At 42.5% G+C, this 288358-nt stretch overlaps 3 protein-coding genes, 1 long non-coding RNA gene and 1 other non-coding gene across 8 annotated transcripts; 2 read left to right on the top strand and 3 right to left on the bottom strand.

The window, feature by feature from the left end:
* Window positions 1-7694: 7694 nt before the first annotated feature.
* LOC143439784 (uncharacterized) lies at window positions 7695-14832 on the bottom strand. The gene is made up of 2 exons (XR_013107818.1): window positions 8783-14832; window positions 7695-8113 (listed from the first exon to the last, which is right to left on the bottom strand). It is a non-coding gene; the product is annotated as an uncharacterized LOC143439784 (long non-coding RNA).
* A 54447-nt stretch (window positions 14833-69279) lies between these two features.
* Ptpn13 (protein tyrosine phosphatase non-receptor type 13) lies at window positions 69280-236446 on the top strand. The gene is given in 49 exon segments (XM_076926338.1): window positions 69280-69614; window positions 105550-105669; window positions 118304-118482; window positions 124851-124916; window positions 127569-127754; window positions 130148-130235; window positions 139284-139829; window positions 154721-154816; window positions 155875-155956; window positions 161206-161425; window positions 163373-163447; window positions 163567-163747; window positions 164621-164774; window positions 166232-166370; window positions 167147-167299; window positions 170813-170995; window positions 173970-174132; window positions 178451-178865; window positions 179008-179102; window positions 180883-180939; window positions 185924-186013; window positions 186490-186597; window positions 186775-186906; window positions 190776-191233; window positions 192157-192288; window positions 193928-194021; window positions 195048-195133; window positions 195811-195973; window positions 196762-196976; window positions 197103-197201; window positions 199575-199906; window positions 201253-201430; window positions 204618-204776; window positions 206011-206182; window positions 206277-206487; window positions 209551-209621; window positions 211717-211778; window positions 215078-215171; window positions 215762-215899; window positions 216669-216754; window positions 220757-220794; window positions 224082-224185; window positions 226510-226658; window positions 228282-228372; window positions 229480-229817; window positions 231977-232192; window positions 233282-233344; window positions 235846-235920; window positions 235922-236446. Coding segments are annotated over 48 exon segments (7548 nt in total). The 5' UTR covers window positions 69280-69614; window positions 105550-105554; the 3' UTR covers window positions 236123-236446.
* A 7944-nt stretch (window positions 236447-244390) lies between these two features.
* Slc10a6 (solute carrier family 10 member 6) lies at window positions 244391-265909 on the bottom strand. The gene is made up of 6 exons (XM_076926339.1): window positions 265197-265909; window positions 255634-255752; window positions 254889-254977; window positions 250152-250324; window positions 246908-247065; window positions 244391-245433 (listed from the first exon to the last, which is right to left on the bottom strand). The coding sequence occupies exons 1-6, from the start codon at window positions 265571-265573 to the stop codon at window positions 245228-245230; spliced, it is 1122 nt and encodes a 373-aa protein (XP_076782454.1). The 5' UTR covers window positions 265574-265909; the 3' UTR covers window positions 244391-245227.
* Window positions 265910-278444: 12535 nt separating this feature from the next.
* C27H4orf36 (chromosome 27 C4orf36 homolog) lies at window positions 278445-285728 on the bottom strand. 4 transcript variants are annotated; one of them, XM_076925928.1, is made up of 4 exons: window positions 285371-285728; window positions 284588-284722; window positions 279608-279762; window positions 278445-279399 (listed from the first exon to the last, which is right to left on the bottom strand). In XM_076925928.1, exons 2-4 carry the CDS (start codon window positions 284650-284652, stop codon window positions 279266-279268), a joined length of 354 nt encoding a protein of 117 aa, XP_076782043.1. In that variant the 5' UTR covers window positions 284653-284722; window positions 285371-285728; the 3' UTR covers window positions 278445-279265. The 4 variants fall into 4 exon arrangements, with proteins under 4 accessions (XP_076782043.1, XP_076782040.1, XP_076782041.1 ...); XM_076925925.1 differs by having other exon boundaries at window positions 285360-285726; XM_076925926.1 differs by having other exon boundaries at window positions 285052-285372.
* A 2207-nt stretch (window positions 285729-287935) lies between these two features.
* LOC143439911 (U1 spliceosomal RNA) lies at window positions 287936-288097 on the top strand. Its single transcript, XR_013107913.1, has one exon. It is a non-coding gene; the product is annotated as a U1 spliceosomal RNA (small nuclear RNA).
* Window positions 288098-288358: the final 261 nt, after the last annotated feature.

Here is a 288358-nt window from a genome sequence, read left to right as displayed (position 1 = left end):
ACACACACACACACACACACATATATATATATATATATATATATATATATATATATATATATGTATATCTCACTCCTTCCAAAACAACCAGGGCAAAGAGTGCTCATTGGTACTTCCCAAACACGGCCACAACCCTGGGATTAACCATTAAAACCCCCAAAACAAGGAGGAGGAAGGAGGAAAAGACAGGAAGTGGGAGAAACACAAAGGCACCCAATATGCATCAGGCTCTTGGGTACCCTAAACCACACACACACACACACACACACACACACACACACACAAGGCTGGCACCCAGGAGCAAACAAAAGATAGAGTTAATAAATTCCAGGGAAATCGATCAGTTCTAAGGGAATAGGGAAAAAACAGAAGGAATTCTGAACTGAAATTCTAAATTGAGATGCTGCCGTCTGTGCATGGAGAATTGTCACAAGGAAACGAGGGAAGGAATCTCTAGAAAGGTAGTTGGGTCTCAACCAAATGGCTCAGAATAAAGGTTCTGAAGGTAAGGGGGCCCCTATGGGTGCACAAACAGATTGACGTGGTTTGTATGAAGCATCACCCACAGACTCTTGCATCTGAATTCTCGGTCCCAGCTAGGAGTCCTGTGGGAGACGCTGTGGATGTATTGCCTGGCTGGAAGAAGTGAGACACTGGAACAGGTCTGAGAGGGAACAAACTATCTGCTTCCTGACTGATGCCAGTGAGAAGCCACCACAGCAAGCTCCCATAGCAACAGAATCATTCCAGCGGCCATGCCTCCCCTGTCATGAAAGACTATGCTCCTTGGTCCTTGATCCAGAAATAAATATGTCCTCCCTTGAGATTCTTCTGTCAGTAATCTGTCACAGCGGCAAGAGAGAAAAACTTTATGACAGCAAATGAAAAGCCAGCCCTGTCTGCACCCTAGTGCTCTGTTCTACCCCTTCAAGGCCATCCGATATGTCAAGGCCAGAAGATGGCGCTCTAAACACAGGAACAGGTTTTGCTTAATTTGGATTTTTTTTTTTTTTTAAGCTCTTGTTTCATGGAGACTTTTGGAAGCTGTTGTTTTGTTTCTTTACTTCATTCTTCCTCTTCCCAATTTAAACCCTTCCATCCACATTTAGTTCTCAGATGGTCAAAGTTCAGTAGTTGACAGCAGGCAGAAGTAACCTGGAGCCTGGGGTTTTGTTGGTTTGCTTGTCCGTTTGTTTTCTACCTAAGGACTTCTTCTTACCACATGCCATACTTTACACTGATTTTTAGGCAAGTCTACTGTCTAATATTTCCATTGCTGTGAAGAGACATCATGACCAAGGCAACTCTTATAAAGGCAAACATTTAATTGGGGCTGGCTTACAGGTTCAGAAGTTTAGCCCATTATCATCACGGTAGGAAGCATGGCAGCGTCCAGCCAGACATGGTGCTAAAGAAGTAGCTGAGAGTTCTGCATCTTGATTCAAAGGCCACACAGAGAGATTGGCATCCTCAGGCAATTAGAAGGAAGCTCTCTTTCTCATTGTTGGAGCCCTGAGCCTAGGAGACCTCCAAGTCCCGCCTCACAATGACATACTTCCTCCAACAAGGCCACACCCCCTAACAGAACCACGCCCTCTGGGCCAAGCATGTTCAAACCACATCTCCCCACTTCACTCTTTCCTACACACAATAAAAATTCTGTTGTAAGAGGAGCAGGAAAGAACTTTTAAAAATCATTCTTGTGCTTCTTTTGAGCGCTACATGTGAACATGTCTGCTAAAGTCTCATGTATCCTTATGGATGGGACATTCCACCCTACTATACACAGACTTTGCAGCTAGGTGCAAGCAAAAGCATGCCTTAAGAGGAGAGAATATGATAGACCTACAGTATATATTTTGGTCTACTCTCCAGGTTATATGCTTTCCCAATGTGAGCTCTTGACTGACAAAATTCTTTCTTTTTACTTGTAATGGCTCAGAGGGAGTAAGTGACCTTTCTAAATTTCCATACATTAATTTATTAATAACAATTAATAATTATTCAACATTACTTCATCTCCTCACTGTATTTTGGGTTTTTGGGGGTTTTTTTGTTTTCACTATTGAGTGAAGGACGTTTGTGGGATTGGTTGGGACACAGACCCTCTGCTATGTCGGTCAATCCTCCACCTTTTTACCAATCCACAGCCTACAGAAGCAGAGAAGCAGAAAAGCACAGTAGGACCTCTGCTTTTGCTTTGTTCTCACCCTAGGGCAGGGTCACAGCCCACAATGACTCCAGTAGATTCTGCAAGAGATCACTGGGGATCTCTCTTGATTTACAACTTCTCTCTTGGTTTGCTGGCTTTTGAAACATTAAGCTTACTTTAGAACTGGTAAGTAACGGCATGAGAAACTACACATATAATGGGTTATGAGTTGTTTCAATGCATGTTTGTAACTACATGTTCAAATCAGATTGAACACATTGTGTCTTCAGATGGAGCCCAGGATGGATGATAGAACTCAAGGGTGGGGAAGCCTTTAGCAATCACGGGGCTCCATCTCCCTCACAGCCATAGCAGCAACAACAACAAAACCACCTTTTTTTTTTTTTTTTTTTTTTTTTTTATGATGGTGAAAGCACTCAAAATCCTTTCTCCTAGTTTCTCAGAATGTTCACACTCTCAAAATGCTCTCCACATACACCATGGCGCATCATACAGCTCCTGCTCCTTCCTACCCAGCTCACTTCATTTCCACACTCAGACTAATATTCCCGAATACACGCCATGGGTAAGGAGATGTTTGTATGCATTTGCTTCCTCTGCTTCTTGATCCAAATTCAGCATCTAGAAACAGGTCAGGTCTTCACCTTGAGTTACCTGGTACTCTAGCTCCACCTATTCATCCATCATCTATCTATCCATCTATCATCTACCTATCCATCCCCCCTTTTTCTCTCTCCTGTCTCTTCCAGACACACACACAAAGGTTTTGCTCATTTGTCTGTTTTGTGTGTGAGTGAGGCCTCATTATCTATCCTAGACTCGCCTGGAGTTCACTTTGTGACCCAGAGCTGTCCTTAATCTTGATCCATCTGCCTCAGTTTCCAAATACTGAGGTTACTGGAGTGTGGCACTAAGCTCCATGTCCAGAGGGTTTCATGAAATTCCCCAGTCTTAATCCACCAAGTCTCCCCTAGGCTCTTAAATCTTTGTAAAAAGCATTACCCTCCACTGGGTAATTCTACTGGTGAATTCAAAAGCTTCTGATGTGCATTTCCCTGTCCCCTTTCACTCCTGCACAAGCCTGACTACCTTCCAGATTTCTGGAGACTCAGCAATGTGAGCTCACAACCTCGTAAAAACTTCTTTGCATTCCACTTGTACTTCATCCCACATCGTGTTGCAAGTCTTGCCCCACTGACTATGGGATCCTCCACAGGCCTCACTAATCCCCTGGTGATTTGTATTCTCCTCAGGTCTCCAGCACAACCCCTGATCCCCACTCACACCGTACTACAGCTGCCAGTTATCATGCAGGGCATCCTTGTTTGTTGGTGTTTGCCCTGTAACATCTCTCAATGCATCTCTCAAATGCATTGTCGGTGATGCGATGCTCCCATTTCAATTCCCTCCCCCCACTTTGTACACTTGATTGGGCTTTTATTTTGAAGTTCTTTTACTTTCCCAGCCTTTACTGCATTGATCCTATATAATCCTTGGCCTAATCAATCAACAGAGATCTTATCTGTCAGCTGCATTCAGAAGCCATCTCATTGGGGCTGCATAGAGTGTATCCTGAGAAAGCTCACAGGCCTAAAGTGACCACTGACATGAAGACACACAGAAAGTATTGAGCAACCATGGAAGAAGTTCACAGGTGTGTGAACTGAGACTGGAATTTGGCCTGAGGCCTGGGAAAACTTTTAAAAATAAATAAATAAATCTATATCCTAGTCCACAGAAGCAGTCACTAAAATGAGTCAGGTTCTCCACCTCAAAATTCAAATGCACCAAAGGTCACAGCTGAGGAAGAGAATGGAGCATGACCTCATAGAACCACAAACAGCTTAGGAATGAGAGAGAATCCTCAAGGATCCTCAGAAGAAAATTAATCTCCAAACAGGTGCCTGGGCCTTCAAGTTCATTTAAAAAAATAAAATAAAAAAGCAAAATGTAAGAAATATAAGATATAATTTAGAAATAATCCTAGGGGTCAAATCAGGGTCTTATGAATGGTCATGGGGCACTCTGCCATGAGCTACATGCCAACCCCTGTGTGTCAGGATGTGACATGAAGGCACCACTTTCAAAAGGTGAAGACAGAAAGCTGGAGTAGCTCTGTTAAGAGCCATCTGGGGCTGGAAAGATGGCTCAGTGGCTAAGAGCACTGACTCTTCTTCCAGAGGTCCCGAGTTCAATTCCCAGCAACCACATGGTGGCTCAAAACCATCTGTAATGGGATCTGATGCCCTCTTCTGGTGGGTTTGAAGAGAGCTACAGTGTGCTCATCATATATATAAAATAAATAAATAAAATCTTTTTTAAAAACCCAGCAGTGGTGGTGCACGCCTTTAATCCCAGCACTTGGATGGCAGAGGCAGGCAGATTTCTGAGTTTTCTGAGTTTGAGGCCAGCCTGGTCTACACACTGAGTCCCAGGACAGCCAGGGCTACACAGAGAAACCCTGTCAAAAAAAAAAAAAAAAAAAAAAAAAAAAAAAAAAAAAAAAACTTAAAAAAAAAAGGTAAAAAGAGAGCCATCTGGTTCTGAGTAATGTTCCCAGCACCCACTTTGGGTCACTCACAACAGCCCATAACTGAGGCTTCAGGGACCCCGACTCTTTCTTCTGCCCCCTCCTCAAACATCTTCACACACAAACACAAACAACACATAAACAGACAACACACACACACCTGCATTAAAAACAAAATAAATCTTTTTTTTAAAAATGACCCTAGAATGTAGAAATGTTTATAACTCCGATTTTTCTTGTGCTTGCTCGTTGATGGTATAAACTAACATGTGACTATTTTGAAGCCTTAATTAAAAAACAAACTGTGGCATTTCTAGGGGCAAAAAACCAAGGACTTGCATGACTGAGGGAGAGGAGGGAAACTGCTTTCCATTTGACCTTTCATAGCTTTTGAATTCTGCAATGTGCACGTACGATCTAGCTCTTGGAAGGCTGCAGCAGGAGAACCGAGAATTCAAAGCCAGCCTAGGGTAGAGCACGCATCTAGCAGGCAAAGAATTCCCAGGGTTCTTGGTTCGATCACCAGCACAAAAGAAAAACCAAGCTGGGCATGAATGAGGTCGTGTCCCATCCAGGGCCCTGCAAAACTGCCACAGAAAGTTAAGTATATGCTGGGGTCTGGGAATTGCCACACAAACCACTCAAACACCAATTCAGTCAAATAGCATAGTTTATTGAACACGACACCTGGGACTGATCCATCAGTCACATTCTAGCTTGGATGTTGACTCAAGATCCTATATGGTTTTTTAAGCCTGAGATGTATGCCAAGTTATTCCACCAATCAGGATTTAGGAATACAGACCTTCCTTAGGAACATGTCTTTGTTGTGCACACGCCCTGCTTCCATTGGTTGGAGTATTCAACCGTGGCAAGGGACTTGCCTTGTCTAATATTCATGTCCTAACTTGTCTACCAGGATGGGACTTGTCTAACATTCATGTCTTAACTTGCCAACCAGGATGTCAATTACCCACATACATGTCTCATTCTGCCAAGAAGGATGTCAGTTCCCAAGGACGTCTTGGGGACTTAAACTTTACTTGACCCCTACTCAAAAAAAAAAAAAAAAAAAAAAAAAAAAAAAAAAAAAAAAAAAAAAAAAGGCATGTTCCAAATAGTTTCTTATATTGGTGCAAATGTCTCTTATGTTGGGGTCCATCTCAGGGACAGCTTATAAAAACAGGTGCAGGATGTTGTGCTGTTTGGTTGGTTGGGGTCCAAGCTTATTGTGGGTAACTATACATGGCAGTTCTGCTGACTTCTAACCTGATTGGTTTCCCAAGGGCACAGAGCATAACAGAATATGTAATCAACTTGGGCATGACAAAGTTTCCTAGTAACAGCAGAGACAACATATGAGAAAGTTTCCTTATAATATTAGTAACAGCACAAAACAGCAGGTAACAGTTACCTATGCCTTAACATTCCATCCAGGCCTTAACAGTAAATTAAGGAATCTCAAGTTATTGTAGACATATCATGAAATTTCACACACACCCCCCCCAATCAAGTACTCAAAAACTACTTTCCTGCTGAAGACCAACTCCCAACCCACCCCTCACCTCCTAACTCCCACATACCCCCACTCCCCGACCTCCCACCTCCTGCAAATACTACTTGCAGTTGATTAAGCTGGCCAGTGCAGCCATGAGAATCTCTCACAGGCAATCCAATCCAGACTTACTCCCGTTCATGTAACTACTACAGTTTCCTACTGAATCAGAACCCACCCCACGATCCAGAAGAGGTTAGACCTCCGATTTTAGACCAGAAGCCGCCGGAGTTTGGCAGGGACGAGCAGCAAGGTGAGGAGAATAGACTCTGCCTGCCTCTTCATCCCGCCATCTCTTCTGCTTCTAGGTTCTGACTGCTCTCAGTTTGGACAGGAAGGGATGAGAGAAAAACCCAAGCATGCTGTGTGGGTGAGTGGCGATTCTCTCTGCAGTTGACTGAAACCACAGTGGAGCCTCTGCTTCTACAAAGTGGGGACCAGCAGTGACTTCGTGACTTCGCAGTTCCCTTCCAACGAGAGATCTGTCCACGTTGTCCATTGCTCACCAGTGAACCGCTCTCTACACCGGAACAGTCACAAACGCCAACTGTAACTACCGACTCCATATTCCAGCGACCATTTCAGGCGTGTAGTAGACACAAGAGTATCTGGTCATGTCTACTTTGAAGAAGGTCTCACTGCCGCCCTCTAACCCAACCCCCACCCCTGCCTCAGCATCGCTCACGCCTCCTCCACATTCTTCTCTGCCCACACCCCAGGAGCACAAGGGGCAAATCCAGATGCACTGCTTGAGAAATTCACAGCCAAGGAACACAGCATCCGGTGTTTACTTTCTGTTCAAGTGGTGTGATGAGCTAGCCTCGCCCACATACTTGATTTTAAGACGAGTCTCTGTACACCCACCTCCAAGGACCTGACTTCCTCTCTCCTACCCTCCTCTGGTACAAGGGCACAGCCACTCCCCTAACTGGAGCCGGTGACTGAGTCCCGCAGGAGAATGGAGGTGACAGCGTGAAGTTAAAAACGGTGGAACAGTTTCTGCCCTCTGCACCAGTTTCCAGCTTAGTAGTGACACGGAAAAGAAAAAGTTTCGGTTTGACATATATACTTGTCCACATGCTCTGTTCCCGTTGTCCACATATGACTCAAACGCCCCCACACTTCAAAATATTAGGGGGATTGAGATCCTCAAACCTAAGGATTTTAAACTACCCAGGAGGGGTTGGTTTGGGTTGGGTTGAGTTGGTTTGGTTTGGTTTGGTTTGGTTTGGTTTCATTTCGTTTCATTTAGTTGGTTGATTTTTGCTTTCGAGAGAGAAATGAGACCCGGCTTTGCTCTAGAGCCTAGGCTGGCCTCAAACTCCTTCTCCTCCTGTCTCAGCCTTCCAAGTACTTGGATTATAACTCTATGCCACCACACCCAGATTCTGTTTAATATTTAATTCATTTTTCTTCTTTAAAAAAAAAATACAAACTTCATAGCTCCAACCCAATTTCACTTTATTAGACTCTCCAGGGTGAGGCCCAAGCAATCTACAATCAGTGACATTTCTTGGCCAGAAATGAGGCTCAGAGGTTCATTGTCTACTTGCTTAAAGTAGGTGGTGTCCCCACAGACTCATGTGTTTGAATGCTTGGCCCATGGGAATGGCACTGTTAGGAGATGTGGCCTTGTTGGAGGAAGTGTATCAGTTTGGGGGTGGACTTTGAGGTCTCCTATGCTCAAGTTCTTCCCAATGTAGAATCAGACCCTCCTCCTGGCTGCCTTTGGGTGACAGTCTCCTTCTGCTCCTTTTTCGGATCAAGATGGAGGGTTCTTGTCTCCTCTAGAACGGTGTCTGCCTGGATGCTCCCACGCTTCCCACCATGATGATAATGGACTGAACCTCTGAAACTATAAGCCAGCCCAAAGTAAATGTTTTCTTCCATACGGGTTCTTTTGATCATGGAGTCACCTCACAGCAATAAAAACCCTAAGATACCAGGCTGTGGCAACAGCTCGGCCGGTGTAGGGCTTGCCACATATGCTTGAAGGATTGAGTTCAATGCTTTGCACCCACACAAAAAGCCAAGCATGGTGGCAGGCATGTATAAATAACCCCAGGGCTGAAAAAGAAGGGGCAGGGCATTCCCTGGGATTCACTGGCCAGATAGCCAAGTCAAATCAGCCAGCCCCAGGTCTCCATGAAAGATCCTGTGACAATAAATGAACTGAATGACTTTGAAGAATGATGCCCAAAGTTGACCTCTGGCCTCCAAGTACACACTAGTACACACGCACACGTGGACGTGTACCCATGAACAGCACTCACAAATTAAAAACAAAAACCTAAGGTTACGGCTCATTCATTCTGAGAATTTACTCAGAATCTCTTAATTGGATGGAAATTAATTTTAAAAGTTAAAAAAAAATTGTACCTCCCTGATACATTAGAGTTGCCTAAAATGAGGGCATTGTTATGAGTTACTGTACTATTGCTGATATTGTTACCAATGAAGAACCCTTTTACCCAAAGGACACTTGGGGATTGGGAAGCATGGTCTTTCAAAGTAGGCTTCCTACCTCCTTACTGAGAGGACCTCGGTTGAACAGCGTTTACTTTGATGCAGACTGTGAAGCTCTGGTTCCCAGACACAGTGAAGTGATGGTGAAGCTCCAGAGGTAGAGAAACATCCCCGGTGTAGAGTGAGAAAGGGATTTGAAGACCTTACAGATGACAAGTTGTGGACTCCTGGTTTCTGACACAATGCTTCCAGGGTTAGGGTCGAGTTCAGCAGCAAAGCATGAGGAAGAGGTTGGGCATCAGGTCAGGAGGAAATCCTACCAGGCAGTGGGAATGAGCAAGAGGGGCCACTTGTCTACGGATCCATGAGATCCATGGGCTTCAGCCAGAGCAGCTTCGAGGTAGTTACAAAAGCAAAGGAAGGAGGAACCCTCAATAATGATTGGCATTTACTGCTTCTGTGGCTCCAGCTCCAGCTCCAGTGTGGACCCAGTGCCTTTTTATGGAGCAGCAGCTGAAGAGACTCCATCAAGAAACCCAAAGGAGTAGTCAAGACTGAGAACAGTCCCATGACTTGGAAGGTGGGGGGCGGGACGCCTCTGTGGTGCCATTGAAGACTAAAAGACCACACTATTGACAGTCTATTGTGAACGGCGAGATTCGCCAATGAAGCCGATCAGATCCTGGTCTATGGACAACCAATCAATGAAGCAGATACGCCTGCCCAGTTGGAACTCGAGGATGAAGATATGACAAACATGCTCCAGCAGCAGATGGGGTATCTACTAAACAGGGATATTCACTCCAGAATATTCCTACAGACCAAGAATTCGTTCTCGACGGGCGGTGGTGGCGCACGCCTTTAATCCCAGCACTTGGGAGGCAGAGGCAGGAGGATTTCTGAGTTCGAGGCCAGCCTGGTCTACAGAGTGAGTTCCAGGACAGCCAGGACTACACAGAGAAACCCTGTCTCGAAAAACAAAACAAAAAAAAAAGAAAGAAAGAAAGAAAGAAAGAAAGAAAGAAAGAAAGAAAGAAAAAAGAAAGAAAGAAAGAATTCATTCTCCATTAGAAAGGCGCAGTTTGGTCCCAGCACATACCTCACACTGATGATTTTTCTACTCCTGTATTTCTCCTTCCCGGTTGCTTTCCTGGATACAAAGTAACTGGTGCCTGTGCAAAGCATATTGAGACTTTTTTTTTTCCCCATGAGACGCGGGAGGAGACAAACGGACGCGGCGGGATTCGAACGCGCGGGTAGAGAGAGAGTGCTTTTTCTTTTTTTTAAACTAAATGACCAACTGTTCTGTCTTGGTTGACATCAAATCGTCTGGAGGACAGGACTGTCTCTGTGAAAATATTTCCCTTGTTCAATTGGAGAATTTTAATGATTTTCACTTACCATCGTAAAACCAAGAATAGTTTTATAACTTTTTTGCTTTTAAGTAGGAGTAAATTATTCTTGAGGAAAAAAAAAAACGATCCAAGATAATTTCCCTTTCAAGTCAAGCATCTTATTGTTTAAATAAGCATCGTGTTTAATGAAAAGAATTAATAATAATCGACACTTTCTTCCTATAAAGCAAGTTCGAGGACAGCCAGGGCTATTTCACAGAGAAACCTGTCTCAAAAGAAGAAAGAAAAAAAAAAGTGAAAGAACGCCCTAAATAAATGACATTTTATATTTTAACAGCAATGAGAAGGTTCCAAATCAAAGTTTATAGTATTTTAAAACATGAAACAATTAATTTTTTTTCATGCCAAAACACTGCTGAGAATTTCCTATCTCCTCGATTTCATCCGTATTCTTTAGTTCCAGACCTAAGGCAATCTCTTATGGCTTATGTATATAAATTGATAATCTTTGCTTGTAGCAGGTTGAATGTATAGGCTCTACTCTGCAGGTGACCTGATTTTTATAGGTACAGCTTGGAAATAAGTCACCATGCTCCCCAATGTCAACCAAAACTGAGTACAACCTTATTTTCTAATGCTCGAAGGCAGTATTAACACATTGATAGAGACCAAGCCCACCGTGATTTCAGACAGAGAGGCATTAGACGTGGCTCTGTGGTCAGTGACTTGGTCAGGATTCCGAAGGAGAAAACATGCAGCAGTAACAGGGCTGCATCCTGCACTGCATCCTACCCTCTGCTTTGGCTGCCACAGAAGACCAGATAATCTCACCAGATTCCTTTCCAGATCCTGCCCTTCCTGTTAAAGCCCAGTACAGAAAGGTCTGTCTTACCCCACTGTGGAATTGCTAAAATACCTTCCTCTTGCACAGCCTGACTTCATCCCCAACCCCAACCCCACACAGGCCCATCAGGTTAATCTTTCTAAATTATAGCCTTGCTATTTTATTCCGTGCCTCCCATCAGAACCTCTTAACCCCAACTCCTTCAATTCTCGGGATGCTTGAGAAGGCAGCAGGCAGTTGAGAAGTGTGAGTTTAAGGCTGGTTGGGCCACTACGTAGGAAAGCAGCTCTGCTCTCGGTCAGTTATAGTCCTAGGAGATGCATACATTTCTCAATCTACTCTAAGACCGTGTGCTAATTGGTCTAATTAAGGTCAAGGTTTAGGGATTTGAGACAAAGGATGGAGTGGTTTGTTTTATGTTGATGCCCATTGCTTAGAAAATGATCAGAACCAACTGTCAGTCGTGGCACTTTATAAACCGGCTTCAACAACCTCCTCCTATCCCTCTCCGCATTCCACACAAACCCTCAGTCCCTGCCAAATTAACCTGATTAGCCCCGAAAGCGCTTTGCGGTTTCCACCCCCTTATCTTTCCTAATGCCAACTACTCTGACTACTCTGAGTAAATCATTACCCCCGCTCCCTGCCCAAATGCCTGTTCGGTTACCTATTGCTGGTCCTTTAGAAACCCTGCGTGAACCAATGTGCTGGCCACCCCCACCCCAGCTGAGTCACTCCCCACTCACTATAACCCAGTTATGCACTTGCAAGCTGCAGCTCATGACATGACTTAGAACCAGCTCAGGCTGAGACCTCCACTGCAGCTCTGCGGCCCTGCGGCCCTAGCGACCCCAGCGAGTCTAGCCTCACGCCCTCGAGTGGTCCTCGCTGCCGGCATCCACAGCGCTCCTCCTCCTCCTCCCTCTCCACCTCAACCTTTCCTGAGCAGCTGGAAGAGCTCAGTGTCCGTCCTCCACTCCCAGTCACGCCTCCCCCTGTGACTCCCTCACCCAGCCTGTGGAATTAATTACCTTGTATGGCTCCAGGACCGAGTCGGCAGGATGTGGCTATGACTACTTTAGAAAGTTAAGCAAAATACCACGACATTAGTGACCCTTGAAAGAGGTTTTGCTAAGTGAAATAAGCTCTACGAAAAAGGAAAAAGCTTTTCTGTAACCCCATCTATACTTAGTCAGAGACAGAGAAAGTGCCGCAGAGGCTACCTGAGGCTGGTGGGGAGCTGAATGGGGGATGGTTCAGCGGGGAGAGTTTCACCACCGGAAGAAGACTGTTCTGGAAACAGCAAGCAACAAAGATGATGACACAACAGTAATGTGCAGAATGCAAACATAAAGTGGTTAACGTGGTAAGCTTTGTGATGAGTGGCTTATCACGAAAATAGACTCAAAACTACAGCACAGTTTAATGCAAAGCTAACGTGGTGATCTCCGTCTTTTCTGAGATAGCTCAGGAGGTGGGCTCAATCTGTGCTTTCCCAGCACGGAGTATTTATTTGTTCTGCGTGTACCTTCACTCTTCCTCGTTCTTGGCTACTTTGTGGCCTGGCTGTGGATGTTTCATTAAAATCAAGTATTTAAGCAGTGAGAGCCAAGAGTTGCTAAATAAATATATTTTACCGGAGTACTGCTTCCTTCTCATGGCCCTGCTATTTGATTTTCCCACCTCTGTGGACTTCACACCCATAGACTCAGCCTCATGTTCTCTCTGACTGGAGAGCTTAGAAACAAACTTCCCTGCTCTCTCCCTGTTCCACGGAGCCACGAGCGGATCCACGAGTCTGATACCATACATCTCCCAAGGCTCTGCACTATTTACTCCCCTTTCCCAGTGAATAATATTCCCTTTGTTACCTACCTCCCCAGAACACACAGTGTGGTATCTTTCTATTCTTCGCAGTGATTTGGTGTGTGCTACACTTGTTTTACATGTAATCAGGAGTTACTGAGGTATTCACACTCTTCATTACTAATCGAGGGGGTGGTATTGTGTTTCATAAAAAGAATATAAGCCAGGGATATGTTTGGTGGAGGTGCGGTATTGTTTGGGGGAAGGGAGTGTCTCTGCAGGCCCATGCTGAGGCATCCCTTCCCTCTAAGGTACTAGCCATGGTATAATATAGAATAGAGTTTATTTAGGGCATGGGAAGGGGAGTTGAGAGAGTAGAGACAGAAAAGGGGGAGAGAGAGACAGAGAGACGGAGAAGAGGAATAGAGGCTGGCCATGAGCATGTGGAGAGAGAGGGGGAGGGGAATGAAGAGGGTGAGGAAGCAGGGGCAAGAGAAGAGAAGAGAGCAAGAGAGGGAGGAGGGGCAAGCAGCCACTTTTATAGTGAGTCAGGCACACCTGGCTGTTGCCAGGTAACTGGGGGTGGGGGTGGGGGTAGAGTGGGCAGAGCCTAGAGGAAATGCCTACAGGTGGTAGGGTTTGGGGTTTTTTTTGGTTTTTTGTTTTTTGTTTTCGTTTTTTTTAACCACAAAATCTTTTCAAATACAAATGTATCACTTTTTCTTCTGTTTACCTGAGTTCTAATACTGTTTTGGGAATCCACTGAGTCCCAGGGCAGAAACTTCAAGATGTGTAAGACACAGAGTCTTCATATAATGCAAATTTGAGCATGCCTGTTCACTGTATGAAAATGTTGACAACGACATCATCTGAGTACCTGCCCCCAAAGAAACTTCATAAGTATCCTCAGCAAGGCAGTGCACCTAGATCACTAGACTGAAGGTCATACCATTGATCACTATTGTGGAAATGGAGTGGACTCCTGCTGCTCAAATCTCACTGGACTGAAATCCATTATGATAACATTGGAATGCCACCGCCCAATTAAAGGAAATGGGGTTTCCTCAAAGAAACTTCTCAGAAGTGGAGGAGGATGAGTGTAATATGAACTCAGTGCTTCCTGTAGTATCAAAAAGCTTAGTCAAAGGGACTGGAGCACATCAGAGGAGCACAGAAGTCAGCCTGAAAGAGCTTCCAGTGGCTAAGGCTGGGTTAATTAGAGAAGTAACAGAGACAGCAGAACACTGGGTTTGTCAGCTGGTATTTAAATAATTACCTGTGAGCTCATAGCATTGTAAATGAATAGGTAGGGGAAGAAAGAAGTGGATTCCACTTGGTAAATACTTTGTCTTCCAGGAAGGTGGAGGTTAATTCCCCACAGGCCTCCTCCTGCTTCAGTGGCTTGCTTCCAAAGAATGTAACCTGTAACTAGAAGCAGCGGGTCTTCACTAAGAAGAAATCTGGCAAGCAACAGGGGAGCGCCATATTATCCACACAAGCATGTTGGATGCCTGTATACCTGAAAGGCTACGAGAAAAGGTGCTTCTTTCTAGAACTTTCTAATCACAAGAAAAAGATCAGGTATCCCCAGATCAGAGGATTTTTTCTACAAAAGACCTACCCAGCTCAGTACCTCACAGACAAGCTAGAAACCAGGACAGACCAACGGTCACAACAGCTTACCATAATGCTGTGTTCCAGCTTGGGTCTTGGGACAGAAAAAAGGGTATTGCTAGGGGAAAAAAACAACAACAACAACAACAACAATAACAATAACAAACCTAGTGAGATTTAGAGTTTGAAATTTAGTTAATAATGATGTTTCCAGCTCTCAGGTTGTTTGTGCAAGTTATGTTATGTTTGCTTCTACTTGCACACTTAAAGAGCCTTTAATCCCAGCACTTGGCAGACAGATCTCTGAGTTCAAGACCAGCCTAATCTACATAATGAGTTCTGGGGCAGCCTGGGGTACACAGAGAAACCTAGCCTCAAAATACAAAACAATAAAAAAAGGTTGAACCCAGTGTTCTCTGTTGTAAGGAATGTGCTCTACCCTAACTGAGTCTTGGAAGCTCCTTAGTCTGCACAGGTGCACACAGGCCTTTGAAGATATTGTCCATAGAGAATCATCATGGGGCAGTGGGGGACCCCTCCATGGGGCAGTATGAGAATACTACTGACACAATCTTTCTGTAAGTAAAGTAATTCAAACAAAAAAGAAAAAGTTTTTTTTTAAGAAAACATCTCATACCATCTGTACTTAGCATTAGAAGTTAAATATGGCTCCACTTCTAGAGGGAGGTGTTTTCTACCCTGGGATTTATAAACCGAAACCAGACTCGTGCCCACACAAATATGGGGCTCCATCTTCTTCAGGGTTGGGGTACAGCTTGATGGCAGAGCTTATTATGATCACCATGCATAGAGCATCGGGTTCTGACCAGAACAACAATGCTGTCATCCCACAAACATTTTAGGCCTTTGCTCGGTAGTGTTCTGTGGTGAGCAAGGGCTGGGAGAGACTTGAAATTGACTCCTGAGGAAGACCATCGGAAAGCTGTGCCCAAGCCAGAAGTACCAAAGAAGTTGGTTTGGTTTGTTTGTCGGTTGTGTTTGTTTTGTTTCGTTTGTTTTGTAGAGTGAAAAATTATAAAGGCCATCTTATGAAATATGTGTAAATTTTTCGCCTTAGACCTTGGGCAGAAAAGCACCTGCCAGCAGGTTTGGGTCCATCTAATTAGTTACAGAGGAGGGGGGAGTTACAGTACAAAGGCCTGTTAAGAACATCCCAGAAACTGACTGGCCAAGGGAAGAACTACACCCTGCCCCATGGTACGGCCTACTAGTGTTCAAAAAAGGTAAAACAACCAATCCTGTGCACCCGCGCGAAAGTTCGCTTTTTCCCCACCCCGCCCATATGCGCTATGCCCCTGAGCCACGAGGTCAGTCCCTCTATCCCCTATGTGAGATATGGGGATATGGGCTGGCCCAGAGCTCTGATTTAATAAACCACCTCATGTGCTTTACAGCAAGACGGTCTCTCGTGTGTCCTTTGGGTGCGCGCTATCCTGTGACTTAAGTGGACCCCTTTCTGGGGAGTCCCGGACCTTTCAGTTTTAATCCTAATGTTTACTACAAAATACCACTATCAAAAGAGACAGACAAAATAAAGGAAAGGAAGAAAGGCCTAGCTAGCCAAGTGATGCTGAACAGTCCAGCAACTGACTTAAAATGGACAATTCAAGCATCACACAAAGATGCAGCTAAGTTAACAATCCATTCTTATCAACAATATATAATGTAGTGGCACTTGGGGGGCAGAGGTAGGCAAGTCTCTGTGAGTTCAAGGGCTACATAGAGAGACTCTGTCTCCAAAAAAGACTATATATTGAACTATTTCAAGAAAACATTGAAATGGAGGGACATTTTTGTTGTTGGTTTTTTTTTTGTTTTTTTGTTTTTGTTTTGTTTTTCGAGACAGGGTTTCTCTGTGTAGCCCTGGCTGTCCTGGAACTCACTCTGTAGACCAGGCTGGCCTGGAACTCAGAAATCCGCCTGCCTCTGCCTCCCAAGTGCTGGGATTCAAGGCGTGCGCCACCACTGCCTGGCTATGGAAGGACCTTTTTATGCTAGAAGATTTCTAAACCTCATATGCTCTCGTACTTTTGTAGTGAAGCAATCATCAAAGAGAATTAGTGCAAAACAATCTAGCTTTTCATATTCAATTACGGAATGTCAGTGTTTTCCTTACAACCCAGTGAAAGATACTTGAAAACATTTTATGAGATGTGTTCGAGAAGTCCCAGAAGACTTCTGATAAGAACTCATTCGATATCTTCTCAGCGGGAAAGGGGACCCAAGAGAATCTTGTTAGGAAGCTCACAATGACTCAAAAGTAAACCAGGAAGTAAGAGATGGAACAGGAATGTTTCATTTCTTTATGTGCCCCGAGAAGGAAGATCTTTCTTGTTTCTTTCTTTCTTTCTTTCTTTCTTTCTTTCTTTCTTTCTTTCTTTCTCTTTCGACAATTGGTTTTTCCAATGCAGGAAATCTGAAGAGACTGCCTGGGTCAAAAGCATCTGTCTACCAAACATCACACTGATACACAGAAAAATACAGTGTACACTAGGAATCCACTTGACATCTCTGCGGGCAGATTCTTATGTAACCCTAAACAGCCAATATACTCATGTAAAACCATGCTTTCTTTGGACAGCTTTTGGTTTCCAATGTTTAATTTTACTTGACACACTCCAAAGAAGTGGAGCCAAGAGAGCAGTTCTTTAGTTTATTTTTCCAGAGAGACTCAGATGTGCACACGAGCAATCCTCTCTCTCTCTGCAGCTAATATTCTGTAGTCCCAGGACCCGGGCACCACTACTGTGGTTCATCCCGAAGCTGTCTATTTAGTGACGAGACTTTTTAATTTAACTTTAGACGCCCATAAATTGGACATTATATCCTGTCTTCTTAAGAAAAATACAGCCTTATTTAAATCAAGGTTCTCTTATCGACAGATGAATAGAAAAATGTGTTTTTCTTTATTTCTTAGGGTTATCTTTCTACTATTTGATTCAAAAGTAAAAATGATGTGTATTTCAATGTTATATATCACTCTCAAGACGCTATTTACAAAAGAATATCAAGAATATTTAGTAATCAATGGCTTGATACACATGATGTTAAGTGCTGGGGACCAAAGCTGGAGCCTAGTGCATGCTGGGCAAGCACTCTGCCATATAACCTATACCCCCAGGATCAATAAAAGTATCTTCAAATCATACTATATGTCCACTGATTAAACAGATGGTAGTAAAAATGAAATTGTTAAGAAACAAAGGTAGCCCTTTCTCTTCTTTTCTAGAATAGCTCAGTCAGAAAGCCTTAGGCAGAGACTAGAAGGCAAGGCATTTCCAGCTGATAAAGAAGTTCTAATGCTCTAGATGAAGGCAAGATGGGCATCCCTTCTGTCTTAGTTAGGGTTTACTGCTGTGAACAGACACCATAACCAAGGCAACTCTTATAAGGACAACATTTAATTGAGGCTGGCTTACAGGTTCAGAGGTTCAGTCCATTACCATCAAGGCAGGAACATGGCAGCATCCAGGCAGGCATGGTGCAGGAGGAACTGAGAGTTCTACATCATCTGAAAGTTGTTAGAAGACTGACTTCCAGGTGGCTAGGAGGAGGGTCTTAAAGCCCACACCCACAATGACACACTTCCTCCAACAAGGCCACATCTCCTTCAACAAGGCCACAGACCTCCAGATAGTGCCACACCCTGAGCCAAGCTTATTCAAACCACCACAACTCTTCAGGTGGGAAAAGCACAGCATGATGGCACAAGTTGGAAAGCTGGAGAAGGGGACAGGAATGGTCTAGCTCAGGATCCTGCAAGCTAGAGCACATGCAAGCGAGCATACCCACACATAACTGAAAATAAAATCATCTTTTGATACAAATCATTGGTGATATGACCCAGAGGCTAATAGGATGAGAGTCTCAAATTGTCCCCTGAAAGAACCATTATAGTTCCCAGCTCTTACCAGTTTTCCCATGAGGTTGTACTGGAATTCTGATTTTCTAAGTCACTTGCTCATCTGGCAAATCAGTCTTCTCTACACCATGTAAGTAGAAAGCATTATTTACAACCATGAAGTCTCTGATCACCATGCTTTGACATATTACTTTTCCCACTGCTGGGTTGTCTTTCTGCCATTTGCTTCAAAAGTTAAACTAACCTTTATTTCAATACATTGTTATCAACAGATATTTATATGTAAACACAAAGACTATTTAGCCATTACTTCCTTTAATGGGGATGAATTTATCAATGCATTTACTGTGTGGTTTATGCTTTACGGCTGTTTTCCAAAGATTTATTCTTGGTGTACTGAGTTCCGATGGACATATGAACAACACAACTCCTGCACGGAAGCTCAGGAAACATTGCAGAGGAAGGGTTGAAAAGAATTTCAGAGATAGGATTACTGTGAAGCCTGATTGTGTCCCCTAGAAATGACAGAAAGCTACAGCCACAACATCTCAACAGTATGGCTGCCTAAACAAGACCAACATAATGAAACACCATTAGACATGCTAATGCCGAAGGGAGAATGGAGAATTCTTTCTTACAAGGAGGAAGGGATAAAGAAGGAACTACAGGCAATTTGGAAATGCCAGAACAGGCAGAATAGTCTTCCCCAGGGTCAGCACCCTAAGTACGTTTTGCAATACAAAGGGGTCAGCCCTGAAATCAAATATAAGCGAAATTTAGCAGGTTTAATTTATATATTTATGCATCTATATATAAAAGGTAACAATAAAGAAAAGGATACATAAGGGGAATAGGGGGATGGGAAGAGTTGGAAATTAGAAGGCAGGGAAGAAATGATGTAATTGTACTTATTTTAAATATACATATTTATTTCAAAAATATTTTTACCTCATTTGTACATGCACACATACGTGTGTCTGTGGGTGTGCACCAGTGCCCAGGGAGACTAGAAAGGGACATCAATCCCTTGGAGCTGGAGTCACAAGCATTTGTGATCTGCCTGATACAGGTGCTGGAGTCCAACTGGGATCTAAGTTCTGTCCCTCTGATAGAGCAGCAAACACTTCTGACCACTGAGCCATCTCTTCAGCGCCATCATGGTCTTGTCTTATTAATTTATTTTTATGCCTCCCTCACTTAGAAAGAGAACATTCTGGAATGCCTTCTAAAAAGCATTCACGCCAGTGAGATGATTCAGCAGGTAAAAGTGCTTGCTCCCAAGCCTGAAGACCTGAGTTCAATCCCAGAATACACAATGGTGGAAGAGACCGAACCCTTACAAGCTGTCCTCTGACCTCCATACACACAAGCCACGGCAATGGTGAGTCCTGGGACCAAGGAACTTGCCCACTATGGCCAGTTTAAACTGAACAACTGGAGCGGGGAGGCCACAGAAAATAGTTGTGGAGTAAAATAATGTGGTAAGGTCAATTCCTTGCCTGGGAAGTAGGAAGACAGAAAACTCCCTTCTCTGGCTGCAGGAAATCGCCTGGGAAGAGAAGCAAAAAAAGCCAGTAGTGGGAGAAGTCCCTGGGTGATTGCCCCTCTCTGTCCCCCTCCCTTCCTGGAATGGCTCTGGGACTCCTTTCAAGTAAGTGCCATGGTATGAGAAAAAAAAAAAAAAGGTTTGGTTGGAGGTTTTTTTTTTTTGTTGTTTTTTTGGTTTTTTTTGGTTTGGTTTTGCTTTGCTTTGTTTTGCTTTAAACCTTCTTCCACAGAATTAGGAAGCAACACTTTCAGAATAACTACAAATATAAGAATATAGGCCCAGAATGTCTATGGCTAATGGTTAACTTAGCCATAGGCTGTGAACCAGCCCTAGAGAGAGGGGACCAGGGAGTCACACACACCCATAGTCTTCATGGGTCACTGAAATGGGTGGGTGTGGAAGAGAGCTAGAACTAGCAGTTGGCTTGCTGGGGAGGATCTGAAGCCATGCATGACTGGTTCTCAGCAACAGGGAGAGGTCACCAAACCTGCTGTTGTCAGAACAAACCCTCAGGCAAAGCCCACTGAAGGGGAGACTTTACCATCATAGGGACACCAGATGTTAGGGTGCTGGAAGAGTTTCCTGTGTTCCAAAGAGTCTGCAGGGAGGGGCTAGAAAAGACCTTAAGAGGGAGCCTGGTCTTTGAGCACCATCTAGAAGGACAACCTAGAAGAGACAGGGTTACTGCTGCACCAGGGACACAAAGTTATAGGGACATTGAAGTCACTCAGCACATGCACTGCAGTGAGTTTTGAGAGCAGGACATTTGTATGCAGCTTAGACGGATGCAGCCTTACCTTCCTCAGAAGAAAGCAGCTTGAGTCTCTGCTCCAGAACAGACTCTGAAGCTTCCAGGGTCCCATCTTCCCAAGGCCGGGGTGTTTTATCCTGCGCTCTGCCAATAAAGTCCTTTCCTTTGTAAATCTAAAACTGAGTCCATTTTCTGTGCTTTCAACCAACTAAGCCCAGCTGACAGAAAATATATAATCCGTATTTTACAAATGGACATGAGAACACTGGCATATGTATACACACACACACACGCATGCACACACACACCACGCATGCTCGCACACCCATACGCACACGCACACAGAGGGGGAGGGGGAGGGAGAGGGGAAACAGTAAACACATTGCAAAACACTGTTACTTTGTCTTATGTTTTGAGATTTTTCTCTCCTGTGGATGCTGTAGCCCCTGGGTGGAGCCCGATGGAGGTGGGGGAGGCGTCCATACCCCTCTAACGGTACGACTGTCCGTGTCCACTGGCATACCACGTGACACAAACTAGAGGATCCTAGCAGACCAATGGAACCTCAGAATGAGCCTGGAACATGGCAGTGGCTGCCTCCCGCGTCTTTACGGAAGTCCCTTCGGGTGCTGCCAGCCTGGTACCTCCCACAGTGCCAGTGGAATGGTTGGCTATTCCAGAGCTGTATAGATTCCCCGTTGGTCCAAAGGCTATATAAAAGCGTCTACTGCTGAGCAATAAAACAGACCTGCACCTCAATGCTGGTCTCCAGAGTCTGCTTCCGGGTAGGTTCATGACTCCGCCTCCCTCACCCCCTCCTGGATCCTGGACCCCACACTCTTCTCCCCAGTGCTGAGGATGGAACACAGGGTTTCAACCTGGTAGACAAGTGCTGGACCACTGAGCCATACCCCAGCCTGAGTTTCTGAGTTTTCTATTCCTCATAGGAGCTTATATTGTATTTTTTTAATTTGGAATAGATGTAGAAAAATAATACTTGAGGGAAGTTTGCCTTAAAATAATATGTCCTAGGACTTTTTGTGTTTTGAGCTTAGTAAGTGATGGAGATGCTGAGGACAGAAGAACCTCAAACGCTGCCGCCCCCCACCCCCCCACACACACACAGGCTATGGCATCTATAAGTCTTTCGGCTTCTCGAACCTTGTTTCTTCATCTATAAAATAAAAGGTTAGATTCTCCCACAACATCACTGATGTGCAGCCACTCCCTAGATAAACTTCCACCTTAACATTTCTGAGATACACGCATGAGGGGATGTCCCCCACCTACCCCAGCAGAGCTCTTAACTTCAGAAAATGTCCAAGCAAACATGACGGTGGCAGCTTGTTTTGCTTCTGAGCAATATTTAAAATCACTTCGCTGTTTTCCAAAGTCTTGCTTTCAAACTATTTCTGTCAAAAGGAACATATTACAATCCAGCGCTGCCTGTTACCAAGACTAAGGCACAGCTAACATGGGTCACTGCGATCTATGGCAGGAACCCAGGCAGTGGGGTTGGGACGGTGCCCCAGCAGCAAGGAACAGGAAGGAGAAAGACCCTTTGTGTCTTATTTAACAGTGACCTGTGACAAAAATCGAAACAAAACAACAACAACCAAAAGGAAAAAAAAAAAAAAAAAAAAAAAAACAACTTTATCCAGGAGAGGAAGTGTAATGTAGACTGGGCCTCAGTGATATAGAGCACTTACCCAGCATGCATGAGGCTCTGGCTTCAATCCCCAGCACCTCAGAGAGAGAAAGCTCCTGAAGGCATCCTGGCAAAGGACACCTGCTACTTGGAGCCAGTCAGGAATGCTAGGAGGCCCCAGGGAAGAGATGCAGTATCTCCCTGCTTTGTGTGTTTGGGTGGGGCTGAAGGCTGGCGAAGTCTGCGCACATAGAAAGAGGAAGCAGGATTATTAATGACTAGACAAGCAACCATTACATCTGTTTAAAGCTAACCATGATCTCATCAGACTAACTTCCAGATTTGTTTCTCTTTCTTTTCTATTCTTGTATCAACTCCTTGCTACTTCCTCTGGGAACTGTGGACTCTCTGTAATCCGGGTCTGAAGGTTTCCCCTGGTTCCTTAACTCACCACGTCTCAAAGAGCCTTGCTGTGTGAAACATCACTCACATCTGAAAAGACACCTCACTTGTCAATTAAGGAAAACAGAAACTCTCAAGCCTTCCTGTTCGTGCTGTGAAGATCCACCGCCTGTTCATTGCGTTCACCCTAACTTCTACAAAGGAGAGAACTGAATGTAGATTAACTGAGTGACTCAATTCTAACAAAACAGAATTTCTTAAACACTAAAAAAAAAGAGAAGGGCTAAAATTAAAACCTGAACATACAAAAAAGATACAATTAAGCTCTCTGTGACCTTGGCAAGAACAACTGGGGAGAGAGGGGAGTCGAGTGCGTGGGAGTCAAGCTTTGGCCAAAGAAAACAGCAACACGGAGCTTCAGGATGAGATCTGAAGAGACCCAGTGACTCACCAACAAGGGGAAAACAGAACAGAAAACAACAAGAGACAGCCGTGCCACAAAAAGAAAAAAGAAAAAAAAAAAAAAAAAAAACCAACCCACGGACATTTTAATAAGAACAAGAAGGCAAGGCATCCCTTCCACAGAACTGCAGGCAAGACCTCAGCAGACATGTCATGGAAGATGAGACTGGGAGAAACATGTCTCCTTGCCCATTTAATGTTTCTAAAAGAGAGAAGCTGGAGGTGTGGGTGGATGAAGGGCTTCTCATAAGGTTATCAGTTCCAGAGACTGCCTCAGAAGGGCTTGTCCACGAGAGAGTAAATCATTATTCTTAATCCAGTAACGTGCAGCGCCTTTCTGGTGTTGAGGATTTTAATCCCTGAGCAGGAAAAAAGTTTTCTAACTTGAAATGAGGAAGCAGGAAGCTACACAGAATTAAGATTCCCTCGTATTTTAAACAAGGCAGCTGATGGCAGCTTTAGTGTTCATACTGGGCCACAAACAACCTTCTCCCAGTGGGAGGGGGAAGGAAACTCCCTTCTTCCTGAGACTGATCACAGACTACATTGCAGCCCCTGTCCACAAGCCACTCTCATCCGGAAATATCTTATCTCTCTAGTCGCTTAGAGCCACAAATGCCATTTTAATTCAGTGACTTGAAGCATCCCCTATTTGCATTCTCTTTCAAATCTTTCACTGTGATCTGTAAAAATTTGCAAGCCCATTTAATAAATCAATAAATCTCAGGAAAGCTACTTTGAGATGAGTATAGTTGGGTGACCATTTAAAAAAAAAAAAAAGGTCATTTATACGCTGTTGCCTGTGGGGATTTCTGGAAGTCTATGAGATAAGTTTGAGAGACAATCAGCCCCTTGAACTGAGAGGAAGTTGTTCTGACCCGATTGCTTCCTGTGAACAGAGACCTTTCACTGACAAAGCCAGTTCATAGTTACAGACACAAGCCCAAGATAGCCCCTTTCTTCCAAACCAAAACTGGTGAATGGCTGAGGAGGAGGGAGGCCGGAGCACAGGGCAGGTAGCACTTCCCCATTTCTAGAGACAGAATCTTTGGACTTGCTTCCTGGGAAGTCTGAGAAGGAAGAGAAAAGGCTAGAAAAGGGAAGCAGGAAACAAAGGATGACCGTGGTTCTGAATGTTGACTTGTTTTACAGCTTTTGGTTTTTGTTTGTTTGTGTTCTGTCATGAAAAAGACATTAGTAGCCAGGCAGTGGTGGCCCACGCCTTTAATCCCAGCACTTGGGAGGCAGAGGCAGGTGTATTTCTGAGTTCAAGGCCAGCCTGGTCTACAGAGTGACTTCCAGGACAGCCAGAGACAGAGAAACCCTGTCTCGAAAAGCCAAAAAAAAAAAAAAAAAAAAGACATTAGTCAATAAGGGAACCAGAAAGTGTTACCAGACCCATGTGTGCACCCCAATTCTTGCTTGCATTTTCTACTGTGGGCATGTGTGGCACTTGGGAGAGGAGGACTGTGGGAAGTGGGATGTTGTCAGAGCTGCACAGGGGACAGACAAGACAGTGAAGAGCTCCTCGTTTGGGACACCTCAGCCCATCAGACAGTCGTTCAGCCCCCATTCAGGTCAGGGATCTAAATCAGAATCTAAATAAATCAGAGAGAATAAGCTCCTATTTCACATTTTCAAGGATGTAGACCCATGTTTGATATACACAGCAGAGAGTATCTAGAATTCTTCCAGAGGGCAAACCCACGAAGGCAACATAGTTTCAGGGATCAGTTCAAAGTGAAAATGCAGGGCTTTCAATTAGAATTAAGTTTCTTTCTTAATTTTCCCTTTTTTACATGTCTTTATTGTGTGTGTGTGGGGGGGGGGGTGTATATAGGCAAGCTCATACCAGAGCACACTTGCAGGTGTTGGCTCTCACCTCCTACCTTTACCTCAAAAGTGCCTTTAACTTACTAAGCCATCTCACCAACCCCTAGAATTATTAAGAATCGAAAGTTGACAACAACAAAAAACTAGGGACTGTCTTAGTCAGGGTTTTCCTTGCTGTGAAGAGACATCATGATCAAGGCAACTCTTATACAGTCAAATGTTTGACTGGGGCTGGCTTACAGTTTCAGGGGTTCAGTCCATTATCATCATAGCAAGAAGCATGGCAGCATGCAGGCAGACATGGTGCTGGAGAAGGAACTGAGAGTTCTACATCTTGATTTTAAAGCAACCAAAAGAAACTGTCTTCCAGCCGGGCAGTGGTGGTGCATGACTTTAATGCACTTGGAAGGCAGATGCAGGCGGATTTCTGAGTTCGAGGCCAGCCTGGTCTACAGAGTGAGTTCCAGGACAGCCAGGACTACACAGAGAAACCCTGTCTTAAAAAAACCTGTCTTCCAGGCAGCTAGGAAGAGGTCTCAAAGCCCACTCCCACAGTGACACACTTCCTCTAACAAGGCCACACCTATTCTAACAAAGCCACACCTGCTCCAACAAGGCCACACCTCCTAATAGTGCCACTCCCTGATTCAAGCATATTCAAACCACCACAGGGGCCTTTCCAAGTTTTGGTCCTATGATCTTGTAGAATGACAGGCCTGTACCATGAAACCACATGTTAGTCACTGTCAGCCTATATAAGAGAAAGTAATCCCACCAAGTCCCATGGTAGCCATTGAAGTTTTGAACACAGATACCCTGAGATATCCACAAGCGGTACTACAGAGGCTAAGCTACAAGTCCAGCCTCCCAATCTCTTAAACAATAAAATAATTATGAACAAAAACTATGTCATTTAGGAGAACATTGAGTCTCTCAGCATAGGTTCTGGAGTCAGTATGGGTCTCTTGTTGTTTTAACTAGTTTCTTGTATAACACACAGAAGTTAATTTCATTTTGAATATTTCACAGTTTACTTGAAAAACTAGAGCCTATAGGATAAAAACCTTGAGTGGCTCAGTAACACACATACAACACCAGCATTGGAGAGGCTGAGACAGGGGGATTATGAATTGAAGGTCATCCTAGACCACATACAGATTTCCAGAGCAGCCTGGAATATGAGGCCCAGTAAACCAGAAATACCAAGGTTAAAATTATCAGTTATAAAGTTTCAGATAAGTGAGAAATTAGTAAATATTTCCACTTCATGGAAAAGTGTAACAAAGGGCTGTCCAGAAACAACTCTACATCCTGAATTCATTTTTAAATCTTTTAAAAACTTTTTAGTAGTTTGTTGTTTTTTGTTTTGTTTGGTTTGGTTTTTTAGTTTTATTTTATGTGCATTGGTATTTTGGCTGCATATGTCTGTGTGAGGGAGTCAGATTCCCTAGAACTGGAGTTACAGACAGCTATAAGCTGCCATGTAGGTGCTGGAGATTGAACCTAGGACCTCTGGAAGAACAGACTTAACCACTGAGCCAACTCTACAGCCATGATTTCTTTATCCTTGAGAGCAGCCAGCTTGCACAATGAGGTGTGCATAAGGATGGAGACTCACACACAGAGTGACAAGAGGAAGACACTATAGATCCTGACAGAGTAATATGCAAATGGTGGCCTTGTACTAACTACCTAAGACAGCCACAAAAAAGAAACATTTTTAGACTGTTACTATTTTAGACAGGCTGACACTCAAAAAGTAGTTTTTGTCATAATCCAAAACTCATCACAAAGTAAGCCATTTCACACTCAGATACAGGCAGCATGCAGTATGCAAAAGCAGTTGTAATGCTTCTTTAAGTGTGAAAGCAGAAGCCCTTCCTTCTTACAGCTTGTGAAACTGTCACTGCAAGAGCTTTTAAGGCAGGTCACTGGCTAATAAAGAACACAGGCTTGGGAAATGGGTAGAGAAAAAATCAGAATCCTGATACTTACTGGCCAAGGCTGAATCCTTTACAAGTGTGAGCTGGAGCTAGCCAGACTTCAAACAAAGACTGAAACTCTTTAGATGTACAGAGAGAGGCCTGCTTTGCCTCTGGATTTAACAGCTAAACCTGCCTCCCCCAAGCAGAAGAGCTGAGAACAAAGATAAAACCATCTTGGCTGCATGAATACTCTGCTTTACCCAAACCAGCAGGGGTCAGATTTAAGACTGCCTTCTAAAAGGAGCAACTTGCTTCAGTTGATTTCAGAACTAGCTTTAGGCTGAAAGGGTATGAAGAGAATACCAACACAGATCAATGCCTGTGTGAAAAAGTGGGTCTAGGCAAGCATTGTGGCTTTTCCATTGGTTTACATATCGGTTTTTGTAACAATAACATTGTTTTTATTAGTATGTCCCTGGAATATATCTTAAGACTTAGAATGTGTGTGGTCCCTCTCACATTGTTCTTTTTGCTCAGGATTGTTTTGGTCCTCATAACAGAATTTCTTTCTTTCTTTCTTTCTTTTTTTTTTTTTTAAGATTTATTTATTTATTTTATTTATATGAGTTCACTATAGCTGTCTTCAGACACACCAGAAGAGGGCATCAGATTCCATTACAAATGGTTGTGAGCCACCATGTGGTTGCTGGGAATTGAACTCCGGACCTCTGGAAGAGCAGTCAGTGCTCTTGACCACTGAGCCACTGAGCCATCTCTCCAGCCCCGTAACAGAATTTCTAATGTTTATCAGATCATGCCCATCTGAAATAAAAAGCCACCTTTCCCAGACTCCTTTCACTTAAGTATCTTCCTTTCCCGTGGGAAATGTTGACAGGAAGAATGTAGACATTTCTAGGGAATAGTCTCAAGGGAACAAGACCCTTCTCTGTCCATATGTTCTTCCTGGTAACTGACCTGCAAACATGATGAAGGGAACTAACTCAGCTCTTCCACATGAGAAGTGGGCTTTTACGTAGAGGCTACAGCAGAAGCCTGGGTCTCTTATTGTATACAGTGCTATATAAACCACCCTGGACATCTAGACTTGACTATTTGAAACATGGCTAACGCAAACCGAGCTGAACAAACCTGTACGATAACAGACACATTGGGCTCAAAGAATGTCCAAGTGTCCACGGTTGTTCTCAAGGCTGTGACAAAATGCCTTAAAAAGCAATTTAAGGCAGGGCGTTTCTCTTGGCTCGCAGTTTCCTTATATGAGGACCTGGTGCTGGAAGGCAATGAATGGCAGAATGCTAACTTAGTATGCACCAGACCTATTCCGCGCCCCATCCGAGTCCCCTTCGCCCACGAAAGAGACACGTGAGGCAGTGTTCGGGTGGTTACTACTGCGAGGCTTTATTCTTGTATCAGCAGAAGCAGAAGACCCCAAGCCTGGGAAAGGCACTGCTATATGTACCCTAGAGTGGTGTGTTTACTTCTGATTGGCTGTTCACTCATCACCCCATATTATGCCCCGGGATGGGCAGTGACTTTGGCGAGCTTTTGCCTTTTGCACCTGCGCAGTTAGTTGTTTACTTGTGGGAGCACAGAATGCCCGAGCCATCTTGTAATGGCGAATGTTGTCATCGCTCGCCACGGCTCCTAACATCTCCCTCTTTCAATTTTATTAAGATGGAACAGCCTTTTGCCTATCAAGCGCGGCACCAACTCAGTGAGGGAAAGCAGAGGCCTGATCCCCTGTGCAAAATGAGATATTGTAATGGGTTTCTTCTCTTGTCGTCGTGCAATGAGTAATACTTCCCATACCCATCTCGATGCCTTTGTCGGGGAAAGGGAGCCTCCACTCTGGAGCGCCTGGCGGCTGTCCGTGCACAGAGAGGAGGTTTTGGCATCAAACCTTTGTGCAATCAGGCATACTTTCGGGAAATCGATCCACACTTGTGGAACATTCCCTGTCGAGTACCCACTCGCAAACACCTCTAAATATTCAGGTACTACAGTTATTCAGGCAAGGGCTGGCTAGACTTAGACTTCTCAGTGCAATGGGCTGAACCCTTGGGGTGCATCGACTGAGGGTCTCAGTCATCAGATACTTTCTTAGCCTAGATAGCCAAATTTCAGGGGAAGATGCTTGCTCAAGGCTACGAGTACTTGGGCGATAGCGACCTTGTCACGTTTTTGTTGGGCTCTGAGCTTGCAGACCAACCATAACATAAACACTAATCCACAACATAGGGCTGCACCAAAGAGACCTATCCCCACCCTTTAAGAAAGAAAGAAAAGGCAGAGATAAGCCAAGAAGTAAAATCGCCAGTAGTAACAGGGTCCACTCGTGTTCCATTAAGACTCAAAATCTGGATCTGCAATCGCTGCTGCATCTGGTCCAGCTCCCTAGTCCAATTCCCTTGTAAATAAGCAGAAAGATTATGGCTTTGAATAAATGTATCATTCATAAATCCCAGAGGTGTAATACATAGATGTGGGGTTGCTGACACGCAACTCATTTGAACCACATCTGTGAGTTGTTCTACATGGGCTTGGAGCAAATCAACTCTCTGATTGATCAACAGAATGTCTGATGCCAAGTGTGCATCCACTTTCTGTAGAGTGGTCAAAGCCTCAGAAGCCTTTTCTGAAATTTGATTAACAACAGTAGCTGCTGTAACTTGATTAGCCAAGGCTATGCCAGCTGTCACAGCTGCAGCTGCAGAGATGGTAATAGCAGTGATAATGGCTGCAGTTATATAAAAATCTCTCTTCTGTCGAAATACAGTCAAGGTCCCAGACGTCTGAACGGGGATAGAGATCCATAGTGGTATACTGGCTATTAGGGCCTGCTTATAGACAAGAGCAGACCAGCACTGGGACATAAAGCAAGTTACATAGGTAGAAGTATTAAAGGAGTTGTTGGATAGGATGAAAAGAAATGGAGGATACACACAAACTGGAGTGAAGCATCACAGTTATGGGTATAGGAGAAATTCTGTTTAGCAGAAGCGGTGCCTTTTAAGAAGGCAAGGGCATAGGTTTTGGAAAAGCAGATAGGATAGCCATCTAAATTCACTATATATACTAGGAACCCAATTTAGGAGAGTCCAAATGAGAACTGAGAGCGTCTGCAGATGAATCCTTGGGGGGGGGGGGGGTCATTTTCAGGAACCGCGAGTCGCCGCGTCAGTGGCTTTGGCAGCCAAAATGGGTTGTCTTCTTCCTGTGGAAAAACACAAACCGCTCCCCGGGATCTCATTAAAATAGGATCCGGGCCTTTCCGTTGACCAGTCAAAACATCTTTCCATTTTATCATTTCTTTTGGCCTAGTTGGTTCCAGGCAATGGCGATCAGCCGCAGTGTTGCCCTGACTGTCCAAATTCAAAAAGTTGAGGGTAAAAAGTGCCAGAGAAACAGTAGCTCGTGGCACCGTGGGCAGAGCTTCTCCTTTTTGTTTTATCAAATAAGTTTTAAGGGTACGATGAGCACGCTCAATGATGCCCTGTCCCTGAGGGTTGTAAGGAAGACCCGTCAGGTGTGTCACCTCCATTTGGCAACAAAATTGTCCAAACTTTTGAGAAGTGTAGGCTGGTCCTGTTGCGCACGCCTCCCGTGTCCCCTTTTCACCCGTGGAAGAGAAACACGAGAGGCAGAATTTGAGTATCACCACAGCAAGGCTTTAATCTGTATCAGCAGACACAGAAAGACGCAGAAGGGCCAAAGACAGGAAGAGGCACAGCTTAAATACACCCTAGAGTGACGTGTTCACTTCTGATTGGCTGTTCACTCATCACCCAATATTACGCCTTGGGATTGGCCAGTGACTTTGGCGGGCTTTCTGCCTTTGCAGCTGCACAGTTAATTGTTTACTAGTGGGAGGACACAATGTCCGCGCCATCTTGGAATGGTAGATACTGACATGGCTCACTGCGGCTCCCAACATGGTCCATTGTCAGTTTTAAGGATTTTAGGCTTTCCCCAGGCACTCCAAGCCTCGAGACAATGTTGAATAACATGGGCCGCCTTTTCTCCGGTCAATGGAGAGGCGAACATAACTCCAGAACAGGTATCAATGGAGACATGCAAATATTGTAATTTGCCAAAGGATGGGATGTGAGTAACATCCATTTGCCAGATCTGTAATGGCCTAATTCCCTGAGGGTTAATTCCAGTATGGGGAACAGGTAGGAATTGACAGCAGTTTTGGCATTGAGTCACGATATCTCTAGCCTCTTTTCTAGTGATGTTAAATCGACATCGTAGTGTCTCAGCTGTCACATGAAACCTTTTATGAAAGGCTTTAGCCAAATCCAATTTTGGCGAAAGGGCAATTGCAATCAACTTTGCGGCTCGATCTGCCAGGTCATTTCCACGGGACATAGGTCCGGGTAAGCCTGAGTGAGCCCTAATATGAGTTATAAAGACAGGGAATCTTCGCTTAGCCAGGGTAAGCTGAATCTTTTGAAAAACTACAAGTCTGCTAGATGTCTTAATTAACCCAGCAACTTCTAATGCTTTCACTGCATTAACCACATAGAAGGAATCTGAAACAATATTTAAGGGACCTGGAAAGATTTCCAGAACCTCTGACACCACTAAGCATTCCACAATTTGAGGTGAGGTTTCATGGTATTGTTTGGATGTAACCTTATCATTAACCACATTGGTACCCACTCCTGTTTTTGACCCATCCGTATAAACTACCATTCCATCTGGGAGTGGCTCCTGAGACACAATATGTGGAAATATGATAGCTTGAGTTAAGGCAAATTGTAAGATCGGATGCTTAGGATAATGATTATCTATTTGACCATTGAAGGAAGTAACCAGCACTGCCCAAACATCAGAGGTTGTCGTTAATATTTGGACTTGATGGGCAGTATAAGGCACTATCAAAACCTTAGGTTCCCTTCCAAAATGGGTAATGGCTGCTTTTAGTCCACGAAGGGCAAGTTGAGCAACTGCATCTGGATACCATTCAATGGTCTTTGCAGGAGAAGCATTGGGATGGATCCATAACAAAGGCCCCTCTTGCCATAATACAGCGGTGGGTAAGCATCTAGTTTTGAAAACACATAAATCAAAGGTTTTGGTTTCATCTATGTGTTTCAATTGGGCATCTTGTAAAGCATTTTCTACTGCTTGGAGAGCACGGCTCGCAGCCGGTGTTAAGGCCCTCGGTGAGGAAATATGAGCATCCCCTTCCAAACTATCAAATAAAGGTTTCAGGTAGGCCAAGGGAATTTTTAAAAATGGTCTTAACCAATTTATATCGCCTAATAATTTCTGAAAATTATTCAAAGTATGTAAATGGTCTCTACGAATCTCCAATTTCTGAGGAATTATCTTTTCTGGATAGATAACCATCCCTAAAAAGGAGCCAATTTCTGAAAATTGAACTTTCCAGTAGCAACATGCAGACCCCACTGTTCCAAGGTGTTTAATAATAAGGGGTATGAGGTCTGTAAAGTAATTAAATCCTTATGACACATGACCTTTAAGGAGGACTGCAGCCATTTCTAAGTTTGCTGCTGCAAGTCTGGCATTAGTAAGGGGACCTCCCAAGCCGCAACAGACTCTTAACCAGTCTTGTAGCCCCTTGGCTCTCCGAGGAGCAATGGCTGCATTGCATTCAGCTGTGGCATTTTCAAAGATCATCTGTTCAATTAATGGCATTGCTTGCTCTGGTTCCCCAAAGATTCTGCCAGCTGCCTCAGTCATGCGGGCCACAAAGTCAGAGAAGGACTCACTGGTCCCCTGAGTTATTTTGGACAAATAAAGATTACTGCCTTCCTTCCTAGGGAGAGACTTCCATGCATTTATTGCAGCTGATGCTATCTGTGCGTAGACCTGCCAGGGATGAGTGGTCTGGTCTTTCGCATGTACACCAACTCCAGCCAGCATGTCAAAAGTCCATAATTGTTGTCCCTCAGTGTTTGCATTAATCCTGGCTTGTGCTTGCAGTGCCTCGTGCCACAAGGCCTTCCACTCTAGGTATTGGCCCATATTGTTAAGTACCACCTTCACTGTGTCCTGCCAGTCTCCTGGCATCATAGCAGCTGCACTTAATCTCTCCACTTGGGATACGGTAAAATTAGCCCCAATTCCATATGCATGTACTGCCTCAGCTAATTCTGTGACTTGCCTATACTCTACTGGGGCATAAACACGGGCGCCTTCTGCCCCGTCAAAGACTGGAAATGCCAGCTGTAGCTGTCTCCCATCTCCTGGGCTGAGAAATGAATTAGAGACGCTGCCCGGGGCATAGGCCGGAGGCAAGGGTGGGGCCGAGGGACTCAAGGTCTTTTTTAGTCTTATCTCAGCACGGTTATTTTTTGCATAAGCGTCTGCCTCCTACTCTAGGCTTTCTTCTTCTGAGCTGCTAAGGTCTATGGGAGCAAGCTCCTTAACGGGGTATAGGGGGGTCCTTTTGACCTCTACTCTCTCTTCACCAGCCAGTGAAGGGTCCTTAACCTTAACAGGCCCTGCAGTGGCCCCTGTTCCTTTTGAGTACTCTTTTCTTTGACCAGGCTCCTTGGCCTGTCTCTGTTGCCCAGGCCTTTTTGCCTGCTTCTCCTTTCCAGGCTCCTTGGCCTTATCTCTTTCCCCAGGCTCCTTGGCCTGATGCCGGCTAACATGCTCTGTTTCTGATACCCTGGAGTGAACCTCTCTTGAAACCTCTTGACTTGCACTAATAGCTGTGCTGCGAGCTGGATCCCCACAACACAAATAAGCCAAAAGCAAAAGCAACACAAACAAGAGGCCAACTAGTGCAGCGGTGGCAATGGGTGAGAATCCACCCGCAACGAAGGCTTCCACCCGAAACATATCTCGCAGAGACGTACCTCGATCCTGTAGTTTTTTAACCCGCCCCGAACCTTGGGGGGGTCTCCGCAGCGCCTTGAAATTCCCGGGTTTTGACGCCAGATGTTCCGAGCCCCTTCTGAGTCCCCTTCGCCCGCGAACGAGACACGTGAGGCAGTGTTCGGGTGGTTACTACAACGAGGCTTTATTCTTGCATCAGCAGAAGCAGAAGACCCCAAGCCCGGGAAAGGCACTGCTATATGTACCCTAGAGTGGTGTGTTCACTTCTGATTGGCTGTTCACTCATGACCCCATATTACGCCCTGGGATGGGCAGTGGCTTGGCACGCATTTGCCTTTTGCACCTGTGCAGTTAGTTGTTTACTTGTGGGAGCACAGGATGCCCGTGCCATCTTGTAATGGTGAATGTTGTCACGCTCACCTTGGCTCCTAACACAGACCCTAGACTCAAATCTCAATCACACACACACACACACACACACACACACACACACACTCGTACAAAACTTGAAAAAGCAAGTTTGGTTGACATGTCTCTGCCTGTAAGATAGCCAAGATCATACGGGCTTGGAAAGATTAATTACAACTGGAAGTTATAAGTTGAAACTGGATAGAGGTTTTGGAATCATAAAAAGGTTATAGAATGATGTCTTAGTCACTGTTCTATTTCTGTGAAGAGACACCATAACCAAGACAACTCTTACAAACCACTTAATTTGGGTGTAGTTCCAGTTTTAGAGGGTTAGTTGATGATTATCATGGTAGGAAGCAGGCAGGCAGGCAGGCAGGCAGGCAGGATACTGGAGCAGTCGCTGAGTGCTTTAACATCCTGACCCACAAGTACCATCCAGAGAGACCCATCCTCCAACAAGGACACACCTCCCAATCCTTCTGAGTAGTTCAGTAACTGAGGACTAAGCCTGCAAATCTAGAAGCTTGTGATTGGCGTTCTCCTTCAAACCCCACAGATGTGAATGAAATCATATCTCTAAAACTACAGGAAGAAGAGAAAGTGAATAGATGAGACCTGAGGAGGGAAATCAGGAGTGGAGGGCATTTCAGAAGACAATTCGTGTTAGCATCACACCCTAGTATAAATACTAACTGGGTTGGAAAAAAAAAAACAAAACAAAACTCTGGGTTCTATTTGCCCTTAAGAAACTGGGTAGAAGAGACAACTTCAGTGTCTGTGACAAATAAAACACTGGATTTGAGTATATATCATTTACCTTAAATTCCACAGTGTGAAGGTGAGCGTGGGGGGTTTTATGTCCCTATGGCAACAGGAAGACTTTGACCTTGCTTTTAATTCCCTTCCTCTCTTAAACAGCTGAGGCCTGGGCAAAGGAGATGGCGGAAGTGCTCTGGAGAGCTCATCAAGACTGTGGCTGTACTCCAACAAGTAGAAGTCGTTGGCTCCGTACTGTTAGTGACCCAGCAGCTACTCATGGCTCATCCCTGACTACGTCCTGGTGGTTTTGTGAGCCACTCAACCCTCAGCAGCTTTGAGACTCCTTCACTCCTTCTCCCATCAGGGAGTAAACAGCAGGCCCAACATCCTCTGTGTGACTTTTCCAATCTTATCTCCTACTACTCAGCCTAAACATTCACAGTCATCTGCCCATAACTACTCCCCCACCCCCACCCACCCCGCCCCCGCCCCCGCCCCCAGCCATCACTGCCAAGTCCCAGGGATTCACTCAGCTCCCAAGAGCCCTTGTCTTTTAACACCCAAAAGCTATCAAGTTAGCCTGCTACAGTTCTGCACATGCTAGCAAGAGACGAAGCTCCTGGGCCAGGGAAGAAGGACTCTATCGCTTGCAGGACAGCAGGCAGCATGTGGTTCATGTTCCTGCCATTTGGTCTGCACATGCCTGGGGAGTGTAGCAGCAACAGGGAATTTTGCACCTGTAGTTGGTCCGCACACCTGCTAAGAGACTAAGCACTGCAAACATCAGCCGCTTAGAGCCACTGCCAGACCTGCAAACCTTTGTCCTGGGAGGAAACTTATCTTTGTGAGAGGGAGCAAACAAACCTGCCCTCTGCTCTAGCGACAGAGACGGTCCTCTTCCAAAGTTGTTCTCCATACAAACGCCCATGAAAGGAGAATCCCAAGGGCTCACTCATTCTTCCCGGGGCTGTGCAGCAAGGTGAGCTCCATGGAGAACTGTCTCGTGGTCAGAAAGCTCAGGCAGTCCTTTCTTTTCCCTCCCTGAAACTCCTTCTCCCACACCACTCCTTTTATAGATATAGTTTAAGCCACTTACATTGTATTTTAATAAATCGATATTCCTTAATGACAGATTTCTACTTTTAAACCCATAAACATAAAATGCTGGCTGGAACTGTCATGATAACAAAGTATTGCCCGAGAGAGGAAACCCGTTAGATATCTCATTGACAGGAGAAAGTAAAAAAATTAAGAAATTAACATTATTTCATTCTGCCTGTATTATGCGATCACTAAAGAGTAAAAATATAAAATACTGCCGAGATCATTATTCCCCTAAATCACCATGGTTAAATGAGTCAACATGCTCAAATCTCCCCAAGTAAGGCACTAATTCTTAGAGTGTTCTTACAATCCCAGCACCACAGGGAAATCTTGAGTTTAAGACCAGCCTGAGCTATGTAATAAGAACTTGGTACGGAAGAAAAGAAAAGAAACAGGGTGAGAAGGGACAGAGGGAAGGACAGAGGGAAGGAAGAAGGGAGGAACAGAGAAAGGGAGGAAGGGGAAGGGAGAGAGGAAGGGAGGAGAGAGAAAGAAATCATAAAGAAACGCCTCTTGTTCTTGAGCATCTAAATCCTACCAATTTTATTTCAGATTGTATCCAAAATCTTACCACACCTCTCCATTTCTGCAGCCACTAACTCACTTGGTTCTCTTATGATTTCAGCCCTTACTAATGCCACATCGTTCTATGTGAGCTCTTTCCCATCAGTCTCCTATAGTCTGTCCTCTAGCATTCCTGTTATGATTTTCTTTCTTACCAAACAGATATGATTATATCTTTCCCGTTGTCTCTGATTTCCCACTAGCTGCCCTCCAGAAGCCAGTTCCTTTGTCTGGGTAAAGTCCCCCTCATGATGTAAGTCTGTTCCAATTTCCCTTCCCTTCCACTTCCCACTGCAATCCTAAACTCAGACCGCAGGGAGCCTCTCACATATCTCTCCAGATCTCCATGCCTCTGCACATTTTGTTCTCTTTGCCTGAAATGCCCTCTCTTCTCTGTGCATAGCAAATTCCCTTCTGCTTCCAGGCCTTTCCACAGTCCGGCTCTCTGCAGCCATCTCACTTGCTACGTGGACTTTTACTTCTGTCTATCTGTTTGTTCCCATGCTTGCCTCTTTTTAGACGAAATTGAGCCCAGTATCATGATAGGTCTTCTATCCTGAGCTCCCAAGCTGAAATATCTTTAACATATCTTACTATATGCTGATTAGCTTGACAGTTTAATTTTCTATACCAAGCCAAGTATCAGTGCATGCCTTAACCTGAAACTAAATCTTGAACAACTAAATAATGGTATTTTATACATTTCTATGCTCTGCGTTGTATTTGTTTAATCTCTACATCTTTCTTTCCAGAAGTCCTTCCATTTTGGTCATTTAGAAACCACACTGAATGAGGTTCTGAGAAGATGGCTCTTCATACTGTAATCCTAAGTTTGGATCCCTGACATCAGACATGAGACCAGAGAGATGGGTCACTGGATAAAAGTGCTCTCCACCAAGCCTGGTAACCTGAGCTGTGTCCCTGAGACCTATATGGTGGAAAGAGACAAACTATTCCTGCAACACACACACACATGCACACACACACACACACACACACACACACACACACAGTATAATTTAAAAGATTTTAAAGCTAGGCATGGCAGCACATAGTCACAAACTCAGGCTTGACAAACTAACTCCTGAAATCTCATTGGCCGGCCAGCCCAGCTAAACCATGAGCTTCAGATTTACTGAGAGACTGTCTCAAAAAGTAAATGCAGAATGAGAATGATTAAGAAAAAGACACCTGACAAAAATCCTGGGTCTCCACATACACATACATTACATATATACAACATGCATATACACACACACATATGCACATACACAAACACATACACACATGCATACACATATGCACATACACTGATACACACACACATACCCACAAATAAACTAAAATAAATGTGCATGGTGAACTATCACATGGGAAGGAAATCAGGTTTTCATTTTATCCCATTTTAAAAGTGTCAGAAACAATAAAAGATAGTGAAACTATTAACTAACTTAAGCTTGAAGAACATCTAGAAATTATCCTTGCATGTTTTATAGTCAAAGATCCTGACTGTTTAGCTAGATACGAATGCATTAACATCACTCTTTACTGCATCCAGAACTAACTCCTGATACAATATACAATACAGATACTAGGAGCTAAGTAAGTACAAGCCCTGTGCTTGTTCCAATATTGAGTAAAACCAGGGCAAACCAAAGGATTTTAAGCTCATGATTTCAGGAGATTATTCCAGCCACTAAGCTTGGCTTCTGTGTAAAGTAGGGGGTTCCAGTGATTTGAGCCACATCTTTTCATAGTTCACTGCATTTAAAATTGGTCCTTTTATTAAACCAAAATACCTCTTGTACTGCCCCAGAGACAGTTAGGTGAGGAAGGAGGGGCCAGAAACAATTGGTATTAAAGGATGAAAAAAGAGAACAAGAATATGCATTATTCTTACCCTTTGCTTTTAGTTTTGTTTTTATTTAATTTTTTTGTTTTGTTTTTGTTTTTCTTTTTTAAAATGAATTTTCTTTTTTTTTTAAGATTTATTTATTTATTTATTTATTTATTTATTTAATGTATATGTATAGCTGTCTTCAGACAGACAGACCAGAAGAGGGCATCAGATTGCATTGCAGATGGTTGCTGGGAATTGAATTCAAGATCTCTGGAAGAGCAGTCAGTGCCCTTAACCGCTGAGCCATCTCTCCAGCCCCTGTTTTTGTTTTTCGAGACAGGGTTTCTCTGTGTAGCCCTGGCTGTCCTGGAACTCACTCTGTAGACTAGGCTGACCTTGAAATCAGAGATTTGCCTGTCTCAGCCTCCCCAGTGCTGGAATTAAAGGCATGTGCCACCACCTCCTGGCTTGTATCTATCTTTTTATGTCAGGCTTATTTTCCTTTTAATGTCATAATCTCTTATTTTATCCATCTTTCCCAGATGACATAAGAAAAGTCATTATTTTAATGAAATGTGGTTTTATGTTATCCACCGATTGATGGGATTGCAGGAAATCTGAAATATCTGCACTAGCCTTCCTAGTACACACAAGTTCCTTCTACAGGAAACCGCCTTTCTCTTGAACTAAGGTCTTCCTTTGTTGAATGGTAATTAGTGAAATGCTTTGCTTTCTCTTCACAAAACACTAGGTGATTCTCTAATAAAATAAAATTACGTCTACAGGCTGTGGTCAGCTATAACCCCCAGCAACCTAAAAGCATTAAAGTGCTGACTTTTACTCGTATGTGATATTAAGCAAAAGCTAAACACAGAGCAATTTCTAGACAGACCTGGGACAGGAAACCTGTAGAGTAGCCACTGACTCCATCACTGGGATGAAAATGGCTTTGGCTTATTTCTGTCAACTGAAAAGATAATATGTGAAACAGACACTGGAGAAAAGAGACTTGTTTCTGTTTCACAGAGGACAAAGAACTAGATGCTGACCAAAGCGAAAATATGTTTATTTATTCATGGAGCCCTTTCAAGTCTGAAAAGAGAAAAATGTAACCAACCAAAAAGATAACTTGGAAAATACCTCTTAGAGTCTTAAAAAAGAAATCTTTAAAACTTTAAAGGAATAAGGAAAATTAGAACCACTTTTATGTCTCACTGGCAAGAAAATCAGGTTCTGAGTTGTCTTTAACACACTCTGCCTGAACCTTGCTGTGACCTCCCTGGCTTTTATTTTTCTGAGTAGGATGGGCAGTGAAACCAGTAAGATTCGCCCCCTGGGACGGAGCCATTTTAAATACAGCGCCCCTCCTACTCAGCAGACACAAGAAAGAAGTGACTCATTTCTCCTGACCAAAAGTTAAGCCGTAATTACGAAGCTGTCAACCTGGACAGTTAATGTTTACACTCAAAATCTGGGATAAAAGATGGATGGGTTTTCACAAAAGAAATATGAAGTGGACCATTAAATGAAATAAACTGAAGTGAAATCTCTCTCTCTCTCTCTCTCTCTCTCCTCTCTCCCTCTCTCTCTCTCTCTCTCTCCTCTCTCCCTCTCTCCATCCCTCCCTCCTTCCCTCCCTCCCTGTCTTTCTCTTTCTCCTTCCCTTCCCCCTCCCTTCTTTTTGATGGCAGCAGTAAATGTTTTAAAGATGTCTTGGTGCTTGTTTTCCAGCCTGCCTTTTTCTTGACCACAACCAGCATAGGATATAATGATTCTAAAATAACAGCCTTCCGAGTTATGTTATTGTGGACTAGTTTTACAGCTCAACCCAAGGCAAAATAAACACCAGTAATGAATTGTTCCCATGACCTGACACAGGAAAGCCTGCTGACAGCCACGAAGAGCTCAGAGCTCGCGTTGGAAGGTATAGCCGAGGCGTGAGAATCTTCACGGTCAGTGTACAGTAGGCATCGGAGGTGGCTCAGCAGGGAGATTGCTTCATGAGGAAATAATAGCTCAAGAGGGCCATTGGCTGTAGTTGTAATTATTTAGAAACTACTGATCAATTTGACTTTGCAAGGTCAAGCTGCATTCACCGAGCACCAGTTGTGTTCCCTAGCAGGACTGACGTGGAAACGGCTGATTTGCCCAAGCAGGTTTTGTCGTATTAGTCAGTCCGTGTCTGAGACACTCAGTGGATCACAAGAGGGAGGAGGTACGGTAGGAATTGCATTTCTGAAGATGAAATTTCTGTTTCTGTGTACTCCAGCTTCAGAGACTTTAAATATTTCCCTTGCTTCGGTGTCCTGAGCTAAGTAGTTTGGGAGCATCTTTACCCAAGGTAGGGACCATTGGTGTCTCGGGGCTGAGTGGCTGCTGACTCATGCATTCCCAAGAAACGCTAGACTCCATCTTTCTTTTTGTTAAGCATCTGATTACCTCACTGATACATACATAGGACAGGCACATCCATTACTTGTACATTTCGCATTCTAACTCGGCATACTTACGTGTGTGCTGAGAAATAACCGCAACGTCCTTACGCAGGCTAGGCAAACATTCGACTGCGTAGCGACTACACTCCAGTCTAACTGGCTGGAGTTTTGACTTTCAACTTGTTCCTCCATTTCCAAGTGTTGCGTCATTTCTTTTATTAGCCAGGTCTGAAATTAAAGATATTGACCACTTAACCAGACCGCACTATGGACCTATGTGTGTATCGGTCATTTAAGTCCGTTGTCGGTGGCATCTGTAACTTTGTGTTTTCCACCCAGTCACTTTGTTCTCCAAAATAATGACTCTGAGACCAAACTATTATGAATAAATGTTGGTGTTTCAATCTCTAACAATAAACAAATTCTTACAGTCCATCACTTTGCGCACTAATGCTGGGGCCTCATATGTAAGATGGTATCTTTCATCTGTAGCCTTTGAAACATTAAGGGGTCTTAATTATTCTTTTTGTTTTGTTTTGTTTTCGTTTGTTTTTGTTTTGGTGTTGGTTTGTTGTTGTTTGTTGTTGTTGTCGTTGTTGTTGTTGTTGTTATTTGAGGCAGAGTTTCTCTGTGTAGCCTTGGATGTTCTGGAGCGTGCCCTGCAGAATAGGCTCACTTCCAAATTCAGAGGTCTACCTGCCTCTGACTCAAAAGTGCTGGGATTAAAGGAGTAGGCCACCACCACCTGGGGTGGGACCTTAATTATTCAAAGCACAGCCCTTGGAGTCTATTCAGCAATGTTAACCTCTTTGGATGATGAAGACAGATTTAAGAAAATTAACACAAGATTTACCCAGCAACAAAGTAACAGGAATTTGGGTATGAGCTACAAATGGCTAAACAGTTGTATGCTCGCCTTCCTTCCTCTCTCCAGTCAATATCTTACCACCGGCAATGGGAAATCATTCTTGCTTAGAAACAGAGTTAAGTTCCTGAAGGACGGTAGCCACTCTGCAACATTTATATTGTCTCTCTGAAGATTTTGTTGTTTGCTGGAGAATAGATTTCTGACATGCTGCCATTAGATGTACAGTTTGGCATCCAGAGGGAATTAGAAAATGCACTCTTACACATGGAAATGAAACGTATAAGATACAGCACATGTGGTTTCAAATTGTTTACAGGGATAGTCTGGGGTCTACACATGGCCTAGAAATCCTGTGGTGATATTATTATGATTCAACCTGGTGCAGTGAATCATGCTGGCTTGTTCAGGCCTGTGCTCTTTTTGAATTGCTGTAAACCCAGTTACAACCAGTTTCCCTGCTTTTGCCTCATGCCTCACACTGAAGACATCTAAAATAACCCTGCACACCCTTTACTGTCAGAGTGCAGTTGGGAAGTGTCTGCTACTGAGGCAGAATGCAGGGAACTGGAGCTGTTTTACACTTGTCCCTTGCACCTTTGCTGTGAAGGTACAACTGAACCCACACACACTAAACACTTCTACAATCAAAGAGCTACATGCCCAACCTCATGATGCTGGGGGTTTTGCCCTTTTTGCCCACTTTTTTTCCTTCTTGTTGTTGAAATATTACAAAAAGAGTTTATTCTTAAGCTTAACCAGATCCAAGTCTTGGCTGTTTCATCTCCCAGAGGTCTAACATCTGTTTTCAAGAAAGTGAATGTTATCTTTCCAAAATGATCAAAAGCCACACGATTTAAAAAAAACAGTGACAGGGTACAGCACACAACACACACAGGACCATGGCAGGAATCCAGAACCGAAAACCATTTTCTCTTACCTTGCCTAGATAGAAATATCTGTGAGAAGAAATCACTGTGGTGGGCTTTACATGAGGCTTGAATTCCTGATGTGCTTTACTCTTCTTTTTGAAAATTTCATTTTATTTCACTCACAAACAATATAATATCTGTCATATTGTATTATAATTGTATAATATATTAGTACACATAATTATATAATATACATTTATATTCTTTAATTCAATATAATATAACATAATATGTAATATGTATAATAAACTATATAATTGTGTAATATATTGTACATGTCTATGTGAGTGCATGTGCATTTGTGCATGCATGTGAATGTGTGTGTGTGTGTGTGTGTGTATGTGCATGTGTGTGTGTAGTTGGTTCTTTCTCTCGCACCCTTCTGTGAGTTTCGGGGTTTGAATTCAGGTCATTAGACTTACCCAGCAGAACCCTTTCCCCACTGGCCCAACTCAGTGACTCTTTGGTTTTCTTATCTATATATTTAAATTATATCCAATTATGATATCAACAAGGATTTAAGTCCCTCTCTCCCTTACTCCCTCCCTCCCTTCCTCTGTTACTTAGATCTTCTTTGAATGCATTAAATATATAATACAAAGCAAAGTTAACCCTGGAGGAAAAGCTTGTGAGAGGAAAGGTTGTAAACATACCAGTTTATTTTTGAAACCTCACTAGTTAATTTTTTTTATTCTTTGTACTCACCTTCCTTACACAGTACCAGTCAATTTTTACATAAAATATCATAAATATATGACTTCAGGAAGAAATATTTTGTTTTTTAAATTCTGCTAAATTAATTCAGGATGAACGTAATTTTTACATAAAATATCATAAATATATGACTTCAGGAAGAAATATTTTGTTTTTTAAATTCTGCTAAATTAATTCAGGATGAACGTAAAAGCTTTCATATAAAAGCACATTACAAGCCTTAAGGAGCGTGACAAGCCTTTTTAATGTAACTTACTCAACATTTCTGAGTCAGAGGAACTGAGGTCTGTTGTTATCAAATCTCCATTGGCATCAATGTTAAACATTGTCCAAAGTCCCCCATTGTGTACCTTCCATGTTACAACATAGCCCTTCCCTCTTGCTTTTCTTCAGCGACTTTGCAAAAGAAGGGTCCATCTTCTTTCAATATTTATTCCTTATATAATTGAATTCTAGTCCAAAGATTTGGATCAAATCACTTGCATTCATTGCTACATACTACCAAATATTTATTTTTGGGAGTAGTTGATAAACCTGCCAGTTCTATTTGGAATCTGAAAGCTAGGCCAGCTTTACCATTTGTAGCTAAGCACCATTCATCACTCTTATCTCTCTAACAGCTAATCCGGAGGGCTTGAGTAGTGATGTATTTGCATTCCCTGCTTTTAACTGATACAAGCTATAAACAGTGTTGCGAAACAAGGCAGAAACTGGACTGATCCTAACTGCGTTTTATGTAGAAACCTTGGAAATTAAGCTTCAGTTCAAAACAGACTTAAAAGTCGTTTTCATGCTGTGAGGACATCCTATTATGTCCTGTGCAGTCCTGGTGCTCTGTGGAAGGAAGACAGCCTTCTGGCTGCTTCTCAGATCTATGACAGAAACAGCAAAGCACCTGAAGTCTCCTCACTCACGTGAAGTACAAAACCTGTTCCATTTCCTGGATAACGGTGGGTTGCTGTCTTCGTGAGTCTTTGTGATGTGATGTGAATGACTCTTGGCAGTTGTGGTGACATTTCTAATGGCCACTTCAGCATGCCTTAGCAGTTCAGGCTCTGGTGTGCTCCAGGCTCATTTGAACTCTTGTCTCAAAAGCTCTTTCATTTTTTTTTTTTCACTGAGAACCAATTACCAGAACCTCCACTCCCCCCCCCCCCCACACACACCCTCTATTCATTATCAATTCTTCACATTGACTGTTTTCATCGTTGAATTACAGGGAACGAACAACTGCCTTGGTGCTACTGGGATCTGCTGGGATCTGGAAAACTCGATGTGCTGGCTGCCTAGACATCGGGGAGGATGAGAAAAGATCCTATACCGGCTAATAGTCTATGCAAGGCAAGGTTATTTTAAACCAGACAGTTTGGAGGTAGAGCAAATACATAGTAGAGGAAGACACGTTTTCATCATAAACTCCTTCCATATGCCAGTCAATGTGGTCTCTACTCGCAAGATAAAGAGCTTAGCTGTCGTCCTCATGGAAGCTGACACTCTACATGGAAGAAATTCAAACCACTTCATCCTTTGCAGCTTCTGCCAGTTCTTTCATTTTCCCTCCATTTCCCTTTACTGTATTGGTTTGGGCATCCGCCACTTCTTATTTGGGTCATTGTAACCTTGGCCTGTAAGGTCTCAGAGTGGGAGACATTCTCTCCCCTAGATGTGATTCTTCCTGGACTGATTCTTACACCATTCATTAAATAACTGTCTTTTCAAAAAGCTCAGCAATGAGCATCCTTGCAACAGACTTTTAAATATCAGTTGAGCCTCAGCTTCAGAGTTTCTAAAACTCAGATGTCGATCTACATATCAACTTTCCTGCCTCAGAGCCCACACAGACACTGTCAATTAGATTCTACAGCACAGGTCTCACATATGCCCCCTAGGACGGCATGGCTGACTGTGTTAGATTCCCATCGGTAGAAATCCTACCCGTGTCAGATCAAGCTCATATTCACTCTTCCAGGATGCCTACCCAGACTTCCTTTGACTGAAACTGTTCCCTCTGAATGCTTCAGACTCCTTTTTGTGCTCTTTATATGATACCAAATGTACCTTGCATTGTCATGCTCATTTTTTTTTTCTTTTTTATAATTGCTGATCGCTCAGCAATTAAGAGAACTGACTGTTCTACCAGAGGTCCTGAGTTCAGTTCCCAGCAACCACATGGTGGCTCACAACCATCTGTAATGGGATCCGATGCCCTCTTCTGGTTTGTCTGAAGAGAATAGTGTACTTGTATGCATAAAATAAATAAATCTTAAAAGGAAAATACATAGCCCCACCCACCCCATAGCACTTGCCATTCATTTCTTAGATGTTGAGCAGCCACTTGATGCTTGTGAGGTGTCACGTGGACAGAATGTCAGACGCAAGCAGGCGCACGAAAGATGAAAGCAACCGTGGGTGGCAATAGAGGTCATGAAAAGCTTCTTAAATGGAGAAAGCTAATATTTCATGTTGAAAAGGAAATTTTACTCCCTTCATACTAATATCTAGATTTATAGTTTCCTTACAGGAAACTTTTCAACTTCTCACACTAGCATTTAATTTGTTTATAAAAGAGGGCAACGGCAAAACTAGGTTAAGGCCGATGGGTAAAACATTGTGAAAATTCAAGAGAGGAAATGAAATCAGAATATATGAAAGAGAACATGTTTAACAATCTTTAAGCCTTTATGGATTCATTTTTTTAAAAAGTCTTTCTGAGCCAGCAAAATGGTTCAATGGTTAAAGGAACCTGCTACCAACTCTGTCAATCTGAGTGCCATCCCCAGAATCTACAGGGCAGTAAGAGAGAAGCAATTCCTAGGTGTTGTCCTCAGATTTCTACAAGTGTGTGTGGCATGAACTCGCACATGCACACAGATAAATTTTTTTAAATGTAATAAAATATCAAGTAAAAGTCTTATGTTGTAGCTAGCCAATGAGCCAACCAAATCAATGTGCAGAAAGAACTTGGGCTTTTTATCTTCTGTGTTTATGACAGCGTAGTCATATGAAGACTGGAGTAACTTCTCTGATTGCTTGAGAGGGCAAGCCCATGGACTCTTTATTTGCATAGCTTTGAGGAGAGCAGTCTCCTGTCCACTGAGCAGTGTGGCATGTCCATTGTTTACAGAAGCTCAAGGGAAGACGAGGGAAGTCAGTCAGTCAAATAGTCCCCTGTAGCAGCTGAACTGCTGAACTAGAGGTTCTCTGTGTCTCCTTCCCTGTCTTCCTCCCTCTTCCTCTGTAAGATACAGAATAAAGCTGAAGAGAACGACTCCAACCCAGAGGATAAGGAGCAGTTGTGTGAAGCATTTGCCTTGCTTTTGAATAAAACAGCACCAAATGAACCCCATTTTCCATGCCCCGATGAAGAGGAGTATGTCGGATCCTACATCCTGTGCATCGATGGAGCCACGTAGAATTCCAGCTTCCTTTCCCACCATCAGTATCTGTAGCTAGATAATTAACCCCTCAGATCTAAGCAAATATCCCTTAGGATGTTTGTAGGCTTCAGAATTCTGAAGGGTGAATTTAGATAGGGCATGACAGTCTTAGAGAAGAATTTTTCCAAGTGGACAAGGTCAGACAACTCTGGAGGGAACACAATAGAGCCTTTTCCTAAGCTTGTGGAACAGACTGTATTCATTCATGCCAGAGCTGAGGCGTCAGGTTCAAGGGCCTCCCACACTGGAAACTGCTTGCAGACTTGCCATCCTGAAATCTTATCCAGAGGATGGGGAGGAAGCCTAAAGCTAAAGTGTGCTTCTGTGAGGCTCTTCCTCCCCCGACTGCTGTTGACAGGGGGTACACATATGAGGTCCCCAGTATTCACTTGGAACATAAGGAAGTGGGGACAGGAGGGAAGATGGGTTGGCCTCCTTACCTGCACTGACATGTTAGTGAAGCTAACCCTTGTATGTAAATTTGTTTCTAATCGCTCAGAGCAATAAATTTAATGAATATTTTCAGAGCGTGCATACCCACTATTTCCACTTTGGTCAAAATAAGTCCCTGTTAGATGGACTACAAGTTTTCAATTCTGACATTTTTACTGCTTTGTCATCTGGTTTTGAAGCACTCTCAATATATAAGTCTGGTTCCAAACTTACAATCCTCCTGCCTCGGCCTCAAACATGCTGGAATCACAGGCCTGTGTCACCACATCTATCTGTTTTGACTTTAGAAGTATAGACATTATACAAATTTTAAATGTCTAAGATCTTAAAATATTCCCTAATGACAGTGGACTTTGAAGATGTTCTCAAGCAGAGTTGTCTCTAATAGCTAAGCACTTTGATCATGCTACACACATGTGTTGCATGTGTGTGTTTGTATGTGTGTGTGTATATATATATATGTGTGTGTGTGTGTGTATAATACACATACAGATAGATAGATAGTATATATGTATATATATACATACAAATAGATAGATAGATAGATAGATAGATAGATAGATAGGGTTTTAAAAGGTGCGGCAGACGGTGAAAAGACAAATGTTTGCTGCATAGAAATAGATGTCTTTGGAATTTGGGCAGCTGTACTGTGTGGGCTGCCACTTGCTATCGGCTTTCGACCTTTGACCTTCCCTTGCTGGGCTGTGTATGTTCACTGTCTTATTCTTTTTACCCAGAGTCAAAGATGAAGCCCACTGCTTCTACCCCTGGAAACTAGAACTAAAAAGTATTCAATAGTGAGTGTTGCGATCATAAGGAGTGCTGACGTGACGTGACAACCCATGGATGAAATCTCTCAGAGCACCAAAAGACAAGCAGAAACTTGACAGATGCCGGCGAAAATGCTCTTCTCTGGGCCTGTGTCTCCCACTGTGGAAGACTTGCCAGGCAGGTGCACAGGCAGGTGTCAGCATCTTTCTTTTCCTCTCCGTGTGTGGATGCCTTTCCCTCCTCCAACATCGTGCTGCCTTAAATATAGCAACAATGGGAGACCTTCTGCTTTCTTCTTATTTTAAAATACTTTCACCTTTACCAGAGCCTTCACCTTTCCAAATAAAATTTAAAATGCATTGTTAACTTTTACTATCAAACCTGCTCAGGTTTTGACTGGATTGCATAGACTATGGATACACATGAATTAAACCGACATCACGCAAAGAGAAACTCTTAATTTATGAACGTGGCCTATCTCTGTTTAATCTGCCAGCACTTGGCAGTTTTTAGTGTAGAAACCTTCCCACATGACTTAGATTGGTCTTTAGTGTTCCGGACATTTGATGTTGTTTTTCTGCATTTGAAATTTCAATCTCACCGGACAGTGGTGGCCCACGCCTTTAATCCCAGCGCTTGGGAAGAGGCAGGTGGATTTCTGAGTTCCAGGCCAACCTGGTCTACACAGTGAGTTCCAGGATAGCCAGGACTACACAGAGAAACCTTGTCTCAAAAAACCGAGAGAGAGAGAGAGAGAGAGAGAGAGAGAGAGAGAGAGAGAGAGAGAGAGATATTTCAATCTCTAATTATTTCTTACAAATATGTAGAGATACAATTGAATTCTACATACTAATCCTCCAGTCTGTAATCTGGTACAACTAAATTGTAGTAGGATGTTTGGGCTTGTGGGGAGGGACAGGAAGACAGCACCCATTTAAGGACACTGACAGTCTGTCTTCTTTATAATCTGGATGCCTTTATTTCCTTCTCTTGCTTTGTTGCTGGCCAGGGTGTTCCTTGAAGAATTCGTCTTACGTTATTTTCTGTAGCTGGATCAGAATGCGTGAGAGGGGTGAACTGTAAGGGCAGATGTTTGTTCTGCTCACAGGAAGGGCATGATGGTGCTATGCCAACACTACAGTCTGACATGTAGCGTGTCTTCAGTGAGACAGCATTCAGAAGGGTAAGAAGGGATGTGCAAAGGAAAAAAAGCAAGGCAGATCATCTTGCTTCGTAACGACTGGTTTTCATGGTGACTAGTCCAATCCCATGAGGCCTAGAGCTCACTGTGGGAAGAAGGTATGAGCACATTTACGTTGGATCTGCTCATGACAGGAACATTTCCCAATAGGCTGCAACTCCCAGAACTACTACACTAAGGACTTCAGGTCCCAGCACATGAGTCTTCAAGGGACACACTCAAGACACAGCATTGTTTAAATGTGACCATTAATTTTATGTATCAGTTTGATTGTGTAATAGGAACATGAATTCAACAATATTCCTCCCTGTGTCTATGAGGGTGTAACTGGGTAAGATTAACTAATCCATGGACTCAGTTGATTGCCCTCCACAACATGGCGTCATTCAACTGTTGAGAGATGAACAGAAGGTAAGGGGGAAAAAGAAATTCCCTTTCTCTTCCTGAGTACTTCATGTCTCCTTGTACATTACTCTCCTGCTTCCAGACCATGATTTACAGCTTCCACTCACCTTTTCACAGGCCTTTGGACTGAGTCCAAATTATAGTGGAATTAAACTGTTGTCTCCAATGTAGAGATGGAATTGTGGGACTTAACCTTTACAACTATTCTCTCATCTCTATAACAGAAAAAAGCATTCCAGTCTGTTCTGTTTCTGTGAAGAACCTTGCCAATATGCAGGGTAAAAATTTTACCCTTGTTCTTGATTGGAGGAAGGCAATAGACATCTTTCACCGTTGGTTAGAATTTTAGCTGGAGTATTTTTCTAGTTATCGGCACCAGTCCGGTTTTTCATTACTGTAGTAAGATAACCAAAGGATCTGCTTATAAAGAAAGCAGTTTTGTTGGGGCTCGAGATGGAGCTTTCTGATAAAGTAAGTACATACTCTGGTACATAGATGACCCTGGAGCTCACTCAGCCTCTGGTAAGACAGATGAAGGCAACATGAAGAGAAAGCATAAGAGGCAGAGAGAGAGAGAGAGAGAGAGAGAGAGAGAGAGAGAAAGACAGAGACAGACAGAGACAGACAGAGAGAGACAGAGAGACAGAGAGACATGGGGGAAGAGAGAGATGGAGGGAGAGAGGAGTGAGGGGAGACTGAGGGGGAGAGAGGGATATCCCTTTACAAAACAGGATGTCAGCCAAAGCATCCCCCAGCTGACTGGAAGACAGCACCAAGTTCTTACCAGTCCACACTATTTCTCAACTCTACTACACTAAGCACCAATCTTTCAACACATGGAGCCAAGGAGACACATTCAATAGTCAAACAATACAATGTCTTTTCTCAGATTGCAAGTATTACCTTCTGCAACTAATTTGTTGCCTTTTAAAAATAATGAGTGGAAAGCTGGAGGAAAAGTTCAACATGAAGTGCACCTTCTGCGGTTCCAGAGCCCCCAAGTCTGGTTTTTAGCTTGCACACAGTACAGCTCACTGTAGTCTACTGCTCCAGCTCTGGGGCATCCCACACTCTCTTCTGGTGTGCATATCCATTCACAAACACATGTGTATATTTTAAAAAGTGAATCTTTACAAATCATGAATGAATATTAAATTGTTTAAAATTCATTTCACATATATGGTCTTTTTTGTTTGTTTGTTTGTTTTTTGTTTTTTTTGAGACAGGGTTTCTCTGTGTAGTCCTGGCTGTCCTGGACTCACTCTGTAGACCAGGCTGGCCTTGAACTCAGAAATCTGCCTGCCTCTGCCTCCCAAGTGCTGGGACTAAAGGCGTGCGCCACCACTGCCCAGCCACATATATGGTCTTGTATTATTATTTTTGTCTGTTAATGTGGTAAATTACATTGAGTTTTTTCAAGTGACTAATAAATTTGCATTCCTGGAATACCTCACTTGGTTATGACATAACTATCTTCCTCAAAGGAGGGACAAGGATCCTAAGAACTTGGAGAGAAACCTGTATAATGAAACACAAGATGACACTGAACAGGAAGAAGGGTGTGTGGGATAAAATGAATGGAACAGTTGGATAAAACCTTGACAAACACTACTGCTTCCCTCACAGATGAAACAGATATCTCATGTCTGAAAATAGAATGCCATACATTTTTATTGGATCAGCCAAACGACCAGCAAGAGCCGCCATATATTTAAGATACAAGCTGAGTCAGTCCTGGATGTTTAATGAAGAAATAAAGTCAGCATGGAAAAAGCAATGCCTGCGCATGCGCATCCGTGTTTGTTGTGGTATCATTCACAGTAGCTGAGTGATGGAATCAACGTAGTGCACCTCAGCAGATGAGTTCATACAGAAGACATGGCCCGCACGTGACCCAAGTTTATTCGGCCACAAAGGACAACAGAACTGTGTCATCTATGGGGAAATGGGTGCTACCGGAGACCATCACGGTAACCAAAATAAGCCTAACTTCAATAGAGAAGTAAGGAAGGCAGAAGCAGGCAACTCTCTTGTAAGTTTGAGGCCAGTTTGATCTATGTATGGAGTTTCAGGGAAGCCATCGCTGCACAGTAAGACCCTGTCTCAAAACAAAACAAAACAGACAAACAAGAAACAGTCACATACTTACTCTCATTTAAGAAAAGCAACTTTGAAAAGCAAGGAAGAAAAAAAAAGGAAAGAAAAGCAAGGAAGGAATGAGAGAGGGAAGAGAGAGAAAGAGAGAGAGAGAGAGAGAGAGAGAGAGAGAGAGAGAGAGAGAGAGAAACAGAGAGAGAGATAGTTTGTCCTGGAGCAGGGGCCTGCAATTGAAGCTACCCTGAGGTGGAGACAGGAAGACTCAAGGTTCAAGAACTACTCCAGTATCTCAGCAAGATCCCAACTCAAAATAAACTATCAGACGTGGGCTTGAGATATAAGTCAAGTTTTGTCCTAATGAAAGTGAAGCCCTGAGTCAGTTCCCTAGAACTCAGGAACATAGAGTTGAGAAAGGGATCTAGGGAAACAGAGGAGACAGGAGGCCTCTAGAAAGGTGGGCACAGCAGAGCTTGATTCTTACATACAAGGAAATGTCACAGGCAACATTTCACAGAGCATACCTCACAGAACTGAATAATCACAATTTTTAAAGATGAGTAAAATGAACAGAAACAACGGCTGGCGGAGCAGATTGAAACCTTAGCGACTCTCGTGGCTCTACTCTTCTGTCCGGGCGGTGTCATTTAAAGATGTTAGAAACAGGGAAGAAAATGCCAGAAAAGAGAGCTGAAAAACTCAGAGGTTCCCCTAGTGGACAGATAGCCTGGGCTGGGGAAGGAAATCCCGGGCCCTGAGTTGTTGCTATTTTTTATGTTTTGTTTTTGTTTTTTCAAGACAGGGTTTCTCTGTGTAGTCCTGGCTGTCCTTGAACTCACTCTGTAGACCAGGCTGGCCTCAAACTCAGAAATCCGCCTGCCTCTGCCTCCCAAGTGCTGGGATTAAAGGCATATGTCACCACTGCCCGGCTTTTTATGGGTTTTTATTGCTGTTTTTAGTTATTCTCTTAAAATCCCCCAAGAACTGTTTGTATTATATAATATACTCAGAATTATAACATTCTATTTTAAAATACAATTGTTAACATTCAGGTCAAAAACCATTTTGGGCTTATCATTTTAAACAATCAGGAGGGTTTATTAAAATACAGTTTATAAGACTGATTCCTCCATAAATGTTTGTGATAAATGCAAGAAAGAGAAAATGTTCATGGAGGGGAGTGTACACACACACAAATTCTTGTCTTGATTGACAACTCACACATCAGGTTCCAACTTGCAACATAATGAGGCATTTCAGACAAAAGTCCTGAGATCCTGCGAGTTGCGGAGAGCTACTCAAACCTTGGAGGGAAAAGCAGCCTCTGTGGTAATGACAGGTTACCAGCTCTATCATTACATGGCTGGAAACCCTCATACCGAAGGGACAAGGACATTGTTTCTAAAAAAAGACAGCCCTGCAAACAAGTTAAACCTTTATTCTTAATAACTACTTTTAAACTTGGAAACATAGCCTTTAAAGGTCTATAGAGAAAATACGAGTCTAGGAAGCTCTTGTCCAAACCCAATATTATCTACCTGTAACAATGTATCCTTAACGTAACAGGAAACTTCACGTCAAATAGGAAAGCAGACACAAGTTCAAGGCCATGCGCCCACAGTACACTGTTTTATTCTTTATCCTCAGAGAAAATAACACCCACTGTCACAGTCTCCTGCTGTTGTTTCCATTGTCTCTCTCTCTCTCTCTCCTCTCTCTCTCTCCTCTCTCTCTCTCTCCCCACCTTCTTGAAATTTGTATGGATGTGGCAACTACAGCTTTATTGGTCAAGAACACAATGGCACACACATCTTAACACATATAGATAGACTCTGCATGTGAATACGGGAAAGTGATTAGCAACTCGATTTCATCATCAGAACTCGATACAATTAGGAGGGAGGGGGAAGCCACAATTGGGATGTAAAGTAAACAAATAACAAATAAAGAAAAAAAAAAAACATGAATGCAACATAAAAAAAAAAATCTCAGTGTGGGCTGGAGTGTGGGCTCAGCGGTTAAGAGCACCGACTGCTCTTTCTGAGGTCCTGAGTTCAATTCCCAGCAAGCACATGGTGGCTCACAACCATCTGAAATGGGATCCGATGCTGTCTTCTGGTGTGTCTGAAGAGAGCAATGGTGTACTCACATACATAAATAAATAAATCTTAAAAAAAAAAAAAACTCAGTACAATTTCCTTATGTTATAGTAACTTGTTAAAAGTGTGCATATTAATAACGTAAAAATAACACATACTAACCAATAAGGTTGTATAAGCGAATTCAGTAGTAGAAAATTAAGCTGTTGGCTTTTGAGAATCTGATGGGTTATTCCCGGTTGTCAATTTGCCATATCTGGGATGAACTACAATACAGAAATGGAGGGCATACCTGTGATCCTGATCTTGAGGCATAGTGGCCGTGAAAAGTTTAGGCCCAGGCAAGGTGGTACATGCCTTTAATCCCAGAAGACAGAGGCAAGCAGATCTCTGAGTTTAAGACCAGCCTGGGACAGAGCAAGTTCCGAAAAGTTTAGGTCCAGGTGTGGTGGTACATACCTTTAGTCTGGGCCATACCTTCTGCTGGAGACCTACACAGGGACAGTAGAAAAAGGAAGGCTCTCTTCTTCACCTGCTTGCACTTACTGCTAGCACCTCTGTTGGAACCTACCTCTTCAGGACTCCAGTTTATACAGAAGACCAGCTGAAACACCTAGCCTCATGGGACTGAGCAACTACTAGATTCTTGAACTTCCCATTCACAGCTGCCCCTTGTTGGTTAATTGGACTGCAGACTGTAATTCATTCCAATAAATTCCCTTAATATATAGAGAGGCATTCCATAAGTTCTGTGACTCTAGAAAACCGTGACTAATACAGAGAAAAAAACTTTTTAAGTATTTATTTTTTTCCTCTATTAATTTGCTTTTTATTCACTTTACATCCTGATCCCAACCCCTCTCCCTCCTCTCCTCCTAATCCCAAACTCACACCCCCTCTCCCCAATCCCTCCTCCCCTTCTCCTCAAAGAAGGCAAGGCTGCAAGCACAGCAGGACTAAGTGCATCCTCTCCCACTGAGGCCAGACAATGTAGCTCAGCTGGGGGGGGGGGCGGACAGGGGATTGGGGGGTTGGGGGAAGGGATCCAAAGGCCCACAACAGAGCCCCATTTTAAGGCTCACTGTGTATCCTCTATTTTTTTTTTTTTTTTTTTTTTTTTTTAACATTTGGTAATTGGACAGGTTCAGAAAGCAGGAAGGTATCACCTGTGTGCGGTGGGAAGTCTTGCCTGCTATGGTCCCCATTCTCTGCATTTCTCCTTGTCCTTGTCACTCACTAACAGCCTTTGCTGCCCTCATTGTAGTTGGGGGGTATGGGGAGGTGCGGGGAGGGACGATGTCAAACCCAGGAACTACCTTACATACACCCTGGAAAGCAACACCCTAGTCCTTAGGAAAACACTCCCCCCTCCCCGCCCCTTCCCTTCTTCCTCTTGCTCCAGCCCAACGGTTTTTTATTTATTTATTAGATGAAAATACACTGTAGCTGTCTTCAGACACCCCAAAAGAGGGCATCAGATCTCATTATGGGTGGTTGTGAGCCTCCACGTGGTTGCTGGGATTTGAACTCATGAAGAAGAGCAGTCTGTGCTCTTAATCACTGATCCAGCTCACCAGCCCAGAAAAACACTTTTAATACTATGAATCTTCTTCATGTTTCTTTATATTAAAAAAGTTGAAGATAATAGATATGTATTTTTCTTACATTTCCCATAAACTATTCAATATCTTTCACTTAAAGTTTTAGAATAAATTCTAATATTAAATGGAGTCTGGTCTTGGTCACCTTAAAAATATTTACTGTTTATGTAAGGGGAGATTATATCTATATTAAAATAATAATTGTTTAATGAAAATGTTTTTGTTGTTTTATTTTAGATAACCTGGGAGATAACATTTTTAATACTTTAAAATACTTTTAAAATCAGGTTACTGGGCTGAGAAGCCTGTGTCTGTTCTCCGGGCACTCAGGCTGTGGAGGCAGAAGGATCAGAAGGTAAAGGGCGATCTTAACTACACACCCGCTCAAGGCCAGTCTAGGTGCCATCTCTCCTAAAAACAATGGAATACATGCTATGGTTCTTAGAGTTTTAAAAAGTTACCAAACAAGGCAAACCTAAACAAAATTCTCACTTCTACAACTCGTACATTTGAAAACAAACTCAAAATGAGACCTGAAGCTGTGATTTGCATAAAATAAATTCAAGTCTTTATTTGGCTTGGTTTTGTATTATTTTATTTATTTCCAAATAGTAAATGCTTAAAATGTAAGGTTATAACCTCAACTTAGCAACCATCGAGATTTTCCTTTTTCACATTAGCAGTCTGTTGCTGCGGCTGATGTGATGACTTGGAGATGCTCTGTTAGTAAACTGCTTGTGTTGTAAGCAGGAGGAACTGAGTTTGATCCCCAAATCCATGGAAGAGAAGCAGGATGTGGCTGTGTGTTCCTGGAAGTTTGTACTGGGGACACAGAGACATATAGCACCCCTGAAGCTCACTGGCCTAATATACTTGGCATTCGCAGGGCCAATGAGAGAGTCTGTCTCAAGAAAAAGTGGATGGTGCCTGAGCAACATCCCTTATGGTGTCTTCTGTCCTCCACACATGCACACAAATAAGCATCAACACACACATCCATATATACACACACAGGAATACACACAAACACATACATGAATATACACAAACACACACATGCACACACACAAATAAGCATTAACACACACACACACACAAATAAGCATCAATACACATACACATGAATACACACAAACACACACAAATAAGCACCAACACACACAGACACACATGTGCATGTACAGGCGCATACACATATGAATACACACACACATGCACACACACACACATGCTTCTGTTATTATCAAGTTTCATAAAGCAAATCTGTTGGTGGTGGTGGTGGTTTTATTTATTTATTTATTTATTTATTTATTTATTTATTTTTGAGACAAGGTTTCACTGGAATTTGTTGTTTAGACCAGGGTGGCCTTGAACTCAGAGATTCTCCTGCCTCTGCCTCCCAAGTGCTGGGATGAAAGGTGTGCGTCACCACCGACAGCATCCATAAAGCAAGTTCAGCAACTTAATCAAACTGAAATCAGTTTATTTCAGCAAGATTTTAATGGGAAGCCAGGAGTGGTGATACACAACCTGGATCCTAGTAGTCGGGATCTAGATACAAGAAGGTCAGGAGCTTGAAGCCAACCATAGTGAAACACTGCCTGAAAAAACAAACAAACAAACAAACAAACAAACAAAAAAACCCAAAACAAACCATAATCAGCATTCATTCACTATTGGTTTTTTTTTTTTTTTTGAGACAGGGTTTCTCTGTGTAGCCCTGGCTGTCCTGGAACTCACTCTGTAGACCAGGCTGGCCTCGAACTCAGAAATCTGCCTGTCTCTGCCTCCCAAGTGCTGGGATTAAAGGCGTGTGCTACCACCACTGCCCAGCTCATTCACTAATTTTTTAAAAACCGTTTTATATCTATTTGTTTTTATATTTCCTGTTTATTTTTTTCTCTATTTATTTGGGAATGGGAGGTGCACATGTGCAGTGGGCACATGGGGAAGTTGATGGACAACCTGAAGGGAGTTATTGCTCTCTGGGAATTATGTCCAAGTCATCGGGCCTCTCAGCAAATCCCTTTAACCATTGAGCGATCTCACGAGCCATTACTAATGAATGTCTTAACTACAGGGCTTGAGATTATGTGGACAATTAAACCTCTTCTTATTCCCACAACATGGATAGCAGAGTTGGAATGGATCTCTCTGTGTGTAGTCTAGAGTGAACATTTGATGAAGGAGAGGGAAGAGGAGAAAGAAAGCTCCAGCATGTGACAGCCACTCAACAAGCTGTCCCAGGAACTTCCATTCTCTCTCTCTCTCTCTCTCTCTCTCTCTCTCTCTCTCTCTCTGACTTGACTTATTTCCTGAGGCATCAAGAGAAGACTTAGCAGCCGGTGGTGGTGGTGCACGCTTTTAATCCCAGCACTTGGGAGGCAGAGGCAGGCAGATTTCTGAGTTCGAGGCCAGCCTGGTCTACAGAGTGAGTTCCAGGATAGCCAGGGCTACACAGAGAAACCCTGTCTCAAAAAACAAACAAACAAACAAACAAGAGAAGACTTAGCAAGATGAAGGGACACTGTACCATGCCTGGACTGATTTCTTAAGGTTTATTAGCATGCCCTTATCTAAAAAGGAAAACAAGAAACAAAACGACAACAGTAACAACAAAAACTTTGTTAAAAAAAAAAAAAATTGGAAAACCAGCTCAAGACAAGGCAAGACACAGAAAGAAATGATTTCCATGTCTGTGGAATAAATTAAAAATTAGTGAAAATTATTATAATCAAGATAAGATGATGAAGAATGTCCCTTCAGCCTTCTAGAGCCTGGGAAATAATTTGCAATTGGAAATAAGATTAAAGGTCACTGGCAAAATTGCTCAGTGGGTAAGAGTGCTTGTCACACAAGCCTGGTGACCTGAATTAAATTCCCAGAATTGATATTTTGACTCTTGACCTCTGACCTTCATGTGCACATCTACACACACACAATAATTAATAAAAATGCCTCTGATAAATATATGAAAAGTAGCCAAGTGTCAGCTCACAAACTAAGGACATTAAATAAAGACTACTTCATGAAAGTCATGCATGGTTACAAGCTTAAAAATGAAAACAAAAGAAAAATACTTTGTCTAAACTTACTTGGTGATAGTTTAGTCACACTAACCTTTCCCAGGGATGTTTGGTCAGAACAAATTTGCTGTGTTCATTCTTGTTCAGTTTTGTAAAAACGAGTTGTTTCTCAGTTGTCTGTCAGTAGTAAATGTGTGTGCACACACATTTTTTTTTTTTGGTGAGGATTAGATGTAAGATTTATAAACCCTTAAACATTTTTGATGGTACATAGTCCCTAAAGTAATAGCTAACATTGTTTCTGGAAATTTCTGAGTGACTGTCAATTATTTTTATGTATTGTCAGGCACTTGAGGTAACATGTGAATTATGTGGTCTGGACAAAAGTTGTTCAGTGGGGAGTTTATTTTTTTACTCACAGCAGGATTGAGGATCAAACCCTTGGCTTTATTTATGCTACACAAGTAATCTATCACACACTGAATTATATCACACACACACACACACACACACACAGACACACACACACGCAGGAATTTACTTGCTGTTAAACCCTAACTTGTTCAACAGGGCACAGTGGCTCAGCCCTTGGGACGATAAGGCAGAAGGATTACCACAAGTTCAAGACCAGCCTGGGTTATATAGGAAGTTTCAGGCCAGCCTGGAACTCTAAATAAATAAATAAATAAATAAATAAATAAATAAATAAATAAATAAATAAAAACCACCACTTACATGTCAAGTATGTTAAGAATTTTCTAGAACTTCAAAGTAACCGTCTTGAATAGCACATGTGCATGGAAGTCCAGGGTGAGAGTACTTGGAGACATGTTTACATGGGAACAGAGACAGTGTTTCCGTGGGAACAGAGGCAAGGGTATGGGGAAGTGGAGAGGCTGGGAAGGGAGAGTTCATCAGATCCAAGGCCTATGAAAGTGCCACATGGAAAGCTCTTAGTTTGTTAGCTCAGTTTAAAACCGAACTTAAAGACTTTGCATCTACCCGGCATGGGTGGATAATTCTGCTTCCAGAAGTCAGAGATTATTAATTGTAAATCTTAGTGCTAGGATGAGCTACCTCCCTCCTAGTTGTTGGCCAGGGAGGTCTGGAAAGCACCCAGAACAATACAGGCTGTTACTGCTCTTTGTTGTTCTCTAGAATTAGACCATAAGACTCTGTTGCTGAGGACATTAGTCTCTGTGGGCCCTATGACCCAGGTTAGTTGATAACCTCAGTTTTCTTGTGGTGTGCTTGACCCCTCTGACTTTTATGATCCTTCCTCTCTCTTCCGAAGGGTGCTGGAATCTTCCGCCTAATGTTTGGCTGGCACCGCCCATTTCTTAAAAGAGACAAAGCTCCCTCTAGACAAGCCAGTAATCAGCACATACTCCTACTGTGGTCAAAGAACTCGTGTACTTTTGTGAAAAACACAATCAGGTGAACAAAGGTCGCTGTGTTTCATATATATATATATATCCTCTCACCTTGTTTTCTCGGGAACAAGTCCTGGGGAGGTTCTCTGCTTCTGTTTACTTGGTGTTCTGTAGGCCGCCTACATTCGAATGAGCATCTTTTTCTCAGAATGTCCTGGTTACATGTTGTGTCAATGAGCCAGACTCATCTGGGAATAGAACCCTCAACTGAGAAAATGCCTCTATCAGATTAACTGTGAGCAACTCTCAACTAGAAATTGATGTGGGAGGGGCCAGCTCAATGTGGGCGGTGCCACCTCTGAGCAGGTGGTCAGGGGTTCTATAAGAAAAGCAGTTTGAGCAAACCGTGTGGAGCAAGCCAGCAAGAGGCATTCCTCCATGGTCTCTGCTTCAGCTCCTATCTCAAATTCCTGTCTTGACTTCCCTTCATTATGGACTATAGCTGTAATCTAAAATAAACCCTTTCTGTCTGTGGTTGCTTTTAGTATGGTATTTAACATGACCATAGAAACTAAGACACTAGGTTTGGGACATTTTCTTCTATGACTTTGTTGAAAATATTCTGTCTTTTGACTTTGGTATTCTTATCTTGTGTCCATAATTCAAATGTTATATCTCTTCATGGGATCTCAGCCTTTCCTGGGCAATCCACTTCCTCTACTTTGTCCTTGAAACCTGTCTGTTTTCCCACAGGATGGCTTCTCTTGCTGAGATTTTTTTCCCCCACGGATGTTTTTCTTTGGTTTATTGAATTTTTTGTTTCTAGCATCATTTCAACATGGCTCTTCCTTCCTTTCTCTCTCTCTCTCTCTCTCTCTCTCTCTCTCTCTCTCTCTCTGTCTTTCTTTCTTTTGGTTTGTTGACACAAGGTTTCGTGTATCTCTGGCTGTCCTAGAACTCACTTTAGATCAGGCCGGTCTCAAACTCAGAGATCCTCCTGCCTCTGCCTCCCAAGCGCTGAGATTATAGGCGTGCGCCACCACTGCCCAGCAATTTGGTGATTCATTAGTAATTCTTCTTACGGAATGCTATTTTCCTATTTAGGATTGACTTGCACATCAATATATAAACTCAGCTTAGCGTTGCTTTATAGTTTTTACATGTGCTAAGCCATATAGGCAAAACAAAATGGAAGCTGGATTAAGTGGTCTCTTCTTAAACCATTAGTTTAACCAATGGTAGCCGTTCTCTCTAAAAAGCATCCAGACTATTACCATGGCCTCTGCATGTTGAAAAATGGACCATCTTGTAGGACAGTGCACATTCATGCTTGCTCCAGTTCAGTCATCAGTACTAAGGGCCCTTCATTTATTTCCCTAAAATGTTCAGATACTCATTGTGAACACCTTCCTGGGAGCTGGGGATACAACAATCAGCAAAAAGACAAAATTCTCGTCTTTTTGACACTTACGTAAAAACCACATGCTTATAATAAGTTTCCCACATGCTTATAATAAAGTCCTTAAATTACATTTTATCTTCCTTCTCCTATGCATGTGTTCATGTGCTCATGTATGCATGTGTGTGTGTGCACATGTGTGCAATGCTTATGTAGGTTACAGGACAATTTTCAGGAGTCAGTTCTTTCAGTCAATGGTTTGGGTCTTGGATCAAATTCAGAATTTAGCTTGTCAGTCTCAATGGCAAGTATCTGCTGAGGTATCTTATTGGCCATAATCTCTCATATTCTGTTTTTCTTTTAAGATTTAGTTTTGGGGGGCTGGAGATACGGCTCAGAGGTGAGGAGCACTGACTCACAACCATCTGTGCCCTCTTCTGGTGTGTCTGAAGATGGGAATAGTATACTCATAAAATAAATCTAAAAAAAGTTGTTTTTGATTTTATGTTAATATGTATAAGTGCTTTTGCCTGCATGTCTGTAAGTGCATTGCGCGTGTGCCTAGTACCTGTGGAAGCTAAAAGAGGACTATAGATCCCCTCGAACTGGAGTTACAGAGGTTGTAAGCTACCATGTAGGTGCTGGGGACCGAACCTGTGTCTTCCTCAAGAGAAGCAAGTGCTCTTGAGCCATCTCTCCTGCACCTGTATTCTTTTCTAATATAATATTTTAAATTTCTTGATTGGTAATTTCCTATATTCAGACTGACCCCCCCCCCCCAACTTCTCCTAATTTTACGCCCCCCCCACTTCTTCTTTTTTTTTTTTTTTTTTTTTTTTTTAGTAATCCACTAAATTCCAATTAGTGGTTCCCACATACACATGGGCTGGGGCCGCCCACTGGAACTACACTCCTAAAGAAAACTGACTTTTCCACTCCTCCCCTATCTGTGATGGAATGCAGACTGGCTTGATCCTGTGCAGGTAACCGCAGCTGTCATGAGCTCAGAAGTACAATGGTCCTGTTATGTCTAGATGGCATGGTTTCATCTCAGTCTTCCTTAGTCTCTTGCTCTTACCATCTTCCCACCCTGGGTGTTTCCTGAGCCTTATGGGAGGGGTCTAATATGGAGGTATGGAGGTACCTTTTATATCTGAGCACTCTATAGACACTTTGTTCTCTGCACTTTGACCAGTTTTGAGTCTCTGCGTCAACCACTGTACACTGCACAATGAGAGTTCTCTGATGAGGCCTCAGAGTTGCCCCTAATCTATGTGTCTTTAGAAAGCAGTTTGATATTATGTCTATTTTGCAGAATAATAGCAGTAGGTTTACATGTAGAACCTATGAGGTTCCTAGTGGTGGGCTCTTGGTTTACAGAACCAGGCATGAGTTTCTTTCTGTGGACCAGGCCTTAAAGCCAATAAAAAGTCACCGATTGCCCTTCACTAAAAGTTTGTGCCACTCACTACTGTATCCATGGTCGTATCTTGCCAGGGTAGTTGCTATTGTAGCTGGCGGGATCCACAGCTAGGAGAGGCTGGTAATGACTTTTCTCTGGTAGGAGTGTGCGTGTTCATGTTCCTTCCACTATTATAAGTTAGTGAGCAGGAAGGATGCTTCCAGGTTAGTATCAGTTTAGTTTCTCCAAATTCTTTCACCAACGTGTATTTCTTTGGCAATAGGATCTCACTGTCAGGTTCTGGTAGGCAACCCAGAGCAGCCTGCATTAATTTTTTGGAGTGGTCCCTGGAACTAACAACTAACTAACTAACTTAATAAACTACTAACTAACTAACTAACTAACTAACTGAGGTCCCCTGACCAACAACTCAAGTAGCTGTGTCACACACTTGGCACTGAACTTCTTGTTGGATAGCCTGTAGCTTTTAGGAGCTTTTAGGAGTTACTCCCTAAGTAGATTAACTCCATTTAAATGTGTGTGTGTACTTTTGTAAAACAATGGCTTTCCATAGGGCTTTTCAAACATCACTTTTGCTAGTTATCCCCTTTCCACCCCAAGTCTTCTGGGTTCCCATACTCAAAACAAGCTTTTCTGCTAATATAATCAGGTAATTTGATTCGTACGTCCCTAAGTAAATGTTGGTGGGAAAGATAACTTCTATTATAAATGAAATCAACATCTAAAAGTGATTAAACGTGTAAAAAGTATGTCTGACATATTTTTCTGCAAGAAGCAGACCACTGTGGAAAAGCTCCTAACAATTAACACGGGCAAGAAAAGTGGATGTATTCCCAAGGTTAGATGCATTCTAAGTCTCTTATACTCCAGAAGGTTATCCATTCCCTTTAAGAAAACCAAAACAGAACACAATAGATTCTGCACTCTAGAAAAAAAAAAAAAAAGACACCTTAGGCTTTTCAGCACAGGACCATGGTCATACAGCCTTGGTGGTAATCAGAAGGTTAGCTAATGAATGCAATGGTAGGTTTTTAACAAAAATAAAAAGCGTTAGGTTGAGCATTGGTTACCTTTTAGATTCTCTACGTGCGTTTTTTACCAAAAGGACCACTCTAGGGGAACAATTTCAGCTCTCTATGCCAAGTCCCCTCGCTTACTTTGTTTCAAATAAACAATTGTTAGGTCAGAGTTTCTTCGAGATTGAAACATTCCAACCTACAGGAAATCTCTGTAAACAAACTTAAACAACTCAAAATAGCTTCCGGAAGCCCCTGAAACTGATGATATCCACTAGGCCCTCCTTGGCCGAGTAAGCAATAAAAGCGAAGAGAGTCAGTCTCAGAGAAGCCAAGAAGCAAAGGCTCGTGAGACCTGGCCAGCAGCAAGTGGTCATTGTCTGCCTGGGAGACTCAGACCTGAGTTACTTGGAAGGGACACTTTCCAACTTGTCGAGCTGCCTGCAGGCTGTGCAGTGTGCTTCACGTTTTTCTAGCTTTGTGAGCTGTAACCAGTGCTGGGTGGGCCTTGGTGATTCAGCTGTCTCAAGTCTTTTCTGCTAATGTAAGTAACCCCTCATCCATCTTACTGTAAGTAATCCCTCTCCCTCCCCCAAACCATGTGGACATTGATGGTATCAAAAGGTTAGGATTTGGTCTTTCTTGGACTTCCTATCTAAGTACATGTGTGTTTCATCTCCCCAGGAGAAGTTTTGTCACATAACAAACATTAATTTCCTCCACTTATATGAATATCATAAGCCCAGGTTGGCCCTGAAATGTTAATCAGTCTCTGTATGAGACAAGTTTCATTTTGAGTTTTCCATTAGACATTATTATGGGGGAAATATAAAAACCAAGACAATCAGCTTTAATTTTTTTTTTTTTTTTAAGAGACCGATGCCTTGGTTTATTAAACTCCACCCAACAAAGCCTTTAATGGTCAGCTCTCCACCCAGGCTTTCCTCCCCTCACAGTGTCTGCTTTAAAACAGATCAGAAACTAGAAAGCTTCACCGAGTCTCCATCTCCACTTGAGAGGACACTTAATCCAAGATTAGCAGCCACGAACCATGAGGCTCTTCTCTCTGGGTCCCATTGCGATGGCAGAAGATCCCCATTAGGTTGCTTTGCGCATGCTCTAGCCTGACTGAGTTTGAAACAGAAGTCGAAGGTCTGTGCTCGCTTGCCGCGCTTCCTTCAACCAAACTGAATAGGCGGTTGCATAACCTGCCGGGACAAGTTGTAGAATGAGTCAGGACGGGACCAACCCCAGGAAAAATTGTGAATTAGGCAGTTTGACTTCAGTGCCACACCTACAGGACTACACACACCTCCTTGATCCCTTCCCATGGTCTCATTAGCCCTGAGGGTCACCAGCATACCACAAGCCTCTCCCCCAACACACCAAATTCCTGTCTCCCAGCTTCTCATCCCTGAAACTGACTTCCCCAGTTGCCTCTGCACTAATTAAAATTTACTGCTCCAGTATCTCTCTCCCTCAGGGTTTAAAGTGACAACGACCTAATCTGATAATGCCATCCACATTAAGTACAGAGAGAAAGCTAGAAGCTAAAGCAAATTTTAACCATGACCTAAAGATAACACCTCTACAGTTGAACTCATTAGCAGCTTGCAGTGAGAATTCCCCGCCAAGGAATGTGGGTAAGGACAATGTTGGGGAGCTGGTACAGGCCTCAGCACTGGCAGGCCAAGTGGAAACAGAGGGGCCACATTAGCCAAACATATGGCCAGCACTAATCTGAAGATGAGCAATCCCTGATCAAGGTGGCAAGTGAGGGACAAGCAGAAAAATTAAGTATCAAAAAGCAGCTTGGAAGCAAAGGAAGGTTGAGTTTGAGGTGTACCACATTAAATTTTTCTTTCACAGGGCTCGCTAGTCCTAGGACCTACTCGACATTTTCCAACGTTTTTCCTTAGAACAAAACTTACTTTTAAAAACCATCTCATGTAAAACACTCATTGGCAAACCACCTGGCTTCTGTTGTCTGATGGTTTAAACCCCTCCTTTCAAGTTTACAAACAATTCTCAGACAGATGAGTATCTCCATTTGATCCTGTGGTGTTTCCAATCTCCATGTGTTAATTTATTTCCTTCACTTTATGGTAGGAAAAGGAGGGGCACAGAGGCCAGTGTCTGGCCAGGATTTGTACAGGCCTTCTCAGTACCGGGCTGTGTTCTTTCCACCTCTGAGCTGCCAGGCTGCCTCTCAGCATTTAGATTTATCTATGCCTTTGCTGTCCTGTAACTCTTGCATCCTAGGGGGATTCTTGTGTTTTAAAGAGAGTTCAGCTACTCCCCAGAAGAAAATAACCTGTGTATTCTGTGGCCCCAAGGGTACCTATAGTCCTATCTGATTTCCTTTACCACCCCACCCCCTCGGGCACTCTTGGAAGTGTGAGTGCCTGCATCTCACAAAGTCTTTCTTGAGCTCTGGCGCTCCAATTACCTGCTTGTGTTTGGGTGGATTACTTATCTTGCTTCTGCTACTCACCTGGGCTGGGTTCCCACCACAGCTGTCTGTTTAGCAAGAAGGAACAATATGTTTCTGGGCTTAACAGGAAGAAAGACCTCGAACATAGCTAGTTGAAGCCAGCATACAAATGTTTCACACCAAGAAGAGCACAAGAAGCCAGCTGGGAAAACAGGGCTATTTACAGATGTGGATGAACTCAGAAGTCATTTCAGTCTTTAAGGTAAAAAATAGGGGGGGGGGGGCAGCAGGTATTTGAAAGTGACAGATATTTAAGTCAGGCAATCCTAACATTTTAAAGCGATCGAGACTGCCTTTGTGAGTTTGTTGGAACATGTAGTGGATTTCCTTAGAAACAAAATTAATTAGGTGCAAAATGTCATATGGGCCTTGGGTTGTTATCACTCAGAGACCATGCTTGAGAGACATAGAGTTCAGAATAGTTTGTGTGGAATGGAAAGACCACCCTACAGCACACCCCAGCACTACATTCCAAGTGCACGTAATGATGGAAACAGAGAACTACTTCCACAAATGTGACCTCCACATGTATGTGCACACATGCACGGTGATACTAACAATAATAAAGAAAAAGTTTTCAATGAAAAAAATCAAGTATGATTTTAAAAAGTTCACAAAAGTTTTAGAAGAAAACATAAGAGACTATTTTTGGTAACAGGAAGTAAAATAGCTGGTAAACACATAAAAGAAATTAAGATCACTCTGACTAACTTGCACTATTATATTTAATTTCTCAGCACGTTTCCTATCTAATGGCACTGGCTACCAGTCTCACTGTTGTGTGGTCAGATGGAGCCTTCTTGTCTTGTTCCTGTCTGCAGTAGGAATAAATACAATGTTTCATTACAACGCACATTGCTGGCTTTGTTATAAAACAGTTATTTTAAAAAATTTTTTTCAGAAGGAAATTTTTTGTTTTGTTTTTAGAGACAGGGTTTCTCTGTATAGCCTGGGCTGTGCTGGAACTCACTCTGTAGACCAGGCTAGCCTCGAACTCAGAAATCCGCCTGCCTCTGCCTCCCAAGTGCTGGGATTAAAGGCGTGCGCCACCACCGCCCGGCAGAAATTTTTTTATCAAGAGTGCTGCTGGATATTACAAAAATTATCAGCATCACTTGAAGTATACTATTTTTTCCTTTGACCTAGGAACATAGTCAACTATATATTTTTTTTCTATTACCAGACTCTTTCTATATACCTGAAATAATTCCTCTTAAATGTGTCATATCACTTGTAAGATGGTTCTAGGTCCTATTTGTTAATATTTTCTTTGTTTGTTTAAAAAAATACAAGCTACAGTATGTTCAAACAGAGATTAGCTTGTAGGTTACTCTTTTGTGTTTCTGGTTTTATTTCTAAGCAAGCCTTTCAGCTTCTCCCAAACAGGGGATTACTGTAGACAGCAGCCCGAGGGCAGCCACCTGAAGTGGCTTTTTGCAAAAGAAAAAAAAAAAAAAAAAAGAAACAGGCTCAGTTTAGGACGGTATAGCTTGTCCTTCCCCTTCCCCCCCCCCCCCCCGAAGTTTCAGCCACTCTGTACTGTCCTACCTTCTTTCTGACATCTCAAGCTTTATGGATGGTTTCTTTCTTTCCAATAAATATATCAATTTTCTTTCAGCCATCAGCAGGCAAGGGTTCCCTGGTTTTGTTCTTCCAAACAGGCCTCTCTCCCTATGTTACCTCCCTGATAAATGAACCGGAACATTCAAAACTGGGGGAAGGGCTCCAGAGTCTTCTGACTCCACTCCCACAGGCCTGCCGTGCTCATTGTTGTTTCTGACCCACACGGTTAGTTTTAGGCGGTGGTTCCCCTTAGCTGCTCTCCCTCAACTTTGCTCCATTCTTAAAGTTCAGATTAAGTTTCCTTCCTCCATTAGTATTCTTTTGCTTCTATAGGGAAAACCAGCTAAACCTTTTGGACCTAGTTTTCAGATTGTTCCTAGAGTGCTAGCTTTCTCTCTCAGGCTCCATGTTTGACTCCTTGAGGATAGAGACGAGGATTTCTGCTGTCATTTTTCCATGCAGTTAGAGGGATGCCATTCAGTGCGTACTTGCAAGACATTTTTGAAGACATCCATCACAGCTATTCATTTAGTAAATGAGATAATGAAAACTCACATAGTAGCCAAAGGTAAATCATTAATTAATTCCCTCATTCATCACACCTGTACCAAAGCCTCAGGGCCTGGGGAACCTGGGATTGCAGCTTGCCTGGAAGAGCCAAATGAGCCTCTTCTCTCCATTTTGAAGAGATCCTTAAATAAAGATCCATTTAGGATCTCAGACAAAATTAACCCTGTGTGTGTTACTGAGTGTTTCAGTAACCTCGTATAGTACCTCAGAGAACACCACCAACAAAACTCTTTAAAACACAAATTACAAGATACTATTCTGCTGGTGAATTCTGCAAGGTTCCTTGCAAATAATTGAGTTTAGAATGTTTTAGTTTGCAGGAAAAAAAATCGCTACGAGGATACACCTTCGCCAAGCTGCTCTGTGTTTAGAGAAATGGTTTATTAATTATGTGCTTTTACTGTAAGACTTTGAACGCTGGGGTTGCCAATTTCACAAGATAACAGGACAAAAATCTTGTTTTTCACGAAGACACGAGTGTTTTGAGTTTTTCGGGGAACCTTTGAGACCGTGCTGTCGCAGCACACCTTTGAAAGTCTCTTCACAGCTGTGGGAACCTCGCGGAGCCGATTCACTGCCCACACCATTTCTCGGTTGCTGTGTAGCTGGGGGAGCTGGCAGGGCGACGCTCCCTCTCTCTCCACCTTCTTTCAAAGCCCGGGTCGCCCGGAATCGGAGCGAGGCTGCGAGGAGGGGGAGGGGGAGGGGGAGGGGCCGGCAGCCTCCCGTCTGTCACTCCGCCGCGCGAAAAGTTCTGGGTCTGAAGTTAGGGGAGCCCTGGAGGCTTTATCCTCAAGTCGGCGCAGTGGAGAGTGCACACAGCAGAACCCGGCCGCGGCGCCATGGACCCGAGCGCCAGGCTAAGCCAAAAGAAGAGTGAGGAGCCGGGGCCCTAGGCACCGGTTGTCATGGCAACCGGGGCGCAGGTCTCCCGAGAGATTCAGTCCCTAGGGAGGAGGCAGGGCGGGGCTCTAGGCGGACCAATGGGGAGGAACGGAGCGCAGGGTCCCGGACCCGCGGTCCTGTCCGCGCGCGGGCGAGGTTGAGTGACAGGGCAAGGGGCGGGACCGGCGCGTCGGGCCGAGGAGGAGCTGCGCGCCGCGAGGAGCTCGGCCGGGTGCGCCGCGGCGAGGGTGACACACCATGGTCACAGTTCCCGGAGGTTTCCGCGCCGCTGCCGAGCAGCGCTCCCCGGCTCTCCGGTCCGCCTCAGCCTCCTGCGCAGCGCCGCGCGGGGGCGGCCGTCGTTGAGGCGCTGCGAAGTCGCGGCTGGCGGGCGGGAGCTCGGCGGGGGTCGCCGCCCGGCGATGCTGCTTCTGTCGCCGCCGACCCTCTCCGCGCACGCCCGAAGCAGCTCCGGGAAGAAGAGGCGGCGGCTCTCGGCGCCCGCGCCCTGCGCTCCAGTCGCCGCACCGGGGCTCTCCACGCGCCGGTAAGAAGCACGCGTGGCCCGGCCCGGGCGGTGGGATGTGCGGGCCTCCCGGACGTTCCCTCGGCTGCCCTCGGTTCGGGTGGTGGCATCCCTGCTGCGCTGAGGCGGGGGGGGGTGGTTTGGGGGAGGCCCGAGCTGCATGCAATCTCACCCTGGCTGAGACCCCCGAGTGGGAGAGACGGGCTGTGGGTCACAGTGAATGACACTGCCCCGTGGAGCTGGTGCGGACAACCCTGCGCCGAGCGCGCGGTCGGAAGGGCTCCCGGAGTCTGTTTCTAATTTCTGTAAATGATTGTGGACATGGTGTGGTTAGAAGCCGCCCAGAAGAATGTGTCTGTGTAAGGGCTGGGAGAAGGGGGTAGAGACGGGGACAAGTCTTTTTAGTAGTTTGCTTCTCTTCGCTCCAGGCCAGCCTTCCTTTCTCCACTTTGCTCGATAACGTGAGCGCGGAGAGTTGCAAAGTTAAAAGTTAAGCTAAAGTCAAGGAACTTTGAAAATTTAATTTTCGTCTGTTGTGTATTGGAGAAGCGAGGATGGGGAGACACAGGAGCGAGTTACCGCAGTGCTGGTTTCTTTGGCCTTACCTGTGTAACGTCGACACCTCCCCGTATTTGCGACTAATCTTTTCGACAACCTTCTGTCATTTTCGCTTAATTGCATCTTTGAAATAACAAACGCGGTGACTTCATAGGTAGCTGCCTGGAGCTGAGTTTACCTCTCCGAAAATGGGGCAATCGGGTTTGTTTTCAAGGCGGGACCTGCAGAAAATGTGGGACACCTGATCTGTGGGTTGAAGGACGCTGCTAACTAATTAGGAAGATTTAAAAAGTTCTATCTAGAGAGCTTATTAAAAGACGGGAAGAAAAAAGTACCTGTATTATGAAATAGGCGTTGGTATATTCCCAAATTCTTGAACTGGGTTGGCAGGGTCGGGGTGAAAACCTGCTTCATTCTCATTGGCTGCCAGTAGTGGTGACGAGGTACAAATTATTTTTTTCACATGCATTTTTTGTTTTTTTACTAAGTTCGTGAAGATAGTGGTTCAATAAATTCATAAATTGGTAGATAAGTACCATATCACCCAGTGCCACATGTGCTCTGCAGTGTTTTCTTGGAACATCATGTCCTAAATTTGGTGTTCTCCAGGTTTCCTGCAAGTACCTGTGGGGAGAAGGGAGAAGGCTATTCGAATTTAAAGGTAGAAACTATTAAGGCGTCATTAAGAAGAAGGGTACACTTTATGGTGTCTTTCATTTTCAACGTTAGAGAACCATGGCCCCTTTTTACCATTACATAGATTTATTTTTGGATTTACATTGTCCCACCAACACTTTCCTAGCCCCTCCTAGGTATCCAAGCCCCTCCCCCACCTTTTGAGGATGATTATCAACATCCAAAAATAAACAGGAGTTTTCATGTTGCTTGTAAACACACACACACACACACACACACACACACACACACACACCAGGGTCAGTTTGAAGGGCAGATTTGAATACCACAGTTGGGTGTCAAAAGTTGTAAAACTTGTTTTATCTTCTTTTTGTTTGTTTTTAGAGATGCCTCTTAAATGCAGGATTTCACCCGGAGAATTGGCTAGCCATTTGTTTTGGGGGTATTTAATAGGCGTTCACGTGGGGGCGGGAAAGGGTTGGGGTGGGGGTGGGGAGAACCCAGGCCCTTGCATAGGCTAGGAGGGTGCTCCCACGACAGAGCTCCATACCCGCCCCTAGGTCTTTATCTCACTGAGCTTATCTTTTATTTAAGAGGAATGAGTCTAGCTATGTTTCACCTTTAACAGATTAAGAACTGGGCGAGTGAGCCTGTTTCGTACTTCAATCGCTGGCTGCTTTTACATCTTATCTTCCTGCTTAGTCCCAAAGCTAATGTAGAAAAGGGAGGATCTGGGGAAACTTGAACTTCTTTTTCCTCTTTTTTTTCTTCCCCCATTTCTTTCTGCCATTAAAAAAAAAAGATATGAAATACTTTTATAGTGTAATCAAATGATAATTAATCATATTTAAAATCGAAGTGAAACACAATCATACTGCAAGCCAGTACATTTGTCAGCTGTTATTTTGGAATGTGTTTTGGGAAGTCTGTACCTCTCTTTAGAATAGTGAGCCGAAAGTATTGTTATCAGTCCTCTGATGGAACCGGGTGACTGCTTTGAGCTCCTGTCACTTTAAAAGGCAGGAGCCTGGGAAAGGAGGAAAAATGCTGCAGCTTAGGGTAGAAAGCTCTTCTGTACTGGGAAAGGTGGAATATTTGCAACTCAGCTCTGGGTTCTTCCCCACCCCAGCCCTCCTTTCCTGCAAGTCTTTTTCCATTTAAAACTTCAAGTGGGTCTTGCACACAGGAACTGTATTTTTAAAAGATAATTTTCATAAGAAAGTGGATATCTGCTTTTTTGGAGGGGGGATATCTGATTTTAATGAGCTAAATTAAAGTTACATGTTTTGTGTATTATAAGAAGTGTGTGCAACCTACATTGGGAATGGAGGCCTTAAAATAATTTTTGACACTAGAGAGAAGTAAATGTTTTTTTTTTTGTTGTTGTTGTTGTTTTTGTTTTTTTTAAAAAAATATCCTCTGCTTGTTTTGTTTGAGACAGGTTCTCTGCAGAGCCCCTGCTGTTCTGAGACTTACTAGGTAGATCAGGCCAGCCTGGAATTGACAGCTTTTGCCAGCCACTGTCTCCTGAGAGCTGGCATTAAAGGTTCGCATCACCACGCCTGCTCTCCATCTTTCTATTCTGGTGTAGTGAGCAGCTTCTCTCTTCTGCCCACCCCCATTCCTGAATGCTTGGCCATCTTTAATAGCTTGTGAAGCAGTAGGAAACCAATTGTTTAGTTATTTACAAAATCCAACAAAAACAGAATAGTAACTCCTAAGCCATACCTTATAAGCCATACCACGTAGATGTGGCCCTTAGACTTAATGCGTTTCCTTCTTAGTTTGCTCTCTGACAAACAGGAGCTCATCAGTTACTTATTTAAATACTTGACCAAAGAAACTTGTTTGTTTCAAGCAGCTGGCGCAGAGCCATGCTGAGGAGTCTGTAGTGCCTAGCTGGCTGGCAGAAGTCTCCAAATCCTAGTGACCTCTGAAGTTTACATCCGTCAGCTGGCAATAACTTAAGTGTCTACCATCAGCTTTGTTTAGAGATGAAATTAAGTGTGTGCAGACACGATTAATTTAAGTGTGAGTTGACATAGTCTTGGTTAGCCTCCTTGCTAACCAAGGTTTGCTTCCTTGCTACCCTCTTACAGAATGAAATAGTGTTCCTAACTTGAGAAGCTGTGACTGTCTCCTCAGGTCGTCTCTGAATGTCTAGAGCCGTGGTCTAGATTCTAAGTCATTTAGCATCAGGGTTTTGTTTGTCTTGCTTTTACTTGAATCTGGGTTGTCAAAAGGCCACAATGTCTACCTCATGAGCACCTATGTTTCATTTCTAGCTTACTGGTACCCATCTGTGCCGTACCTTAGAGTCACTTAGATTTTAATACTTTGTATGTTCAGACATTAGCCCATAATAAAGAAACAGTCCTTAGAGTAAGGTTCAGGCACCTCATTATACCTCACCAATACCTTGGGAGCCAGTGCTCTGGCCTCTTCTACACGATATAGAAAATCTGATTCTCATGAAGACAGCAGGATTTTAGTGCCATAGTCTTCTTTGTGTATATGTATGTTTGTCCACGAGAGCACCTACATGTGCATATGTTGCCTCCGAGTCTTGATTCCTCAGATTTATCATTTAAGCTAAGTGCTATTTACTGTCTTCTCAGCATGGGGGTAGGCTTGCTCACGTCAGGAAGCATGTTACCACTGACACCATCACCAGCTTTGAAACGCTGTTTCTTAACATTTATTTTATCTGTGTGTATGAGTATTTTGCCTGCATGATGTATGTATACCATGTCTGTGTCTGGTCCATGGAGTCCAGATGGAGACCCTGGAGACCATGAAACCGGGATTCCAGGCACTTGTGAACTTCTGTGTTGAGTGCTGAGATCCAAACCTGGCTCCTCAGCAAGAGCAAGCAATGCTGTAACCACTGAGCCACCTCTCTAGCCCTCCAAGATGGTTCCTTTCCAAAGAGGATAAATGCCATTTTTAGGGGGTTGGGAATTGTCGTTTTATTAAAACATCCTGTTCTTGATGATTCCACTAGTGTATATAATACATTCCAGTTATGATTCACTCATGTCTTATCCCCCTGCCAGTCCCTTTTTCCTTCCTAACCTCTTTGCATCTTTGTGACTTTTTGTTTTGTATCTCACAGAGTTTAAGCAGGGCTAATCATGTGATGACAGGTTTTTAGCTGTCCACTGAAGCCTGCCGTGCTCACAGTGGCTATGCCTTCACCGCTGTGCCTTCCCTGCTCCCCACATGCTTCAACTTGACTGGAGCTAACTAAAACCCAAACGGCTGGGCATACCTTTAAGGGATTTTTTTTCCCCCTTAATTAAGTCATTTTAAGTGGGAAGACCCCCTTCTAATCCAGATCTTTGAGGTGAGAAGATCCACCTTTCATCTGGGTCACATGTTCTGCTGACAGTACATGTCAATCAAGGACACAGGGAAAAGAAAGTTTTTCCTCTTTGCCTGCTTGCTGTCCCACTCAATGGCAAGTCCATTCCTTCACTAGCATCAGAACCTACTTCTTTAGGCTGTTGTATACTGAAGACCAGCTGAGACATTCAACCCCATAGACTGAAGAACTTCTGGATTCTGAGACCATCGTAGGTAGACACCACTGTTGGATTAACTGGACCATAGCTTATAAGCCATTCTAATAAATCCTTTATCTATCTATCTATCTATCTATCTATCTATCTATCTATCTACATATATGTATATATAAACACACACATGCATACATATATATACATACATGTATATGTAGGTATGTGTATATGTATATATTTCCCATCTGTAAGTTCTGTTCCTCTGGAGAACCATGCCTAATAGTTCCACAGTAAACAACAGGCCTGTAATACTCCTTCCTCACTCACCACTGACTGTTGGTGGATGCAGTTTGTATAGGCCCTGTGTCGGTAGGTGTAGCTGCCATGTCATGCTTAGAAAACAGCACTGTGTATTACCTCTCCTTATCTTCTAGATTTCACATTCTTTGTCCCCTATTCTGCAATGTTCATTGAGCCCTAGAAGGGCTGTGTAACTCTTTAGGCTGAGTCCTCAAAGTGCCTTTATCATCAGCATCTTATGCATCCAGAGGCTTCTGCATTTCTTTTCATCGCAAGAAAAAAAATGACATCTGAGTGAGAATGTCCTTGTATGCTCAGATGTTTGAATATGAGCTTTCTGTTTGGTGGTGTTTGGGTAAGTATAGGAGGTGTGATTCTGTTTGGTGGTGCTGTTTGTTTTGGGTAGGTATAGGAAGTGTGACCTTGCTGGAGGAAGCATGTCCCTGGGCTGAGGTTTCAAAGTCATGTGCTTTCCCTCTGCTTCCTGCTTATGATTCAGGATGTGAACCCTCAGCTTGCTGCTCCAGCCACTGTGCCTCCTGCCTTTGGCGTGATGGACTCCCTCTCTTTCTGCAATGGTAAGCTAAAATAAACTCTTTCTTAAGTAGCTGCACCCTCCACAGTGTTTTGTCAAAGCAATAGAAAAGTCACTGATGCAGGACCTTTCTCTGATTAAGGCTAAATAACCTTTGTAGGTATAAGCATTAATATTTCAAATGTGATTTGAAGGTGTTAACCAAGCATCAGTATGAGGTTCTCATCCAGGCATTGGTTTTGGACTAGGCATGTATGTGTGTGTGTATATATATATTATATATACATATATACATATATACATATATATATATTATATATAATACATACATATATATATATTTATATTTATTTTACTAGGGCATGATTCCCTCTTGTCGAACAGACCTCTAGTATAGACATTAAGCAGTCGCCTACCCTGTAATAACTATACCACTATTGCTTCAATGGGTATATCTTGTTTGGTACCTACCAGGCTGTTATTGTACTGCCTCAGGTTCCTGCTGGATATGACCACTGATGCTCTTACTCTCCAGTAGCCTATACAACACCATGCAGCTCTATGAAAACCAATTGTAGGGAGAAAGCTGTTAGCTCAGTTCCAGTTTGATGTCTCTGTATCTTACATCCAAGGTGTGTGCCCGTCTCATCCATAGGTTCTTATGAACTAGTTCTGGTGAGTAACTTTTCTAGTGAGCTCTTTCTTGCTGTGGTATAACACACTGACCAAAAAAACCACACTAGAGGAAAGGGTTTATTTGACTTACACTTTCATAGTTCATCATTGAGGGAAGTCGAGGCAGGACTGAAGAGAGGCCACAAAAGAATGCTACTTACTTGCTTGTTCAGCAGCTTTTTAATGCAACTCGGCCACCTGCCCAGGGTTGTACCACCCCCAGTGGGCCCTCCTACAGAATTATTAATGAAGAAATGCCCAAGACATCCCCACAGGTCAGATCCTTAATCAAGATGTACTCTTCTTCCCAGGTGACTCCAACTTGGGCTAAATTGACAAAAATTAACCAGCACAGTAACCAAGAGGAATGGCAAGAATCTGTATTGCTTTTGGGAGCCCTTGGGACCCATTGAGGTATCCTACGTTTGGCAGTGGGTAGTTTTAGGACTCGTTACCTAGAACTAGCGTTGACTATTCTTTCTGTTGCCTTCAAACTGTCTATGTTTCTAAATTGGGTTTCCAGACAGCAGGTTACTGAATGGTTTTTCATATCCCTTTGTTTTGATTAACCCTCCCAATCCTTTAGTTTCTCTGCTTGACTCTTCCCGAAGCATTTTCTCTTTCCCCTTATCTTACTTACGACTACTGTAACTCTCCCTAAAGGCAACTCTCCACAACACATGTTGGACATCAGCATTACCTCTTTCCATTGTACCTAGTTCTATCATGGTTTTCTGAGTGCTCTAAATCCAGCTGAATAGCTTAACTCCCCTCAGATGCTAAGCTTCACATGTGGGAATGCAGTCTCCCAAACACCAAAAATAGAAACAGTCGTCATTCTGCCTCCAGCCTTGGGAACAAGTTTAGAGATTTTCCTTTTGAAGGAATTTCTTTCTCTCTCTCTCTCTCTCTCTCTCTCTCTCTCTCTCTCTCTCTCTCTCTCTCTCTCTCTCTTCTTTTCTCTAATTATGCCCAGGAAGAATCTTAGTGATCAGATGACATGATCAGATTTTCAAAAGGAAACTCTTACTTGGTATTAACATGAGCACACAGGTTCACAGATTGAAGAGTGACTTTGTGCCCTGCCCCCAAATCCTTCCCTTTAGAGAAAAAAAGATTCCCAAAGGATTTTAGGAAGTTAGAAGCTGACACCAAACCTTGGAGTTTAATGGCGACTGTCACGGGTCCCTTGCTGATGCCCAGCTGAAGGAAGCAGTGTCATTCACCCTCCTGCACATACACTTGGATCACCTAGAAGGATGGCCTTGGTCAAGCTTTCATTGTTTTAATGTGATCTTAGTATAAATGAAAATAAACTAAAACTCAACTGTCTTGGTAGGTCATTCTTTTTTTACTCTTTACTGCTCCACAGGTGATACAGAATGTTGGGTACCACAGATAACTGTAGTTTTGTTTACAGTGTAGCCCACAATGGCTACAAATTCAGTATATATCCTTAATTAACCTTCAACTCATGGTCCACCTGCCTCGGTGATGGGGCTACAGTGTATACCGCCACAGGTACTATATTCATTGAATAAAAAAGAATCATTCTTACTGAACTAGGTTAGAACAGTTGTGCACATGACATTATAGCAAAGGCACTTAAAGTTGCATTTTGCTTTGTATTTTGTTGAAAAAAAAAAAGATATGGGGATTATGTAAAATAAGAGAACTTTTTAAAGAAGCATAGTTCAGTTTGTTACTGTGTTGCTTCCCCTCTAGAGAAGTATAATTTGGAGATAGTTCAGCTATCCACTGAAGTAAGTAGTGTTTAAAACATTTACCTGAACAATCCAGTGTAATCCAGCTTTTAAAGGAAGAGAATAATTAGTAACTTGTAAGAAGCATTTCAGCTTGGAGTAACCCATGATCCTCTCGGTATTTTTCACATTCCTGATGTGTGAGCTGATTGTAATTATGGACTCTTTTGAAGACAGTATTGATCAAACTCAGTTCTCACACAGCCTGTTTTATTTTTACACTGCTTTTTATGTGTAGCTTGAGAATGAGTTTACAGTAAGAATTCATGTGTAATATATTTGTTTTCTCAGGCCATAAAAATTTATCAAAGCCTTAAAAAAATCCCTTTTCTGTAATTCATCTAATAGGTTGGAAATAGCAGCCTTTTTAAATCTTTAAAAAAAAAATTAACAAAGCAATTCAGTAACTGTAAAGGAGACCTTAGTTCGGGGATTCAGATCTAAGTGGAACAAACCACACTGTGTTTTGTTCTGTGAACACTGTGACGTGTTCAGCCTGGCTAAGTGGGTGTCCTATGTAAAAGTGAGTGATAGGTGTTACCACACAGTTCTCAGTAATGCCAGTTGTAAGTCAGGCCAGTGTATTCTCCTATGTTTATGTTTATAGCACAGAATTCCTGGAGTCACAGTAAGCAAATGTCCACCCAGGGATTTCGAATAGATCCGCAGTATTAAGGTACAAGTGGGAATTTACTTGATTTTTTTTTTTTTTTTTTTTTTGAGACTATGACCTCTGTAGGTCCTATAGAAGAGCAGGCTGGCCTTGAACTCACTAAGACCATCCTACCGCTGCCTTCAGAATGCTTAAATGTAAATGCCTGTGTGCTACCACGCCTAGCCACTTAAACTTTTAAACAAAATATTTTAATGTTGTTATATAATATGTCTCAGTATACAACTACTAAATAACATTTCCTGTAAGTCTTTCTTGAGGTTTACTTGAGCACACCAAACCTCCTACTTCAAAGGAATTTTAAGAGCTAAGTAAGACACAGTTCAGGTGTAATTCAGAGAGATTACATTGGAATGGGGCACAGTCCTTCTGCCTAAGTGGGTGCTAGACAGTATTGCTGTGGATGCGTAGCTCAGGGTTCTCTAGAGCAGTCGCTGTGCGATGTAAGGTAGACTTGGGCTAGCTATGCAGTGTTCTCACAGTGCTCCAGCTGTTAAGTGGTCCCTCACTCATAGACCACTGTTCCTGTTTGGTACCCTGCCCGTCACTGCTGATACACAAGCGTGCTCTTACTGCTCCAGGTACTCACTGCACTCACTCTTCTTAAGATCCTTTTCAGTGAACTACTTGTGCTGTTTCATACGGCAGTGAGAAACTGCACTGGGTACCTAATGCAGGAAGCCTAATGTAATAATAATGAGCTTTGGTAGGCTGGGATTTTTCTTTATTAATCACAGAATCTGGGCATAATCCTTTGGAGCTGGTTTGGCAGCTTCTGAATATGTCATAGACTCTCCAGACATCTGCTTTCCTTCTTCATTTCTGTACTGTGTAGCTTTCATCTTCAAAATGGCTTCGTGGTTGCAAAATGGCTGCCAGCATGCTATTGGAAATGTTAACCTCACGGGCAGATATGGTTCGGATGAAGAGGGAAATCTTACATAGTATGCCCTTTCTCATCCAGTGACTTCCATTTCTTTTGGCAACTCCTACTTGTTAGCGAAACTGAAAGCTGTAGGGTTTGTTTGTTTGTTTTGGTAAACATTTGCTTGTCCTGAAACAAATTATAGTAGATATTGGAAATCCAGTTACTTTTCCCTCTGCACTCAGCATCCTGTATGTTTGTGTGTGTGTGTGTGTGTGTTTTGTTTTTGAGAAACATCATCTTGTAGCCCAGGCTTGCCTTGAATTCTTTGATCTTTGTTATCTCACCAGAGCTAGGATTACATTTGTAGGACCACACAGGAATTGTGGGGGTGAGGTGGGGGAAGGCCTTTGAGCTGCAAGGCCACTTGGTACCTTTGTCTTTTGCATTATTTGGTATTTCATTCTTGGAAATGTGTCATTCATTCATGCAGCTGATCAGTCAGTGCTCAGCCTACGCCTGACCCACTAAGATAAGTTAGTACTAACATTTTAATGTTAGCATCTATTTGTAGCCATTCATAAATGTTTAGTTCTTGTGGAAATGGAGTCTGGAGTGTCATCCTTTGCTTATTCACAGTCGGAGGTAAGTTAGGAAGCCCAGCAGAGCACAGACTTTACATTCTTGAGTTTAGGTGGTTCTCAGTTTGAGCTTTAGCTCTTTTAGTTGAGCGATGTTGGCTAATTGCTTCTGAGTTTGTTTTGTAGAGTAGAAAACATAATATCTACTTGATAAAGTTCTTTAAGCTTTATTTGTGAATGACCAATTTATAAACGGTTGGCCAAGCCTACAGGTTGAGTTTTTAAGACATCTTTGCTCTCATTTCATTCTTCTGTATGCCTGAGGAAATGGGAGCCCAGGGAACATGGCCGTAAAGTTGAGCCAGAGCTGGGTTATCTCTTCATCACTCAAGGTTTAGATCTGGTTTACTTTGTTTTGAGGAGGCCTGCCTGTGCTTTTGCTATCAGATTGGTTTTTTCCTGTGAAGTTCTTTGCTGCGTACCTGTTGTACCTAAGTTACTTCAGGATTAAAAAGGAGACAAGGTGTGTAAACCTTTGAAAATGTGACATAAGGCCTTGAAGCAGGAGAAAACCGCTCGCAGTATTATCCGGCTGTAGTGAAGTCAGCAACAGTTGTAAATGTTTCTGTAAATTATTTTGTCCCTTATGTAATCAGTTTACAAGACTGAAGGCTTTCATTGGCCACTTTGTGTTTAGGATTACTTTAATTTTAGAAATACTGGGGGTGGGGGAGAGAGAGAGAGAGAGAGAGAGAGAGAGAGAGAGAGAGAGAGAGAGAGAGGGTGGGAGAGAAGGAAGGAGAGAGGAGAATATGAGGGAAAAGAAAAAAGGTGGCTTCAATCCTCAAAACTCAAGTGTAGTTTTTTTGGTTTTTTTGCAAAGAAAAGATAGGAAACCATTGTTTATTGTGCAATAGTAAGCACAATAAAAGTTCTCACAAATAAAGCGTGGGCTGATGAGAAGAGAGGACTCACGTGGGAAGTGGAGCTTGTGGAGCTGGCCCTTGAAAACACCGTTAGCTGTCTGGGAGCGAGCTTGCTGTGTCCTAGAGCAAAGCAAGAGAATGTGGGAGAAAGGAAGTGTCAGACCGGAAGTGCTGGGGGGGGGGGAGCTTGAGAAAGTGGAGAAAGGGAGAGAACTGAAAAGGCCAGACCCTCTGTCAAAGACCAGGGAAGCCTAATGCCAGTGCCTTGGGGAGTCGGGTGGGGCAGTGATTTCTCCAGCCGGGCTGCCAGTGAGGTCGGAGTGGACACAAAGGACTGGCAGAGTCTCATCCCGGTGCTGATGGGCTGCAGCAGAAGAGGGAGGAAGGGAGGAAGCTGTAAAAGGGGAGTGTGTGCTGAGAGCCCTGAGGAGAGATGAATGATCTGGAAGGTTACAGAAGATAAGAACAGTATTCCTTCTTATCAAGGAAGTGCTAGAGGAACTGATTCAGAGATTGCAAGGAGCAGAAAGAGTAAGAAAGGCTCCTGTCCCGTCCCCCCCCCCTTACCCCCTCCTCTCAGGCTCTGTCTGGAAGGAAAGGAGTGAGATTTAGGTGAAGGTATTCCTGTAATCAGGACAGCTTTCCCCTGTGAAATGAAGGGAAGCCTGCATAGGTGTTTTGAGCAAAGTGGAAAGTGCTTTATCCAGCACTTGGTAAATTTACACAGTAAGCCAGCCATTGACTGAATTAAATTTACTTATCTCGTTCTTCTGTCTGCCAGTCGTCAGAAAAGACTGGCAGAGGATCTTGACTCTTGAAAAAATGTGTGAGGTATTTGCTTCGTTGAAAATACTTTGTGATAAACTGCCACATAATTCACTTAATCTAGGCCTGGAGCTTGTGTTTCAAATGAGCCAGACAGGCTGTGAATTCAGAAACAGTTTAAATGAAGACAGACCCCTTTCTGTCGTCCAGGACCCTGCTATCATAGCTGGGGTTAATTTGCCGTGAGAGCGGTTGTACTGTCAGCCTGGGTTCTTATTTGTTGATGATAATCACTAGGATTCAAATCTTAAAAACAATTGGTAATGCTTTCTGAAAATTGTTTTGACTACAAAAGAGTTTTCTGTGCTCTCAGAGATTAACATTGTCCTTGGCGGGTGTCTTCTGAAAGTTTTGAAGTGAATCCTAACTTTCAATCTAATTCCAGATAAATATTTTATCTGTTATATCATCCAATTTGATTCAATAAACACTTGTTTATTTTTAAAAAGCTTTTAAATTTATTGTGATTGTGTGTATGAGTATGTGTGTATTTTCATGTGCGTGACGTAGCACACGTGTGTGGAAGTCAGAGGACAACTTTATGGAATTGGTTCTTTATCCATGTTCTGGGGATTGAACCCAGGTTGTGAGGCTTAGCAGCAAGCACCTTTATATTGAGTCCTCTCACAGGCCCTTGATCTACACTTCTCATTTTCAAGAACACACGAAATTCCTTCACTATCTACCAATACTAAATTGATTGCTTATGGCAGTCTGGTAACTGCGGATGTGATAGAAGATTCAACAATATCACCCTAACTAGCCAAGTCACGACAGGTCTCCGTACTTGCCTGGATTAGTAAGATGTATCTAATAGTGTTCTAGTGCATTTCCGTCGCTCTGAGTTTTAAACAAAGCTGTTTACGGTTTTGAAAATGTACATTTATTAATTTAGTGTGTGCATGCATGGTCCTGCACCTTATGGCCCATTTGTGGAGGTCAATTGTGAAAGTTGGTTCTATCCTTCCATTTGTATGGGACCCAGTGATTGAATGCAGGTCATCGGGCTTGGTGGGAAGTGCCTTTACCACTTGCCATTTTTCCAACTCAAGGAATGTCCAAGAAAGTGTTTCTAAGAAAGACTCCAGAGAGAAGAAAGTGAGTCTTTATTATACCTAAATTAATGGGCTCTTGGTTCACTTACTTAAAAATGTTACTTCATAACTATGTGAAAAAAAATGTAACCATGGATTCTTTTGAAAAAAATTCATTTATTATTATTGGTAAAAGGGGCTTGTATGCTACTACCTACAGGTAGAGGTCAGAGGATAACTGTGGAGTTCAATCCTTTACTTTTATGTGAGTTTCAGGGATCAGCTCAGTTTACCTGTCCTGTGCAGCAGCCACATTTACAACTCAGAGGGTAATAAGCAAGAATCTTTTTATTCTGTCACAAGAAAAACATTTACCATGCTATATGCCACAAGGAATAAAACTTATCTATATGATTTATTTAAGATTTTTTTAAAAGATTTGTTTTGCAGTGGTAGGAATAGAAGCCTTAATGCATATTAGTGAGGCATAAAAAATATGACACTCTGAGTTCTGTCTCTTCCGTAAGCTGTCCCATTAAACAAAGTCACCAATCACAATTGTTATAAACACTGGACATTAAATACTGTTACAGGCTACATATATTATTACCATTGACTTTAGTATATTGAAAGCTCTCCTTGAGATGTAACAAATCTATAAATATGATTTGCTATCACCGTAATCTATATGTTAAGCTAGTATGAACATACACACACATCATAAATGGACGTCTATTGCCTTTGAAACTACTGGTGTTGAAACGGACACAGAAAAAGTTACAATAAGATTATGATAAACTATGGGTAGTTGTAGCGCGCAGCCTCGCCGATAAGGAGCACGCCACACTTCAGGATTCTTCTGACAGCATTTATTAAACAGCTCTCTTAATAGTGAGGTGGAGGAAGGACCCCTAGCTCAGAAAGCCCGCTGCTTAAATAGAGCTTTGTGAGACGTGCAGATCCCTCATTGGCTCAAATCTTTCATCCAATTGTCATACTCTGTTTTCGCGCCATGCGCAGGCGCATTCTCAAGTAAAGCTTCCGTGAAGAACCAGGAAGCAGAAGCCTGCGCCATCTTTTGGCAAATACGGCTCCTCACAGGTAGTTAATGTGAGCCAAGCACATTTGTGAAAATCTGAGTTAAGCATGTAATCCCACGTGGGCAGAGGTAGGAGGATTGCAGCAAATTTGAAGCTATCTCCAACCTGGGTTACATGGGGGGATTTTGAGGACAGTCACGTATCTCTATATATTAAAAAAGAACACAGGCTATTAATTGTCTTGTGTACCTGTCTTGTGAGGTGGCTTCTTGGCCTGGTTAAAGTCATCTAGGAAGAGGAACCTTAACTGAGAAAGTGTCTTCATCAGACTGCCTGTAAGGAAGTGTGTGGGGCATTTTCTTGATTAATGATTGATGTGGGAGGCTCAGCCTGTGGGTGGGGCTACCCCTGAGGAGGTGGTCATTGGCAGTGTAAGAAAGCAGGCTGAGCAAGCCGAGGAGAGAAAGTCAGTAGGCATAGTCTGCCATGGTCTCTGTTTCAGTTTCTTCCTTCAGGTTTCTTCCTTGAGTTCCTGAGTCAGCTTCTCCTGATGACGGACTAATCTGTAAGCCTCGCCCCACCCCACCCAAGTTGCTTTTGGTCATTATTCCTATTTTATAGATGAGAACATAGACTCAGAAATACTTAATTAGCCCCCACAGGTCACACTGCTGGTCGACAGGGATTTGAACCCAGGTTTCTCTGATTCCCCAGCCAGGTGTCTTTACCATAACTTCTCATGTAATTAGTGTCTTCAGTTGAGCATTGTGACTGAATAGGGTCCGAAAGTGATGTCACAATTTGCAGAGATGGATGGGATCTGGGCATTCTAACTTAGAACCTACCTTTATAAAACATTCCACAAGCCTTTCAACAACTTGTTACCAGAGTGCTCTGTTGGTGTGCTTTTCAAGGTCTTGACCCACTAACACGTCACGTGTGGTCGCAGCATTGAGTGCCGACGACACAGCTAAGAACAAGATGAAAGCTTATGAAGAAGTTGTGAAAATGGCAGATGTTCAGGCACTTCTTACAGCGCTTTTTAATAGTGATATAAAAATTAGGAACAACATAGTGTGCTTACAGGAAAGGAGTGATAGAAGAGTCTTTCAATTCTTACGTGAATTCTTGTGATCAGCAAGAATTGGTACTAAGGAACTGTGTTTAAATGAAAAGTTTCCCGGAAAAGGTTAGAAAGTGGGGGAGATACCCAAAACAGTGATTATGTAAGAGAATATTAGATTGTGAAGAATCTATTGAATTGAGAAGCAGATTATAATATTTGACCTGAAGTTTCCTTTTAATTGTGAAGTAGGTTAGTTGATTCCCATGTATCCTATGATTCAGGCAGTCTTTTACTACATGGACAAGAAGTACCTGAGGCTGGCTGACTGCATTTCAAAGAAGCTTTGATGGTGAAGCTTTGATGGTAATATTATCAGCTTCTGAAATATACTGCTTAATGTAAAAGTTTCATCCCTCAGAGCAATTTATGGCACACGGTTCCGATGTCACTATTAATTTATGCAAAGCAATATAGAAGTAAGCGGCAAACCCCACCCTGTGTGTCTACACAGGCTGGTTCCAAGCCTGTACACATGAATACTGCATACTAAGTATTTCAAGGGAAAACCATCTCTTAACTGGGTTGGAGGCTGGAACTTAGTAAGATACACCCATTAGCTTCGGCCAGTTCCACACTGGGCAGTTCATGCGACTGAAATGGTCCCTTGCTTTGCCTGGCAGCTGTTACTGACTGTACTACAAATGAGTTTCCTTTCCTCTCGAGTCAGCTCTTTCCAGGAGCTTGGGTTCTTTCTTTGCTCCTCATTGGATGGAGAGGTGAAGTTTGCAGGTAGAGTTCTTGCCCCTAATCTCTCTTAACCGTTTCCTTCAGTCTGTTTCTACCTTTCATTTTCGTTCATAGAAACTGTGTACACAGGCAGCTCATTCACACGATCATGTGGCTCTCTCATAAGGCAACCGGGCTGTTGTCTGCAGGAAGGCAGGAGCTGTGCAGACGTGAGTGCAGCAGATGTTTGTTCCGTAGCATCTGACCTGTAGGCATCTCTGATGAGTAGATGATGTTCAGTATCTCCCTGAGTGACAGAGAATCTGTCACCTTCCTCCTTTACACCTAGGTCCCTCCCTGAGGTGACTTTCTGCATCCTTCCCCTGGTTGTCCGAAGCTTGGAGGAATCATTGCTGTTGTCACCTGACAGTAAACTATATAGCTGCTGCTGGAAAGAATTTCTGCATAGGAAGGAAGCCTTCTTTCCTTTTTGATTTTTCATGGATTATCAGACATTTTTCTTTTTTCTCACATTACATAATTAGTCAACTTCTGACACTTTTGAACTATTACCACCTCACCCCAATTGCAAAATTTAAGTTGGGAATTCCCTCCCCCCCCTCCCCCATTCCCTTTCCTTCCTGCTCTGGCCCTCCTCATTCCACCCCTGCTCACTCTGGCTCAAAATACACTGTAGCTGTCTTCAGACACCCATATGAGGGCATCTGATCTGATTACGGATGGTTGTAAGCCACCTTGTGGTTGCTGGGATTTGAACTCATGACCTACTGAAGAGCAGTTGGTGCTCTTAACTGCTGAGCTATCTCACCAGCTCAGAAATTTCCTTTTAATGGTATTACTAAATACCATATGAAACTGAAGCTGGATCATTTTATGGTTGGAAGATGAGCTTTGAACAATTTTCATTTATTTATTAATATACATACATATTTCCACTGTATTCTTAACTGGCTGGCCTGCAGCTTGCTCTGTAGACCAGGCCCTGGTTTTACAGAGCTCTGCCTGCCTCTGCTGGTGTGCTGGGATTAAAGGCGTACATGCCACACCAGGCTTTATATTTTTCAATTAAAAAATTAAAATTATATTATTATTAGTGTGTGTATGATGCGTGTGACATGCATGTATGTACGTGTGTGCTTACTTGCCACTGTGCACATGTTGAAATGAGAAGGCAACTTTAGGGTCATTCATTATCTCCTTCCATAGTGGATTCTGGGGATCAAACTCGGGTCACAGGGCTTGCACAATAGCCCTTTTACACACAGAGCCATCTCACCAGTCCTGCAATTTCTAAACCATGTTTGTTTTCCTGCTTTTGTTGGTTTAAGCATGAGGACCAGGACTGGAGAATAAGTATGTACTTATCTTATTGTATGCCTTGAGTTCAGATTATTTCTCCTGCTTAAATAACAGTGGATTGAAAAGGACACATCTCAACGTAATTTTCTGATAACATCATTTCAGCCTTTACTAAGCACTCTCCATTGTAAACCTTCAAACAGGCCTTATGGTTTCCAACTGTAAGCCATATCTAACTTACCCTTTTTTTGTTTAAACATTTAGAATACTTCCTGGAGTCAGAAAGCATTTCTGTCACTTCACTCTGTGTTTCAAATATGGCTTCCCAAGGTTGCTGGTGTTGTGGTTCAGCAGGTAGGCATATCTGAGGCCCTGGGTTCCATCCCCTGCTCTGGGTTTAAAAAAAAAAAAAAAAAAAAAAAAGCCATTTTAAAACCAAATGTGGCTTCCTTTTTTATGTAGAATTTCTAAATATTTGTGGGATTTCTAAATAGTCTAAATATTGGCTTAAACATATATATCTCTGTTAAATATTGTGTGGCCAGTCACCCTGCATGCCCACCAAAGCAAGCCTATAGGCCAAACCAAGGCAGCGTGGTTCTAGCAGCGTGGTTCAAGGCTTGGCAAAGTGGATTCTAGTGCGTGCCCTGGCTTCTCTCCCATGGACTCACTATGTGTATATTTTCGACATTTGTTGGAGGACAACAGTGACAGTGATGACTGCAGGTGGCTGATCATCATCTCTCCCTTCCATGTCACTGAAGTAGATACTGGGTTTTGTGTAGAAAGATAAGGGTAGTCCTCAAACACAAGGGAGAGATCTCAAGTGTACGTGTATCAGGGTCTTGGATTCCAGGATTTCTCTATTGTCATTCTTCCTCACGGACCATTCTTCTTCTGCCTGTACATTCAGTATCTCTTGGCTGTTTCAATGAATGTTCTTTTCATTGGCAGGGAAGAATTTTAAAAAAGCAAAAAAAAAAAAAAAAAAAAAAAAAAAAAAAAAAAAAAGAAGAAGAAGAATTCTTTTTAGAGAATCTGTGAAGAAGGAAAATCATGTTGTAATTGACTTTAGCTGCAGAAACTCCAGACATTCTTCCTCACAGTATTAACATTCCTTAGTCTTAATACTACTCCTTTCAAATGTGCCTTTTGAACAGAAGAATGGCTGGCTTTAAGACCGTTAATGAAAAGACCCACAGAAATAATCTAAAGGGCCAACCTCTTAACCGTGTAAGATCTGACCCCAATCCATCAGGGGAGGTTGGACTGAGATGCCTTTTACTGTGACTTAGTTTAGAGAAATAAATACAATAATCTTGTGAGAGTTCTGCTTCTAGCAAAGATGGAATAACAGGAATGAACTTTACCCGACTTTCTGCAGAAACTAAAATACAGATAAACTCTCTGAGAGAATTTTCCATGCAGTGAGCATCAGGTAATACAAGGCAGCGATCCCCAAGGCGAGGGTACAGCTTGAGCTCTGTGATTTTACAGCTTACTACATTGAGAGTTTCCAGGATGTGGCAGCAGAGAGGAGAAACCTGGTAGAGAAATGACTGTCTGGGTTCAGAAAGCTGAGTGTCAAGGCAGTGAGTTGTGGGGATGAGGAGAAAGATGCTGGAGCCCCACAGAGGAGCCTTTTGAGTTTCCATCTGAGTAACCAGAATCCCATGTCCAGCCTGGGAAACCACAAGGTAACCAAGATCGGGTAGGAAACAGATGTTACCCCAACTGAGCATTGGCCTGGAGAAGCTTAAGTCATCTTTAAAAGGAGGCCTAAAAGAAGCAAACTTCAATTCCTCAAATGATTTCACCGACAACTGAAAATTTCAACAACATAAAATTCATTTAAAAAATGCCCGGAGAGTCAAATAAGCAGAAAAAAAATGAGAAGATAAATCAGTAATCAAGATTTATTTATAAATAACAAATGTTCAGACTGTTAGATAGGTTAAAATAAATGTTATGCTGTATACCAACTATGGTTCTGTATAAACGTTCCAACATCCAACTGTTAGGGACATTAGGGTTTTGGTATAAAATATCACCAACTGACTGATTTTACTATTGAGATGACTACATTTTGAGGGTACTAAGTTCAGTGGTGGCCTAATCCCGAAAATTCTTAGCAGAATTAGCTATTAGAGGGTGTGGCCTAGTTGAGGCTGTGGGCCTCTGGGAGCATAGGTTCTGGAAGTTCTCCCTCTCCCCTGTGCTCACCTCTCTTCCCTCTTCCCCTCACCCCCTCTCTTTTCCTTCTCTTTCCCTTCCTGCTCTTTGTGAGGTGAGTCCCTTTGTCCCAGCATAGGCTCCTTACCAGTGCTGTGCCTCGCCACAGCTCAAGTCAGTGGAACTGGATGACCATGGGCTGAAACCATGAGCCAAAGTTAACCATTTCCTCCTTTAAGTTGTTAAGTTTTTTTTGTTGTTGTTGTTTTGGTATTTTTTACCATAAGCAACAAAAAATTAACAGAGCAGCAAATTTATTAAGATTGAAAATGAACAGAATATCAATGAGTATAAAAACTGTAAGTGACCTAATAATAATTTATATGAAATATGAATCCTTGAGGAAGAGGGCAGAGAGGCATGACATGAAAGTTTGAGAAAACATTGGCTAAAATTTTCTAAGTATTGTTAAAAATTCAGAATCTTCATGTATTTGTCAGGATTCTCCAGAGGAATACAACTTATAGAGTGAATGTCTACGTACACATATACACACATGCATGCGTATTTATTAAAACGGCTTACAGCCTGGGGTCCAGCTAGTCCAGCAGTGGCTGTGTACCATCAAAAAGTTGAAATGTCTAGCAGCTGCTCATTCCAGAAGGTTGGATGTCACAGGTAGTGGAGTGCGTCCTGGAATCCCAGTGAAGTAGGCTGTAGCACCAGCGAAGGAATGCCCATGTCTGCAGGCTGAGAGCTAGCAAGTAGAACTAAAGTTGCCTTCCTCCATGGCCTGTACATGGCCTCCAGCAGAGGTGTGGCTCAGATCAAAGGTGGCACTCCCCACCTCAAAAGGTCTGGGTTAAAAGTGGATCTCTCCACTTCAAATGATTTAATTAAGAAAAAGAATCCCTCACAGGTATACCCAGCTACTTCCAAGTATTAGATAATCCCAAATGTAGTCAGATTGACAGCCAAGAATAGATGTCATTCTTCATGAACCTCAGACATACGAAAAAGAAAGGATCACTGAGGTCCATCTATAAATAAATTTTCTAAATCTGTGTTTAAAAAAAAAAAGAATGAAAGTTTTCAGCAAAAAGAAGAGACACACTGATTTACAGAGGAACAACAGTACGGAGGGCAGGATAATTTTAGCTGGAAATAAATTCAAGAAGACAGTGAGGGGCTGGAGAGATGGCTCAGAGGTTAAGAGCACTGATTGTTCTTCCAGAGGTCCTGAGTTCAATTCTCAGAAACCACATGGTGGCTCATAACCACTTATAATGAGATCTGGTATCCCCTTCTGGCCTGAAGCCATATTTATAGGCAGAATTCTGTTTACATTATAAATACATCTTAAAGAAAAAGACAATGCAGCCAAACCTCTGGAGTACTGAAGAATTTCTACCCATAGAAGAAACTGTTTTGGAGACATAGGAGCTTAAAAGAATTAACCATAAGCATGTTGTTCAGACAGAAGGGAGACAATGGTTCCAAATAGATACATGAAACAAAATGAAGAAATGATTACATAGATATGCACATACAACTCCCAATAAATGGAAAAAGGAGAGAAACTTATGAAAATTGAATTGAAGAGAGAGTCTAATTTGCTTGATTTCCTGCCCCACTGTTGCTCTGAAATGTTATCATGAATTTGTTATGCTTTATCCTCTGGTAGTTACAGTGAATATAGCTGCCACTTTTCAGGCATTGCCTATAGATATTATTCTAGCTAACATTAAAGTTCCCCAAGGTTGACCTTGTGCTCTGTGATTTTCTAAGAGGACTCAACACAAAATTTTCAGTGACAAAGAACACAAAGTGATTGCAAAGAGAAAAAGCAATTGGGCAAAAGCCTGGAGGAAGTAGTCACAAATCCTCTCTCACTGGAGTCCCACTGGATATGTTTAATTCCCAGCAGAGAGTTGACAGCGTGTGTCCACGTTGTCTCCCTGGGAGTCTCACTGAGAATCAAGCCCCAGGTTTTTACTCACAGTTGACTCCGTGGGTGCGCGTGATCTAACACATGTTTAAATTCCAGATTCCCAGGAGTGCTGGCGCCCAGCGTAAACCACCTTGTTTGCACAAACCATTTAGACATAGCAAACCACTCAAGAGTTCCAGTGTTGGGTTCTGGAAGTGATGAGAACCCCACGGACTATGAATTTCCCAGAAGTCACCGTTTGCGACCAGGCTCGCTGTTTTAGCTCTTTTATGTGCTGCTGTTTGAATAATAAATACTTTTCTTCTCATATGTCTTATTATTAGCAGGAAGGTTTTTTTATATTTTTTCCTTCACTAGATTCTATCTCACTACTATTAGCTAGAGGTAATGACTGTGGAATGTTTGTTTATGTTTTGTTCTTTTTGAGACATGATTTCTCTGTGTAGTCTCGGCTGTCCCGGAACTCTCTCTGTAGACCAGACTGGCCTCGAACTCAGAGATCTGCCTACGCCTTCCCTGAGTATTGGGATTATAAGTGTGTGCCAGGTTTATTTCTGTGTGTGTGTATGTATGTATGTATGTAAGATTGTCTCTGTGTGGGCTATATGTATGTGTTTGTGTGTGTGTAAAACTGCTTCTGTGTGGGTTATGTGTGTGTGTATAACTGTCTCTGTGTAGGTTATATGCAGATAAAGCCAGATGTATAGTGCTGGGAGTTACAGAGGATTCTGGGAACTGAACTTTGGTCCTATGGAAGAGCAGTAAGTGCTTTCATTTGCTGAATCATCTGTCCAGCCACTTCCTCTGGAGACTCTGAAGATAAATGTGGCCAGCAAGAGAAGGATGTGTGGGTGGAAATATCTGTTAGGAAGTTGTGTGTGTGTGTGTGTGTGTGTGTGTGTGTGTGTGTGTATGTTCTGTTTAGATATACAAGACAGGTTTGTAGACAATACTATTTTGTTTTTCCACCTTCCATGCATCCTGGGCTCGGCTTGCACTTCCTTTGTAGCCGAGAATGCCCTTTAGACTGAAAAGCCTCTTTGGGAGGAACAGCAGATCTCACATTTCTGAATGAGGTGAGAGCCCAGCCGATCTCTATGGCTAGAGTTGAGTGTGACATGCCCAAACTGGAGAGAGCCAGTGAGTGGTTGCAGTGGAGTTAGACCGCCTGACAATCAATCACGTAGGGAGCTGTAGACTAAAGCAGGGATGGGGATCTTTGTTTTAAGTGGGATGGGACGTCATGAAGCCATATGTATCCTGTGCCTGTTTGAGCTGCACAGACACATGTCAGGCAGCTGTTCTAGATAAGTAAGTGTCGATGACTTGGTAGTGTAACAGTAGAGGCATGGAGCTGTATTTAAGACATAATTTGAACGTAGAACCAATGGGAAATTCCAACAGATTGCTTGTGGAATACAAGGGAAAATAACAACTGCATGATGTTAAATAAATGACTAAATCTACTCAGAGCAGAGGAAAGGTTGGTGGTTGGCTTCAGAGACGTGCTTTTGTCTTGCCTTGTTTTGTATGGTGCTGGAGAATGACCCTTTTGCATATGAGACAAATGCTTTGCCACTGTTAAGTCTCCTGCTTCAACGCTGTGTTGGATTGAGATCTCTGAAAGGCCTGCTCTTTTCTGAAGGGAGGAGGGATCTGGTGGGGCAGGGCTGGGAGGAGTGGAGGGAGGGAGAGTGTCATTGAGACATAACGTATGAGAAAAGAATAGATTAAAAAAAACCCTAGTTTTGGGTTTGATAAATGGCACTTGTTAGATTATCAGATGAATATCATTAGATTTAGCTACATGGAACTTAGTGCTGGAAAACCTTCAGTTACTTGTTTTACATTGACTATCTTCACTGTAACAGGCCAGGTCTGTACATTGTAGACTTTCCTTGTCACCGAGGATACAACTATTTGGTCTGTAAATACATCAGAAAAGTCCCCAGACTTCCAACCACTTAAGAAGGTTGGGCAGATTTATAAGTGATAATACAGAAACTCAATTAAGAAGTGAAGTAACTAACTATACTATGTCTAGATATTTCAAAAGCTTCCTAGTGGGCTTAAGGAACAGCTGGAAATAAAGCAGAGGAAATTGAGTACAGAAAATGCAGAGTGAGATTCTTGATGCATACAGAATGAGAGAAAAGCCAAACAGAACACAGAGCCACACCCACTTCGTTCACAAGCCTGGAGAGGTTATGATGAGCGGCGCTAGGCATGAGAGACATCAAGAGTGGGAAATGTTATTGGAAAGCCTGGCATAATAGCCCTGTCTGTAATCCCACTTCTCAGGAGACGCAGACTGGAGGATAACTGTTAATGTTGAGGCCAGCTGTGTGCGTAGGACATTCTAGACCAACCAGAGCTACACAGTGAGACCCAGTCTGTGTAGCTTGACACAAGCCTAACACATCTGAAGAGGGCATCTAAACTGAAGACTTGCTTTAGTAAGGTTGTCCTGTGGTCATTTTGGGGACATTTTCTTGATTAACAGTTGATGTGAGGTGATGCCACTCTGGACAGGTGGTCCTGGGAGATCTAAGAGCAGACTGCAAGCCATGAAAAGTGAGTCAGTAAGCAGCACACAGTCCTCTGTGGACTGACCCCGCTTCAGCTCCAGCCTCCAGGTTCCAGCCTGAGTTCCTGCCCTGACTTCCCTCAGAGATGGGCTGCAATGTGACCGTGTAACTGTCTTCTCCCAAGGTGCTTTTGGTCATAGCCTTTATCACAGCAACAAGAACCAAACTAAAACACCCCATGTAATTGGGAGAATTATGCTGGAGGAAACTGCCATGAAACACTAAACATCGAAGTCGTTTCCAAGATACTCCTGTGTTACCACTTAAGGAATTGTACCACATGGAAAATCCATTATAATCCATCATCTCTTTTTCCTTTATTCTTTCTTTAATCCCAGCGGTAGAATAGGATAGCCTAAAATCCAACTGTTTAGGACCACTAGAAGGTAGGGAGATTTAGCGAAAAATACATCGTAATATACTATTTTATTTGTTAAGTAAGGAGGTAAAAATGTGCATAAATAAAGCAGACTTTGTGAAGAAACTTGAAATTGAACTGTGGTTGAGGTATGGAGTATATGTCCATGTTATCAGCAACATTGGCTGTTTGGACATGAGGTCTTGATGTAGTTCTGGGTCGTGACCCTTGGAAGAAAGGATTCATGTATTTCTCTGCATCAGTGTATACACTGCATTAGTGAGCCATCCTGCCATCTTTATCTTGTCTTGAGAATGGGCTTTTCTTAAGCTGTATTTCATGCACAAATAACACATATTTGGTATTTTTGAAATGATTCATTTACATACTTGAAATTATTTCAATGAAAGAATATTTATATTATTACTCTGAATGGAAAAGAAGTAAAATGCTGTAAATAGAGGGTAAGTACAAAGTCACTACCATCTGTAGTTAGATGAGAGCTATGGGAGGGGAGCCTGTCTGTGCAGCAACACTCTGACCTGGAACATGTCTGTATTTGTTCAAAGAGGAGATTAGCAATAGCAACCACAAACTGGGAGTTCCTCTGTTACCCAATCAGAAGACCCAGGAGGGAATTAAGAGCATAGCTTGCTTATTGTTGGCAAGCTTGTCTAGAATTTAGTAAGAAATGATCTCTTATCATTAGTATCACTCTAAGAAAAGCTGTAGTTCAAGCCAAAGGTGATAATCATACATGTTGGAAAAGTGTAGCATGGTGATAAGAATTCACATTTAGGTTTTCCCCGTTCCTTGGCTACTTTTCAGTCTGTAGTATAATAGTCTTCTCCAGGGAAGCTCCTTATGTGGAAAGGTAAACAACTCGAAATATCTTCAGGAAGTCCCTGAAACTGAGCAGATTCACTACACTCTGACAAAGTAAGCAGTAAATGCTGAAAGTCTCTCTCAGACAAGCCAAGATGCAAAAATTCTGAGACCAGACAAGCTGACTGGGAGAAGCAAAAACCTACGGAGCTGTCTGGAAGAGGTGTAGACCAACTAAGGCACCTGGAAAAGACACTCTCCAACCTGTTAAGCTGCCTGCAGGCTGTGCAGTGTGCTCCAGGCTCCCAGCTTTGTGAGCTGTCTGTCACCCATGCTGCGGTGAGCTGTGGTGATTCAGTTATCTTTCAGTCATTGCTACTAATGTGAGTAACCTCTCACCCATATTCCTGTAAATAACACCCCCTCCTCAAAGAAAACCTCCATAGTTCAACAAGTTGGACTGTGATGGTATCTAAGTTACTATTCTGTTGTGTGAAGAGATGACCAAGACAATTATTCTAAGTTAAAACATTTGATTGAGGCCTGGCTTACAATTTGTCATTAGAGAAACAAACAAGCAAGCAAACTAATATAAGGTCTTATATAACAGGACAGAGGAAATACAACGACTTTATTTCCCTGGTTTTGGCAGTACTGGAAAAAAATTCCTCATAAGCCTTTTTGAGTAGTTCTCTGTCTTTCTCTCTGTCTCTCTCTATCTCTCTGTCTCTCTCTGTCTGTCTCTCTCTCTCTCTTGCGCTCACGCGCACACACACACACACACACACACGAGTAAAGAGACCTAAAGTCTGGTGGGGATTATCTTATGAATTTATAATAGTATCACCAGTAGATATTTTAAAAAACCAGTGTCAGTAATTTTATACATGATCCTGGGTAAACCAAGTAACAAAATTAAGACTAACCAAAACACTATTTCTCTCTTTCCCTTTCTCCCTTCCTCCTTCCCTCTTCCCTCCTCCTCCTTCTTAATGTGTGTGTGTGTGTGCATGATGTCTGAAGCATTTGTATATGTGGAGACATGTTGTTTATGAATAGCACGTGTATGAAACAACCTTGAGCATCAGGGCTCACCTTCTTAAAGCTTGATTTTAAGTGAGATGTTTGGATTATGAAATGGAGAAATTTCTTCTATGTGGACACCATTTTGCTTTTGCATGGTTGCAGTATAAACTGCAAGTTAATACATGACCCAGCATTTCATACATCTAGATAGAGAGCCCTATGTTGATGAGAACACAGCGGTGTTTCTTAGGCTGCTTCCTCCATGTAGGCTCTGTTGCTCATATCTCTGGACTGTCTTCGCTTCAGTAGTAACAGTTTCTTGGATTAAAAAATTAGCACAAGCCCATCAGAGTTCTGGGCAGCATGCCATAATCCCCACGTAAACTGCGGGTAGCCCTATCTTGTCTGGGAAGAAAATTATACGTAACATGTATTAGGCTGTTTACATTTCCGTTTTCTTGCTCTTTTATGAAGCACTCTTTTAATTCACAGGTCTTGTGAGGACATCCTCATATGAATGCAAATAGTTCCTGACTGTGTATTCCTTCATTACCTCCTCTTCATCACCTCCGCCCAAGTTGCATTGTCTGCTTTAATTCTTGAGTTTCCACAAATAAAGCAAGAGCTAGCTACTGGGTTGTTTTTTTTTATTGTTGTTGTTGGTTTGCGTTTTTTGAGTCTGGCTTATTTCCCTTAAAATGATGATCACTAGTTCTCTTTTCTTGAAACCAATATACTCTTTTTTTTAAACAAATTGAAATTATTATTATTTATTTTTTTATGTGTATGACTGTTTGACCTGCACATGTATGCAGGCACCGTGAGCACGCAGTGCCTGTAGCAGCCAGAAGAGGGTGTCAGATCTTCTGGAATTAGAGTCAGAGTTGTGAGCCTCTGTGGGTGCTAAATACTGAACCCAGGTCCTCTGGAAGAGCAGCCAGTGCTCTTAGCCACTGAGCTATCTGTCCATCCCCCAAATTTTGGTTTTAATATTTGTGATATTTACATTTTCTTTTCATTCTTGATGGATGAGATGGAGCCTCAGTGTAGTTTTGCATTGCATTGCTCTGGTGACTAAAGCTGTTGAACTTTTTTCATTACTTATTAGTCATTTGTAATATGTTGACATTTTGTGTATGTGCATGTATACATGTATGGAGCCATATACATGCTTCAGCTACTTACATACAAAGATCAGGGGACAACCTACAAGGTCCCCTACTCTGTGGGTTCTGTGGATCAAGCTCAAATTGTCAGGCTTGGCAGCAAGCACCCCTACCCATATTGCTGGTTTTCCTTTGAAAAAATTTTTGTTTCTTTTTTGCCCTTTTATTAGTAGCTTGATTCATGGTGTGTTTAGTGTTTAGGTTTTTTGTTTGTATTTAATAGAACCTAGATATTAGCCTTTTTTCTTTTTTAAACCTTTTTTGTTTATTTTTACTTTTTGAAATATGTATGAATATTTTGCCTGCATGCATATATGTATATCACATGTGTGCCTGTTGGGTACACCGGAACTGGGATTACAGATGGTTGTGAGCTACCATGTAGGTCCTTTGCAAGAACAACACATATTGTCAACTGCTGAGCCACCTCTCCAGCCCCTAATCTTTTCTCATAATAGTTGGCAAAAGTTTTCACTTACTTTGTTGTTGGCTCTGCACTATTGTGGTTTCCTTTGCTGTTCCGGAGCTGCTGAAATTCATGCAATAATTTGTTGATTCTTGTGGCTGTTCTCTGTGTTCCTGGATCTTTTTCAGGAAGTCTTTGAGCAAGTGCTCCTAACTGCTGAGCTACCTCTCTAACTCCAGTTCACAAACATTTCATTGACGAATTTTATGTCTGTATTCATGAAGAAAATTGGCCTATAATTTTTTCCTTATTGTATCCTTATACAGTTTGGAATAGAAGTAATGTTTACTTGAGATGATTCAGACATGCTTCTGCCTTTTTTTTTCCCCAAGGCACTTTGGGAAGTATTGAGGGTAGTCCTTTTCAGGTCTGGTAGAATTCAGCAGTGATGAGAATTGGTTGTTGAAGTTGCCAGTTACCACTATATTTGGACCTTTCTCTGTGGTTTGTTACCTAAAATTAGTGCATCAATATTTGAAGCCTAGTCAACTATTTTATTAGCTTGTTGCCTTCATCATAATGCAGTAAGCTTTATCAATTTTAATTATTTGAAGTTTGATTTGCCAATATATTTGCTCCTCCTTGCTTTAAGATTTTACTTATTTGATATAATTTTCTATTCTTTCCTTCTCAGTCTATCCGTATCTACCGAGGAGACAAGCTCTTTGAAAATAGCAAATAGTTGGATCTTGTATTTGAATCTGTTCAGATAATGTGTCTTTTAACTGGAGCATTAAAGATTACTTACACTTAGTTACTGGAAGGTCTATAATGATTTTTCCCTTCAGTTTGTAGATTTGTTGCTTTACTGAGTTAATAATGTCTGCCTTTCTCAATTCTTGTTGAGGCCCACATTCTGCCTCAACACTTTTTCTCAACACTTTTGGGGCTAAGTGCTCTGGTCAAGAGAGAGTGTGGCTCTTGGGGCAAGAGACGCAAAGAATGGAGACAAGACAGGGCGTCTGATCAAGTCTCGTTTATTGAAGGGAATTCTGAACTATTTATAGGCTTTTGCCACGTGCCTTGTAGGCGCGTGGATACCACGTGCCTTACAGGCGTCTATAGCGTGGACAGCACGTGCACCGCAATGCCTTGCAAGCTTGGATAGCACGTGCACCTTACAGGCATGTATGGCGTAGATAGCACGTGGATAGCACATGAACTGCATGCCTTGCAGGCGTAGCCACCACGTGCACCTTGCAGCTGGGGGCAGTAAATAGCAACACAAAATATGTGGGATATCAGAGTGTGCTTCAGCTGTTGTAGGCTATTGAAAACCAAATCTTTCGTCAGGGTATATGGTTCCAGATGGCTGCAAAGTTGATCTAGCTGCTTTCTACTAAAGTCGGCTCCTAACAAATTCTTATTCATTTATTTCTTCAAGTAGTGAGATTTGCTCCTCGGCAAACTTTTGAGATCATTTGTCTGTCCTCGATAGGCTTCCCTTATGTGTTATTTGATGTGCTCAGGTAATGGCCATTAATTGCTTTGGTTATATTCATCATCATCATCAAATCTTTATTCTTCTTTTAACTTTTAAAGGATATTTTTGTTGGGTATAATAGTGTTCATTGAGGGTAGGACATTTTTGTTGGGTATAATAACCTTAGTTGGCAGTTACTTCATTTCAGGGCACGAGATATGTTGGTTTGGGTTCTTCTGGGCTTTATGTTTCTGCTGTTGTTTTACTTAGTTTTTGTGAGTAACTTGACAGCTCTCCACTGTCTTGTAATTTTATTTATTCCTTGTTCTTGGTGGCATTTCATCTATAATATGGCATAGATTTCCTGCCCATGCTAAATGCTTGCTGTACTTAGATGTCTATTTTGTTTCTTAGATTTGGGAAATTTTATGATAGTTTCTATGGTTAGGTTTTCTATGCTTTTAGTTTATATCTTAGTTCCCTCTCTTATAGCACAAAGTTGTAAATTTAGCTTCTTAATAATTTTTGGTTTGGGGGTTGGAGAGATGGCTCAGCAGTTAAAAACATGCTTTTCCAGAAGTCCTGAGTTTAATTCCCAACGTGACTACAGATCCCATCTTTAATGGGATCTGATGCCCTCTTCTGGTGTGCCTAAAGACAGCTAACGTGTACTCACATACATAAAATAAATATATAATTCTTTAAAAAAATAAGTTTTTGGTTTTGTTTGTTGTTTTTGAGACAGGGTCTCTGTTATCTCAGTTTTTTGTTGTTTGTTGGTTTTTCAAGATGGATTCTCTGTGTAGCCCTCACTGTCCTGGAACTAACTGACTTTGTAAACCATGCTGGCCTTGGAGCTCACAGAGATCTGTGCCTCAGGAGGCATGTGCCACCACCACCTGGTTATTGTCTCAGTTTTTGCTTCAACGTGTTACATAACTAAGGATGAACTTAAGTTCTGATGGTTCAGCCTCTGTTCCACATGAAAGATTGCAGGCACACTAGATCTGGTCTTTATGTGGATCAAATTCAGGACTTGACATATACAAGACAAGCACTCTACAACCTGAGCCACACTCCCAGCACCCTCCAGAGGGCTTGGGTGCTAGTGTGCATGTGCTTAATTCGATAGATAGTGTTACCTTAATGTTATTGCTCAACTTTGTCTTCACTTCCTGGGACTCTGCTGCCATCTGGGTCTATCTTGGTAACTGCTTTCCACTGCATTTGATTTATTGAACTTTCAAATAGATGTTTTGTTGTTGTTGAATCTTTTTAGTTCATTTTTTTCTTTGCTCAAAAATCTTCAATTGACAAAAATCAATCAAGAGATTATTTTTACCTTTTTCTTTTTTTAATGAATGACCTTACATCTGTGGAGTCATTGAGAATTTTAAAAATTAGATAGTTTTGGATTCTTTGGAATTTTCACCATTTCTTTGTTTTGGACTTAGATTTTAGAGAATTACAAGCTTTTGGCAAAGTCCATATTTTGTGCTTCTGTGTTGGTATTTGTGTTGTTGAGTTAGAGTAGATTTCTGAGGTTTCTTTTTGTTTTGTTTTGTTTGTTTGTTTGTTTTTGAGACAGGGTTTCTCTGTGTAGTCCTGGCTGTCCTGGAACTCACTCTGTAGATCAGGCTGGCCTTGAACTCAGAAATCTGCCTGCTTTTTCCTCCCAAGTGCTGGGATTAAAGGAGTGCAGCCACCACTGCCCGGCCTAGATTTCTGAGGTTTCTTAAGGTTGTTCTTAGTTAATAGCCTTTCTTGAGAGCTAATTCTTCTGTGCTGCCTGGAGAGAATTAAAGCAACAACAAACAAAGCAAACACCAACTTTGTAGCTGTCATATATCATATACCAAGAACATAAATGAAATAAAATTGATTTGCTTATGGGGAAAGAGTATCATAGGCAAATAGCGGCAGTCACCTACATGTTCCTGTAGTCACCCACATACATGTTTCTGTGGTCACTCATCTACATATCCCCTGCCCAGGGTCTAACACGGTCTCTAAAGGTGATACTTGAAATGCTGAACTTTACACTTTTCCTGACTTACTCTTCCCTTCATCTGTTGACTGTCTTAAACATTTCCACAACCCTTTATCCTCAGATTGGGTGACCAGGTGAGGTAGTTATTAAAAAATCTTAAATTTTTTTTTTCTAGTAAAGATGTAAACTAAATAAAATCCATTGTGTTATCTTAATGGTACTATATTGAAAATCAAATATTTTTCTGGTTTTAATTTTAGCCACAAGAATGCCTAGAAACTTTATCTAAAAAAAACAAAACAAAACAAACCTATTACTTCACATAAAATTTAACAGATGGTTAGTATAATGTAGTTCAGAACCCTTTGGGTCAGCATCAAACAAAGCATTGGAAAAGTTACATGAAAAGATATCTTTTGTTTTAAAAATTATTTTTTTCTATATAAGGAATAAATTAGTGAAGTTTTGAAAACCAGTTTCTTTAAAAGTATAAACAAAAGCTTTACGATTTTAATTTCAGTGAATATATGTGTGCACATGCATACACACCACATTGCAATCGAAATGGTATGCCTAAGGTAGGACCATAGGCAACTTTGTATAACATTATTTCTCTTTGTCTTTATTTCTCAAAGGCGGTTTCTCTGCCTCTATATGAAACCCCAGGTCCATCTTTCTCTCGTTACTCTTTGATAGCAGAAATAATTACAGTTACTTAAGTTAAAAGGCACAGAAGAGTCCCTAATTAAAATTGCCTCCTCAGCATATCACAGGTCAATGTCTCAAGCTTGCACCACAAGCTTGAGCTTCTCTTTCCTTAGATGCCTGTGCTGGCAGACAGTGCTGATGGCGGCTGTTGTCCTCACTGGTCGGTTGCTCTGTCTGTCCACATCACACTTAACTGAGAAACAAGAGAGAAAGGCAGGCAGTTTCCCCCTGACTCCTTGGTTCTGAACTGGGAATGTGGTTAGGGATGACCCGTGCTGTTTTGAATGGCTTTTAAGTCTTTCACTGGAATGACACTGCCTGTGACAGTCTAGAAAGGACACCTCTCTCTCCAGCTAGCCAGTGTCCTGACCGTGGAGGGCTTCAGCCTGCCTCTCTCTCAGGCCACTCTCTAGTAGTGATTATAGTCCTTGTTCCTCCTTCCCTTTTCTTCTCTTCTCCTTGTTCTTACCCAGCTTTGGCTCTCCTATGCACGCTTATGCTAGTACTTTGGGTAAGTACTTGACCCTTGACCCAATGCCAGGGGAGGAGCCTGTTTTGTAAACAACTTTTTGACATGAAATTCACAGACCATTCAAGTCAACATTTAGTATATCCCCTCAGTGGTGTTAGTTCCTTTAGGGGCCATGTAGTACAACTCCAGAGTTGTGCAACTGCAGTCACTGCCTACATCTTAAGTCACTCACTCACCCTCTAGGAGGGGTGTCCATTGTGCCCACTGTGCACACTCGCTCCCTGAGTTCTGCTGCCCTGCCTTTCACCTTCCCCACCCGTAGAACTGTGGCCCCCTCCCTCTTGGGGGACCTCAGGGTGATAACCACTATCTTTATCAGATACTGATCTAGCTCCAGAGAATGCATTAAGCACTTCAAGTGGTCCAGATGAAACATCTTTCACTTCCTTCAGGTTGAAAGAAAGACCTCTTCCCACACCCCTTCAGCTCTAGGGAAGACATGAAAACCAGCATGACTCTCTTCAAAGAATCCCTGCTTGTGCAATGTCTTTCTGAAGGGTGTGTAGGCTCAGGAGTCATCCGACCGGTTCTCAGACACTTTGGAAACTCGCCGCAGGGCATTCCGTCTCACAAGCCATGCTAGTATCTGATTGCCTAGAGGATCTCGATGCCTCTGTTGAAACATCAGCTTATTAAAATATCTCATGAGGACGATAATAACTCACATATCTCTTAGCAATGCATCTCCTATTCTAATGATATGCTGCTGTTACGAAGAAGCACATGGAAACCTAAAACCAGCATCTGGGTAAACAGCCTCATTCCTTGTCCAAGCTGAGTAGAAACTACCTTTCTCAGCAGACGCTTCTATCTTCCCTCTTAATTTCCACATTATACATGTACATAGTCAGGTGAGAAGACAAGGCTGGCCTCAGTTGTAGCTGGACTTGCTTTTCTTCAGATTAGATTATAAATATATAAACGTTTAGATATTTTGAGGCCTCTTGAGTTTTCCACCTTCCATGTTAGCACGTCTGTTGGTGTGCTTGTTTGGCTCATTGAAGCATCAGTGTTGGTCAGTGTTTCTGGGTGTAGCCTTTTGACATTTTAAAAAAAAGATTTAGTTATTTATTTAACGTATATTAGCACACTGTCCTTGACACACCAGAACAGGGACCAGATCCCATTACAGATGGTCGTGAGCCACCACGTGGTTGCAGGGAATCAAACTCATGACCTTTTGGAAGAGCAGCCAGTGCTCTTAACTATTGACCCATCTCTCCAGCCCCCTTCCCCTCCACCTTTTGACATTTATAAGAGACACAATCTCACACAGACTCCCTGTTCCTCTCTGTCTCTTTGACCCATCACCACCTCTTCCACAACGATCCCTGAGCCCTACTCTTGTTCAGGCGTTGTGTTGTAGATGTGTCAGTTGGGACTGACTCCACAACCTTGCATTTTGATCTCTCTTTGTTGCAAAGACAAGATTCCTTGATGAGGGGTGAAGACTACTCTTATGTAGCGCACAGCCTCACCGATAAGGAGCACGCCACACTCAAGATTCTTCTGACAGCATTTATTGAACAGCTCTCATGATGGAGAAAAGGGGAAGGACGCCGAGCTCAGAAAGCCCGCTGCTTAAATAGAGCTTTGGGAGACGTGCAGATCCCTCATTGGCTCAAATCTTTCATCCAATTGTCATACTCCGTTTTCGCGCCATGCGCAGGCGCATTCTCAAGTAAAGCTTCCGTGAAGAACCAGGAAGCAGAAGCCTGTGCCATTTTTTAATGGCAAATGCGGCTCCTCACACTCTTATCTGTGGATACAAGGACAAATCTTTATAGCTTGGTGTTAGGATGATATTAGTTTAGTAAATTAGAGGTTGTTAAGTTCTCCAGTATCCATGACTTCACTAGCACTTGGTTGGCTAGGTTTCCAGTCCTAGGCATGGTTTTCCTCTTGTAGAATGTGCCTTAAGTTTAATTAAAGAGCTGCTGGTTAGCTGTAAGGTGCATGCGCCACTACGGCACCCTTAGGGTGTCCTGCCTGCTGGCCGCTGTTGTGGGTCATAGGCATCATAGCTGGGTAGGACTGTTGGTTGCTTCCCTCGTTTGGAAGCTTGCATGGCACCTTCTGGTATCATGAAAGTTAGTTTTCAGGGAGGAAACATTCATATCAGATCCACCTCAGAGACTCTGGGTCTTGTATCCAAAGTGCACAGTGTCTTCACCAATAGGGACTTGCCTTCCATCTCTGGGAGAAAAACCAATGGCAATTACAATAACCTTGTATTTTCAGGAGCCTCTTGGACAACCCTGACCAACAACTCAGATGCCTGGCATTAGGTTTTTGCTAGACAGTGTGTGGCTCTATTGGGGAAGCATTGTTGGACAGATGAAAAAGTTTGATTTAAATTATATATGCATATTTGTATACCAATTTACATGCATTGTAGCTAGTTTTGGGTAGAGTAGTAATAGTATGATTGCTTACAGCGTTTTCAGATATCCTTACTGCTATTTTACCCTTTCTCTGACTTCTGTATTTATATTCCCTTCCTCAGCTATCCCGCAACCCCTGTTTTTTCCATTGGCTCCTTCAGATCTCTTGAGTGTTTTCTCGGTGGTTGGGTAAATGCAAGTTGCCTGTCTAAACCAGATGTCTTTGTGGGCTAATTTTAAAAAATGTAACGAATATGGTTAGGATAACTACAATGCTTGTTAACACATGCAGTTTCCTCCAGTCTGTTTTTAGGCCTGCTGGCTTCTGCCTACCAACCAATACTCGCCTACAGTAGTATCATGGTTTAGCGGATTTGGGGGAAGCACAAGTCTTAGCCATCATTGTAAAGGATCCATTTCTCTGAGATATATCAGCTCAGGAATATACATATCGGAGGATTTTAAGAAGCAATCATATCTTCTTCCCAAATTAAAATAGAATTATTGAGCTCAATAGAAAATCTTAAGTTTTATCAATATATCACCTAAAGAAATACGAGGAAAATTATGGTAAAAAGCAGAGCCTCAGAGAAACTTTTCTGGTCTTTTGTTAATTTAGTTTCTGTACGATGTTAAATTACAAAACACAGTTTGAGGCATACTCTCTTTTCTTGTCATAGATACCCAAATGGGCATCACCACCACTACCATCATCATCATTCCCAGGCCACAGATGGGATATAGGTGCTGAGGGGCAATGACTTTCCTAGGAGCAGGTGGGGAATGCACAGCATGGCCGAGTCTAGGGAGAGCTGACTCCCTTCAGTGTAAAATTCCCGGTGATAACGTGTGTCAGACATTATAGGACACAGTTAATGAGTATAAGCAATAGGTATTTTTCTTATCCCAGCTTCCTCTTGTGTAGCTGTGGGGTGTCCTCTCTGCTCCTCTCTGTGTTTGAGATGGAAAGGAGAGAGCTTGACCTGAGTGCTGGAAAGCCTTGAAGGACCTGATTCATCATCTGCGGGTGGTGACTTCCTCTGTGTCCCCCACGCTTTCCCTCTTCCCTCATGAAGTACTCACAGTACTTTTCCCAAGAGTCTCTGCAGTTAACACTGTTAGGCAGACCAAGATGATGTTCCAAGGGGCTTTTGCCCACTTCCTTCACTTTTTCAAGTTTAAAACTGTAGGGTTATGTTTAGATTGAAGGGCACCCTAAAGAATTAGGTAGATGGGAGTATGTAGCTTGCTCTGATATAGAGCCTTTACTGATAAATGCACAGTTAAGATGCTTGTGAATAAATCTCCGCTTTTGTTTCCTAGGTAATATGCATGTGTCTCTGGCAGAGGCCCTGGAGGTTCGGGGTGGACCTCTGCAGGAGGAGGAAATCTGGGCTGTATTAAATCAGAGTGCTGAAAGCCTGCAGGAAGTGTTCAGAAGAGGTAAGTCATTTCTTATTTTGCATGTTGAGTAACTGAAAAACAGGTAACCAGTAGTAAATTAGATTTCTGTTTCAGTATTCCTGTTTTTGGTAGAGTGTAGGAAAAAAATGCCTTACCACATTTCTCAGGGCTGGAAAAATTCAGCTCTCTTGTATTAAGATGAACACACTCTATATGCCTGTTTCTATACCCATCACTGGAAACAAAGTGATTCTCAAAGTAAAAGCACTTGCTATTTACTGGGAGCTTGTGTTTCAGTGTACAGAGTGACTATTGATAAAGCACTGATATAAGCAAATATAACTGTGGTAAAGGCCATGAAGCCAGGGCCTCCAGTGACTGTGAGATCACACGGCAGGAGGGTTTGACTTGGTGTAGGGAGGAAAAGAGAGGCTTTCCCAGAGCTCATGCTTGAAAGAAAAGTAGAAGTCTACCTTGTGAGAGGGAGTAAAGGAAACTTTCCTGCCTGAGAGAGGAGCAGGCATAGTCCTATGCTGGACACTGGGCAACGCTGACTGAATATGTGGTTCTGTGCTTCCCTCATAGCTGGTTGCTTGGCCCAGAAGGCCACCTTGCATTTGGGAGCTCGAAGTTAGCCTTCAGTTGTCTGAACTATTTGCTGAGGTGGTGTTCATCCCACATGGTTGCCACCTGTGTGGACATGGAGCTTTGTCTAAAAGAATTCGTCTTTAAAGCTTGGTTGAATAAATAAAGCAGACACGATAAACATGGCAGCAATAGGTGACATTGAGGCGAGTGATAGTCTTCAAAGTCTGGGATCTAGACAGACAGTAGATTCTTGCTGGTGCCTTGTTAGCATGCAGATGCCCAGGCCCATGCCACAGACCCACTAAAGTAAGAGACTCTCAGGGCAGCCCAGGAGTTTGTGCAGCGATGAGCCGTTCATTGAGGACACTGATGCGTGCCGCAGTTTGAGAACCATCTTAGGATAGAATGGCAAACCGTGCCATGGGGGCCTCTTTGGAAGGCATAGGGATGAGCACGGGTGGAAGGAGAGTCCAGAGTGGATGAACAGAATGTTTGCAGACGAGGGCTCGGGGCAAATGGCTGAAGCTTCATTGCTGATATGATTGATGATTTTCAGTCCAGGGAGGAACTTGAACAAAAAATACCTGGGCCCAGCAATTGCTGTTTGTCATTCAGGGGCTTGGAGTACAGTCCTGAGATGCATGAAGGTCTTTGCTTACAGCCAGGATTAGTCTAAACAACAGAACTCTTTTTTACCTAAAATCAGCAACAAAACCTATTTTAGAGAAACACTGTTGTTTCTCTTGTTTATCTTTACTTTTTTCTGAAAATTCAGAATTATAGGCACTCCAGAGTATAGAACATACAGCCACACTTCAAAGGTCTCGTACTCAATTAGCAGTTAACAATAGTCAATTAACATTAAGAAACCTCTCCTTGTGAGGTACTATGGGAGGGGCCAAAGAATGGAAGGTGTCCTTGTTGCCCTTTGGGCACTGATCTGGATCAGACAGGTGCATGTGAGAAGCTTATGGCTGCCAGAGGAATGACAGACAGTGCATACTACAGATGTTCAGGGAGGGAGAGAGAGCAGCCCTTTATTACACCAACCTGTCATGACTCAGAATCTGAAGCATCTTGCCCACTCTAAGTATCCTGAGGGGGTTTCCTTCTTTCAAATTTCACAATGCTGTTAGAGCTTGAAAGCTTGTATCCACAGCCCTCGTCACTGAGCAGTGATCGTTGTGTAATACATTGGCACTTTACAATAAAGACATATTAGATGTGTAAAATTCACTGTGAGGCAGCTGTGCCTCATATACCAAAGGGAGTCGCTGGCTGGACGGCCCTCGGCATGAGTAGCAGAGTAACAGCGATAATAGGAACAAATTAAGTTTGGCTTTGTTGACAGTTGGGAAATCACCAGCTGGGAGTTTCCACTTGTTAGGAGGAGCCCAGTGTTTGTTTGATTTACACTGTCTTCACGCTTGATGATGCAGTGCCATTTTCCCACAAGCTTTCCTCCTGTCCCCGATTCAACAAGCTGAAGGAAAATGATGACTGTCTGATTAGCTCAGGATGGGCCTTGTTTGATGCTTTAGATGTGTGTATGAGTGACCCTGGGAGATGAACAGGAAGAGCAGATGGGATGAGTGTCATCCGTTTATTTTTCTGAAATAATGTCTTCTCCTCTTGGCCATCTTCACCTCTCTGTGTCCTTGTATAAATCTTTCCCTGGTTCTTGGTGTGGCTTTCCCCCTGTCACCTTGAGCCTGCTGCTCCGTGTTCTTTCAGGACACACACGCAGTGTGCTGCTAAAGTCCCTATGATTCAAGTGGACGCAGTGCTTGCCTAGGGATTTTTAGTAAAGGACAGGAACATAGCCTCGCTCTCTGTTGTCATCCTTCTGGCAGTTTAAAGCCAAGACCTTTGTTACTGTTATTCAGAGGATAATGGTGCTGAAGTACGCACAACCTCGTTGAAAGATGACGTCTTCAAAGGAGTTTCTCCTTGGAGAAGGCAAAATACGGAATTGTTAACATTCACTCGGACACATGGCAGTGGTGGTGGTATCTGCTCTCCTTTTGTTCTATCTGTTTTCTCTCCTCATGTCACGTGCGTTTACCCTCTGTGTGATTACTGATAAAGTTTAGAAGATTTCTTGTGGTTGCCATACAACCCAGCTTTGTAATTATTTTGTGGCGTTTTGAAAATAGCAAGTTCTTTCAGCTTCTAAATTAGAACTCAGGGTTGCTAATGATTGATTTTAAAATGATTTGTAGTCTTTTTACTTTGAATGTGTGAACTGTAATAATTCTTGGGGATAGTGACTGATATTAATGGCCTGGAGTTTCCTTTTCATTACTCTTTACACTCAGTCCTGATCTGTTCTGACCGATGCCACCATGACCCTCTTCTTTGCCATTTGCTACAGTGCATCTCTTCCTCCATCTTTATGTGATCTGTGATTTTTTTTTTTTTTTAATAAGTAGCAGGGAACATAGTTTTATATTTTTGCCTGGATGGGTAGTTGTTATTCTTGAATGTGATAATTGAAATGAATTTTCTGGAGGAATTTCACGTAGGGTCCCAACATGTTGTATTTTCCTAATTATATGTGCCTCTTGGTCTGTCTTATTCAGCTAATTGAGAAGCAGAACTCTATGTGCAGGAGAACATATAAGTATATATTTTTAGAACTCTCAATTTCTCTTGCACACTGGTATACAAAAAAATTGTATCTCTACATAGTAGCAATGAACACTTAGAAATAGAAGTTTTCGTTTACCATTTTATAGAAATGTAGCAATTAAAGTAAGAAAATCTAAAATATGAAAAAATGAGAAATAAACCTGAGGAAAAATAAGTGAAGACCTTAGTAATGAAGTTAGAGGCCGGAGTAAACGGAGCTGTGCCTTGTTCTTGGGCGAGAAGGTGCTTTACTAAAAGGCTGGCAGATTTCTCTAAATTGATGATGAGTGTAGTCTCAACAGGCTGTGGTTTTGTACAAAGTGATAATGACCTAAAAACTATACAGAAATCCACTGTGCTTAAAAGTAGCCAAAACATCCTTGAAAAGATACAAACAAGTGTTGAAGACTCGCAAGTTGGTCAGTCAACATAACAGAGTCCAAAAATAAATCCTTATTATTGGTGAACTTGAATTTGGCTTTTGAGACTTTTTCAAAGTCTCTATAGTAAAATATAAGCAGGTCTTATAGACTGAAAATTTTCAAGTAAAATTTCTTAATAGTAGTTCAGTTTTCAAAAGACCAGGCTCTACCTGCTCACTTTTTATTGTATCCCAATTTATCTGCCATCATTTAGTAGATTGGGAGGACTCATCAGTTGTGTTTGACATGCTACGTATTTGTAAGACCAGAATTAACAGGTCGTTTACGTTAAATGTGTTGAACTAGATGAAGTGGCCCTATTTCTTCCCTGGAAACAAACCATAAAGCATGTAATTAAATTTAATATTTGACATTCTGAAAATAAATAGTGTAGGTCGTCTGACAAGTGACCGAAGCCCCTGTAGAGAACAGGACAAACCCTGCAAACACACCAGCAGGACTCCGTGTGTCTTCACATTATTTTGAGTTTATGTCTTCTAACCAGGCTGTTTAATAAATGTAAGGAGCTTACAGGGGAAGGATGCTGTTCTCAGTTCCCATCCCTGGAGAGAAATGCATCATCACCTACTGGGTTTGTTTCTGCTTTTATGCTTAGGAGAATTTTTAAGATGTAGGTATAATTTGTATAGTAAATAGCATTGTTCTTAATTGTAAAAAAGGAGAACAACTTAGATATCATCTCTCACCTGAACTTACTTCTTATACTGTGATCTAATTATAATTTGGGTAAAGTAGTTTACTAGTTACACCTTCTGACTTGCTACAGCTCTTCTTTTTGTCTTACTTGTAGCTTTATAAGCTGCAACAAAAGCATATAAGCATTATGGAGGGACACAAAGTGGTATATACTCCATCCTATGATGAATTTGTCAATTGACATACAACTGAAATACGGATAAGAACAAAAACCAAGTCAGTTGAGCTGTGGTATTATCTTTTCATAACAATGATATCCTATGCATAAATAGCAGTGTTTTCCACTTGCATTGGGGGATAGGCTAGTGTGAACATGTGAAATCCTGTGCAGTGCCTTGTACCCCTTCTCCTGAATTTGCAAGAAAGCTCTCTGTGCTCAGAAACACAGGCCCATGTTGTTTCTTAATGACCGGAAGCTCCTAGGGTCAGACATTTTATAAGTATGCTTGAGTCACAGTTGAACATCAAGCCAACCAAATGGTAACATCTGACACAGACACAGTGTCCTCTACCTGATTCATTTAGTGTTTTGGTATTGAAGTTCAAAGCAGCCAAAGTATTCTTTATGGTGAAATTTCAAAAAATCTCCTCACCTTGTCCAAAGTTTAGATTTTTCACCTGGAAAGTCCAAACTGAGGAGTTACAGTCATCACAGAACAAGGATGCAGGACACCTCAGAGCAGGGATGCAGGACACCACAGAACAGGGATGCAGGACACCACAGAACAGGGATGCAGGACATCTCAGAGCAGAGATGCAGGGCTTCACAGAGCAGGGATGTAGGATCTCTTTAAAAGCTTGTTGGCCTGTAGAATAGATCAGAAACTGAAGATAGCTTGGTTTCTGTCGAGTGCAACCTGCTTTCCACATGTGTGAGTTCCACCCCATGAGTTCAAACAACCTTGGATTGAAAGCGTGAATAGGCTGGCTGGTGGCTGTATCTACACTGAACAGAGAGTTTATCTTGTCATGATTTCTTGAACAATGCAGTATAGCAACTGTTCACAGAGCATTCAGTATTACAAGTCATTATAACAATGTGCATAGTGTATATGTAAATAGCATGGCATTTTATGTGTAGAATTTGAGTAGTCCCAGATTTTGGTGTCCATGGAGGGTTCTGTAACCAATCACCCAGAAATACTGATAATGTTTTTTTGTTTGTTTGATTGATTGTTTGTTTTTTTTGTTTGTTTTTTTTTTTTTTTTGTTTGTTTGTTTGTTTTTTTGAGGCTATCCTGGAACTCACTGTGTAGACCAGGCTGGCCTCTGCCTCCCAAGTGCTGGGATTCAAGACATGCGCCACCACTGCCTGGCACATTTTCAATATATAATGATGTTGTACTTGATCAACTAGAAAATTCAGTTTCTGTCCTTAACTACTTGATACTGTAGAAGAAATGTGCAGAACAGAGTAGCAAAGCATTTTATTCATAACTTGTCATAACTTTTGGAGGTGTAATTTTATCAATAATGAAGATTGTTGGTGTCATAGTTTGATTTCTGTGGTCGATAAAACACCATGATCAAAAGTAACCCAAGGATGAAAGTGACCTATTCCATCCTACACTTTCAGGTACTTGCCTGTCGCTGGGGGTGTCAGGGCAGGAACCTGAGACAGGAGCCCAAGCAGACAGTACCACGGAGGAACACTGCTTACAGGATCTCTCTAAGGTTTACTCAGACCTGCTTCCTTCTCTTCGTGGCTAGACATTTAAGCCCTGTTATTTTGGAACAATAATAACTCAGATCTCACTACTTCTACATTACCAAGTTGTATGATTCTGCCCCCCCTGAAGAATCTTGAAAATACGTGAACACAAACTACCAGATGCCTAGTTGATCAGAAGCCATACCAGCGTTGCAGTGGTTGTGGCCTAGGCTACAATTGCTTGTTTGATGGGGACAGAGAGACAGGAAGGGGCAAGGGGAAAGGAAATGGACGGTATGACTGCCGTTGTTAGGAAATAAAATATTTTAACTGGGCAGTGATAGCACATGTCATTAATCACAGCACTCGGGAGACAGAGGCAGGCAGATCTCTGAGTTCAAGGCCAGCCTGGTCTACAGAGTGAGTACCAGGACAAATAAGGCTACAAGAGAGACCCTGTTTCGAAAAACCAAAGAACAAAATAAACAAATAAACAAGCCAAAAAGAAATAAAGTATTTTATCCTACTCTAGTGGGGGAAAAAAAAACCCTCACACAGTAGATCTATCAGATTGGAGCGACAGTTTTCTGTAAATTTTGTTACCAGACTTCTACAATATCTGTTATAAGTAAAACAAATTCTGAAGCGGCTACCATGGTGATCTATACTCCAATCAATATTTTCACAAACTAAATCTTGTTGTAGTTCAAGCTAATTGCTAGGTACAGTAAAACATCAATTTGGCACTAAGTATAATTAGCTGTTCGTGTACTAATTGGCTTGATTGTCAAACCTTAAATCAACTGCTTTAACTTGAGGACTTTGCTAACTAGGGATGCTGTGCCTTAAGTAGACTACTGAGAGAAGAGACACTCTCCAAAGAATTTAGTTCTAATTAAAGGACAAATTCACTGGGGCTGGAGAGATGGCTCAGCGGTTAAGAGCACTGACTGCTCTTCCAGAGGTCCTGAGTTCAATTCACAGCCACATGGTGGCTCACAACCATCTGTAATAGGATCTGGTGTGTCTGAAGACAGTGACAGTGTACTCACATACATAAAATAAATAAATCTTAAAAACATTCACATATCACAAAACTTCATTCTTTTTATTGTGTTTCTAATATGACTTGTAGGTAAAAGATGCAAAAATAAAAAAGCAAACTCAGAACTGTTCCCAGACACTGAGAACACAGCAGGGTGTTTCTGTTTTTGAAACTGCAGGACTTGTCTGTAGGGCATTTGCTGATTCCTCTGAGGGAGAACGCAAGTCAACAGCTGATCGGGAGTGAACCAGAGGTGTGCTGTGCACGCTGTCTGCCTTTGAGGAGTTCTATGGTAATGATGGAACTGTTCTATCCCCAATAATCTTCACAGCAGCTTTATGGGCTCAGGACTGCTTTACAGATGTGGAAGAAAGGACACACATCTGTTTGCTCCAGAGACCACAGCTGTGAGGTCTGAACATCAGGATGAGGACTTGAAGGTGACTTATGTTTCAGTCTGACTTTTGACTAGGTCGTACTGTAATGGGAAGTATGCACTACGCTAATGAAGGTGGAATTTTAGAAGAATAAAAAGAAGCAGGCGGTTTCTCTGGTGTTTTGTACCCTCGTGGATAAGCTTGTGGATTTGGTTGATGTCTTTGATCTGAGACCAACTACAGCACAGTGTAAGTGCTGCAGACTCACAGGTTTATGGGAGCTCATATGAAATGCGTTTTAGTGACTGGCTATCTCAGCTAACTTTAATGACATCAGATGTCTTCTAGGAGATCATCAAGTTTGCCTTGTTGCAGGTACACTGAGAGCATTAGTGTTACAGGCACAGTGAGAGCATCTGTGCTCCATGCAGTTTGTGTTGTTGCAGGTACACTGAGAGCATTAGTGTTACAGGCGCAGTGCTCTGTGCAGTTTGTCTTGGTACAGGTACACTGAGAGAACCCACACAGTTTGTGTTGTTACAGGTGCATTGAGAACATTCATCCAGTTTCATTTTCAAAATGGGAATGTTTATTTTATCCTGTTTCATGTTAGAGAAAGTAACACTTTAAAAGTAGGAACAAAACTTAGGAGTAAATGAGTTCTCGATTTATAATTAATCACCCTGTAGTATGTACTATAATTTCAGAAGATCATAATTTATCACAAAATGCTACTATGAATAAAGGGGAGGGGAGATAAGGTGATGGAGGGAGGGGAAGTGGGAAAAGAAGAGGCCAAGATGGTGGAGAGGATGACAGGAAAAGAACAAAATTGGAGAATAGCTGTCCTAAGCAGCTTTTGTTTCAGTATGAAGCTGTATCAGGTGATTAATTTATCAGTATATTGATTCTAATGCACATATGAGAAGAACTGAATAGTTAGAGAATTCTGTATTATGAGTAACTTTATCAAATTCTTCAGAGTTGTGGACAGTAACTTCTGCACAGATTTTTGTCAACTACTCTTAATAGAACACAGAACCAAGAGGGCTGTAAATTCTCTACTTGAACTCAAAGAGGAGCTTGTACATGAAATGGTTTTATTCTGAGTTTCTAAATTGGTCCCTGTTGCTTTTGCTGACTGTTCCCTTATACCATGCTTTTAACCCAATTGTAATTATTTACCTTTTTTATTTTATTTATTATTTTTTTGGAGACAAAAGTCTTGCTATGGAACCCAAAATGTCCTTAAACTACTAAATAGCCCAGATTGTCTTCAGGCTCCTAACCTGCCTGCCCTCCAGCTTCAGCATCCTGAGTGCTGGGATTATAGTTTCACACAGTCCAAGGTGGAGCTCTAAAGGAAAGGGCAGGACCCAAGAAGAAAGAATGGCTATCAGGTTGTGCATGGGCTTTTAGGTTGAGAGAACACTGAAATGTGCTTTAAGTTGTTCTTTTACACATCAAGTTTGTGAATATTTCTAACTTCACCCTTAGCTACTTGGGGCTGACTAGCAACCCCTCCCATGGAATGTTAGTAAAGTCTCCAGAAAGAGCCACATTGACTACTGGAATTGGTTCATATCAGGTTTACTTTTTCATAATAATAGTCTTCATGGAGCGTGGTCAGTGCACAGCCGAAGCACAGGCCTTCGCTCTCACTCTAAGCTTCTGGAACTGACCTTCTAAATTCTCTTTGGCCAACATTCTTTGAAGGTTTTTTGAAAACATTTGCTTTGAGTTCCTTCCGTTCAGTTGTCAGGAAGTGGGAATTAAAGACTGATTCCAGCCGCAACTCTTAAATCCCCTCACTTGTAGGTTTGCATAAGCCTTCATAATTATTTAAAAATATATCCTGTGGTTTGACTACACTACCTCAGGAATCCAGTACTTAAATGTCATGTATATGTTTTGGAAATTGAAAGCAACGCATTTCGTGGTCACAGTGCTCTAGATTTATTACGTGGCACTTTAAAACCACTTTGAAAACACTTGTGGCATTTCTGTGTGTTTTTGAAAGAGAAAAATCATGCCCCCCCCCCCCAACTTTATAATTCAATTTCTCCGCATTCAGTACCATTTCTCTGCCAAAATTCTTGCTATTCCCTGTCCAGACTTAATTTCCTGACTGCCTTTGAGTTGGCTCTTTCTCTCTGGAAGCTAACCATCACCATATTTAAGTGGTCATTTTCCTTTTAAAGGGCCACATGTAGTTAAAAAAGAAAGAAACATTTTGTCTGTGTTATGGTTGAGTTTCTTTTTAATCTACAGAATGATCTTTTGTATTATCTGTTTTTCAGATGATTTATGCATTCCGACTTCTGTTTGTTTATGTATCTTGTCTGTCTCCCTGGTAGTACTTTAGAGTCTAGTAGCAAATACTGCTAATCATATTATATTAAAATATTAGGCTTAAAGTCATTAAAATAGCTAATGTATATTAGCTATTTTATAAACACTTGTAAACAGCAATTGTATAAGGCAGAAGTTAAAACCCTTATTTTTTTCCCACAGTAATAGTTGTGGTGACCTTGGCTGTGCTGACAAATTTCATCTCAGTGATAAGCAATAAAGAATTTTAAAGATTAGTACATTATATATTTATTTATTTAGTTTTTATTTAATGTATGTGAACCTGTGCATGTTGAGATACAGGTGTGGAGGTTGGAGGACAGCATTCGGAAGTCTGTTCTCTCTCCACCATGGAACTGAGATTGAACCCAGTTCCTTAGGCTTGGTAATAAGTGCCTTTACCTGCTGAGCCATCTCACCTGCTCAATAATGCATTTTTATATTTAGTTTTCCTGCCTCGGCCCCCTCCCGGCCACCCCTGGCCCTGCACTGGCAGTGGCTTGTTTCATCTTCGGCCCTTTTGAATTTAGTTTAGTACTGAAGACAGAGCAGAGCTGGTCTGTGGTCAGAGATGCAGAGAATAAGGAAAGCAAGCCGTCTTCTGCTGTGTGTGCAGCCCAGCATCAGGATAGCAAGACAGCACATAGATTTCTGGGTAGCATTCATGTCTCTGTGTTAGTTCTGATCCTCTGTAGTCTTTAAGTTCAAAATGGTAGCAGGCATCCAGAAATTATAAGAACTGTTTCTAAGCTAAGGGCTTTTGAGAAGTGGCCCTGTGCTCCAGGTAGGTTACCCGTGCCTCAGTGAATGACCACACATATGGTGAGCACTAGCTGGAGCTGAGGCTAGTGATTATAGTGATAACAAGAAGATCGGTAGGAACAGGAGAGAAGGCAGGAAGAGGGGAAGACAGGCTGGTGGGTTCCACAGAGTATTGGGTGAAGCTGGGAACAGGCTTAGGTAAGATTGTTTACACATATGAGATTGTAAATGCATGGTTTACATGTATGAAGAGTTCAAAGAGTAAATAACAATATTTTAAAATAGAATTGGCCCTGAGGATTAGACTCCCAGTCTCCCAGTTCACATTCAAGCACAGGTACTGTGGAGAGGGACAGAATGGCCTATGTGAAGGCCTGTGGCAGCAATGAGAAGACAGACACTCTTAATGAATGGTATTAGGAGTGTGACAGTACCCATCTAGGATCTGCTGAAAAAAGGCAGAGAAGAAACAGAGTCTGTGGTGGGAAGACCTCAAAACTTAGCCTTGGATCTTCAATTTCTGTCTTAATGTATTAATCACTGATCAAATCTCATGGCTTTCAGTTCCATCCTTTATCCCAACAATTTCCAAAAAACGTCTGTCCAGCCCTGACTCTATCTCACGCTCCAAACTCAACTGCCTACCTGGAGTCTCCATTTGAATGTATCACATAGCCTTGCCGTTAGTAAGTCCCCAGGAGAGGGCTCATTTCTACCGCCACCTCCCAGGCCACTGTGTGCCCCTTACCGTCTCTCCTCTGTTAAGGTTGAGCAACACCAGTTCTCAGGCACTCAAATCCAAACCATAGCATCACGCAGACTCTGCTGCTTCTCTCTAATTTTCTGGAATTTCAGTTATCACTACTTCTGAAATACACTCCACGCTGGTCTGCTGCCGGCAGCCTGGCTGCAGGCCTCCTTGTACAAAGCAGTGCCTTGGCTCCAGCCACTGCCAGCTTGTTCCCCCAGTGGGTGATCTGAAGAGATTTACTTAGACTGCTTTAATAGTGAGTGTCTCCAACACCTTAAGGTTCTGAGATACATCTTGACGTTGTTTGAATCAGTAGTCTTCTAGATGGAGCGTGTTCTGATAGTTCACACCAAAGAGAAAGCTTTTAACAACGACAACAAAATGTGTAAAGCCGCTTACATTTATTTTTTATTTTTAAATTACATTTTATTTATTTGTGTGTTTATATGTAATGTATATGTAGAGCTTGCATGTGCCACACAGGCTGTGTTTGGAGCTCAGAGGCTAATTTGCAGGAGTTGATTCTCTCCACCAGGTGGAACCCAGGGATTCACCTCAGTTTGTCAGGCTTGGCAACAAGGGTTTTTACTCAGTGAGTCCTCTCACTGGCCTTAATTTTTGTTTATTAATATGTAAATTATTTGTGAAAGGCAAGTATATATGTAGATTGCCCTGTTGTTTGGGTCCTTTGAAACACTGAAGCAGGAGAGCCGGAGTTTCGGTTCCCAGCACCCATGTGAACCCTTGCTGCACACACCTGCAATCCCAGCACGACAGGAGAGCCCTGGGTGGACTGGCCAGCCCTCCCAACCAGTGGATGAGCTCAAAGCTCACCGAGAGACACTGTTCAGAAGTCAAGGTGGATCGGGCCACAGAGAAAGATGTCTACTCCATGCTCCTGTCCCCTCACAATCTAACCATGTACCCAAACCAAGTGTTCTTAGTCCTCCAATGTGACATCTACAAATGGGCGATGGGAAGGTCAGGGAACTCGGAATTTATACACAAGAGTTGACGCGTATAGACAGTGTCTGGAAACTGTAGTTTCCACTGAGTACTCAAAAGAATCCATAGTGGGGAAGTCCAGGGCCTGCTCCATTCCTATCTATCAAACCAGAGTTTAGGTTGTATGAGTAGTTCCTAAGACCTGCCTTCCAGATGTTAAGTCATGAAGCCAGATAAGGGCATGACTGTGAACAGTGACTGTGGCTATGCGTAGGTGACATCCATTCGCACGCCACATTAGTTTTGTGTATGAGACTACATTAATGTCTGCACAGTTAGGCTGGGATATCTATTGAAGTGGTTATAGATTCTTTGAATCCTCATCTTAAAAGATTCTCATTTCTTCTTTTGGTTTGGTGCGCGTCCAACCAGTGAGCATTGCTGACCCTGCTGCGCTTGGCTTCATCATCTCTCCGTGGTCGCTGCTGTTGCTGCCGTCTGGCAGTGTGTCCTTTACAGATGAAAATGTCTCCAATCAGGACCTGCGAGCATTCACCGCACCGGAAGTTCTTCAGAGCCACTCACTGACTTCTCTCTCAGATGTAGAAAAGGTAAATGTTAAGTCTTCTATTTTATTTATTTATTTATTTATTTATTTATTTATTTATTTATTTATTTTTTCGAGACAGGGTTTCTCTGTGTAGTCCTGGCTGTCCTGAACTCACTCTGTAGACCAGGCTGGCCTCGAACTCAGAAATCCACCTGCCTCTGCCTCCCAAGTGCTGGGATTAAAGGCATGCGCCACCACTGCCCAGCTTCTATTTTATTTTCATTCTGTTTTTTAAATTTTTTATAGAAGTAAGGCAAGTCAAAATGACAGGCTACCCTTACTCAGCCCATAGAAAATTCCTTTGAATTTAAAATAACCATATGCTTTAAGATTATATATATATATATTTTTCAGAATTTTACAGTGTTTTAAGATTTTACATATATTATAAATAATTCAGAATTTATTACATATATGTATATATGTATGTGTGTATATATATCATTTATTTATTTATTTATTTATTTCCGAGTAATTTCAGGCAAACATAGGGACCTAGGAAAAAATACTTTAAAAGGTGAATCATTATTAATTCTTATTTACAAGTAGTTATTAATTGCCTGCTGTCTATTAAACTGTGCTAGAGAGAAAGCTACAGAAATAACTACAAAGTGGACCTTGAGTAATAGGCACGGAACAATCCATGTTATATGGCAGGATAAACAATGCTGTGCAGGAGAGCAAAGTGTAGGTGAGTCTATATTATGGGCATGGATTGTGGCAAGAGAAAAGAAGTTGTCCATTGCAGTTGAAAATGGCAAATCAGAACAGGCAGCCATGTGCATTGAAAGAGCCCTATAGGTCAACATGAGTAAACCAACTGACACCAGGGCTGAGGAATTCTTGTAAGGCTGCAGGAGCCTGTGGTATTTATGGGAGTATGAAACAATGTGATGTATCGCTTTATAGTTAAACTTGACAGACATTGATACTCTTGAGAACTACAGCATTTAATGTGAATGCTTTAGGGAACTTCATAATCTGGAGGGAAAAGAGGGAAATTGTATCATACATTGACTCTATAAAAAAGGGAGAGGGGGACACAGTGGAGCAAACTCATGGACTGACACCTCATTTAATGGAACAGTGAAAACAATTCATGATAGACATATATGGTGATGTCATTGACTAGATCAAATCTAATGTCATTGACATACACATTGTGTCATACAGCAAACTCATTAATTCAGCTCTGAGATGCTGGGGCTTCTAAATTAGCTGTGAACATACTTTCTCATACATCATCCATGCAAGTGTAAAAGTAACCTAATATTTTTCTCATGATAAAACTTTGAAAGCATTTGTGTTTTGATACACATTTGTGATAGAAAAGAATTGTGCATTAACCATTCTGCTGATTGATCCCTGAGAGAGAGGAACCTCCGTTTTCAGTAGGAGAAAGCGAGAACTGAGCCCTCTTGAGAAGGCTTGGTGGGTGAAGTTTCTATGACTTTAATGTCCTAGGAGTTATTTAAGATGTTTGTGAGAGTTAAGCATCCAGAGACAAAAGATTGCAGCGCTGAAGTAGGGCCGGTGCTTGAGGTGTAGCTTGAGACAGTCCGCACTACATGAGAGAGGTCAGGCCACACTCTGTCTACAACAGTGGACATATGTTCAGGCGTGCTGTAATGTTTCTTAAGATGATTAGTCTATACATTCTCATTTTTACCTCATTTTCACAGTATGCATTCATTAAGTACCCTACACAATTCATTTATTCATGTGGTTTTAAAAGATGTGGTATGATAAATGCAAGTCACTTAACCCTTTGAGGTTTCTGGTTTAAATTGATCTCGAGTACCTACAAACTAATGAAGTTGCATGCTGAGCTATGAGTGAGCACTTCAGGGAGAGGGTGTCCCTACCATCGCTAGTCTCTTAAGTGACTTCAGGGAGAGATAAGAACCACAGTATTACCATGAATAGTGTGTAGTTTTTGAGAACTCTTCTAAATTGTATGAGAATATCACCCTTTACTCTTCAGTAATTTTTGTAGATATCTGTGAGTTTGCTCAATAAGAGTTTCAGGTACATGCTGGGGTTACAGTTCCATCAATGGGGGCTTGGTTTAATTCACAGCGTGACATAAGCAGGTATAAGGGAGCACACCTGTAACTCCAGCACGTGGAGATAGAGGCAGGAGGCTCAGAAACTCAGTGTCATCTTCAGGTCCATTGTAAGTCTAGTCTGAAGCTAGCCTGAGCTACATGAGACTCTTTCCAAAAAAAAAGAAAAAAAAAATCAGATAACAGTTAATGAAAAAGAGGCCAAGAAATTGAATGAGAACAAAGAAGATATATGGGACCATTTAAAGGGAGGAAAAGGAAGGAGGAAATGATGTTATATTATAATCTCAAAAATAAAATAAATAATAATAATAATAACAACAACAATAAAAAACCAAATAAAAATTCCCAAATAGGTAAAGACTGCCGTGTCTTAGAGATCACATTCCAAGCACTGGTTGCAGTGTGCTCTATGCTCAGGGGCCGGCTGTGCATAAGGGGGTGTGGGAAGGTCACTGTCACGCTTGAAGACTAACTCAAACACCTCTCTTGTTTGTTACTTCAATTTTAATACAAAAAAAAAGGGGGGGGGGCATGCAGATGTCTTAGGGCTTTATTGTTGTGAAGAGACACCTTGACCAAGGCAGCTCTTAACAAAGTTTTCAGTTTAATAGGGGCTGGCTCACAGTTTCAGAGGTTTAGTCCATTATCATCATGGAGAGAAGCATGGCAGCGTGCAGGTGCTGGAGAAGGAGCTGAGAGTTTTATATCTTGATTCAAAGGCAGCAGGAGATTGTGATATAATGGGCATAGCTTGAGCATATGAAACCACAAAGTCCCCGCCCCCACAGTGACTCACTTCCTAAAACAAGGCCACACCTCCTAATAGTGCCACTCCCTATGGGCCAAGATTGAAACACCTGAGCCTATGGGGGCCATCCCTATTCAGACCACCACATTCTACCACCTAGCCCCCATAGGCTTGTGGCCATATCATAATTCAGAAATGCATTTAATCCAACTTCATAAGTTCTCATGGTCTATAACAGTCTCAAACTTGTTTAAAAGTTTAAAGTTCAAATTCTCAAATTTTGAGATTCATGCAATCTCTTAACTGTAATCCTCTGTAAAGTCAAAAAGCAGATCATATACTTGCAACATAAAATGGCACAGGATATGTGTATACACACGGAATGGATGGATATATATATATATATATATATATATATATATATATATATATAATATTACACACATAGAATGGAAATTATACACACACACACACACACACACACACACGGAATGGATTCCGTGTGTGTGTGTGTACATATATATGTCACAATTCCAAAATGGATTAAAGGGAGATTATGAAGAAATATGGGACCAAACCCAGTTGGGATTCTCCAAACTCTGCACCTCCATGTTTCATGTCAAATGCTCTTTAGATCTCCAACTCCTTTCATCTTTGTTGACTGCAGCACACTTCCTTCTCTTGGGCTGGTTCCACTTTCTGTTAGCAGCTTTCCTGAGTAGGTATCCCATGAGACTCTGGCATCTTCAACATCCTGGGCTCTCCAGGACAGTCCAGCCCTCACTTTCACAGCTTCACATAGTGGTCTCTCCGAGCCTCCACTCTTCTACAACACGCCTAGTCTCACCAGCAATCCTTAGTCATGGAGGGAGAGTCTAGAGAACCCCTTTCTTCTGTCCTTGACTCTAAAGCCAGAATCATGTGGCTGAAGCTGCTAGGTCCTGCAGCTTGCTGCAGCTGGAATATTGCTCCTTGTTCAATTATGTCTTTACCAGCTTTCTGTTTTTAATGGTTTCCTTCACTATTTTTAATGGTTCCTTTCTATATCACAAGAATGGTCTCTAGGCAATATATTCTTCTCTTCTGAAACCTCTTGAGCTAGACCCTCACAGTTCAAATCACCCTCAGGACTACCGTCTTCCATATTTCTACTAGTATGACCCATCCCAAAATTCACATTCCTTCAAATAAAAGCATGGGCAGGCCTATTACAGCAATACCCTAGGCCTGTGTAAATTGATTTACATAGTTAAAACATCATCTCTGGCTTATCACTAGTGGGCAAAACTTCAATTGACAAACATAAACCATTCTTGGTAGAATGAATAGTGCTTAAGAAAAGCTTGGTCACAAGATAGAATAGAAAAGGGAAAGAGAAAAGCCGAGGCTGGACCAGTTGATGCAGTGTTAGGCTCCAGTGCACACAGGCGCGGTAGGAGGAACCTAGGGCTTGCCTGTGGAGTTGAGGTGGAGTAAATCAGAGTGAGCTTAAAAGTCATTAGAAATAATCTAGAATTAAGAAAAATGGAAGTATTGGAAATATTTGAAAATTGAATTTTTTTGTTATAAACTGGGAACAACTTTAGGTGGCAATATAAAAAAAACCGATGGAAGTGCCGTGACATAGTAAAAATGTTTTATTTGTACATAGATTTTTTTCCCCACCTATTTCTAAAGAGAACTAAAGCCATCTTATGGAATTTAAAAAACAGAGTTTAAAAAACAGGAATCAAATAAAATACAAACAATACAATAAGAAAAAGCTGACGTGTCCCGTCACCCCCCCCCCAAAAAAAAAAAAAAAAAAAAAAAAAAAAAAAAAAAAAAAACAAAAAAAACAAAAAACCAAAACCCAGCAACCAAAAAACCCAAGAAATGAAAACCCTCACATGATGTTAGGCAGGGCAGCCTGAACAACAGAACTCATATGACGTATACTTATTAGAAAGCAGGCTCACTAGATGCTTACATGAAGTAGAGGCTGGGACTCTAATAAGGGGCATCTGTACACTGGGATGCAGAGAACTTCATAACTGCTCAGTCCTCAGATACAAAATTGGCTTCAACAGCCACAGCCGGGGTTAAAGTCTGGAAGTTCTCAGGACAGTCACTGGTATGTAGTGTGTATTGAAAGTTTCCTGTAGTGTGTGCTCAAAGTTCTCAGGACAGTCACTGGTATGTAGTGTGTATTGAAGGTTTCCTGTAGTGTGTGCTGGAAGTTCTCAGGACAGTCACTGGTATGTAGTGTGTTTGGAAGTTCTCAGGACAGTCACTGGTATGTAGTGTGTTTGGAAGTTCTCAGGACAGTAACTGGTATGTAGTGTGTTTGGAAGTTTTGTATAGTGTGTGCTGGAAGTTTCCTGGGCAGCCACTGGTTATGTAGTGTGTTGGAAGCTCCCTGGGCAACCTCTAGTATGTAGTATGTATTGGAAATTTCGTGTGTAGTATATGTTGGATTTCCCGGGGCAGTTGCTGGTATGTCATGCGTTGGAAAGCTAAGGGCAGCAACAACAGTAACAGAACAGGCAGGCAGGCCTTTCTTGAGGTCCCTTAACCAGTGCATCTATGTAAATTTCTATAGTCTACTCCACAGGCCCACCTCCTGCCTGCAGGATCAGTAGGATCCCAGTGCCTCCTCCTCTCCAGCCTTTCCAATAGTTCCCATGGAGCATCTGCCCACATCATACGAGGTTATTTTAAAATCAATGATAGAATAGTTCTTTGATCCTCCTTCTCTCTGCTCTCCCAAACCCACAAATAAGCTAATCAGACCTCCAATTAGATTGACCACTCGGCTTTCACACTGGCAAAAATCTAAGTCTTATGTGGAAACTTCTGTGTCAGTAGTTGAAGTGAAAATGATAAACTAATGTATAGGGAAATACCATCCTTTCATTTGGTCAGTTTGTGTGTGAGCGTGTGTGCGCACGTGCATGTGGGGTGTGTGTGTGTGTGAGTGTGAGTGTATTGGAGGTTGTCTATAGGTGCAGCTCTCTTATAATTTAGGAGTCAACTCAAGAGAAATGTCTCCATATAAAAAAAGGTTGCTGAAATGCATATCATAAAGTTTGGAAAACCTTAGTTGTCTATTAGTAACAGATGGACTATTATTAAAACTGCAGTAGACAATAAAATAAAGGCTGAGCTCTGCAACAGTTAACAGACATCTCTGCCAGCGAATTAAGGAAGCAAGGCTAGACTGCATCATAAATGTCATGTAGAAGAAGGATTTGGAACATGTGTTCACATTGTTTAAGTTTGCATGAAAACCTAAGGAGAAGCAAGCAGAGTGATCACTCACTGAAGGAGAAGCAAGCAGAGTGATCGCTCACTGAAGGAGACTGTGCCGTGCTGCTGGGATGGTGCATCTAGTCTACTCAGTGCTACTCATATTTCTTATTTTAATCTCTCTACGCTTTCATATAAGTTGTGTAAAATGATTTTTTCTCAAATTACATGTTATACTTCCTTTGGAGCAAAAAATGTTATACTTGTTACATTTAAAAAAAAAATTTTACCATAAAGTGACTTTTATAAAAATTCTTTTCCCAGATCCATATTTATTCTCTTGGAATGACATTGTATTGGGGGGCTGACCATGAAGTACCTCAAAGCCAGGTAAGTCATTTCACATGTGAGATGTTTTTTATACTGGTACATATCTATACCTTTACAAAAGTCTTCCGTGTGATTACTTGTGGTCTACAGCATGCCGATAGGCACGTGCTGTTTCATACTGGTTGCTCATGGATGCACTATCAGAGTCAGAGTGAACTAACAGTGAGAGCTCATGAAATCACTTTAAAGATGTCCTAAGGACTGGGGCAGTCTCTGCCCAGGTCACTGTCCATGACTGAGCCTGAGAGATGGAGCCGGGCTCTGCTAGAAGGATGACATGCTGATGTTAGAATACTTTCTTTCTCACTATCTACTGATGGAGGACCTAAACATCGATGAGTCAGTCTCACACTGACAATAGTGATGGAGCAGTTCTGTACCAGTGTGTTAGGGGAGATGACCCCTCTGTCCCAGTCAGCCTGTGGTAGGGAAGCAGGGCCTCTATTCTCGTTTCAGCCCTTTAGGGCTGTGGGAGCTTTGATAATGTTCTACACTTAGAATGTCAGAATCCTACTTCCGTGCTCCCGTAACAGCAGCCGCACACCTGAGCTTAGCTCTCAGACCCTGTACTCTGGTGAAATTGTTAGGCCAGTTTCAGCATTTCTGTTCTAAAATAATTCTGCTTTCTGGAATCTCAATATAAACATAATGGAAAACAGGAGTGAAAGCATTGGAAACAACTCTATAACATCAGTATGTCATTTAGGCCTGGGAGGTGGCTCAGACAGGAAATCGCTTGCCCCACGAGCATGGCAGCCTAACTTGGGATCTCTGTCACACACAAAAGCAGGGCATGATCAAGCACGTATGTCACACTGGTACCTGAGGGATGGACAGAGGCTACTCCTAGAGCTCAGTGGTCAGCCGGGTGACTAACCGGTGTACTGCAGTTGTAGTGAGACAGCCTGCCTCAAATGGCCGTGTGGAAAGGATTGTAGAAGAACCCAGTGCCAGACTCTGGCCTCCACGTGTGTGCATATACGTGTGCGTATCTGTACATATACTTACATACCTGTGAGCGTGCACGCGCGCGCGCGCACACACACACACACACACACACACACACACACACACGGATGAAGAAGAGGAGAAATGAAAAGATGGGTTTATTTTAGTCATTCAAAAATCAAAAACAAAAGCAGTTGTGTTTTGTTGAATATCAGAAGAATTAAAGACTTTCAAATAACATTTAATCCATAATTTATACATCTTAAAATTCATGAGATGAGTGATATTATTCAGCATAGCTCAATCTAATTTACCTCTTGGAAACTTTTGTATATTTTCTTTCTTTCCTTAATTTTAAATCTATAAATATAAATGAGAAAATCAGTTGTTGCGGGAGATATTGATGTTGTCATGTAACTATCATGTCAAATGGAGCAGTCTACAATTCCATTTTATATTCTTTACTAATAACTTGAAATAAAAGGTCAATATAAATAAAGCACAAATTAGAAGGTATCAAAGTTATACTTTATGATCATAGAGTATTACCATTTTAGAAGTACTTTAACATTAAAGGTATTTAATAAGTATATCGTGTATCAGATAAAACACATGACTTTAGACCTGCTGATGAACCATAACTCTGAAATCTACTGGAAGATACAGATAGCTAAATAGATAATGAAAATATAATGTAATGAATGCTCTGTTAGGGGAAATAGAAAAACCAAAATTGGACTTCTGATTAGAGCCCAAGGGTTAGAGAGAGTAGGTTTTTAAAGGAAATTGTATCTACTGTGACACAAGGGGAAAAGTGATACCCCAGTAGATGAGATGTCACATGAAGCCTTTGTTTAGACCGAATGGATGTTAGAGCTTACACATCCACAGTGGCTGGCCAGTATGTAATGTTATTAGACTTTTAATTTGTTAAATACGTTCTCGGGACACTGGAGAATTGAGCCTAGGCCCTCACACGTGCTAAGCAAGCCTCCTGCAAGTGAGCTGCACTCCAGCCCAGAAGCCTTTTCTTACGCTTTTCTTACGGCTGCTCCCCATCCTTCTTTATGCTTATGGATCATTTAATTGCAGTAACTTAAAAACCTATTTTAACTAACAAATAATGTCACATTCCGATTTGTTTTACCAGGTTACTGAGCATCGCATTTAACTGCTCTCAAGTTATTTCAGCATCTAGAATCTTCTATCTGATCATACAAATCCCAAATTATAGAGAGAAGGTCTTATTGAACAGTGAATATTGAAACACTGTCCCCATTTCTCAGTGTATTTGAATAATCAAAGAATTGCATTTCTGCCAGATATGGTGGCACATACTCTTTAGTCCCAGTGCATGGGAGGTGAGGCAGGAGTCTCTGTGAGTTCAAGACCAATCTGGTCAATATAGAGAGTTCCAGGTCAGCCAGAGTTGTTCAGTGAGACCCTGTCAGACAAACAAACAAACAGAAAAAACCACACTTCTTCATTATAGAATCAACAGCTTTTGGTGGTTGTTGTTGTTACATTTTATATCTAGGAAGACATGCTAACTTCCTTCTGTTATGGTTTTTGAATCAAATTTATCAATGAGACATAATTGCCAATAGAAAATAATTCATTTCCTATGAACATTCGCTGTGTTCCTGAGATCCCATAAAGGCCTTTTGTCTATGTTTATTAATGTGGCCTTTCCTTTGATTTTAGCCCATCAAGCTGGGAGATCATCTCAATAGCATTCTGCTGGGCATGTGTGAGGATGTTGTTTATGCTCGGGTGTCGGTTCGAACCGTCCTGGATGCCTGCAGTGCCCACATCAGGAACAGTAATTGTGCACCTTCATTTTCCTATGTGAAGCAGTTGGTAAAGCTGGTCCTGGGAAATATTTCTGGGGTAAGCTACGGTTTTAACTTGTAAGCATAGTCATAGTTTGAAAATCAGTAGTATCACAACTTCTCTTTCAATGTATTATAGTACAGTTTTTCAAGATATGGAATAAAAAAATAGGATTTATGGTTTAATGTTGTTTACTACAAACAATTTTTTAAAAATTTAGTATTTCTATTGCAGTTCATTAGACTTCCACGTTTTATGAAAGCCTTTAAAGAACTTTATTCTAGAAAAGATTGTAGAACACTAACATTTTCAAGCTGTAACAGTCTGTCCACCATACATTCCTCCTCTGATCCTCCCCAGAGATCTCTGAGCAGACCACAGTGAGCACCCTGAGGAAATGCATTCACACACAGAGTGATTTCAGAAATACCTAACGTGCCTCCTGTTTCCAGACTTCTTTCTTGTCCTCATTTGTCAGGATCCCCTGTGAACTTCTCAGCCTTCCTCTCTGTCTCCGGTGTGAAGGAATCCATGACTCTGTTGGTGCCTGACACTCGAGTGCCTCCATTCTCACATCCAGGATGTAAAAAACTCAAGAATAAAATCTGTATCTAATAATCTGACCTCTGCTCTTCTTCCCTTCAACTGTCCTGTCCTGTTCTCTCTGGCTGGGTCTGTCACTGTCTGTGGCTTTCTGATCAGTATTTATACTTACCCACTCTTGCTGTGTGACAGCCTTCATTCAGTGCTTGTCCCTTCCCCGTGTGGGCTACAGTCTTGTGCTATCACGTGGTGTTCTTCCTGGCTTCTTCTTAATTCTTTGTCCTGGAAAATGAAGTATATACATATTCCACACGATTTGCCGTGTGGTGGGAAGTAGGCTCACAGGTCTCCTGGTCAAAACGTGAATTGTCTTTCACTAAATTTTAATGATCCTGTGGCGGGGGGTGTGGGTAATGGAGCCGATGAATGAAGCTCTCCTGTTCCAGCTGCTCCCATTTTATGTTCGTATGTCCTTTTGGAAAGCAAAATGAAAGCTACTAAACCATTTATAGTAGAGATACAGTCAGAAGCTGCATGTCTCTGACCACAAGGTCTTGCTTTTCCTGTCTTCAGTGGATACTGTGATGGTCAAAGTGCTTACTTAAGATTAATCAGCTGTGAGCCGGTCAGCATGCCAGCTCAAGTGCCTTGGGTCCTCTAGTCTTACAGTGCTTTTACCTTAATTTTGACTAACTATAAACTATGATTATTACTAGATAGCATCCATTCATGTCACCAGACAGTTGTGAAGGTAACAGAGCTGCTTCCAGGTACTCCACACAGTTTCGCCATTTCAGAGCATCTGTAACAGTTACGGCAGTAAGGATGGTGTGTATTACACCAGGTTGCTTTGAGAATTGGGTATGGCGTGATGATGCACTGTTTGGGGCCGGGCATAACTAACTATTCAGTAAATGGCAGTTGTTGCTGACCGCTGTCTCAAAGCAGGCATTCACAATACCTATAATATTCACTGTTTTCCCATTCCTGTCAGTGCACTGTGACTGATGCCAGCTATGCAGTTCAAGGACAGCATCATTTCGGAAATACTTCCTTTTAAATCTTCTTTTAAATAGGAAGTAAAATGCTTGGAACCAGGAGCATGCTACCTGAGACAGAACTGTGATCTATACACAAACTTCAGTCAGTAATGGAGGGATATTAACATGTGTGCACAGAAGCAGGCGCAGGCGCGTGCCTTCACACCACACTTAGCATCGTTTTTCTCATCAACTTTAGCCAACTTTATCCTGGTTTTCTCATCAAAGTAAGCTAGTGTTCTGACTTTCATCCTATATAATACAGAGCTTGACCTAATTTGACATGGCTTATTTTACATAAGTATTTATGGTTAAAGTCACTGAAATTTCAGACCACTGAAACATGTTGTTATAAAGAGGATTCCTCACAGCACCAATTTAAGTTGTCACTTGCCAGGATATCCAGTTTGAAACTTCAGCAGAGTATGCCATTCTGGCAGGCAGTATCTAGGAAATTACTTCTGAAATAATGTAAGCTGGTATTCCCAACATATAGCTGCAGCCAGGAAAAAGTTTTATTATACAAAATTATTGTAGCCTTAAAATTGTATAAGTCTAATTTGAGAGATGAAAGTAGTTATCAGAAAGAGGAAAACAGAAGTTACTGCTTTCAAATGGAGCCACTTTTAGCCCTGAGTCCCCAGGTACGGCTCACCCTGTGTTTTGTTGCCTTTTAACTTTCTGAAGCTAGACTGGCCAGCCCTGATCCATGTAAGTGTAAGCCATAAAGATTACATACAGTCAGGCATGCGATCTCCTTACTTAGTACTAAACCCTCAAGGTTGGGTAATGTGCTATTCTGTGGACAGTCACTGATTTAAAAAAAAATTATTTTATCCAACTTGACTTTTGATTACCTGTGTACAGACGGATCCGCTCTCCCGTAGCAGTGAACAAAAGCCCGACCGGAGCCAGGCCATTCGAGACCGACTGAGAGGAAAAGGATTGCCCACAGGTAAGAGAGCGAGTGTGGGCGGAGCGGCCTGGAAGTGTGCTTGCCTGCCTTAGAAACTTGATCCAATTATGATTGCAGTCCCGAGGATCCAAGGATGCAGACTGGAAGCCCTGGGATGGAGATAAAGATCACGCACAATAATAAATAAACATTGCAGTTATATAAAACGTTTACTGCCGCAACTCCCACACATGCTACTGCCCTTTCCAAGGCCCTTTTATCAGGACTTTACTTTATGAAGGTAGTTTATATTAAGGTTAGGTTTTACAGCATGACCAGATGAGCACACACATGTATTTATAAGCATCAAGACCCCCGAAGGAAGAGCTCCAGAAAGCAGCATAGGTCTTCTTGCGCTCTGGTGTTTTAACAATAGGCAAGATCCACTGAATTGATTTCATGAGAAGAGAGTATTCCCGAACCTGCACCTGTCAAATACTGCTGTAGTTTATTTTGTAAATTACATTTGTTATTTTCTTTTTACTTATCAGGAGTTATTGAAAGTCATGATAACATAAACATTAGCAAGAATATTTTATACAAAGAAAAACAATAAAAAGAACAGGTATATCCAATATGTTCTAATGTATGTAATCGTATAAAATTTGAAAATTAGCCTTTCTAATTTTAATTTCCTCAGAAAACCAACATAGAACTATTTTATTTAAAAAACAAACAACAGCAAAGAAGAAAGCTGTGAGAAACCTTTCTTGTAAAATTTAAGTGTAGACCCTTGATTGTCTGTACTGTTTGCAGAGTTCAGGAACCTCTTAAGCAAAAAATATGTACTCCAAACCAGGGCCCTGTTTCTCCTGAAGTCAAGAAGAGCAGTACATGTGCTTTGTGCTGATTCTGTGCTATGCTCTGGTTGGTTAAATGGCTCTTTTGGCATTTTGCTTTACTTGCTATAAATGAAGATTATTACTATTTCTGAAAAAGTATCTTATCTTTCATGTCAAGATACTAGAGGATTCTTTCCCAATATATATTACTTATATGTGGATAAAGTACAAAGTGAGGTTTGTCTAAGTTAGTTTTTAGAATGTTTTGATAGTACTTAAGTTATTTTTAATCCCTTCTTGCAACTTCTCATGTCCCTCGGATATATGACACACTGTGGGTAAAAGTCTGTTTTACTTTGTACTGTACCAGTATTTAAACTATGATAATGTATGTTCAGCGGTGCAAAAGAATCTGTCAGTTTCAGCCACTCTCCTTTTCAGAACAGAATAATCATGGAAAATTATTTATGAATGTCAGTAGCAATCTGCAGTAGCCTGTTTTTCCAGGACTCAAGCTGAACATTTAAATAAGGAGACATGAGATTGGCAACTTTGTTTTCTGTCTTTCCACTCCGCTTCCCTGTATCCTCCTCTCCCCTCTGCATGTTCTTTCCCCATGGTCCCCTCCCTCCTGCCTTCTACACCTCTTCCCTTCTGTGTCCTGCTTTGTCTCCAGCCCTCCTGGAGGGTCCCACTATCTGCCCCTTCTGCCAATTACATGGTGATGCTGTACAGTTAATGTCCGTGTGTTACTAGCTCAATTAATAAATATAATTTTATATGTTAATAATTACTTCTTTTAGATGGTCTGGGTTCTTACAAGACCTCCCAAGAATGATGTGATATTTTTGTTCTAGTTCATACCAATCGAGGATCTACTGGGGGGGAAATTACCTGTCATGCCATGTTTAGTCTGTGAAGTCTTAAAGGCCGTGAAATGTAACATAATACATTTAATTACTTTTGGTGGTTTAGAATTTTAGTGTGTCAGACAATAACTGTTATATGGTCATTTCAGAAGTAACAACTGGAGACTGAATTGAATCTATGTATAAACTCTGTAGGCATATCTTAACTACAAATAATTATGTGTTTTTAAATAAGAAATTATGTAAGATTAGTTTTTGGGACATAGGGAAAACCCATGGATATATTAAGTGCAATTGGTTGTGTAAATGTTCAGTGAATATCTTTCGATTGTATGAGCATGAGAAAGAATTTTATCAAAAATGTTAGACAGTGAAAGATGGTAGAATCCTGTTTTCACAATACAGCTTTTTAATGTTTCTATAAATATGTGGGACTCCTATTCACTAACTTTAAACCTTGGATAAGATGTGAGCAAAAAGCAAAGCAGAGCATCTCACTGTCCTGGCCCATTGCTTTACTTTTTCTTTAATCATTTTACTTTTTATTATTTTTATGTGCATTTGTGTTTTGTCTGCATATATATCTGTGTGATGGAGTCAGATTCCCTGGAACTAGAGTTACAGGTGGTTGTGAGTTGCCTGTATGGGTGCTTGGAATTGAACCAGGGCCACCGAGCCATCTCTCCAGATCCTGACCCTTTTCTGACTGTAACAATAAAAGCATTGTAAGTTGTTTGAAAATAAATATTAATCCATTTTAATATATGGTTTTAATTTTATTTTAAAACAATGCAATGGCATGGCTTAATAGTTCCTAGTAGTTCTTTAGGATTGGATTCACGGGCTGTTTCGATACAAGTGATGAAGGGATGCTCATGAGTTTACAAACTAGTGGAAATCATTTACAGTTGGATCACAATCTCTCCACTCTCTAAACTAAAGAGATTTTTGTAAATAATTAACAATGGGCCACTTAGGTGAAACTGGATTTTTTTTCTATTTATATTTTGGAGTAGTAAAAGAATCAAGCATTTTTTGCAATTATATTTGGAGTAGAAATTGCACCCTTGTTTTGGTTAAGTACATGGAGGAGGAGTCCTGTGTTCCCAGCCAGTGCTGGTATGTTAGTAATGATTACTGTACAGGAGCCCTTTAAGTTTCTTTTTCATTTGTAAAAAAACCTCAACAAATTTGAGGCAAGGAAGTGACGCTAATTAAGGCCTCCATGAGGAGAAGCAATTAGCAGCCAATAGTCAGTAGCATATACTAATTCAGAAGCTTAAGACTGGAAAAAAAATTAACTGTTAAAGAATAGATATTCTGGGGCTGGACAGATGGCTCAGTGATTAATAACACACCAACTGTTCTTTCAGAGGTCCTGAATTCAATTCTCAGCATCTACATGCTAGCTCATGACCATCTATGACATCATCTTGTCTTCTGACGTGCAGGTGTACATGCAGATAGAGCATTCACATACATTAAATAAGTAATCAGCATAGATATTCTTCTAGGATGCTGATGTTCCACTGGGGCAGGGTAGCTCATTCTCCAGTTACTGGGGGCCAAGTGAGATCCACATTGCTAGTGAAGCATTCTCCTAACTATTCACCCATTGGCAGTGCCTAGGGGCCGTTAGCTTCAGTCTGTTAGGCTCCTGATCACAGTCTTCAATAAAGAAAGCAGTAAGACAGATGGGCAGAGAGATACAGAGTCAGGTTGAAAGAAGCCAGCCGGTTCAGGGATAATGCCAGTATCTGTTGTGTGAGTGCTAAGCCACTACCATTTGCCGTGTCATGTATGAGTGGATGACCTTGAGGGTGGCTCGTGCATCTTCTGAGACCTGTCACAAAAGTGAAGGTCTAAGCTGGTGGGCTGTCATCCCTATGCTACTTAATGCTGCCTTTACTGATAGCATTGTTTATACACACACACACACACACACACACACACACACACACACAGATTCTTGCCAAGCTTTATTTTAGGGAACACCTATACTACCATCATAATAAAAATAGCTAAAACATGTGCTTTACAAAGAATCTTTTTCCGTTTAATTGAAATAAATGGGGTACACTCCACGAAGACTTTTTATATTTTTAAATTTTTTTTTGTTTGTTTTATTTTTTTTTATTTATTTATTTATTTATTTTTTGAGACAAGGTTTCTCTGTGTAGCCCTGTCTGTCCTGGATCTCGCTCTGTGGACCAGACTGGCTTCTAACTCAAGCTATCCACCTGTCTCTGCCTCTTGTGTCCTGAATTAAAGGGTGTGCCATTTCTGCCCTGATTTTCTTAAGTCTTTTATTTGTAGCTCTTCACTTGGTATTCATTCCTCTCTGTTGAGGTTTGAGCAAACTGTACCTTCTCCAGAAGGAGAGCATCAGTGTGTTCATTGTAAAATTGGATGCTTATGATTGGTGACAACCCATGTCTGTGAACAGAGCTCAGAGCCTCCTGAAGAGACCAGAAAATCTAACAGCCTGTTATCCTACTGGGGAATGCTTGACACTCTATTAAAGAACAGGTCTAAGACATTTATGGGAACCTTCTGATCTCTGGCTTCATTATTTCTCTCAAGAGAAGTTATAAATTTCCTCTTGGTAGGTAATTATATGTCTAGAGAAACAAAGCAGAAACAGAAAAGAAAAAATTTAATTTATTTTGCTGTTATTGAGAAGAGCTCAGAAAAGTCAGATGGGTTAGCTCTGTGATCCTGTCATCTTTGTAACAGGTAGTGCTAAATCATACCCACATGTTGTAGAGAGAAGAAATGAGAAACATCGAAATTGACTGGCTGGCACAAGCTTATGGGTTGATTTAAAATCAAAGTCTCTTGATAGTAGTCGTTCTCCTAAGTGCTGCCACCTAAGCTGGATTTTAAGTTTTGAGATCAATTCGCTCGGCCATCAGTCTCTTGGAAGTTATTTTATAGGGAATTATAACTACGAAACAAGTAAGGCAGTCACGTATTGTTCTGGCTGTGAGTACATATGCACAGTTATATAGTAAGGGATCATTTGTATAGTGAGATGTGTGAACAGGAGTACATATATACACTTATATAGTAAGGGATCATCTGTATAGTGAGACATACAGTGGAAGGGGTAACTGCGTCAGGCTAAGGAAATGTTCCCCCAGTGGCATGACTGTCATGCTTCATTGGTGACTGCAATGGGATTTATTGCTAACCGTGTAAAATAATTTAAATAGCATGCACACATGTTTAGAAGTATTGGAAAAGCAGTCAACTGGTGTACATTTTGTTTAGTCTCAGATACAGATTATCAAATGGTGCTGCTGTTATGTGCACATACTCTTTGGCCAGCAGACTTGAGCATCTAAGAAGCCTAGCATGCCATGTTTCTTCTTAGCCATATGGCTAGGGTCTATATTTGAACTCACCTTTTAAGTTACTAGATTAGTGAGATTTTCCCTAGTGCCTTAGCAACATAAAGTGATTATGCTACTATATTATGTCCTTACTTTATTTAGTAAGATTTGCAGTTTTTCAGAATTACTGTTTTATACTACATCTTGTATTTTATAAAAAATAACTTTTTATCCTATCCTGTAATGGGTAAATTAGGGTCTCTGTGTCTGGTTGTGCAGTTGAAGACAGCAAGAGCATCATTGGCATGACCAAGTGTGACACAGTGTGCTAGAGTGTGACGGAGAGTGATGAGAGTTTGCCCAGTTAGGAGTATTTGGTTTAAAAATATTGCTTTAAAACTTTGGTTTAAAAAAACGATGTGTTTGGGCCAGCCAACATCTGCTTTTACCGTGTGCTGTTTCCACCTCTACCTAAAGACATGTCTCCTTTTTATTCCGAAATGCAAATAAAACCAGTCATGGGCAAAACATTGCAATAACAACCACTTAACTTTGTTTTTCTTCTTTTATCCACAATGGTTTCTTCTTCCTTTAACATTTTTGTAACTTACAATTTTATAACTCTTAGTCTTTTGTATTAGGTCATTTGTGTCAGGGATCTCCCCAGTTTAACAACTTTGTAACTCTTAGTCTTTTATATTAGGTCATTTGTGACAGGGATCTCCCCAGTTTAACAACTTTGTAACTCTTAGTCTTTTGTATTAGGTCATTTGTGACAGGGATCTCCCCAGTTTAACAAAGTTGTAACTTTATAACTCAGTCTTTTGCATTAGGTCATTTGTGACACCGATCTCCTGCTGGCATCACACCTTGTTTGCCCAGCTTCCTCAGTTCTGCCCCCCCCCATCTTTTTTCCTTCTCAGACCATCTTTCTGTCTCACTGTCTTTTCTGTGGTCCCATTGGTCACCAGATAGGCTTCAGTTATGAATCAAGATCATCTTTTAGAAGGAATTGCTGTGTGAGACTTTAAGTCTGTGATTATCAGCAGATAAGATTTGAAAACAAGTTAAATTTGACATATTTGTAGAAACAATACTAATTTGTGACACTCTCTTAAGTAGATTTTAAAAATTTTCCCTGTGTATATTTTTGGTTTTTTAAATTTATTTTTATTTTATTTGTAAAAATGTGTGTCTAGTTTAATCTGAGAACTTCACACATGACTGTTTATCTATATCACTCCTGCCTTTCCATTCCCATTCCTGACCTTGTCTATTATAATTACTGTTCCGTCTATCCAGCTATGTGTGTATGTGCTCACACACAGTCTACTGAGTCCCTTTAGCATTGGCCAACTTTATGTGTGTCCAGGGACTGAGCACTTAAAATTGAACAGTTTCTTTGGGATCCTGTCACTGAAGGAAACTGATTGTCCCTCCCTTGTCAGCCATTGATCACCTAGAGTTGTTCATCTCAGGACAGGATTTGTGGAATTTCCTTCTGTCCATGTTGGCATGTCAACTAGTATTGTCAGGAGGCCAATATTGGTCAAGCAGTTGGGAATCATGGGAGTATTTTCTTATGATGTCTAGGGACCCTATCTAATCAGCATCCTGGTTCTAGGCACTTAAAGTACCTCTGCCCCCATTTCTGTGATGTTGAGCCTTAGATTTAAGGGTTGTACTGTTGATGTGTCAATTGGGGCTGGACACCTCACAGGCACACCTTCACCCCACGCCTTAAGAAAGTAAGTTTGGGAGTTTTTAAATCCCACTTATCAAAAAGATATTATTTAAAAGATCATTAATAGAAATTTATAAGGAAAATGCAAAAATAAGTGGTGGGTGGGCTGGGCGTACTTCTGAACCTCATGCTGGAGGAAACCCATTAAAGGATTAGGAACAATCAAGAGCAGGTTGAACAGCCTAAGCAGGGAAGCCGCTAGTGATGGATAATGAGGGCTGCCCAGGTACAGTGTGGCAGGACTCCAACCCAAGCAGGGGGAACTAGTTGGAAGACAACGGTCAAAGGGAAATGTGGTGATGGGAGGAGTCTGTCTTGATTTGGTTTGTCTTCTGAGAAAAATTAGATGATATTTCTGTGTTAGTAAGAACAGCTCAATAAAAGGGGAGAGATACTGGCACTGTGTGTGCACAGCAGAGAAGTTAAACAAAAACAAAAGCTTTAAAGTAAACAGTGAGGGAAAGTCAGATTACCTGCTGGGGCCTGGCCTCCACTGCTTGGAAGCATCAGGCTTTGACACAACAAGGAAAGTATCTGTATGTGGGTGGGTGGGTAGCCTGAGCCACGGGAAGACGAGGAGGCACGGGAAGGAGTCACAGGAAGGTGCTGTTGCCTTGTGGGAAGTGAGGTGGGATCACCAGCTAAGCAACAATAAAAGTGGGAATTTGAAGAAGAGCAAAAGTGAACTCATTGTAGAAAGTAAGCGAGTTTACTGTTAACACATGTTGTCAAGGGAACGGAATGTCTGAGCATGAATTTGTGGTGTTCGTACCCTGCTTGAATTTTCCAAAGTTTATTTGCTTGCCTAGAGCAAAGGGCCAGAAAGGAAAAAGATGGCTGCATTCACGTGCAGCTTAGTCCTCTAAGGTTTTTTTTTTTTTAAAGCTTATATATTTTGTCAGCTTCGAAAAATATGTCTGTTTTACCGTCTATACAATTGTAAATTCAGTAGTTTCAAGATGTGGTTTGTGTAAGAATTTTACTTACTCCTAAAGGACTGTGTCACGGCCATACTAGAAGCTAGATTTTGTAATAACCTGCCTCGGTGAGGTATGTTTTCTAATGTCCTGTAGTTCCAGTACCTCAAATATGGAAGTTGTCCATAGTTACATTTAATTAGATCCCTTCTTCACAGAAATATGAAATAAACAGCATGATGTTTGTGTTATTTATTGCATCAACTGATACAAATGTACTTTTCCTAATATTTTCAGGGTAAGTTTGTTATCAGATTATTAAAGCTTACAACTATTACTGAGAAGAGACAACTGATTGCTTCAGATGAATTTGCAAGCAACTTCTTGTTATTCTGAAAGATCTAGTCATGTTATATAACACATTTGTTTTCAAAGAGAAATCACAGAATATACCAGAGACAGTTGTCAGGTTTTTGGGACTATTGAGGTTGTAACATCAAAATATTTTCTACATTTTTTCCAGTACTGACTGACTGGATAAATACCATTTTAGGTGTTGAATATGTGAATTTATATAATTGATATAGCTAGATGGACACTTTTGGTATATCTCAAACAGGATAAATACCTGATTTTAACTCCATTGAACTATAAAGATGAAGCTAAATTTAGTATTGCAGTTAGTTTTTAGTCTGTACAATAGTCTGTCATGAAGAAAATGGATTTTTTAAAGAATTTCCATGGAAATAATCTGGGTTTTAGATATAGTAAAGTTTTCTAAAAACTTAGCTAATTATAGTATAATCTTGAACTTAATAATTCCATGTGTTACAATTTTCTTCCTATGAAGAATAGAAACAATTCTGTTTTTTAATTTAGCATATCTGTTTAAAAGATCAGAATACACCAGGAAACACATGTTTAAGTATTTAGAAGTTAGGAGCATATTTTAGGGATTATATTATCCTAAATCATTTCATAGGTAATTGCTGTTCTACAAAAGTCAGTGCCATTAACAACTTAACTTTATTTTAAAACCAAATCGTTTATCTTTGATGATAGAAATAATGGTACTCAAAAGGAATATATTTCAGTATCACATCCGTCTCCTAGGAGGCAGTGTGATGCAGGTGTAGCTCAGGGGCAGAGTTCTTGCATGTATAAGGGCTTGGGTTTGGTCCCCGGAATTACACAGAGCACAAGCAGAAAGAGACATCGGCCTCAGGGTTGTATGTGCTCAGCAGCCATGTTTCCACCCTTAACATCCCTGAGGTCGTCTGTCCCCCATCCTCCACTGTGTCATTCAGGGAGCTGCCAGCACTTTGATTATCTACAGTGGGTTACATGCTAGCTGACTTTCTAAAGATTCTGTGCATACATGATAGATTCTTATCATTCCAGGAAGAAGCTCCACCTCTGATGTACTAGACATACACAAGGCTCCGCTCTCTCAGCACACCTTTCTTAACAAAGGGCTTAGTAAATCTATGGGATTTCTGTCCATCAGAGACACACAAGATGAGGAAGATTATTTCAAGGATACTCCATCTGATAATAATTCCAGACATGAAGATTCTGAGACTTTCTCTTCCCCTTACCAGTTCAAAACTAGTAGTCCACAAATTGATGTGCTATCTAAGAAGAAGACCTGGGCTTCGTCCATGGACTTGCTTTGTGTGGCTGACAGAGATGTTTCTGGAGAGACTGGCAGGTACCAACACTGTGACCCTGAGACAGTAACAGGATGGACATCGACCACTCCTAGAAGAAAGGAAGGAAGGTACTCTGATGGAAGCACTGCCTTGGATGTCTTTGGCCCTCAGAAAGTGGAACCAGTGATCCACACCCGAGAGCTGCCAGCCTCCTCTGCGGTATCAAGTGCTTTGGACCGAATTCGAGAGAGACAAAAGAAACTTCAGGTTCTGAGAGAAGCCATGAATGTAGAAGGTTAGTAATTCTCTGTTTGTCTGAGAGATAAATGAATTAAAATATTAAACCATTCCACCAGTCTAATTTCTACGGCCAGGCCTTTGCATCTGGGTCACATTGACTCCTGCCTATTTCTGTTCACTCTCTGATTAATACTCTAGTCAGAGTGCTACAGAGCCCTGCTGCTACAGAGCCCTGCAGCAGGACGCTCCCTGGCACCCCCACCACACATACACACACTCAGAGTGCTACAGAGCCCTGCAGCAGGACGCTCCCTGGCACCCCCCACCACATACACACACACACACACACACACACACACACACACACACACACAGTGCACTTTTAAATCTGAGCTCAAGAGTCAGGCAGCTTAGAGTATGTGCTGTCTCTTTGGAGGCTCCTGGTACTGAGAAGCTGAGATCCAGCCACTGGGGTGAGTGAGCTATGCACCAGGTGGGCTCCACACCACCAGCTTCTAAAGCAGGCCAGGCCAGGCCACATGGTTTGAGGACAGGGTGCACGGTGTGGGAACAGGCACAGCTGGTGTGAAATAACCTTTGGCATCTGCATTTCCATAAGCATGGTATCTGTGTGTAGATTTAAGTAAAGTCAGTCTAGACTTTTCGGTCTATGAGCTGAGTAGTAATCTTACCTAGTATGAGTTATGCCACCTTTAAGATGGACCTAGCAAAGGCAGATTAATTAGATAATGAAGGTGACGTGGTTAAGCCAGTTATTCATCACATTTTTAATCAACTTTACAAGCTAGATAGTAAGGTCTCACTGTGTTCTTTTGGCTAGCCTGGAACTCAGAGATAAGCTTGCCTCTGTCTCACCAGTGCTGAAACTCAAGGTGTGTGCCACCACGCCCAGCACATATTAAATTCTTATCATTCTGTATTACAGCTATTTCCAAAATATCTAAGTCACATACAAAAAGAATATCAGTACATTAAATTGAATAAAGTTATGTTTGAAGCATATGGATAAGGGCTATTTTAGTGTAAGTATATGCAAGAGAAAAAGTGGATTTTCAAAAAACATGCAGGCAGGCAGGCAGGCAGGCAGACACGCACACGCACACGCACATGCACATGCACGTGCACGTGGGGGCCTGCCCTTGAACTCATATGTAGATCAAGCTTGCCAAATTCTGAATGTTTTTGAGGATGGAAGCTTTGTAACTTTCCCTGTGTCTTAGGCTAACTGTATTGTCCTTTATCATAGCCATTTGACAAGCACTTTATGATGCTTTCTACTCAGAATAAGGAGTAACATACTAAAGGGCATAACTGTCTTCTGTGTGTGCAGAGGGGTGCTTGTTTATATATGTGCAGATGCATGTGTATTTGTGTATATCTGTAGGCCACAGGTCAACCTTAGGTGGTGGTCTTCAGGAGCTAACTACCTATTCTCAAAAAAGATGTTGATTTTTAGCTTTGTGCATATGTAGGGAGTGTGGGTGCTGTAATGTGAGTGTAGTATTCTGAGAGGCCAAAGACATCAGACCCTCTAGAGCTGGGAGTTATTACAGAGGGGCTTAGAAGAAAGGATGTGCCCATAGCTGATAGACCATCTCTCCAGCCACTGTCTTGTTTTCTGAGATAGGACTTCTCATTGGATCCAAGGCTTTGTAGCTAAATAGCAAGACCAGGGGTCTGCTTGTCCGCTCTCATCTCCCATGCTAAGGTCCCCTGCCCACCCACAGTGCTAGGATTATAAACCTTGTTACCAAGCCTGGCTTTTACGTGTTGCTACAGACCAAACTCAGGTCCTCGTGTGCACAGCAGACACTTGACCGATGAGCTGCCCATTGTCCCCCACACTCATCTTGGGCAGTTGGTTCAGTACAGCCATTCCATAGATTGCCTTCTTTCCGCTAAAGGCCTGTTCTGCTGCTTAAGTTGAAGCATGTGCTGTTTTAGTAAAAGGCGTTTTGCAGTATTTTCTTTAACTCAGAAAGTAGTAATCAGTAAAGAATCTAGAATTATGGAAGAAATAATAGATATTTAATTGATAGTGTAAGATTGTGTGTAGTATGCATCTTATAAAGCATTAGCTCACCTTATGAGGTTATACAATAACTTGACATGATAACTTATGCTTTTAATCCCAGCATTTAGGAAGGAGAGACTAGCACATCTATGAGTTTGAGGCCAGCCCTGTCTACATAGTAAGTTCCAGGCCAGCTAGGGTTACCTAGTGAGCCTCAATATCAATATTAACAGATAATAAATGACAACAATAAAACCACGGAGCTGAGATGGCTGAGTGGATAAGAACATTTGCTCTGTGTATGAAGGAACAGAATTCATAAAATCAAGCATTGTAAGGTGCTGGGTGTGAACCAGCCTGCCTGTGACCTCATTGTTAGGGGGCAGAATCCTACAGATCCCGAAGCATGCTGGTCAGCTTAGCCAAAGCAGCAAGCTTCCAGTGTTGTCAGAGGCTCTGCCTGGAGAAAATCCAGTGAAAAGCAGTGTGCAAGTACCTGTTGTCTTCTTCTGACCTACACAGGTACAGACACCCACACTTGCATACCTGCCTGTATGCACTGCACAGCGCGCGCGCGCACACACACACACACACACACACACACACACACACTCACACTCACACACACACGATAAAGAAATAAAGTAGTGTCTATATTACTGGCGTTCAAGGATTATTTGTCTTAATATTTTGAAAGTAATATTAGTGTAGATTAGTAAAATTGTTTATATTTGAACCTTCAAGAGCTAAAGAGATCAAATATTAATGGAATAGAAAAATTTAAATTGTACTATGGTTGTCAGCATAATGTATTTTGTTTAAATAAGTAACTTTTAATTTGACTACCTACAACAAAATACATAGAGCATGTGATCTGTTTGTCTCATGAAGTAGTGTCATGCTTAAATAGAACTCAGAATGCCAACTTGAGTCCAAACAGGTATTTTCTTGAAGATAATATATAGTATTTTTAAGCCTTTATTTATTCATATAAGTATCTATACAAATGTATAACTAGCTAATACATCCTACCCAGATCTTGAAATTTTATGTTTGTCAGAGGATAAAAACAAAAAGGAAAAGCTTTCTTTTTACAATTGCAACATGCTTTGAATTGTTAAATAACTAGACATTTTCCATCTTGAATCTTTTTCCTGTGAACATTCTAAAACGATTTGCTGTCACTAAAAACCTGCCTGTGTTTTTCCAGAAGATATTTAAACACCCAATAAACAAAACCTGGGACTCTGGGTTTGTTGTGCAGATACTTAAATCATCCTGAATACTCCTCTGTTATTATATTTGGAAGTAGCAATAGCTTAGCCTGCTTTGCTAGCACATTATTTGTGGGCACATTTGAGGTATAGCATTCAAAAACAAGCATCCTGACTGGTCTTTGGTTTGGGGCTGAGTGGTTTTTCAACTATGCTGTTTCTCTGCAGATGAGGTAATGGACACAAGCTAGGCAAAGAGGAGTGCAGCAGATGTCCAAACTAGTACACAAAGAAAGAGGAGGACAGAGATGAGTCCTGTTTGTCTCACTGAATTCTCATGAAAACGGGTGCTTTATGTGCAACAAGCCAGGCAGAACAGTCTGTGTCACTAATGTACACACTATTTTTATCTGTGTATTTCCTCCGTAAATATTCATATTTTAGGGCATTTAACATACTCTTATTCAGTCTTTTGTGATCTTGAAACTGACAGCTGCTAATGGATTTCAGTAATTTTAGGATTAGATGACATCTTAGCGTACATCGTTATTCAAACACTGTTTGGGCTTTAATAATCCGTATCCCAGGTCTGACTGATGACTGAGTTTCTGTCAATTATCATGGGTTTTCACAGTTCCGGAATTGGAGGATAGTTATTTCTATGGATTTCCACAGTTCTGGCTAGAGATTTTCTATTGTTAGTTCACTTAAGAAAAAAAATAATGTCCTGGGGCTGGGACTAGGACTATAGTGCTGGACCACACCAACCTTAGGTTTGATGTCAGCATCTCCAAAGATGATTGAAACAAACATAAAAACAATTTTAAACAACCTAACAGAAATAAAATTGCCACATGTAATTTGTTCTGTTGGTGTGTCAAGGAGGATTGCTGAACTGACAGACCACACAGGATTCTGCAACTGCAGCATTTCTCTGGTGCAGACCCGTCCTCCAGAAAGGGGTCTTTACCTCAGTCAGCTCTGTAGCACCTCAGCTGATGTTGGCCACTCAGCTCGCCTATGGAGTTTTCACCTGCAAGGAGTCTGGGTGTATTTGACTCTCAGCTCATTGCCAAGGCTCATACAAATGAGTAAATAAAAATGTATCAAAAGAGATACATGATGCACAAAAAGTAAAAAACAGTCAACCTGTTTTGAATCTACCTCTTGAACCTGGTCATAGGATTCTTCCATTGCTCATCCAGCTTTCAGGAAGAAACCAGATACATTGTTAAGAGTTGTTACTGCCTGGGAACTTGGGCATTGAACTAGTCACCTAACAAAAGACTGTCTCTCCAAAAGTATATACATTTTAATATAATGGAGCAGGATAGCACTGGAAAAGAAAGGCTGGAAAGAAGACTGGGTTTTGTCTGCTATAGCTGCCCTTCCTGTGCAGGGTTAAGACTCCATGGCCAGCCTTACTCTCCTGTCATGGGTATTCCATGATGTGCTACCATGGAGGAGCATTAGTGGCTACTCCTGCAGCTGGAGCAGCAAGGAAAGGACGTGTGTCGAGTGCAGTGGTTGACACTGAGTACTCCAACTTCTCTGGGAACAGTGAGAACCTTAGACTCAATGGAGATCCTATGAAATTATAATCAAAGCTTAAAGATTCTAAGTTATCACTGTTGGGGCCACATTTAAGCTTCCAGATAGCTCCAGGCAGGAGAAACAGACTTCTCTGATTAAAATCAGTTTTAAATTTGATGGCATGTTCTTTTCTTTACTGTTAATTTCACTTTTTAAAAGTGAGCTAGAGAGATGACTCAGTACTTGCTGCTCCTTCAGAGAACCCAGGTCCATTCCCAAATGCCTACATGATAACATACAAATGTAGCTCCAGTTCCAGGGGATCTGTGCATGATGCACAGATCACGTGCACATAAAGCACCTACACACATAAAACACAAATCAAGGGGTTTTAAGCTTTATTTATCTTTATGTTTGAGTATTTTGCCAGCATGTATGTATATGTAGTACATGTGTACAGTGCCTGCTAAGGCCAGAAAAGTCCATTGGATCTCCTGAAACCGAGGTTCCATGTAGTTTTGAGCTGCTACATGGGTGCTAGGAACCCAGCCCCAGTCCACTGCTGGAGCATCTGGTCTCCAGCCCCAGGCTCACATCATCATTTCCGCAGAACGATGCTTCTAATGTATTCTTTGGTCTTTCTTCCTTAGTGCCAGAATGATTTCATTTGTACTTTCTGAACTTAGTCTTAATGGCTATGAAGTTGTCTGGTTGTCACTAGGACTCTCTGACAAACGTCTCATGTTGTAATTACCATTCATAGTGGATTCTTCACTATGAGAGAGTGATGTGCAGGAGTGTGAGGCTCTGAAAATGGTCAGAGCTTCACTGCAGTTTGCACAAAACAGAATATAGGAAGGACAGATAAGACAATTTTCTATAAAATGGTAGTTAAATATTATTTATTTAGTGAGCTATGCCATCAATCTACCTCAAAATAAATATTGTGTCTTTCTTACAAGTTTTATGATCTCTGGTCATGGCCCAATGTTGTTGTCTTGACAACCTTGTCCATAGGTCTGACATCTGCTGGGCAGCTGGAATCCATAAGCACCTGTTCCTAATTTTGAGGTTTCAACATTTCACTGGAAACGGTTCAGTTTTCAGTTTTTGATTTTATAGTTCCATTTAAGAAAAGCAAAGGGATGAATTCACAATGCTGTCATCCCCAGAAAGAGAATTACTGTTTGCCTAACACGTTCTTGCTAATATCAAAATGCTAGTTATAAACTCTTTGTTCCTCTACCTTATTTCTAAGTAAAAAGAAAGAGAGAAAGAAAGAAAGAAAGAAAGAAAGAAAGAAAGAAAGAAAGAAAAAGAAAGATTGTTATCTCAGACCATTCCACAAAGTAAAATAAGCCTCTATTACAAGGGTATCTGGTCCACAGAAGTAAACGCCAACAAGCAGGAAAGTTACATACAGGAAAGTAAGTAGCCCTTGGATTCTAGATACTAACAACATTATTAGTAAGTGGCCCATGGATCCTAGATACCAATGACGTTATTAGTAAGTTGGCCTTTGGATTCTGGATACCAATGACGCTAGTAATAACTAGAGCCCTCCTGTTACAAGTGGGCGTTGCATGTTTGAAGCATGCTATTGTGGATAAATTAACATGTTGGTTGGAAAGAAGGAAGGGCACAAAGTGCTTCCAGGGACGGGCATCATGGAGTAGGACTGTTAAGTGCAGGAGATCCCGTGTCTGCATGCTCTACCTTTGGAGCTGAGAACCACATGAGTCTGCATGTGTGCCTGATGCAGCTGAGGACCTGGTTTATCTTTCTGACACAGCCACATTGGCCAGGGACCACAATAGTCCAGTGTGCCTACATCATTTTGTGGGAGACTGGTATTAGAAGCATTTGTTGGGTGGTGGTGGTGGTAGTGGGAGCGGGCAACAATTACTCTTTGGTATAAGTCACAATAAAGTGACCATAGATATTTTTCTTAATTTATCAAATGGAAAATATATTTTCAAACAATAAGGAGCAGTAGAAACACATACTTTCTTGTATCTATATGGCTAGTAAGAAAATGTTAGTTTTGGATCCACCAAAACAAACTCTTTTGTTCAGAAAGCAAGTATCTACATCAAATCTAGCCATAGAGCAGCACTTACTTAAAGCCTCCATTTGGCCTGTGCACGCACAGCCTCCTGGGAAGCGCAGACTGACAGACAGGTAGATCTTAAATACGTATGTTACAAGTAAGTCTTGCTAGCAACAGTTCATCACAATATATAAGATCCATCAGTGTGTTTGTTTGTTTGTTTGCTTGCTTCTTTCTGTTTGGGGTTTTTCTTTGTTATCTTTGAGACAGAGCCAGCCTCTAACTAGCGGTACGGTTTAGGTGATCTCAGAACTATACCCAGTTGAGAGCCAGCTGTTTTAATCTGCAAAATGTTCTGTTTCTTCCAAGTCTCTCTGTCCCTTCAGTAGTGTTCTGTCATAGGCAGAGGCTGAGGTTGTCCCTGCCTCTCCCTGGCCCTCATCCTTCAGGTTTTGTCACACTGGCTGCCTCTTCTCCTCTCTTTTCCATTCTTTTTCTGTAACTCCCTTCCACATCTCTGTGTGTGCAGAGGACATAAATATGTTCTTGCACACTTGTATATAAGTAAAAGATGCATAAAGAACCTCCCGTTCATTCTTCATATGTTTGCATGTACAATATGAGAAAGTTCCATCTGTCTACCTAACAACTAAGCCATATGGAATTATTTTGTATTTTTCTGCCTCCATTCATGTAGCCACCCATTCTTCAGACTGTCACCTGTTTTAGGCATTGCCTAGTTTGGGAATATTTCTCTTACCCCTCAGTTCAGGATGGCGATCTATATTTGTTTAATTGAACATACTTATTTTTAAGGGTTTGTTTCTCATCCTGTAAGTCTCAGAAATCTGTCTAATCCCCAGCTGTATCCCTGGCATACGCCATTACTCCTGACACACACACTTGGTACTACACACATGCTTGTTACTGTAACCCATGTATTGCAGTTAAAGAACTTTAGTGCACTCCGTGATGCTACTTTGGAAACGGGATATAGTAATATTCTCTGGCCAATTACGGAGGGAGTGAGAGTCCTCTCCTTGTCTACTCTGAGACTGAACTCAAATACTCTGACCAATGAGGAAGAACAACAGAGAATCTTGGGTGGTGCTGGATGAGAACCTGGAGTCACCACATAAGGCATGACCCGGATATGGGTCCCGGGGGAGCCCATATCTTTCTGTCATGCCTGCCACTACAAAAGCTTCACACACAGAGTAGTCAGAGTCACAGTTTCTATATATATTCCTCTTCACTTGATACAGTCCTACTCTCAAACTTTATCTCCAAGGTTACGTTTTCCATTCCTCGTGGTCATGTCTCAGGAGCTGCTAGAGCATACTCTACTGATCAGAGCACAGCGTGGGACCTAGAGAACACACGAGAGACACAGTCTCTGGTCTCCAGAAGTCACTCCTAACACAAAAGCAGTTGCATCCAGCAGGGCACCTTGTGTTTCTTTGCTGTTTGATAATTGAGGTATTTTATTTATTAGGGCCAGTTTCTTTTAAAGTGGGGGAGGGGCTTTAATAGTTAAGAACTAGAAAAGCAGTCACTGTTGTCACTGTCTCTAAAACTGACATTGTAATTTGAGTTCTGTATTAAAGGCAAAGGAATGCCAAGGTAGCCGTGGATCCCCGTTGCTGGAGTTGGCTGGATGGCGCCTTCCTTATGTCAGTAGTTGGAGCTTGACTATGCGCCATTCGTAATGCTGCCTTTAGGTTATGGTTTGCTCTGGGTTGGATTAATTTAACATGAAAATGATCGACTGAAAGAACTTTGTGTGAGCCCAGAATCATGTGCAAGTCTTCACACTTGGAGTGTGATACCTAAACTTCTAAGCCACAGTGTTCATGAGCGCAGGCTATGATTTCGAGCACTTAAGTCACGAAGTGTGCCGTTGCACTAGCAGACAGTGTGAATCTTGGTTGTTAAGGATGAGACGCTGCTCGTTAATTGCTGTCAGTGAAGTCAGTGTGACCAGAGTTGGTGTTAGTTCTGTTCACAGGGTGAAGCTGTGAGTAAAAGGTAAAAAATATTCTTACTGTGCTGAAGTAGTGTGAGGAATTCACAACGCGTTTCTTTTTGAAAAAGTACTGTATGCTGTGTTACAAAATGTAACCAAAATTCTCTAAGTCATTCTTCTTTAATACCTATTTGTTCCAGTGTTTGCTACTGTACAGATGACTGTAGAGGGGGAGTGTGTGTGTGTGTGTGTGTGTATGTGTGAGCGCGTGTGTGTGACAAGCACAGTTTGGTGACTTTGATCCCGCCATGTGCCTTTCACTGTTCTTAATGCAGTGATGACTTCCAGAACTTCATCTACTGTGTCTGGAAACTACACACTCACAGCCAGTCAAAAATAACGGAAGTTCTCTGAAGAGTGAGATGACCTAGAGTAAACCGACCCTTGTGTACCAGTTTCTTCATTGACGATTTTATGTACACATTTAATAGGTTATGAAAATTATAAACCAACAAATGAGATCTAGAAAGAAGTTTAACCCACCAAACGTGAATACATTCTTCAGTTATAATGACAAGAGCACAAAGTTTCCCTTCTATACCAAGAAAACTGTGGTAAAAGTAGTGGCCATGTGTGAATTTTATAAAATGTATACTTAGATGTGTATATCGTAATTCCATCACATATGACCCCAAGTTTTATTATTCAGAGACTTTGTAATCTGTATATATGCTTTTAGAAGGATCTCTTGGGTTTTTAAAAATGGGTTGAGGTTTAGGGATGTAGCTCAGTTGTTAAATGTTTTGGGGGGCACAAATGACGACAATTTCAGTTCAGACCTTGGAACCTAACCAGAAGCAGCACATGGTAGTGCATGCACATCAGCAATCCCAGGACCGGGAAAGCGGGACAGGCAGATCTCTAGGCTCAGGTATCAGACCACAAGCTCCAGCCTCTATAAGTACATGTGCATATGAGCACATACATGTGCATGTATACATACACAGGCATGTGCTCATACATACCCAAATAGTCTGATACCAGTTAAATTCTGGTTGGTACTGAGAAATATATATATGACATTTATATATATTTTTTTTTTTTTTAAATAATTACCCAACTAATACTATCCTAGGATCTGAACCAAATCCAAAGTGCAAGAATTAAACACATTGAGATATGGACAGAAAACACCTCTAGTTGCAATGGTGCATGCCTTTGATCATAACACTTTTGAGGCAGGTGTACCCTTGTGAGTTTGTGGCCAGCCTGGTCTACATAGCAAGTCTGAGGACATCCAGGGCTATGGAGAGAGACCTTCTCTCAAATATTCAAAAAAGGTACAAAGATAAATATTTGTATCATTTGAGTATTTAAAAACAAACAAACAAACAAAAAAAAAAACCAAAGTGTCTAGTGATGCTAGGAAGCTTCACCAAAAAGTGTATCTTACCTGCCTGCTATAGAGCAGAGCAGACAATGAGATCTGCATCTTTCTGGTCTAGATCATAACAGAGCCAAGAAGGGTCATGGCCCAAGTAGACTGTAAGGTAGAGCATGGGTTTCTCCATTGCGTGTAACATTTCTGAAATGGTTAACATTAATATTTAATTTAGAAAGGGAAAGTGTGTGCTTAAAGCGTTTTACTTTTGTTGTAAGTGTGACTATCTGATAAATTGTGGTTTAGAGCTTTAATCTGATTACAAACTTCTTCTTATAGGCATGGCTAGGTAGAAAATATTGTGTGGGAATTTTAATCTAGTTCTATCTAGCACATTATTACGTGAAAAGGACGTGCCTAAGAGCACTTTGATGGCACTCAGAATACAAGAAGCTCACAGAATTAATTAACCCCTTCCATTTCCATTAATACTGCTCTTGGTACCTTTCCCCTAGTTGCCCTACAGATAAAGGAAGTCATCTAGAATGTTTCTAGAGAGCCAGGCCTCCAGCCATATTCATTACATCGTGGGCCCCAACCCCTACCTGGGTGTGGTCCTGAGAATGCATCTATGGACAAATTTGTATCAAGGGAGCACCCATTCACAAGACTTTTTTAGGAGGGTTAAACAGAGTTGCTTTTGTTTTCTAGAAGGAATTGTGGCTTAAAAAGGAAAGATAAAGCAGAGACCATAAGCAAAAGGAAACATAGACAGAAAACAAGGCCTAGCAAATGGAACTCAGAGTTTTCTTAGGATCACATCTACTTTGCAGAAATACCTCAGAAGCAGTAAATTCCTGTGCTGCTTTATGTAGCTCGAGGAGCTGCTTTGTTCTGAGGAGCAATGCTCGAGCATGAGAGCCCTCTCCAGTCAGCTTATTGAGCAGGTTCCCGGCTCCCTCCTTCTTTGCTTTGTAAGATAGCAAGAACTGTGTTGTCCCTAAGTCTGTGTCCTTGCCTCGGCCTTGCTGGTTTAGCTGTCCTGAAACTTGCAGTTCTAAATTTATGATTTGGTTGCGGTTCCCTAGAAAATTCCACAAGATTTTAGTGTGAGAGGTTGTTAACAATAAAACAAAAGGACTTTGGTGCCTTTGAATGAAATAGTTCTCCTTTCATAACATTTAACTTATGCATAGTTTATTATGTTATTAAATGTAAAGTGGTATTAGGTGAAACTTGTTTTCATTGAAACTACTTTTTGTTTTGTTTGTCCATGGCCCTTTTCAAATCACATTCATACTCAACCAGAGAATTTAAAATCTTAACTTTACCATAAGATTTCTCTGTAGTAGGATGTCATCATTTACAGGAGACTAGGAACTACTTCTCAATTCTGGAACTCTTCCATTGATTTGAGTATTATTTAAGACTCATGTTGACTATACACAAGGCCAGACAGTGGACTCACCAGCTATAGTATGCCTTGTTCTTCAGATGGCTATCACCCTAGGAATGTCCTTTTTAGTTAGTTTATGGCCAGTTGTCTGTTTTTCACTAATTTGTTTAAGGTTGTTTCTTTTCTCTCTGTCTGTCTCTGTTTTTGTCTCTCTCTCTTGTCTCTCTTTGTTTGTCTCTCTCTGTCTCTGTTTCTGTGTCTCTCTCTCCCTGTTTCTCTCCCTGTCTCTCTCTCTCCCTCCCCTCATGCCCCCCCCCATTTCCAGCATCTCACTCTGGGTTCCGCAAGCCTGGCACTCATGATACCATGTAACTACTCCATTAGCCATTAACTTCGTTTTCCTTTAACTTCTCTTGAACACCTTCTAGCACAAACAAGACAGTTAAACTTCACTAAAACTCATGCATCCCAGCCCTAGGGCCACATGAAAATTGCCCGTGGGTTTTGCTGTCCCTCATCATAGTCACAGGATAAGTGTCCCTGGGATCAGGATTATAGCCACCGTGCAACCAGAATGTGACGAGCTCTTTATTACCAGGCAATTTCCTGGCATCAACAGCTTGAGATTTCCTCTTTATTTATTTTTAACATTTTCCTTGCCCTCCATTTCTATTAGGAAGAACATGTTTCCTTTTTTGTGAAGCCTCCCCCTTGTGAGTTTTCCATCTCTCCTTCCCCTGGCATATTTGCTATCCATCTTTCTGGCAATCATCTGCTGTTGCGGCCCGTACTCACGATTGGGGGCCAAAGTGTTGGGACCCGTGCTCTGCCTCAACGCTTTTGGGGCTAAGTGCTCTGGTCAAGAGAGAGAGAGTGGGGCTGCAGGGGAAGTGACGCGAAGAATGGAGACAAGACAGGGTGTGATCAAGTCTCTTACCAAGTCTCTTTTATTGAAGGGAATTCTGAGGTATTTATACGCTCTTGCCACGTGCCCTGTAGGCGCGTGGATACCACGTGCCTTGCAGGTGTTGATATGATGTAAGCCTTACAGGCGTCTATAGCGTGGATAGCATGTGCACTGCGCCTTGCAGGCGTGGCTATCACATGCACCTTGCAGCTGGGGGCAGTAAACAGCAACACAAAATATGTGGGATATCAGAGTGTGCTTCAGCTGTTGTAGGCTATTGAAAACCAAATCTCTTATCAGAGTATATGGTTCCAGATGACTGCAAAGATAATCTAGCCGCTTTCTGCTAAAAGTCAGCTCCCAACAATCTGCAACTTCAAAAATGGCTTTTTGAGAACCACCTGAAAACATGAAGAGTCAGTCTTCTGGGACAAAAAGGCTTGCTCTCCTCCAAACTGCCAAACACACCGAAACAACGTGCATGGCCTTCTCAGTCCTTAAGATGTCCTCCTTTTTGTTCTGTTTGTGCAATGAAAAATGACTTTTTAAAAGGTCCCCTTCAAGTAACTTTTGTTTTCATTCATTGACTCAGAAAATATTCTGTGCTTGCTGCACACGGGGAATATGCTGGATGTAGGAGGAAGCACATCTGTTTCTTGTGACAGACCTAGTGTCTTAGTAGGGAAGGAGGCACAGCAGGTGGCTAAGTAAGAGAAAATGTCCAATTCATGCCTGGCTTACAGAGGAATAAAGAAAAACTGGAACTTCAAAGGAAAGGGGGAGCATTTCAGATAAGGGTGGTACCTAGCATGCACTTCCAGGAAGTGCTTAAGGGCTACCCAGCATGCACTTCCAGGAAGTGCTTAAGGGCTACCCAGCATGCACTTCCAGGAAGTGCCTAAGGGCTACCCAACATGCACTTCCAGGAAGTGCTTAAGGGCTACCCAGCATGCACTTCCAGGAAGTGCCTAAGGGCTACCCAGCAACAGCGTTGGTGATACAGGTGAAGGATTTGTTTGAGGAAGAATGTGGTGATGAGTTTTCTATATGAGTTTAGTTTTTAAATTTTGTTACAATGTTTTTGTGAAATGAATTTAGGACTGTGAACAAAAGCTCTGTACTTTCATGTAGATTCTCACTAGTGAATCCACACTTAACAATACGAAGAGCCACTGTTACAGTCTTACATGGAACAGAGGATGTATACAGTCTTTGAGTAGCAACCTGGGGAACTTAGAAACTGTCTTTTGAAGGACTCTAGTTGTAAGGAATTTGAGATTTTAAATTAAGCCAAAAGAAGCACCAAATGAAAGAACTTGGGTACTTACTGTGCCCAGAATTTCTGATCTGACAAGCCCGTTTTCTATATCTTGAGTTATATGTAGAACAATGCTGCTGACAGGGAATTAGAATAGACAATCCAGACCTGATGGGCAGTGTCCCCACAGGGCAAAGGGGTGGGACTGTACATGGATGGATAGTGCTCATCACAGGGACAGTGGGGACAAAGAATGATGGATGTAGCCAATTATAGCTGGATAGCGCTCATCACAGGGAGAGTGGGGATGAAGAGGGATGGACAGAAGTATGTAGAAAGCAGGATGTGTGGCTGGAGAAATGGCTCAACAGTTAGGAGTGCTGGCTGCTCTTCCAGAGGACCCTCATTCAATTCTAAGCACTCGAGTGGCAGTTTACAGATTATTTATATAACTCCGGTCCTGGGAATTATATAACTCCCAGGAGTTCTAGACTCTAAGGGTGCCAGGCACACATATGGTACATAGATATGCATGCAGGCAAAAACACTCATAAAATAAACATTAAAAAAGGATTTTTTTTTTAAGCAGAATTTTAGTGTTAGTTCATGCTGGTCTCTTAGGCCTTAGCCCCTTGCAGGACACTGCCTCTGAACACATCTGTACAGGAGGCCGTCCTGACTCCTCTCTTCTCACTCTGGCAGAAGTGAGCATCCTGTCCTGCACTGTGTAGTCCTGTACTTACCTCTCCTAATTAGTAAAGTCTCTTAGACTGTGCTCTTGGGTGTTTGATCCCCTATAGTAAATATCTAAGAGGAAACTACATGTGGTATCTTAAAAACTGTCATGAATGTTGCTCCTATAACGTCCAGACTGTCCTAAGAGCTTTGAATGTTTATTCATTTAATCTCAGAGTAACCTTATGCACTGTTAGCATAGACCCCGTTTTGGGCTGAGTCGCTGGATCCTTGAACTACTTACTTATTGGCATTCAAATCTAGGCAGTCTGTTCTGGAACAGACGCTCTGAATCCATATACAGAGCACCTTAACCCGAGAGCCTCATTTCTCATTTTTCAGATACAGTCAAGTCTAGTGAGTGGTAAATTTAAAACAATATATAAAAGTTCTAATCATCCAAGATTGAATATGTCCTTTTAAAAAATTGTCATTGCTAATAAACTTTCTCATTTTTAAAAAAATTTTTAGAGCCAGTCCGAAGATATAAAACCTACCACAGCGATATCTTTAGTACTTCCAGTGAAAGCCCATCTATTATTTCTTCAGAATCAGACTTCAGACAAGGTAAGAGTCGTCAGATGTGAGCAAGGTATCCTTTTAAGAAGCAACTATTATTGTGTTTTAATGTTATTTAATGCCGTAGAATATTTGATTACACCGTGAACCCCGAGATTGTGTTACTTACTAGAAACCCCTGTCTTTGAGTTGTGGTGCTGCTCAGTCTTAGCACACACCTTTAATTCAAGGGCTTTCTGCTCGAATATTGTAATCAGGATTAAATAAAGTCAGCCATAGGTCAAGAGGCAGAGCAAGCAACCAGTTGACAGGACGTAAATGTACAAGTGTTAAGAAAAAAAACATAGAGTAAGAGGGAGTCGGGAGGATAGAAAGGTGCGCAGGAAGTAGAAGGGAGGGACATTCAGTTTGGGGAAGTTTTGTTGCTTTTTATTTTGGTTTCTGGGTTTTTTGTTTGTTTTGTTTTGTTTTGCTTTGTGAGAGAGGGGCATTCTTGCTGGAATGTCAGCTGAGAAGGAAGCTTGCCTGGTGCTTTCTCGGCCTCTGAGCTAGCAGATTTTCACCGCAACATCTGGCTCCTGAGTCTTCATTAGTAAAATCAATGATTGAGGTTTTATTTAAAAAAAAAAAAAAACACAACTTAAACAAAAGTTGTCAAAATGTTACGATTGCAAAATGTTTCCTTTTAAAAGTATTATGTCAAAAAAAAAAGTTTCATAAAACAGTGATAACATTTCATCTTACAGGAAGGAAGTTACTATCTTTAAAAGTTACCATGACTAACCTGGCATGGTGACACAAAGCTTTAATCCTAGTACTGGGGAGGCAGAGGCAGGCAGATCCCGGAGTTCAAGGCCAGCCTGGTCTACAGAGCAAGTTTCAGGATAGCCAGGGCTACACAGAGAAACCCTGCCTCAAAAAGAAACAAATAGCAACAACAAAAACTAACATGGCCCAACCTCAAGACTTGTCTACCCTGCCATTCATTTGTGTGTGTGATTGTGAGTTGTACGAGTTACCTCGGTCGCTAAGTGCCTGAGTTTTAGATGAGACTGCTTTCATGGTTTTATCACTTCTACCATTATTATATTTTTATTCACAATTAGTGAGAAAAAGTGAAGCTTCCAAGAGGTTTGAATCCAGCAGTGGTCTTCCCGGAGTAGACGAAACTGGCCAATCACGACCAAGGTATGGCTTTGGAAAGCACTAATTCACAGGTGGTTGGTTTTGGTTTGGTTTGGTTCTGCCTTGCTTGGTTTGGTTCTCATTAATTACAGTTGGCATGGGATGTCTTAAATTGTCAGTGCAAATAGACATAACAATCCAGGTTAAGGCATGGAGCTAAAAATCTGTGAAAACAGTAAACCTTTGTTTCTAAATTGTAAATCATTGATCTGTACCTTGACAGGCTGGGGTAGCTCAGGTATTCAGTGTGAAGTGGTTGAATAAATAATCAGATCACCACTCTGTGAGCTATTAAGTGAGACGTTAATTATTGATACACTGGTCGGTTTACAGAGGTTCTCTGGCATATTTCTAACTCCTGTTGTAGGGCTGTGTAGTGCTCAGCTCCGTACTGGAGTGCTTGGCAAGTTTCTTATGAGACGGTAGTGTCTGTGTGTGCTAGAGCTGGGTAGTTGTGTTATAGTTAGGTAAAGTTTGATTTATTTAAACTGAAAGAACTCTCAGGCTGGAGAGATGGCTCAGTGGTTAAGAGCACTGACTGCTCTTCCAGAGGTCCTGAGTTCAATTCCCAGCAACCACATGGTGGCTCACAACCATCTTTGTAATGGGACCCGATGCCCTCTTCTGGTGTATCTAAAGACAGCTACAGTGTACTCATATACATAAAATAAATAAACATTTTTTAAAAAAAAGAACTCTCAGACAAGTGCTAGGTGTGTTGATGTATATCATAGTCACATGTACAAAGATGCCTTGCCTTAACACTGAGTGCTTATTTCAAATTTGTAAAATGACACTTGAGATCCAAAATTGGCTTGAAAGTGTACTTATTTCCAAAGCACGAGAACTCTAAACTCGCTGTTTACTGCAGATGCTTCTGATTATAGGAGAATCATCTGGAAAATTTCAAATATTTGTCCCTTAGCTAATGAATCTGCCAGACAATGTTCATACCTGTAAACTATTAATAGACCATGTAATCCTAGCTGTCTGGTTAAAGCAGTTATTCATGGCTATGGTTCAGACAGTGAAGTTCATGTACTAAAATTTACTACTTAATGACCCACAGGTTGTCTTTCACTTCTTTTAAATATTTGTAATATTTTGTCTTTGTAGAAAATAGTTTTCTATTTACATAATGCCATTTAAATTACTACTTTGTTCTGATGAACTCTTTATTATTATTATTTTAAAGCAAGTGGGAGGCAAAGCTGGTTCTATACTCAGTATTACATGCTTTCTTGATGAAACCAAGACATTGGGATGAGCAGTAAGAAGCCAGTGTTAAATTACATCACACTCAGTGCTGAATTGAGGGAGAATTTTTTTTTTTAATTTCCTCCTCTATATGTCTGATTTAGAAAAACAAAATCACCCTTTTTTAGCTTCAGTAAAAGAAGAAATAGAGATAACAACTAGAAAAAACACTGAGATTATATATTAACTCAGATTTCAGCCTGTTACTTAAGGATACATTACTTCAAAACAATTAAGTCACCTTGGAAACTGTCTGTTTTCTCAATAAAGAATCTGAAACCCATGAGTCATGAGACCTAATTTTGATGCTCTGAGTTTTATATAAGGAAATGTGAACATTAGGGATACCTTAATTTGCCAACCCATGTTTTAAGGGTAAACTGTGTTTAGGGGCAGAGGCTCTATCATTGCTCACAGCAACTAATTAGATATAAATATGTGGGAGAGACGTCTGGGACAAGGTGGTCCTACTATGTGCATGTGTTGTCACACAGAAACTGCTGAACTTCTCCTCCTGCCCACGAAGTACTTGCTGACTAAAGTATCTTCAGCGCTCCTAGAGGGGCTTTCCTGGGTATGGGCCACGGTTTCTGATGGCACCCTCACTGTGTCAGCACATGGCCAGGAGCACATGTTCTACGGGTAGCACTGTGTTTTTACATGTTGCATGCATACTTCCTTGTGAGAAACTTTCCATTGCCTTCAGCCAGAGTGAAATGGTGAAACAAAGCCAGTGAGTGCTGCTGACTTCTGCTTTGGGGTGGGGAAGGCAACGGCCGGAAACAGTGAGTCAGGCAGGGCAGGATGGCTAATTTCTGAGCTATCAACAGTGTCTTTTAGTGACTTAAAAAAGATACTGAGAGCCACTTCCAAAGGGCATCTCTTAGCCTGTGTGCTTTAGCTCTTGAAGCAGCATTACACACTGCCTTTTCCCATTGCTCCCTCCATACCTCTGCTGTCTGTGTGACTTTCCTCCTTTCCAAGTATATTAACAAGTACATCAGCAGATAATACACTCATTCTCCAGCAGTGAAATACTTGTCTAGATCTGGAGGTTTTTTTTTTTTTTTTTTTATGTCTTAAATGTTTCAGTTCTTCTTAATGAAATGTTTTACATCTATATTGGAAGAGATAAACTGATAAGTCTCTTTTGCTGTTAAAGTTAGTTCTAGTTAATGAAATCTGCTTAACAAAATGTATTATTTGAGCTACAAAGCATAGACTCAAGTCCTTCCTGCCTTTGACTCTGGGTGAGGTAAACCACAGGATCGTATTCACTCAGTCACTCACTCACTCAGCAGCTGCAGGACACCCAGCACAGAGCAGATACCTTCAGGTATCAGAAGCACAGCTGTGAACTGCACACAAAAACAGCTCACCCTAGAGAATGCTAGAGATGAGAACCAGCCATCCGTGGGAAGTAGGAAGCAGCACTCTGCAGAGCAGCAGGCTTGTCAGAAAGTGGTTTCTGAATCCTGCTTTATGTGCTAGTGTGATCAGAGCAGGTGTCCTTCAAGGGGTGACACTGAGTATAAAAGTCAAGCGAAGGAGAGGGAGGGGTGGTCAGGTGCAGAGGTGCCGAAGTAGGGGAGGTTGCTGGGTAGTTTTATGTCAGCTTGACGCAAGCCACCGCAGTTAAGAAAGTGCCTCCTTAAGACTGGGCTAGAGGCAAGCCTGTAGGGCATCTTCCTAACTAGTGATTGGTGGAGAAAGGTCCAGCCTATTGTGGGTGATGTCATCCTTGGGCTAGTGGTTTTTGGGTTCTATAAGAAAGTAGAGTAAGCAAGCCAGTAAGCAGCACTCTGCATGGCCTTTGCATCTGCTCTGGCCTCCAGGTTGCTGCTCTGTTTGAGTCCCTGTCCTGACTTCCTTCAGTGATAGACTATTCCCCCCCTGGCTTTGGGTCATGGTGTTCCAGCACAGCAATAGCAATTTTAACTATTGAAAGGGTGACATGTCATCTTTCCTGTAATAGTGAAAAAGCAGTAAGCCCGCAACAAAATGAATAAAGGATATTGTACACTAGGGACAGTGGCCAAGAAATCAGGGCCCCAGTGAGTGAGTGCGTCACAGATGCTAAGGTAAGGACTCTACATGTTAGGGTAAGCCAACATTACAGTGTCCTGTTGCATGATGGGAAGAGCAGAATGGCAGTCGGAAAGTCGCTAATGCAGATGGTGTAGACTGATGCTGGAGGAAAGCCAGATGTGGCTCTTACAGGCTGTGCCTTCAGGATTCAGTACATAATGAAATTGGTAGTTTATAAGGAAGGGGAAATAAGAATGACTCTTAAGGTTGTGTCCTTAGCAACCAGGAAATAATTGCAAGCATGTTAGACATAGGAAGAAAATTAAATGGCTTTGGTTTGGAAACATTGAACCAAAGTGTATGTTAATATCCAAGTAGGGCACTTGCATTGCTTGTTGTTTTAGTGAGAAAAGAAAGAAAATGTCACCTGTTCAGAGGAGAGAGTATTGGAGCTTTAAAAGACAAGAGAGTCAGTGCTGAGGTGGGGCTCAGGGAGGCCAGGGAGCCTGGCTCTGTACTTTGATGGCTGATGAGGTCATACGCAGAGACTGATTGTGGAGATTCCACACAAGGTAGGACATGAGGAGAATCATGAGAGGAATGTCAGTGCCTTGAGCCAGTAGGAGTCAGTGACTTATCTGACTGGGGAGTTTGGAGCACAGTAAACAAAATAAGACTATAGAGACTATGGAAGAGCAAAAGCCATGACTTCTGAAGCCACATGATTGTCTGCTGAAGAAGAGAGGGGAGGGGGTCAGAGGTTAGAAGAGTCCCCATATCCACATACCATAGCCGTGATTTGTGATGGGAAAAAACCCTGAGTCAGACTGACATCTCTAATGAGTGAAGCGAGTGAACAATGGAGCGGAAACCACCTAGAACACTGGCTGTCCCTCCTGTCTTGTGCTCACAGGGAGCTGGCTGTTTGAAAAGGAGGCAGAGGTCTGGAGGCTGGAATAAGAACTAAGCATAGGGGTTGAGGAGACAGTTCCAGAGCCAAGTGTCTGCAGTGCAGGCTCAGGGACCCAAGTTCTATCCCAAGGGTCCCTGACAAAAGCCAAGCGTGGCACAGGCTTGGATCTCTGGGGCAGACACAGGTAGATCCAGGCTCACTGGTCAGCCAGCCTCGCTGATTAATCAGCCAAGCCTGGGTTCTGTCCAGAGCCTGTGTCTCAAAAACAAAGATGGACAGCTCCTAAGGAACAATACCTGAGGCTGACCTTTGACCTTCACCCACACGTCTACATGTACTCACACAGATGAAAATACAGGAAGTAAGCAAAATTCAAGGCATAGGTCTATAGGAAGAAAACAGCCCCCGACTGAGAGAACTACAGGGAAGGCATTACTTCTGAGGACTCAGGTGTGCTCCTCAGGAGGGACTAGGGGTGTTTGTGGAAGTCTCAGTCCATAGGCAGTCTGGACATCTTGGGCCTGGCCTCCCCTCCCCTCCCCTCCCCTCCCCTCCCCTCCCCTCTCCTCCCCTCTCCTCCCCTCTCCTCCCCTCTCCTCCCCTCTCCTCCCCTCTCCTCCCCTCTCCTCCCCTCTCCTCTCTCCTTCTCTCTTTTTTTCTTCTCTTTTCTAGGAGATGTGACGAACCAGATTCAAAGACCAAAGATCAGAACAATGATTCTCTGATCCCTCTTTTCTCTCTGGAAATTACAAATTATCATTTTATCAGGGACTGGACAAACGTATAATATAACAAATATTATATAAATGGATATATAATTTATAAAAGATTGTATATATTATTTCTCTTACCACGCCATACTGTATAATACTGACTCAGGTTCAATTCCGAGGATCCACATTTATAAAAATAAATATGTCTTAAGAAATAGTAAGTAAATGTTTACATTTCTGATACCTTACTTACCATGGAATTTCCTGCATTGTAGCTTGAAACAGCTGTTTTTTCTTTTTTGCCAGACTTTATTTTTCTGTTTCTCTTTTCTCTAAACTAGACAATATGAGACATCCCTTGAAGGCAACTTGATCAATCAGGAGATGATGCTGAAGCGACAAGAGGAAGAAATGATGCAGCTGCAAGCCAGGATGGCGCTCCGCCAGTCACGGCTGAGCCTGTACCCAGGGGACACAGTCAAAGCTTCCATGCTCGACATCTCTAGGGACCCGCTGAGGGAAATGGCCCTGGAGACAGCCATGACCCAGAGAAAGCTAAGGGTGAGGCTGTTCTGTGTCCAGGCTTGCTCTTTGATGATCAGTAGTCGGTTTCCTTCAGTGGAACCTCCACAGATCAGCTACCCATCATGTGTTAAATACCTTCTCACACATGTTCCTGTCCAAGACCCTGGCTAAACTCCGTGGGTCACAAGGAATAGGCTTTTAAAAAGATCTGAAAGTAGAAGGAGTACTGGTTGTGCAGAGGACGGGGGCTGAGGAGGGGACAGAAGAGAGTAATGGACCGTGGTTCTGGCCAGTCTACATCATATACTGTGTTGTGATGAAACCTGGCTTTTTTTTGTTTTTTTTTTTTTTTTTTTTAATTAATACATGCTAATCAGAGCTGCTATAGATATCCTAAAGATGCTTGTAAGTGGGATTGAGATTCCAAATTAGATCTCATTGGGATGAGATGTCTTGTGTGATATTAAAGTCAATATTTACCACCTTATATTACTTCAATTTCAAAATACCATTGGGTGGATTTAGAGTGGCTTAACTGCTTTTATGACTTATATGTGCCCTTGGTATAGCTGTCCATGTCTATACTCTTTACATTCAAGAGATTAAGTCAGGGGGATCATGACTTTGAGATTAGCCTGGGTGACATAGAAATTCTGTGGTAACAGCAAGATCATATCTTTAAAAAAGAAACGTACGTGTAATTCCCAGCATGGTATATTGTCCTTTTAGTCTCAGGAGGTTGAAGCAAGCTCATTGTCTAGCATGAGAAGAATGTCTGGGCAGCAGAGCAAGCCCATCTCAGGAGAAACACTTAAACAAAAACATGAGTAACATACATATGATCTTTGAGGGAAGCTGGCTTTATTCAGTATAACAGAGAGCTACTTTTTTATAGTAAGAAATCCATTAGCCCATAAATCAAGAGATGAGCTATGGAGTTCACAATTAGGTCAGAAGAGGAATGTTTTTTAAGTACATTCCATATCTCTGCTCAGCCATTCAAAGAGTCTTGATACTTACTGAGTCTAGTTTTCTGTAAAATTCTATCGCCATCAGCATTATCAGTAGCTTCATCTTACGTGTATGAGTGTTTTCCATGCATATGTGTCTGTGCACACATGCATGCCTAGGGCCTGTAGAGGACAAAATACCACATTGAGTCCCCTAGAACTGAAGCTTCAGAGGGTTATGGGCTGCCACATGGGTACAGAAAAACTGAGCTGCAGTCCCCTAAGGAAGCAGCCTGTGCTGACAGCCAAGCCCTTTCTCCAACCCTCTGAGTCTCTCAGAGATGATGGGACTAACGCCAAGCCTCAGGTTCTCACCACAGTATTGAAGGCATGAGGGAAGATGCTGCACCTCACATTTTGATCAGGGATGACTTTTCCATTTGCAGTATTCTCCTTTATAAGTACTAGACCGTGAACATAACAGTGAACTTGGACTTCTTTCTCAAGGAGTACTGTGAACATTTCATCACCCTAATGTTTTCTATGTGGAATTAATTCCTTAGACACTGTACCATGCCAAAGTTTTAGACTGACAATAAAACATAAGTAAATGTATTCTAAGCTAAATGGAAGAAATTTAATGAAAGTTTGCCAGTTAACTATTATAACCAAACCTGAATCAAAATGAGGTGGTAAGTGGGATGCCAGACAATACAGTACGGGCTCCAAGTGTGATGATTTTATACAAGCACGGAGGGGACTCACATGCACAGACCTTTTCCCCACGCCTTAGTTTCAGACACGCACATGAGTATGTATACACACAGAGGTGCACACACCACAAAAGCCTCTGCATAAAGCATGCTCCACTTCTGTTCAAAGCAAAACCTAGTGTCCTCTGCTGAAAGTTCCTACATGTGTTTTGCAGCCCCTCATTTTGATGTGTGATTTGTTATTATTGCACTGTTGCCTTTTAAAGAATGACCTAGGATAAACAGTAGAAATGATTTATTCTGCTTATTATGACTTACAGAATTTCTTTGGCCCCGAGTTTGTGAAGATGACAGTCGAGCCATTTGTATCTTTGGACTTGCCACGATCTATCCTTGTGAGTAGTAACTCCAGCTTCTGTCCCTCTTAGGAAATGTATCTAGTGATTCTCTAAAGCAAGACTAAGTGGTCAAGTGCTTCTTTTGATAAATACCGTCATTTTTTTTTTTTTTTCAGTTGCAGACTAAGAAGGGGAAGAATGAGGACCAGCGGAGGAAAGTGAACATAATGCTTCTGAGCGGGCAGAGACTGGAGCTTACCTGTGACACCAAGACCGTCTGCAAGGACGTCTTTGACATGGTTGTGGCGCACATCGGCTTGGTGGAGCACCATTTGTTTGCTCTCGCCACCCTCAAAGGTATCTCTCGATGTTTTGATTCAGAGTTTGCAATGGAAAACATGTCACCAAAATAATGTCCTGTACCTCTTACCAAGCCAGGATTCATTCAGGGAAAGAATAGTTAAATAGGCAGTTCAGTCGGCACTGAGAAATAGAAGGGACTTAGGGACTTTCCCTGGTTTCATTCATTGTGTTTGCTTTTTATAATGCTTGTGCTTTAAAAATGAATAATTCATTCTGTAGAGTCACCCATTAAGTGTGCAATTAGTGCTTTTTTTTTTTTTTTTTTTTTTTTTTTTTAAATCCTGGTTTAAAATAAAAGTAGCCCCAGGGGGATGGAAAGAGCTAGGACCTAGCTCTAGGGCTTACCCTCAGCCCCACCCTCACCCCCACCCAGGACTGGCCAGATGGTGTTGTCTACCGAAGGATATTTTTGAGACAGATCTCTGTTTATTTCCTAAGCATTCTGTACAAATGAGGCTTCGTAGACTAGCCATTCAGTTAGTAAACGATAGCTAATACTTACTGCAGACCTGTGCTCTAAGGGTTGCCTTCCAGAGCCCTTCATTTTGTCATTTGATTTTTATAACAGCCTATAGTGCAGAATCCAGCATTATCCTGATCTTACGGACAGGGAGATTGATGTCTGGGGTGGAAGAGGAATTTATTCTCACAGGCAGTAAAGATGTGACTGGGACCTCAGTCCAGGTCTGCCTGTCTCTGCCTGGTTTTGAAAAGGCCGATCCCCACTGAACCCAGCCATACGCAGTGCCTCAGCCCCTGTTGTGCTTCTGTCAGACCCTGTTCTTTTTTTTAATACATTCAACAGAAATGAAGACATCAAAGGAAAACTCTTCATGCTTTCTGAATGCCTTTCTCATTCTGTTTCAGAGAATGAATATTTCTTTGTTGATCATGACTTAAAATTAACCAAAGTGGCCCCGGAGGGATGGAAGGAAGAGCCGAAGAGAAAGGGCAAAGCCTCAGTTGACTTTACGTTGTTTTTCCGAATTAAATTTTTCATGGATGATGTTAGTCTGATACAGTGAGTGCATAAGGGTTTCTCTCTTGGTCTTTCTGGGATGCTCTACTGACCTCTAACCTGCTGGCACCGAACCCCTTGATATGGATCCAGGATGATTTTTTTCTTCATTTAAAAGAAATGCAGTGGTCTTCCTTTATCCATGGTTTTACTACCTCCAGTGCAGTCACTAGTGCTCATCCATGATCAGAAACTACTCTGGAAAATTCCATCCACAAAAAGTTCTCATTCATCTCAAGTTATGTAGAGTTCTGAGTGTTTCGATGAAATCTGCCACCCTTTTAAATGCTGCCGAGGGCACGAGCTGTCCCTTCATCTGTCCCTTCATCCTGGGTACCCGTGCCATGTTCACCTTCTGCCCGTTAATTGCTTAACTGCCTCATGTCATCAGTTCAACGACACTGCTGTGCTCGTGTTCATGAAGCCACTGCTTTTGGAGTGGTGACTGGCAGCTCGGGAAGGCCAGGGAGCTGTAGGGTGCTTCCATAAAGGGAGCAGGGAAAAGCTCTTGACTTAGTAAGGAATCGAGACACTCTGTGAGACTGCGAGTTCCAAGTTCCTCTTACTGCACCTAAACTGTAAGTTAGCCTTTACCTAGCAAGTATGCGCTTAGAAAAATGCATTGTACAAGGTCTGGTGCTTTTCACACTTCAGGCATTTGTACAGCTTGTGGAATGTTTGTATGGCCTGCAAACAAAGGTGCTGTCAGTATTGCCCTTAAACAATTTCTTTTTTTCAATATTTTTTTTATTGAAAAATAAATAAATTCTGATCACATTTTGCCCTCCCTTACCTCCCGAAATCCTCTCTACTTACTCAGCTCCTCCCCGCCTTCTAGAATAACAAAGCAAATAAACAAGAAAAGAAAGAAACCTACACAGGGACCCACCAAACCAGAAAGCAAAGTACACAAGCAAATGACCAATAAGACAAAATTAATAAATAAACAAATAAAATTTAAAAAGCCCAAACCAAAGCAAAATGAGACAGAAGGTTTACAAACTACCAGTGAATTGGGTTTGTGTTGCCCACCTATCAGGCTTGAACCTGTGCAGGGCCTATATGTGCTGCCAGTCTCTGTGCACCAGTCCTGTGTCGTGTATGCACAATGCTGTTTTCCCCCAGTCATTCATCTCACGGTCTTTTCCCTGCTCTACCACATAGTTCCCTGCACCCCAGGGCAGGCTTTGGTGGAGACATCCCTTCTAGGACCGAATGCTCCAAAGTCTCTAACTTCTGCTCATTATCCTGCTAGTCAACCTCTCCCTGCTAGTTCCCATTTACTGCGAGAAGAAGCTTCCTGGTGATGGCCAAGTGAGGCAGTGTTCAAACTCATTCTTCTTTGAGTGCCCTAGAACAGCTTAATGACAACCATAGTTAGAAACAGTGCCTATGATCAAAGTCCTCCCAAGGTTCCACCTCAAAAGTCAAGATATCTGTGCACATCTGTATTTTAACAGACACAACCTAACCTGCCATCAGTATTACCTTCAGCTGAGAAAAGACCTTCTGGAGGAGAGGGTGCACTGTGATGATGAGGCAGCCCTGCTCCTCGCGTCCTTGGCTCTCCAGGCAGAGTATGGAGACTATCAACCAGAGGTAGGCTTGCTCTTTCTGTGCCAGATGAAGGAGGTATTGGTAAATTTGTTCCTTTTCTACCTGTTTTGTTTTGCTTTGCTTTCCTTTCCTGCTGGCGATCAAAACCAGGGCATACCGGACAAGCATTTCCCACAGAGTTACATCTTCTGCCTTTACCCTGTTCTTAGCAAAATCATAGCTGACCTTATGATGATCTTAAACTCCTCTGGTTCCTCAAAGTGCCTTGGCTCACCACACATAAACTTATCACATACTTGGGCTCTGGTTTTTCCATTTAAAATTGTCTTGTTTTGGAGGTTAGGGCTAGGTAGCTCCAGTTCCTCCATCCCCATGTTCTAAACAACAAAGAGACTCAGTAGAGGACGTATTGATCAAGCATGGGCTGGAGGGACCTTGCCGTCCACACAGATCCACACAGTGGCAGGCTGTGAACCAGGCAGAGGTCACAGTACTAAGAACCATGTTCAAAGCTCCATGTTCTTAAAATGAAAGAGACTTAGTAGGAAACAGATGACTGGAGCCCGCCCCCGTAGCAGCGTCCTTCATGACTGCGTGACTCTTCAGCCATGGTGACATAAGGTCCTCAGTGTCCTCTTCTGAGACTTGCCAATAAGTCCAGCTATTATACCTCACCAAAGAAGAGGGGGATGCAGTCTCTAGAGAGAGGTAAAAGCAATTCTTCTCTTGGCAGAGACAAAAGCTTTAAGACAGGAGGAAGAAGCTTGACATCAGTGATAGGCAAGTGAAACTGTTGACAACAGCGTTCTTCCCCCTAGGTTCATGGTGTGTCCTACTTTCGCCTGGAGCATTATCTGCCCGCCAGGGTGATGGAGAAGCTTGACGTAGCCTACATTAAAGAAGAGTTACCCAAACTGCATAACACCTATGCAGGAGCTTCTGAGAAGGAGACAGAGCTAGAATTCTTAAAGGTGAGCATGCAGAGTGACCAGTATTAAGCAGTGTCACAGGTTCAGAATGACACATGTAGATGCTGGGGAGTGGTATCTGACCCTCTGAGGCCTCTGGCTGCATGCTTCCTGCCTGAAACTATAGTGGTTTGATTCTCATCTGTTTAAGAGAAATGGGGCTCAAAGAAAACATGATACTTTAAGGTCAGGAGCACTGTGAGGGACAAACCCCACACCTACCTGACTATGAATCCCGTGTCGTCACCCTGTTCTGAACTCTGAAAAATCAAGCTTCATCATAAAAAGAAAAAGTTGAATTTGATGACCGAGTAGGTGTGAGAGGCAAGTTCACACTCATCCTAAAACCGCCTACCCTTGTTCTGAATATGCAAATTGGTCTTTGTATGAATGATAATTAACTCAAATAGATACAAAATGTCAGAAAACGTGGCTTATGGTTTACCTGTTAGCCTGCAGGTAAATAAAGAGCACTTATGATAGGGAAGATAGAACTAAGTAAGCTTTCAATATAATAAACTTTCAGATGTTCTTCTGGTCAGCAGCCACAGGAAGAGCGGACCTTCTGTTTGCTGATCCATGGTGTCGAGAGCCAAGTTTCTCATGCACACATATCTAGGAGGAGGCGTCAGAGCATCTTTGAAGTTTCGTCTTTAAGGGATTCATAATAGGAAAGCCAAAGCATGTTGTTTTCAGTGCACACTTAAGGTCAGGTTGTGAACTCAGTTCTGCATAGCCATTGTATTCAGTGCTTGGAAGAGCTCAAGAGCAGTGTGCATTTTTATAAGGATGCTGTAGCTTTCCAACGTCCTTCTCACATGCAGCACAGGTCCTGCTGTCTACCTCAGAGACAGCTGTGTTCTCTTCTGCCCTTTTCATCTTAGCCTTGAGGGTGGGTGAGAAGTGATGTGGATTAGGGTCTTTAAAGATGGCTTAAGATTTATTTCCAATAGTACTTGTATGTACGCATGTGTGTGTATGTGCACACATATGTACATGTGTGTGTGTGTTTGTGTGTGTGTGTATGCATTCATGTGAGTGAATATATCCATGGAAACCACAGATGTCCAAGCCTCTGGAACTGGAGTTATACACCACTGTGAGTCTCTCTTCATGAGTGCTGGAAATTAAACTTCAGTCTTCCATAGAACAGAGTGTGATCCTAACCACTGAGTCCTTTCTCCATTTCCAGAATTATGATTTTAGTTGGTCTTTTTATTATTTTCATTGACCATTTTCTCATGTTTCATTTCCCACTTAATATAGCTTCTTCTTTGATTTGTATACTTAAGCATTTTTCAATTTCATTTCCATCTGATTGTCTCTTAATAAAGCACATATATATTATGGATATAGTTCCTTTGCCAGGTGCATGCTTTATATATTCTTATTTCTCAGTCTGAATTTGCCCTTATATCCTGTCACTGACTGTCAAAAAGCCATTTAAGAAAAGCTAAAGACATGCAAGTGAATTTTCTGGAGATGGCCCACCATTTTGCATGGCCTACATTGGGTAAGCTCTGAGAATGCAGAGTCCTTAGAGACATCATCCCAGGCTTGCTTCTTACTGCTGGCATGCCTTTCCTGTCACTATTACTTAGTCTAATGATGCCTGGGCATCAGCCCACCCTATTGGGCAGATTTTCTGCAGATCAACATGATGATGTACTATCATATAGTAATGCTGTGTAGACAAGTTGATGATTTCATAATTCCTAATAATGATTTTATAGAGTTTCTAAATTTATACAAATAATTTCAAGTCCTCTATAGAATAAAACCTGCAAATAAGAGCTCTGTAAACCTTCGTGTATCATAGGCTAATTGTGTTAGAAAAAGAAATCAGGCTTGGAACAAATTCATGATGAAGGAAAACATTCCTTCTAGGTTAGGTATGAGACCATTACCTTGTAACTAAAGATCATGAACTGGGAATGGACAATGTATTGTAGGTAAAGGACAAAAAATCATGTATTGACTAGTTTATCTATACAAAACTTCAAAACTAGTAACACACAAGGCAGATGATTTGTCTCTTGACAAAACTGTGCTAACTTATGACATAAAAATTTTTGCTTTAAACTTATAATGAACTTATGAGGGTCTAATAACAAATAATGAATGTTGTATCAGATACTAGTCTTAATGGAAAGACATGGAAACAATTTTGCTGTAACTCTTTAAACCTTATCAATCTATGACATGAATGAGTGCCTTAAACTTACTATGAAATTATTGGAATGTAAAAGTATTTAGAAAACCATATAATTTATTATCCCACTTTGACATTTCTGCCTGACAGTTGTATGAGGTAATTTTACAGACAGTATATATACTGAGAACAGAAAATTGTGGTTGTTTGCTCCAGCCACCAAATGTGTGTTATGTGTGCATGTATGTACATATGTATGTCAAGTGGTTGGAGCTTTTCTTCCTCTGCTTTATCCAGAGTGAGTGAATGTTTTTTCTTAGTGCCTGAGTTTTCTCTCATTTCCTTTTCCTTCTCTTATTCTTTCTTTTCTTTTCTCTCTGGTTCAGAGAGTTAATGAAGTCTGAACCTCCCACTTTCCCAGTGAGGGACCCTAGAGCCAGAGAGAAAAGAGACTGTTAAAACTTTCTTTCTTTTTCTTTTCTTTCTCTTCCTTTTTTTTTTTTTTTTTTTATTTTTTAAGATTTATTTTATGAATGTGAGTACACTGTCACTGTCTTCAGACACGCCAGAAGAGGGAGTTGGATCCCATTATATATAGATGGGTGTGAGCCACCATGTGGTTGCTGGGAATTGAACTCAGGACCTCTGGACATGGTTCCAGTTCTCATAACTTGCTGAGCCATCTCTCAAGCCCAAGCCTTTTTCTTTTGTTTCATTTTCCTCCCTCCCTCCCTCCCTCCCTCCCTCCCTCCCTCCCTCCCTCCCTCCCTCCTCCTCCTCCTTTTCTTTCTTTCTTTCTTTCTTTCTTTCTTTCTTTCTTTCTTTCTTTCTTTCTTTCTTTCTTTCTTTCTTTCTTTCTTTCTTTCTTTCTTTCTCCCCTGCTGCTGACAGCAGGAGCTAATTATCAGAAGCCAGTGGCTTTTGGTCTTAGAATAATAGCAGGGACTTGAAGAAGAGAAAAAAACTTTACAAATAGTAAGCAACTTTAGCCCACAATCAATGACAGCCACCATCACTTCCTTTCCTGGGAACCTTATGATGGCGGCTGGTCACCAGCAACTGACTTCTTTTGCTATTGCTGTGACTTCTTGTTGCTTCTTTTAGTGTTTTTTATGTCTCAGCTTAGCACTCTCATCTACTGTTACAAGTTCTTTAAGTTCTTTAAGTGTCAGACACTTGGCTCCTTCCTCTCTTTAGCCCTCTGATATGGCTTGGGTTTGTTTTCATTTGTCACTTAAAGTGAGTACTGGAAATACGTTTTTTGGAATGTGGATGTCACATGTTACTGGGTATGCTGACCCAAGTCCAGCTCCACCATGTGCACCCCTGTTCACGCACATGCACCATTCTGTATGTTCCAACAGGTCTGCCAAAGACTGCCAGAGTATGGAGTTCATTTTCACCGGGTGCACCCTGAAAAGAAGTCACAGACAGGAATCCTGCTGGGGGTCTATTCCAAAGGTGTGCTTGTGTTTGAGGTTCACAATGGAGTCCGTGCCTTGGTCCTTCGCTTCCCGTGGAGGGAAACAAAAAAGATTTCCTTTTCAGTATGTCTATTTTAAACTCTTTTTGTTATTTTGTTAACTGGTGTAACCAATCTTAATTGTAACGTATTTACTGACTTTCCATAATAATCCTCAGTACTACGTAAAACTCTCCTTTTAGTTGTAGGTAATTTTATTGAGATTTTGTTTCTGGCTTTTATTTGTTGTTATTTTATTTTGTTTTGTTTTGTTTTTCCAAAGCCTAGGGACACATTCCTAACTGGTTATATGCTCAATTAACTTGAGTTAAATGACAACCGAGTTGAACTCTCTATTAGATGAAAACTTATTCTACAGCCATAGTCTCTCACCTAGAGAAATCTCTCTGATATTTTTAAAATAGATGATTATCTCTCCTATCTCTAATAAGCTTGTCGAGCTCACGAGTGGATCTCTCATAGGCCTGTTGTGTGAGTCCCGAGGGCCTGTGACCACTGAACTTTATAATAATACAACTACGGTGATATTATTAGAAAAGCGATGTTGAGGGGAGTGGGGAGGAAATGCATTTAAAACGTTAGTTATCTCAAAAAGCATATTCTGATCTTAAATGTGGTTTATCTGAACACTGAAGTGTCACATCTGGCAGACCTCAGAGAAGAACAAAGATATGTTTAGTATTTATGTTCTAACGATGTTTGAGGGTTACTGATATTTGAGCTGATATAGGTTCTCATATTCATAAGAATATAAAGATTATGCTTTAGTCTGAATAAGGCACCTTTAATATCAGCTCAAGACCTAGGGGTTGGTTGCTTCCTATGAGATCTAGAGTTACCACCGAGATTGACAGAAAAGCCCACACTACATTCATCTTCCCCTAACTGTTAAAACCAGGAAATTACCCGGACTTAATTTAATTTTTTCAAGTGGGAATTTAGTTGAACAGGTTTGTGAAGGAAATTTAGATAACCATTACCCTCCAGCCCTCTCAGCTCTCTCAAGCCCTCCTTCGGGTGCATTTCCTGTCCATTCAATCAGCCAACAGAACCAAACATTCTGCTAATCTGTCTCAAACAGCACATTGTCTGTAATGCAGCTTTTTGTAGTTACTCTGGACCTCGGAGTCCCCTCTGGCAGGTTCTGCCCTTAGCTGGTTATTATATTTCCAGTCCTGCAGCTTTTTTGAAGATTGAGTAGATTCTACCTTTCACGTTAATGCTTGGATCACTAGATTTACAGCTGTGGGTTTCAGTGTCTCTAAGAACTATGTGGCAGTAGTTAAGGGGTACCTCTGTTAGGGAAGAAAATAGCCAGCCATCTGAACAGTTACTAGGTGTGGCCATAATCAAGATTCTGGTTTGATGTCACTGTATTTTAACCTATTCTAAAACTTGCTGGGCTTTATTTTTAACAAAATGCTGGGCTTTATTTTTAACAAAATGAAGTCGGGTTCCATCCACAGATTCAGGAGCAACAGCATCCACCTAGAACTTGAGACTGCTGCTCTAATTTACTGCATTTGTTATAATGTCTTTCTCTTTTTCTATCATTCATTTTTATTGTTGCATTTTGTTGATGGTATTACTATTAGTTTCTAGTTAAAAGTATAAAGATCTTTAATGTAGATGTACATAAGAAGTCTCTTTAAAATTTTATATACTACATGAACGTAAGAGTTTTAGGTAATCTCATAATTTTGGGCTTTTATTAAATTTGACTTTTCTGTGCCTATTTCTGTGTTTGAAATAAAAATAATAGAGATGAATTTGCATAGTAGGTAATAGGTGGAATAAAGTCTAACTGCATTTAAGTAAATGTCCCTTGTTAGCTGTGTCCCTGGCTTGTTGGATGCATCTTTTTTTTAAGGTGTAGGGACCACCTGCGTGCTTTTGCACAGGCCAGAAGTTCTAGGAGGCTCTCTTCTGTAAGTTACATCATCTTTGAAGAAATAGCAGCCAAGTGAAATTGGTTTATTATTTTAATATTTTCTTGAACTTGGTAAAAATAACCATCTCTAAACACTAAAGTAGTTAGTGTCTCAAGTTATTTTATCTGGTATCACTTCAGTCCTAAGTTTCTTTTTGTTATCCCTTCCCCCTTGTTTGGGAGGTCGTGCGCTTGTGCTGCCAAGACTGGTCCTGACTTCCTAGGCTCAGGTGCTTCTCTTGCTTTCTCTCCCTCTTCCTCCTCCTCCTCCCATGTACCTATGAATGCAGGAATGTACTGGCCCTGCCCAGCTACCTACATTTTCCTTGACTTCCCAAATTTGCCACCACGGCTTTGTACCACCCAGATTCTCCTCAGCTGAGTCATGACTCTTAGCATTACTGGTCATTTTTAAACTGTTCTTTATGCAGGTCACTGAATGCATTGTTCTTACCGTTTTTATTAATATTTTTAAACATTCCCATCAACATAAAATATAAATACGATTTCTAAAACTTACTTTAATTTGGAAGATGTTCAAAATATAAACGTTCACAAATACTGCCTTATAGTAACCCTGAATAGTTTAAGATTTATTTATTTTTATTTTATGCATATAGGTGTTATGCCTACACATATGTCTGTGCCATCTGTATGCAGTGCCCATGGAGGCCAAAAGAGGGTGTTGGGTTCCCTAATCTGGGATTACACCTAGGTACTAGGTGCTAACAGCCAGGTCCTTTGTAAAAGCAGCCATTGCTTAAACTACTGACCCATCTCTCTAGCTCCCCTACCCCACCCCGGCAGGATTTTAAAGTTTCCCTTGATGATGAATAGAGTATAGTGTGATTGAAGCTACAATTGCTGAAAGTGGCAGTTAATACTAATTTATGTGTCAACTTTGTTAAGCTATAGAATTATAGTTCCTACATTTACATATATACATATATATATATATATTTACATATATACATCAGTTAAAAGACACTTTTCCTAATAAGTGGAAATATAAATATCTCTATGTATTAATTATAGGTTAAAATATTTGGTCATATAGAAAGTCATAGGAAAACTTCCTAATTACAAATACCTCTGGTTACCATTACAGAAGAAGAAAATCACGTTACAGAACACATCAGACGGAATCAAGCATGCGTTCCAGACGGACAGCAGCAAGGCATGCCAGTACCTGCTACAACTGTGCTCCTCCCAGCATAAGTTCCAGCTACAGATGAGGGCGCGGCAGAGCAACCAGGATGCCCAAGACATAGGTAAGGGGGCGTGGCCTGCTTCAAGGTGCCGTGCCAGGATGTATGCATGATTTCTACCACATACTTTAAAAAGAAACTCAGAAAGTGTTGAAAATGAAAACTCACAGGGCATCCCTTTGTCTAACTTAAGTTTATAAAGTTGTCCTGTTTGCTTGGAAAACAGTACTGCAGAGAAGCATGGACTCTTCAAAAGTGTTGAAATGGTAATATTCAGAGAGTTTTTAAATTATCCCATTTCATACACATGAGTGTTTTGCCTGACTGTATACTATATACCACATGTGTGCAGGGGCCACAGAAGCCAGAAGAGAGAATCTGGTCCTCTGGAACTGTAGTTAGAGATGGTTGTGAACCATCTTGTGTGCTGGGAATCGAACCTGGGTCCTATGCAAGGGCAGCTAGTGCTCTTAACTTCAGAGCCATCTTAACAGATGATACTAGGATCCACATGACTCCTAAGAGGAAGGTCCAAGCTCTGAGAGGTGACAGTTGACTTGGATACAAAGGACAGATGTTAAATAGTTTGGAGGTCAGTGTGGGAAGGAACATGGCAGACAGGGTACAGGCAGGGCAAGTTGGTACCCCAGCAGTGAACCATCCCTGTCTGGAGGCTGTGGTAAGTAACCATGGCAATCAGGACAGTGGGTTTTCAGCTGTAAAAATAACCCCGCTCTAGACAGGAATCTCTCAGAGGAAGCTGAGATTTAAAGCTGATCATGCACAACCACATGTTGAGATTGAAGTGATTTGAAATTTCTTCTTTCTAGTAAATCCTTACAGACTTAAGTGGATCACTCTGAAGTCTGTGAGTTCAGGTTTAATAACATACACGGGTGACCCATGTTTCTGAATTCTTTTCTGGAACTTTTTCATGCTGAAGTCTTACAGAAAAGCTTCTTCCTATCACATGGCCAGGGGGAAGACAATTGTAAGTACTTGTTTCTCACCTCTCAGGAACAAAGTGGAGACCATGTGTTCCCCTAAGGGACAGATTCTAGGGACATATGGGAAATCACAGCCTTTAGAAGTTGGGTCCCCAGGATCTGCATTTTAACCCAATTGTCTCATACTACCTTTTATTTTCCTACCTTACTCTACTCAAAATTGTACGTGCTTCTATATATTTTTAAAGTACAATAAGGTACCAAACCTATTAAAGCTATCCGCATTCCTGCTTGGATCAATGCTCAATACAAACCGGAGCTGAACTGTGAGAGAGCATACCTTTTAAATATGATAGAGTGGGGGAATCAGAAGAGAGAAGTCTCAAGTTGAATCTTGTTCAGCATTTTACAGAAAGTATAGCTTGGGTGTCCCCGATCCAAATTTTTTGGGGGCACCAAAAATGTTTCAGATTTTTAAAAATGATTTATTTATTTATTTTATGTATATAAGTACACCAATGCTCTCTTCAGACACACCAGAAGAGGGCTTCAGACCTCATTGTAGATGGCTGTGAGTCATCATGTGGTTGCCGGGAATTGAACTCAGGACCTCTGGAAGAGCGGTCAATGCTCTTAACCACTGAGCCATCTCTCCAGCCCAGTGTTTCAGGTTTTTAAGTTTTCAAGAGTTTAGAATATCTGCAGGCACATAAGGAGGTGTATGTGAAAGATGGGACCTCACAATAGAGAGAATCTGTCTCTGGCCGTTCTCACATTACACACGTGAGCCTGCAGGTAATTTTATTTGCTACTTTATGTGTTCTAAGACCTGTCAAAGGAAGTCAAGCACTGAGCTTCCATTTGAAGTGTATGTTCAACACGCAAAGTTTCAGCTTTTACAGGATTGTGGAGTTTAGATTTCACATTAGTAGAATGCTTGACTATAGTCATGCATGATTATCATCTGAAGTAAAATTTCTGATGTTTACACCAGACTGTTAGAGACTAAGAAGCCTCAGTTATGCTACAGAAGTTTTGTGTCTTTAGTCCCTAAATTACTGTTACAGTGATAATCTGTGTATCAAAGGGTTGTTACAAAGTAACATTCACACCTGTAGAGCACTTCAAGTGTATCCAGCAGACCAGTCTTGGCCATACATTGAATGGCAATATACTTGTCCCATATGTAAGGTCCTGGGTTCAAATCCTCACCAGTGTTTTATCAGTTCCTCTACTACTAATCGACAATACGGCGCCATGAGTGCCCGTAGTAATTGTGGTGGCAGCAGCAGCAGTAGGGGCTACACTGGCACTGCTGTATGCTTCTGTGCTATACACCACATGCCATGCAGTAGGAGCATGGTTGTGTACGAATGGCCTTAGGAAAGAAAATGAATTTTGAGAGTCTCATTTTTCTTCTCCACAAAAGAGAGCACTCTTTACATTTCACAAACTCAGTTCAGGTTTCAGATAGCTAGGTATCCCTGAACTCATGGAAAAAACATTTCAGGATGGCATTGTTTTTATACTTTCCCATATTTTACTAAAAAAAAACAAAAAAAACAAAAAAAAAAAAACCAAACCTCCAAAGGCATTATGCCCCCACTTTGAGTTGTATTTGAAGGAGCCATGTACTCACCTACCTGAATGAAACCAGTGAAAATTACTAGCATAACCCACAGGAGGTTGGTGGACTAACACCTGTGTGTCATCTATTAATATTGGAGAATGTTAATTCTTTTAAAACCCTAGAGCCATTACGTCCCAGTTTTATTTATAAAGAAATGGGTTCTGAGTAGAAACTGCCTCCCCTAATTAGATGACAGAGTCCAGTTTGGGTAGCTAAGGAATAACAATGTACTAAGTACTGAGGAATGCCAATGAATTTAGTCTGCTCTCAGAAAAGCCTACGGGAACGTCAACAACACGAAGGAAGTACGGATTGCTGAGGGACTGAGCAGAGGCAGGATCGGTTTAGAAGGTACAAGTTGCAGGCTTTATGTGCAGCTAGCAAGACTGCAAGCTTCAGTCTGAAGCACAGCACTGGTCTTAGACTCCGCTCCTACTGTCCTGAGCTGTTGGTCCACGCTGACGTATGTTCCAGTAGAAGGCAGTGGGACGGATGAGATCAGCAATGGTTACATTCATATCCTGTGGCTGAGGCAGGTTGCTGTGAGCATTTGAAAGAGACCATCCTTGCCATGCTCAGGAGACAAACCCTGACTGAACTGTTCACCGTTATTCCTGCCGTCTAAGAGTCTCCTCATAGTAAAAGAGAATACAAACCATCTTAACTGCGCTAAAAAAACCCCCCACATACTAATTTAAGGTGATTGGGAATTATGTGGTATGAATGAAGATCTTGAATTGTGCTTTGTTCACCGACAAGGACCACTGCCCCTGGTGATAATGGAGCATGCTAACTCAAGGCTCATTTTGATGCAGAAACATTAAAATCGCAATGCCTTTCTACCCGTTGTCTACCTAAAATTAAATACTATTAATCTTATATGCAGTGGAAGATAAGCCACCTGTCTGACATGCTATGACACCTCACTACTGGTTAGCCTAACTCACAGAGAGCAAAGTCACCCAGAGCTCTGTTGCGTAGTCATCTGCGTGGGATACACTGGTTTTGTTAAGAGCTTAATGATGGAGAAGAACCAAGGGCTTGACCTAAACGTTTTCTAAACTTAACTCCAAAAAGTAGGCTTTTGGTCTTCATTGATTAGTAAACAAAATTTAAATACAGACAATTCCGTGTTTATAGATATGACAAGGGAAGACTGGAGCTCTTTGACCACCTCGGTCCATTTGGAAGGTGGCGGAGGCAGGAAGGTGGGGTTGGCATAGTGGTTTAATAATGAGAGAATTCATCCTGAAGGCTCATCCCAGCATTGCTGAGATTCAGGTTGTATGTTGTACAGTTGTGGTGTATTCACAGAGGGCTACATCATCTTCTAAGTCCGTAGTAAGCTTTTAAAAATATAACAGTGATGAAGGACTTCTTCTCTGGGCAAAGCTTTCCTTCGCAGAGCTGCTTTTCCAGACATGGCAACCCATCTGGTTTTCTCCTGCTTCTCCCCATTCTTAGTTTGCTGGTATTTTAGCAGAAACACTATGAGTGTTAAATGTCTCCTGTTCCCGTGGAAAGCCATAAGGCATTTGGGGCATGCTGGCCTAAGTCACAGACATCTCAGGATGGAAGAAAGTTCATAGGTGAAATAGGAAGTGCTTAGGCTTGGGCTGGTGAAAGCTCAGAGGCTGGAGAGATGAGTGGAAAGCAGGACCTTGTAACTCTTTCCAAAACCCTCAGCTGCCAACTCTGCAGCTACCAGCTAACGCTTAAAACCTGCATGCTGTATCTCACCTATTAAAATAGCTCTTCTCATAAAGGTGTTTCCGTCATGTAAAGCAATCCTATTTCCTTGTAGAGAGAGCTTCGTTTAGGAGCCTGAACCTGCAAGCAGAGTCTGTTAGAGGATTTAATATGGGCCGCGCAATCAGCACGGGCAGTCTGGCCAGCAGCACCTTCAACAAACTTGCCGTCCGACCCCTGTCAGTTCAAGCTGAGATTCTGAAGAGGCTGTCCTGCTCAGAGTGGTCGCTTTACCAGCCACTGCAAAACAGTTCAAAAGAGAAGAATGACAAAGCTTCCTGGGAGGAAAAGCCTAGAGGGATGAGCAAATCATATCACGATCTCAGTCAGGCCTCTCTCTGTCCTCACCGGAAACAGGTCATTAACATGGAGTCCGTCCCACAAGCCTTTGCGGAGCTGGTGGGAAAACCATTGTACCCGATGGCAAGATCTGACACAGAGTCACTGGCAGGACTCCCAAAGCTTAATAAGTAAGAGCACGATTGACTAACCCACAGTAGATCTTTGAAATCCCTCCTGTCATGCATTTGTTTTCGTTTAGACGTTTTATTACTTTCACGGTATTCTTTTTGCATTGACGCTCCCCCTCCTGCCTTCCTCTTCCCTCTATAGTTCAAAGTCTGTTGCCAGTTTAAATAGAAGCCCCGAAAGGAGGAGCCATGAATCAGACTCATCCATTGAAGACCCTGGCCAAGCATATGTTGTAGGTCAGCACTACCAAGCTTTCCTCTTTTCTCCCGCAGCTCACGCACTAGTGAAGCGAGCAGAGCCGTGCTAACTGCCAATCTGTTGCTGTGGATTGCGTCTTCTACTCGCTCAGACTGTGAATGCCTAAAATACTTCAAGTAAAAACCTGAGTGAATTCGGGACTGCTTCATGTCAGTACTCCTTAGCTTGCTCTTGGATGGGGAGGCCACGAGCATCCTAGAGAGCGCCTGGGCCTCGCACACAGCACTGCCATCCCTTGGCTGCTTCCCCCGAGCCTCTGGGAGTGGGCTCTGATAGTGCTGTGCTTGCTTCTTGAAGAATAAATTAGGTTTCTTTTAGTTTAGTAGCAGGTTAATGGCCTCCAAAACCTTAGATAACTTGATGCAAACCTCTATGGTTGATAGTTGGCAATTTTTAATTGGCTTAACTTTTATTCAGATTTTACCTACTTGTTACTTGGGGCCTGTTAATTATCTTTGATTTTGAAATTGTGTGACTCTGAGTGCAGTGTATTTATGTAACTACAACATAGGAGATTGAAATCAGAAGATTGTGAGTTCAAGACCAAGATAGCAAGACCCTGTCCCCGTTGAAGGGGTAGAGGCTGTTTCTATAAAAGTGTACAGTTCTTTGCCTCATGCATCTTAAAAAGGAAATCCCACTGAAGTCCTGTCAAGAAGCATAGATATTCGAGGACAGAACGCTAAACTACTGCTCAGAGTGTAAGCAGCTGACGGGGCAGAGAGAACTAGGACCCCTCCTAACGTGTCATCAGAGTCTACTCATTTTTCTCCTTAGATACAAAGTTGAGCCCTAATTATCTGAAGTTAAAACTTACTTTTCATTTTGTAGTTGGATTGGAGACACACAAAATAAAGGAAGTCACAGGAGAAGTTTCCACGGTAGTTAATAGGTATTTGTAGCATGCTGCATGATGTTGTGAATGGAGGCATTTACGTGTTCCAGAGATTATAATATCATCAATTGAAATAGAATCAACGGAAAAGACTGAAGCAGTTACAAGGCGTGATTTCATCCCATAGGGTAACCTAATGTTGAAAATTAGAGTAAGAGAGACCCGCAGCATTTCAGGAAATGGTTTTCACATTATGCGTCCATATAATGAGGTTTCATGAACTGTAAGCCTGCTTCATCAGGAGGCTTCGGTCTGCATGCAAGGTCTGTGGTACATCAAGAGAGTTATGGGTGTCCTTAAAGCCTGGGTAGCCTGCTGTGGGAGTACATGACATACAGTCCCAGCACCAGTGAGGTAGAGGCAGAGGGTCAAGAGTTTAAGGCTAGCCTCAACCTATGTAGTGGGTTTGAGGCTAGCCTAGGCTATAAGAGACCCCGTCTCAAACAAGAAAAGATAGAGTAGAAACTCAGAGATGAAGTGAACCTGTAAGACCTACTTAATTTTCCGAATTAATTTTTCATTTTATCCATTCTCATTATTACATTTTCTTTTAACATTTGGACAAGTGTTTTTGAAACTCATCTCATTATAAATGTTTCACATTTGATGTATCTGTCATTGTCAGAAACAGCACATTCGAGTTTAAATTTATACACCCAAACAAGTAAATACTCTTAATTACTATTTGAAAATAGTAAGTATGCCCCTGGAGATAAGACATTTTTCTCAGTGCAGATCAAGGAAAACAGTACTACCTTAATGTTTGTTGATTTTTTTGTGAATTCTTTTTCAGAAAAAAAAAAATGACTTCTGTAGTTTCTGGCCATTTTATAAAATGTCTAATAATTTAATTTATACCACAGGAATGAGTTTGCCTAGTTCTGGAAAATCTTCATCCCAAGTCCCCTTTAAAGACAATGGTAGGTGTACAAGCTGTTCTCCCTAATTTCCATCATACCCTCTCTCTATTTTTGTTCCGTATGTAATGATCTGAACTTAAGTGTGGGGACTGTCCCACACCAAGGATTTAGGCCTGTGTCACAAGGCCTAAAAAGGGGGTGTGGTGTTCTTCCCCATCCCTGTCACTGTCACCACAGCAGTGTGCTGGCTGCTGGTTTCGCCACTGCTGATAAAGGAAATGAGTGAGAGGTTAGGAAAGGACATTGCTGAGAAGGCTAAAATGGTAGTCTGGGGAGAGAAAGGCTTGAGATAATTTGAAGGGGATGCTTGAGCTAATTTGTTGTTGTTTTCAAATTCCGAGGCCTCACAGAGGAGGGTTTTCTCACAGCAGCAGAGATGAGCATTTCAGATCAAGGGCACAGTTTGATTAGAGACATAGAAACATAAGCAGAACCAATAGCAAGAGTGTTGGTGCAGCTCATGGTGCAGCGTGAGGTCAGGGGACACATTGGGAACAGTTTTGAGTCTTATCCTGAGTGTAAGAAGTGAAGAATTTAAACATGAATCTTTTCAACTTAGACCCCAAGAAACAAAGCTGGAGGAGGAGACCATGTGTGGACAGTGACTTCAGTCTGTACTCAAATTTTTTATAATTTAAAGAATTTTTACATCTTATTTGATCTTTCTAACAGCTTTATGGTTAGGGAAAAGTGTTCCATTAACATCTATCTATACATTACTTTGTTACAATTCTTACCCATAGATTCCGAAAGCTGAATTAATGAAAAGTGAGAATGAAGGTTTGCAATGAAAGTTGGTGATGTCATTGGCTGGAGAGAAAAGTGAGAATGAAGGTTTGCAATGAAAGTTGGTGATGTCATTGGCTGGAGAGACAGCTCAGTGGTTAGAGCACTAGCTCTTGCAGAGGACCTGGATTTGGTCTCCAGTACCCACACGGTGGCCCACAGAGGCCTGGATCTCCAACTCCAGGGGGTCTGATGCCCTTTTCTGGGTTCCTTGGGCACTTGTACTCTCATACAAATACCCACAGAGAGATAGGCACACATGCACGTAATTCAAAATAATGAATAATGATATAGCTGAATTTAATGACTCTAAATTTAGTTCTAATTTTCCTGATAGTAAAGGCAAAAAAGGAAATTGCGAAGTTGAACTATATAGAATTGTGCTGTGAAGTGAGGCTGGACCATATGGAATTGTGCTGTGAGATGAAGTTGGACCATATAGAATTGTGCTGTGAAGTGAGGCTGGACCATATGGAATTGTGCTTTTGTGGCTAAAACTTGTAGCCCCGGCGTGCTCACACATTTCACTCTCCCATAGAAATCAACATGGCGGTTACTCAAGAGAATAAAGTGTGTGTTGGAGGTACTTGCTTCAGAGACTATAGATGCTATTTTCAGTACTCATGGGGAAAGGAGAAGGGGCAAGCGTTGTTTGTATTTTCCCTCCCCATTACCAATCCTCAAAAAGGCTTAAGCCATATCTATCTTAAGAGTCCAACTAAACAAGCATGTGCGTGGACCAGGGTCAGGGTGCAACACGCTGACGGCCAGGCTTCTTAGCTGGACTGAGTTTTGGCGTCTGTGCAGCTCTCGTAATTTCACTTCTGCATGTCCACAGTAGTCATAATATGCATTAACAGTCACTGAGGGCTTACTGTGCCCTCCCACTATCCTAAGACTTCAGCTGACCTCTCATGTAGACCCACAGTATCCTGTCTGCTGGGCGCTGATGCTATGTCCTTTTCACAAATGAGAAACCAACGATGAGTGAGCTCCACAGAAGGCTGCGGAGCAGGAAGACAGTGGAGCCATGATCTGAACACAGAGTCTGAACGACCAAGCTCCGCTGCTCCAGCACAATACTGTGAGCTCTGAGTAAATGGGCTGAGCTCTGGGAAGGGTTACTAGTAATTGCTCTGTGATGGTAGCACACACACGTTTTCAGTTAAATTCTAATAGACAAGAATGTGAATTTTACCAGCTATCCATGAACTGTAAGAACTTTGTCCCTTTAAATCTCTAGAACGCGCGTCTAACCAGCCAGTCTCCTGGCTATGGAGGGACTCACTCAGTCTTTCTCTTTCCAATTCCTTCTGAACCTGCCTAACCAAAGGAGATTAAAACTCTATTTAGAGAATTAAAATTTCTACTCTGGTGGTGGTGCACACCCTTCATCCTAGCATTTGGGAGGTGGAGGCAGGCAGCTCTCTATGCGTTTGAGGCCACCCTGATCTACAGAGTAAGTTCCAAGACAACCAAACCACACAGAAACCCAGTCTCAGGAAAAGTTTTAAAAAAAAGAAGAAGGAAGAAAAATTAAAAACCCAACAACAATAAAGAAAAGAAATAACATTGGTCCAGAGTAACATAGTTCAGACCCTGAAATAAACTTTATCTAATTCTATGGTAATTATCATGGCCAATGCTAAGTAATACAGTATTCAAGAATAAATAAAATCTTACAATATACCATGTTCAGCCCGACATCAAGGACAATTGTAATGTCAAAAACTAGTTTTCCTGTTAGGTCCAGTTAGAATATCTGCAAAGCTGAAGGTTATATTTAAAATAAAAGTCCAAAGTGAGCATAAAAAACTGAGTAGACTGAAAAACTCACTAGATGCATAAGAAGTAAACTGAGGAGACACAGGACCATATCACTCAATGTGGATAAACCGTTATCCACACCACACCCTTCCAGGCTGTGGACTGTGTGCATCCAATGGATGGTATGTGGTCCCGACTGCCTTAACTAACACATAATACGCTGATACAGACATTTAAAAATAGATTTCTTTATCATAGCAGATAGCAGATTAAGCAGTATAAAAGCTGGGTGTCGTTGCGTACACCTTGAATCCCAGGATGTGGGAGGCAGAGGCAGGCAGATCTCTGAGTTGAGTCCTGCCTAGTCTAGGGAGTTGCAGCCCAACTAGGGCTATATAGTAAGACCTTAGCTCAAAACAACAAAAAATAGCATAACAATGAAAGAACCTGGTTTTATACCAATATGGTGTCACTGGCCCATTAGCCCCAAGACAGTGAACTAGGTCTCCCCCCCCTGAGCTTCATCTTCTTACCCAATCTTCCCATCATAAGCCTGAGGCGCAGGCATGGTCTATAAACATTTGCCTTGCTTAAAAAGTAGTTGAAACACTATTTCCTTACTAAATGCTACCCTGATTCCTTGAAGATGTCATCTCCAGGAGAGCTTTTGGCCTTGTCAGAGGCTAATTGCTTTGCAGTACACTTTGATTATATCTGGTTGTTTTTTTTTTCTAACCATCTTAATTAAATACTTTTAAAATTTCAGTTATTAATGTGGCCTTACTTTTGTTTGCTTTATTTTTTATGGGTCATCTTCTGAACTATTTTATGTTTATTCCAGATGAAAACTAAAACTCATTCCCTATTTCAGGAAGGAAGCATGAGAATGTGTAGATAACGCTGTTGAAGCTGCTCATGAAACAGCTGGCACACTTTTCTTAGTACTGTCTGTTACAGATGGTGTCATTTCACCAAAACATCATTAGCCATACCACATTGTTACTACAGTTACCGAATCCCAACGAGTTCTCGTTCCAGAAGAGCATGTGAGCTACAGAGAGCATCTAATTTGTATTAAGATGGCCCTTACCACACAAAGCTAAACTTACTGCTGAAAGGAAGCAAGGGTTATTCTTTCCTCAGGGTAAAAGAGCTTATTTCTAGACATTGAGACGTGCATTTTATTACTGAGGCATCAAAACATACTGTGAGTCCATTACTAGCATATTAATACTAATTTACATTCATGCATGGTCTTAAATGTTGAAACATATAGCAAAATAAGGGTCTGCCTTGAGAGTGGTCCTGGTTATTAGAAGAATGTGTGTGAGGGTTAAGGAAGCTCTGGCTTGTGCTTTAGTGAAGCCAGAATGTCTGGATTTTGGTTTTGGATTTGTTTGGTTTTCTTTTGTTTTTCAAAAACCATCAATATGCTTAAGAACAATATAGACTTAAATTTGAAATTTCCATTTATAAAAACAGCTGAGTGTTAAAACTCACCCCCATGACCACCTTCATATACAGACCAGTCAGCGTTAACAACTCATTTGTGTATGCAAATACCTACATGTGTCTCTCTGTGTGTGTGTCTGTTTGTCTATGTGCTCAAATTGTTGAATATGGCAATTTCTTGATTAATGTTGCAATTAAGTGTTTACTGGTTTAATTAAGATCTTTGGAAATGATAAAAAATCAAGGAGAAATTAGAAAAAGCAAATTGTAGTTCAGATGTTGAAATTCATTTAACGAATTGAGTTAATTTCCCTCAATTAAATATTTTTAGTCGTGATTCTGGATGGTGGATACCAGCTCTGAGACTGGAAAAGTTAAACTGTTTATGTTCACCTGTAGACAGTGCTTGGAAGTCTTTGGAATACAGACATGCTAAACAAGTTGTTACTTTATATACCGTCCACGCGAGTCGTAGGGTTTTAAAAACTAAATCCAGTTTATCTTATTACTATTTTATTCAGGAACTTACAAATAATATTTTACTAATTTATAAGCAATATGTCAGACATACTGGAGGGAAACTTTTCTTTTTCTTTTATGAGTCTGAGTGTTTTCCCTGCATGTATTTCACTTGCATGCAGTACCCCCAACAGCTGCCGCATGGGTGCTAGGAACTGAACGCAGGATCTCGGCAAGAGCAACACGTGCTTTTTATTCCCCCCAGGCCCTGAGAGAAAGTTTTAATGTGATAATTGTCAAATTGAAACAATTTACTGTGATGCAACAGAAAGATGAAATCAGAAAGCCTGCGTCTGAAGGTCCAGTGCCCTGCCGTGACGGCCGACTGTTAGCATGGCTCACAGTGTCAGTGCCCTGTGGTCTATTAATATTTATGCTACTTTTAAAATTAGAACAAGCCAGTAATGTAAATGCCTAAATGTTTTTTTTTTTTTTTTTTTTTCCTGCAAACTCTTAATAGATACACTGCGCAAAAGATGGAGCATTGTTTCTTCACCAGAAAGGGAGATCACTCTGGTGAACCTGAAGAAAGATCCGAAGCATGGCTTAGGTGAGTCACCGTGAGATTCACAGGAGAGAGGGAGGTGGCACTCAGACATGGGGCCACTGGCCGTTTCTCAACCTGCACTCACTCAAGTCAGCTGGCATTCAGACACCGGGGCTGCTGGCCATCACATTCCCCTCCTGTTGTGTATTTACTTACTGATTAGTGTACAAACCCATGGGTTTCATTGTACCATTTGCAGACACATGCACCTCTGTGATGTGCTGCTTCTTGCCCTCCTCTGCTCTTACCTATCTCTGTCTCCTGGGCATCAGCTCTCACCAAGATGCTGACTGTCTACTCCAGCCCGCCATTCTCTACCCCTGGTCATCATGCTAAGAATACTTCCTGTAGACTAAGCAGGTGGCCCCGCCTCCCATATTAGTCATTTTATCTAAGTATGTTTGTTTCAAACAGACAAATCATGAGTCCTTAAAAGAATCAGTACCATTAAAATCATTTTTTAACATGCTTTTTTTCAGGATTTCAAATTATCGGTGGGGAAAAAATGGGAAGACTGGATCTAGGAGTGTTTATCAGTGCAGTTACACCTGGAGGACCTGCTGATCTGGATGGATGCTTAAAGCCTGGTACTTGACATTTTCATAATTTCCCATGTGCTTTCTAATGGATGAATTTGCACAGAGGACAAAATTTAGACAAAGCAATAACAACAACAACAATAATAGTGAGAAAGGATCAAATTTCTAAGGTTTGATAAGAGCTCTGCTTCGTTTTTGATGTACACTGGATGGTGTATTTTCCAGGAGACCGTTTGATATCTGTGAACAGTGTGAGTCTGGAAGGGGTCAGTCACCATGCTGCAGTGGACATTCTGCAGAATGCACCTGAAGATGTGACACTTGTCATCTCCCAGCCAAAAGAAAAGCCGTCCAAAGGTAATGCTGTACAGGCCCGATTATAAGTGCCGATGTATCCGTTGGCCGAGGAAATTGGGTTGAAGCTGTTTATCTCCTGGCCAGAAGTCTGTCACATGCCCATCTAGTTGTCGTAATTCATGTATCAGTGCACCATTTGCACATTTAGTCGTGTAAAATTGAGGTCACTTATATTCTGATATTTTGGTATGTTCCCTTTCTTCTTACTCCCATGAGAATTAGACCTTTTGTCATTATTGATGTGGTCGTGTGACACTTACCTGTGATGTCCTGTCCAAATGTCAACTTTTCTGAGAAGAAAAATAATAAACCAAAAATTGAGAGGCAGGCGGATTTCTGAGTTCGAGGCCAGCCTGGTCTACAGAGTGAGTTCCAGGACAGCCAGGGCTACACAGAGAAACCCTGTCTCAAAAACCAAAACAAACAAACAAACAAACAAAACCAACCAAACAAAATTTAGTAAAAGCAAGAAGATCATATTCTTGCTGCTTAAAAAAAAAAATAGACTTCATCCTGCCTGCCCCACCCTACCTGCCTTCCTCACGCACAATCTTTGAGGACTGGAGAGGACAGCACACCCTGGAGCCACACAGCCTGCATATGGTAAACAGTGCCGATAGCCAGGCACCAGTGCGCAGTAGTCTCCGCCTCCCAGACTTACCACCCTGACCGAATGCCCTGAGCACATGACACCTGACTGTGCTCAGAGAGCAAAGGATGAAGTTAGGTTATACGAGCAGCACATTTCAAGTGCAAATTAAGAACTTAAAATGTCCATTTTGACTGTCATTATTCATTGTAGTTTTCAAAGATAGCACAGTGCTAGGGACTGTGTAAGTGACCTTAATCCTTGAGATACTGGAAATGTGTTAAAGGATTTAACATTGGAACTGGTGTTGGATACATACTATCATCCCACCATCAGAGAGAATGAAGCCAGTATATCGCCACAGGTTTTGAGGCTATCTTAGGCTGCATAACAATTACCAGGCAAGCCTACAGGGCTACATTGCAAGACCCTATCTCAGTGAACTTGGGAAAAAAATTAACTAAAAATGCTTTGAAAAATAGTTTAGATAGTAAATTTTAGGTATCACTTAGATGCTGGGATAAAAGTTGCAAAGCCAAACCGTCCTGTGCTGTGCCGTGGCATAAAGTTTCTTAAATTTTACACCATGTGCCTGTGGTTTACTCTTGTATTCAGTAACTATTAACCATGAGCATATGCATATGTATGAGTATATATCCTGCATGTTTGTAAATGTTTCATAAACGTGAGGGTTATAAACACTGCACTCTCCAGCACACACTCAAGCCGACTCGTTTTACGTGGCGGCTGTACCAGTTGGGAATTTGTAGCATGCTTCCGAGTTTCAAGCTACCCAAGATCACTTTCTTTTAGAGTCACATTATTCTCTATTGCTTTAAAAAGGGAAATAGGTGAATTCAGAGTAAATTCATTCACCTTAGATGTTGACCAGAGAAGGATGTTTTGTTTTCCAAAATTGAAATGTGATTAAGTAAATTTTTTTCTTCAGGAAGCTACATTAATTTTATCATGATGTATATCTATTCTATCTTGTTACTCTAAAAAAGAGAAAACTCAAACAAGCTAGAAGTTTTACCAGTGTGCACTCGAGGCTTCCCTCTCAATTACGCCACTAAAGAAGAAGGGTTTGCCTTGGTCCATTTGGTGCTGCTAGAACAGCATCCGCCCCCCCCCCCCACCACCACCACCCAGTTAAATCTGTGGTACAGTAATACCCCTGACCAGTTATTTATGTAGGGGATAGTTTTTTAAGACAGTCTCAGTTTATAGCCCATGTTTGCCTAGAATTTTCTATGCAATGTAACATTGTAGGCATAAATTTCTTTGCGACCTACTTTTAATAAGGGTTCAACCTCTCCTCTAGCCCAGCACCCAGCAGAGGTAGTGGAAGAGAAAAGCTATTAGGATATGGGGGAAGTGGACCTGTTCAGCAATAGCTCTTTCGGGGTGAGCTTGATTTTCTTGGGCAGCAGTTCAGTCCTGTAGAAAACACCAAATAAGACTCAGCAGCTGTAGACCAGTCCTCTAGGCAGGCAGTCACCAGTCACGAACCAGCAACTATAGTTCAGCCTTGAAGAAACCGCCAGGCTTGCCGACCAGTGTGAGGCAAGGCCACACAAGCGGCAAGCTGCTGCAGGAACCGCAGGAGAAGTTCTTGGGCCAGTTTCTCTCAATGGCAAAGTTATCACAAGTTGAGCTCAAGGCTGTATGTAAGGTGAACCAATGCATGTGTGTCATTAGAGAAGAATAACAAGGCGAAACAAACCAAAGCAGGTTCAGTGCTCATCTCCCACTGTCTGTGGGGTCCTACTTATACTTCCTCATCACAGGTCCTTTCACGTGTCTGCTATATCCAAACATCCTTTCACCTGTGTGTGCTTCTGCAAAACTTCTTTCATGTGTTTGTTTTAGCAAGACATTCTTTCACCTGTGTGCCCCAGCAAACCATCATTTGACATAACTAACTTTGCAAAGAACTCCAAGTTTCCACTCCATAATGTAGGCTGGTCTGAAACAGCCATCCTCCTGCTTAGGCTTCCGAATTCTGGCATTACAGGCATGTACTACCATGCTAGGTTTGAGGATGGGTAGAGAACAGAGTTATTTCTTCCAGCTGTGGAGACCAGGAACTGAAGGTCAAGGGAAGGAGAACATCTTGCTAAGGCATTCCATGGCAGAGCTTGTGCCCTGCGCATGCCAGCTGTAAGCCATTCTTGAGGGCGGAACCTCCTGGTCGTAGCACCTCCATCATGAGCTGCAGCCGTCCCTGCACATGCACGTCAAGGCACATTTTTATAGCCGCTCCCCCTCCCCTGCTCCGCTCTGCCCATTTGTTTAAAGTGACATATTAAAATGAACTTGATTTATGTAAAACACCTAAGAAAACTGGTGTATGTTTTCTTCTGTGTTGTTGGTATTTGGGTGACTTACTTATACATGTACAATAAACGTAGAAAACACCCCAAACATGCATTATTACTAAAACCATAATTTTATGCTTGTCTGTCATTTTGGTTTTTTGCATGTACATATGTGCATTCAAGTTCTGACATGCGCTAGCAATTTGCCTTGCGGAAAATTTATCAATTTGAACTTCACAAATGTATCTATCTTCTTACCATGGCATTATAGGAGAAAAATAATAACTTATTTAATTATCTGGACATGGTATAGCAGGCCTTTAATCTCAACATGCAGTAGGCAGACACAGGCAGATCTCTGAGTATGGGACCAGCCTGGACACATAGCAAGTTCTAGGCCAGCTAGACATAGTAAAACCCTCTCTCTCAAAAAAAAAATTAGATATATTTATGTATACAGTAATATATATGGTTATTGATAACTGTTACAAATAGTGCTTCAACAAATGTACTTATTTGTAATAAGATCAGAAATATAAATATTTCTAGAAGTGAGAAATCTAAAACTAAAAAGAGAAATATGCACATTTAAGTTCTGACATGTGCTACCAATTTACCTTGTAGGAAGTGTGTCAGTTTGTGGCCTAACCAAGTAGACAGGGTAGCCCTCTTCATACTTTAGTGATGCTGGAAATCAACCTATCTATCCATCCCTCCCTCCCCCACCATGTATTTATATGTATATATCCATATGTGTGTGTGTGAATTTATGTGCTTTTGTGTACATGTCAGAGTGTTTTTACAAGCACATGTGTCATTGACCTGTGTGTATGTCTGGGTGTGGGTGTGTGTTTACAGGCACGTGTGTCTCTGACTTGTGTGTATGTCTGAGTGTGGGTGTGTGTTTACAGGCACGTATATCATTGGCTTACTATTCTCACTTTGCATCTTAACTCTAGTGCCTTCTACTCCTGTTCATTTTGCCAATGGGATGAAAAGCTACTCGAAGAAACCATCCTACATGCAAGACAGTGCTGCAGACTTGTCAGAGGACCAGTCCTGGCCACGGGGCACTCTGAGGCACATCCCAGAGAGTCCCTTTGGGCTCTCTGGGGGCCTGAGGGAAGGGAGCCTCAGTTCCCAAGATTCCAGGACTGAAAGTGCCAGCTTGTCCCAGAGCCAAGTCAATGGCTTCTTTGCCAGTCACTTAGGAGACCGAGGCTGGCAGGAACCACAGCATGGCAGCCCGTCACCATCTGTGACATCCAAGGTCACCGAGAAGACCTTCTCCAACAGTAACCGAAGCAAGGCCAGGCGGCCAGGCATCTCTGATGTGATAGAGCACCCTGACTGTGCTGATTCCGACATAGACGATTCCACTTACACCAGCAGTCAAGACCATCAAACGCCAAAACAGGCATGGTTTAATTTTTTAATCCTTTGGGGAGGGGCACTATGTTTTCATTTAACAGAGCAGAAAAATGGTACATCCTTTAGAGAGTGGTGTGACCTACTAGGATGTTCACCTGGTTCTGGAAAGGAAGAGCAGCTTGCATCTTCCTCCCCTAACTGCTGCATTTGATGCTGACTGGCACTCAGCGGCTTTGAGTACTAACCCTGAAGTGGATTTGCTCAGATTTTTCATCTCATACATATTTAAACACATATCAGTAGAGAACTTTGATATCTGAAAAGCTGCTTGAGAATAGTTCATAGTATGGGCAGTTGGATTTGCCATGGACCACCTATGTTCTTCTGACGTTCTGTGTGGGAGACAGCAGCAGCCTCATTCTTGACATGATAGGATTGTAAGCTAACATTGAGAAGCAGTTTTAGAGGGAAGCTCATAGATAGCTTTCCTTCTCGGAGGATGCAGCAGCGCTCCTCACAGAAGCCCCCTGCCTTCAGGAAGAGTGCTTAGCTGATGTTTAGACTGCATTTGCATGCATGAACAGAGTGAGCCTGAGGCTGGCTGGCTTAGACACCGATTAGTCTGCTTCCTTGGTACATCCTGACTCCTAAAGAAAGTGGGTATACATCAAGCTCAGGAACAGGAAGCATGGGTAAAGGCTCTTCTGAGGCTAAGTTCTGTTTCCCTCCACCTTGTCCAGCCTCACCTTCTGGGTGTCAGGTTCCTAAACAATAAAATCAGTGTGCCCTGAACCGACAGTATCTGGAAAGTCTCCTGGCCTTCATGGTCTTGGTATACTCTATTCCTTAATACCTTGCTTTAGAAAAAAAAAAATTTTTTTTTTTCCGAAAAAGCATTTGTTTCTACTAAGAGTTGGTTTGGGCTCTAATGAGAACTCCTCGTTTGTCTGATTGTTTTTCGTCATCAAGGAACCCTCCTCCTCACTGAATACATCCAACAACATGAACTTAACAACCTCCTCTGCATCACCTCCTAAGCCTGGAGACACGTTTGAGGTTGAGCTGGCTAAAACTGATGGCAGCTTGGGGATAAGTGTCACGGTACTGTTTGACAAGGTTCCACACCTTCTCTTCTTCACCCCCCAGCAGACCGCTGTAGCCCAACCTGTTAGCTGAGTCACGGTGACTTGGATGGACACTTGTCAAATGCTTCCAAAAGCTGAAAATCAACTATCTTAAAACTCATTTAAAACTCATTTTTTTTTCCCTGTGGTTTAAAAAAAAAATAGTGGGAATTGCCTGTTCTCCATACATTTCATATTTGCTTAATTTAAGCATGTCATGTGCAGAATATGAAATGTATGGTTATTTTTTTGTATATATCTAATGGTTTCTGCACTTGTGAAATCGTGAGACGACATCTCTTTAAGCTATCCCATGAATAACTAAAGAACGTAGATATTTATGTGCTAATTCTCTCCAAAATACATATTCCCTTGTAACACGTTTAAAACCTTAAAAGTACACATTCCAAAACTGTCCACATATCTTTAAGATATCAGAGATACATAGACTATTTGATGACATTATTTTAGAATTTTGTATGTTATTCCGGAACTGCAGTTTTATATTTGTCACAGTCTAAGATCACTGGTCATTGCAAAAGCCATTAAAGATGTAGTTGAGCCAGCGTGGGAGATGGGTCAGGGGGATCAGTTCCCAACACCCACATTAAAAACAACCAAAACAGGATACACAGTGCACAGTGCAACCCTGCACTGGGGAGATAGAAGGGTTTCAGGGCTTGCTGATCAATCTAGACCAGACAGTGGACTAAGTATTCAGAGAGAGAGAGAGACCCTACTTTAGAAATCAGAGAAGCAATTAAAGAAGACTCCCAACATCAACCTTTAGACTAACATGCACACTTATGAATGTACACCTGCATGAATGCATGCATGCACACGCACACCCATGGATGTGCACCTGCACAAATGCACACATGTACATGCACATGTATGAATAATGTACACCTATACGGATGCATGCATGCATGCACACACACACAGACACACAATCTTTTCTGCCAAAGCCTTTTTTTTATTTTTTTTTTATTTTTAGGTTTTGTTTTTGTTTTCTTTTGTTGTATTTTTTTGAGACTGAATCTATCCATGTAACCCTGCCTGGCCTGGAACTCACAGAGATCCACCTGCCTCTGTCTCCCAAGTGCTTGGATTAAAGGTGTACCCAACCATTCTCAGCCTCCTTTAAGATAAAAGGAAAGCTGCTTTTTCCTTAACTCAAGGGATATGTTCTCAGATTCACAGATGCAATCTAATAGTGGGAATTTCTAATAGTGTAGTTATGTCCTTACACCAGTCTTGCACAGATGGGCATTGCTTTCTGCTTGCTCATAATGCGGAACACAGAAAGGGGCAACAATTCCTTCCTTACTAGTCAAGATGCAGCATATTGACACTTTTCCAGATTCAGTAAAGAGGAGAGACAGACAGACAGACAGACACAGAGAGTTAGAGAGACAGACAGACAAACAGACAAAAGAGCAAACTGCCTTTGCCATTTGGGTATATAGCTAACAGTGTTACTGGGTGTTAAAACAATTGAACATGCTGACGTGGAGTCAGCTTTGTCTGGCAATTCGAACCCCTTTTAATGCTCACCTTTGAAACCATGCAAATATTTTCATGTCAATACGTGCCATTTTGTCTTTTCTATTTAGGGAGGTGTGAATACCAGCGTCCGACATGGTGGTATTTATGTAAAAGCCATTATTCCCAAAGGAGCAGCAGAATCAGATGGCAGAATTCACAAAGGTATGGTATCTGTATGGATGCAGAAATCACATGCACAAATACCACAGTAAATAAGAAATTAAGAACAAATGCATGTGGTGCACACTTCTAACCCTGGTACTTAGCAAGCTAAAGCAGGCAGATCTCTTGAGTTTTCAGGCTTCTGCAAGATGGGTTCAAGATTATCCAGGGCTGTATAGAAAGACCCTGTCTAGAAAAAACAAGAAGAGAGAAGACGTCACAGAGTTTAAAAGTCATGCAGGAATGTGCTCAGCTATAAAGCAATATTTAAAAATCTGTGCCCTGAAGAGTTGACCCAGTGGGTCAGAGCAATTCTTCTTGCAAAGGACCCAAGTTTGATTTCCAGCACCCACCTAGAGGCTCAGTGCTTTCTCAGGCAGCTGGTATGCATGTCGTGCACAGACGTACTTTGCAGGCAAAGTACTCTTGAATAAAGCAAAATAACTATTAAATAAAAAAATAACTATTAAAAAAAAAGTACTATTCGATGCCACAGCAAAATCCCACCTTTCCGTTTATCCCTTAGCAGAAAATGGCTAAGGGTTTCCGTGGCTTCTTAAGGGTTTCCATGGTTTCTTACTGTGCTCAGCAGCATAGTGCTGGACAGAGGAGAGACAGTAAAAGTGGGGAGTCCCTGACTGAAAGTCATGAAGAGCTCGCTAGAAACGTGCTGCCAGTGTCCGCTCAGCGTCTGTGAGCTGTGGGTTAAGTCTGTTGCTATACATTCACATTATTCTAACCAGATGAGTGGTGCACCTGCTGACCTGTTCTTGGGAAGGTGAGGTGGGGCTCATACATTGTGGCCAGCCTGAGGAGGGCAGGGCCTCACTGCCACATCCACTGAGGTTAACAGTGTTTCTTTTCCACATTCTTTTGGGACTATTGGGTTCACTTGGACAGTATTCAGTTCTCCATCCATGTCTCATTCAAATCAACGTGAAGTAAGCCCCTAGGTATTTAAAAAAAAAACCTTTAGAATGTTTATTTTCTAATTCACATCTTCCAAAACAACTCACTAACTTGCAGGTGATCGTGTGCTTGCTGTTAATGGAGTCAGTCTGGAAGGAGCCACCCACAAGCAAGCCGTGGAAACATTAAGAAACACAGGGCAGGTAAGGGGTCATGAGATCAACCTGCCGTGATTGTGTAGAAGAAAGTAGTGTGGAGATGATGTCAGTGTCGTTGAACCTGTCAGTCAGGAAGCCAAGGCGAGCTCTGCAGACGCTCAGCATCCAAGTCAGGAAGCATGTGTTCTGAGAGAGTCTCCATGGAGGAGGCCCACCTCTGTGTCGTGTTTAGCCTGCTTTAGCAGACAACCTGATGGGAAGTCATGGAGACTGCATCTGTAAATGTTTCATAAACGTGTATGAATTTCTAATGATTTTTCACTCCTCTCGTTCTTCAGCCCGAAAGCTAGATTTGTTGTGTTCAAATACCTTTTCAACCAGGAATTGACCAAATTGTTTATAATGATATTTATAATTATTGCCTGGTAACCTTCCCCCCAAAACCCAAATTATCTATAACACACACACACACACACACACACACGTCTTTGACATGTTAGATAATAGTTTTTTTCTCTTACTATTTTTATTTTATTTTTTAATTAAAAGCTTTATTTTGCACCCTTCAGTTTTGTTCTTCTGCCCCCCTGTCGTTCCTCTGCCTGTATTCTGGTGGACCAAGCAGTCGGTTACTGTATTATACCTCCTGTTACTCGGAGTCCTAAAATGTAATCTAGTTCATCATTCTTTTCAGTTCATGATGCACTGTTCCATTTTCTCAGGTGGTCCATCTACTGTTAGAAAAGGGGCAGGTACCTACATCTAGAGAACATGATCCTGCAAGCCCACAGTGCCCGTCTCCAGACCAGGATTCCCAAAGCCACGCCCCAGAAAAGATGGTGAAGCAAACAGCTCATATCAAAGACTACAGCTTTGTTACTGAAGGTCAGGCCTTGAGGGTCAAATCATGTTATTGAAATTCTTAACCTATTCAATTTTTAGATGTTGAGTTAGAGTTTGTGCTTCTGTATCTCTGTTCCTGTCAGTTACAGAACTCAGGTAGCACCAGCCTGACCAACACACATTTGAAAATCTAGGACAATGAAGTCATGTCTTAATGTGGTCACTTAATATTTTAAATACCTGTCAATTATTTCTACACACAGCAATAATTTATTCAGAAATGTTGGTTTAGTTTGTTGAGACATGATTCATGTATCATTAATGAAAGAACAACCCTCGCACCTGAAATAGCAGACTAGTAAATGGTTACAGTATAGAGTTGTTAAATTTTAAATGAAATTTGGTAAGGATAAACTAAGTATATATAATTGAATGGCTTCAAACCCACATGCACCTTAAATGTTGGTTCATTTGATTTTGATTCAGGATCTAAGTCTTTAATTCAAGGTGGCCTTGTTACTTACTGTGTAATCAGAGTTGGCCTCAGTTTCCCAAGTACTGATATTATAAGCATATACAATCACACGTAGCTGTTGATATGTGGCTGCTCTTCCAGAGGTCCTGAGTTCAGTTCCCCAGCAACCACATGGTGGCTCACAACCATCTGTAATGGGATCCAATGCCTCTTCCAGTGTGTCTGAAGACAATAACAGTGTGCTCACATACATTAAGTAAACAAATCTCTTTAAAAAGCATGTCTAAGAGTATGTGTGTTTGGGTGTTCATATGTACACAGCTTAATATGTAACCTTTTTCATCTTTTTCTCTAGATAATACATTTGAGGTCAAGCTGTTTAAAAATAGCTCTGGCCTTGGATTCAGTTTTTCTCGAGAAGATAATCTTATACCAGAGCAAATAAATAGCAGCATAGTAAGGGTTAAAAAGCTCTTTCCTGGACAGCCGGCTGCAGAAAGTGGGAAAATCAATGTTGGAGATGTTATATTGAAAGTTAACGAAGCCTCCCTGAAGGGACTGTCTCAGCAGGTGAGCCGGGAGCATTGAGCAGGGGCAAAAGTTCAATTATCAGAGGATGGGCCAGTGGGCAGCTGGCTCTTTCCCTCTTTCTGGCTTCCCTCCATCTTCCTGTGATCTCTCCTCCTGTGCCTCCAGGATGTCATATCTGCCCTCAGGGGAACGGCTCCAGAAGTGTCCTTGCTCCTCTGCAGGCCCGCACCTGGTGTGCTACCAGAAATCGATACTGCATTTTTGGTAAGGTTGTTTGATATTAACTTCTGTTTTCATAGAATACTGGTTTGCTAGTTCAGCTTCATATACTGGGATTTACACCTCCATATTTAACTAGGAGCTGTTATTTTGTATTCTGAGGGTGTTTTCAAGGAAATCTGCCTTTGGCCTCCTATCAGCTTAGGAGTTCACTCGTAGTGCTATTCTTGGGATCTGGACGGAAGAGCTGCTGGAGCCAGGTCCTTTTACCTGTACACTGGGGAGGGGACAAGGAGGAGGACATAACAGCAGAGCTGTGTTTCTGAAATTTAATAGAAGTAGCATTTCAAGGGGCCAGAAAGAGCACAGACCACTCTTACAGAGTCGCCTAAAACTTCCTGAAACTCCAGCTCCAGGGAATCTGGTACCACCTTCTATCCTCCTCAAACACATGCATGTGTACACACACACACACACACACACACACACACACGTACACGCATGCATGCTTGTGTGTATACACATTTGCATGGACATATTATATACGTACACACAAAAAACACACATACACAAACATGCACATATCAAACATAGACACACACATGTACACAAATGCATACATTCACACTCATACATGCACCCAAACACATACTCACATACATGTACACACACACATACATATATGTAACACAAATGCATACATACACACATGCTCATATGCATACATACATCACACTCAAACATGTACACACATGCTCATGTTTGCAAAGGCGTAATGCACAAATCACACTCATACACACATGTTCACACATATCCCACACTCATACACGCACCCACATACTCACATGCACACACATGCAGACGCGCACACACAGAGATCACATTGATTTGAAACCCCAGAAACTAAGGGCTGAAAACAATACTTCTGGTGAGTACATTAGTTGATCAAGTATTTCTAGAAAGCAACTTGGAAATATTTTAAATGTTCCTCGAGAATATCCTATGTGTGATAATGTAGAGAATTCCCGGGAAAAAGGCAAGCTGTGAGGGAGTTTTCATGCATGCAGAAAGCTCACTTGTAGTTTTGTTAACATAAACCGTATGTTCAGTAAAGGTGGCTACAGTAAAGGCAGCCCTCTGTAGAGCTATGTATACTCATTAAAGATGTTCCCAAAGCACATTTTAAAACTTCACAAAGAGCTGGAGAGGTGGCTCAGTACTTAAGGACACTTGCTGTGCTTCCGTAGGACATGGGTTCAGTTCCCAAGACCCAGGTTTAGCTCCTAACACCCACATCAGCCAGCTCACAAATGCCTGTAACTCCAGTTCCAGAGGGCCCGATGCCCTCTCTGGCCTCTGGGGACCTGCATACATATGGTGCTCCATCCATGCACTCAGGCATACACACATTTATAAAACAATAAATAAATCTTTGTTTGGTTTTTGTTTGTTTTTAAAGATTTGTTTAATATAGATCTGCATGTACTCTTGCATACAGAAAAGGGCGTGAAAAGGGCCTCTGGAAGAGCAGTCAGTGCTCTTAACCACTGAGCCATCTCTCCAGCCTCATAAATAAATCTTAAAAGTACATAACTGTTTTTAAAAAGTTAGAGATCATTCACTGTAGAATCCTAAATTTTGCGGGGCAGTGGTGGCACACGCCTTTAATCCCAACACTTGGGAGGCAGAGGCAGGTGGATTTCTGAGTTCGAGGCCAGCCTGGTCTACAGAGTGAGTTCCAGGACAGCCAGGGCTACACAGAGAAATTCTGTCTCAACCCCCCCCCCCCCAAAAAAAAAAAAAAGAATTCTAAATTTTGAAAATAGGACAATATATGATCCAACTCCAGTTCTGACATGAAAGTGTAAGTCATGGTTGGCAGGATGGCTCAGTGAGTAAAGGTGCTTGCTAGACAAAGCCTGACATCCATTGGCTCCCTGGAAACAGTTTAAAGGTGACAGGAGAGAACTGACTCTGCAGAATTGTCCTCTCAGCTGCACACATGCCACGGCATGCACAAACACACTGACATAAGTAGAATACAGTTGGAAAGGAAAATGTAAGTTAGGCTATAGGAGGCTCATCAGATAAGCAGCCCAAGGACCCGAGTTCAAGCCCAGGAACTCCCTGGGTGGAAAGAGTGCCAGCCATAAGGTGTTCTCTGGCCTTTATACATGTACGGTGATATTTGTACACTGAGAAAATTGTACCCCCAAAATTAATTATTGTAATAAAAATATGTAAGTCCTACAGTATTAGCAGTTGTCATTCTATATTTCCCTTTAAAGAACATAAATTAAGTTTGTTAGCAGAAAGTTTATATTTTTATATAAAGTACTGCTTCTTAGCAGGTTCATAACGAGCTGACTGCTGATGTAGGTTGTCACCCTCTGATGTCCTTCACTGTGTCTCTTTCAGACCCCACTCCACTCTCCAGCACAAGCATTTCTAAACAGCAGTAAAGAGCCTTCTCAGCCATCATCCTTCTCGGTGGAGCAAGCCAGCGTGGACGACAGTGAGATGTCTGGCAAAACCAAGAAACAGTGCAAGGCTCCATCCAGGAGAGAGAGCTACAGCGACCACAGTGAGAGTGGGGAGGATGAGTCTGTGAGAGCGCCAGCGAAGATGCCAAATGTCACCCCAATGGCAACCTTTGCGCGTGAAGCACCGAGAGGCCAGGAGGAATCCATATGCACCATGTTTTACCTCCCTCAGAAAACACCCGGCACGTCATCGGAATCAGAGAGCAGGTATTGCCAGTATTAGTGTCCAGAGCGGCAGGTGGTGTAGCAAGGTGCCAACAACACAGATTGCTCTACGAAAGCAACATCTGGTGGACTGGAGACATGGCTGAGGACTTCGAGGGGGCTCTGGTTCAGTTCCTAGCACCTGTACCAGGCGGCTCGTAGACTCACATAACTCCAGCTCCAGAGGGAAGGGCACCCTAATGCATGCGCACATATATACATAATAAAGAACATTTTTTGTAAACAGTGGAATGCCTGTGAACTCAGAATTGTTAGCAAACAGTAACTTAGTAGAGGTTATGTTGTTAGGACTAACAATTTCAGTAAACTAGTACGCTCTCAGAGCCGTCAGTTTGACCGTGTTTCTCTCATGAGTATATCCATTAGTAACTAAGAAAGCAGCTTCTCAATGCACTTTAACCAGACAGAAAGAGCGTTATTGGGGTAATGATGACTAGATGACTGGATGACTGGACTTGCTAGAGGAGTCCAAGAGGGGTTTACAAACTGCAAGACCTGGAAACCGAGAAAGAGAAAATGGTGGAGAACGTAGGAGAGGAGCTGCAGGTATGGACACAACCACGCCTCTAGCATCTGCTCCCACCCAGATTGTGTGTGTGTGTGTCTGTGTGTGTCTGTGTGTGTGTGTCCCCAAACATACTTGCCTACATTTTCTCTCCTCATACTCTCCCTCCCACTGTCCTCTCCTCCTTCCTTCCATTATCTATCATCTGTCATCTGTCCGTCTTTCCTTCCTCCTCCCTTCTGTTCTTCCTATTCTTTCATCCAGAGTGACCATGGAAACTGTCTTATTTTCCCAGCCAGCCTAGAGCACTGAGAAAGACCCTCTTGGAGAGCAGTGGACAATGTGGACTACTTCTGTAGCATGAATAGGACCCTGAGTTCAGTCCCCAATTTTGGAAAATAAGTATATAAGTAAAAATAAATGACAAGAGTAAGGTGGTTTTTTTCTTATTTCTCCTTTTCTTACTAAGTCGAACACAAATTAGACCCATGGTCACATTAGCTTCCATCTTGAATAACAACTAGGAATAGAATTCTAGCCTGCCTTACTGTCCTTATGCAGCTACAGAAGTTATTCAAAGTTGAGCCTGCACAGAGAATAATTAGAAATATTAACATATAGTAGATGTTGAATAAATCAATAGTCTAAATGCAGATGAAAGCCAGTGAGTCTCACTTAAAATCACACAGAAATACCTGTTGGGTATTTTCTGCCATGGCACAAACTAAATATTGGCCCTGAAATGTATCCACAGATAACGTCGCTTCTTGTCTCTGTAGCCCTGAAATGTATCCACAGATAGTGTCGTTTCTTGTCTCTCTAGCTGTCCTCCTCATGTGCTGGATGTTAGTCCTGGAGAGATCCGCCAGTCCCTGGAAGAGTGTGCTCCCTCTGACTCCACTGGCAAATATTTTACACATCTTGTCTCTCAGCTGAGCAAAGAGGAAAACACAACAACTTTGAAAAATGACCTGGGAAATCACCTTGAGGATTCTGAGCTGGTGAGCTCCTTTCTCTGTATTACAGCTTTTGTTTTTCTCAGTAAAGTTATAGACATGTACCTTTTGTATTAGAAAAAAGGCTATGTTACAGACTAGCTTATAGTACATCGACTAAATGAGTAATTCCCCTCTCTGATGTTTCCGTGCCGAGAAGTAAGGGGACGATAAAAACCATCGTGAGTCACCCTGACTTCCTCACTGCCTCGTTGCCATTTTGGGAGACGTCCACAGAGAAGTCACCTACCTCTTGTGATTCCTAGTAGCTTTGACTATCCAGTGGGCTGCCAACTTTAGAAGACTAGGAATGAGTGTGTGTGCATGTGCACACATGTGCATGTGGAAGAGTGTTCATGTAGGCATATGTGTGTGCATGTGGAGGCCAGAGGTCAGCCCCGGACATATGTTTTTTTAGAGCCATTCATTTTGACTTTTTATTAATCTTTATTAATTCTTTAGATATCTATCTATCTATCTATCTATCTATCTATCTATCTATCTATTACATCCTGGCTGCAGTTTCCCCTTCCTCCTCTCTTCCTAGTCTCTCCCCCCAACCTCTCCTCTCCCCCAGTCCTCTCATCCATTTCTCTTCAGAAAAGGGCAGACCTCCAGGGTATCAGCCAGCCTTGGCATATCAAGCTGCCTTAAGACTAGGTACCTCCTCCTCCTCCTCTCCTATTAAGGCTAGATGAAGCAACTCAGTTGGAAAAAAGGGTCCCAAAGGCAGGCGACAGAGTCAGAGTCAGCCCCCACTCTCACTGTTAAGAGTCCCAGCAGAAGACCAAGCTACATAATTGTACCTATGTGCGGAGGGCCTAGGTCAGTCCCATGCAGGCTCCGAGGTTGGCAGTTTAGCTGGAGAGAGGGCTTAGCCATTAAAGGCTAACAACTAGAAATGGAAGAGAAACCCACGAGTGTATGAAATGTATCTTGACCGCATTCACCCTCCCTTCCTCTTCACCCCACAGTCCTCCCATTCCTGCCTCATCTCTACCGAAGCTCAAGTACGTGTTTTTCTCTCTAGATAGCCCACCAAGTTCAGTTTATGCTGCCCAGATACTCAAGGAAGTGGGGCCTTCCACTGCAGCAGTTGACCTACCAGTTGCCACACCCTTAAAACTAACTCCCTCGTCCATCAACTGTCAGCGGCTTGGGGCAGGGCTCTCCTCAGTCCCTTTCTCTATGCGGCAGTGCTGACTGGCTTGTCTTGTCATGGCTACCACAGCTGCCATGAGCTCCTGAGTACAGTAGCCCCGTGATGCCCAGAAAGCACAGCTTCACGTTGGTGCTTCCTGACCTCTGGCCTTACACTCTCACTCACACACCCTTCCATTTTGTTCCCTGAACTTTGGGGAAAGGGCAGTATAATACAGGTGTCCCATTCACTTCTCAACAGTCCACACACATAGTCTCTTGTCATTTGGCCAGTGCTGGAGATCTGTGTTAACTAATTGTTACGGTACAAAGAAACTTCTCTGATAAGGTCTAAACGATGTGCTGATATTTAGTTATAGAGTTAACACATTTAGAGGGCAAATCGTCTATTTACCAGAATAATAGTAGGTTGATGCCTGGAGCCTGTGGACTCTCCATCAGTGCATTCCTGGACCAGTTTACAGGACTGGGCATGCGTCTCCTGTTATGCAGGCCCTAAATCCAATCAGAGAGCGTTTGGCTGCTCCCATAACATTTGTCCCACTATCACACTATGGTGTGTCTTGCCTTGCTGGCCACTGTTAGAGAGTTCACAGCAGGGTAGAATCCTGCCCAGTGCCTTTCAATTCCTAGTTCTAGTTCCTAGAAAGCTAGCCAGCATGGAGGAAACCTCTGGGCAGTAACAAACTGAGTTGTCCATGTCCTCTGTCTATGGTGTGTGGTGTCTTTAGCAGTTGGTCTTACCATTATGTTCTGGTGGATAACCAAGAGCCATGGCAATAGCTTGTGTTGTTTGGGGGGGTCTCTGGGACATGCATGACCAGCAACCAACTCATGGGTAGGCACCCCACACTTGGCACTGAGCTTCTGACAGCCTGTGATTTCTGGAGGAAGTATTATCTTCTGTAATTCCAATTAAAATTCTTGTGAAAAAAAAAAACCTATACACATATGAACTTCATAAAACAGTAGATTTTATATGATTTATTTACATCCTTAATGTTAGTTAGCCCTCCCCTACCCTATCTGAAACCCTACCCTTCCATCCCTGTTCCCAGTTTAAACCACAAATACTTGATTTACTGAAGACTTAACATTTCTAAGCCTGCAAATCAAGCTTAGGAAAAAAAATTCAAGAATAATAATTCTTTGAATTGAAAATCAGCCTTTTCCACTGTTTGTTAGCTAAGTAATAAATGTTTATATAAAGTAAAGGGAAGAGGAGAAGCACCTGTGATTTCAGTATCCCAAGCTAGAAGGATTTTGCACCAAATAGCCTTTCCATAATTTTCATTTTTTTATAATCATAGGCATGTGTGTGTGTGTGTGAGAGAGAGAGACAGACAGACAGACAGACAGACAGACAGAGAAGATGAGTGGTTGTACATTTTCACCTGAGCATTTTCAGTTTCATTCGTAGCGATAACCTGTCATCAGCCACACAGGCATCCTCTCTCTCCCAACTAACATCTTTGAGTTTGTTGCACATCTTAATAAATGAAGCTGTGACCTACAATCATCCATGTACTTCATAGTTTTACAAAAATAGCAACAAACAAAAACTTCCTTTTATGTCTTCTGGCTCGCTCTCTGTTGTTTAAACATGTGACGGATTTTTCTAAACAGTCCTCTGTAAAAATCGCTTTTGATTGTCGAAGTGGCATCACTTTGCTGCCTTGTTTTCCTGGATATGCAAGCCTCGCTCTGGAGAGCCCTTGCCTGGCATGCATGAGGCTCTTGTTCCAATCCTAGCTCTTCCAGATAGAAAAACAATTTTTAAAAGATGAAAGGAGGAGGAAGAGGGGGAGAAAGAAGGATGGAGGGAAAGACTAGAGACAAGCACATAACTTTGGACTTCAATATGTATTACATGCTTGGAAAGAAAGGAACTTTCTATCTAGAGTTGAGAAGACTTCTCACTTGGCTAAATTAATGTTTGGGTTTTGTCTCCTAACCAAGGGCAGCAGTATTCATGTGTGTTTGCTATAGGAGAAAGAGGACAACCTTAAGTCAATCTGTGATCTTTCTCTAGGAAGTAGAGCTTCTCATTACCCTGGTTAAATCAGAAAAAGGAAGTCTGGGTTTTACAGTGACCAAAGGCAGTCAGAGTATTGGTTGTTATGTCCATGACGTCATACAAGATCCGGCCAAAGGTGATGGGAGACTAAAGCCCGGAGACCGGCTCATAAAGGTGAGACGCTGAGGGGCTGGCAAGTGACTCAGTGGTTTAAGAGCACGGGCTGCTCTTCCAGAAGATTTGATTCCCAGTACCAACATGTTGGTTTACAACTGTCTATAACTCCAGTTCCAGGGATCTCCAGTCCTGGTCTCTGCAGGCATCAGGCACACAGTTGATACACAGACACAGATACAGGCAAAACACTCAGATGCTCAAAATAAAAAAGTGAGACAATTAAGGAGAATGGAGACATTTTTACAATGTGACTGGCTGACTTAATCTATTTTTATTACTATCATGAAATACCTTACACAAGCTAACTTTAAAAAGAAAAGGAGTTTAGTTATCTCATGGTGTGTGGGACCTTTATAGACATGGCACCAGCAGCTAGCTCGAGTGAAGGCATCATACCTGTGTGAGAAAAAAAAGATCACATCTCAGGGATGCCAGAGAGTCTGGGGTCCTGCTGCTCCTTCTGCAGGCACACCTCCAGTCTAGTCAGTGGCTTTCCTGTCACACAGAGGACCTAGTCTCTAACATGTGAGCCAGATCCAGACCATAGCCATGACCAAAAGCAAGTCAGCACTGGGGAAGGAAGGAAGCTGAGTTATGACAGTTTCCCTGGTTTGTGTTTTCTTTCCCCACCACTTTAAAAATAAAGGCATTAGCAAGGCAGAGGGCACATGCCTGGAATGTCAGCACTTGGTGCATAGAGGCAGTCGCATCAGGAAAACAAGGTCATTCTTGACTGCGTAACAATCTCAGCATGAGACGCTGTCTCCAAAGAAGTTGTTGGCGACTAGGAGTGTAGCTCAGTTGGTAGTACATGTGTAGCTTGTACAGAGCCCCACACTCAAGCCCCAGCACTACAGAAAACTAACAGGGTGGCACCCGCCTGTAATCCCAGCAGGTGGGATGTGAAGGCAGGGAGGGAGTCCGATCATTCTTCACCACAGCCTTTCTTTACATAGATTCTTGGGAATTGCTGTAAGCTGCTTCTTAAACTGAGAGTCCTTTTGATTTCTTCAGGGTCTCTCAAATCCATGAGACAGCAAGTTTCTTAAATTCTGGAGGGTAGTGATGTATGCGTTTATTTGCTAGTGAGCTTATATTATTCATAATGACTTACTTGATCATTGTCTCTCTAATCTCTGCAGGGAAAAAGATTCTAATAGAGACTACATCACCATAAATCTCTTACTGGCTAATACAGGTTATACTCATGTTTCATGTTCTCCTTTTGTAGGTTAATGATACAGATGTTACAAACATGACCCACACCGATGCAGTGAATCTGCTGAGAGCCGCGCCCAAAACAGTCAGATTAGTTCTTGGGCGGATTCTAGAGTTACCCAGGATGCCAGTGTTTCCCCATTTGCTGCCTGACATTACAGTCACATGCCACGGAGAGGAGTTAGGTAAGAAAAGCACAAGCTTTGTTCAATATGACTTCATGCATAATTAAAATAAGACTCCTGTGACTGATGAATAATTGTTTTCTGTTCTTTGAAGGATTTTCCCTCTCTGGAGGTCACGGCAGTCCACATGGAGTGGTGTATATTAGCGATATCAACCCAAGGTCAGCTGCAGCTGTTGACGGTAGTCTCCAGCTGTTAGACATCATCCATTATGTGAATGGAGTTAGCACACAAGGAATGACCTTGGAAGAAGCAAACAGGACATTGGACCTGTCACTTCCTTCAGTGGTGCTGAAAGTAACAAGGTAGGTACTAGGGAGTAGTCTTCAGTCTTGGGTGTATGTATGCATGCATAAAGCACTGGGCAGCAGTCTTCAGCCCTGGGTATGCATGCACAAGGTACTGGATAGTAGTCTACAGCCTTGGGGTTGTGTATGTCTGCACAAGGTACTAAACAGTCATTTATAGCCTTGGGTGTATGTATGCATGTACAAGGTACTGGATAGTCATTTACAGCCTTGGGGATGTGTATTTATACATGCAGTTCAGTCATTGTGCTTGTACTCTCTCAGACAGGTATTACAGAATTACTAATTCATAGCCAACAAAAGAGTAACATTAGAACAGAGTTCCTGATAGAATCTAAGAAGCCATGCAGGGAAATGCTTCAGCATGATTCCAGTTAATAGGCAATTAGCACATATCAGAATGTCTTCGATTGCAAGTACCAGAAATATAGCTCAATTCTGTTTATCCAGGAAAGGGAGTTGACTGGTTTGTGTAAGTCATCAGGTTCCTTTTTGCTGTTTGCCATTATCTCTGGAGTATCAGTTTGCTCTATGTTGGCCAGGTGATTGTTCCCGCTGTGTATCTCACATGGCTCCATCTACAGCCATCTTCAAGCAGGAATCCTCACAGCCACCACTGATAAACACATCTACCCAGGCCTACAATATAGCCAGTCTCTGAACTGCAGCGGAAGACAGACGTAAATCAACCAGTTGGCTTTGGGTGGACACACCTCATTCCTAGAACTCAGGTGGAATCTGCCCTCTTGAAACTCACATCAGCTGGTGAGACACAGCCGAGCTACACCACAGCATCAAATGCTAACAGCAGCTTCCTTCACTTGTACAGGAAAACTGTTAGAAAACATGGGCATTGATTTTCTATGGCTCCTCTAACCAATTACTGTAAACAACACAAGATTATCATCTGTGCAGTTTCTGAGCTCAGAAATACAAACAGATCTCACTGGGATAGTCAGGGTGTCCATGGGATGATGCTCCTTCTGTAGGTTACGAGAAGAATCCAGAAGTGCCTTGCGTTCACCACTTTCCTTGGCTTCTTGCCCACTATGTTCAAAGACAGCACCTGCCACACTACTTCTATTGCTCAGTCTCTGTCTCTAACTTTGACTTTCCTGTCTCATCTTTGACCTGTTCCAGCAATGACAACAGAGCCCTAATAGTACAAACTAAGTTCCTATTTCTTGTGCACTGTAAAGTGACATCTTCACAGTTGTCTGGACTCCGGCATAATGATAAGAGTCCAGATATCTTTGGGAAACATGCCTCCATGTTCTTCCTTCAGCTCTCTCTCCCTGTTAACCTCTGGGTTTTTCCACCGGGCTTCTTTGTTCCCAGACATAATGACTCTGAGACTATTTATTTACTAATAAATGCTTAGTCCATAAGCTTCAGCTTATTCTCTAACTAGCTCATAACTCATGTATCCCCTTTATTCTAACCTGAGTTTAGCTTTATGGCTGGTGTCCTCTCTTGTCTTCTTACATCCATCTCCTCAGCATCCCTGTTTCCCTGCTGGATGTCCCACCTCCTGTTTCCTGCCTCTGCTCATTGGCCATAGACTTCTTTATTGACAAGTGATGTTTATAAGAGATGTTCTATTCTCTCCACTCTGACCATCTTTATGGTCCACAATAAATAATAGACACAATAATGGAAGTATGGATATTTGTAGTGACTATATATCTCAGGAACTATGAAGGATAGACTTGTCCTTAATTAATTGCAAGCTAGTGACTCTAGCTTGGAGCAGAAGATATACTTCAAGAAATAAAAAGACTTATTGCTAAGGCACAGCAAGCGCATGGTCTTGGTGTGGCTTCCACATGTGTCCAGAGGCCCCAGAGAAGGTGTGCTTAGGTCTAATGGAGACCACAGGAGAGGATTATTGTTAGAATGACCTCAGGAACCCCTCATTTCATAGCAGACTATGAAGAGAGCCTGGGTTGGTTGCCTTGGTTTGGTTAGTTGAAAGGATTCTTCATATCTCAGGATTGTTTCCTGCAAACATAACCTTGAGAAGTAACCCATGTTAAAGTTGAAAGGAGTTGGCATTCTCCAGCAGCCCAGCAACAAGATACAGTTGTGCTGAAGGAGTGTGGTGTAATGTTTCTGCCAACACAGTGTCCTTTTAGGTATCCTTGAATATGTACAAGATGGCTCGCTATCCCCTATCCCCAGTGTGCTCACTTTGTGGCTACTCTTGACCTTGGGTAGTATTGATTCTTAAAATAAACAGGTTTTTTCACCTCTGTTTTCACTCTGAAAGAAAAGCGTGTTTGTATCAAGGCCTTATATATAAAAACATATAAATTGTGCCTTCTGAGTTAGCTCACCTTTGAACTGTCTGCTGAATGACAGTGATGGAAGCTGTCAGTCATCACAGTCCTCGGTGGGAAGGGCTCTAGGCTGGTGTGCTGGCCTGATGTTCATTCTCAGAGTGGAGATAAGTTCAGTGGTTGGGACCTTCAGTCCAGCCTCCAGCTCTGTCATTAACAATAGTAATACTAACAACTCAGGGCTTGCTGAGTGTGGTTTACACGCCTATAATTCCTGTACTTGGAACCAAAAGCAAGAAGATCTGTGGTTCACATAACCACGCTACAGAACAGACCTAAGGCCAGTCTAGACTGAGTAGAAGAAAGTGGAGAAGGGAAAAGAAGAGGAAAAAAAAGCCATCCTTAATTTTCTTTCTTTTTTTTAACCTTTGTGAGGAGAGTTTGGGGTGCTGTGTGTCCGTCTCTCACATGGCTGTACATCACACTCACCCCTCACTGTGTTTCTTGTTCATTGTTGCATACATCAGGCCGTCCTGTGAGTTTCCAAGATTGTTAGATTGTCCTGATCCCTCCCTCCATCTCACTGTGGGGGAACTGGGGGCACAGACACACATAAAGAGGCTCATTAAATCCTGTCCATGCTTTGTGGGATGCCTGGACTCGGCCCCTGTGAAGTGGAGCTTCCGAAATGACTAGAACGTGGTCCAAAGGGTATTTAAACTATTTGAAACCTTTGTAATTGTTTTGTTTCTCCTTTGTAATTCCTTTGTCTATTATACAGAGATGGTTGCCCGGTGGTGCCTATTTCAACCAGATCTGCCATTTCTGTACCCAGGTTCACCAAAACCAACGGTATGAACATTTACTTTCACATGCTTTACAGAGAAGTACCTTTCTTCTTAGACAGCAAGTTAGATACTGTCATTAAGCTGTTTATCTTAACTTTCTGGGATATTTTACAGAATCTAAGTGAAAATAAGTGTTAACATCACTGAAACTCAATATATATTAGAAAAATAGGAAATCAGAGTAGACCATGAAATACGTAGTACAGTGGAGTTGAAGCCCCGTCCTCATGACCCCCCCCCCCCCCCACATGCTTATAGGAGCCTCTATTTCCTACCAGGAACAACCTTAACTTGTCTTGACCTAGTGAGGCCCTAATGAGGCCTGTATACCACTTAATAATTTATACAGATATTTACAGAGTGTCTCTTCTGTCCCAGGGACCCATCTGGGCATTGTGGGTTTACAAATACAGACACAATGTCTATGTCACATGGCAGCGTAATGACAGAAACAGAAGAGAATAGCAGCCATTGTCTTTACTGCTCATTGTACACAAAGTGTTCCTATTTAATCCTCATAGTAACTGGTAATTCTAAAGTTGCTGTCTTACCACTTATAGAGAGAGAAACTGGGGCACCAAGAAGTTTGATAGCTTTGTGAAAGCCCACAAAATTAATAAAGAACAAACCTAAAACTTAAACCCAGAAAATATGATCCCCACCTGTTTATATAATCAGGACCTACAAATGTAGCTTTTATTGCTAAGAGAGATGTCAGGCGCAGAGGAATGCGTGTGAACTAGAACTTGGTACTTTACACAGAGCCAGTCTTCCAGGTTTGCAGAGAGCAGCATCTGAGTACTAACAGTAGGCTGGAAATCTCGAGGTTTGTCTGTCAGAGCTAAAGCTTCTGAAAGCCAGAGGTCCATCCCCTCCTCTTCTGAAAGCCAGAGGTCCGTCCCCTGCTCTGGATCAGTTCACTTTAGAGCAGACTAGCTCCTGAAATACTGTGACAAACGTTTGCCGCCTGTTTGTCTTTTTAGGGCCCCACACCTCTTTCCACACCCGTGGAAAGCTCCTTGGGCTGTCTGTTCTCTAGCTTGTCTCCCATGGGACTAACTTCTTTGAGATCAAGAGGGTAAAGAGAATTATAGCGTAGGAGGGGAAATTGTAAATAACCTGCCTGTGGTTTCTTACAGTATGTGGGGAAGACTATTAGATACTGATAGGCCTTTAAAATTATTTTTCCTAGAGTTCTAAAATGCTTTCTATACTGCTTTCAAATAAAGTGAAAAGATTCTTAGGGTCTTTATAACAGCAACCATAAAGTTATAGAAATACATTCATAGGAATTCCACCACCTCCATCTTGGTATCAGAATTTTCTACAGGTCATTCTCAGCTCTAGAACTCATATGCTGCCAAGAGGTAAGGTCAGTGTTGATCAAGAAATGCACTAAAGTGCTTTCCCATGGACCCCGGGTGTGTCCACCCGGTGCTGCCTGTGCTAAAGCACACTGAAATGAACAGAGTCTGCTCACCCACACAGCGAGAGTGAGTGCAGCTCTGCACTTGTGACATTGTAAGCTGATCCTGTGCAGGTGGAATAGTTTCCATTCAGTGTCTCCTACTTGAGTCATTCAGTTCCAAACAGCTTGTTTTGTTTTCTGAGACTTGATACAGGGTCTCCTTCTGTAGCCCAGGCTGGCTTCAAATTCGTAGCAATCCTCCTGCCTCTGTCTCCCAAGTTCTGGAATTGCAGATGTAAGTAATATAGCTAGCTCCAAATGTTTTGAGTTGTTTGTTTTATAAGACAGGGTTCCTCTGTGTAGCCCTGTCTATCCTGAAACTCACTTTGTAGTGCAGGCTGGCCTTGAACTCAAAGAGCCACCTGCCAAGTGCTAGGATTAAAGGTGTGCACCACCTGGCTCCCAGTCAGCTTTCCTATGAACTGTTTTCTTTCTCTCAGGCATTTGGTTCCCCTACCCCTGGCGTGGTGGTGCACACCTAATTCCAACACTTGGGAGACGGCGGCAAGAGGGTGAGACACTCAGGCATCCTCATCTGTACAAACTGAGGCCAGCCTGGGCTATGTGAGACCCATCTCCGTGTGTCTCTGGTAATGTCAGCTGTCTCACCACCCTGTACTGTTCCTTTCAGGCCTTATCAGCATGGAGCCTTGCGGACAGCCTGCACTGACACCAAAGAACTCCTTCTCTAAGGCAAGAGCAAGAACTCTTTCATGTCCTATCTACTTTTAATAACCAATGCGCTTACAGTTTATACCAAATTGATTTCATAATTAAATGTTCTTGAGACACATATGCTACTAGTAGGAGTCTGTTGCAATGAACTAACAGGCTTTGCCAAGCTCACACTGCAGAGCCTTCAAGCCTGCACTGCCTGGCACATGGGCTCTTTCATGGCTAATGACTAGACTAACAAATGCCAGCATCTGGATGGTTCAGTTAGTGTACAGGGTTCCTTCACTTGTCTCTTGGAGTGTAGGAAGCAAAGTGTGTAATTAACAACACAGTCGCCCTTGTGGACTTGTGTTAGCACAAGTGGCCTGAGAAGGTTAAACCCATGAACCTGGCAAGGAGCAACAGCACTAGCCAAAGAAATGGATGCTCTTGTTTTGAACCAGTCAAGATGAGCACAGAGCCACCTGGAGTCACTTGGCAATGTTTTCAATGCTCTGTGAGTTCCACTCTCTGCTCTGTCTTCATGGGCACGTGTATACCCCTAAGTTTAGGTAATGGTAGTTTTTCTTCCTTCCACATCATGTGAGTTGTCGACAGGATCATGGCTGGGTTTTTATTCTGCTCAACATTTTATCCTTCACTTACTCCATGCAGTCCAGTCCAACCCTCACTGTTCGGGTGTCTGCTCGTGTCATTTAAAAGGCATGTGAGATGCTTTGTGTTTTAGTAATCTGAGAAAAACCATACCACCTCAACATGCTCGGGACATGAGCTGGGTTTTGTAGAAGAGGATTTGTATAGTAAATGGAAGCACCATTCTGTGCCTTTCTGATAGCACATGGTGCCATGGTCCATATTCTAGGTAGATGTCCTGAGACATTGCAACTGCAGCAGGAGCACTGTGAGGGCAGAAATGACTATGACACCAAGTGGTATCTGTGCACCCACCGTGTGTGCACTACTCTGTAACAGCAGTGTCAGTGCAGGGGCCCTGTGTGCACTGCTCTGTAACAAAACTTGCCTTCCTGCTGATCCAGGTCTTCAGCTTCACAAAGCTGCAGCAACTGAATTTTCATGTTATTCATACTAGATACTATTTGTTTTCTTTTTAAATATCAGTATGTTGAAAGAAGGAAGTGTAGAGTTTCTGTTGAACCAACTTCAAACCCTAGAATCTAGGACTTTTATTATTGTGGGTGCCAACATTTCTGTTGGAATTAAAATGTTCCAGGAAATCTCCTGGACAACATTCAGTCCTCGAGCATTGATGCCGAGAGCATGAATTTCTCATGAAAAGTGGGATTTTACAACCAGTGATGCTGTGGGTGTTACATCACCAGCTTTTGAAATGTAATTCTGTCATTTGTAACTTCTTAGTAAAAAAGAGTTAGGCCTTCAGAGCAAGCCACAATACATACTTATTGTGATTTAGTTTAGTCATTCAATTTTACAGTTTATCCAAATCTACCTTTTTTTTTCTTTTAATTTTAAAATTTTATTTATTTTTATTTTCTTTTATTGACCACAGATTTTTTTTCATATATTTATATTTTGATCATGGTTTCCCTCCCTCAGCTCTTCTGACAGTACCTCCACCTTCCCTCCTCTCAGAATCCAATCCTATCTGTCTCTCACTGGAAAACAAATAGGCATCTAAAGAATAATAATACAATAAAATAAAACAGAGATGAAACATAAACAAGCCAGAATATGACAAAACAAACAGAAAAGACAAAAAAAAAAAGCCTGAGATAATACACAAGTAGACACAGAGATGCACATGCTTGCATACACTGGTATCATTGAAAATTACAAAACTGGAAGCTATAATGTATATAAAAAGACCCTGCAAGATAAGATTTAAATTAAATAAAAAGAGCCCTATCGGGGCTGGAGAGATGGCTCAGCAGTTAAGAGCACTGACTGCTTTTCCAGAGGTCCTGAGTTCAATTCCCAGCAACCACATGGTGGCTCACACCATCTGTAATGGGATGCCCTCTTCTGGTGTGTCTGAAGATAGAGACAGTGTACCCACATATATGAAATAAATCTTTAAAAAAAAAAAAAAAAAAAAAAAAAAAAAAAGCCCTATCAAAGCCTTATGAGACAAAGACCCTCCAAAGATGCTGCTGAGTTCACTAGTATTGGCATCTACTGCTGGGCACAGGGCCCAGCCTTAAGAGTGGTTTGCATCCCCAGTGAGACTGCTGGAGTGAGCCAGTTTTTCACTTGTGAGCAGTTATCATGTGGACATAGAACTGGCGACAAGATACCCCAGGGACTTAGGAGAAAACCAAATACTGTTGTTCTGCTAAAGGAATGTAGCCATAAAGTGACTCCTAACAACATCTACAATTCTCATTGAACAATTCCTCCTCAGCCATCATCAGAGACATTTCCTCCTACAGTCTGAGAACAAACACAGCTAAACAAGACAGTGAGAAACTTTAGAACGTTTAGTCCTTAGTGGGATGTCTTCATGAGATCCCTCCCCTCGGGGCTCAGGGAATCCTGGGAATAGGAGGTGGAGAGATTGTAAGAGCCAGCAGGATGGATGGCATCAAGGAGACGAGGTGCTCTGAATGAGACAGGCAACATGTGCAGAGCCCACGTGGGTCAGCACCTGTCAGAGTCCCAGCACGAGAGGAGAAGTAGACATGTGCCACAGTCCTAACCCAGAAGCTGTGCACCCAGCTGTGCAGGTGCTCCAGCACTAAGCTCATGGCTCATGCTGTCCTCAGAGACTGTACTGAAAGTGTGTCACCATCTGCTGCCGCACTGGAATATTGCGGTCAGTTCAGTGCATATATAATAATCACATTGTTGTCAATTTATTGTTATGTCCATAAACTCACAAAAGAGCTAAACTGCACTGAAAAGTCTAGGAATGTTGGTCCACATATAATCCCAGCACTAAGGCAACAGGAATGTGAATCTGGGGCCTCTCTGTGCTGCATAGCAAGACCCTATCTCAAAAGAAAAAAGAAAAAAACAAAAATAATTTTATTCCTTTCTCTCAACTTCTAGGGTTAAACTTTCGTAAACTGTTCTTTGGAAGACAAATCTCAAAATAGATCTCAAGTAAGAGCTTTGTGTAGTCCAATTCTTTTAAGAACTAGCACAATTTCCAGATGTGTTTGATGGTAGGAACTCGTATCTACTATGCACTCTTCACCCCAACGGTGTTCCTTAGTCACATGGATGCAGGGTGCAAAGGTGGAACGGGAGCAGGTACAGGGAGGAACCACGCTCAATCTTCCAATCCCAGAAGTTAACAAAGCAGTAGTCTGATGGTTTGCTGTGGTCTTGCACTTCAGGTTAATGGGGAAGGAGTAAGTGAAGCTGTGTACCCTGGAGGAAAAGGCTTGTCTTCTCAGATGAAGGAATCAACTGACCTGACTGGAACCAAAGGTAGTTTTTGAATAAGCCATCCTATTACCATAAATGATCTAAAAGTATAAAAACAAACACGGGTCACTGATCCCCTCCTGTTACCCCACGTGCTAATATAATATAGCTTTAAAGGGGAAGACTGGGGAAATGAAGAGAATGTAAAACTAGTGTTATTGATTGCCTCATGCTCAAACATCCAGCATCCCTTCTCATCCCTAAGGCTTTATAGATTACCAAATGGTTAGAAATTTTACATTGAGGATATTTTATATGACCTTATATCCTTAATAACATCTTTATTTCTTTCATGAATAGAAAATTTGACATTAATTTTATAAAATAGGCATCAAATTGTTAATATTTCATGGAAAGGTATATCTCCAATACTGACTGTCATTTATTGCTTCTAAGCTGCAGTTGTTCTAAGTTGTGGCTGGTTGCCACAGCAGCCATCACTTCTAGACTAAAAGCACTAGGAGACTGTGTCTACCCTTCAGAGAAGACATTGAAAACTTCAAAATACCTGGCTTCAAAGTACCTCGGGTGTTCAGACTGACACTTGTCCCTTTCTCACCTCAGTACTTTTAAAATAAATTCCTGTTTTTAAGAACCTCACTCCCGGGATGATGACATCTATGATGATCCTCAAGAAGCTGAAGTTATCCAGTCCTTGCTGGATGTTGTGGATGAGGAAGCACAGAACCTCTTAAACCAGAGGCATGCAAACAGAAGAGCCTGTCCTCCAGGTGGGGGAACCAGAAGAGTGAGCCGGCTTACCCGGAGCTCAAGTTCAGGGATGGGGAGGAACCAGACGAGTGAGCCAGCTTACCCGGAGCTCAAGTTCAGGGGTGGGGAAAGTTGTTGAGTAAAACTGAAATATATTAGCAACGTCTTCACTCATCAATTTCTGGGCAGTGTTTTCAGAAACGAAACATGGTAACATTTATTGTGTAACATTTATTGTCTGTTCTATGTGTTTGTGGGTGAGTTGACTCATTAATGAGATTTAACAATGTATCATTAGAGGTGGTGGCTGTAGCTGAGGGTAGAGAGGCTCAGTGCTTCATGCATGACACTCTAGGCTCAGTGCCTAGCACCATATGAACCAGGCTTCCTGATACACGCCTGTAATCCCAGCACTTGAGATATAGAGCCAGGAAGCTCACTATCATCTTCAGCTACATAGCAAGTTCAAGGCCAGCCTAGATTACATGAGTCTAAAAGCAAACCAACAAGTATCATAAGGTGTCATAGCTTTTATAAATACATCATCATAAACACCCTCCCCTTCAGTGACAATAAGCCACTGTTAAAGGTGCTTCATAGACGAGCTTTACAAGTACTTTACCCTGTGTATCCTGTTGTCACTCACTCTTGGCTGGCCCAGTTACAGTGCTCACACTGCTACCTTGCAGTGGTCTGTTTACTTTTATGAGTAAACGCAGTTATATAAAAACACTGCTGCAGCCCCAGAACATGTCTTAGCTTCTCTTGGCCTGAACATTTCTCCCCCAGATCCACTGAGGACAAATGGGGAGGCACCCAAAGGAGGAGAAGATACCAACCGTGATGGGTCTCGGTTACCTGAGGACATCCCTGAGGTGAGGATGGTACCTGTGTGAACAGCCATGGTGCTGCACTTTGCTAGAATTCTGTTTTAGCCCCAAAGGGGAAATAAATGGCTGTGTGGCTTGTTCTACCATCAGATTACATTTGTGGGGGGAAGGAAGGTAGTTTTATTTTATTACAGTGCAGTGTCATCTGCACCCAACAGAACTCTGAGTCATTTCTCAATGGATAGAAAGAACAAGGAAAGAGGGGAAGGAGAGGATGTCAGAACTGCTGACGTAGACAGAGTTTCAACCACCGGCATATGTACTTAGACACCACCTCAAACACACAAAGTCATGTTCATTATGGACTTACAAATATGTAGTCTGGATGGATGTTGATAAGCTTGTGTGTGTCTTCTGAGTATAAATGCATAAAAATTATATGAACATTGACTATCTCAAAATATACCATTGTCTTGAGGGTTTATTTAAGATATTCTTTTATACTATCATGTTGAGGACCACTCTCTGCCCCACGCTTTGGGGCTCCTATGTTGCTGTCCACACCGCCCCACCTTTTAGGGCTAAGTGCTCTGGTCAAGAGATAGAGTGGGGATGGAGGAGCAATAGAGTGGGGATGGAGGAGCAAGAGACTCGAAGAATGGAGACAAGACAGGGTGTGTGGTCAAGTCTCCTTTACTGTCTCCCACAGACTATATTCACACCTCCTACTGACACACCACACCACTACAAGAAAATCCTGGGTATTTATAAGCACACACAGGAGAACACAGGTGAAAACATTTTACCACGTGCACCATGCAGCTGGGGTCACTAAACAGCAAAACAAGCTATGTGGGATAAACAAGATATTTATCAGAGTGTGCTTCAGCTGTTGTAGGCTATTGAAAAACAAGTCTCTCATCAGGGTATATGGGTCCAGATGGCTGCTTTCTAGCCACTTTCTGCTTAAAGTCTGCTCCCAACACTATCATAAAATTAGTAGTTATACCACTGGCTCTTTGAGGGATTTCATGACTCTTGTAAGTCATAACAATGTAATTGTATTTTCACTACAATATTTTGAAACTGACATTTGAATCTGACATTTAATAGGAGTATTCTAAAAGTCTCTTTTAGCTATGAATAAAAATGCCTGCCATTTTAAAAACTGCCATCTAAAATTTACTTTCTCTAAAAAGGAGAAAAAGCATATAATGTAGAGTATTCACCGTAATGGCCTATAATAACAGACATTTATGTCAGAAAACTTATATTAATTTTTAGGATATATTTTTCATTATAAAAATCACTTTAAATGTAACTATTTATTAATTTAAAATTCCTTTTTAATATTCTGTCCACACTTATCTTTTCCTCTTATGTGAAAAAAATGTCCTGACCATGGCAAATCACAGGGGTTTATTTGGGCTCATGGTTCCAGAGTTGCCCATCAGTCGTGGAGGAGAATCATGACAGCAGGCGTTACTATGGCAACTGGAGCAGGAGGCTTGAGGGCTCCCATCTTAGACCTCAAGCAGAAAGAGCAAACTAGAAATGACAGAGTCTGTAAACTCCAAAAGCCACCTCCAGTGACAGACTCCCTCCAACAAGGCTACACCTCCTAAGTCTCCCCAAGCAGTGCCAACTAGTGGCCTAGTATCTAAATGCCCCAGCTTGTAGGGGACATCTCATTCAAACTACCATGGATAGCTATTAATAAAACTTACCCTTTCATCATGCACATGAAAGCCACCATTCTGTTCAAGAGTGGTCAGGCCCAAGGTCAGCAGAGCCCATGGCTCAGTGGTGTGGCAAGGGCTCATGTGTCAGGTTTTAACTCACATCTTCCACATTGGTAGAAATTTCTTTTTCATTTAACAACTGTTTATGCCCTCTTTCCATATGAATACATACAAATTTGCCTAATTTAATATTCTGTCGTATGGATATATCATAATAGATTAAATCAGCCATCTACTTGGAAATTTTACTTTGTTTTTGTTATTAACAATGCAACAAAGATTCCTGTGTCTGGACTATAAAAAGTGGCTCATCATGTGTAGCCACACTTCAGGTCCCACCATTTTCCTTACATCCTACCCTAGCCCACCAAGCATTTCACACAAGCAGGCACTTGAGTTGTAGACTGTGTCTTCAGATTGCTATAACATTTCTTACACTGAGTGGCTTACACAGCAGAATTATAGTCTCAATAGTTCTGAAGGCCCTGCTGAGACAGTCGGGTTCCCACTCAGTTTCTCATTGGCGTGCAAGTGACCAGCATTCTTAGCTGTGGCCTTCCCTCTGTATCAGCTCCCACCTGGTATCTGTGCCTCTTCTTTAAGCCTCCAGTTTTACTGATCCAGGAGGCCCACATCTCCGCTCTTACCACACCCGAGATCTATCTTATCATACCTCTTATCTTTCTTACCTATAATTACCATGTTAAGGCACCATCTGCAAATGCAGCCAAAGTGGGGGCGAGGACTTTAACTTCTACAAAATTTTAGGACAACATATTTCTTTATATATACGTGTGTGTGTGTGTGTGTGTGTGTGTGTGTGTGTGTGTATTTGACCAGTTGTAAAATTATATTCACAAAATAAATACAAGTTCTAGGCTAGGCATAAACTCATTTTAAAAATGGACAAGGCCTATATTAGATAAACTGAAACTATACAAAGGACATGAAAAAGTACAAAAAAAATATATATATATATATTAGCGAACCGCCGGTGGCTCGGCCCTTAAGGCTCCCGCCCGCAGAGGGCGCACCATCTCTTGGTGCTCCCGTTTCCCACGTCTTGTGGGGAAAAAAAAAAAAAAAAAGAGTTTTGCCGGGCAGTGGTGTCACACGTCTTTAATCCCAGCACTTGGGAGGCAGAGGCAGGTGGATTTCTGAGTTCGAGGCCAGCCTGGTCTACAGAGTGAGTTCCAGGACAGCCAGGACTACACAGAGAAACCCTGTCTCAAAAAAACCAAAAACAAAACAAAACAAAACAAAAATTTCTTGTTCTTTGATAGTAAACTCTAAAATTAAAATTCTCTTCAGAGTTATCCATAAATTAAGTATGGCTTTATAAAGTAATTTAATTTTTAATGGGAAACAAGGTAGCCAGTAAAAATTATTATAAAATTCAGGTAGAAAATTAGCATGAAAAATTATCTGGGACAAATATAAAAATTCAGATTCATGGCAGGAGAACATTTCTACTAATTATCACAAAAATGTTACAGTTCATTTTCCCAAAGTACAAATGAATCCTACAAGTCTGTGCTCTGCAGAGACGTGACCCTCAGGACTAGGGAGACTAAGAAGCCTGTGGAAGGGAGAGGAAAGACTAAAGGAGCCAGAGAGGACAAGGACACCACAAGAAAACAGACAGAACCAACTAACCTGGGCCCACAGAAATATTCTGTGTTTTCATCTTCATCCCAGGTGTGAGGATGGGGCTGCTTCAGACTTTCCACAGCAGCTGACTGCTTTCCCTGTGCTCTAGCAGAGCTGCGGTTTTGCCAGCTGCAAACAGTTTCTGCAGTTGTATGATATTTGGAATTCTAGGAGCTTTTCAGAAGTTATATAAATGCAAGGGCCCCGAGAGACGGGGTTGGTAGTCATCCAGTGGGTTGTTCATGGTTTGTTAGTAGTCGTGCTCAAAGAATTAACAAAAGGAAAAAAGTTAGGTTCAGGGATCTCTCTCCCCTCTTGTCCTTCTTTCTCTCTTTCTAGTGATCGGGCCAAAATGGGGTTGGGGGAGTGGGAAAGGGTGGGCAAAAGAAGAGCTCACAAGGCTGCGGAGATTGTTTCTTAAAAAGAGTAAGTTTAACTAAAGGTAACCAAAGAAAGTAATTACTATTAACTAACAAAATGTCACAGGCCATGCAGGCAGCTCCAATGCTTTTTGTAGTATGGTAATTGAATGTCATGTGTAATATGAGAATAATAACAGTAACAACATAAAAAGTAACTTGCAGAAAGACTTAAGCTTTATGAGATTGGCTTTGTTACAGTGAACTAATCTGATTTTTATTTCTCTTCATCATAGTCAGTGAGTGGTGGTGAAGGAAAAGTAAACCTTTCAAGGTAAGGCGCGTGCGGGATGCATTGTTCTTTTATCTTATGGAATGATTATTTTTGTTTCCAATAAAGCATTAATTAAATTACGGTTAAATATAGATAAGACTTTTTTTTTTTTTTTTTTTTTTTTAGACAAGACATAGTTCTGATTGGCCTAGAACTTGTTATGTAGACCAGTCTGGCCTCAAACTGGCTGAGAGCCACCTCTGTCTCCCAGAGTGCTGGAATTCAAGGGTGTGTATCACACCCAACTTGATTATTATTTTCCAACATGTGTTCCAGGTACATTCTTTTGACATCTGTATTCTATAGCTGTTGAGGAAGGAAGGAAAGGAAGGAAGGAAGGAAGGAAGGAAGGAAGGAAGGAAGGAAGGAAGGAAGGAAGGAAGGAAGGATTCTAAAAAAAAAAAAGTACCAGAAACAGTGATTCTTCTGCTAAGATTGTGGGTGGGTTTTTTGTTTTTAATTTTTGTCTGTTTTTCTGTGCTTAAAAATTTTTATGTTTTCGTTACTAAGAAGTTGAAGCCAGGGTCAGCAAGATGGCACAGTGGATAAAGGGGCCTGCTGCAAAGCCTGATGACCTGAGTTCAGTCCCTAGGACCGACATGTTAGTGCACTGTAGCATGTGTGCAAATACACATTAAGTGGTTAAATAAAATAAAATGTAATAATATTTCAAATAATATAAAACCAAGGATGTTAGGAAATTATTTTTTTATTTTTTTATCTTGCTTTAAAGAGAAGGTCTCACTATGTAAGCCCTAGCTAGCCTAGAACTTGTTATGTAGACTGGGCTGGTCTTGAACTCATTGAGATCTGCCATTCTCTGCCTCCCTAATGTTGGGATTAAAGGCATTCATCACCACACTTGATCTAAATTCCTATAAACACCACAAAAATTCTCTCTTTGAAAATAGTTTCTAGGGCTAGAGAGATGGCTCAGAGATTAAGGGCACTGGCTGCTCTTCCAGAGGATCCTGGTTCAATTCCCAGCACCCACACTATAGTTCACAACTGTCAGTAACTCCAGTTCCAGAGGATCTGACACCCTCAACACAGACATACACACAAGCAAAACACCAGTGCACATTAAAAAATATTATTATTAAAAAGAAGAAGAAAGAAAATGGTTTCTGGCGCCTGGTGAGCCAGTGGTGGCATACACCTTTAGTCCCTGCACTCCAGAGGCAGGTGGGACTCTGTGACTTCAAGGCCAGCAGAACAAGTTCCAAGACATAGTTTATAGAATAAATAAGATTTTTGTAATAATATATGTCAAAGAAACATTTTATATATGTGTGTATACACATATATTTATAGTTTAGTAAATGATTAAACAAATTATTTGACAATGAGGTTATTTGTATTTTTTTAGAAAAAAGATAATATTAGAATTTTCTCTAAGTTAGAAAAGAAGAAACATACTATTTATTTATAAAGTCACGAGGAGCTAGAGAGATGGCTCAGCAGTTAAGAGCTCTTAAGTTCTGGAGTGCTTTAACAGTGTGCACTGGTGACCTCAGACAGACAACTCCGCCAGTTCCCCTGGTGTCAGAAAATGAGAAACAAAATTTACCTCGTCCTGTTTACCTCACCTGCACCTGAACACTAATTTTCTGCCTAGGTTTCTTTTTCTAACCACTTACTTCACCAAACATGTTTTGTGAATTAGCTTTCCGTAGCCACAACAAAATATCTGGAATAAATTACACTCAAGGAGGAAAGGAGGGGAGGGGGCATGATGTCATAAGTTTCTGTGGACCTTGCTCCTCGGTGGCAGGGAGGACTATCACAGTACACAGCGTGTGGAGCAACGCTAACCTGGTGGCGACTGGAAGTGAAGAGACTAAGGGGAGCTGAGGTCCCTAGAGCCCCTTCAGAAGCACATTTTCAGCTAGCTCCCTGAGGTCCTATCTCCTGAAGGCCCCCGCTGGTCTCCATACACTGTTAGCTGTGGACCAAGGCTTTAGGATGGGGATAGACTTAAGATTCAAATCCTAGCAGGTGGCATCTTGTGTATAGCCCAGAACAATGAGAACTTGAGCTGAGTTTCATTATATTAAATGAAGCCAAGGCTACCCACGCCTGTAGTTGTAGCTACAGATTATGTGTACACACACACACACACACACACACACACTTTCTCTCACAATGTCATGCCCTGTCTGTAAGGTACTTTGTTTCCAAGCATGAGAATCAGAGTTTGAGCCCTAGAACCCAAATTAAAATAAAGCTGAGAGTGGTGCTCTGTGCTTGTAACTAAGCACTGAGGAAGTAGAAAGGAGCAGATCCCTGAGGCTTACTGACTGGCCAGGCTTGAATACTTGGCAAGTTCCAAGAGCTTGAGATATCCTGTCTCAAAAAAGGAAAAAAGTAGATTACACCTGAGAAGCTGTCCCCAAGGTAAGGTAGGTCCTTGCTCCTGCATACACACAAGTACATGCATCCCTCCCACATGCACATAAACCTCTGCTCCTGCACACACACAAGTGCACACATCCCTCAACACACACATATGTACATAGATCCCTGCTCCTGTACATGCAAGTGCTTGCATTCCTTGCACACATATATTCCTTGCACACATATATCCCACACATATGCACACATGTGAAAGAATGAGTTAGGTGCTGATAAGGCTGTAACATCCATGTTGACACAAAACCATCCCCAAAGAGACTTCTTCAGTCTAAGATTTAAAGACCCAGAGTCTGTCTTCAACTAAAGCTGCTACTGTGTGCACTTCACTTTATTTAACTTCTACCATGATTTTAAGAGTTATGGATCAGATCCAGGGCCTTATTTAGGAGTTCTTGTGTTTGTTTCAATTTTTGTTTGTATTTTAGACAAGGTCTTACTATTTTTCCAGGCTGGTGTCCAACTCCAAGGCTCAATTGTCTCAGCCTCCAGAGGAGCTGACAGCATAGACATGTGCTACCATACCCAGTTTGAACTTGATTTTTTTTTTCAAACAGTTTAATTTTTCCATGTATTTATTTATTATGTATGTGTGTGAGTGTGTAGGTGTGTGAGTGTGTATGTGTGTTGGCACACATGCTGCATTGCAAGTATATTGGTCCGAGAGCAACTATGGCAGTTCTTTTCCTTCCATGTGAGTCCCAGGAATGAAACTAGGACGTCAGACTTGACAGCACCTTTGCCCACTGAGCCATCTCACCAGCTCAGGCAGTATAACAATATCATAGTTACTGTAGAGAAACTAAGTGACTTGAATCATGATATTTAAAATTATGCTGGAGACAAAAATATTTCAAGTATGTTTGTTGGTGTAGCTTAACTCAGGCGTCACAAGAAGAGAAGCCCGTCGAAGAGCAAGTCTCTCAGGGAAACAGAGAATCGGCAACAGAGACAACAGACCATGAGGATCCCAGCGAAGGCAAGGATTTCAGTAACAATTTCCTTCATTTGAAACAGCAAGTAGGGAAATCAAAGCTTTTAAATGATGATTTCGCAATACATGGATGGTATTTGCCGTATGTATACGCTCTTCGGTTTTATACAGAAAGCTAAGTCACGTAGACATCGGCCTTGGTTACCATAACTAAATTATTTGCACAGCTAGAGCCTAAAGCTCTCAGTGGCATAGGGGAAAGCACAAAGTATCGTGACTAAAAAATGGAAACTAAAAGTCATGATTTTGCTATCGAATAATGAGAAATAAGGAACTCACCTTACCTGGGGTAAAACTGGTGAGATATCTGAAATTTGAGAGAGAAGTTACCCTTGACTGCCGGCCTTTTCTGGATGTACCTGTCTATCCTTTTGCCAGGTAATTTTCAACTGAACCAGCAGAGAAACACTAGTGTCTTAGTTGGTGTCTGTTAGGGTTTCACTGCTATGAACAGACACCATGACCAAGCCAACTCTTACAAAGGGCATTTCATTGGGGCTGGCTCACAGTTTGAGAGGTGCAGTCCATTATCATCATGGCAGGAAGCACAGCAGTGTGCAGGCAGACGTGGTGCTGGAGAAGGAGCTGAGAGTTCTACATCTTGAAGTGGCTCCCTCCTGCAGGCAGCCAGGAAGGAACTCTCCTCCACACTGGGCAAAACGTGAGCATAGAACCCCACAGTGCCGCACCTCCTCCAACAGTGCCGCACCTCCTGCACTACGGCCACATTGAATACTGCCACTTACCACGGATCAAGCATATTCAAACCACCACAACGCGAGTTCTCCTTTCATATTTGTTAATATTATGTTAATGTCATAAAGGGTGAAGTTTTGTTATCTGAAGTCTATTCCAGTCAGGCTCTCTTTTGCTGTGGTAAGACACCTTGACCAAAGGCAGCTTGTGGCAGACAGGTTGTATTCACCTTACACATTCTGATCACAGTCCATCACTGAGGGAAGTCAGAGGAGAACTCAAGGCAGGACCCAAACCACAGGCCATGGAGGACTGCAGCTCCCTGGCTTGCTTCCTACTGCTCAGCTCAGCTAAGCTCCACTCACAGAACCCAGAACCACCTGCCAGGAGCAGCTCTGCCCACCATCAGCTGAGCCCTTACACGTCCACTGTTAATCAAGAAAGTGCCACCCACACTTGGTACATGCGAGTCTGTCAGAGGCATTTTCTCAAAGTTCTTCCTTCCCAGATAACCCTGGCTTGTGTCAAGTCAACAACAACAAACAAAACAAAAACCACGAAGCACAAAGTCTCAGTACTTTTGTATTGCTTTTGGTTTTTGAGACAGTCTCACTGTGTTCCCCTGTCTCACAGGATGCTACATAGGCCAGACTGGCCTTGGACTCTCAGAGATCAGTTTATCTCTGCTTCCTGAGTGCTGGGGTTAAATGACTTCTTACTATTTTTACGGGAATTAATGGTTTGGAGCCCTTTTCCTCTGTAGACTATTGTGCACAGGGTTCCTATGGACGCCTGCAGCCCACGCTCATCCACTTAGCTGTCCTGCATGCGTGTTGTACTTCAGACAGAGTTAACATATTTTAGATGCAAACTGGGGATCCCACTAACCATGCCCCAGGCAGACACTGAGCTTCCCGAGAGCTCTTGCCCAGCCCCGTATTCTTCATGGTGCTCAGCGTTACTGTCACATGCACATTAGCTGCAGCACCACCGTGCCCTAATGGCTGGATGAGTTGAGGACTTTCCTACATTGTCTGGAGTGGCAATTGCTTTGTGTTAGAAACAGCAGGTACTCACTTAGACCCAGGCTATCCCAGGGTACCTGTTTTAATTCAACTCCTGAATAGCCCAAGCAAAGTACTCTTGTGCAGGGAGAACACTGCCAAATCCAGGACATCAGCACTGAGGGCCATGAGAAGGCAGGGAAAAGGGAAACCCATAGTCTAGTAACATCTCCTGACATGTGGGAATTCTGACCTCTTTTCTCTGTCTTCCCCAGTACTTAGAATCCAGTGCAAAGTAGCAAGGGAACTGGGTAGGTTTTCCTCCTATGAATGGTGCCATTAAAGTCAAGCAAAAATGAACGCATGCTCTTTTCAAAAGCTAAACAACTGAGAGTCTCAAGCCTTCCAGAGCTGTGAGCAGTGGTGAGGTAGCTGTATAGTAGCAAAACCTGTGTGGACCTCAGTCAGACAGACAGACAGACAGACAGACAGACAGACTTCGGCCCCTTTTAATGAGACAGTGGCAAGGGAGAACAGGCTCAAGTGAGCTTGTTTATTCATTAAATCAGCACTGGAGAGAACTGACAGCCATCTGGTCCTTTCTGATAGATCATCTTTTTTTGACGAGTGAAGAGCTGGCAGCTCTGCCGGTAGTCAGAGTCCCTCCCTCTGGCAAGTACACGGGCACACAGTTACAGGCCACCATCCGCACACTTCAAGGCTTGCTTGACCAAGGGATCCCTTCTAAGGAGCTGGAGGTAAGTGGTCCCTGTGTTTATTTGAATGGGAAATGTGTTCAAAGTTAGAAAAGACTTCCCGCTCTTAGAAAACACCAGTTGCTTTCTGTCTTAGTGTTCTATTGCTACAAAGAAACAATATGGCAGCAGCAACTCTTTAAAAAAACATTTAACTGGGGCTGGCTTACAAATCAGCCTTCGGTCCATTATCATGGCGGGAAGCATGGCAGCATGCAGGCAGACATGGCGCTGGAGGTGTAGTGGGGAATTCTACATCCAGATTGTCAGGCAGCAGGAAGGAAGTGAGACGCTGGCTGTGGTTTGAACATCTGAGACCTCGAAGCCCAGCCCCCAGTGACACACTTATTCCAACAAGGCCACACCTACTCCAGCAGGGCCATATTTCTTAATAGTGCCACTCCCTTTGGGCCTGTGGGGGCCATTTTCATTCAAACCAGCACACTTCCCAACACTACTCTGTAGAGCTAACTTCCAAGTCTTAAAAAGTACCATCTTATCATACCTAATGATAAATTAATTTTCCCAGTGAGGATCTTAATGATTCTAATTTAACAAGATTATTTTAACTGCTCAGAACTTGACAGATTTTTCTAATGACATCCTGCATTCCTCATATATAAAAATAAAAAGGTCCTAATGGCACATGTCTATGTTCCCAGCCCTTGGGAGTAAAGGCAGGAGGGTCAGGAGTTCAAAGTCTTCCTGGCTTCTGCAGTAGGGTGTGTTGGTACAAGCAGCTGCTGTGCCAACACAGCCCCTCGGGTGTGCATGCCGGGTTGTAGCCCTTGCTCCTGTGTTGCAGGAGAAACAAAGGTACACTGGGCTTGGGGGTCACCTTCCTCTCCCTCAAACCACCAGCTCCTCTGCTCACTCCTTCCTTGGCACTGAAGGGAGGTGCTTCTCTGAGAGCTGCTGCTATGTGCTTGCACTCTGAAGGCTCCCTGGACCACTCAGTACCCGAGGTTTATGCCTCCTCTCCTTAAGTCTCCCTTTGTAGAGTGGATGTATCTTCTTTAAGGTTTGGGGGGCTCTATCCCAGCACCTTGGAAGCACAGCTCTGTTTCCTCCGCTAACATCTAAATTTCTAAAAGGCACGTCACCATGTTTGTTGATTTCTGTATTGCCTCTTGAGAGCTCTAAGTTCTCTCAGATAGACTGCCTTTCCTTACACGGTGCTCCCAGCACTTACCGCACCAGCACTCACTGCAGTGCCTTGCACATGTGTAGAAGCAGTCATGAAAAGGAGAATGAATTGACTCTCTGACTGTCCATAACAGCAATACCACATACTGCGGTCCATGACTGTATACATGATATTGTCAAGAAAATTCTCCAGATGTTGCCTTAAGCCAGACTTGCCTTTGTAGTTTTTCCCCCCTCTTTTAGGATTATAGACAGTTTTAAATGGAAATTAGAACATAGGTTAAGAAGTGCTGTCTTATTAGTTAGCTGATCGTGACATGTCCAGTCAAAGGTTCCTGCAGTTAATTCATTCAGCAGCAGCTTACGGATCTGTGTTCATTAGCACTCGCAGCCGTAATCAGTGCGGTAGAAGCGTTTCTCTTGCCTAACGTATTGCTTCAGTCAACAAATTTAACCTTATATCCATTTTGTTACTTGTAGAACCTTCAAGAATTAAAACCTTTGGATCAGTGTTTGGTTGGACAGACTAAGGAAAACCGCAGGAAGAACAGATACAAAAATATCCTTCCCTGTGAGTTCCGGGGTCTGTGTGTGTGTGTGTGTGTATGTGTGTGTGTGTGTGTCCGTCCCTGTGAATTCCAGGGTGGGTCTGACTGTGTGTGTCTGTCCCTGTGCATTCTGGTATGGCTCTAATTATATGTGCAGTGAGTTCCAGATCAACCTAGACCACATAGAAAAGCCCTGTCTCTAGAAAAAAAGGAAAGGAATCTAAGAAAGGTTTTAAAATGGAGAAGATGACAATTTAGCATGAAGTAGATGGGAGTTGTTGTATGAGGCCAAAACCATGCAGACTTTATCTTACAGGCAGAACAGGACAAACTATAAATACAAAGTAGTTAATGTATTGTTAAGAAACAAACTCTGAACTAAGAGATGAAAGTCAAGCAATAAATTTCAAAACCTATTTTTAAAGGCTCTACCTTGGTTACCACCAAGGTACTCCTTGTTAAATTTATAAATATTTAAAATAAATATGGGGCCAGGTAAAGAAAGGTACTTGCCACCAAGGGGAGAGAGACAATCCTGTTAAGGTGTCCTATGTCCTCCACACTTGTGGGTGGCAGCCACACATACCCTAAAACCACACAAATAAATACAAAATGACAAAATAAAAGGTTTGTTCTTCTCATATATACACAAGAATTAGAGATGTCAGTCATGTCTCTAGCAGCCACTTCAGTATCACTTCAGAGTGAGCTTTTGTTCTGTGAAAGTGTCCCATCACTCAGAACCTGGTGTCTAATTATGGTTAGAGAAGCAACAATGGACATAGAAGTAACAATGTTTGTTGGTTTCTCTAGTTGCTTACTATCAAGGTCTCCTGTGTTTGTTCAATTTATACTTTCAGTTACATCTGTTACCACATTAGTAATACATATTTACTCTATAGTAGTCAACCCCAAGTTTCATAGAAAGCCACCAAGCTGACATTTAGATAGAGTTTAACAAAAACCATAAATACGACCTGGACTGCGGTTGAAAATGCACTCCATCAACGCATGATGGCAAGTTCAAGGAGGGCCATTGGAGCCATTCTGGTCTTTGACTCCCATGTTTTGTGAAATTCATGGTGACAATACATGATGGTGATGTGCCCTTTCACTGTGGACATTCACAGATGACACCACAAGAGTACCTCTTGGGGATGAAGGCGGATACATCAATGCCAGTTTCATCAGGATCCCGGTGGGGACACAGGAATTCGTGTACATTGCCTGCCAGGGGCCTCTGCCCACAACTGTGGGGGATTTCTGGCAGATGGTTTGGGAGCAGAACTCTACAGTGATAGCAATGATGACGCAGGAGGTGGAAGGGGAAAAGATCAAATGCCAGCGGTACTGGCCGAGTATCCTTGGAACAACAACCATGGCCAACGAGAGGCTGCGCCTGGCCCTCCTGAGAATGCAGCAGCTGAAGGGATTCGTCGTGCGGGTGATGGCCCTGGAGGACATTCAGGTCAGTCACTCGTAAGCCCTGTCTCCTCTTCAGAAAGCAGGCCTGCACGCCCTCTGTGAGGCCACAACGAGAGCAGGTCAGCTACTATCTTTTTATTTTTGAGACCAGGTCTAATGTAGCCCAGGCTGACCTCAAAGTCGCTATATAGCTACAACAATCTGCACATCCTAATCCCACTGCTTCTACCTCCCGAGTACTGGGATTCTGGGAATGTGTGATCCTATAAAACCACACCCAGCATTCAGTAGAGTTTCAAGTGGGGCCCTCACACAGTTTCCTCTGGAAGATGCTGTATTAGAACAAATCATGGGGTTTCTAACATGATCATCAGTCTGTGCTTAGGAATAAAGAGCACAAAACAGTTCATAAGCTGTAATGTGCATAGAAACATGAGGAGGAGGATTTTTGGGGGGACAAGATTTCTCTGTGTCACCCAGGCTGTCCTGGAACTCATTCTGTAGACCAGGCTAAGCTGGCCTTGAACTCAAGAAATTAACCTACTTCTGCTTCCCAAGTGCTGGGATTGAAGGCCTGTGCCAGCACACCTGACAACACTTGCTTTGTGAACACCTACAAGGTCCAACGACTAAGTAGACTAAATCAAGCTGTTTGAAGAAATCGTGGCTATGGAAACATGTCTTGAAGGCAGCTTACGTATTTTGCTGGTGTGCACAGTTGTGCCCTGTCAGCTGTCATTTACGTGCTTCGTGCACACGTGTCAAACACACCAGATAAAGTCAGTGCACGTTATCTAGTGACGGCCCTCGGAGAGAGCCAGCTGTCTGTTTCTTCAGTGTGGCATTCCCTCACTGGTACACCCTTCCCGGAAACATGAGCTATGCGGAGCCATGTTTGCTACTGAATCTTTAACTTTCTTCAGTGTTTCTTGATTTTCTTCCTATGTGTATATGTGTGTTTATGTGTATACATGGATATATAGGCATGTCTATGTACATGTGTAGGCTGGAGGTTGATGCTGGCTCTCCACCGCCCTTGAGAAAGACTGTCTGACTGAACATGGAGCTCGTGGATTGAGCTGCTCTGCCCCAGGAATTCTCCTGTCTCCATCTTCCCAGCACCGGGGTTGAAGGGCAATCCCAATGCCTACCTTTTTCTGTGGATGCTGGGGATCCAAACTCAGATTCTCATGCTTATGTGACAAGCACTTTAACCACTAGCTTTCTTCAGCTTTTCTAGAAAAAGAAAAAGTCTACTGATTCATTTTTGTTGACATCATGTGAGAATTACCTTTATGGTCTATTATTTATACATGTTCGAGATTTTAGTCTTTTATGAAACCTAAACATTTTAATTGACATATAAAAATTGTTTGTGTTCCTAGGTACCACGTGATGTTTTGGTTCACACAAGCTCACCCATTGCTCAGATGAGCTTAGCTGCTCGGTTTTCCTCTAGTGACTTGATCATGTATCATACATGTGGTAGTAGAACTCAAACCCTGGAGTGGACCCCAGGTCCAGCATTTTAACCACAGGCAAAGGCCATTCCAAACCCACAGAGCTTGCTGCCTCCTCCGTGTGGGGCACTGATGTTAACAGTGCTGCTGGAGAAATGAGTCAGGGAAAGGAACGGTTGCTGGACACTGAGATGCAGGTTGTGTGTTCGGCGACTCGGGACAGCCTGAGAGGATGCATTTGAGGAAAACGGGAGCAGATAATAAAGCCACAGAGGATCCCGGGGGAGGAGGTGTTCTAACGGGAAAGAAATAATAAAGCTTCTGAGATTGGCTTTGCCATACATGTAGTTTAAATGAGCCCACAGGAGCTAGGTGTGACTTTGGCCTTGTGTACCCAAGAACCTGGATACCATCCCCAGCCACTAGGACTGGGCAGTGGTGATGCAGTCTGCATATTTCTTTTCTATCTGTTGTTGTTGTTGCTGTGTTGTTGTTATAATGTTGCTGGTTTTAGTCACAGTCTTGCTCTATACCCTAAGCTGGCCTTGAACACTCCGCCCTCCTCTCTCCGTCTAAATACTGGAAATTAGCCATACGCCACCATACCCAGCTTTGTGTGTTTGTGATGCCTTTTCTTTTGATCTGATCCAACATACCACCCAAATTTGAAACATGGAAGTAATATTATAAGGATCTGACTTAGGGATAGGTGACATTGTAACTCACTGTTTCACGCTTTCAGACAGGGGAGGTGCGACATATTTCTCATTTGAATTTCACTGCCTGGCCAGACCATGATACACCCACGCAGCCGGATGACCTGCTCACCTTTATCTCCTACATGAGACACATCCGTAGGTCGGGCCCAGTCATCACACACTGCAGTGCTGGCATTGGACGGTCAGGGACCCTCATTTGCATAGACGTGGTCCTGGGGCTAATCAGCCAAGATCTCGAGGTAAGTACGAGGTGCGGCGCTGTTCAGTGCCCTGGCTGCTTAAATGTGTGCGGAGGCTCTGTGGGCTCCGCCCGGTTTCACCTCGTGCACACCTTAAGCTGCTCTGTCACGACTTCCAAAGTCCAAAAGTCAGTCCACTTTATAAAAGAAAAATATTGGGCTTTGTCCTTGTTACCTATGGATAATAAATGAATAATTTTGTTTGAAAATTAATGCTAATCTATTGCTCTGAGTAGTTACTCTTAATTTTTAAATATTTTAGAAATATTACTGCCGGGCGGTGGTGGCGCACTCCTTTAATCCCAGCACTTGGGAGGCAGAGGCAGGTGGATTTCTGAGTTCAAGGCCAGCCTGGTCTACAGAGTGAGTTCCAGGACAGCCAGGGCTACACAGAGAAACCCTGTCTCGAAAAACCAAAAAAAAAAAAAAAAAAAAAAAAAAAAAAAAAAAAAAAAAGAAAAGAAAAAGAAATATTACTAAAGTATTACTAAAGCACGTAATGGTGTGATCTTACTTTGACTCTCACCTAAACTTATTATGAATCCTCCTTAATTGCCAAAATATCTTGCATTTAAATATATATATATATATATATATATATATATATATATATATGCACACATGTATATGTACATGTATGTATACTGATTAAAACCACTGCCTCTTAAATGGTTTTAAATGAAGCAGTCCTACCCAGTGCTTGATACTATTATAACCTATAACTATTAACTAGTGGGGCAGACCCCCAACAGTCCAGTCTGCCCTTGTTTCAGACTGTGAAGCATCAGCTAAATTTAAAGGATATAGAATTTTATTCTGGACAGCAGTGTGTGAGGAATACTGCTTATATTATTTTTTATACTTTAAGAAATTAGCTAAATTTTAGAGGAAGAGAACTTGTATTGAAGATTTTTGAACATAGTAGACTCTAATTCTTACAAACACTATATCATAAAAAGTCAGTTCAAGAAGTCATTGTATACTGGAGAGTTGGAAGAGTGGTAAGGAGGGGCGGGGGTGGAGACCCCACAGGGGAGCACCTTCGCATCACCCGGGCTGTGTCTAATGCTCTGCTCTGTGTCCTGGCAGTTTGACATCTCTGACCTAGTGCGCTGCATGAGACTACAAAGGCACGGCATGGTGCAGACCGAGGTGAGTCCTCCCACGCTGAGGAGGGTTTGTTCTAGGACTGATCATTTAAAAGTTTCTCTTAAGCGTTTTCTCTTTTTCTTTCTTTCTGAGATGATCTTGCTATGGCCCAGGCTGACCTGGAACTGTAGGGCTCAAACACTCTTCTTGCCTCAGGCTGAGTAACTGGAGGATCGAAGAAAGCCCCACCCTTTGCCCATCAATCTTTTTTTGAAGGTTTCCTTCCATGTTATAACGTAAAACCAACATCACTGTCATAAAGGACCTTTCTTTAGCATGAATACTAGTTCAGAAAATAAGTATTTTAGACTATCAGTTTTTTTAAATGGAGAACAGGAGCCAGGGAGATAGCTCCTCAGTGAAGTAACTTGTCATGAGGTCTGGGTTTGAGCCTCAAACGCTACATGAAAATCCAGGCACAGGCTGGGAGGGTGGACTCAGGCAAGTTCCTGAATCTATGAGCTCCAGCCAGTGAGAGAACCTGTCTCAAAAAGGAGGGGGTGGGGGGGAAGGCACCTAGGAAACAACACCCAAGGCTGTCATCTGGCTCCTCACATGTGCACATACATGCATGTGTGCACGCAGCCTCCTCATGTGTATGCACACACACACCCAAGGCTAGGCTCCTCATGCATGTGCACAGGCACAAACACATACAAGGGGAGGGAGGGAGGAATTCAGTGTCCCCACTAAGTTGTTCACAGAGAGTAGACATGTTGGAGGCTCAGTGTGAGAATGGTGCTGCTACTGCCTGTTGGGGCTCGTCCCCATCTTGGTCTCCAGCCTTTAGAAGACAGCAGCAGCCCAGGGAGGCCGAGAAGGACTGTGGGGCGCTGGCCAGGCAGCTCCCATAGCTGGTACTGTTGTGTTCATTCTTTCCTAAAACTGAACACCCTGACTCCAGCTGAAGCCACTGTCACAGGAAATGCACTGTTCAAAGATGAGCCAAGCATCTCTAAGTCCTTCCACCTGCCTTCCTTCCTTCTAGATTGGGACTGCAAGGTAGATGTAAAACAAGCATTTTCACAGAGTCACATTTATCTTGTCTTAAAAACATGGCCATTCCCGACTTTAACTTGGCCACTTTTCCAGTTGTGCCGAGTTTTGATTCAAATTAAGGCTCCATAAGCATTAAGCTGATTTGCAGCCATGTTGTGTCTAGCTAGGGAAGCCATGTCTTTTTTTTTTTTTTTTTTTGCCAAGTGTTCATTAAAAACATTTGAGATCGATGCACCAGGAGTTACTCCAGTGCCTGGGGCCCATCATTGAGTCAGACACACCCTGCCACAGAACCCGAGACACTCGAGTGGGGCGCTGAGTTCGACAGGCCATGGAGTAGCTCTGAATGTGATGAGCACTTTAGTGTAGAGAAGTGAAGGAAGCCAACCATTGCTGTTGGGGAATTCAACTCAAAACCCAGTGACACCAATAAGAAAATAGCTGCAGCCAGGCCTCGTGCCCCACGCTTTTAGCACTGTATTAGAACAGGAATTCCTCTGGGGAGGGACACACAGGTTAGAGGCAGCAAGATGGCTGCCTACGGAGCCATGACAGTGGAGAGACAAGTGAATGGACTTCCCACGGTGGGCAGTGTTGAGAGAAGTCTGCTGTGAGTATCACCGCAGCGCACAAAAACTGGGATGAACAGCAGGAAGCCTACAGGTAGCTAACATCTCAGCTCAGTCTCTGGGTAAGCTGCAGCTGTCTAGGTCTGCATGGAATTCCTGCTCACACACGTACGTGCAACAGTTAGAACTGAGTTCCAGCTGGACTTTCCATTTAATATACTGCGGGTTGTGGGTTTTTTTTTTTTTTTTTTTAGATTTTACTTTAAGATCTGCTGGAGCTGTACTTACAGGTAGGTAGCTGTGAGCCACCATGTGGGTACTAGAAACCAGACTCTGATATTCTGCAAGACCAGCAAGTACTCTCAATTGCTGAGCCATCTCTCCAACCCATTGTGATTTCTTTCCATTTATTTTCAGATTCATTAATTCTCTGTCAAATAGATAAAAAAAAAAAAAAAAAAAAAAAAAAAAAAACCACTTCAATCCCAGTATCATCAGCTTAGACATTAACTTCACCAGGACTCATTTATCAGTGCCCATTTACTTTACTCTATATTAAAAACATTGAAAAAAATTACTTCATAGATGATACTTAAAGATTACACTTTAATTTCTATTTCTATATTTTTGCTATGAAATACTTAAAAGAAGTTTGTTTTAGTAGATTCATGTCTTTTAACTTTTTCACATTTTAAAACAAGATGAGTTAGTTCGGTAAACCTAGAGAAGTATAGGTTTTAGAGATTGGGGGTGTAGCTCAGTAATGGAGGGCTTGCCTCGAAAGCCCGCAGCCCTGGGTTTGGCCCTACACAGGTCTGCACACTGGCTCTTACATTCAGCATTTAAACAAAAAGTTCCTATTTCCAAATTTCTCAAGCACCTACTGTGTGTAAAGTTATGTAATACTTCCCCTGTCTCCCCGCCTCTCCCCTACAGGGTCAGTATGTCTTCTGCTATCAAGTCATCCTCTATGTCCTGACACATCTTCAGGCTGAAGAACAGAAGGCGCAGTCAGGGCTCCCTCAGTGACTCAGAGCAGCCTCCACAGACTAGCATCTCTCTGTGCCTCCAGGCGACTCCTGCTCTCCACTCAGGTGAGAGCAGCAAGGCCAAGCAGCACCACGGTGTCAAGTCCCTTATGCTTGAAGGACAGGCGTTCCCGTCAGATATGAACATCAAGATGCTGTGTTTTTACAACCACTTTAACCTCTAATGGTTCTCAAGACTCCATCTCTAACTGAACAAGCAGGCCTTAGGGCTGGGGACAGCATTTGATCAGAGTGGACGATGTTACAAAGACATACCGAGTCTATTTTTAATGTACCAAATTCTGTTTATAGCAAAAATTTTTCCAGTATTTTAATAAAGTAGATTTATTTTATAGGGGATACTTGAAGCCAGTATTTAAGCTTTTAATGACAGTAATATTGGCATAGAAGAGAAACTAGCAATGTTTACTGTATCCGTTTCTAATGTTTACTACATATAATTTCCTGTAATATATTTATATACTTTTCATGAACATGGAGTTATCTGATACTGTTTGTACCTGTGTTATCTCACTTTGTAAATAAAACTACACCTTAAAAGATAGACAACTACTCCGGGCAATGGTGGCACATGCCTTTAATCCCAGAACTTGGGAGGCAGAGGCAGGCAGATTTCTGAGTTCAAGGCCAGCCTGGTCTACAAAGTGAGTTCCAGGACAGCCAGGGCTACACAGAGAAACCCTGTCTCGAAAAACAAAAACAAACAAACAAAAAAAAAAAAAAAACAAAACAAAAACACACACACACACACTAATTTACACATCATCATCATCAGTGTTCCATGCCTCTGGCTGTTAGCCAGACACTAATAGCTGTTCCCCATTTGGTCAAGTCATACCAGGTGTGAGGTACTGTAAGGCCCCCACGAAGGGAGGACCTCACCTAAGCCTCAGAAATTCATGGCCACCCAATAACTCACAAGACACCGAACTTGATGTAATCAGCAAGAGGTATATTTCCATCAACACGTTGAGGTCAAGACCCGTATAGCCCACCCAGGGGCAATGGGGTCTGACCCTGGGGCTTTGGAGACAGAATTTAAAGCCAAAAACCACAACCTAGGGGGAGTGAAGGGGGTTATTGGAAAGCACCTGTGGAAAGTACCAGCCCATTATTCAGTTTGTGACAGGGTCCAAGGCACAGTCATGGGGAACATTTTGTATAGGCTATTCTCAAAGATCCTATTCATAATCAACCATCTGCCTTGTGGTCAGCCAAGTTCCTGAAACACAGAGCTCACGACTAAGTGAGCTCTTGGTTCTGCTCAGCCTGCTAGGAGTTTTGAAATTTTTTAACCCGTTCTTTTCCCCACTTCTTCTGATGTAAGGGTTTTAATCATAAAACTAAATTTTAGTATCTTTATAATCTAGATTTTCTTGACCCTGTAAAGCGTGATATTATTGGCATAACATCAAAATCTGAACAGCACTTATTTTTTCTAACAAAGGTAACTAATCTATTTAGAGATGTCTTCAACTTTCACCACTATGGGGGTGGTCAGGACCACCAGGTATGGTCTTTTCTAGTGAGGCTCAAGGTTCTCCACCTGGTGGTGGCAGATGAGAACAGCATCTCCAACCTGGAACTGATGAGGTACACTCAGATCTCCAGTCTCATAAGCTTCTTTTAACTGCTCCCAGACCTCATGTTGGACCACCTCAAGAGTTTTCATATGGGCAAACAGGGATTTAGAACATCAGAATCATATGCTCCACCTGTCTCAATAAGTGGTGGAGACCCCCCCCCCCCACCATAAAATCTTATAAGGTGTTAGCTGAAATCATAACCTGGAACAAGGCAAAAGGAAGGAGGGCTGTCCAGTCATCCCCACCAGTCTCCAAGACTAATTTAGTTAAGGTCTATTTAATAGTTCTATTTATCTTTTTTACCTGTGCTGAGCTCTGGGGTCTGTAAGCACAATGTAATTTCTAATTAATCTCCAGCTAGGTGGCCAGTCCCTGACTTACCTGGGCAACAAAGACAGGTCTATTGTCAGACCCAATTATCTTGGGTATTTTAAACCTGGGGAAGTTCTCTTCTAAGATCTTCTTAGCCACCATGTTGGCAGTCTCAGTCTTTGTAGGAAAGGCTTCTACCCAGCCTGAAAAAGTATCTATAAAGACTAACAAATATTTGTTACCATATTTAGCAGGTTTGACTTCCGTGAAGTCCACTTCTCAGTAGGCCCCAGGTCTGTCTCTTTTGAAGTCTTCCTGGGGGACATCTTGAATACCCAACGTTAGTCAGGGCACAGGCCTCACAATTTTTTACTACTGCTTCAGCTACATCAGATAAGTTCACCACATAAAATTGAGAGGACTTTACCAAATTCTTCAGGTGTTTAGCTCTTAGGTGAGCTAAATGATGTAAGTTTGTCACATATCTTTGTCCTCTCTGTGGAAGGACTATTTTTAACATGGACATCAAGATATTTTCTAGGGCTTTCAACAGTCAGGATCATAGCTCTTTGAGCAGCCTTTTTAGCAGTCAAATCTGCCATCTGATTTCTTTTAGCAACAGCATCTTGAGTTTTCTGATGTCCCAGACAATGAATTATGGCCACTTTTTTAGGCAAATGGATGGCCTCGAGGAGACTCAGTAGTTTTTTTGTTCTTAATGTCTTTTCCTGCAGAAGTCAGCAGTCCCTCTGTCTGTAAATTGTCCCGTGACTATGGGCAGTGGCAAAAGCATACCTGTTATCAGTGTCCTTTCTGCCAAGCTGCTGGCCCAAAGCACTTATTTTCTATCTACCACTGCTGCTCCCACCATCCGCTTACCTTCAATCACAAAGCTGCTCCCGTTCGTATGCCAGTTCAGACTTCCTGGCCAAGGTTGGTACTTTCCACAGGTGCTTTCCAATAACCCCCCTTCACTCCCCCTGGGTTGTGGTTTTTGGCTTTAAATTCTCTCTGTCTCCAAAGCCCCAGAGTCAGACCCCATTGCCCCTGGGTGTGCTATACGGGTCTTGACCTCAACATATTAATGGAAATATACCTCTTGCTGATTACATCAAGTTCGGTGTCTTGTGAGTTATTGGGTGGCCATGAATTCCTGAGGCTTAGATGAGGTCCTCCCTTCGTGGGGGCCTTACAGTACATCCAAGGCCCTGGTATTAATAAGGGCTGGAATGGAGTCATCATCTGACTTGCTTTTCCCTACCTTTGAGTGACACCATACTCCCAGCTTCCCAGATGTTCATAATACATACAAACCAAGGCACAGTCAGAGATATCAATCTGCTCCCTGAGGTTCAACGTTTGATTTTTCAGAACCGGAAGGACAAGGCTTGTGCTCCAAGAAAGTGCACAGTGATTCTTGAGCACCTTCCCCAAATCCTGACTCAGGCACCCCATCCCCATTCTAACACCCAGGTCTCCTGCAAGCCTCCCAGCATGCTCCACTTCTGAGCCATTTCTGATCTTACAAGTATAGCCATTGCTAGGATTCATACCTGAGGAGACCAGGCTCTGAAAGCTACACACAACCCATGTGGTGCCTTTGACTACCTCCCTACCGGGTAAAAAGTCTGCGTAGTGGCCCTGCCTTGGAATTGGTTCCACCCAGCACAAAAACCATCCTCACCCAATTCCTAATCCAAAGCATGTTCATAGGTTAAGTTGTAACCAACATTATCATTTTTGGGTGGGGGAAGGAGGAAGGAAGCTTTATTAATATCAGGATGCCTGGGCCACAGAGGGCCAGGAGCCAGCACAGCTGGGGGCCATTCGCATTGAGCATTGAGCAGGGGAATCCTGTTCAACCGGGTGAGAGCAGCACTCTAGGAGACTTTCTAGAAAGAATGTAACAAGAATATAGCCAGGAAATAAATGGAAACTGAGAAGATGTGAGTTGAGGTCTCTAGCTGCGGGCGTCCAGGTGGGAGGTTTTTATGATTGTTCCCCAAGCTAATCTGGGCCCCAGCTCCACCCCCATGGAATGGCAGGGTCACGATAGTTAAGTGCCAGGTCTGACTCGAGTGGCTGCTCTGAATGACAAGTAGCTCTCTAGATCGTCCTCTGAAGAGCATAGGTGACCACATGTGGAGTAGATACAAGCACCAGTCAGGCCTGGCTACACATCACATCACTGCCACAAAGTTCATCAGGGAGAACAGGCCAGGTGACAGCTGGCCTGCTACACAGCGACTCCCCGAGACAACTCTGCCATAGAAAGGAAGGCCCCGTGATAAAGGAAGGTCTTAGAAAAGTGAGCTAGATTATATCCTAAGATAAATGCTAGAGAATGTGGAGAAAATGGAAGTCGTACACAATGTTGGTAGGGAGAGAAATTAGTGCAGCCACTGAATGGCACTTCCTCAAACATCTCCACTTGGGCTACCTTGTAGTCCAGCTATACTAGTCTGCATACCACCAAAAGAAATGCCTGCACACTGGTGTTTACTGTAGCTCTTGATAGAGTAGCTGTGCTGTAGAACCAGCCCATGTGCTCTTCAGCAGATCTGGGGATTTTGTTAAGTATGTATACACAGAGGATTATCATTCAGCTATCAAGACAGAAATCTGCCACTGTCAGGAAGATGGATGTAACTAGAGATGCCCTTTTAAACAAAGAGAAAGTTCTTACATGTGGAGATACCAAGAAAATCTTGAGATATTCATTACTGGGGGATAGGAAGGAGTTTGGGGTGCAGGGCAAGGATGAAAGAGGATTGCCCGGATATGACCAATGCTTGCCATTCAACCATAGTGAATTCCACTCACATGTACAGGTAGTATGCTCACTTTAACAGCATGGCATTGTATACAGTCACAACTGCTGCAGAATGAGAACCAGGCAGGCATTGTGGCTCACACCTGTAATCCCAGCACCAAGTCAGGATTGTCATGGGTTCAAGGCCAACCCAGGCTACAGAGTTCCAAGGCAGCTTACTGAGACCTGCATCTAACTTTTCTAGACATGCCTGGTAGAAATACTTCTACATCATCCTGATAAGCAAGAGAGAAGTGGGCATGAGGAGAGGTGTTTTTCAGCTTTGTTCACAGGGAACCTGCCCGATCTTTTGGTTTAGAGATGACCAGTTATTAAAATGTGGCAAGACAAAGTCAAGAAACTCAGGGTAGCTTGCAGCAGCTGCTTCAGCCATAAATGCTTACAGTGGGAGAAATGTTAGTAAAATTTTAATTCAGAAATAGTTGAGGTAGGTTTTTTTTTTTTTTTTTGGGGGGGGGGGGTCTGGCTGTCTTGGAAATCACTCTATAGACCATGCTGGCATCAGAGATCCAGCTGCCTCTGCCTCTGCCTCCCTAATGCTAGCATTAAAGGTATGTACCACCACTGCCAAGCTTCAAGGAACCTTCTTAGGATGTGTTTGACAAATTACAGGTTAACCTACAGAAAATTTGAAGACAATAAAAATATAATGTACCAATTTCAGTTTGTATTTTAGTGCAGATAACCATAAAGCGCCCAACCGTGCTGACCCAAGCAGGACATCTGTTTTCTTATGTTAGGAAGTAAACTCAGAATGTGAAAGTGACTTGTGGTGTGTCACCCATGGGCCACCAGGGGGGACTTGAATGATGGAGCTGACTAGACCAGTACTCCCTTCCTCCCTCAAATCTCCATCTCTGTCCCTCTAGAAGTTTGGTTAGTCAAAGAGAATGACCTCTGCTAGAGAGGTCAAGGGTGTGTGAGCAGGTGAGCTTCCCTTCCAGAATCTACAAACAAGCTCAAACAGGCCTTCCCTAGGATCTCCTGTATAGGTCAGGAATGCCTGCTGCTTTATGAAAGGGCCTAGCCTTTCTTCATGGTTTGGGAATTGTTGCATCAGTTCCTGATCCAGTCCAACCTCACAGTATCCTAGATATCTGCATGGGAAACAACCAGCACTCAGAAGACAGTGCCCTTCCCACCTGTCTCCATGACTATGCTGAGCTCCGTCTATGCTGTGGCACATTGGCCCTTTGACCCCACCTCTGGGTGTCATGTGAGGCCCAGCTTTTAGTAGCCTGTGAGCTGTTGCATCAACTACAATGCATTTAGATCTTTGGAATATTACTTTGCTTTTTATTGCTGTGATAAAGACCACAACCAAAAGCATCTTGAGGAGGAGAGGATTTGTTTGGCTTACCCACCCAGTTCACACTCCATCACTGAGGGACATCACGGCAGGGATGGTGGAGGAACACTCTTGTTCCCCATGGTCTACTCAGTTTGCTTAAATCCAACCCAAGACCACTGCCCAGGGGAGGCACAGCCCACAGAGTTGGGTAGGACCTCTGACATCCATCACAAATTTAGAAAACATCTCTTACAGACTTGCTTACAGGCCAATCTAAGGGAGGCATCTTCATCTGTTTCCAGATGACTCCAATTTGCATCGAGTTGAAAAACAAAACCTAATCAGCCTGCCAAGTCTTAACCCCTTGTTCTAAGAACCTTGGACCCCTACAAGCAGCCTGGTGTTGCAGAGAGTCAGCGACAGTCCTCAGATGTTTTTGATGACTGGTGGTCCTGTCTTTAACAAAACAGCCATTCACATGCTCCCCTTCCTGGGGATGTCCCAAGTGGCTGACCACCACGCTGCTATTCCTAAACAGTGAGTGTTCTTTGCATAGAAAGAGAAACATTCAGAAACCTCCTCACGGATCCTTTAACCCTCTCAGTGATGCTCCCCTTTGGACCACAGCCCTCCTGTCCATGTCCTTCTCGGCAGTCTGTCCCCTCTAGGCTATGAACTCCCAAGGGAAGAAACCTACTCTGCTCTGCTTTGCTTGTCCTGTGAGGCCAAACATGGCAGAGCAGCTTCCATCTGAACATTTATCAAGTGGAAAAGCAAAGAGCCCCGTGCAGTCAATCAACAGCTAGGAGCTAGCAATCGCATCACAAGCGTGAATATTTGGTTTTCTGAATCCTGCTTATACTGCCACAGAAATACTCTGAACTGGAAAACCGTCTTAAGAATCACTGAAGTCACACTCACCAAAAACATGGAGAAAACTTACAAGACAAATGGGTAAAACATTTAACCCCAGATTACACACTCTCTCACATTACAAAAATCAACAACGCACGCATCACAGAGAGGACTGTATATGTAGTTCCGTGGCAGAGAGCTTACCTGGTATGCATGAGGCCCTGGGTTCAGACCCTACCACCACTAAGTAAATAAAATAAATAAAATGTATAGGTGAGGTTATGGGATAAAGAAAACCTTTCAATGTGCATAGAAGAGATAAATGGTTGAATATATGCTGTTGTGAGAATGAACCTAAAGTACACAGATATCCCAGAAGTTCACTGGCCGGCCACCCTGGTACACACCATGGCCAATACAAGATCCCATCTTAAACCAGGCAGAAGGCAAGGACTACCACATAAGGCTGTTCTCTGACCTCCACATGCGTGCCATGACCCCTAACACCTGCAAAGAACAAAAGTAAATAAGATTTTTTAAATAGAATTTTAACACACTGTACCAAGAATGTGTTTAAAAAACAATGGGGATACCCACCCGAATTTTATACTCATAGAGAAAGCAAAGGAGCATACAGAAAACTGTTTTTTAATGGGGTCAGGATAGAGAGGGAAAGATTTTACTCCCTGCGAGGTACCACCTACCACATGGCAAATACCCACCAATGAGGGGAAAGCTGGAAGTCCCAAAAAACAACTGCAAAGGCAACGCATGCATTCTCTACAGGGGGCATACGTCAGCCTATAAGCTACACAAAAACTAACATCCCAGCTTCTGGCCTTTACGACATTTTCTAAAAGACTAATAAAGCTGAAGTATACTAGAAGTAAGAATCTCAGCTGCCAAAGACACAAAAGTCAAAAGCTGGGAGACCGGTGGCAGTACCCAGGACCAGGCACAGTTGACTTTGCCTCAACACTTTTGGGGCTAAGTGCTCTGGTCAAGAGAGAGAGTGTGTGGCTCTTGGGGCAAGAGACGCGAAGAATGGAGACAAGACAGGGTATGATTCAGTCTCTTCTATTTTCTCAAGTCTCTCCTATTGAAGGGAAGTCTGAGGTATTTATATACACAAGCAGGAGAACACAGGTGAAAACATTTTACCACGTGCACCATACAGCTGAGGTCACTAAACAGCAAAACAAGCTATGTGGGATAAACAATATATTTATCAGAGTGTGCTTCAGCTGTTACAGGCTTTTGACAACCAAGTCTTTCATCAGGGTATATGGTTCCAGATGGCTGCAAAGTTGATCTAGCCACTTTCTACTAAAGTCGGCTCCCGACAGACTCCAAAGGAAACAGTGGCTCACACTGCACTTGGGAGGACCAGAGAGGCTGAGGCAGGAGGATTTTTTGAAAGCTTAAAGCTACCCTAGGCTACCCTGTGATATCCTGTCTTCAAAAAAGGCAATAGAAAAATATCACAGAAAAAGAAAAAAAGACAGGGACAAACACACAGAGAAGTAAATGAACATAAAAGTGTTCTGGTTGATAATTTTGAGATCATAATTTTAATGAGATGTTTTCACAAGTCAAAGTGATGAGAAATCATTTCTTAGGACTGGTGAGAGTGAACGACAAAGCCCTTCTGAGACGGAACAGTCTGTCCAGAACTTTGAGGAGCTGTGGGCCTGCCCACTGGAGCTGCAGGAAGGAGCCTATGAGGACATGGGGTGAGAGCCAGGGGTTCCCGGCAACCTTGTGCTGGAAGGTATCTAAATACGAATAAAGATGCCTTCAATAAATTATAGGCCTATATTGTACAACACTTGGCCACTGTTCTATACAGCCACTGTTCTAAAGAATGAGGTAGATAACACAGATGTATAAAGATGTTTGAGCTAATCATTGATCAACTGTCAAAACACACAGGAAACAAGCTACAGGCTTTTCCGGTGATTTGGTGCTCAGAATACTTGAATGGGTACACATGTGTCTCTGTTATTTTGGAGACTGGAGAGAGCCTGTGTATCTACAGTTTGGAGATTCTGGGCACCTGTCCCTCTCAAGAGACAGAGCCCACTTGTATTATACATACAATCATAATAATAATTAAACAATGCTTGATTCCCTTAAGAATAAGAATCACATCACTGAAGCTAAGCTTCTCTTAGTGTCTCTTCTAGTATTCCAGAGCACCTGCCTGAAGTCAAGAAGCTTGTGGGCGCTCTGTCCTGCAGTGTGAGTGATGTCTCCTCTGCATGGTGTTCTTCTCTCTCTTGGGTTACATCCCACAGCTTTGCAGGGAGATGCCTGCTGCTTACTGCCAACCACACATGGTCTTCACTGGCCACAGAGGAAGATGGAGGGCCAAGCTGGTCTGTGTCTCCCACTATTCACATGAAGGAATGTGGCTGGTCAGCTCAGCAGCCCTGTGGCGCTGCTCTGGCTGCACTGGCCCCAGAGTTACAGCAACCTCATCCCCTTTATCCAAGAAAGCACTGGTCTCTCTGGGCTGCTTCTCGTAGCAGATGTCTGGGCAATCTGGGTGCTGCTTCCTATGTTTACTCTTCTGTCTCCTCTTGTACGCCTGATATCCTGGGCATAAAAAACGAGCAGCATTAAAATCACCTTAGCAGACAGCACAACGGAGGAACACCACATATTCATCCATACTCTGGAGAGATCCATGTGTGGGAACGGGGGAAGGAAAGGAGAAGATAAATCTGCAGAATGAACACATGTGGTGTAGCAGAATGGATCTTTCTATCCAGGGGTGGGATTTGTTTATCAGCTTTCTCGGAGCTTATTTAGTCAGTCAACAAACCCTTGTGAGGTACTTACTGTGCCTCGGAACGTGCATGAGTGCTAGGATGTAGCTGCAAAGAAGCTCAGCATGACGGTTCTCTAAACCCAAAGGTCTCAGAACTCAGGAGTTTGTTCTAATAAAGCTGTTTCCCTATCCCCGGGGAAAGCCTGCCTCCTCCTCCCCTTCCCGCCTCCCACCCCCCCCCCCCCCCCCCCCCCCCCCCGTCCCAAGTGTTCCTCACATCATTGTTGCTTTACCAATAGCATATAATAATCGGTATGTGTGGTCATTTGTATGAGAATGGGCCCCATAGGCTCGTGTATTTGAACACTTGGTAGCCAGTGTGGAGTGTTGTTTACAGGCATTGTAGAATGTTTAGGAGACAGAGCCTTGCTGGAGGCAGTACTTCACTGGGGACACTGATTTTATAGCTTGGCCCCACTTCCTGTGCTCTCTCTGCTTCCTGTTCAAAGGTGAAACATGAGCAGCCTATCTAAGTAAATACATGCATGCATAAAAATGTCTGTTCCTGCCTCCTGCTGCCATGCCTCCCTCCTCCCTCACCATTATGGTCTCAGTCTCTCTCTCTCTCTCTCTCTCTCTCTCTCTCTCTCTCTCTCTCTCTGGAACTGTAAACCAAAATAAGGTCTTTCTTCTATAAGTTGCTTTTAAGCATTGCATTTCATCACAGCAATAGAAAAATATGCAATTTTTAATCAAGTTTATAAATAATCACTAACCATACTCAGAGTGTATCCCAAGGCCAAAATAAAAGTACGTGTGCATATGTGGATTCACACCTTCTTGCAATTTCCCTTCCATACATAAGGATTTACCTACAAATAATGCATATTTGGCTGAGCATATGGAGAGTAGCCTGTTTTGGATATACATGTGCATAAAATCTCACTGTGTCTATACTTCTGTATATGTGTTATGTTATATATTTGAAAAATACTTTGCAGCCACTCAGCCTAAGTTTTAGTGTGTGTGGCACAGAAGTAACTGAGTATTTGGTAAAGCTCAAGGCTCTAAGACAGGACATAAAAGCTCTTGTGACAGTTTTGTGCAGTGACTTGTTTCTGCTTAAAAGATCTCACTCAAATGGCTTTTAAAGTATTTTCTATGAAACATCCACTGCATCGAAGAACCCTGGCTTTATACATTATGATCCCCAAAAGTATCAGGTTAAAAACACAGCACAAGAGCTGGCTTGAAGGAGTTAATAAATCAGTTCCTGGTGTGCAGATGGAATTCACGCACCTGCGACAATGAGCAGCCCGTGCACCACTTGGAAGAGTCCGTAGGCCAAAGCGAAGTTTAACAGCTGAACCAGGTACTCGGCAGAGAAGGACAGCTGCAGCATGGCAATGCACAGTTGGATGTTCTGAGCTCCAGTCTCTATGGAAATCGTCCTGCACCTGGTGGTGAAAAGATTCAAGAGTTACAAAGTAGCAAAAGGAACCATGCTTGGGCGTTCAGGACAAGTACAGGCTCGGGCAACAAAAAGGATGTGTTCCTTGGCAGTAGTGGGGTCCTCATGTGTATATGGCAAGGATGCCCTGTGGGATATAGGACCTCAACATCCCTGACCAAGAACAGCAGCGCGCACACCAGAAAACAATGCGCACCGGTGATCTGGACTGGAAGATGCTACAGAAACTCAGCTGAGTGACAGAAGTGACTCCAGAAAGCTTTGCAGAGGCTGGAGCTACAGAACAGGAAGAGGTGATCCATGTCAGGGAGAGGCAGAAGGAAAAGTTGCATGCACAGTGGAAGCGTGGTTTCCTGAGGAAGTGCTTCTTGTAGTGCAAGCCAGTCCGCATGCAGAGGACTGCAGGAGACAAGAATGGGAGACTGTTAGAGGCTGGAAACTGAACAAACTAAAAAGCCCCCAAAACTCTAGATGAAAAGCAAATGTCAGGAAAGGTTGCTTTTGGTAAAGAGTTCAATAATAAATTTCTCTCATTTCTACTTTTTTTTTCTTTATATCTGTTGTATTTTGTTTGTTTAATTGTTTTGATTGCAGAAAATGAAAGGCATCTTACTGAAGATGGAAAAAATGAGAGAAAAGGGAAGTACAAGCTGGAGCGTGGAGGGTGGGTCAAGCAACTCCATTTGTCTTCGATTTATGAGGCGCTCACAGCAGGTATACATAAAGTGAAAGGTTAAAGGGCTTTGTTCAGCTGCAGCTGGGATTCCACATGGAGGTCACAGGTTGTGCGATTTGAGGGTAGGAAATTTTTGAGTAGCAAGGTCTGAGCCACATTGTATTTCCCTTACCTTCGTGCAAAGCAATTCCCTCAGACTTCCTAGCTCAATGTCATAGTGCTACAAAGTTGCAGTTCACAGGGACCATTCACAAAGCAAATGCAATTACCTCTGGCCTCATCCTTGTCTGGCTATGAGATCTGAGAAAGGCCAGAGAGCTGACAACACCTTGTCTTAAGAGTTCTTCCTTCCTCTGCAGATCCTGTCATCAGCCTCCGGCCTTCAGCAGTCTGTGCCCTTGACCTGGAAACAAGCCCATGTTCAAATCCAAACTCTACCACTTTCTAGCTCTAGGACCTTGATGAGATTCCTAATCCCCCCCCCCCCCCGAAGGGCTTGCTCATCAGTGGAGTAATCATAACTGCCTGTCAGGTTGCAACAAGAAGAAAGCCGGATAGACGGGTGGGGCCTCACCCAGTGCTTGTACAATGCTCGAAGTTCCCAGATAGAATGGGAACAGCTTAAGACAGACCTAACCCTTCCCCACCCAGACACTTTCCTGTAATTTCTCTCCTGATTTAAAATAAATCCACTTACTGAAAAATGAAAAACATTCCCAGGAAACACGAAAGAATTCAAATCGCCCTTAACTTCCTTGCTCAAAATTACAATTTCTTCCACTATTTTTCCTTATTCTTTTTGCTTCCCCACCCCCCGAGTAGAAATCAAAAATTTTAAACAAGTTTAGCTCTGGAGTGTCCTCCGGGCGTCATTGAGATCTGATGCTTCGTACCCAGCATTGGCAAGCTTCATAAATAAATATGTCTCTATTGTTAGATATTTAAATCGTTTCCATTTTTACCTTTATAATGGGCATGCAATTAGCATCTTATATCAACAATCACGTGTATGTCTGATAGAGGTAGCTCTATAAGAGATTACTACAGAATGTGGTGACACACATCTTTAATCCGGTCACTCAAGAGGCTGAGGCAGGTGGACAGAGTTCAAGGCCACCAGAACTACATAGCAAGACCCTGTTTTCAACCAGAGTAAAAGTACTGAATTAATAACCACGAACACACATAAGGCTGTGGATACAACACACATCACCTTTCAGAAAGCTTCTGCCAGTTGTCAGAATTCCTCTTGTATGGTTGCATCATGTCATGACATGCATGCCAACATGGACTCTTACCGGCTTTAATATTTCAAAATGTTTATAAGTGTATGCCCCAATCCAAATGATACTATTTAAGATAAATTCCGAATAAGTATTAATCATAAATAATAATTCCTTTAAAACCTGGCATAATCAATAAGAATTTAATCTCTTTAAAATTTACTCAAGCCCTATGTTCTCTATATTGAGTGAAAGAAGTTTGCTTCTCCTGTTTGGAATTCCCACACCACCCTTCTCAGTTTCATAGTTGAGACAAGGTCTTGCAGTGTAGCCCTGGCTGGCCTTTACTGTTCAGAGACCAGCAAGACATAACTAAAGGCCTAGTCCTAACTTCATAAATTACAACTTTATGATGACTAGTTTTATGTCAACCTGACACAAGCTAGAGTTGTTTGAAGGAACTTGAGGGGAAACCTCAATTAAGAAACTTCCTCCAAAAGATCTAGCGATAGGCAAGCCTGTGAGACATTTTTTAAGTTGGTGATTGACAGGGGAAGGTCCAGCCCATTGTGGGTGGTGCTACTCCCTGGGCAGGTGGTCCTGGTTCCAAAGTAAAGCAGGCTGAGCAAGCCAATAAATAGCACTCCTCCATGCTCTCTGCATCAGCTCTGGCCTCAGGTTCCAGCCCTGAGTTTTTTTCCATCCTAACTCCCTCGGATGATCAACAGTGATGTGGGAATGTAAGCTGAACAAACCCTCCCCCCACTCCCAAGCTGCTTTTGGTTCAAGGTGTTTCACCACAGCAATAGTGGCTTTCGCTAAGGCAAACCCCATCCATGTGGCTTTTGTCTGTGTAAAGGATGACCACACCACCAGCGAAGCCTGCCACGGCAGTGTGGCCAGTGTACCTGCCTCAGAAAAGCTTATGGGTCTGGGTATAAGTCAAAGAGATAGACTTTGTGTCTCACATACACAGGTCTGAAAATCTGAGCCCCAGACATGCACATGTACATATACACACTCACACATATACATATGGGCACGTGCACACAGGCATGCACACATTCACACATGCATGCACTCACATGTGTAGATGGACATGCACTTGCATGCACTCACATACACATGCACACACACACACACACACACCCCTTATAGGTTATGTGACTGTACCTTTGCCAAGACTGGTGGGTTAGGAAGGCCAACAGGAAGCCCGTGACATGGCCAACCAGGGGGAAAATACAGCTGATGACCAGAAGAGTGACATCTGTGTTCCAGCCCTTTGCCAGGACCATGCCAGTAACTGCCACCACCAGGAGGAGCATGCCACCAACAGCGGCCCCGACCTACAGGAAAGCAGCAAGGTAAGTAGATGCCTGTGAGCAACATCAGGGTTTTCCCTCCACGATGCCGAGCTCAGCACAGATGTAAAAGGTTTGACCATCAGAAGTTGTAGAAGAACTCAGAGGCTGACACACCCAATTTCCTGTTCAAGTCGCCTTCCTTCTCTTGTGCACGATGAGTGTGTTCCACAGTGCCCAGCGAGTTCCTGAACTCAGATATGGTGAATGCTGTATCCTGTATAATACCCGGGCTATACTCCTGCTGTGCAGGCATAACTATGATGAAGTAGATTAAAGACCAGGAACAAATGAACAGATGGGTTATCCCTGATCAAGACCAGTGGATAATGGTAGTAAAAATACACAGACTTAAGACATGTAATAATAAACCGGAAATAATAGAAACAATGAAAGGCCCCTGGCTAGCTAACATTGTTATAGTCTAGTTTCCTCTCTCTGTCTGTGATGAAACACCCTAGCTAAAGGCAACGTAGAGGAGGAAGGAGTTTGTTTGGCTTACATTTCCAGGTCTCCATCCATTACTGAAAGACATCAGGGCGAGAACTGGAGGCAGGATTCACAGAGAAATGCTGCCTCTGGGTTGCTCTCAGTCTCATGCTTAGCTAGCTTTCTTTTCTTTTTAAAAAATATATTTTTAAAAATAAATATTATGTACACGCTTTACTTACGTATATAACATACATAATATTTCATAGGAAAATGTTGAAGACGTTATTTTTTTTTAGCCAATCTTATTTATTGGGAGTTTCATACATGCCTACAATGGGTCTTAATCAAATCCCTCCCCATATCCCCCTCTTCAGTACTCCACTACCTCATTACCACTATTCCCACCCAATTTCATGTGTTCTCTTTTCTTAAACTCATGAGGTCCAATTACAGCTGCCAGTGTGTGCATAGGGATAGGGCCATCTATTGGACCATAGGTAGCCTCTCGGGAACTGGATCCATAAAGCTCCTTCTCCGAGCTTAGTTAACTTTCTTATAAAGCCCAGGACCATCTGCCTAGGTATGGTGCCACCCACAGTGGTCTGGGCCCTCTTTCATCAATTGATAGGACTAACCATTCCATGGGTGTGCCCGAAGGCCAATCTGATCCAGAAAATTCCTCAATTGAGGCTTTCTTCTCAGATAGCACTAGACTGTGTCAAGTTGATGACAAAACCTTCTTGGGCCTGGTGTCAAATCATCACAGACAAGGTGAAGGGACACCTCATGTTGTAAACAGGACAGTGCAAGATTTCATTATGCTAAGTACAGGGCTGCCCAATTTTTAATGTTTTTCTACAGTCTACCTCAGAGAGCAGAACCTGGAGAAAGCAAGACTGGTGAAATACTGTATCTAGGAAAATCCCAGCTCCACAATAGTCAAGAGACTGAACTGTAAGAAATTAGTAGGGTTGGACAGAGATGATAAGTCTTATTTTAGGATCAGCATATTGCTTTATCAAGTAGAGAAGTAAACCGGAGGACTTGGCTTTCATAAATAAGATGAAATTATAAAATATCCAGACTTTGACAGTGCCTTCTTAGTCCATTTCTAATGCTGTCACAAAATACTCAACTCAGGGTACTTTCTATAGAGTTCTTTTGACTCTCAATGCAGAAGCCAGGAACAATGGCATCGCTCCACACTGCTGAGGAATCATGACAGATGTCGTCACAGTGGTGTGACCCAGGAGAGAGTGGTGAACAGTGTGTATGGAAGAACTTGGAGACAGTGCCAGGCTCTGCATGGCAAGCCATTCTCACAGGAGTTAACCCAGCCCCTCAGGCTCCCACTCAATCCTTCCACAAGGGATGCCTTCATGACCTGATCACCTAGTAGCGGGTCCCACCTCTTACAGGCACTAGGGTCCCAGCTCACACACTGGACCAAACCTGACGTCTCAGAAAGGCAAACGGCTGCAGCAGCTGACACCCCACACACCAAAGTCTGGTAACTCCTGTTCATGGCCTGTCTGTCCTGACAATCGACCTCACGGTCACCCTGTGAGCCACCAGTCACATCCTACTCTTTAGCCCCTGCCTCTCTCTACCAAGACAAAAACACACCCATTTCCACTAGACTATCTGAGCACACATTAAGAGCAGTGTTCTATCCTCTCTCACATGGATACTGTCTCTTATTTTTGTGATATAATGAAAACAATATCTGGATGTGAGCTGTGGCATATGCCTAGAACCCCAGAACTCGGGAGACAAAGGCAGGAGGACTGCCACAAGCTCTAGGCCAGCCTGGCTCCCAGACAGCCTGAGCTACACACAATAACCTCTCCTCCCCCCTTCCCCTCCCCTTTTCCCTCCCCTTCCCCTCCCCCTCCCTCTCTCTCTCTTAAAAAATGTCAACAAATCCAAAACATTCTAATGTCTGAGTTTAGACCACAGGATGCTTAGAGCAATTTGGATCTTTGCAAGCTCTCATTGGTCTCTTGGGGACAGCAGACTGTGGAGAGATGACCTCGTTACTATATCAGTCTTTATTTGAAATATTCAGACTCAAAGGAGCCCCTGAAGTACTAAAGCAAATGGAAACAAGTTATTATGGTTTGAATAGAAAACAATCCCTACATGTGCCTGTGTTAAAGCCTAGACAGCCAGTCGTTGCACGATTTTGAAAAGTGCTAAAACATTAAGGACATAAGGACTAGGTAAATGGGTCACTGGGGTGCAGGTCCCTGGGGGTGTTTTGTTTCTGGCCCTTGCCTGTCTTGACCACACATCGATGCCTCAATGATGTTCTGCCTTAAACAGGCCCAGAACTGCTCAGTGAACACAGACTGAATGACTATACTGTGAGCCAGCTTTCCCCCTTTTGTGTTGCTTAGGTCACACATGCTGCCACAAGTATGCAAAAGTAACTAATATACAAATAAAACAAGAACTGTATCATAGATTGGAGGGTGGGTTTAAATACAGGGACACATGGGCTCTGGCCTGGTGGGGAAATGCTGTTTCACACAAAGCACTCACTGTCAGAGTCTTCCTCTATCAAAAGCAATGTCAACATTTAAAATCCTTTAGAAGCATGTTACTGGGAAAGTGTGTGAAACCCAAGGATAAGAGCTGATACATTGTACAGGCCAATGCATAATACAGGCACATGGCCCTGATCTTAGCTACTTGTGAAACTGATGTAGCAGGACCATGAGTTTGAGGCCAGCCTGTGCTACACACTGAGGTTCTACCACAAAATAAATAAAAATACTAAAATAATGATTAAACTGTGGGGTCTAGTTTATGCATATTATTTAATATATTCTAATATAAACCTCAGAGAATTGCTGAAAGAATTTGTTTGCTTGGGGGAGAACAATAGGGTCCCATGAGGTCCAGGCTGGGCTTAGATTTATTATGTTGCAGACACTTCTCCTACCTCTGTGACCCAAGTGCTGGGATACCAAGCCTGTGCCACCATGATTGCCTCAAGAAAGGAGTCTTTAAACCTGTTCTTTACAGATAACAAAAATGTACCTTGTTTCTCCACTAACACTGACAAAAGTCACAAGTGCAGAGAAAGGCTAAAATAAGATATTCTTAATTGTCATCGTCATTGAATGCCCTTTTAAGAATAAAATCAATAACAAAGTACTTGAAAGTTTTTATGGTCACACTGTCCTCTTGCTCTGAGAACATTTCCCACTGGGAGTGTCCCCCTTTTAAAGTGACAGTGACAAGCCTGAGAAAGGAGGGGCGTTGTCCCATGAGTACAGCCCAGGAAGAGTGAGATTAAGTCTTCCAGTGTGCAAGGCACCATGCTCCCTACACACAGCCTGCCTCCTCTGTCCTGTCTGGCTCTCACTGGGCATTGGTCAACTAGGAAAGAGACAGTGAAGACAGTGGGCTTAGGGTGGACCAAGGTATCAACCCCAAGCTGAAATGAACAAATGTTTCTGCTGAACCTCCAATGAACCCCCAAACACTCATTTCTTTATAAATGTAAAATAAGCTGAGATCGCTTTTCAGCATTGAAGAAACACAAACTTATGCCTTCTGGGGTGATTTTAACAGTCATCTGGCTAGGACAAGTACTTGTTTCTCAAGCAGACAAAAGACAGCACTGGGAAGCAAGGGAAGCTGGGATGCCTGGTTCCCTCCATTCCATGGCCACCCCTCAGCACTTTCGGGGTGACTTCATCCACATCCACACGGTGTCATGAGGGCAGCAGTCCTTGGTGTGTATACCAATTACAGGTCTAGTGGTTCCTGGGAATGCTTTGGCAAGACAGCTCTCCATCCATGGGAGGTTCTAAGAAACCTCCCATGCTCCCACACACTGGGGCATTGTGCTCACTGCAGGGAGGAGCCTCACCTTGCAGGTGCTTGTGGGAAGCCTAGGGGAGGGGCAGAGCCAGGCATTCTTAGCCTGTGCCAAGCCCTAGTGTTTCTGTCTCTAGGAGCATCACGTCTTCCAAGGTGCCACAGCCTGTGGGAGTGACGACAGAGCTCCAGGCAAAGGACAGGAAGGGGCTGTACTGTGACAGCTCATTGGTTCTTTTAGTCTCTGCATCTGGTGATGTGACGTGTGTGGGAGGGGGTTCCTGACCTTGAGAATGACTGTTGCTTGCTTTGGCCATCTATAATTCACATAGATGCCAGAGGCCACAGGAACGACCAGGGACACAAGGGTAATTCCTAAAAAGAAAGAACATCCATCAGACAGTGTTCCCTCTTCCCCGAATGCCTCTTATGTTCCCAGCAATCTTCATTTTAATTAGTTAGCAGCTTTGAAAGACAATTTTTTTTTTTTAAAGAACACATGCTATTAATACATGCCATCTCACCTGGGCCACCATTCCTCTCAGAAGCCTCCAACAAGGAATCACAGGAGTGTTACAGACAACAGAAATATAGTGGTTAGAAGTGAGAATGGTCCCTCTAAGTCTATGAAAGTTCCAGCCAGGAGAGGGCTCATAAGGACATGTGACATGTCGTGTGGGTTCCTAGCCATTGTGAGACACAGCGTGTGAGACACAGTGCAAGCTCAGTAAACCCCTCTTCTTCATAAATATCATGCCTTGGGTATTTCACTCCACCTACAAAAACTAGCACACGGGGGCTAAGAGTCTAGATGTTAGAAGTAGAGTCCTGAGTTCCAATTTCAGGTCTATACTGTGTGATCTTCAGCAAGTTATTTGACCTCTCGAAGCATGAAAGCATAAGAACTAGAAATAGAGACTAAAAGGATTGACTTAGGCGGCGCTAAAACCCCACACAAGGAGCTTTGTCATATCTGTTATCTGAACCATCACCGCTGTGCTTCTGTTCAGTTACACAAGCCCCATACACACCTATGCTCTGATACGGAATGGTGAGGTTCTGTGTAAGAGTCCAGGACCGGGTGTAGACGTAGAGGCAGAGGGGCATCATGCCCAGGGCGGCCAATGTGGAACAGGTTGTCATACTGATGCTGGAAATAAAATGAAAGAGCTTATGAGAAGCTGGAGACTGAGAGCCTGGTCTTTTAGTGATGTATTCTTGGGCCAGAAGTGGTGGCATGAGCCTTTAATTCCAGCACTGGATAGAAAGAGACAGACGGATCTTTGTGAATTTAATGCCAGCCAGGTGGACATGGTGAGAGCCTGTCTCAAAGATACAAATTAATTAATTAAGAATGTAGTCTCTACCAAAAGCAACCCTCCTCAGAGATTACATGGGATGCGCTTACTCAGAGCTCACTGCTCTGAAGTTCAAAGAAAACATGCTAGCATTTCTAAAACCACTTTTGGGCTTGGATAAGACAAGTTAAAATACCAAAAAGCTGACTTACCACCTGCCTGGGGCAAAGTATTATTAAATATCAAGAAGCCACCCAAACACTTCTGGTAAAATTTCCAGTGGATACAAAAGAGCCTGCGATTGCAGACTCCTGACAGGGGACATTTGGAAAGCATGAGCCCAAGGGTCAGAGAGAATCATGAGAGATTAACTGGGTTAAAATTTCTCCTCCAAATGGATACTCTGTGTAACCTTCTCACTAGGAACAGATGTTGACTTGAAATGACTCTATTTCTGAAGCAGGGCTCCTCCAACATGGAATCTCAGCACCAAAAGCCTAAAATTATCTATTTGTTAGATATTTGCCCAAAGCTCGCATGTGCAATGCGGACTCCGCCCCTTTGACATCTCCCAAGAGTACTGAGAAACAGATCTCAATGTGCCCTTATTACAAGTTACTTCTCTGAGGCCTACTCACTTTCATGCTTCCAGCCTCTTCTGTGTCCTCCTCCCTGGACAGTCTGACTTATCCGACCTCTTCTTCCTACCCAGAGGGAACTCTTTGACAATGTATGGCCAAGACTTCTCGGTAAATTTAGTGTTTATCTTTGACTTTGCTCATGATGTTTATCATAATTAAAATTTATGTGGTTAAAGCTGTTGAGTTTTTTGTTTGTTTTTGTTTCCCCCGACCCCAGGTGTGGTAACTCAGCCCAGCACTCAAGAGGTAGAGATCTCTGTGAGTATGTGAGTATGTGAGTATGTGAGTATGTGAGTATGTGAGTATGTGAGTATGTGAGTATGAGGCCAGCTTGGTCTACAGAGTAAGTTCTAGGCCAGTCAATGCTATGTAGTGAGACCGTGTTTCAAAAACAATAAAGGACTGTTGTCCTTTGATGGCTCAACCTTGTAGAGATGTCCTCAATTCCTGCAGCATTCAGACAGCACCCCTACATTCAGACAGCACCCTACATTTTACTTCTTTAAGGCTTGATACTCTATATTTTCAGCCCATTTTAAGTTTATATTTTGTATGGTATAAGATATGAAACTATCTTGTTTTGAGAGGCAAGTGTATGAATGCACATTTCTCACTAAACTGAAGTGCCTCTTTTACATATTACATATTAATTAAATGCCCAAGTTTATTAAAATATTATTTGAAAACTCTAATCTAGCCCATTGGTAAGTAATTTTGGTTTATCTTAAACAAATACCAGACTGTTTAAACTGTCTCCATAAAAAGTAGGGACAATGTTTCCACATACATTTTTCTTTGCAAAGTTTTTCTTATTAAAAAACAAAATCTTGCATAGCTTTCACTCCATCGAAGAGCTAAAAGTATTTTATCTTATTCTGAGTAGGCTCTGGGGTCTGTTCCCAACACCAAAACCAAAACACAGATATCTTCCTGCTAAGCTAGAGGAAGTCCAACATCTTGCTGCTGCTCTAATCCTGTTTCTGTAGAGATGGTACCCAGGAAAGTTTTTCGAATACTTGACCTATGCTGTATGCCTTGGCTCTCTGCTTACCGAGTCCTAGAAGAACTTCTCCATTGCGTCAGTTTAATCTTGAACTATGGAGTGTGGAATGCTCCACGCCACCCCCATATGGTTTTGGCTCCAGCAGCAAAAGGCTGAAATTTCTCACTGTAAAAAAGCCAAGTGTTGGTGGCTCACTGGTTGTGAAACCTCATGTCCCCAGGCTGCTGTCCCCAGCTTCCACAGAATCATCCAATCCCATAATGCATTTAACAATGGTGGCAGAGGACAAGAGATCCGGTGATCTGCCAGCTGCTGTAAACAGCAACCAAGTGGGAGAAGCACAGAAACTGTGTAATGTTCAAAAGGAAACCACCCCCCCACACACACAGTGGCTGCCAAGAAATTCCAATGTGGCATCAACAGAGGACGTGGCTAGCTGGATCCCTCCGCTGTTCACATGGTGGAAATCACCAGCATCATCTGGCCTCGACAGAACAAGATTCCACTCGAACAAAGAAGAATAGCACCATCCACAGCTATTGCAGAGCGGGAGACAGGTTCAACAAGACTGGGCAAACCGGTAAATCCTGGGCTCCCTCATAGCAAGGCAGAGACACACATTCCACTAGAAGGCAGCCAATAGCATTTTGCAATTGGGGCTTAAGTTATTCAAATGTTATTTTGATTTTAAGCCCATAAAATCAAGAACGTCCAATTCTCCAAACTAAACTGTTTCTCCATAAAAGAAGAAATGATCTGGCTAGTCAAATGGACACCAGTTTGCTGTAAGATCACATCCATAGAAACCGTCCCAGGACAGAGTTCAAAGCCTGATTCTCTACTCCTACACAGAGATGTTTCCCTTGCTGCCTCCAGTAAGGACAGTGAGCATTTATTGAAATTTACTGAGTACTGGTTGCTTTGGCTACATTTTGTGCCTCAAATGCTTAAAGAATTCTTTTTTTTTTTTTTTGTATCACTTTTATAGTAACTATGTAGATGTTATCTCTATCTTGATAACAAGGGCATTAAGATATTACTTGAATCAGGAATGTCTCCCTACAGATTCATGTTTTGAACACTCAGTCCCCAGTTTGTGCCACTAAGATAAATTCCGTGGAGCCTTTGGGAGAGGGGTCTGAGCTGGGGTGTAGCTCAGTCAGTACAGCGTCCACCTAGCATGCAAGAAGCCCTGGGTTTGATCCCCAGTTCTGAATGAAAATAGGCATGGTTTCACATGCCTGGAATCTCAGCACTTGGGAAGTGGAGAAGAGAAGGTCAGAAGTTCAAGGTCATCTTTGGCTACTTAGCAAATTCTAGGCCAGCATGGACTATATGTTTCTATCTTAGAAAAGAGGGCCTATGGGTGAGGCGGAGAGAGGTAGGTTAATAGGGGAAGCCTGTAAAAATGCTACACCCATCTCTGGCTCCCACCTTGTCTTAGTTTTCTGGTCTGCACCTTCTTCCTGCTGTCTTCCCTGCAAGAAAGGATTGCAGTTTCTGACACTGTGAGCTGAAATAAATCTTTTCTCCCTTACATTACTTCTGTCCGTATTTTGTCATAGTTTCAAAAAAAAAAAAAAAAAAAAAGTAACTAACACAGGTTCGATCTTGGTGCTCTTTCCAAAACCAAAGGCCAGGCCAGACCTAAAGAGTCAATTTCTCAGGTCTGCCAAGGATCAAGGAGTTCAAGTTCAGAGGAGAAAATCAGGCAAGCAATGCTCTCCTGGAATCGTGGAACTCGGGAGGGCGAGACAGGAGAATCAAAAGGTCAAGGTCATCCTTTGCTCTTTCAATGTTGACCCCATCGTGGGCTGCAAGAGACCTGTCTCAAAATAAATAAATATAAAACTGGAAGGAAGCTCAAGAGAGCTTCATAGGTCATCGTTGGCCACTGAACTACATAGACACCCCGACTCATGTCCAGAAGCCTGTAACTGGAGATACACATACATCCTCAATAGATTCCCTCCCCAGAGTTATCAATAGGCAGTGTGAGCTGTCCTGAGTTGCATTAATAAACAGCTTTTGCCAGGCAGTGGTGGCACAAGCCTTTAATCCCAGCACTTGGGAGGCAGAGGCAGGTGGATTTCTGAGTTCGAGGCCAGCCTGGTCTACACAGTGAGTTCCAGGACAGCCAGGGCTACACAGAGAAACCTTGTCTCGAAAAACAAAACAACAACAACAACAAAAATAAACAGCTTTCATTCTGGGGGGGTAGTTACTGTAGTAACACTGACAAGAGACACTGTCTCTCTGTCAGTCACTCAACTAGCAAGGCCTTGACACCACCAGGCTGACACTGAGTGTGCATATACAAACAAAGCCTCAAGCAATTGGCACACCTGATAAATGAGGCTGGCAATCATACAGGGGCAAGACTTTCCAACAGGAGACCAAAATATTTCATCATTCACATAAAATATTAAAATTAGGATAGGGTACTCTGGAAGTAGAGGCAAGCAGAACTTTAAGAGCTCGAGACCAGCCTGGTCTACACAGTGAGCTTAGGGCAGCCTGGTCTACACTCTCAGATGATCTCACAATGTAGGGTAGGGGAAGGAGAGGCTTGGGCTTTCTAATTCATTTCTCACTTGGTTCCTATGGTGCTCACAAAACAACTGCTCAGATCTATTCTCGAGTACACATCCAAGCTGGAGCGCTGAAAGCAAGCACACAACTGTATACCTATTTCATGCCACACTATTTACAATAGTCAAGAGGTGGCACACGCTAGTAACCCCAGTACTCCAAAAAACAGAGGCAAGAGGGGTCAGGTGAGCCAGGGCTACATAGGGAAGCCTTGTCACAAAACAAGAAACCAAAGGAGGAAACAGTTGGATGGCTACTGAGGAGAGGACAGGCAAAGCAGGACACACACACACACACAGGCACGCACAATAAATAGGTAATTTGCATAACATGCCCAGACTGCTGTGCCAGTCAGCATCCAGTTACTTAAGCTCTGAATAATGGCCTTACCTGGGCACTGCACTGCCAGTTAGTAATTCTTGAGTTCTCCCCTCAAAAGCAAGACTCTCTTTATCTCAAATAGAGCACACTGCAGAAAATGTTGCAATTCTTTTATCCGTGTCTGCTGCAGTGTAACTTTCTAGTCCAGCTGTGGAGGAACCAATCAGCTTTCTGTACCCCTGAACTGGAACTGACCTTACTGTTTGTATCTGGGCCCTGGTACAGGGTGTCTAAGCTTTTTGGTACATATCAGCCACTTTCATTCTAGAACGATTAGGGAGAATCATGCCATGACAGAAGCAGATAGATCAGGCCAGCTGACACTGAGGGGTATTTGAAGAACATGGACCAATAGGAGTAAGAAAACCAGGGTGTGTTTAGTGAACGGTAACTCATTTTGACTGGAGGCCTCTTGCCTCTGAGGAGTTCGTGGAAAGTAAGCCTGGCTAGCTGGGGTAAACCGATTAATCCAGTGAGTGCTAGGCTCCTGTGTACGTATGACACAATACCATGATGGAAGTATTATAGTCTCCACTTTCGAGAATGGAGGCCAGACTCTCTGCTACTTCTCTCTCCAAAAACAGCCTAATCTTGTGTAGTGCCAGGCTCGACAAAGACACAATGTGGTAACCTGGAGTTTTTCCTACCCTGTTTTAATCTCTGGGCAGACCGGGCTACCAGCTCCGCCCAGGTCAACCACGGACCTGAAGGGAACGTGGGCGGGGCTGATAGCGTGGTCCACCCGGAGCTTAAGAGGGGTAGCAAAAAGTACACATTACAGTCAGAGGGAACTGATTTGGTCATATTGGGCTCCTAATCTCCAGGGCTGTCTTCAACCCTGGCAAAGTTGATATTGTTGCCATCAGGAATCTCTTCCTTGACCTCAACTACAGGGTCTACATGTTTCAGTAGGATTCCACACACAGCAAGGGCCACGGCATAGTCAAGGCTGAGAACGGGAACCCTGTCATCAATGGGAAGGCCCCCTCGGTCTTCTAGATGTTGCAGGATGATTAATGCTCGGTGATTGGGAAGTAGAAGAGGAGGTGGAGCTGGGAGAAGGAAAGAGGAAGGGGAGGAGAGAAAGAAGGAGAAGTGAGAGCAAGCAACATGAATCTCTAGCAGTCCCGGGTAGCAATTTCTATCAAAAGGTTAGATAGTGGGTAACAATCCTAATTGTGTGGGCATCTTGTTAATTGAGTATTTCCAAATATACAAATCTATTGGATGATCGTTAAGCCTTAAGAGTCTTCATTCTACTGGGTACCACGAACATGGCTGATATTATCTGGGACTCAACCGAACTTTGTGGGGGTGGTGTGGTTGGACTGGCAGAGCCAGTGGCCACTGTAATGTCTTGTGGGTGCCAGGGCTGGCACTTCTAGTTAGCCGGAGCCAAGGTCAGAGTAAGAACAGCAGGAACATGGCAGCTGCCCGGGAACAAGCCAGACCGGCGCCTTTTTCTAAATATCTCCCATTTTACCAGGACCCTCCAACAGCAAATAGAGCAAGGCTGATGATGGATGCTACAGAATCTACTGTTGTCTTCACAGTCGTGGAGAAGGCCACCCCCCCACCCCCGGCAGATAGAGCTAAAAGGGTCCTCATCTCTGCCCCTTTGGTTGATGGGGTCCCCATCTTTGTGATGACACTCAAGGTTATCAGCAGCATGTCCTGTGTCACCGATTGGGCAGGCCCCTAGCCAAAAAGTCATCCATAACAACTTTGGCATCGCCCTCAACAACCACTTTGCCAACTCATTTCCTGGTATAACAAGGAATTAGGCAATAGCAGCCAGGTGATACGCCTCAGAGTTCTCATGACCTCCAAGCAGTAAGGATCCCTGGGCAAACCAACCCCAGTGAGAGAAAGTCCCTGCCCCAATTCAGCCCCGAGAACACTGATCATCCCCCTCCTGGTTTCCATCCCAGATCCCCAAAGGGAAGAAGCTACTTTCCCAAATCCAAACATCAATAAAGTTTACTGTACAAAAAACAAAAAACAAACAAACAAAAAAACAAACAAAAAAACAAACAAACAAACAAAAACCACACACAGTTAGAATCTGCTTTATCTATTTACAATAAAATAACAACAGAAAGACTGACTATGGAGAGAACACTGAAAGATACAGTGATTGGCTATGAAAAGACTCACTAGGGCATGACCCAAGGAAGCAACAGAGGGATGGATGACAGGAGGCCAGAGTGGTGAACAGTTCAGCAAGAGGGCTGGGGTAACAGTGAGCTGAGAAGATCAGGGGGGGGGGGGGGTAAGGGAGGAAGGGGAGCAAATCTGTGGAGCAGGGGTGACGAGTGCAGGACACTGGGAAAGCACCGGGGCATTGTCATGCGCAGTGCTTAGACACAAGTCTGAAACACCTGCTTAAGATGAGTGCATGACCCCCACGCCCCACAGAATGAATGAGGCAACTGAACTATACCCAGGATCATCTCGAAGAGCTTTGCCTCAGTTTCCCCATTTGTGAAATAAAGATGTGGGATGAAGCACACTTCAATCTTACCCACCCAAGACCGCCCACTGTGCTTTACTCACTGTGATTTTTGTAGGTAACAACTGTGAATTGACACCCTGTAATACGGACATAGCTTCACTCATGAAGACAGAGTATTGTAGTTGGTACTTTTCCTGAGATTTAAGCATTAATTAGTGTTATATCCATAAGCTTTTCAAATCTAATTTTTAGTACACACGCTAAACTTTCACCTCTGGAGCCAGGCAGTGGTGGCTCATGTCTTTGATCCAAGCACTCAGGAGGCAGAGGCAGGAGGATCTCTGAGGTCAAGGCCCGCCTGGTCTACAAAATGAGTTTTAGGACAGTCAGGGCTACACAAAGAAACCCTGTCTCAAAAAACAAACAAACAAACAAACAAAAAACAAAAAACAAAAACAAAAAAAAACAAGCACAGCAAGCCAACTGAGGACAAAGTTGGAGCCAGACATGGTGGTACACACCTGTAATACCAGCACTAGGGAACTGGAGGCAAAAGGAGCAGGATTTCAAAGTCCCGTTGGGCTATATGAGACCTGGTCTCAATAAAACAAAAACAAAATAAACAAAAGTGACAGTGTTGGTAACAAGAAACAACAGGAACGTTAGCGTCTACATCCTTTCTGTTCATTAGTGTTTCTGTGACAACGCTGATAAACCATGGGTGATGGTGATAAATATTCTCTTACCCAGAAGTGTTTCAAAACCCTGCTAAAGACTTCTGCTCTTACTCCAGATGATACAGTTGTGTTGCCAAATGTTCTGGGGAAAACTGAGTTACAAACTGATATAAACCAGACGTGAATTCCAGCCTGAGCTCGGCTCTATTCTTTGCAGCTTTTGCTGAGCTACTGAACTAACTTGAATCATCTTCTCAGAATAATGAAAGGTCCCTTACAAGGTGACTATGAGAATCCAGGCGAGAAGATGAAGCCCAGACCTCCCCAGTACCTCTGAACACTAGTTTCTTTTCTTTCTAGAAATCCTCAGGACCTGGACTTCATCACTGTCATGTAAGTTCAAGTAGGGGCATATGAGTGGAGATACAAGATGATCAAGAATTTCCTTTCAAGTCTCTCATAAGTGAGTGACTAAGAGTCATTACCATACAAGAGTTAATTACCTGTTTGTGTGGTATGCACCTATTAAAATGTATAAGGGGAATCTGTTCAATACACTAAATATTTAGTATGTGCAAGAGAAATATGAACCAGACCTGAAGCTGACTCATTGACATCAACTCCCATTTCAGTTGTTACTTCTGACTCCATTCATTCATTCATTCATTCATCCATCCTAGAGTAAATCCCCAATGGGGTGTACATGCAAAGATTTAAATTTATACGGTGTATTTTCTCTAGGCAGGATTTAAGCGCACTTATAAGCAAAGAATCTAGAAAGACCATTGCTTTTAACTCTCTATCCCCCTTCCCAATACTGACTCCTCTAGTCTTTCTTCAAAGGCTCTTCTATTTCTCATCAGAATATTTGACCTCAAAGTTGTGATTCATTTGCCCTTGTTAAAGTGTGAGTGAATGATAAAGTTCAATTTCTCCTGGCATATTTCTCTACCCCATAGTAGGAATAAGCTCTGGCTTAAACAAAGGCAAAGACAACAAGGTGTTTATCATCCTGGAAGCTCCAAGTGCTCCCTAAATCTAATCCATGATGTCTATCAGGTATCCCGAAGTCCTTTGCACATTCACCTAAAATGTTGCTTTGAAACAAGGGTCTTCTGGAAACCTTGCTGAGAGCAAAAGGGACAAAAAGAGACCAAAAGAAATAGAAAAGAGACAAGTGGTTCTGTTTTGATTGTATCTCTTGATGCCACCACCATCACTATCATCAGCTGTGTGGGATTATGGGTGACATCCTGGGAAATGCTAGAGATACCAAAGGTGTGGGACAAGTCTGTGCTTAGAAAGGGCCCTTACTGCATATGAACCAAATGCTTGCTCAGGATAGGAAAAGCTGCCACAAAAGCAGAAGCTAATCACAGCAGAGCAAGCTAAGGGCTCAGAGAGTCTGTCCAGGGCTCAGTGATGTTTGCAGTACTTCCCACTCAGAGCTACCCAGAGACTGCCTACATTTTTTCTTTAAGCACAACCGTGTCCCTGATTCCCAGGCAGAGACAGGGAAACCCTGCAGAGCTTCCCTAGTGTCTTACCTGAGATCCATATCTCCATCAACCCAGAAGGTGAGAACATTGGAGACGGTGCCCCCAGGGCAGCTTCCCATGATGAGGACCGCAATAGCTTGGAATGGTTTCAGACCGAAGCCAATGGCTAATAGATAAGCTGTCAGAGGCATAAGTCCAAACTGGCAAATCAAGCCCACTGCGATGCCCCAGGGTCTTCTGAGGTGCAACCAGAGCTTCTGACTCTCCACTGAACATCCAAAAGAGAACATGACCAGACCCACCATCACAGCCGACAGCACTGTGAAAACAAGCTTCAGGTTCCCATGTCCCTCCATTCCCATGGGTGGGTCTTCCTCAGTGCTGTTGGCAGGGCAAGTGGAGTTGCCCGCACAGTCTGCGCTCATCTCGACTCGTGAATTAGAACACAAGAACACGGAGGAACATCGGCAGCAAGCACTGGGCAGGTCTATCCCGACACATTTCCTAATAACGCAACAAAGTAACACGTGGAGAGTCCTTCCAGTTGCTATTGGCTAACCACATGCTAATCTGATCAAGTTATTCCCAAGTGACATAGTAAAAGCAATGTGCTCAAGCAGGAAACACAGCAAATGATGGCAAGCCCGGCTTTCCACTCTAGTCTCGCTTACCACGGACGAGCATATTGTCAAATGGAATGCCTGGCCCATGTCGACAGAGACACATTGTGTTCTAGGGAAGCAGGCCAGATGCCAAGACATTACTTCTCCAAGTGCAGCAGGGGTTTCAAACAGCCGGGATGCAATGCTATGCGGACTGAACGACTAAGTCAGGAAAAAACAAGGAGAGCTGTGCCAAAGCCACGCCCCCTGGCCGGCATTCACAAAACACTTTAGATATTAAAGTGAAGCAGGCCAGCCTGGAAAATGTCAGAGGCTGAGGATCATTTCAGGAGACTTTAAATTGGCCTTTTCTTTTTCTTTTGTTATTTCTCTGAGGGTTTGTGTCTAAAGCCAATAATTAGACACCTGCGAGAATAAAATGGAATTAAATGCTTGGTTGTGTCTCATAAAACGTGTAGAAACTTGTTTCCCTCCCAACACAATTCAAGAGAGCTGGTTTTTTTTTTTTTTTTCTTTCAGTGACTTAAGTCTACTTTGAGACACACCCCCTTGAGCCACCTACTGAAGTCTGGAAGTCTTGCAAATGTACCCCATAGAGAGCTTATTCTGAGGACCACTTCTGATGCTGTGCACCGTGGCCCTCTATACATTCTAACCTGTGGCGAAACCAGATCACAACAGTATGGTTCTGGGAAACAAAATTTCAAAACCGTCAGCTGCCACCGTCTTCCCGCTGACAGCAGGGATGGGTGTCTTTGTTCTTGTTTGCATTTCTACAGTGTGCTGAGTGGGAACAAGGCACATTTTGTCAACCCCTCCCCTACCTTAAGAGAGATGCTCACGGCACTTGTTCTTGGGTTAGCAAACCTGTTCCATGACAAAATGACCAAGGCATGCTGGCTACATTTGTACACAGGTTGAGTGCAGGTAAAATATAAAGAGAAGCTGCAGAAGACACATCCTGACAGCAGCTCTGTCAGGCCCTGGCTCAGCCCACCACACACACAAGAGAAAGAAATTCTACCATGTGGAGGCAGACACAAGAACATTCCTGGAGCTCAGTGGCCGGCTGCTCTTGCCATACTGGTGTGCTCCAGGATTGTTGAGAGACCTTGTCTCAAAAACTAAGGTGAAGAGGGGTTAAGTGAGACACCAAGTGTTGACTTCTGGCTTCCGTGTGAGTGCATGAAAACACCACACACACACACACACACACACACACATTAAAAAGTAAAATCCCATAAGCTCAAAAAGAGCTCAGGTAATGGCCCAGTGTGGCGACACACACCTTTAGTTTCAGCACTCGGGAGGCAGAGGTAGGTGGGTCTCTCCTGATCTACAGAATAAGTTATTATGGATACTCAAAAAAAGGGGGGAGGGGTGGTGGGGGGGAGGGGAGGAGGCAACGATAAACCTGTAGGAGAAAAATCTCAAAACCAGCAATCACAGAAAATTCGGGCTGTGTAGATGAGTAGACATGACACAAGGTAAGAAGATTTATTCAAAATCTTTTTAAAAACTAGACTTCAGAAATAGAAAAACTGATACCTCACAGGAAAAAGACAAAATACTAGAAAAGTATTTGCTAACACCAGGCCTAGGGGTCTAGCTCAGTGACACAGGCTTCCCTAATCTGACAAACCCTAGAATGTTTTCCCAGCACTGAAAGATAGAGTGAGGTGAATCTCACCTGCGTGTAGGTATTGAGGGAAGCAGGATTCCTCCAGGCTTCAATTTCACATCAGGCTCAGACTCCATACAATGTCTCTGGGAGGGAAACATGTGTAGCAACAGACTTGTAGTGACTATGGAACTAAGTAGTTGTCTAGTAAATACGTTTAAATATTGGCAACGGCATGTTGTCATTCTTTGGGGACAGACGTTCTTACGCACAGCAGTACTGCTTTCTAGAAATGTGGTCTTAATTATAATCACGATGTATTTATAAAGCAGAAACTAGAAACAAGTGTCCAAACAGAGACTAAAAAAAATTACAGCACAAGTAGTGGTGAGGTATTATGGGCTACTAAGAGGTAAACGTTTCATAAAGAAACAGTGTTATAATAGTTAAACAAGGGGGGAAAATCAAGACCAAATGGTACAAAGAGAACGCTCCCAGCTATCTTAAAACAATAAACAGAAGCTGTGCTGGAGACAGAGCTCAGAGGTAGAGGACAAGGTTTACCCGCTCAAGGCCCTGCATTCAATTCCTCACAACACACACACAGATAGAATACATACAACATACATACATACACATACCACACACAACATACACATAGAATACATACAATATATATACACACACATACCCATACACAACACAACATATACACACATACCCACATATAACATATACACATATACAAATATAACACATACAACATAGATACACACACATACCACACACAACATACACATAGAATACATACAATATATATACACACACATACCCATACACAACACAACATATACACACATACCCACATATAACATATACACATATACATATATAACACATACAACATACATACATACACATACCATACACAACATACACATAGAATACATACAATATATATACACACACATACCCATACACAACACAACATATACACACATACCCACATACAACATATACACATATACAAATATAACACATACAACATAGATACACACACATACCACACACAACATATACTCACATACCTGCACACACCACACACACACAAAGCATACTGGCATACAACACAACACATACAACATACACAACATACACACACACAAAACATACCTGCATACAACACAACACACACAACATATACACACATGTACCCAGAGACAACATGCACACACATACACACACACAACATACATACACATACACACACATACCCTTCTATACACATATACCCACAACACACAGCATACATACACACACACACAATTATCATTGTTGTTAAGTAAACAGAAAGAAAAGTCATAATGATTACTTCTAGCTAAGGATATTTGCTTTTAATTCCTCTTTGTTATGTTTACGCCATCTGTCATCTTTGAGAGGTCTGGTAATCCTTGTTTATATAACCAAGAAGAAAGGAAGACTGAAGAAAAGGGGGGTTGAAATGAAGAAGCTGTAGCTAATTCCAGGAGCTCTCTAAAGGACGACCACCTGATGCCCTATGGACAAGAGGAACCAGACTGTCATAATGTCACAACACACACAACATATACACACATGTACCCATGTATACAATGTCCATGTGTTCTTAACTTTACACAGGGGAGGATGGCAAATCACAAAAGTTTCCAGGTGGCAACACCTGCAGACATGGCAGGTCAGCCAGGTCTGGAGGGAGGCTGGCTTACCAGGTGACAGTCAGCAGAAGTAGAAAATGGAATTGCTAGGTGCTTCACCTGAAAAGCACAGGACCCATCTTCGAAGTGAAATAGCGGAGGAACCCTGCAGCTGCTGTTCTTGTAGACTAGAGCTGTTCCTCTGCCTAGCTGTCTTTTCTGGCCTCAGTTTACCAGATTATATATTACTTAGATTGTAACTGTGAATTCTCAACAGATATTTAAATGCTGGAATTAGGGCTGGAGAGATGGCTCAGTGGTTAAAAGCACTGACTGTTCTTCCAGAGGTCCTGAGTTCAATTCCCAGCAACCACATGGTGGCTCACAACTATCTGTAATAGGATCTGATGCCCTCTTCTGGTGTGTCTGAAAAATAGCTACAGTGTAGTCATATAAATAAAATAAATAAATATTTTAAAATAATAAATAAATGCTGGAATTATGGGGAGAAAATTTATCACACGTTATAATAAAAGAAATGTACCAGGTTTGACAGCATGAGAGAAAATTCTACTACAGATGTCCCATGAGAAATTCACTGAGTGCTCTCAGGCCTGGGGCCCTGTGTCGAGCACTGTAGTCTCTCACTCAGGCCTCCCTGTTACCCTGTGAGGTAGACGCCATCATGATTCTTGTCTACTCTGAGTGTAATGGTCATGGCAGAGATAAAACAGCCTGCTGAGCTGGTTAGGGAGTGAGGCAAGATGTAGAAGCAAGCCACTTCTGAGTCTGGACTATAAAGATAAGTAAAAACACATGGGGCAGGCTGGCCCACACCTGTAATCCCAGCACTCCCAAGGCAAATGGATCTCTTAGTTTGAGGCCATCCTGGGCTACCTAATGAGTTCAAGAGAACAGGATGACTTCAGTTTAATTATATGTAATTATATGTAAAATTATATGTACATTATATGTAAATTAAAATAAATAAAACTCTCCCTGAGTTATTAAAAAATAAGTAAGACAGAAGCATGAAGTCTTATTGTATATTATCTTGCCACTGATATTCAAATTAAATGCCATTCCTGTCAGTATTATTTACCTTAACCTTAGGCTGCTGTAACATATAAGTACTAAATGCATGTATGCAATAAATAAACTAATAGACATCCTGACAGAACATGCTGGAAAGGATAGCATCCTGACTCCTTCTCTAGTATGATGAAATTACTTGGTTCGAAAGCTCAAGACGATTTCCTAGCATTCATTATGGGTTCTAAATTGCTTTATAGTAGCCTTGCTAAAATATGTAAGTAATCGGGGTGTGCTCAATGACACCTATCATCTCTGCACTTGGGAGGCTGAGACAGGAGGATTGCCATGAGTTCCAGGCTACCCTAGGCTTCACAATAGGACCTTGTCTCAAAGCATACAAGTAAGCAAAATAGGAAAGGGGAGAGAGATCCAGCACCAGTGTGGACATCAAAAAAGGTGCCCATCCTTCCTTCTAACAGCTTCTCTTTAATGGGCTTGATTTTCCAATCAGGAGATTGGCTTGTTTTATAGGTATTTTTTTTTTGTTTGACAATTTCATATGTTTTTGAGTGGATTTTAGCTACTTTCTTCCCTATTTCCCTTCGTCATCACCCTCCCTCCTCCGCCGAAGCCCTCTCTTGTTTTCGTTTTGTGTGTGACCCACTGAGGTTAACCAGTTACTCTCCCGACCGGGGACAAGACACTGGTGCCGGTGCCTCTTCCTTCACTGCTGAAAAAGCCAAAGCCAAGAGCTGCAGCGTGGTAGACATCGAGGGCAAGCATCACAGAAACGTCCATGATGCCACCATAAAGGTCAAGCAGTGTGTCACTGGGGTGCAGACGGGCACGGACAAATGTTCCAGGCTGTCTGATACGATGTCCCATCATGCCTTGCTTCCCAGGAGTTTTGTGTTTTGTGGTCCTCCCCGCCCCTGCCCAGGGAAAAGGGGGAAAGGAGTGTCAAGTGATGGACCTAAGACTTTAACACACTGCAGGCATTCTGAGGAACCACATTCTTTTCTCTTAGACCTCAGACCCCACTGCCCCCATTATCCCAGAAAAGACACTGAGGCTGGAACAGAACAGTGGAACTGCGAGGTGAACCCAGACGTACCACGGGCACCACCTGGCTTCTCCGGGTTTTGAACCTCCTAGCTTTTCCTACATCAGCTTGATTGGTTGTCCTGGGTCTGCCCTGGCCCTACGAGTCTGTCAGGGGTGAATGCATCTGAGATACCTGTATGGACCAAAAGCAATTTTAAAAACTCACGGAGATCCGCCAACCTCTGCTCTCCCCATCCCGCACTCCCCCACCCCCACCCCAACCCCAGCGAGTGCTGGGACTAAAGGTGTGCGCTACTATGTCCAGCCCCCAAATCTCTGTTTTTAAGGAGAAATAAAACAGCTATTTTTGAGCATAAATGGGAAGTTACGTAGTGGAACAAAAACCAGGAAAGAGAATGACACTCTCTGGCCCATAGCCATTCGTTGCTAACACCCCTCTGCAAGCAGCCGGACCTTGTGAAATGTCAGATGACCACCATGGCAGTACAGTGCCTGTCACTCCCAGAAGCTTTCTTTGTACTCCACAACTCCCCAGCCTCGGCTCTTCCAATATGTCTGCCCTTCCTAGGCTCTGTGATGCTCCCTGAGGCTTGAAGGAGGTGGCATGGCTATTTCTCAGAGGCCGTTTGACATGGAAAGCACTTAGCTGAGCAGCGGCGGCAGCAGGTTGTCCCTGGGGCCTACTGCCCCCATAGCTGGGCTCTTAGGATGAATCGTAGAACCAGGCATTACCTCTCTCCTGTGGAACAAACCTCACATCCAATCAGAAAACCGTTGGTTACTGTGCTGGCTGATTTTACGTTAACATGACAGAGGGTAGGGTCATCTGAGAGGAGGGAACCTCGATTGAGAAAATGCCTCCATAAGATTGAACTGTAGGCTAACCTATGGAGCATTTTCTTAATTAGTGATTGATGTGGGCGCCATTGTGGGTGGTGCCATCACTGGGATGGTGGTCTCGGGGTGCTATTAGAAATCAGGATAAGTGAGCCATTGGGAGCAAGCCAGTAACCAGTACAATTCCACTGCCTCTGCATTAGCTCCTGCCTCCAGGTTCCTGCCCTGCTTGAGTTCCTGTCCTGACTTTCTGCAATGATGGACAATGATGTGGAAGTGTAAGCAAATGAACCTTTTCCTTCCAGCTTTGGTTCACTATAGCAGTAGCAAACTAACTAAGACAAGTTGGTACCAGGATAGTGGGGTGTTGCTGTGGCAGCCCCTTAGAAAATCCATTGAGTTGAGAGCTTGGTGGGCTGTTCTGTGGGAGCTTGGAAGATAAGACTTCTGAGAGCCATGGAAGTCTGGCTTGTGACGTCTGAGAGGGAAGCAAAGACTCTTCTGGGCCTTTATGTGTGAAGAATCTGTGGTTCTGATCAGCTGTGATTAAGAAAAGACTAGTATCACCGGGCGGTGGTGGCGCACGCCTTTAATCCCAGCACTTGGGAGGCAGAGGCAGGTGAATTTCTGAGTTCGAGGCCAGCCTGGTCTACAGAGTGAGTTCCAGGACAGCCGGGGCTACACAGAGAAACCCTGTCTCGAAAAACCAAAAAAAAAAAAAAAAGAAAGAAAGAAAAGACAAGACTAGTATCATTGAGGTGAAGTCTTCTGGGAAGAGTTTCCTCAGGGGTAAGCACACAGAATCTGTGGGCCAGAGGCAGCCATGGTTGTATCTCCTGTTGGCAGCTGAACTTGGTAGTGTAAGAGTCACTCAGGTGGTACTGGTTTTGGAGGCATGAAGGGGCCATAGGTAACAGCTGAGGCTTGACTGAGAGGCCAAGAGAGTCTGTTGCAGACGGTCCAGCCAGAGTATCTCTTGAAGCCCCAGGACTGAAGGGTCATGCAGAGAAGCTGAGGTTTGGAACCATGAAGAGAGTCCAGGAGAGGCTATCGGTCAAAGTGCAGCCCAGTTACAAATGAAGACCCCAGCATTTTCGAGATTCCAGTATCAGTGGATCACCTAGCTGTCATGGCGGTGTGGAGCTAGCCTGAGCTTAGAAGACAAGCTGTGTGTGTTGGGGAGAGCAGAAATGAATAACCCAGGCCCCCTGGAGGAGCCCAGAAGATCTAGAGTGAATCCCAGATATTGAACACTGAATTATTTATACTGTTGGGGTTTGATTTTACTTTCTTCAGATTATAACTGTGCCCTGGTACTTCCATTTTGAAATAAGAAAGTATTTAGCTTATTTCTTTTATATTATAGGAGCCCAGAGTTGAGAGACTTTGAATTTTGAAAAGAGAATTTGGCTTTTAAGAGATTTTGGATTTTTACAGAGACTAAACGTTTAAGGTGTTTGAATTGGCAATGACTCTGGGACTTAGGCTTGTAATATGTTTTATGTTTGTAGTATTAATCTGAGAGCTTGAGGAAAAAAATAAAAAGAAAAGGAAAGATGTGTCTTTAAAAGTATTGTTTGCTAAGTTGACAAGGCATCAATTGTGCTGGCTAATTCTTTGTCATCCTGACACAGGCTAGAGTCATCATCTGAAAGGAGAAAACCCTAATTGAGAAACTGTCTCCATAAAATTGGGCTAAAGGCAAGAAGAGCATTCCTTAATTAGTGACTGATGTGGGAGCACCCAGCCCATTGTGGGTAGGGACACCCCTGGCTCATGGCCCTGGGTGCTATAAGAAAGCAGGCTGAAGTGGTTGGTCTTCAATCCCAGCATATAGAAAACAGAGGCATGCCTGGCCTACAGTGTTAGTTCCAGGACAGCCAGGGCTACACAGAGAAACATTGCCAGACAAAACAAAACAGAAAAAGCAGGATGCTGGGCAAACAGGAAGCAAGCCAGTAAGCAGCATTCCTCCGGAGCCTCTACATCAGCTTCTGCCTCCAAATTTCTCCCCCTTTTGAGTTCCTGTCCTGACTTCCTTCAGTGAAGAGCCATGCTATGGAAGTTCTTCACTGAAGGAACTATGGAATTATTCCAACTATAAACCCTTTCTTCCCCAAGTTGCTTTGGTCATGGTGTTTCACTGCAGCAATAGCAACCCCGACCCTTCTAAGTAGTCACACACTATTACACTGGAGAGCATATTGTAGCTTGAACATACCCACAGTTGGGTAAAACTAGCTCTCCTTCCCCAGCAGTCTGGGTAGCATCTTCAGACACTAGGCTGGCTGGTAGGGAGAAGGCTTCCGGTTCAGCTACAGTTTGATATCCCTATGCCCCATGACTAAAATGTGTTGTTTCCAGGAACAGGGTCTTATCAAGTTCTAGAGGACAGCCAAGAGCAGTGTCAGCATCCTGTATCGTTCATAGAAACTTTGGAACTTCCCTGGCCAACGGTTTATAGGAAACTGTCCCACACCTGACATTGAGATTTGATAACCCATAGTTCCTGGGAGGAGCATTCTCTATCCATGAAAGTTATCTCCATTTAAGCTTTTGTTTTGCATTTTAAATAAGCTTATAAAATAGGCTTCCACATGGTTTTCTCATATACTGGTAATTGGGGGTGGGGGTCCTTTCTAGTGCCTCCAATTTCTTTGTTTCTGTTTTCAGGTTTTGTTGTGGGGCTCTTTTCCTTGAGTTTGTTTCAAGGTATATGTTTTAGGCTGTTGTGAATGGGGTTGTTTCCTAGACTACTTTCTCCCTATGTTTTTCATTGGCGAATATAAAGACTACTGATTTTGTAACCTGCCATTTTGCCAAACATGTCTTTCAGGTCTAGGAGTTTCCCAGTGCCTGCTCTAGGGTGTCTCACGTAGAATCACGTCATAAGACTTTGACTTCTTCCTTTCAGTTTGTACCTCTTATTTCTTCCAGTATGCTGCTCGAGTTACGGCTTCTGGCACTGTATAACATAGTAGTGATGAGAGCGTGCATCCTTGTCTTGTTCGTAATAGTGGAGATGCTTGGAGTTTTTCTCCGTGCAGCAGAACCTTGACTACAGATTTGTTGTGGGTAGCCTTTATTACACTGCACTGTGTTCCCTCCATTTCTAGTCTGGAGATTTTATCATGAAGGGATGTTAGATTTGTTAAAGGTGTCTTCTGTATCTGCTGAGATGCTCACGTGATCCCCATCATGTGACCCGTCACTCAGACCACTTATATGACAAATTACATTTCCTGACTCCAGTCATCCCTGCACGCCTGCAATAAAGTCAGCTTGATCACCTGAAAGGAACTTTTTGATATGTTGAATTTAGTTTACTGGTATCTTAGTGTGAATTTTATGTTCATTGGGGAGACTGGTCGGCAATTTTTGTTTTGGTCTTGTCTAACATCAGAATTAGAATGCCAGTTTCATGAGGAGTTTGGAAGCGTATCCCGCCTTCCCTGTTTTATAGAGTCATTTGAGGACTTCTGCTGTTACTTTTTTTTTTTTTTTTTGCATGACTAGTAGAGTTCTGTGATCATCCCTCTGGACCTGAGCACTTTCAGCTGGGAGACTTTAAGTCACTGCTTCAACCTCACTATTATATGTCTTTTACATTATTATTTTACCTTTGTTAACTGTGGTAAAGTCATATGCTTTCAGATTTTCCAGTTTAGTGCAATGTAAACTGTTAAGGTATGGCCCCATAATCTTCTGGATTCATTGGTACCCGCTGTAATCTCTCCCTTTTCGTCTCTATTATTATTCATCGGGGCTTCTTTGTCTCTATTAATCGGATGATAGCTTGTTGCTAATATGCCAAATGTTGTCCTCAGGCCTCATGCATCATGGCATGTGACTCACCCAACACACACACTCATAATAATAAGTCAGATAAGTTAAGGACAAACATAACTCAAAGAGAAGCCACACCCATGGTGGGCTAATGATCACCTCAATAGATAAAGAGGCTTGCTGCCAACTGTTGCAATCTGAGTTCACTCACTAGGACCCAAATGATCCTCTGACCTTGTGCTGTGACACATGCTTGAAAACAGATGTACACCATAAACACATATAAGCATGCACACAGTAAGAATGAGTGGATCTTTATTATTTTAAAAAGAGAAATCCAAGAGCTAGCTAGCACCTTCCACATATAGCAACAGAGTAAGAGGTAGTATCTAGAAACCAGAAAGTGGTCCTCACCAGATGCTGGATTTTCCTTATCTGAGAAAAAAATTATTTATATGCCAGTTTGGGGGATTTTTATCATAGCAGCCCAAATACAGCTATCTGACTGAGAAAAAATCATAATACAGTCTAACTATTTACAGGGACACAGAAATGTTACTTTTGAGTTGAGAATGGAGCAAAGAGAAACTACATATTTTTTTTCTACTAGTAAATCAATATATTGTCCCCCAAAAGAAAAAAAAACTCAACATCACAATATCATTGTGTTGTTTGGACACAGGAGAAGTCACAGAAGAGAGAGGAGGCAAAGTCATCTGTCTCCAGAGAGGAAACCAGGAGGAGAGGGAGCTACTGTCTCCAGAAGTAAATCTCTATGGGACCCTTAACATTTACATTTGTTTGATTTTTAACTTTTTAGACTAGCAATGAACATCTACATGACATCATCATGTGTCAGTACAGCTTGGACCTCTTTGTTGTTCCACTGCAAGATACCTTTATAACTGGCTATTTTACAAGCAAAAAATATACTGATTTCTGAGAAAACCCAGATGTTTTTCTTTTCCACAAGAGAACACGATAGGAAAGAGAGACTAAAAGCCAGATGTATAAACCAAAAACCTAGACATTTGTATCTTCCTTAAATCTGTTTTTTAAAGTATTAAAATTAACAGTCCTACCAGGCATTTTGTTCAGAGGACTTGTAAACTTTTGGAAACATTTGCAGTCTCAAAGGAAAGGTTTGGAGGTATTATCTGTGGGACTCCATGGGTCAGTGAAGTCACCTAAAATGAACACACACACTCAGCAACCAGGCTGTGATTGATCTAAGAGTAAGAACATGACGTTCACGTCGTGACAGCACAAAACAGGAAATATTAAAAAAAAAAAAATTTAAGATTATTTTTATATTTTTATTCTTCTCTCTCCCCCCTCTCGTGTGTGTGTGTGTGTGTGTGTGTGTGTCTGTCTGTCTGTCTGTCTGTCTGTCTGTCTGTCTATGTCTGTGTCCTGACTGGTAAGTTTTCATGATTCCTATTTGCAACTTCTCTTGAAAACTTGGAAGATTTTCCCCTTGAAAACAGAATTAGAAAGTTTTCCCTGGCCGGGCGGCGGTGGCGCACGCCTTTAATCCCAGCACATGGGAGGCAGAGGCAGGCAGATTTCTGAGTTCGAGGCCAGCCTGGTCTACAGAGTGAGTTCCAGAACAGCCAGAGCTACACAGAGAAACCCTGTCTCGGAAAAACCAAAAAAAAAAAAAAAAAAAAAAAAAAAGAAAGTCTTCCCTGCTGTCATGGCAGTGTGGCATCAGCAGGCTGAGCTCAGAAGCCCTGCAGCAAGAATCATGTCTGTAATTCTCAAGTCTGTGTTTCATCTTCAAATCTCCATTGACTTGTTTTGATTGTTGATGCTATTTACTTGCTACCTGGATCACTGTGCTTGGACTCACAGTACCCATCCTTCTTGATACTGGGATGGAGGGGGTGGTCATAAATACCTGTCTTGCTTAATACCAGGAGTGAGTCCATAAAGCCTGCTTTGCTTGATACTGAGATGCATGGATCCATAACGCCTGTCTTACTCATGATCTTTAAATCCTAGAGTGGTTGTCAAGAATTGTTCAAGACGCACAGGGCAGTGGTGGCGCACGCCTTTAGTCCCAGCACTTGGGAGGCAGAGGCAGGTGGATTTCTGAGTTTGAGGCCAGCCTGGTCTACACAGTGAGTTCCAGGACAGCCAGAGCTACACAGAGAAACCCTGTCTCAAAAAACAAAACAAACAAAGAATTGTTCAAGACAAAAACCAAAATGGCAGGCCCACTGGTATTATACGCTCACCTTTAATCGTAGCACTCGGGCGGCAGAAGCAGGTGGATCTTTGTGAATTCCGGGCCAGTCTACAGTGAATCAGAACAGCCAGAGCCACCGGTATGTCCTGGAAATCAAACCAGGGTCATATGCAAGAACAGCAAGTATTTTTAACTTCAAAGCCATCTCTCCAGCTCTTGGGATTGGTTCTCAAAAGAGTGGCAGTTTGGATGCAAGGTAAGAGGCCACTAAGAAAGAAGCAAACAACTCATTCCTGCATCAGGAACTGGCTCTTCTGTCAAATGTGTAATTTTCAAGGGAAGTTATAAGACATGCAAAGCCCAAAACTGTACTTTAAATACTGCTACATCATGGTACCTTTTATGAAGCCAGGAGAGAAAATCCTGAAGTGCCTGTTGAAGGTTTTTTAAGAAACAGTGCTTAAATAAAACACTAGTATCCAAATATGTTTTATTGGATTCAAATTCTAGAAAACTTTGTTCATATAAACTCAGTTCTTTCTCTTTATTTGCTCATTCCCCAGCCACTCTGCAAATATAAGTTTTCCTCACAGTTAGGCCGTCTTTGTCCCTCCGTGTCCCCTTCCATGCATGTGTGCTGCACCTGCTCCAGCTCCGTTGTAGAAAGAATATTAGCCAGAAGGAAAGTGGCTTCACATTTTTTTCCCAAAGGAACAAAAACAAAGTAAGTCTTACTTTAAAAAGTACCACGTAATAAAAAAAAAAATTAAAAATAAAGTGCCACGTGAGAATGATAAACGATACTTTACCGAAAATTGTTAACTGTAGAGTTAACAGAAATGAAATCTTAATCATTTTCTTAACCATAAAAAAAAAAATTTTTTTTTTTGCAGTTTCTCATTTTAAAAGAACTTCTTTCTGACCTTCGTTGTGAGAAGTCTCCTTGCGATCTCAAATGTCTCTTCAGAACGCTGCCTCTCACAGAACTGTCCTCTTCCGCACGCAATTTTACAAGCATTGAAACGAGTAACACAAAATGACTCAACTCCAGATGCGTTTTCATCTACTTACAGGGAGGGCTGCTGTATGGGACACAAAGAACAGGAGTGTAGCAGGAACTCGGGGGGCTCTGTCACAGTGTCCACCGAGCCATGTCTAGAAACATTGGCCCCACTGCCACAGACACACCGCTGTGTCTACTTGACACTATGAAAGGATTCGAGAGCTTCATCCCCATGGATGCCGGAAACAGGTTCAGGTTCAACAATACGTGGGGTCACGTGGGGTCACTTGGGCTGAAGTGGTCTCCTCAGGCCGACTGTCTTTTCCCTCAGTGATACCTGGATTTCCTTACACACATTCTCCTGACACTTCAGTTTTGCTAGGCGCTTCTCTTCATACTCCTTTTCAAGTGTCATGGCTAAAAATAATAATAATAAAATAGAGCAAATGAAGCCATCCAAGCGGCATTTCCACTTGGCGCCATCTCAAAGCCGAGTGGCACACAGCAGGTGACTACTGTTTAAGAATTAACTTTACTGAGAACTGACAGGAGGCATAGGTGTGGGCAACAAACGTAACTAGTCAAGGATACAATCACTAACATACTAAAACAGAACTTAACTCACTTTGCACGGAAGGGAGCAGGCATTCCTGTCTTGTTTGGCTTGCCAAGAGATTCATAGGACTACCAAATGCGATTTCTCCCAAGAATGGCAACTTGATGTTCGTCAAGTTTGTGTACCAGGTCTTTGTGAGCTCTGCAAGGTCCCATGGTTCCTGTCTGAGGCAAAATTTCACAGTTATTCAACTAGTTTTCACTAGGCATGCCGAGTTGCCTACAGACGATGTCGTGCTGCCTTTCCCGCCACTTTCACTTATGGAAGATTTTTTCAGAGTTATCATCCTAATGAGAAAGAAAATCCTACTAATTAACTCAAAGACACATTGGCAAAAGTCCAGAAACTATGCCAGGGGTTTGTCCAGTGCAGCAGCCTACAATTCCAGCCAGTCTACAAATGAGATTGTGAATAGAAACTATAAGCTATGATGTCTGTCTGTCTGACTGACTGTATTTATTTATTTAGACACAGGGTCTCATTAGGACAGCCTAGCTAAAGCCGGGCAGTGGTGGCCCACGCCTTTAGTCCCAGCACTTGAGAGGCAGAGGCAGGTGGATTTCTGAGTTCAAGGCCAGCCTGGTCTACAGAGTGAGTTCCAGGACAGCCAGGGCTACACAGAGAAACCCTATCTCAAAAAAACAAAACAAAAAACAAACAAACAAAAAAAAAAAAAAAGAAAGAAAGAAGAAAAGAAAAAGGACAGCCTAGCTAGCCTTGAACTTCTATGTAGACCAGATTTTTCTCAAATTCACAGAGATCTGTCTGCTTCTGCCTCCCAAGTGCTGGCTTTAAAAGCATGCACCACCACACCCAACTACAATGACAACTATAATGTCATAAGCTGAATATAGTACTGTACACGTGTAATCCCGAGAGAGGAGGGACACAACTGTAATCCTAGTACTTGGGAGACAGAGGCAGGAAGACAGTGAGTTTGAAGACAGCCTAGACTGTATAGTAAGGTCCAGAGCAGCCTGGTGCACATAGTAGAACCCTGTTCTCGAGGAACAAAGGGATGGGGCTGGAGAGATGGCTAAGAGCACTTGTTGCTCTTTAAGACAATCCAGGCTGAATTCCCAGCACCCACAAAGCAGCTCACAACCACCTGTAGCCCCAGTTTCAGGAGCTCCAACAGGCACACAGGCAAAACCTTCATATACAAAAAGTAAAATAAATAAATATAAAATGAAATAACAACAAACGGTTGTTTGGAAATGGTGAAAGGCTCAGTGGGTAGAAGTGCTGGCTGCTAAGCCTGACCGCCTTCAATTCGCCCCCAGGACCTAGGAAATTATAAGTTCCTAAAAGCTGTTCTCTGACCTCCATTTGCACACAGGCATATACAGACACAAATGTAAATTAATATTTATATAAATATTAAAATAATATTTAAATAAATATTAAATAAATATTTAATTTATTAAATCAAGATGTGTGCAAGAATGTAAAAGATAGTAGGCAGATGAATGGGCATAGGTGATAGAGATAGATGATAGATAGGTGATAGATGCTACATAGATGCTACATAGATAGATACATACATACATACATACATCGATAGATGATAGATAATAGATGATAGATAATATGTAGGTAGATAGATGATAGGTAGAGTATATTCACAATTTAGAGGCCAGAGAGATGTTTTCTGGTAAAGGGCACTTGTAGCTCTTGCTGGGGACCACGATTCGGTTCTCAGCATCCACACTGTGGCTTATGACCTAAGTCAGATCCAGGGGCTCCACTGCCCCCTTCTGGCCTCTGAGGGCAGTCCATGCACATGGTGCAGAAACAATAGTTAACCCAAAACATAAAACTAAAGAAAGGAAAACAGAGCATTATCACACTGAGCAGACATGTGGCTCATGCAAAGACTTTGGTATATAATATTGGGAAATAAATCCACATTAAAAGTGATTGCTATGGACCTTAATTTTGCTTAATTATGAAGGACAAATATCAGCTACATGTTTCTCATCTGCAGTTCTTAATACTTTAGCCCTTTTTGCTTTAGTCTAAGTGAGGGAGATGGTCTGTGATTCCTGTCACCCCGAGTTTCCTCCTCCAGTTTCACTGATACGTCATACAACTTTAGGGCATGACTTAATGGTATAAAGTTATTATAGAAGCAGTTTTAAAAGTCACAAAGATATATTTATAAAAATAACCTGGCTGTTTCAAAAAACAGACTTTGAGATGGCTCAGCTACTAAGAGTGCCTGCCAGCAAGATTGATAACCCAGGCTTGATCCCTGGGATCCCTCACGGATGGAAAGAACCAACTCCATAAGTTGTCTGCTGACCTCCAACATACACATGCTATAGTATGTGAACACACACACACAAACAGAGAGAGAAATAGAGAGAGAGAGAGAGGGAGAGAGAGAGAGAGAATATTTTTAAATAGAAGTTATTAAAAACACAGAAATCATCTCAGTCTATCAAGAAACACCTAAGGATCTGGAGATGTAGCTCAGCTACTAGACTGTTTACCAAGCATGCATGGGGGCCTGGGTTCGATTCCCAGCACGGCATAAAAACAGTATTTTCTATTTTTCTTTTATACAGTGTCTATACTGTGTTGGTGGGGTTTCTGTGGGTTTGGGGCGTTTTTTGTTTGTTTGGGTTTTTTTGTTGTTGTTTGTTTTGTTTTTTGGGGGGTTAGGGGCATTTATGACTGACTAATGTATTTATTTTTTCTCAACTGCCTAGGCAGGTCTTCAATTTACAATCTTCCTGCCTCAGTCTCCCAGGTGGCTGGGTTTTCAGGCCTGTGCCACCTGATCTATAATTGAAATGATACCTACTAGAATGGTACTTCCTGTAGTCCAAGGTCTAAACCGCACCCAACTGACAAAACTGAACTGAATGTAATGAATCATAATCTTGTGTAACCCGTTAAGGACACACACTGACATCTTAGAACACTGCTTGAAAAGAAAACTTTGTTTCACTCATAATGGTCAATGTCATCAAACAGAGGGGTTAAAAGGTGAAAGCCAGTTCCAGGACAGCCAAGGCTACACAGAGAAACCCTGTCTCAAAAAAAAAAAAAAAAAAAAAAAAAAAAAAAAGAAAGCTAAGAAAGGTTGTGCATGCCTTTTAGTCCCCACACCTGGGGAGGCAGAAGTTGAAAAACTACCGTGTCTGCATTGCCAGTTCATGAAGACCAGCTAAGGTTATGCAGATAAGACCCTATATCAAAAAAAAGAAGAAGAAGAAGAAGAAGAAGAAGAAGAAGAAGAAGAAGAAGAAGAAGAAGAAGAGGAGGAGGAGGAGGAGGAGGAGGAGGAGGAGGAGGAGGAGGAGGAGGAGGAGGAGGAGGAGGAGGAGGAGGGGAAAGAGGAAGAGGAGGAAGAAGAAAAGAAGAAGAAGGAGAAGGAGAAGAAAAAGAAAACAATTTTTAAGGTAATACCACAGAGTGCAACTTCTGCATAAGCATTGTATTCATTATGTGTTCTTTGTATTCCAGGCAACCAGCAGGTCTTAGACACGAACTGTTTCACTGGCAAGCTCCACCCCAATAGACAGACGTGCATTGTGTCACAGATGTAGGCATTAAAGCTAAGAGACAGTGTGCAGAGATGCCAGGCTTGGAGCTCAGGGCTTCAGACTGAAAAGTCCAGGTTGATACACACTGCCTGCCCAAGAGGACAGAAGCCAAACTGACCCTTTGTACCAGCTAAAAAAAAGTGCTCTTACTCCGTGGTGTTAGTACATTTGTACACTATGAAGATGTGTTTTAAGATGGTAGTAGTAAAGGGGTTTTTAAATGACTGAAACTAAAGAAAAATGATACACAGACATAAATATGAGTGTATGTATGTATATATACACATATATGTACAAATGAAACCCATTATTTTATATGTCAACCTAAAAAACAATTTTAGAGTGTTTTTAAACAAGGTGATACAGTGTCTCCCAGAACATATGCATATGAATGTCCTTTAATCAGCTTAGAAACCCATTTCCTCGTTTTAAAGTATTGTTTCAGTGTGAAGACTGACTAAAATTGTCTCTTAGCTTTAACTGTCTATTTAACACAGCCTGGAATGGCCTAAGAAAGGACCCTCAACTGAGAGATTTTCCAAATCACAAGGCCTGTGGCCATATCTATGGGGAATGGAGCCCTGCCCGATGAAGGCTGTACCACTTCCTGAAAGATGAAGATCTTCCTGGGATCAGGCTAGTTACGCATAAGCCTGTGAGCCTGCCACCAAGCAGTGTTCCTCTATAGTTTCTGCTTCAAACTCCTGACTTGAATATCTGCCCCCATTTCCCTCAGTAATGACTTGTGATTTGAAAGTATCCTGGAAATGAAGCCAAGTAAGTCCTTCCCTCCTCTGAGTGCATATTTTAATTTTTCAGATTTTTTATGTAGGTGTTTTACTTGCATATGTCTATCTCATGCATGTTATATGCCCATTTGGTCCAGAAGGGGACGACAGATCTAATGAAACCAGTTAAGGACTGTTGTGGGTCACCTTGTGGGCACCGAAAACCAAGCTCAGGACCTCTGCAAAAGCAGCAGATGCTCTTAATCCACAACCCACGCCTCTAGCCCCTTTTTGTATATTCTTATAAAAGTACCATTTGGGAAGCTGGAAAGATGGAGAACCCATTAAGAGCACTAACTGCTTTGCAAAAAGGACAGAGGTTTGGTTCCCAGCATCTACAGAGAGATGCTGTAACATCCTCTCTGTAACTTCAATACCAGGGGATCCAATGCCGTCTTCTGGCCTTCGTGGTCACCTGCTCAAACGTAGTGCACATACAGAGGCACATACAAACATAAAATAAAAATAATTTTTCAAGTAGTCTTTTAAAGACAAAATCCAGATCCGTTGAAGTGGTTTCATGTACTCCAGTAACTTGATGTGAACAGAAGTGTGCCCTGTCCCTGTCTCAAGCTCCTCCAGCCATGGTACTGGAATTAAAGTGTGTGTGTGTGTGTGTGTGTGTGTGTACATGTGTGTGTACTTACATTTTATAACAGCTGCCCTTCAAAATGTTTTGTACTGTGTTCCTTCTTGGCAAGCCATACGCCATGACAGATGATCACAATCGTTCCCTTACGTAGGAGCCTGATGTAACATCTGCGCGGCTCTATTCACTTTGCCTGAAAGAACAGCAACAGGCCTAATTAACAGCTCTCGTTTGAATATTTTTATGGCCAAATAATCAAAGGCTAGGAGAAAGCATTTGGGGCTGTGAGGAAGTACATCGTAAACATTCACTGGACCTGAACCATGAACATAAAAGCTAGTTCTGTTCATTTCCAGGAAGTTGCTCAATCAGTTCAGGCACCGTCTGAGGTGAGGGAAAGCCTGGCGAGGGTCATCCGGAGCAAGATTGCAGTTGGCATCCCCACACCCAGGCACTGTAGGCAGTCATTGAGTGCGCCTGAGTCCCATCGCGCGCCTTTGTGGTTGTGGTAGAGACAACTACCCGGCCGCAGCGGCATGGAACCCCAGAGATGCACTGGCCACCGAAGGGCACGGCCCTTTCCTGCTCGCAGTTCCAGACAGAACCGGCTGGGGCGCAGTAGCGAGTGTCGGCCTCGCTCTCCCAGCCCGTATGGCTCCCCGAGCCACTGTACCCCGCAGGCCAGCCGCACCCTGGCTGCGGCCACGACCCAGGGCAGCGCGCGCTAGGTGCACATGGCCGCGCACTCTCAGCGGTCCCGCCGCGGACACGGGCCTGCTTGCTTGCTTGTGCTCCTGATTGCTCAGGCGCCCGGCTCACCCCGAACTCACCCTGTGCCTACCCTGCGTCACCCGTCGCCTCAATAAAGGGCTTTGTGTACACGCAGGGCGCAGACCCAGCCCGCCCAATGGAAGTCACTTCGCTTGAGTGGGTGACAGTCGCTGTCCTACGCCCACGCTCGAGGATCCGACGACAGCTCCGTGTTCCTGCGAAGAACAGGTGGACTCCATGTAGGCACCTCTTAGGGTCCCAAGCAAACGGTGGCACTATGCGGGACGGTTTTGCTGGAGCTGCCCCTTGCTAACACCAGGACCTTCCCTGTGTCCTCCGAGCCTAAATGACTTCATAAAGCAACGAGGATATCATCTGTATGTTTCATGGGTTATGAGAACTAAAGACTAGGCTGAGAGCCTCTAGCCCACGGTAAGCGCCAGATTACATCATTGCGAGTTTAGCAACAACGCTATGAAACAGAGGGTTCCGCTGAAAAGGAATGAAACTCAGTATTTATAATGAGTTCAGGGAGAGCTTTTAAGGTTAAATACTCTAATCGCTCTATCTGTTGCTGCTGTTTTTGTTTTGTTGAAACAGTCTGCCTTTAATCCTATAGCACTTGGGAGGCAGAGGCAGGCAGATTTCTGAGTTCGAGGCCAGCCTTGTCTACAGAGTGAGTTCCAGGACAGCCAGGGCTACACAGAAAAACCCTGTCTCAAAAACAAAACAAATCAAAACAAAACAAAAAGAGAAAAAAAAAAAAAGAATAGTCCAGACTGACCTAGAACCACTATGTAGCCCAGGCTTGCTTCAAACTTGCAGCAAGTCTATTTCGGCTTCCCAGGTGCTAGGTTGGAACTACAGGAAAGGACCACCTGCCCTGCCTAGCAAATTCTCCTAAGGCAAAGAATGAACACACACACACACACCACACACACACCACACACACACCACACACACACACACACACACCAGGGTAGTGATCTGTCACTGACTGAACTTAGAATGTTCCGGAGAACATGCCAGGGAAAGCTCTGGCAAGCAGCATGCTGGGTTTTCTGCCAGCGACTGCCAAGCTGGCTTATCTGTAGAAGGTGCTTCTGTGCCTACAAGAAACTAGAAGGTAAAGAACCTTGGCCGGGCGGTGGTGGCGCACGCCTTTAATCCCAGCACTTGGGAGGCAGAGGCAGGCGGATTTCTGAGTTCGTAGGCCAGCCTGGTCTAGAGAGTGAGTTCCAGGACAGCCAGGGATATACAGAGAAACCCTGTCTCCAAAAACAAAAAAACAAAAACAAACAAACAAAAAAAAACTTGACTCCTCATACCTGTAGTCCAAATGGAAAATGTGTGCTATAGGGTGAAGCCCCTGATGGATTATGTGACCAGTGTACTAGAGTGCAACCTGATTTGATTTGATTTTAATTAGCATAGATTTGTTTTTGATTTAATTAGCATAGAATGGAAACTGCAAAGACCTAAGTTTGGTTCCAAGCACCCATGTGGTGGCTCACAGCAATCTGGGCCTCAGACTCTTGGGTATGTGGCACCCTCTTCTGAATTCCGAAGGCATCAGGCAGGCATGTGGTGCACATACATTCACAGTCTTGACTAAAACTCCACTGGGACCCAAAGCTAGAACCATCAAGCAAACAGCTCCAGGATTTCTGGCTGTCAGAAAATAAGATATAGGATCCAGTTCAGTTGTTCGGTGCTGGGTGTTGAATCCAGGGGTCCTTTGGTTTTAATGCCCAGCACCAAAGTGGCACTTGTGGTAGCATATGCCTGTACTCTCAGCACTGGGGAGGTAGAGACAGGAGGGTCAGGACTGTGAGGTTATTCTTAGCTACATAGACAATAGTAGACTAAAGGATATGAGACCGTGTCTCAGCAACAAAGATAATGTTCATCATTTTAATCCATTAACTGTTGGAGTAAAGATTATACAGCAGATAGTATTGCATATACCATGTCTTATTGTGAGAAGAGTATCCTTTATAGAAAAAAAATGCCTTTTTTATTTTTAAACTTGCATTCATCTCTCTCTCACTCGTGTGTGAGTGTGTGTGTGTGTGTGTCTGTGTGTGTGTGTGTGAGTGTGTGTGTGTGTGTCTCTGTGTGTGTGTGTGTGTGTCTGTGTGTGTGTGTCTGTGTGTGTCTGTGTGTGTGTGTCTGTGTGTGTGTCTGTGTGTGTGTGTGAGTGTGTGTGTGTGTGTGAGTGTGTGTGTGTGTGTGTGTGAGTGTGTGTGTGTGTGTGTGTGTGAGTGTGTGTGTGTCTGTGTGTGTGTCTGTGTGTGTGTGTGTGTGTGAGTGTGTGTGTGTGTGTCTGTGTGAGTGTGTGTGTGTGTGTCTGTGTGTGTGTGTGTGTGTGTGTGTGTGTGTGTGTGTGAGTGTGTGTGTGTGTGTGTGTGTGTGAGTGTGTGTGTGTGTGTGTGTGTGTGTGCCTATGTTTGGGCATACATATGCTATGACATGAGTGTGCAAGTCACAAGGCAGCTTGTAAGAACCAGTTCTCTCCTTGCACACTACTTGGGTCCTGAGGACTAAACCGGAGTCATCAGGCTTGGCTGCAAGCCTTTAATCCCTGAGCCATCTCACCAGCCCCACCCCATTTCATTATTAAGATTAGTACTAAGTACTTACCTGGCAGAAGAGACACCATGATCACAAGGGTGATTTTCCCAGGGTGGGGCTTATCCATTGTCCCCTGGACAATGCTGACCCCTGTGAGTTCCCCACTGTGAGAAACCAACTTCATTGCTTATGGTAGAGGGGACTGTATTCATATTTTCACCTAAATTAGAAGAGGAGGAGGAAGAAGAGGAAGAGGAAGAAGAGGAGGAGGAGAAAGAATAAGATAAAGATGATCAGAAACCACACTTTTAAAGACATTTGCCCTAAGAGGCTTTTCTGAATGCTTACCCAGAGCCACTTATAACCCTTAAACACTATGAGCAAACAGCATGACACCTCCATACCCACACTGTTCCAGGAGAAAGAAAGCTAAACATTCTAGGAGGTGGATGGAGGCTGGTCAATAAAAGATTTGCAAACAAAA

This window comes from Arvicanthis niloticus, chromosome 27, assembly GCF_011762505.2.
Source record: "Arvicanthis niloticus isolate mArvNil1 chromosome 27, mArvNil1.pat.X, whole genome shotgun sequence".
Lineage (NCBI taxonomy): Eukaryota > Metazoa > Chordata > Mammalia > Rodentia > Muridae > Arvicanthis > Arvicanthis niloticus.
Note: the sequence above shows the minus strand (reverse complement) of the source record. Positions and strands in the feature narration are given on the sequence as shown.

Excerpts from the sequence above, each read along its gene's own strand:
- C27H4orf36 (XM_076925928.1), bottom strand. The coding sequence starts at position 284,652 with ATGGCGTATGGCTTGCCAAGAAGGAACACAGTACAAAACATTTTGAAG. Across the intron at positions 279,763-284,587 it reads AAGGGCAGCTGTTATAAAAT|ACAGGAACCATGGGACCTTG; the intron begins GTAAGTACACAC and ends ATTTTGCCTCAG. Across the intron at positions 279,400-279,607 it reads CCTGCTCCCTTCCGTGCAAA|CCATGACACTTGAAAAGGAG; the intron begins GTGAGTTAAGTT and ends TATTATTTTTAG.
- Slc10a6 (XM_076926339.1), bottom strand. The coding sequence starts at position 265,573 with ATGAGCGCAGACTGTGCGGGCAACTCCACTTGCCCTGCCAACAGCACT. Across the intron at positions 255,753-265,196 it reads GATGGAGATATGGATCTCAG|CATCAGTATGACAACCTGTT; the intron begins GTAAGACACTAG and ends TTTTATTTCCAG. Across the intron at positions 250,325-254,888 it reads AAGCAACAGTCATTCTCAAG|GTCGGGGCCGCTGTTGGTGG; the intron begins GTCAGGAACCCC and ends GCTTTCCTGTAG.